The 214,867-nt window shown below is 40.9% G+C and overlaps 5 protein-coding genes across 7 annotated transcripts; 2 read left to right on the top strand and 3 right to left on the bottom strand.

Annotated features, from left to right (window-relative positions):
* The first annotated feature begins 76,026 nt into the window (after positions 1-76,026).
* Positions 76,027-79,859, top strand: LOC121637240 (small vasohibin binding protein). Its single transcript, XM_041981271.1, has 3 exons — positions 76,027-76,168; positions 76,879-77,017; positions 77,098-79,859. The coding sequence occupies exons 2-3, from the start codon at positions 76,904-76,906 to the stop codon at positions 77,182-77,184; spliced, it is 201 nt and encodes a 66-aa protein (XP_041837205.1). The 5' UTR covers positions 76,027-76,168; positions 76,879-76,903; the 3' UTR covers positions 77,185-79,859.
* A 572-nt stretch (positions 79,860-80,431) lies between these two features.
* Positions 80,432-95,320, bottom strand: fbxo2 (F-box protein 2). Of its 2 annotated transcripts, XM_041981268.1 has the most exons (6): positions 95,225-95,320; positions 91,932-91,982; positions 81,973-82,099; positions 80,976-81,068; positions 80,754-80,892; positions 80,432-80,640 (listed from the first exon to the last, which is right to left on the bottom strand). In XM_041981268.1, exons 2-6 carry the CDS (start codon positions 91,966-91,968, stop codon positions 80,506-80,508), a joined length of 531 nt encoding a protein of 176 aa, XP_041837202.1. In that variant the 5' UTR covers positions 91,969-91,982; positions 95,225-95,320; the 3' UTR covers positions 80,432-80,505. The 2 variants fall into 2 exon arrangements, with proteins under 2 accessions (XP_041837202.1, XP_041837204.1); XM_041981270.1 differs by lacking the exons at positions 91,932-91,982; positions 95,225-95,320 and adding an exon at positions 84,268-84,491.
* A 1,795-nt stretch (positions 95,321-97,115) lies between these two features.
* On the bottom strand, positions 97,116-163,773 carry LOC121636600 (integrin alpha-5-like). Of its 2 annotated transcripts, none has more exons than XM_041980217.1 (30): positions 163,397-163,773; positions 151,183-151,307; positions 149,758-149,858; positions 148,060-148,183; positions 147,852-147,913; positions 147,676-147,721; positions 147,382-147,507; positions 144,845-144,889; positions 144,620-144,663; positions 142,007-142,063; positions 138,351-138,403; positions 137,720-137,928; positions 136,142-136,333; positions 136,006-136,051; positions 135,816-135,929; positions 130,477-130,532; positions 129,832-129,989; positions 126,962-127,099; positions 118,189-118,256; positions 111,297-111,486; positions 110,808-110,900; positions 110,482-110,561; positions 107,757-107,837; positions 107,572-107,677; positions 107,289-107,447; positions 107,076-107,183; positions 104,201-104,314; positions 101,476-101,577; positions 101,241-101,363; positions 97,116-97,428 (listed from the first exon to the last, which is right to left on the bottom strand). In XM_041980217.1, exons 1-30 carry the CDS (start codon positions 163,597-163,599, stop codon positions 97,345-97,347), a joined length of 3,207 nt encoding a protein of 1,068 aa, XP_041836151.1. In that variant the 5' UTR covers positions 163,600-163,773; the 3' UTR covers positions 97,116-97,344. The 2 variants fall into 2 exon arrangements, with proteins under 2 accessions (XP_041836151.1, XP_041836152.1); XM_041980218.1 differs by having other exon boundaries at positions 111,336-111,486.
* Positions 163,774-171,091: 7,318 nt separating this feature from the next.
* On the bottom strand, positions 171,092-187,814 carry bin2b (bridging integrator 2b). The gene is made up of 12 exons (XM_041980220.1): positions 187,472-187,814; positions 184,007-184,087; positions 181,481-181,535; positions 180,982-181,076; positions 179,459-179,554; positions 179,237-179,344; positions 179,040-179,125; positions 178,860-178,935; positions 178,646-178,728; positions 174,790-175,426; positions 172,510-172,602; positions 171,092-171,514 (listed from the first exon to the last, which is right to left on the bottom strand). Exons 1-12 carry the CDS (start codon positions 187,562-187,564, stop codon positions 171,401-171,403), a joined length of 1,617 nt encoding a protein of 538 aa, XP_041836154.1. The 5' UTR covers positions 187,565-187,814; the 3' UTR covers positions 171,092-171,400.
* A 5,903-nt stretch (positions 187,815-193,717) lies between these two features.
* txnrd3 (thioredoxin reductase 3) lies at positions 193,718-207,445 on the top strand. Its single transcript, XM_041980532.1, has 16 exons — positions 193,718-194,060; positions 194,673-194,733; positions 195,865-195,974; positions 196,215-196,322; positions 196,562-196,634; positions 196,718-196,837; positions 197,792-197,934; positions 198,074-198,189; positions 198,935-199,160; positions 199,368-199,460; positions 199,855-199,931; positions 202,596-202,752; positions 202,829-202,936; positions 203,266-203,361; positions 203,444-203,578; positions 206,440-207,445. The coding sequence occupies exons 1-16, from the start codon at positions 193,944-193,946 to the stop codon at positions 206,500-206,502; spliced, it is 1,803 nt and encodes a 600-aa protein (XP_041836466.1). The 5' UTR covers positions 193,718-193,943; the 3' UTR covers positions 206,503-207,445.
* Positions 207,446-214,867: the final 7,422 nt, after the last annotated feature.

Genomic DNA, 214,867 nt, shown 5'->3' with positions numbered 1-214,867 from the left:
TTATTTTATTTTATTTTATTTTATTTTATTTTAAAACAGCCAGCACTTATGCCACATTCAGTGTTTTTCTGAGGAGGAGCTGGACATTGTGAATTAATTTAAATATTTGATCATTTTATTGGACTCAAGTATCATTTTAAAGGTTATGGGGAAAACAGTCACAAGTTAGTTAAATTAAACTTACAGAACTTACAGAAATTTAAACTTGTGTTATTTTTTTGTTTTTGTTTTGTTTTTTATTTGTATGTTTTTTTTGTTTGTTTTTTTTGTTTGTTTTTTGTTTTTTTTGTTTTTTTTTTTTGCTTTTTTTTGTTGTTGTTGTTTTTTACATTCAGTGCTGCTAGGATTCATTTACATTCTATATTCCCCACATTGCATTACCAGCTGCTCATGTACAAAAAAATCTTTAATTTTAAAAAGAGAAGCACTCAGAAGACAAATCTAAGTTTTCATCAATAAATTATTAAAACAAATTTTAAATTTAACATCCTAAAAAAATTAAACATTCTTACTTTTCATAACCATAAACATAGCCCTGACTGTGGGACCTGGGGCCCGACAGGAGAGGATCTTACGATACCTTGTGATACCATTTAGACATGCTGGAATAGGACAGACTGCTATCAGTAAAAGCAAATACATTCTGGAAAAGTCTGTTATAAGAACGTGTTCCACGTGCTCTTTAAATCTTTGAAGCTAATCTAAAAAGCCTGTGATCATTTTTAATTCCTGCATTGTCTGTATGTCATACACTTCTTGTTTGTCTTATTCTGTAGTCTTGTTTTTATTAGCTGCTTTAGACCATGGACAGACAACATGTTTACATCCTGACTTTTTGTACTTTTGTTCATTAACCTGCATCATCCTTATTCTATGAACAAATTAATGAAAATTAATCACATGAGACTGAGAAAAGAATAAACAAGAGTAAGACAGTACCAGTAAAAAAGTAAAGTAAAAAACAGTAAAAGTCAAATGTGGTGCAGGATGTAGTGTCACATGTCCATCTTTAGAGCTGTTGGACAGTGTGAACCCACAAAACAGGTAAAAAGAATTCAGCCACCACTGAAGAAGAAGCAACCAACCAAGTTTCACCTCCCACATCCAGCAGTGGTTCCCAAGTCTGTGTGGTGGTTCCCAAATTTAGGCCATGCCTTTTTATTGTTTGGATTTTTACATGTAACCGACATCCGGGGAGTCCAAAAACACATCAGAATCTGCTAAACAACATTTTATACCTGGTTCATCCCATCTGTCTTCCTCCATGTCCTGTGGTTTAGTGAGGTCAGTGAGCTGGTGGAGCTGGTCATGTTTAGCTCATGTCTATCCTAGTAACCTGGATTTTTTCTTGTGTCATTTCTTTAAGAAAACATGTCTATAAAACAACAGAATGCAGCTGATTGATCCCTTTTAAAAAGAAGAAAAATACCTTTAAGGCTATATGTTGTTGCCTTTACTTCAGGTTTATGGAAGGACAGGACTCAGCCGGAAGGCATCATTTGTGGTGAGAAGCTAGCTAATGAAAGCATAAAGCCAAGCATAGTTTCAGCATAAGGGGGGGGTTGCAAGGCTTTTTGGCAGATGCATGAAGGGGGTTTTCAAGGAAAATTGGTTGGGAATCACTGACATTATCAAGGTGCATGGACGATGACACCCAAATGCAGGTTGAAGAGACAGAAGGCAGACAGGTGCAGAACTGAAAGGTTTAATGATAACAGCTGGGTGAAAAAACTACAACAGACATGGACTAATAAAGAGACGGAAACAGCAATAATCTGGAAACCAAGGGGTAAACATACAGTGAAGAGAACAAACTAAGCGAGGAACAGGGGAAGCCGTTTAGCAAATTACACCAGGTGTGTAGAGAACAGGAAGTAAAACAGAATATACAACACAAGAGGATGAACTACAAAATAAAACAGGAAACCAGGACAACCTTTAAAAAAACAGCAACAAAAGATCCAATAAAATCCCACATCAAAACCCACAGATCAGGACAGACATACATTTTGAAACTTTGTAGAAAATCAACGCGATCCACTGTTTTCCTTCCAATTATTTCTGCGGAGTAAAGTTCTCCCATTTCGGTTCTGGTCACACTGGTGTGAACACAGGCCAGTTCTTAGACACCAGAATAAAGCTGAAGCCAATGTCAGAACATGTTTGTCTGAAAGCATTAAAACTGTGGCGTGTAAACCACTGGTGGTCCTCACACTCCCTCTAGTGGTACATTGAAGAAATTACATTATCAACTAACATACAAGTCATGCTTTCTTCTCCTGTTTGTTACAACAAATGTCACTAGTTGTGGAGATATTCCTCTTTTATAATGTAAAAGTAGCTGCTGCGGCTCGACAACAAATAATATTTTCATTTAGAACTCACCTGCAACTTGTGCCTGGCTTAAAAGCGTAGTTCTCTATTTTATTTTAATGTAATGCTGGTACTTTGTGATATTTCTGAGGTGGTGCGTGATGTAAAAAGTTTGAGAAAGACTGAACTAAAACTATTAGTAGACACCATAGGCAGACTTAACGGTATTCAAGTTGCACTTCATAACCTTCAGTGAGGTTTTTTATTGCTCTCTGATCAGGAAATGATTAGATTTAGCAGCAGATCCAACAGAACATAAAAACTGATTGCTCAATCAGAGAAAAGGGTCTAAAACCTTTTCAGATCCGGTTTACACAAGCTGTTCTCTTTCTGATGTGGCTTTTATGTCTGTTTTTTTTTTTTTTTTTTTTTTTTTAGCTAAAAAACACATTTCTGTGATATAATTATTTGGAAAGCAGCTGAGACATTAAACTGACAGATTATGTTTTCATTGCCTTTTCTCTCTTATTTCCTCTTGTCTAAACCTCACCAGACCTTAGTCGCAGTGCTTTGTCATGATTAAACTAACTTCTTTATGAAACAGCGGGGTTATTCTCAGTTTTATAAAAACACAGTGTCTTTATGTAAACTTCATTTCAGCACGCTTTCATGGCGGCACCACTTTGAAGGAAAAGCCTTGAAAAAACAACTACAGAGATGAAATACTTTCAAATAAACCAAAAAAAACTAACAGTCATTTTATCTGATCTCCATCTAATCTTATTTAAACTCTTAAGTAACTTTCCTGTTTTACTCTTCATATAACATGTTATCATGAAACCAGATTATCAGTCATTCGAATCATGTTGCATCAGCAAAAAATAAAACCTCCAATCAGATTTTAATACTTCAGTGCTTGCACAATTAGACTCTGACACGAACTCAAGGACTCACACACACACACGGAAACCCACTCGTACAGATAGATGCATTCACCAACCAGAAAACTGCATTTGCTTGTTCACGTCAGAGGTGTTTATGCTGGCATGATGGGAGCCCACAGAGCCGCAGACCCTTACTGCTGTTTCTTCACCCAATAAAACGCAAATCTGTTGACAAGGATCAGGACTTAAGTGCTGCAGAGGAATGTATACAGACCTGCTATATAACTGCAGATACTGTACATGTGGAGTTTATTAAGGAGGTTGAGTTAATGTGAACAGACTGTAGTTAAACAGAAAAAGGATTATTAATACATCTCATCTTAGTTCTTATTACTGTTACTCCCATTTATTAACAGATCTGCTACACAAATATTTTTTAATGATGGAAAAATAGTCAGATGCATTAAAACTTACACTCAGTGGACACTTTAGTAAGTCCACCGGTTCACCTACCTGTTATTCTTACAGTATTTCTTAGAAGAAAAAGAATATCCACCAACGTCCACTTACTTAGGCACACATCTTCAGTTGGCTGTTAACACAAATATCTAATCAGCCAATCACAAGCCGTCAACACAACACATTAAGTCATGTAGACATGATGAAGACGACCTGCTGAAGTTCAAACTGAGCATCAGAATGAGGAAGAAAAGGGGATTTAAGACACTTTGAATGCAGCATGGATGTAGGTCTGAGTATTTACTGGGATTTTCACACACAACCATGTTTAGGGTTTACAGAAAATTATCTGAAGAAGAGAAAATATCCAGCGAGCAGCAGTTGTCTGAACCAGAATGTCTGGTTGAGATCAGAGGAGAATGGGCAGACTGGTTGGAGATGATAGAAAGACAACAGGAAGTCCAATAATCACTGGTTCCAACGAAGGTCTGCAGAACAGCATCTCTGAACACACAACACGTCCAACCTTGAAGCAGATGGGCTACATCACCAGAAGACCACACCGGTGCCTCCTGTCAGCTAAGAACAGGAAACTGAGGCTACATGTAACACGAGGGGATGTGGCCTGGACCGTGACTGAGGGCGGGACCATGAGAGCCCACTGGAAGACCAAGCCAATTTCCAAAGAATGGTCTAGGGCTCCCTATTACGGATTAAGCAGACTGGATCTAGCTATAGATTTATAGAAGCAAGACAGTGTAAAAAATTTTTCTTTATAATCTGTGCCATTATTAAACATTGTATCAAACAACACAATAAAACACGTTGAGTAATTTGGGTGTTAAAACAAAACACACTGCAACCGAAACTAATACCCAAAACAAACCAAAAGTTAGTAAAAAATGACAAGACCAAACCAAACAACAAAAGTCCCCAAATTACCAAATCCTTAAAAAGCTCGTTGTGCAGACAATTAAAATAACCTAAAGGGAGCGTTGAACCTAGGTCGGGACGTTGGGAACATAGGCAAGCCGCATAAGGTAAGTGAGACGGTCAAAAACTAATGACAGCACAATCAAACTAATGAGAGCACAGTAGGGAGTAGAGGCAATCTGTTTAACAGAGAGAACACAAAGTTAGCCACAATACATGCAACCAATAAGCCAACCATTATCTTCTACAGACCTATCCATACCTTCGTCCCGAGCAATGTAGCTCTACTCCAACGCCACTCCAGAAATACCAGCAGCCCAGTCTAGTGTGGAAGGATACACATTAGCCTGTTGTATACATAATATGCATCCTACAATGTCATGCTAGCATTTGCCTTTACCAGCAAGGCTTGGGGAAAATCTGTGACCGAAACAATGAATCCAGACGACCTGGCTCCAGCAAACAAACCATGGCAACCAGCTCATGGCGACACACACCGCAACGCTGCCAACACGCCCACCGGAGAGGAACTGTTTCTGCTCTTCCTGATGAGCCTAAGCAGAGAAGCGGAAGCAGAAGTACTGCCCGCGATACCTTTACAACCATGCACCAGGCCGGAAAACACACAGCCATAATTACCTTGGAGTAAAACGACCCGGTTACAATTCACACAGACTCACCAACACTGGACAATAGAAGATGGAGAAACGTTGCTGGTGTGATGAGTCTCCATTTCAGCTCCACATTCAGATGCTTGGCTCAGAATCTGCTGGAAACATCATGAAAACATGGATCCATCCTGCCTTGGATCAACGCTTCAGGCTGCTGCTGGTGTAATTGGGGGGGGGTTCTTGGCCCACTTTGGGCCCCTTAGTACCAACGTGGCCTGGTTTAACCAGCACAGCCTACCTGAGTATTGTTGCTGACCATGTCCATCCCTATATGACCACAGTGGAGCATCTTCTGATGCTACTTCCAGCAGGATAATGCCCAGATGGTAGAATGGGTTGTCCAATAAGCAGAAGGTTGACGGTTCAACTCCCTTCATCCTCTGCATTGCTGGTGTATGACTGTTCAGTGGTGGGACTGGGGTTGGGGATCGCTGCTGTAAACAGACCCCCCTTCTGCACTGGAGAGGTGTGTCATATTGCTCAGCTGGCAGCTGGACTTAAGTCTTTGTGGTGTGGAAGAACAGATGTTCATGACACAAGGAGAGCAGCAGGAGGCCCTTTCGTCGCTGCAGGTTCTTGACATCAGTTTGGTGTATTAGAGCTTCTAGCATGTGTTTCTGAGTGGAATCAGTGAGCATCACTGTGCTGTGACTCAGTCAGTGCTGGTCAGTGAGTTGCTGGCAGACCAGACTGTAGATGGAAATGGGTAAATTTTAATAATGAGAAAAATATGTCATGATAACGTGAGAAAGATCTTGTAAAATAAGAAGTTTCTCAGCAACAATCCGAGGACGTTTTGTTTCGTCGTAGCTGCAGAAAAGCTCAGCTACACATTAACTGCAAATTTGATCCTTGTAAATGTTTAGAGGTGGTGAGCCTACACATTTGAGAGGAAGTGTTCCCTCCAAATGCTGGTGGATGTCATGCCGAGTACCAGCCTGGGTGACACCATGACCTCCTCCACACACACACACACACACACACACACACACACACACACACACACACACACACACACACACACACACACACACACACATCAGGTCCTGCATCAACAGCCAGCTGGGCCATCAAAGGAGGTTCTTCTGGCCGCTGGCCTGTCCTGGTTTCCCATGGCTCAGTGTTTTTACGAGCAACTGGAAGCCATTATGGAGATGAGGGTGCTGAGCAGAGTGGAGCAGTCCTCTCCCAGTGATGACAGGCCTCTCAGTCTGGGTCCCAGTGCAAATTAAATACAAATGGCTTCAGTGCTGTCACACACATGTTAACCGTGCACACAGTTATATTCACACAATACTACGCACACGCCCCATCCACATGAACTGCAAACGCATCTGCAATCCAAGATTGCTACACACATGGGTATGTAAATGTACTTTGCACAAATAAATCTCCTGGTTTCTCAATTCAAACACAATTAAATTTTATTTGTTTAGTTTTTTTTTCTTTTTCTTCTTTTTTTCTCTCTTTTCTTTTAAAAAAGCTTTCAAAACTTTCTTACAAAAAGTAAATTTCTGGTCATCAGAGCTATTGAGGAATTTATCACTAACCTTAATGCTTGTTTGTAGATTTAACAGGGGAGCAAAAACTTTGTGGTTACAGAGGTGTGCCTGGGTCTGCTGGACCTAAATGCAAGTCCCCAGTGTGCCTGCAGAGATCAACCCCTCTGGGTTCCTGAGCAAGGCCTTTAACACAACACACTGTAGAAATGTAATGAAGTCGAAAGTGTAGATACTTGCTATAAAATAAGTCAAGTCAAATAAGTATCTACGCTCAAGTACAGATACATAAAAACAGACTTAAGTACAGTAACGAAGTACGTGCAGAAGTGTGAAATACAGAGACTAATTATGCATTTAGGATTAAGGGATCTTGTTCTCTGAGATCTCTCTCTGGCTGGACAGATCTCAGAGAAGGGTGGCAAAGTTAGAAAAACTGCCAAAGCTCATTAGTGCTGCTAAAGATGCATTATGGAACTTTGGCAGATTTTCTCAGTGGTGCGCCCCCTATCGACGGCTAATCCAACATCTATCTTACTTCCTACCTGATGTAATTGAGATACTTACATTTTCTGTTTTTGTTCAAATAATGCAAAATGCTAAGTACTGATCAGAAGGTTTCACTTTAAATGATCTAAAACCAATAATTCTCCAATCAAGACTTCAAACAACAACAATAATAATAATAATTTTTACTTTATTAATCCCAAATGGGAAATTAGTCTCTGTTACCTTCCACCACTGGAAATGGTTGAAATGCAAAGTAATTGCACCTCCAAATCTGAGACCATGGTCCTCAGGCTGAAAAGGGTGGCGTGTCCTCTCCAGGTCGGGAATGAGGTCCTGCCCCAAGTGGAGGAGTTCAAGTATCTTGGGATCTTGTTCAGGAGTGAGAGAAGGATGGAACAGGAGATCGGCAGCTAGATCATTGGGGCGTCTGCAGTGATGTGGACTCTGCATTGGTCTGTCATGATGACAAAGGACCTGAGCCAAAAGGATCTATGTTCCTACCTAAACTATGGTCACATGCTGTGGGTAGTAACCAAAAGAACAAGATCACGAATAGAAGCGACCACAATGAGTTTCCTCCGCAGGGTGGCAGGCTCTCCCTTAGCGATACGGTGAGAAGCTCAATCAGAGTAGAGTTGCTGCTCCTCTGCATCGAGAGGAGTCAGATGAGGTGGCTCGGGCATCTGGTGGATGCCTCCTGGACACCTACCTGGAGAGGTGTTCTGGACACGTCCCTCTGAGAAGAGACCCCAGGGAAGTCCCAGCACAGCCCCGAGGGATTACATCACTCACCTATCCTATGAGTGCTGGCACCCACTTTCTACAATATATTAGAAATAAAGGAAAAACAAAAAATACCTTCAAATATGAACCTAGCCAATATTACTCTACTATTAAAACCAGGTAAAGACCCGACACTTCCATCCAGTTACCGTCCAATTTCATTAATAAATGTAGATCTCAAAATAATTAGCAAAGCTTTGGCCAGAAGAATAGAAAAAATAACCCCTCTAATAATACATCCTGACCAAACAGGCTTTATTAAAGGTAGACATTCCTCTACTAACATGCGTAGATTAATTAACATTATAGATTATTCTACTCTACATAATCTGGAATCCACAGTAATTTCTTTAGACGCAGAAAAAGCGTTTGACCGAGTAAACTGGAAATTTTTATTTGCAACGTTAAACAAATTTGGGTTTGGGTCATCTTTCATAGATTGGATAAAGATATTATATAACAAACCAAATGCATGTGTGAAGACCAATGATCAAACCTCTCCAAGCTTCTGTTTGCAGAGAGGCACCAGACAGGGCTGCCCGCTTTCTCCATCACTCTCTGCTATTTTTATTGAACCCCTAGCTGCTGCCATAAGACAAAATAAAGAGATTAAAGGAATCCATGCCAAAAATATAGAACACAAGATAAGTCTTTATGCTGATGACGTATTACTTTTTCTCCAGAACTCACCGACGTCTCTCCCCCAGACAATCACACTTATTAACACATTCTCATCAATATCTGACTACTCTATTAACTGGTCTAAGACTATTATTATGCCCATCAACTGTGACCTACAAAACATACCCAATACTACAATACAGTCTGGAAACATTAGATATCTAAGCATAAACATTTCCCCCAGGTTATCAGAACTAACAAAGCTAAATTATGTCCAGCTACTTAAAGCAATAGAGGATGATCTCTTACGGTGGAGGCGCTTACCCATATCACTCATGGGGAGGGTTGCCACAGTTAAAATGATGGTTCTATCTAAAGTAAACTACCTGTTTTCAATGATACCCACTAAACCATCCTCCAGTTGGTTTAAGTCACTGGACTTACATATATCTAAATTTTTATGGAAAAATAAGCCATCACGTATCAGTCTAAAAACTTTACAACAGACTAAAGATAGAGGCGGATTGGAGCTACCCAACTTTAATCATGTTTTCTTAGCTAACAAACTGCAGTATATCTCCAAATGGCTTAAACCTAGCAGTCTGGATGAAACATGGTTAGATGTAGAGCAAGCATTGTGTGAGGATGTGTTTATCTCTGACCTGCCATTCATCAGCTCAATCATCAAAACATAAGTGTTTTAAAAGCATCAATATCAGTTCCTCCTTAGTGGCTTGGTGGGATTTCCTAAAAATAACCAAATCCTCACTTTTTCCATGTAAGTTTACACCCCTCTGGAACAACCCTGACATCCTGCAAAACAAAAAGCTTATCAATTTTACTCAATGGAAAAATAAAGGAATAAAACAGTTAGAACATATAATAGAAAATGGAAACATCTTATCATTTAATATTCTCACTTCACAATATGGAATCAGTTGCAAAACATTTTTAGAATATCACCAGCTTAAATCTATTATATGTAAAAAAAATATACCATCAATCAATTAAACTTACAGCTACCTATTAGGGTGGCAGAATTCATGAATCTCAATGCCCCAAAGCTATTATCAAAAACATATAGACTATTATCCAACTAGAAGACTCAATCTGTCTTCCAACTTCAAAATGGGAGGGTGACTTATCCAGTAACTTTAATAAAGATAAATGGTCACAAATATGTTTAAACACCTTTAAAATGACTAAAAATTCAAATATGCAACTAATACAATTCAAAATTCTGCATAGAACTCATTATACAGGACAAAGGATGTTCAGGATGGGTCTGTCACAATCAAACATCTGCACACACTGCAATGAAAACACACCAGATAACTACCTCCATGCCTTGTGGTCCTGCACACCTGTCCACAGGTTCTGGCTTCAGGTATGTGTGGACATGTCAACATGGTTTAAATGTAATATTCCTACAATCCCCACACTATGTCTACTAGGTGACTTGGGTGACATTAATATGGCAATTAACTCTGCACACATGACACGCACAACATTATGCATCGCAAAGAAAACTATCCTTGTGAACTGGAAAAACAAAAATAATCTGTGTATTCAGCAGTTTAGGAATCTCTTAGTTGACCACATCAGTAGTGAGACAATGTCTGCCTCCTCAAAGAACTATTTGGCTGAATCTCATTCCTTCTGGTCCCCTGTGCTTAGTTCCATCACTTAGTGTAGGTGGAGTACTGTGACCTCGTTGCTATGGGGGTCTGAGAAATGGCCGGGAGTGACTGGTGGTTGCGGGTTCTTTGTGGTTGCCCGTGGTGCGGGACCGGGCTGCTCTGCGGTGGGGGTGGCTCTGGGTCTGGCCCCGTCGGAGGCTGTGGGGGCCAGCGGTTGGAGTCGCCTCGTGGCGGGGGGTGAGGCCACTGGTGGTGCCTGGGTTGGTGGGCGTCGGTCCTGGGCCGGGTGGCCGGGCTATTCTGGGGCTGGCTGGGCGGGGGTTCTGGGCTCTGGTGCCCGGTGGTGGTCCTCCTCCCTCCGGCGTGGTGGGCTCCGTATGTGCCTGGGGTCTGGGCCTGCCCGGATGTGCTGCCGTGGTGTGGGTTGGTGCATGCCCTGGTGTCTGGTTGACACCCTGGGACCCAGGGTATGGCCCAGGGGCAGGGGGGGTGTAGGGGTTTGAAGGAGGGCTGAGTGGGATTCGGGGGGTTATAGGGGGAGGTGCTGGGGTGTGAGACAGGGATGCTTGTATGTTGTGTGTGTGTGTCTATACTTTGGATGTTTGTGTGAATGGGGGGGTATGTTTATGTGCGTGCGTATGCATGTGTTAGGATGAGTGGGGGTGTATCTGGGGAGTGAGAGTGGGAGGGTTGGATGCTGTGCGAGTGTTTATATTTTTTGGGTGGGGCTGAGAGGGCATATGTGAGTTAGGATGAGTGGGAGTGTGCAAGGAAATAGGTGTGTGCATGTGTTTCTGTGTGTGGTTGGGGCGGGGTTAAGTGCACCTGTGGGGGGGGGGGGGGGGGGCCTGGGCGGGCCTGGGGATGGTGGGCCGTGGGTCTGCCGCTGTCCCCATCCTCTCATTCCCCGTTAGGGGTGTGGGAGGGTGGGTATTTTCTGGGGTGGGTGGCGGCTCACTGGCTGCGGTCCCTGAATGGCTCGGTCGTGGGTGGCGGCCTCTCCTGGCCTGTCTTGCCCTGGGGGGCCTCCTGGGGAGCAGGGGTGCCTAATGCCACTAAAGGCTCATCATCCAGAGGGATGTTTGCTTCCCTCTGGACGTACATCCCCAGACCCCTCTTACTTCCCGCTCTCTCTGTCTCACACACACACACACGTAGGGAGTTGGGAGGCGTGGAGCCATGCGGGGTGGAATGGAGGAGACCATTCAGTGGTCTCCTTGGATGCACCCCGTGGCTACTCGCCTCTCAGTTTTAATTGCACCAAGACACCAAAACACAAGAAACACAACACACAAACAACACCTGGGGGGCATGGCATGCAGTGCATGGCGGGCTGGGCCATTTAGGTGGCCCGGCTCCCGGCTCATTGCAGTCACTGCCCCTCAATTTTAATTGCACACAACACACACGACATAAACAGTCAGGAGCGGGGAGGGAGAGGGTATTGGGGACCTCTTACACCCCTGCTCCTCCTGTGTGTGGCTGGGGGCGGGCGGGGGGGGGGGGGTGTTGGTTGCCCCGAGGCCGGGTCCCAGGGTGGCTGCGCTGGTGGGCTGCTGGCTCTGTGGGGGTTGGGTCAAGGGGGGGTGCTTGGGGCTCGCGGTCTGCTGGTCCGCCTGGGGTGTCCCCCACGGGGCATGGTGGGTGGGTTGTGTGTGGCGTGACTGTGTGGTGGTGAGTGATTGTGGGTGCGGCACGGGGGAGGGTGTGAGTGTGGGGTTATATGGGGTGCAGGTTGAAGTAGATGGGGAGTGGGGGGAGGGGGCCGATAGCACCCTGGTTCCCGGGGTGTGCGGCTGGAACATCGGGGTGTGTGCTGGCCTACGCCGGGTGGCTGTCTGGGGGGGGCTGGTCCTCCTAGGCATGTTGCGGGCCCTCTGCCTTTGGGGGGTGGGGCGGCCGCCTCTGCGCTCCTGGGGCCCTGGGCCCTTCGCTTGGGCTGCCCTGGGTGGCCGGTCCCTGGCGGGGCCGGCGGCTGCTGATCTTGGCCCACTGGGGCCTGTGCCCCGGGACCGTGGGGGGCTCTTGCTGGGGCTCTCCTCTGCCACCCTTTGGGTGGGGCTGGAGTCTTCTTTGTGGTGGGCTGGCTTTGGTTGGTGCTCCGGGTCTGCTGCTGAGGGCCCGGCCCAGGCCCTGGTCTGCCTCTGGCCTCCGTGGAGGCGAGGTCGCATTTGCATGATCTCACTCACCACTTTTCATCACTGATCACTCCTTGTTTCTCATGCTCTGCATGCTGACACAGTCACTGAGTTGTCTAGTTGGTTTTTAATACTAAGCGATAATTATTAATTTTTTTTTTTTTTTTTTTTTTTTTGTATTTTTCCTGTGAGTTAGTATCTGGTCACTGTTATGTCTTTTTGATTTGGTTATTATTTAAAAACTCTTAATTACTGGCAGCCCTGTTTTTTTTGTGTGTGTGTGTGTGTGTGTTTCTGCTTTTGTAAAAGTTTTTGGTGTGTTCATGTACAGGTGTAACAGTTTGTTGTCTGATGATGGTCTGGATTGAAGGGTCGTTTCCTTCTGTCTGTGATCTTCTTGTCTCCTTTCTTCTTTCCCTTTTGCTCTTTTTGCTATTTTCCATCTTTTTCTGTCCCCTCCGGTCAGGTCCAGCAAGATTACATAGATTCCGTGATTCAAAGTAAATAAATAAATAAATTAATCACATTATCAAGAGGAGCCTTACCCATAGGCCTCCCCTTGGCAGAGCAAATTTGTTCAGCACGATACAGCAACCAGATTATCATTTTGCTTGCTATGATGCTGGACAGGACAAGTTAAAAAAAATAAAAAATCCTATGAGCTCCTCAGGATCCCCCAGACGAGCTGGCATATGTGGCCAGAAAAAACATGGAATTGATAAGAGATAAAAAGAGGAAAGAGAAAAAAAAAAAAAATATATATATATATATATATATTTTTAATTTCCTATACTTTATTAATCCCAAGCTGGAAAAATTCTTTCTCTGCATTTAACCCATCCGAGCTGCTAGGAGCAGTGGGCTGCCAGACTCCAGCGCCTGGGGAGCAGTTGGGGGCTGAGGGCCTTGCTCAGGGGCCCACATTGGTTTACCTTAGTTGCCAGGCAGGTTCTCCAGACCCAAGCCCACCTCTGTAACCACAAGGCAATCACTCCCTTTCAGCCTTAGATTCATTATCCAAACAAACACCTTCAGTTCTGCTGCCTCCAGTTGTCCTGCTGTGTTAATACACCGTGAGGTCTTCCAGGCATCTAACATCCTGCCCATGAGAGACAACTGGGCTCTAATCCACACCGGCTTCTTACTACTCCTCCCACACAGGGTTCAGTCAGTTTTTTAGTAGCGGTGCTTCCAGGAGATAAATGTGTGAAGGAGTGAGGAAGTAAAGGAAAGACTAGTTCACATGTTGTATGCTGGTAACAACTTTTGTTAGCAGCAAACACTCGGGTGCTGATGCAGGAATGTTCAGCTATTTTACTTAAATAAAAATTTAGCTTAAAAACAAATTGTAGATAAGAATTTTCCATTTGAACTATCTTTTTTAGTGCACATGCCTGATCAGAAGCAGATTAATGTGTGTAAATCTGAGTACAAATGCTTAATGCAGGGACCCCACCTTGGTTCATCTCAAATATGACTGTGTAGGCCATCAGTACCAGAAGATGCCACAAAAAAGCCTTCTGAATACAGCAGAATTAGAATGTAGGTTGTCTGTTCAACTCACACTCCGGGTGCCTCCTGTCGGCTAAGAACAGGAAACTGAGGCTACAATTCACACACACTCACCAACACTGGACAACAGAAGATGGAGAAACATTGCTGGTCTGATGAGTCTCCATTTCAGCTCCACTAGGCTCAGAATCTGCTGGAAACATCATGAAAACATGGATCCATCATGCCTTGGATCAACGCTTCAGGCTGCTGCTGGTGTAATTGGGGGGGGGGTTCTTGGCCCACTTTGTACCCCTTAGTACCAACGTGGCCTGGTTTAACCAGCACAGCCTACCTGAGTATTGTTGCTGACCATGTCCATCCCTTTATGACCACAGTGGAGCATCTTCTGATGTGGTGGAACGGGTTGTGCAATAAGCAGAAGGTTGAAGGTGTATGAATGTTAAGTGGTGGGAATGGGGTTGGGGGTCTATCAACCCCTTCTGCACTGGAGAGGTGTGTCATATTGCTCAGCTGGCAGCTGGAATTCAGATGATCTCCACCGGCTTTCTAGAACATGACGATGAGTTCACTGGCCTCCACAGCCACCAGATCTCAGTCCAGTAGAGCAACTTTGGGATGTGGTGGAACGGGAGATTCTCATCATGGATGCAGCCGACAAACCTGTAGCAACTGTGTGATGCTGTCATGTCAACATGGAGCAAACCTCTGAGGAAGGTTTCCACCACCTTGTTCCATCTAGCTCACCAAAAGTTATGTCAGTTCTGGAGAAAACGGTGTGTAACCCGTTACTAGCAAGATGGACCTCATAAAGTGGATGGGGAGTGTATATCAGTAGTAGTAAGTAGTAGAACAATAGTGTACATAAGTGCAGGAATGAGAAAATATTTTAAGCACACAAGAGACTAAGTGTTGTATTATCATTATGTTCCAACAGGAAAGCAGCTATGAAATTACAGTCAGAGTGAACTTATAAAGCTGTACAATGTGTGAGTGCAAGGGATGTGTTGACCGTCACTGTGACTCAAGTTTACTTGTGAAAGCGACCGTAAGGTCTCCAACAGCATATCGCACGGTGATGAGCAAGCTAACGCTAGCGAGGCTAATGATGCTTCAGCCCCTTATTAAAGTGTACTATGTGCTTTGCTTACTTGATTGTAACAAGGGGATATTAGCACAAGGTTAGCTCTTGCTGATGTATGACCTGAAAGTGTTCTAGAGGCTTTATTTGTATGCAAAGTACAAGCTAATGGTACAGAGGCTAACGGTAGTAAAACCCGCGTTTACCAGGGTAGAGTAGTCAATAACCATTAGAGGTGGTAGGTGACTTCCAGTAAATTCTTCACAATAAAAGCATAATATTGAACAGTTTCCAGTTATCTTCAAAATAATAATTTTCTTTAAGAAATGTACAATTACTGTTTAAATGAGTCATAATCTATTTTTAACAATAATTACAGGTTAGACAGAAGTGTTCATTGTTGTTTGTTCAGAACAGTTGTAGCTTTAATTAGATAAATGTGAAATAGAAGATTAATGAGCTCTGGGATGTATTTTTTTACAAGATGTTATTACTGGATTTCATCACTGTGATTGATCACTTAGTGTGTATAACAAATGGCTGTCTGAGACGCAACATCACCAGTAAGAATGAGTTGTCAGGCAGATGCAAGTCCCATGGCAGCACACGGGAGACAGAGACCAAATGTTATTATTATATTATTATTATTATGTTCCAACAGAAATAAAATTTAATGTGCTCCACTAAGGATCGGTGTCATTCTTAAGAGTGTAGCAATTACTCGAAACAAGAACTGACCAAAATTAAAGAAGTTATCTGGCTCATCGATTGGCCAGGACCGAAAAAGCTCATTCCCTGCACATAAAGAATGGAGCAACAATAAATTTATGCTGGTTTCTGTTTTTATTTTGTTTAAATCTAATACGGTTTAAACAGAAATCTGTCCAGTATGAGCAGCAGAAGAGGCAGTCAGACATCCAGCATGTTGCTATACAACTCGTCCTACATCACTTCCTCTCATTGGTTCACTGGATGGTCTGTTTGCTTTCACACTGCAAGAGAACCATATTAGGGTTCAGTTTTCAGTGAGCAAACCAGACTTCTTTTGTCCAAACCAGAGTTCGAATGCATGTTCACATGGCTCCAAACCAACCACACTTCCCATGGAAGTGGACCAGAGTTTGTTTAGAGATGCATTACTCAACTTTTTTCTATCGACAGTGATTTCAGTATCCATCTTGCATCCTACATCTTGCATCCTGTGAGCTCTGTCCAGACAGTAAAAATCCAGTCTTATAAGACTCTTGTCTTATCTCTTGCTGAATGAGCTACAGTGGGCATTCAAAAGGGATATTTTGTTTACATCTGCTTGCTAGTGAAACTCAGCTGCAACATCACGCAGCAGTCAGGATGAAAAAGTTGCATATTGTGGTTTCTCAGCTGCGAGATGCTGCTGGATAGTGACAGCTTCAGAAATGCACATAATAGATGTCACTGTGCCATCAAACGAGTCCAGAATAATCAAAAAGCACCAGTGAGCATGCGCCCTATCTCTGGTTCTTTCAACCACAGACTAGTAAACATCTTGGTGCAGATATCAAATATTCACTTCTAGATAGCCTTGCATTTTCAAGTCAATACTCCCAGGTGTTTGTAGTCCTCCACTACCTCCACTTCTGTTTTGCTTATTTATTTCCTTGAATACCAGACCAACAATAAAGTAGTGCATTTGCATAATCTTTGGAATGATGTATTCTGCTCTTCTTTTTTATTATTATTATTTTACTGTAAGCACAGGAGGTGCTAAATGATAAAACCCAATCATTTCTTCTCTGCTCATGTAGTGACACACAGTAAGCAGAGTGGAACTATTCCCAGTTTGAGCATTCAAGTTCATTAAGAACGTGGGGTGATACTTTGATTTGAACCACTTAAATGAAATAAAAAATGAACAGAAATAAACCGTTGTAATGTATTATCATGTTTTCCTGGCAGTAAATATTGAGATGAAATAAAATTGATGTGATGAAAGGATGCATGTTGACTGCATAGCAAAAAACATTGTTTGCGTGTTGCGGTCCCAAAGCGTGGTGAATTTAACCCAGCAGTGAAACTGAGCAATGGCTTTGCTTTGACTGTGAAATAACAGAGCCAGATGTTGCAAAAAGAGATATCAAGCCATGAAATGACCGTGCAGATATGAGGCTTCACAGAGCTGAGTATAAGAGTTTTAGAGTTAAACGCCCCCAAGGTGGTTTGTTCAGCTTTAAAGCCAGTGTTTGAACCAGCTACCAGACAAAACTACTCACTGTGTGTACATGAATAAATGGCTACATGTTTCACAGGGTATTTTAGTGCATATGTTTGACATCCAGAACCCATTTAGCTTGTCATTGCATCTACTTCATCCATCTACAGTCTCCTGTTGTTATGAATAGAGCCACACTAGTGGACAGACCACGTAGTCCTCTTAAATGTCATTAGCATAAATGTTGATGGGAAATTATAAGAGTAACGTGGTGTCGTGAGATCGACAAAACCTCATTGGAACCACTTTCCTTCTGCCTGTACGAGTGTTCCCATTTAGTCTCCGTGATCTGGTATTCATCCCAGGTCTTTGCTGCCATAGGTGATGACAAGAGAAGCCACAGTCAGGATAAATAATCCCAGACTGTGAGAAGAACATGTATACACATAAACATGCACAAAAGCTTTCCAGTTACAGCATTCACACATATAATTCAGCATGAGGCATGAGGTTTATTTGTCTGGAGATCTCAATCAGTGCTGATATAATTGTTCATGGCAAACACATGTCAGCATGACACACAAACACACCACACTGCCCCAGATAGTGCAACTGATGCAGCCTCAGTTTTACCAACTTTTTATTATGTCCATCCATCCATCCATCCATCCATCCATCCATCATGAGGGCAGCAACCTCATCAGACAAGCTAGGGAATCCCAGGGGAATCCCGAGGTGCTCCCAGACATCATCCCTCCAGAGTGTTCTGAGTCTTCCCCAGGGCATCCTGGTGAGACCTACCCAGAAAATATCCCTAAGGAGGTATCCAGTGGGCATCCCAACCAGATGCCCAAGCCACCTCACTTAGTTCTTTTCAATGTGAAAGAGCAGCAGCTCTATTCCAACGATGACAAGTCTTCTCACCCTACAGTATCTCTAAAGAAGAGACAAGCATCCCTGCAGAAGAAACTCATTTCAGCTGTTTGTATTTGTGATCTCATTCTTTCGGTCACTGCCTCATCACAGCCAGTGGTCACAGGTGAGGGCAGGAATGTAGAGCAACTGGTAAATCAAGAGCTTCGTCTTTCAGCTCAGCTTTTCCTTTACCACTACAGAGTCCGCATCACTGCACATGCTGCAACAACCTGCCTGACGAGCTCCCATTCCATCCTTCCCTCACTCCTGAACAAGACCCGTGATACCTGAACTCCTCCTTTTGAGGCAGGATCTCATTTCTGACCCAGAGAGCATATGGTCTCAGATTTGGAGGTACTGATCTTCATCCCAGCCACTGGGAAATGCAAACCCCTCCAATATAATAAGATGGCAGCTCAGGGAAGGGGTTGTTCCTTATTTCCAAGTCTGGACTGGCCATCGAGCATACTGAGCATTTGCCTGGTGGGCCTGGTGGATCGGTCCATTAGTCATGATTGATTCTAGCTAGACCAATTACAGCCGAGGGCTGATGCCCCCTCTCTCTTGGGCCACAGCTATCAATCAAGCCCCTTTTCCACCAAAAATGAATCGGTGCTGGCTCGGTGCTGGTGCTAGAGCCGGTTCTTAGCTGGCGTTTCCAAATTACCTGTTCGGTTTTACAATGACCGAGCCAAGTTGGTGCTGCGTCATTACATTGTCTAAAATGCAACTGAATGGAGGAAGCACTCAAGCAAAGATTAACATGGACTTTACTGTGCCCTGCTCTTGTTCTTCCAAACTTGCCTAGACTCCCACAGAATGACAAGAGTAGTGGAATTTATTTATCAAAGATCACACACTAAGTGAGAATCAAACAAAGTATTTAATTAAGAGCTGATCAGCAATGAGAGATCACACAGTCAAAGAAGCTTTGGCTGCACGAGTCTGGGGAGGTACATGTGTGCTTGGTTAATATAGAGCCAGAGCATGAGCTGATAACATCGAGGTCGAAGGTCATTGTAGTAAACCCCTCATGGCCTGGTACAAGGAAGAAAAGAAAAGGGGGAAGGGGAGCTCACTAAATCCTTATCTGGGGTTACAGTCATTCTCCTCCCTGAGTAAAACATAAGCCAAAGCTTTAACAATGCAAAGTGTAGTCTACAGAATATAAAGGTTATTGTGTATAAAATTTTTCATTACACAAGTCATCTGTTCATGGCTGTCCAGGAACTTTTGATTATCAAGGGCAAAGAACGGCAACTACACTTAAAAAGAGAGGTAACTATTCAAAGTTATGTAAAGATGCCCAATTTAGCACTGATTATACTTACATCGATTACGTGGTACAAACGTAATGACATTTATGTCCATTTTGCAATTTTCCTTTGGGATTAATAATGTATTTTTCAATTATTGGATGGTGTTAGGGTGGATTCTGATGCAGAGTCTGCCTGCTGTCTGGACACATCCAGACAGCAGGCAGACTCACATTCCACCCACATTCTAGTGGGATTCCATTGTTACAGATTTTACCATATAGCAATTTGTCCCCGGAGTCCTCCCTGTACATCTGTGATCGGACCACAGCCATCCGTTCTAAAGAAGACACTCACTTTTGAATGTGTATCTCAGTCCAAAATTGCTATCTAGGAGCTACCAGTGGTGAATACAGCCAGTGTTGAAGGGAGTTACGTCGGGTCAGCTTCAATGAAGTATGTTAACCGCGAGGAGCAATAACTGTCTGGCATATTATTTCTTGTTTACATAACTTTGCATACCATAAATTGTATTATTTGATCAATAAAGATGAACCTAAGTTCATCAAAGCAGTTAGTTTGGGTTAGGGTCAAAAAAGAAAATTAAGTTTGGTTTTAATTGAGCACCTAATGGCTTAAAAATGCTGTAGAATTAAGTAATGTTTTTAAATATAGATATAATAACAAATGCAGGTTTTTAGCTTTAATCTGTGAAAATATCACTCACAATCTGTCATTTATACTTTTTAACATTCATCTCATCTTTGTTCCTCTGTGTCATATTTTTCAGGATCCAATCCTACGTTGTTCATTGTTTGTTCAGGAGGTTCCTCTAAGTAAGAACTGTATAGAGTTTTGGTGCAATTATTTTTCCATATTTTTCTAGATACCAGTACTGTAATCATTTAAGTCCATCAATGGTTATTCTTTCTCACCTTTCTTTCTCTGTCTCCTTTCACTTTTTAAAGGCTGTCTTGTTGGAGGAAATATTATGTACTGTTGTGCTGCTTATTGTAATAGTTAATGACAATATAATTAAATCTGTAATTTATTCATTTTAATATTCATCAATGATCATGTTTCACTTCTGCCCTAATTTCCGGTTCACATCAGCAGCCTTTTGGTTTTCTGCATAGTACTGCATGGACCAGAGGTTCTGCAACCTTTACCATCCAAAGAGCCATTTTCTCCTCAGCCCAGCTAAATAAAATTTTAAAAATAAATAAATAAAATAAATAAACTTTTAATTTTTTTTTTTTTTTTTTAGGAAACATGTTTTCCCTTTTGAAGAACCACATTTTTATTTCTATTTTTAGGTTTTAATAAAGAAAAATATTAAACTTTTGCAAAAGAGGATAAACAGACTTTTTATGGGATGTTTATATTTTTGGAAAATGATGTTAAAAAACAAATTGCTCATAGTTTTCAACCTAATGACGAGGATATATATATATAGTATATAGTATTTCTATTCTATTCTATATATATATACATATATATATATATATATATATATATATATATATATATATATATATATATATATACTACCGCTCAAAAGTTTGGGATCACTTTGCCATGGGATTCAATAGGGAAGTGACCCCAAACTTTTGAACGGTACCTATATATATATATATATTTATATTTATATATATATATATATATATATATATATATATATATATATATATATATATATATATATATATATATATATATATATATATATATATATATATATTACTGGTTCTTGTCTCATTATATTGCAAAAAAGTAATTGTTAAAACCCTGGATTTGTAATTATATTTATATTTAAAAACATGAGGTCCAGCGAGCCACTTGCAGCTCTGGAGCTGCAGGTTGCAGACCCCTGGTATATGATAACAGGACTGGAAATATGGTGTAGGTTTAAATTTATTAGACAAGTACATATAAACCAACAAACAGTTTCACAAGAAAGTTTGTTTTTATTCATAAACATTGACACAGGCACCAATAACTGGTGAGCAAGTCTTGGCTCAAAATGCTCGGGTCGATCTTTGTCCCAGTCCAGTCTGCCCATTTCTATTGTAAAGTGTGGTTAAAAAATGCTAAATGTCACTATAAGCATGCTCATTAGTACACTGCTCAAAGAAACTAAGGAAAAACTTAAAACAATGTAACTCCAAGTCAAACACACTTCTGTGAAATCAAACTGTCCACTTAGGAAACAACACTGATTGACAATCAGTTCCACATGCTGTTGTGCAAATGGAATAGACAACAGATGGAAATTAAAGGCAATTAGCAAGACACCCCAATAAAGGAGTGGTTCTGCAGGTGGTTGCCACAGACCACTCTAGTGGTAGCATGAGACGGAGTCGACAACCCATGCAAGTGGCTCAGGTATTGCAGCTCATCCAGGACGGCACATCAATGCAAGCTGAGGCAAGAAGGTTTGCTGTGTCTGTCAGCGTTGTGTCCAGAGCATGGAGGTGCTACCAGGAGACAGGCCAGTACATCAGGAGACGTGGAGGAGGTCGTAGGAGGACAACAACCCAGCAGCAGGACGCTACCTCCGACTTTGTGCAAGGAGAAACAGGAGGAGCACTGCCAGAGCCCTGCAACATGACCTCCAGCAGGCCGCAAATGTGCATCTGTCTGCTCAAACGGTCAGAAACAGACTCCATGAGGGTGGTATGAGGGCCCGACGTCCACAGGTGGGGGTTGTGCTTACAGTCCAACACCGTGCAGGACGTTTGGCACTTGCCAGAGAACACACCAAGATTGGCAACTTCGCCACTGGCACCCTGTGTTCTTCACAGATGAAAGCAGGTTCACACTGAGCACATGTCACATGGAGACGCCGTGGAGAACGTTCTGCTTCCTGCAACATCCTCCAGCATGACCAGTGTGGCAGTGGGTCAGTAATGGTGTGGGGTGACATTTCTTGGGGGGCCGCACAGCCCTCCATGTGCTCACCAGAGGTAGCCTGACTCCCTTTAGGTACAGAGATGAGATCCTCAGACCCCTTGTGAAACCATATGTTGGTGCGGTTGGCCCTGGGTTCCTCCTAATGCAAGACAATGCTAGACCTCATGTGGCTGGAGTGTGTCAGCAGTTCCTGCAAGACGAAGGCATTGATGCTATGGACTGGCCCACCCGTTCCCCAGACCTGAATCCAATTAAGCACATCTCAGACATCATGTCTCCATCCACCAACGCCACGTTGCACCACAGACTGTCCAGCAGTTGGCGGATGCTTTAGTCCAGGTCTGGGAGGGGATCCCTCAGGAGACCATCTGCCACCTCATCAGGAGCATGCCCAGGCATTGTAGGGGGGTCCTACAGGCACATGAAGGCCACACACACTACTGAGCCTCATTTTGACTTGTTTTAGGGACATTACATCAAAGTTGGATCAGCCTGTAGTGTGTTTTTACACTTTAATTTTGACTGTGACTCAAAATCCAGACCTCCATGGGTTAATAAATTTGATTTTCATTGATAATTTTTGTGTGATTTTGTCATCAGCACATTCAGCTATGTAAAGAACAAAGTGTTTAATAATATTTCATTCATTCAGATCTAAAATGTGTTATTTTAGTGTTCCCTTTATTGTTTTTGAGCAGTGTATATTCATGTGACGGACGTGTTCTGTTCCAGCTCAGGCATCTGTTTGTTTCATCTTACTGTCTGCGCTCATGTTAATTCAGCCAAACGTCCTGTAATACTGCTCTCTTTCACATTTTTATCTTTTTTTTTCCAGAAAGCTAGATAAAAATAAATAAAGGCCCAATTCAACTAAATCAAGGTTGTGTTTGAGTTGTCCATGCAAGTTAGCACGTTTGTAGCACTGCTTCAAAGTTCCACTGATACTTTTCATTCACTGTATTTGGTAGGTTATTATGTTTTATTTTTCTTGTGATACAAAGAAAAGCAGAGCAGAGGTAATTTTAATGTTGCCCAAGCAGCTGCTAGGTTTGCTAATGCCTTTGGCTGACTGATATTTTGACAGATTGAATTGGATTTGTAGGTAATATGAATTAATGGTTAAATTGGTGAAATAAATTAGTAGTTCTGGTAATAATACTAAACATCTGCCATCATTCTCCATACAAGACCTTTAAATTCTGTTGCCTCAGAGTTTGACAAACCTGCTTTCTGGTTGTAGAGCTGCAGAGCGGCAATCCATCACAGTACCCACAGCGCTCCTGACTGCAGGCTGCAGAGGTCTCTTTTCATACCGGCCCAGCTGTGTAGGTGTTTTATAAACTAATAATCCTCTTATCTAGGTCATCTGCTCTGCTCCGGTCACGCTACACTACAGCTGAGGTACATACTCTCCTCACCTGTGCATAACTGTGCACGGTCCAGCACCTTTCTTATCTGATGCTGCGGTGCCTTCGCTCTGCCAGCAGCAGGAGCATCAACTGGAGGCACACGGGTGCCGATATGGACAAACCTGACAAAAGACCAAAACACAACTTCCTTTTGTTTTCTCTTTATAAAAACTTTATAAAACTAAAAGCATAGATCAAAACATTCCTGCAGACAGTATGTTCAATTCAATGCAACCAAAAGTACTTTTTTATTTACTTTTTATTGGGTTGACTCCTTTGTTTATGTTTTTCATTACCATTCCTTCAAATACTTTTAAATGGGACTAAGTATAACTAAGTATAACTGTATTTGGGACATATTTTCTATCATGTTTTGTTAATTGATTTATTCATTGCTACATTGCTTATAAAATTTTATTGATTTAATTAATCAAATGTCATTTTAATTATTACTGTATTTGTAGAATAAATTATGTTAATATATTTTTATTTATCTATTTCTTTTTTTAATTTGTTTATTCAGTTTTTATTATTACTGTAACTATTCTTTTAATTAAATGTACTTTTAGGTATGACTGTTTGGCAGATAAATTATATATATGTTCTTTTGATTTGAATATATCTATTAAATGAAATGTCCTAAATTGTGAGACTCTTTGTAAAGGCAGCAAAAAAAAAAAAAAAAAAAAACGTTAACATTCCCAAGAATGGCAAGTCACTTTATTCATAATTAACTGAATAAATAAATAATAAAATTTTTACATATCTCATAAAATAAAAACAAAATAAAATAATAGAAATGTACATTTTTAATGATTATTTAATGACATTTATTGATTTATTTAATTATTATTTGATTTATTTAATTAAATTTTTTTATTTACACTTTTATTTATCTGCTTATTTATTTATCTATTAATAATTACATAATTTTTTATTTAATAATGACATTTTAATTTTAAACTGGTATTTCATTTAATGTGGAACTTTTATTTTTTAGTCCCATTTTTATTTCACTCCTTTTATTTGAATTTTAAATCCAGACTGCCCTCTCTGCCCTCTGCAGATGCCGTACCGATACGCCCGTCAATCTCCCGCTCCACCCTTCCATCACTCGTTAACAAAACCCCAAGATACTTGAACTCCTCCACTTGGGGCAGGACCTCATTCCCAACCCGGAGAAAGCACTCCACCCTTTTCCGGCTGAGGACCATGGTCTTGGATTTGGAGGTGCTGATTCACTTCCCAGCCGCTTCACACTCAGCTGCAAATCGCTCCAGCAAGAGCTGAAGATCGCAGACCGATGAAGCCAACAGAACTACATCCGCAAAGAGCAGAGACCCAATCCTGAGGCCACCAAACCGGATCCCGTCGACACCTCGACTGTGCCTAGAAATTCTGTCAATAAAAGTTAGAAACAAATTAGGAGACACAGGGCAGGTGGAGTCCAACCCTCACTGGAAACTAATCTGATTTACTGCCGTCAATGTGGACAAAGCTCTGCCGACAGTCATACAGGGGTGTCCAATCCGATGTCCACGCGATGCTGCAGAGGTGTGTCAACTAAGACAGCCCTACAGCATCCAGAGCCAGGATTAAAATGTGAAAATAACAGTTGTCTATGCTGCCCAGAACATATCACAAAAAAAAAAAACAACAACATAAACTACCACAGTACTACATGATACCGAAAGAAAGATAGAATGATGATAATATAAAAAATTACAATAGTCATCAAACGTACCTGCAGATGAACGTACCAACACACAAACATCAGTTACATCTAGTGAGAAGCGGATGGAGAGACGAGCACGTTTGTGAGCATGCACATGTTAATATGCATGTGTGGGCCATGCAACAGGGAGGAAATGTGTACCCGCAAGGGGGCCGCGATCACGCCGCACCCCGAAGCATCAGCGGGGGACGGGGGGAGCCCGAGGCCCCAAAGGCCAAGCAGATCCACAGAGTACCAAGCCCGGGACAGCCAAAGCAGACAGAGCAGCGGCCCACCCGGACCAGAGCAGAGGGGTCCCCAGACCCGGAACCCCCGGCGCGACGGGGCAGGGGCACCGGGCAGCCCAGGGCGATGGCGAGCAGGCCCAGTGGGCGCTGGGCGCTGCGGCGCGGGCCGCACGGAGGGCAGGCGCCCCACAGGCCCAAGGGCCACCCTTTCCCCCCAGCAAAGCCCCACCCAGGAACCCGACGGGGCCCGACCGCCCCAGGCAAAACCATCGTGGGCCACGCCAACCCAACACCAAGGCTAGGCACCCCAGGGACAAGAACATGTCCGCAGGTCCCCCCCCCCAAAAAAAAAATAAAAAACCCTCTTTACCCCAACCATTACCCATTCGCCCCACCAGGGGCAGCCCAGGGAGTCTAGGGCCTGGTGGGCCCCAGACCCGACCCTCTCCACATACACACACCCACACAACCACATACATTCTCCCTGGGGTCTCACCAGCCCCCGATGCGGGGGGGCAGATGGCGCCCAGCAGCACCCCACACAGGACTCCAGGCAGGCACCGAACCTCCACCCCCCGCAGCATCCCGGGACACGAGGGCGTAGGAAGACCCCGGCCCCCCTGCCCCCCAGCCTGAGTTGTGTGTGCATTAGTATGGGCTATTTATAATGCAATTAAAAACTGGAAGGAGCCATGAGATGGTGATGGGTCCCACTGCTGCCAGGCAGCAGGACCCCCTCAGGACTCCCTCAGTGTGTGTGAGTGTGTGTTATGTGTGTAGTGCAGTACTGTTAAATGTGATAGTGTCTAACATGTAAATAAAATCGGGGGGAGAGAGGTCACAAAGGGAGGGGATGGAGGAAGGGCCACCTCGGTGGCTCCTTTCCGCCCACCCATAGCCCATGTGCCCATCCCCCCGAGGCCCTAAATGTATAATAATGTCTAGGTTGTGATTAAAATCTAGTGGGGCGGGCAGTCACAGGGGTCCACCGGGGGATCCCGCAATGGGGACCCCCCAGCCAAACCCACCGCCTCCACCCGCCCCACAGTGCCCTATGTGTAGTGTGTGTGATGTGGGGTGGCGGGGGAGGAGAGGGGCTCGGGGAGGGGCACAACTGGGAGAGAGATCCCCGTCCCAGCCGGGCCCGAGGAGGGGCACAACTGGGAGAGAGATCCCCATCCCAGGCAGCCAACTCCCCAGCTGGCTGCTGTAGGCGCCCCCGCCCCCCCAAGACCACCCGAGGGAAGAGGGGCAAAGGCCCGGCCCCGCCAAGAGCCCAGCGCACGAGCGCCCCGGACGCCCACCCACCCCCGGCAGCCCACGCCACCACACCAGGGGACCAGAGAGCCCCAGGCCGCACACACGCATCCTGGTCGGGTCCAAGGCACAGCGCCCCCATCCTCCCCGAAGGAGACCCCGGCGGGAGGGGAGAGAGCGAGAAGGAGAGCAGACTCCATCCCCACTGCCCACCAGGACTCCCGCCGCCCCCCTTCCCCCTACCCCTCCCTTAGACCCAACGGACACATTGTAATCCCAAGGGTACCTGCCCGGCATCGGATCAGCCCGACCCCGATGGCCTGCCCAGGGCGACCAAGCCCCCCCGAGGCCCAGGAAGGGCCCACCGAGCTGGAGGGAGGCAGCCCCCAGACCCCGGGGCACCCGCCCCCCCGCCCGGCCCCCACCCCAGCAACCCGGCTGCCCAGCCCCAGGCCAGCCCCCCAACCGCCCCGGACCCCCAGTCGCCCCCCGGCCCGCCCCCAGTGAGCACCAGCCCCCAGGCCCCAAGGCCCCGGAGCCAGTCAGCCACACCGTCCCCTACTCAATGGCCCCCCCGACCACCGACCCAGAGAAACGGCCAGGGCCGATGGACCCCCAAGGCCCCCCAGCCAGCCCCACCCCTGACCCCCACAGAACGACTAGACCCCAGCACCCCTTCCCACTACGTGATGTGACTAATCAGCGGGGTCCAGGAAGACTGAGAGTTAACTGATTGGTGTTTAATGGATGCCGATACAGACTCTAGACTGATGTGATCCAACAGGAGATTTCTGTACTGGTTAATATTTAGATTGTTTTAAACTTCCAGTTCACTAGAATAGTTTTCTTTGCGATACATAAGGCCGTGAGGACCATATGTGCTTTGTTAGTGTCTATATTAATGTCACTTAGGTCACCCAGTAAACAAAGTTTTGGACATGCAGGAATGTTACATCTAACCCATGTTGATAAATCCTCACAGACCTTATTCCAGAACTTCTGGACAGGTGCACAAAGCCATAAAGCGTGTAAGTAATCATCTGCTGTGTTACCTGTGCACTGTGTGCAGATATCGGAGTGATTAAGACCTATCTTGAACATCCTTTGTCCTGTATAATGCGTTCTATGGAGGACTTTGTATTGTATGAGTTGTAAATTTGGGCTGTCTGTCATATTAAAGGCATTAAGACATATTTGTAACCAAAATGGTTGACTAGGATTGATGGATAAATCTATCTCCCATTTTGAAGTAGGTAGGGAATTTGAGTCATCTATTTTTAACATTAATCTGTATATTTTTGAAAGTAATTTGGGGGTACAGAGGTCCATAAAATCTGCTACTATTGGAGGAAGTTCCAGATCTGTTCGGTGAAGGGGGAATTTTGTGTGTATTACGGTTTTGAGCTGTTGATATTCTAAGAATCTGTTGCTGTTAATCCCATATTGTGATGAGAGTGTATTAAAAGATAACATGTTTCTATTATGGATAATATGTTCAAAGTATTTAATTCCTTGGTTAATCCATTGGTTAAAGTTTAGCATAGTTTTGTTTAGTAGAATATCAGGATTGTTCCAGATGGGTGTGAGTTTACATGGTGTTATTGAGGAGTTGGTTTTATTGAGAAATTCCCACCAGGCTGTCAGAGAAGTGCTGATGTTGACACTTTTAAAGCACTTTTGCTTTTTTATACTTAAGCTGAAAAAAGGAAGATCAGAAATTTCCAAATTGTCACAAAATGTTTGTTCTATGTCTATCCACAGGTCATCTAGTGGACTAGGTTTGAGCCATTTTAGGACATATTGCAATCTATTAGCTAGGAAGTAATGTTGAAAGTTAGGCAAGTCTAATCCTCCTCTATCTTTCGGCTTCTGTAAAGTTTTTAAACTGATCCGGGGTGGTTTGTTTTTCCAGAGAAATCGGGAGATGTGTGATTCTAGCGATTTAAACCAGGTAGAGGGGGGTTTCATAGGAATCATAGAAAACAAATAGTTGATTTTGGGTAGAACCGTCATTTTTATGGTGGCGACTCTCCCCATGAGTGAAATGGGTAGAGATTTCCAGCGAGCAAGATCATCTTCTATAGTCTTAAGAAGGTGAGTGTGATTAAGTTTTGTTAGTTCTGAGAGCCTGGAGGGAATACTTACACCCAGGTATCTAATGTTACCTGATTTTAAGGTGATGCTGGGTAGATTTTGAAAGCTACAGTTGATGGGTAGAACTGTACTCTTAGACCAGTTAACGGAGTAGTCCGACAGTGATGAGAATTTATTAATTAGTGAGATTGTTTCAGATAGAGAGGTTTGTGAGTTCTGGAGGAATAGTAAAACGTCATCAGCATAAAGACTTATTTTATGAAATATATTTTTGGACTGAATGCCTTTAATAGCTTTATTTTGTCTAATTGCAGCAGCTAGCGGTTCAATAAATATAGCAAAAAGTGAGGGAGATAGTGGACAACCTTGTCTGGTACCCCTTTGTAGATTAAAACTTGGAGAGGTCTGGTCGTTTGTTCTAACACTCGCATTAGGAGAACTGTATAAGATTTTAATCCAGTTAATGAAAGATGGGCCAAAGCCGAATCTGTTTAGAGTAGCTAGTAAATATTTCCAGTTAACACGATCAAAAGCTTTCTCTGCATCTAAAGAAACTATTATTGTTTCCAGGTTATTGATGGTAGAATAATCTATTATATTAATTAGTCTCCGCATGTTAACAGTGGAATATCTGCCCTTTATAAAGCCTGTTTGATCAGGGTGTATAATGAGAGGAGTTACTTTCTCTAACCTTCCAGCTAATGCTTTGCAAATTATTTTAAGGTCTGCATTTATCAGTGATATGGGTCTGTAGCTAGATGGTATTGTGGGGTCTTTACCTGGTTTTAATAGTACAGTAATGGTGGCAGAGTTTATGTTTGGGGGTAAGTAACCATTTTCCTTTATTTGTGTCACCATTTTGAAAAATGTTGGGGCCAGTATTGACCAGAATTCTTTATAGAACTCTGCTGGGAAGCCATCCGGACCTGGGGCTTTTTTACAGGGCATATGTTTAAGGGCTTCATGTAGCTCCTCCACTGTGAGGGGGGAATCTAAGGCCGTGACTTGTTCCTGCTGTAAACCTGGAAGATCTATGTTGTTAAGAAAATGATGGATATCATTGTCTGATGGATCTAAGTGTGATGTATACAGAGTTTTATAGAAATCTCTAAAGATGTTGTTTATTGCATCTGGGTCATGCGTAATATTACCTATTGAATCTTTAACAGCCGATATGGTAGATTTTTCCTTATTTATTTTTAACTGGTTAGCTAAAAATCTTCCGGATTTATTACTGTGTTCAAATGTCTCCAAGCGTAATCTTTGCACCAGAAATCCTGTTCTCTTGTTGATTATTTCATTTAATTCCAGTCTAGCCTTCCTTATTTGGTTCATCGTTGGTTCATCTGGTGAAGCACTGTAGGCGTCCTCTAATGATTTAATTCTTATTTCTAATTCTAATATTTTTGAGTTTTCGTTCTTTTTTTTATGTGACGCGAAAGAGATGATTTTGCCTCGCATTACTGCTTTCCCTGCTTCCCACAGAACACATGCTGAGACTCCTGGTTTGTCATTGTTTTCTAAGTATATAGCCCATTCTTTTGTGAAGTAGCTGATAAAGTCGGGATCTTTAAGCAACGCTGTATTAAATCTCCAGCTTTTAGTCGGTGGTGTGATTCTCGTGTTCCTCAAAGTAAAGGAAACTGGGGCATGGTCGCTGATAGTGATGGGGTGAATCTGGGTCTCTGAAATCTCACTCACCAAAGAGCTGCTAACCAGAAAATAATCTAGCCTAGAGTATGAATGGTGAACTGAGGAAAAGAAGGTGTACTCTCTGATATTAGGGTGATAAGACCGCCATATATCGCAAAGTCCAAAATCTTCCATATATTGTTTTACAGTGTTTGTGGATTGCCAGTTTCGATGATTTACAGTGTTACTAGACCTATCAGCTGAGCCCAGAACCATGTTAAAATCCCCTCCTGCGATCAGTGTGCTATCTGTGTGTTCAGAAAGTGATGTGAAGAAAGAGTGAAAGAAGGAGGGATCGTCAACATTTGGGCCATATAAGTTAGCTAAGCATAACTTCATATTTTGAATAGATAATTTTACTATGATGAATCTCCCTTCTGGATCTGTGATAACGCTGATTTCTGTGAATGTTACTTTTCTATTTATCAGAATGGCTACCCCTCTCTGTCTGGAGTTAAAACAGGCTGAGTAAACATGAGGAAACTGGGTTGTAGAGAGAGCATTAACTGATGTTTTTGTCATATGAATCTCTTAAAAGAACACAATGTCTGCCTGCAGATCATTTAATCTATTAAAGATTTTTAGTCTCTTCTCTCTGGTCCCAGCTCCGTGCACATTCCAAGTGATAAATCTAAGGATGGTCATGCTTGTGGTGAAAAAGTGAGTGTTGGATGCTTCTTGTTAATATAAATGTGTATGTGTGTGTGTGTGTGTGTGTATGTGTATGAATATGTATGCGCAATGTTGTGTGCCTGTGTTGAATGTTATTAAATGTACTTGAATTAATAAATGTGAGTGTTGGGTTATATATGCAGGTATTACTAAATGTACTGTGCAGCTTAGCATTCGTGTTATATGGTTCCGTGAGGTGGCAGCTAGAAAAAAAGAAAAACAAAAAAGAGTGCAGGGAGAGAGGAAAAGAAGAATAAAGCGGGAAGAAAATGACAAAAAAGAGGGGGAAGTGGGTGAAAAAAGAAAATGAACCCATAAAATATAAGTCCATTTTGTGAACATTAGGGACTGGCAGTATTATTGTCTATTGTGAACAAACATTAAACTCTGTGACTTAAGCCCAGTGAGTCTGATTAGCGTTTATAACACCTGTGCAAAGTGTGCATTGTGTGGATACATATCTGAGGTCAGTAGAGCCAGGGAGTGGTGTTATGGTCACGATGTAGCTGTCCATTAACGTAAAGCTTGTCCACCGAGATGACAGCGCGGGCTCCTCCGTCCAGGAATTTCCTCCTGATGGGGAACAAGATCTTGCGACGCTCCTGGATTTCTCTGGGAAACTGATCGCTCATACTAAGGTCAGTCCCACGAAGCTGTCTACCGCAACGCTTCACCTCTTCTTTTTCTTTGTGGAGAACGAATTTAGCTACTATTGGCCTGGGTCTGCCCTCCGGTTTTTTTTTCCCTATGCGGTGAACCCGATGAAAAGAGATGGCTTTTACCTTTTCCTCTGGAAGTTTAAGGTTGGATCTGATGAATTTTTTAACAGCTGCCTCTGTATCTTCCTCCACCTGCTCTGGGATCCCTGAAATAACTAGGTTATCTCTCATGCTACGGCCCTGTAGATCTAGGACTAACTCTTTCATTTTTTTATTTTCCACTGATAGTTGGCTTACTCCTTCGGTGAGGGTTTTCACCGAGTCTCTGAGGATGTTGTTCTCCGTAGCAAGAGCTTCCACCTGCTTTTGGCTATATTCCAAACTTTCCCTTAAAGATTGAAACTCACGATGAAGAACTTCCAGCAGGGAGAGCCGGGCATCGAGGCTGGATAGCTTCCCGTCGATGGAGATTAGGATATCCGTCGTATCGCTGCCGGTTGGAGCTTTTTAACCACTTTAGTGACTGCAGCCCCAGAGAGAGCCCACACCAGGGACCCCAGACTCTGCTTTCTCACCAGAAAACATGTTGGTGGGATTGAAGAGGTCTTCAAAGTATTCCCTCCACCAACTCACAACATCCCGAGTCAAGGTCAGCAGCCCCCCATCCCCGTTGTAGACATTGTTGATGGAGCACTGCTTCGGCCCCCTGAGTCTTGAAGCTGTCTGGAAGTCATTCTCCATGCCATCTCCAAACTCCTCCCATGCCTGAGTTTTTGCCTCAGCGATTGCTGCATTTGCTTAGCCTGCCAATTTTCATCAACTGCCTCCAGAGTCCCACAGGCCATAAAGGCCCAATAGGACTCCTTCTTCAGCTGGAGTTTCCTGAGCTGTCACCTTACCACAATTGTGGAGTTTGCACATCCTGAAGATCCTAGGAGCTATGTTGTAGGTGTCTTTATGCCCCTGGTAGGGTCACCCATGGCAACCAGGTCTCAGGGATAGACCAGACAAAGTGCAGGTCAAAGACCCCTATGATGATTGAAATTCATTTTCATAAGAAGCCGATTCCTTTGCGTACCATCCCCTGCTGTGAGCCAAGCAGTCATGTTTCAAACACCTGTGTTCATTGGAGATTTGAGAGCTCTTATCTGTCTCGCAGCTGGAGCATGACCCCTGTGGCTAAGGGCACAGATTCATGCCAATTCACTCTGCTTTCCCACTTCTCTGAAGTTCACACCAAACGGGTGGCATAACAGACTCGCATGAAGGACCTCCAAGTGTGAGTTTCACTCAAAGTCCCATCAGTTTACTCTGACAGTTAGCTTAATGGACCTTCTCGCCTTTCATGTTGAGATGTTTATCCAACCAGACCTGTTGTGTGAGTTAAGAGACAGTTATGAGAAAATTACTTCTACATGTATAAACAACAAATCAACCTGTAACACACCTAGGTTTTGGCTGAATTCTTATCATGTTGCATTTTTATTTGAACAAATAAAACAAATTATCCTTTCTAAAAAAGAAATGTGCTGAAGTTTTCTTAAATGCTACAAAGCATCAAATCTTTCACTCCACTTTTGTTTAAACATTTTAACAGGCAAAAAACAAAATAAGTCAATTTCAAGCGTTTTCATTTTATTCTTTACAAAAAATAAAGCTTTGATGCAACAACAGTTGCAATAAATACATTACTTTTAAAAAAAATCATAAAAATTACAGGTTTAACAAAGGTTTTGTTTAAACTATAAACTTTTATAAACAATTAACAATGTTCTGGATAATTATGCAATCAGCAAGTGAAGTAAGGGTGTCAGGATTCGATATAAAAGTAGCATCTACCAAAGTTTTAGTTGTTCCAAGCAAAGATGTGTCAGGGCCCACCACTTTGTGCCAAACTTCCTTTTTTTCGTGCAGAATTGCAAAGAACTTTGATCTGTTAACATCCACAAGCATATTAATCATTAAAGATTCAGTGAGTTTCAGCATAGAAATTCCAAGAAAGACCAAAGCTGAAAATCACTGTTGGATTCTCATGACTTTCACGCTGTTTCATGGCCCTACATGAGAAGCCATCATTCCACCATGATTAGTGTGGTCACATGGGTCATGTAGCAGAGTAGTTTGTTTTTGTGTGCATGTGTGTTTGTGTATGTGTTCAACCTTGTCCAGTCCACCGTCACAGCCAACAAAATGATGGTCCGGCTAGCATGTTGTGCTGAATAAATTATCTTTACCAAAGAGGAGGCTTAACTAATATAAAAAGAATGAAGCTTTGTGGATATAGGGCTCCCTTTTAAACTTGAGTATTGTTTTGGTTTTTTTGTTGTTTTTTTGTTTGTTTGTTTGTTTGTTTTTTGGGTTTTTTTCTTTACTTATTGCTGAATTACATATTTATCTATCTGAAAAAAGAAAGGGGAGATTTAAAAGAAAAGAAAAGGAGAAGATGCAGAAAAGAAGAATTCTGTAATAATTTAATTAAATTCAGTTTAATTTCAAGACACTTTACAGACAAATCTCTTCAAACCCATTCATTGTGATCCAATTAAAACAAATCCACATTAGTTCATTTTAAAACCACTGTTCATGCAGGCCATTTCATAAAAATAGTTGCCTAAGTCAGGGAAACCAATGAATTGTATTAAATTTTCGTTTCAATTCCCCATTGTGAGCCTGCACAGGGTAACAGGCAACAGCGTTAAGGAAAGAAACAAAAACGTCTATTAGAATGGGAATCAGGGAGGATGGCCATCTGTCTGAAGAGCCGAATATACAAAACATAAAAAACAAAAGCAAGAACTGTACAATAAAATGAAAACAGAAAACCCTGACAACCAGCTGCTAGAAACACCTTGTGTAAGAAAAGAAAGCAGAGAATCACCTATAAATAAAAAAAAACTCAGGGCTCCAGACTGCGACCAAATGGTCGCATTTTGCGACTAAAATGTGAGACAGTGCGAGCGACCAAAACATTTGCCGGTATTTTTCTTGTAGTTATAACTGACTTTATTTTGTCGCTAACAAACATCTGCTTCCCTCTTCAGCCCAGTAGTTCACAGTAATGTGCAAATTAGCTGCTGGTTTGCCGACTCAAACTAACTTTAATAAGAGATAAGGAGATGAACACCAACGAAGAAGACGACAGCCAATATGTGTGTGAGCGTGGACGAACCAGCCCTGTGATTGGTTTATGTGTGAAAAGAGGCCGGGGAATTTATTCTTGGGGGAATTTATTATTCCTCAGTGTTGCCAACTTTGCGACTTTTTAAAGCGACTAGCAACAAATCTAGTGACTTTTCCTGGTATTATTGAAGATTTTTGGAGACTGACGTGAATGAACATAGTTTACTCTTCCAATGAGGAGCGGGTGCTGTTGAGACCCCTCTCATACGCGGCTGTATTGGCGGCAGCAGCAGCTGTATTCAGAGCAGACGATGTTCACCTCTGTTTCATGACCAGGCTGAAAATGAAACTTACAAAGCTGCTGCTGGAGGATCCTGCGCTGGCTTACCGTCACAGTAATGTCTATTAATGAAGAGTGTGGACAAAAATATTTAAAAAGTTAAAAGTGTTGTGATGTTCCAGACTCATAATTAAAAAACAAAATACAATTTAAAAAGAGCTGAACTAAAAAATAAAGAAAATATTGACAGAATTATTATTTTATTTATTTATTTATTTTGCTGTTCTAAACATTTTTTAGGTTGTCTTTTTATCAATTTTTGCCTTTCCAGCCACATCCCTCTCTATGGCAGCATCCATTACAGCTATATGTACCAGGCTGATTATGCTAATTAGTGACGTCTGGCGACTTCTAGGACAGCCAATAGCTACTGTTCTTACTGAGGAGGGGGAACAGTGACTGGAGAGAAGCATCAGTCCCTGAAGCTGTTTATTGTCAGGAATTACATGGACCAGTCATACCATGCCCTTTGGGGGAATATTGGGGATAAAGTTTCCGTTCTGCTTCGACTACAAAGTTAAAATCAAATCAAATCATCGAATCTGATTTGATTTCATTCGACAAGTTCTATGTCTACTTGTTTTATATTCGTGCAGCCGGTAAGATGTTTTTTTGTTTTTTTTTCATGTCAACTGCTGCACAATAAAATGTGAATTGTAAACATTATGTTATGTTAATTATTTCAAATCAAAACTCTTGTGTAGTGATGTGATGTACTGTCCTGAGACTTGTTTAGCTCAAATGGTTGAGTGGCCGTCCCATGAGGCCTCAGCTCCTAGATGCAGCTGGCCCATTGTGAGAGGTGTTGTCTTGGCAAGGCTGCTAGTAAGTATTGTGGAGTCATTTGTTTGCGACACACACACGGAACAACCATGGAGGATTTACGTGCTGCTTGTTTTAATGTTAATAATCAGGAAATGGTTTATTGAGCAAAGCCAGAGAAGGTGCAACACTCAGGATTGGTAAAATGCCACTGGTGCCAATGTTCTTATCCACAGTCCCAGCTTCGGGTTTTTAAAGATGGCTCTCATAAGTCATCCCATGATGATCCCATCATGACGTGCTGTCGACACGTAACAATTTTCTGCCTGGCTTCACATCTTCAAAACCCTGTCGAAGTAGGTGATAAAAATGTACTCATCGCCCCAGGACAATCCTGATGGGAACACCTACAAATCGGGCGGGGTGGTGTCAGGCTGGGCTAAGTGAGTACTAGTGGGAAAGGGCCAAAAAACACAAGAACAGCATCTGTGATGTAGTGAAGGTGTATCAAAGCCCATGCTATGCCTGACTTGCATATGTATGGGTATCACTGATGCAGAGTTGATATTGCAGCATATTTGAATTGTGACTAGACAGACGTAATAATCAAGGCGACTTATTTCGCCAGAATATCTAGGTTTATTTCAGCAGAAGAATGACAAACAACCTGCATCCTAATACACATAATTAATGATTAATAACCTCGGTTCCCACACATTTAAGGAGTGAAGTTAAAAGGAAAGCCGGTGTAACTGAATGGCAGCCATGCCTCCATCCCAACATTTTTATGTGATTTGTTTAAATTTTCTAAATCTGATGAAGTTAGTCAGTGAAGACACTGAGAATCATTTCTGCACCTTCCATTTCAACAGATTTCAAATGGAAGGTTTTATTGCCATTTAGAAAATATCAGGAAATAAAATCATCTTCTGGGTAAGTCAGTAAACCACTTCACACATTCCTCCATAGTTACAGTAAATGCACATAAACAAGCTGTTCGTTTAATGAATGCAAGTCCATAGACTTGATATCCGGCTGGCGTCTGGTGCATCCAATCAGCCTTCTGCCTTCAGGCTGAAGTTGGGCCAAGAAAAATCGTCTGTGGCTGCTCTGAAGAAACCAGGCCGTGACTAATATGAACCACCGCCACCATCTCAGAGCTGCCAGCCAGGAAATAAATACAGCTGGAGAAGGTCGTGGACCAGCATACCTCCCAGTTATGTTTGGTCCCAGTTGAACATAAGCAGAGCAGGAGGCCAACAGATCAACACAACCTCACAACAAGCTGTTAAAAGCACACATTATGTTAGTCTGACTGCATAAAAATACATGATACATCAAGCAGTTTTGAGAAAACATGTGTAATCACTTAGCTCGTAGACTTGGACTAACCAGAACATCCACCAAGCTGCTATCATTTAACTCTTCTGGGTAATAATAGACTTTTTTGTCCTTTAAAGGTAATTTTCCCTGAATTTGGTCACCAATTTGGTTGCATTTCCCCAAATAGGATGTTTTTGTTTCTTTTTTTTTTTTTATAAGAAAGTTTCTCTTGAAAAACTTTGAAATTCATATTTCAATTTCCTTTTCCTATCTCAAAGGTCAGGGACAAATTCAACTACCTGTTTTCAATGATATTTACTAAACCATCCTCCAGCTGATTTAAGTCACTAGATTCAGACATATCCAAATTTCTATGGAAAAACAAGCCATCACATATCAGTCTAAAAACTTTACAACAGGCTAAAGACAGAGGTGGATAGTAGCTACCCAACTTTAATCACTATTTCTTAGCTAAGAAGCTGCAGTATTTCTTCAAACTACGTAAGTGTTTGAAAAAGAATCAATATCAGTTCCTCTTTAATGGCTTGGTGGGAATTTCTAAAAATAGCAAAGTCTTCACTTTTTCCATGTAAGCCTCCACCCATCTGGAACAACCCCGACAACCTGCAAAACACAAAGCTGATTAATTTCACTAAATGGAAAAATAAAGGAACAAAACAGAACATATAATAGAAAATCGAAACTTTTTGTCATTTAATATTCTCACTTTACAATATGTAATCAGCAGCACTAAATTTTTAGAATATCACCAGCTTAAATCTGTTATATGTAAAAAAATATATATACCATTAAACAATTAAACCTACAGCTCCCTATGAAGGTAGCAGAATTCTTGAATCTTGATACCCCAAAGTTATTATCAAAAATATGTAGACTATTATCTAAATTAAAAGACTCAATCTCTCTTCCAATTTCAAAATGGCACTTTGACTTATCCAGTAACTTTAATCAAGATGAATGGTCACAAATATGTTAATTAATGAATGAATGAATGAATGAATGAATGAATGAATGAATGAATGAATGAATGAATGAATGAATGAATGAATGAACGAATGAATTACATCAATAATCATTGGCAGGGAAATTCTTAGATCCCAGGCTCTCCTAACAAAGCTAAAAAGAATATAAACCACATGAAAATAGTCAAACACAAAAAGCAAGAATACTACAAATAAGTTATACAGTAAAATATATAATGAGCAATAAGAAGATGTTTTTATTTAAAGGTGACATTGCTGCTGACAGCATTTAGAAGTCTTTTGGCCTGTGGTATGAAGCTGTCCCTGAGCTAGTGGGACAGATTGAATGCTGCGAAACTGTCGGCCAGACAATAGCAGACAAAACAGTTTGTAACTGGGGTGGCTGGGGTCCTTCATGATTTTGGGGGCCTTCCTCCTACACCGCTGGGTGTAGAGGTCCTCCATGGATGGCAGGACCGTCCCGGTGATGTGCTGAGCAGTTTTCATCACCCACTGTAGAGCCTTGTGGTGGAGGGCGGTGCAGCTGCTGTACCAGGCGGTAATGCAGCCAGTCAGGATACTCTCTATGGTGCAGCTATAAAAGTTGCAGAGTATCCTTGTGTCCGTGTTGAGCCTCTGTAGCCTGCGGAGGAAGAAGAGCCTCTGTCTGGCTGACTTTGTAATAAAGTCAGTGTGATGAGTCCAGGTGAGGCCCTCACTGGTGTGAACCCCAAGAAATCTGAAGCTGTTTCCAAAACTCTTTCCACCGTAGCCCCGTTGATGGAAAGGGGGGCGTGTTCCTCCCTCTGCCTCCTCCTGAAGTCCACAATCAGTTCCTTGGTTTTGTTGACGTTAAGGTGGAGATTGTTGTCATGGCACCAAGATGTCAGGCCTATGACCTCCTCTCTGTAGGCCGTCTCATCATTACCGGTGATCAGGCCATTGGTCGTATCGTCAGCAAATTTAACGATGGTATTGGAGCTTTGGGTGGCTACGCAATCATGCATGAACAAGGAGTACAGCAGAGGACTGAGCACACAGCCCTGGGGGGGCTGGTGTTCAGAGTCAGGGTGGAGGATGTGGTGTCGCCCATCCGCACAGCCTGTGTCTGCCTGTCAAGAAGATCTGGATCCAGTCAAAGAGGGAGCTGTTGAGCCCGAGGTCTCTGAGCTTGGTGACAATGGTGTTAAATGCTGAGCTGTAGTCAATAAACAGCATCTCACATATGTGTCCTTCTGGTCCAGATGGAAAAGGGCAGTGTGGAGGGTGAAGGCGATGACATCTTCAGTTGACCTATTGGGCCTGAAGGCCAACTGAAGTGAATCTAATGAGTCCGGGAAGGAGGAAGTGATGAATGATTTGACTAACCGCTCAAAGCACTTCATGATGGTGGAAGTGAGGGCTACTGAGCGGTAGTCATTCAGGGAAAGGATTTTGGTTTTCTTGGGGACAGGGACAATGATGGTCTTCTTGAAGCATGTGGGGACTACAGACTGCAGCAGTGACATATTGAAAATGTCTGAAAAGACATCTGCCAGCTGGTCTGCACACACTTTGAGAGCTCTGCCGTCAGGTGCCGTCAGGTACAGTAGCCTTATGTGTGTGTAACCCCTGATTAATGTTGAGTAGGCTATAATTTCTTACAACCGTGTGGACCAGTTACCAGGTTCATCAGGAGTACAATGGGACTAAAGCAAGTGCGGAATGAAATGGCTGGGGGCACCAATACTCAAAAATAATGATTATTATTTGTACAAAAGAAAGAAAATAGGAACAAGAATAACATTTACAACAGTAGCAGTAATAACTGTACCAATAAAAGTAAAGCCGGTAAAAGAAATAAAACCCCAGTTCTTGAGCTCAGTGTTTGTCCTTATCAATCAACACTTAAGTCAAGTCACTTTCCTGTTAATTCAGTTCCTTTCCTCCCGTGGCAGTGAATGGTTACCACTTTGTTGATTAACCCTTAAGTCGAGGGTCTTCAGAAGAGAGTTCGACTTCATTCTGGGTACAGGCTCGCCATCTCCATCCAGAGAACATTGGGCATCCAAGAATCCAATCCGAAGGTTCTTCAACCATAAATAAACCCTAGCTGCACAACAATAACGGTGTTATTGTATACAGCTAAATATGTCCGCTCTCACAAAGCTATAGCCTAATTTCCAATCTCTTTTTTTCCATATTACCATCATTCTGTTTGATACAATGCTGGACAGGACAAGGAATAATAATAATAATAATAATAATAATAATAATAATTTCCCAAAACTGCTATTAAAGCATTACAGATCATTCTTTTCCATTTTTATGCTCAAATCACTAAATCAACTTTGATCTAACTCAAAACATCAAATACGTAATAATTTAAATTATTTTATTAATTTGGTATTTTTGATTAGGACTAAAGTTGATTTAGTAATTTAAACAAAAACAGAAAGAAAAACATTAAACTATACATATATATATATATATATATATATATATATATATATATATATTTTTGTTTGTTTTGTTTTTTTTTGTTTTTTTTTTTACTGCAGTTCTTGTGAGAGAGGATGTTGTGGTCCATGTTCCTGCTCTGGTGTGTGGCTGTGGTGGCAAGCAGGATCTTCACCTGCACCTCATCTGCAGTCATGCCTGCCACACCCTCCTTGTTTTGCTGCTCCAGCTGATCACTATAAACCTTTTTGCTTATACTCCGCTCTGTGTCCGTGCTTGGATCCTGTTCTCACCCTGAACACACAACAGAACAATCTGGCCAAGGATGAATCCAGCGGAGACTAACAGGAAATTCCCCCCAATCAACTATAGCAAGCTCTCTCCAGTCAGAATGCCCACTTAAACACATGATCAAATGCTACAGACCCTGGATCAGACCTACCAGACAATCCTTGCTCAGTTGGCTCAACTCACCAGTCATGTTACCAGCGTCACTGTGCCCACTGCTTAACCTGCTGCTAGCCTGCCTCCTGCTGGTGTTACCTCACCCCAGTCTGACCCTGCTGCCCCAGTAAGAGAGACACACATCCCAGGTCCTAAACCTTGTGCTGGGGACTTGGGTAAGTGTAGAGGTTTTAAACTTCAGTGTTTACTTGTGTTTGATCAGAAGCCAGTCACTTATGCCAGTGATAGATCCAGGGTTTCCTATGTGGTTGGACTTCTTGTGGGCAAAGCTTTGGCTGGGGCGGAGTCAGCTTATGATCAACAGAGATCCACTCGGCTATCTTATTCAGCTTTTGTCAAGGAGATGAAAGTTTTTGACTATCCAATAAGAGGGGGTGATGCAGTAAAGCAGCCAGGGAAGTCTCAGTGTGGCTGAATATGCTGTCGATTTCAGAACGATGGCTACGGACTCGGGCTGGAATGACAAGGCTCTCTGTGAAAGTTTTGCCAACGGCCTGAGTAGCCAACTTAAAGGTGACCTGGCCACCAGAGACACACACAAATCCCTGGATGAACTGGTCTCCCTCACCATTAGGATGGATACTGGGCTGAGAGGACGAGACAGAGAGCGGAGAGCCCAACTCGGATCCGCCTCCAGAGCTGTAGTCCATCTCCTTGCAGCACTTCAGTTCAGCCAGAGGAGGAGCCCATGCTGTTGAGCAGAGCCTGTCTCACTGAGGATAGAAACAGGTCTGCTTTTACTGTGGAAAACACGGACATAGGATCTCAGCCTATCCTCTGCGGCCAAAAGACCAGGGGCATCAGTAGCGGCGGGAGTTCTGATGACCACAAACACCTCTGCGGTAATCCCCCACACTAAAACACTTTTTCCTGTTGCCCTGTGTTTTGAACATTCTTACCATCCTGTACAGATATTAGTGGAGTCTGAAGCTGAGACTTTTTTTTTTTTTTTTTACAAGTTTGCTTCACGAATTGGCCTTAGACTTCAAACTCTTTCACCTCCAGTTCATGTCTGTGCACCCCGCTCTATCCTATCACCCAACAGTCTATTCCAGTTAAACTCATAGTTTCGGGCAGCCATCATGAGTCGATCTGCTTCTTTATAGTCAACTCACCTGATTCACCAGTAGTTTGACAGCATAAGGGACACCCCTGGTTGTCTTACATAATCCCTATTTTGACTGGAAAACTGGTAAAATTATTAACTGGAGCACCAACTGGCATTCTACTTGCCTTCATTCAGCCATCCTCAGTTTACGTCACATGTTTGGAAGTCCTTCTGCCAAGTCCTTGGAGCCACTGTTAGTCCGCCATTAAGTTTCCATTCCTAGACCAGTGACCAGGCCGAGAGAGATAATTAAGATCTGGAAACAGCTCTGCAATGTGTGGCTGGATCTAAAACCTCTTCCTGAAGTGACCATCTGGACTGAGTTGAGAACGCATGCAATTCCCTTACCTCATCTGCCTCAGGTTTGTCCCCTTTTGAGCGCTCGCTAGGGTAACAGCCACCACTGTTTCCAGCCCAGGAGGGGGAGGTTTCTGTGCCTTCAGTCCAGGTATATAGTCGCTGTTGATGCCAGGTCTGGAAGAAGCCTCAAGCAACACTCCTTCGCACTGGAAAACATAGTTGGCACCTGGCAGATCATCACCGGACACTGGCACCCTGATAGGCTCCAGGTCAGAAAGTTTGGCTTTCCTCCAGAAATTTTCCCATTCAAACGGATGCCAAGAAGCTGGCACCCCGCTAATTGTGTCTTTTTGAGATTCTACAAGTCATCAATCCTGCCGTGGTTAAGCTGAGACTCCCAGGTCCATGAGGGTCCATCCCTCAAGATTCTGACTGACCGTCCTGCCTACTCGGTCCAGCATCTGCATCAACGCAGCCGTGGCTTTCAGTACCTGTTCGACTGTGAAGGCTATGGCTCTGAGGAACATGCCTGGGTCTCGTGCTCCTTCTTCCTGGGTCCATGATTTTTTGCGCCGCCACCCAGAGAAGTTTGGATTGCCTGATGGCTCCCACTGAGAGGAGTGTACTGCTGTGGTCTATATTCCTGCTTTGTTGTGTGGCTGTGGTGGGCGTGCCTGTTTCCTCGGCAAGAAGGATCTGCACCTCAACCGCAAGCAGCAGTATTTGAACCTGCCTGGCCTTCCAGTCATCGCCATATTGTTGGTTTACCCAGTGGTAACAACATTTGGCCATTTCTGCACTTTCCGTGAAGGTTTTTTTCCTTCATCGTGCTTATAATCATTGTTTTGCTCCTCTCAGAAACCCAGACCTACCTGCCTGCCACACCCTCCTTTTTCCGCTGCTCCAGCTGATCACAAGAAACCTTTTTGTTTATGCTCCACTCTGTGTCCATGCTTGGATCCTGTTCTCACCCTGAACACACAGCGCAGGACTTTTTTCTCCTCTTATCACCTGAAAGTGTAGTAAACCGAAGCGATCCATAAGGTTTAAAGATTATTTCATTTTTTAATTTTTTACATTTTTTTTATCATTCAAAGTTGGCATCAAAATAGAAATTGTGACTCTGGAAAAGATTCCGTAAATGAGCCTGATGATCTTCAGGTTTACATATATAGAAGCATGGGTTATTGACAAGGAGTGTGGGTTCAGAAATGTATTTTCAGCAGTCACAGTGGGCATGCAAAGAAACATAAATTAGCTGATACAGAATAAAGCATATTTGTCAGCAGTACCTTGAACCAAGTTTGAACTTAAGCTGTAGCACAGATTAAGAGTAACATTTTCTCATCAGACTTGTTTACATTAGCTAGCTTAAAGGAAATAAACCAAAGTGTGTACTGTCATCACTAAGTAGAGGTGGAGGCAAATTCCCATGTTTGAATATGCAAACTGCAATAAAGAAAAATTCATTTAAGGAATAGGTCAAACAAAACCTGCAGCCATGAATGAAAAAAACAAGAAAACGTAGAGAAATATTCAGGAATTTGTCTCCACTAGGTAAGCCAGGTTTCAACCTCTTCTGCTTATTGAATCGGTGTTGCATCCATCAGTGAGAAAGCTCACCCTGAACAGCTGTTTACTGTCACAAACACTCCTCTCATTTCTCATTTAGTTTTCCAAAACAAGCATCATTTTGACAAAATGTCTGTGAAGAAAATGAGAATTAGAGAAAACAGAAAGCAGATGCAGCTGTTCATGTTTTGTTTCTGTGATCTTCTGGTTTCCCTACTTATAAAATGTTCATTCTGCCACCACCTGTACTGCGAAGCTGGATCTTCTTGTGCAGGTGTGGACTGTAAGTCTTGGTCAGTAGTTTGAAGTCGTCTTTATGGTGTATTCAAGTGCTGTGTTGTTTTCCCACACACTGGTGACTTGAGGAGACTCAGCTTGAGGCCTCGTTGATGGTGGATCTTTTCATTGTCTATAAAAAATGGCGTGTTTATGCAAATTTTAAAGGTGAAAATAAAAATGTCCATTTCAAACATTACCAAATGTCAGTGCCCACATACTTCCCATGTGTGTTTTATGTTGGCATGGTGGTAAGTCAATACATCCACTAGACCAGTGGTTCCCAACCTATTTTCCTGAGGACCCCCTTCATGCAATTACCGAAGAGCAGCGGACATGGCCTTAATTTAATTTACAAAGGCTCTGAAAGTCAAAGCCTCGGGGACCCACATGCTCTTTGGGGGACCCCAGGCTGGGAACCACTGCAGTGCAGAGTTCAGACTTTACTTCTTAGACACAATTCACACTGCAAGCGAAGGCGACTGAAATTCAACGTTTTTGTTCACATGAACCACATCTCATATTTTTTATGGCAGTCTGAACAACACAAATTTGACCCAGGCCACTTTCACTTGCTAAATGGGGTGCATCTTCAAAGCAAGCTCAGTCTGAACTTTCATGTCACATTTAATCCGACTTTTACATCACAGGCATCAAAACTGTTGGAGGAGGTTTGACACAGTAAGATCGAATGTAAACAACGGAGAATTATATATATATATATATATATATATATTTGGCTCTGATTACATAGCAACTTTGAAACTGACAGACACTGAGAAGTGTGTAAATGCAGGGTGCTTACACACTTGTCTGAGTGTGACATTGTAGTCTTAGTTTGTCAGTTTCAGACAACAGCAAACATGGCCAAGGTGGAGGAGATTATGATCATCTATATTCTCAGAGACATAAAAAAGAAGCAGCGCAGTAAACCGCGATTGTCACATTAGATATATCAGAAGCTTCTTCTTTGTTCTTTTCTCTGGTTGCATTAGAGCTTTACTGCACATTGACACACGATTTCGTTTGGTACCACTTCATTTGCTACATTTGGCTGTGCATCCATCTGACGATGTACTGAAACAGAGACAGAATGAATGCAGAGGACAGACTGAAGGCTCCGTCAGGATGTGTATTTGAAATTACGCATAAATGTGCCCTAAGAAGACTCGTATGTTTTTGTCTCCCTTTATGTGCCACAGCTTTTTAAAAGGCAAATCAAAAGGAAAATATAAGCAAACACAATTTTCTTTTTGTGATTTTCTCATTTGCATAACTTTTTGGTCTTTTCATAACTAAAAAAAAAAAAAGAAACTGGGCAATATCATTACGCAAATATTGCGATTTAAACAAATTACGACAAACTTTTTAATCTTTAGTCAAATGTCATTATAGGTTGAAATATGACATGTTTGCTGCATTCATTCTGTTTGTTTGATAGCAGGTCTTGTTTTTAGGTCTTGTTTTTTTACTCAGGTTTTAATTTTAAAATGCATGAAAAGAAACATGATGCATTTCAGTTTAGCCTTTATCTTTTCATTTAGCACTCAGTAAATAAGTATTTACTTACTGTTAATAGCTGCAAACCGAGACTTCCGCCTCAGTCCAGTTTGTTACAGGGATACTAATGTCTGAGTCAACATTAAATAATCTGATGTATAAGTCTTATAAAAATGTTCAAAATCAATTAATCAAACACAGTTGACACAATTTAACACAAATAGTGAGAATAATAACACTTTTAGACGTGTTAAAGATGAGGTCAGATTTAATAATGCTGCAGGATATTGACTGTACACAGTCCATGGCAGCATCTGCAACCAGTTGAAAATAAGCCCCCTCTGATCCACAGCCCATTTGATCTGGAACGGTGCTGCCTGGGCCTGCGTAGCTGCCGTTCTGGTGTGACCCACGTCCCGTTCTCTGTGGGCAGCGGCATTCCAGCAGCTGTCACGCTCCCGTCCTTAAGTAAACCCTGCTGGCGCAATCCTCCCAGGGAAGCAGCCAGAAGAGTTGCTACAACATTGGAATCACGCAACACTTAACAGTGCCCGCATTGAAGGACGTTCAGCAAGTGAGACGGCCTAGAGCAGATCTGCAACACCTGCAACACCTGCCCCGTTTAACACACCGTGCACGTCATGTGGGAGAGACGGCAAATATCAGAGGCTGTTCACATCACATTCAAGCCAAGAAACATCTTTGAACTCAGTTTTCTTTTGTTAAGTATAACAGGTTGGGTTTGGCAACAGGCCCAGATTTCTCTGATTATACTAATTCTGACAAGACCAAGTGAAATTTATGGAAGTAAATATTGTATTTAGAAAGGGAAAACAGATGTTTAATTTAAGTGGATTTGCAATGTTTCATGTCAGTTAGATCTGTTATTTTTTATTTATTTATTTTGGTGAAACTTAGTTTTCTGTTCACTGTGTAAATGAAGCTGACCAGGAACAACATGGGTTTTCATGGCCAGGAAAAGCCATGTGGTTCACCAGGTCACCAGTGTTAACAAGAATTTCCTAATTAAGGCTTTCTTTTTAAATTACTCAACATAATACCCCCCTTAAGAAATTTAAAGAATTAAACTTTGTCACGGTCAGGGACCGAAGCAAAGAGGTGGATCCAAAAGCAGAATACACTGAGAGCGGAGGAGGGAAATAAATAACGTTTATTTACAATAATGATATTGGAGGCTTGGTCCTGGGCCAGGGGAAACTTCCTGAGAGACAGCAGAAGATCAGTGCGGACCGGATGATGAAGTGGGGTAGGGAAAACAAGATCAGTGGCTTACTTGGATCCTAGAGGAAGTCTGATGGTGGAGAAGGTAGCTGAGGAATGATCTCTGACTGTGGTGACTGAGTTCAGGTGGAAGGCAGGGCGAGCAGGCAGGCACTAACAGCAGGCGGTAGGCTGGCAAAAAGAGAAGTCCTGATCCAGAGTTGCTTGTAAGTCTCCAAGGGATGAACATCAAAGTGCTGAGGTGTAGAGATAAAACAAGGTGAGTTTACTAGCAAAGAGCCACAAGAAAATCACTGGAGCTGGCCTGATTACCGCGCAGTAAAGAGACAATCTGGCAAAGGCCGGAGTGCTTGCCTGTCTTTAAGTAGCAGAGTGATGAGCTGCATGTGGTTCCAATCATAGCTCCAGACTCCGCCCTGCGCCTCCATGGAAGCCTGCTCAGCCCGACCTGGAAACTCAGAACACACACAATCAGAGCAAATCATGACAAACTTACCACATTAAAGACACATTACATAACTTTCCAACCTTAAAACTCCACGTTCTGGACTTATTTGATGGCACTGGGATGTCTGTTATCAGCATTTCTGGAGCTGCCGCTGTCCAGCAGCGTCCTGAGGCGGAGACACCGCACTATACAACTTTTTCATCCGGGACACTGCGCGACATTGCAGCCGAGTTTCTCTTTACACACCACGACACAAACCAGTAGACAAACCCAAGAAGACATTATAGGAGGAAGAGAGGAAACGAAAGAGACAGAGCAAGAGATGAGACAAGAGTCAAGATACAGACATGGACAAAATTGTTGCCACCCCTCCGTTGATGAAAGAAAAAAAGTCACTAAAAAAAAGGTGAAGTTGACTAATGAACTGAAAATAAGACACTGCTTTTGAATTGTTGTTCTAAAGAATATTTTTATAAAAAAAAACTAATGAAATAGGCCTGGACAAAAATATCAGCATCCTTAACACAATATTTCAACCTAGTCTCACTCTGAATGGTGAAATACCTACGTTTGTCCACAGCGCAAAACATAGCCATTTCACAAAAAGGGCTCTGAAATTGCAGCATGGCTACGTTTCATTTTCTTAGTCATTTCTACGAGCATGCTTTGGGTCAAGTGACTGCCGAGTTTCTACCCGGCATGAACTTAAAACATGGTGGACATCCCATATACTCCCCCTATATTTCAAGACAGATTGTGGCTTTAGCTGCGTTTTAATAACTTTTCTAGTGGCAAATCTACACTTTATTTTCGTAGTATCAATTCGGTCTATGTATACAAATCGTTGTTTTTTCGTTTCGATATACATTCTTTTAGGTCTCAACGAAATTATAGGAATACTATGTTTTTTTGTTGTTGCTATGGTGGTTGCTATGGACACTATTAACAACTAACCAGAAGAAAGTTATTGTTTTGTCATTGACTGAGTTGCTCTTAAAACGTGGTTACGTCACTGTTTTTATATTACTTATCGCTTAAATCTTTTAGTGCCTCAATTGAAAATGTGAAGAACCTGAAAGCAACGAGAACTCTTGATATTTTAAGAAGCTGCACATATACATACATACATACATTAAAAAAAACTCCAGGTTCTGTACCTGTTATCCTCTGGCTCTGTTGTGCTTGTTGCACTTCATATGTAATATGTTTTCTCTACCTATCTTTGTACTAATTGAATCGTAATAAAAAATAAAAATAATAAAGAATACGGGATTTATTTACTTTCTGACAATATGACATTCTAAAAACCAAAAAGCTGTCGAAACCACTGAACTCTGTGTGCCATATAATTCTTACTGTCTGATCCGTTACTTGTTCTTGTGTCATTCATGTGTGTTTCTTACTGTTCTGAGCAACATTTAATTAAGCAGTTTTTTTTTTAAAATAGTGATTTGTTTATTTTATTATGCTATTGTTATTATTATTATTATTACGTTAAATTTGAGTGTATTTCTACACCTTCATGTATTAAAAACCGTGTAATGAACTGTAAATAAACTTATTTAAAAAAAGGTTCCATGATTTATGGAAGTTTATTATAATAATAATAATTATTATTAATCATATATCTTACTAATAGAGGAAATGACCGGTGATGAGAATGTAGTGGGTGCACTACAGTGACATAACACTCATGATGTAATTAACTCGTCACTCACGACTTGTTAATTAAATAAATTTACTCGATATTTACTGACATATTATTAATTAAAACAAACATAACTTAAATCTGTGATAATCAAATATATTATTTAAGGAATTTAAACAAAAACCCATGTAACAAAGCCCAAGCACAATGACGCTGATGTTTTGTTTTTATTTTCAGCGTAAACAGACCACAGAAGCGTCGGAAACAGACCCGGAGAAATTTATTTGGCTCGAAGAGGATGTGAAAGAAATTTTGCTGCATATGGTAATCACTCATATAAAAATCACACATATATTCAGTTTTTTTTATTAATTTATTTTTGTTAATCCATTCACTGTTACATTTTCATATTGTGTGTTCTCATTTTACAGAATACTGAAGTTACTGTTTTTCTGCAGGTTTATTGTTCATGCTTGTGTGAGATCAGACTGACCACTCTCTTCCAGACCTCGGATATGGGAAAGTTAAGACTGGTTTTCGAAGACGCACACCTGCTAGATAGCAATAGTTGTTTAGGAGACCAGCCTGTTTTGGTTCTTGGGTGCGTGATTCTCCTCTGAGAACTGGAAGAGAGTGGCGCCATCCAGTCTCCTTTCTCTGACTTTTATCAGTTTTAAGACTGACCTTCAGTCGGGGACCAGCTGAAAAAAACTGTTTTTCTCTGATGAATCGGGGAGAGTCCTCTTCTAACGTTTCCTGGGTCAGAACACTGCTCTCAACTTGCAAGTAATTCAATGTATTCAATACTTCTCCTGTAATAAACTTCATATACTTTTACTCACTCCAGACTCTTGGTAGTTTTTCTACGACAATAACAAGGAAGGGAATCCTCTCCCAAAAAAGGAGTAGCACGGGTGAAGGGTGCAAACATGATTCATCCACAGGTGAGTTTTCTTCCCCAATGCTTTTTCTGGCCACGTTGTCAAAATAAGGATGCTTGTTTTGGACTCACCATTTTGTTTATGCATGGCCTAATAATGGAACAAAAGTCAATCAACCAATTCATTACTTGGTTGATTCTTATATTTATGTGTGAATGTATGTATGTACATAAAAGCTCCTGTCGTGTGTTCCTGTTGTTGTATATCCTCAAGTAGTTTAATGTGGCAATAGGATCTTAACTTTTTTACCCAAAAGTCAAACTAGGGACAAGAGCTGGTGATTATCAATAGCTTTAGACTTTGTTTACAGGTCATTAGCTCCATGCTTTGTACTGAAACAGTTTTGTCCCTGTCAAACAAATTCAGACACTCCAACAGTCACCTACAGAAACACGGACCTCATGTGCTCCATCTTCTAGTGGACAACAGAGAATGACTGGCACCATTCAAGATATAGGTAGATTAGTAGCAAAAGTTCATTATTTTTCTTATCAGCTACTTTGCACCTATACTACACCCCCCTCCCCAAATCCTGCCGTGTTTTCAAGGCTTCCTCATCCAAGAAGTACAAGACCTTTCAGGACCTGCAGCCCCTTCGCATTGGAAGGCTAGGAAAGCTTCCACCTTGGAAAAGTAGACTGTATTGAGACATTTTATGGTTATCTGAGAAGCCTAAAGCTACAACTTGCCCCTTTGCCAAGACCACTTCATTGTACAACCTGTGATCTTGCTAAACACAACTCCATAGTGCTCCACAACAGATCATCCATGGTAGAGGGATTCTACAGGCCACTGCCACCAACCACTCACATCAGGGAAGAAGAGGGAGGAAATTTCTCCTAGCATGAAAAAGGTACTTTCAGATGTTCAAGATCACATGTGCCTACTAAAATCTGTACAGTTCCAGGATGATACAGTCTGTCTCTTCCAACTGTCACCTGCTCCTTTGGACAGACCTGGAATGGCAGCAGTAGCGATCTGGTTGAAAGTGGCTACTGGCCAGCCACAGTCCATTTTGAGACTTCATTCACAGTGAATCTGTTCACTATATATGAAGATCTCCAGATTACTGCACCAGAAATGTCACAGCAAGCTTTTGTCAGCATGCTTGAACAGCACCACACTCTTTGGTCTGGTGAGAACATCATCATTTAACATCACTGAAGTCATTGTCTACTACATTGACTTAGTTTTAATGTGTATTTATAGGGTTTCATAGATTTTTTTTCTCTCTCTCTCTCTTTTCTACAGTGGCCAACAGGTGCAAACGTGCTGCAAATACAGACAAGTGCTGCATAAACGAAAACAACTGCAAGAAGAAAACGCTGCAAATTCACTGACACAACGGAAGTCTCCGGGTTTCTAGGCCCCACGGTGGGTTTTACCCGAGAGACAGACAACGGTGAGAAGTTTGAGCAGAGCACAGGGAGAGAAACTACATCAAGGTACGTAATTTTATCTATTTATTTATTACATTTGGCCTCAATCTTGTACAATATTAGAAAAAGATTACCTGTTTTAAGCTATTGACGTAAGCATAGTAAAAACTTTTGGTAATGTAGCCCTCCACCTGGACATACATCAGCTTCAGTTAAATGATCACCTATTAGATTATCTGACATCAGTTTTGTTTTTAATTATAACAGCAGTAGTAATATTAAAATAACAGCTCTTTACAGACAGTTTTTATTGTTTTCAATAGATGTACCACCAAAGAAGAAGGCAAAAAGAGCAAGTAGAACATACCTGGAGGTTATTTGGTCATCCTTTAATTACATTCCTCTATTTCGATTAGGACAGTACACATATTTCATGGTTCTTCTATATATCTTTGATATGACATAAATCAATCAGTCAATTCAGCTTTATTTTTACATTATCTTTCATAGAGATCAAATATAGTTCAGTGTGCAGTGATATAAAAATGGGAACATAAAATAGACAACACAATAATAACAAAGATGGTCTCAAATAGTTAAAAATAAATTATATGACAATAATAAGACTTAAAATAAAAATAATTTGAAACATCACAAATTATAATTAGTTAAAAACAAAGGCCACCTAAGACAGTGATGAAATTTGTACTTAAATAAAATATTGAGCTATTATTACACATTATAAAAAGTTGATTTATATTTTTTGCCTATTACTTTTTGCAAACCTTTGGATCATCGTGTCAAAACTTTACACACAAGACACAACACTGGGAAATGAACCATTCACATCTGTGTAGAAATGAAACTCTGCTATCAACAAACCAAACAATCCTTTGTCAAAATGTCACTCTGATGACAAAATGATGCACACTTTCATCATATGAATACACTTTCAGATCAGCAGCAGCATGCTAGTGTCGTTTATATGAAACACTGTAGTCTTTACTTTTTACTGTTTCTATTCGGTTCATCAGTTAGCGTTCTGGAAGATTAACGCAACACTTTTTTTTCCAACAATCACAGTACTATACAGTACAATACTGTAAATACTGTAGACACAGACTGGAGTGGAGAGTTGAAGACACACCCATTTTCCAATCCGAGTGTCCTTGTGATGGATGCAGCTGTGAAGCGGCTTAGATGTGGGTGGAGACTCTGCCAGCTTCTCTCATTGTCAGGCTATGATTTATCACATGATCCACCAGCGCTGCTGTAATATCATCTGAAATATTGTTCCGTGCATAACCTCTTCAACCATGTCCTGCTCCTCTCTCTCTGTCTTCCTCTTCCTTTACCTCTTGCTTTTCCTGCTTCCATGCTTGCAAACTTCTCAAAATGGCTCAACTGAGGCCTGTTTGTGGTTGGCTGATTGGTGATCAGTTTTGTAAACAAGTGTTTTCAGGTGTGTGTCTAAATGTTTTCAATCACCCAATGTGTTTTGTTTTTTTAATAGATGTGTTTTCCCTATGGTACCCATGAGATGTCATTTATGAACGAATTGTCTTACGTATGAAATAGTGTGTGCAGGAACAAGTGTGATGCAGAATTGCAGCTGAAGTGCAAAGCAGCTCGTTTGTTTAAGGTGTGGCTGTTTAAGGTAGAGTAACAAAAGCTTCAGGTTTTGTTACTTTAGTCTAAACATGTGTCTGTTTATTAATTGATGTTTATTTTTGGCTTAAAAGTGCAGATATTCTACAATCCCACATGCACACTTCCACTGTTTGAGAAATAATGGCTAAATGAAGTACAACATAAATGTCTTTTTCTGATCTGTGAAGCTATAAGAGATGTCCTGGTTTTTAAACTAAATGCATCTCAGAGAGACAGTCTGATGCGAGGCTGTGCTGTGCCTTAAAAACTAATACAATAATTGTAAAATCGATTAATCACAGGCAGCCAGTGTAAAGATTTTTTATTTAGGTAATGTGTGCTTTTCTAGTCTTCTACTCTTTGTTGGCACCAGCATTTCTGTATTTTTAATCATTTTTTGGAAGACCAAAAAGTAGAACATACATAAATCCAGCTTGCTTACAAAAAAAATAAATTAATCTTTCTATGTTGTGCAGTTTTGAGCAAGAACTGCTGTCTTGAATGATAATTTTATTTCTGTGCATTCACTGCATTTCTATAAAAAAATGCTTTAAAAAGTATAAGTGTGCACGTTTTGCTCTTTCAGATTGCAGCCATATGTTTGGGGGAAAGGACGAGTTTTACTCGGAGAAGCGGGTTTTAAAGACAAAAATGCAGAAGGTTCTCCTTTGTCGTTATTTGAAGTAGAAATGTAAAGTAAATATGTACCTTTACTCTGAATGTATTTAGTGGATTTTAATGCACCGCAGTTCTCTGACAGTGTGAGTGCTTATAGTAAGAAACATTTTTTAAATATTTTTCAGGGGAACTGTATAGAGTTGGTGGAGTGTGAACCATGTTATGTCTAATTTTCCTTTTTTTATTTTATGAAGAAACTGTCAAACTTTTATTATTCATCAAATGGAAGTTGTAAGGTTTTTATTGTTAAATGTTTTTGCGTTGATTATTTGTAGAAACTCTTTTGAAATTGCAAGTATAGTATAATCATTTGCTAACAAAAACGTATTCACCACAGTCCCCTTCTGTTTTGCTGCTCCTATTGTTCAAGTCTTCCCTGAAACTCAAGCATGTGCAGAAACAACATGCAGCACAAAACGATCGGACTGAGTGAAGACATGTTCACTTTATTCTTGCTGATCCTATCATGAAAAGGTTCAAACCATTGTCTCGGCTGAAAGTTCTTACCGATCGAGGCCGATCGGTTCAGCTGACATGCTTACATGACGCATTTTTGTTATGACTGGACGTTCGATCGGATTCAAAGTGCTCCATGTAAAAGTATTTCCCTGGGCTGGCCCAGCAGCGTAGGAAATATTGCCTAGCATGGCAAATTCAGCCATGCAGAGCATCACCTGCTATTTCTCCACAATACTGAAACTTGTTGAGGGTATGCATTGCAGGGTATGCAGTCCAGATGATGGATGCTAGTGTACCTGCTCATGTATGGCTGTACCCTGTGCCCAACCTTACCTCAAACAAAAGGGCTCTGATCTCATCAGAGATTACTGTCCATGGCCTTTGTCGTCCTCCCTGTGCTCCTCCTCTTACTCGTACTTTTCTGCCTATGGATCTGTTTCCAATGTTGGCATCCATTGTTCCAAACCAGAAGAACTCTGTCATGTTTCCTGCTCTCCACTGTCTGTGCTCATCAGTCTGATTCAGTCCACCTGTGTTTCCCCAATTGGTACTTTTTTTCATGTTCACAGCACTGCTTAAACACTGTCCAGTCTCTCCCTCTCTGCCAGATTGTCAGCAGCTCCTTGCCAAGTTCAAGTCCAGCTTTCTATTTGTTGTCTCAAGTGGCCTACCTGTTCTCGTCCCTGGATTACCCTTCTTGTCTTGCCCACGATGGATCTCTCTTGCCTTTTTGGATAGATGCCCCTTTTTCCCCTCAACCATTTCATCCATTCTCCCTCATGTTATCTTTTCCATCTGTGAAAATGGCGTGCTGCCCAGCAACTGCTGCCTCAGTCTGCCTGGTCCTGTTTATGTTTCTCATCTATTCATGATGCCTGACTCATCCCGAAGTGTCTGCACGTGAGCCATTCATTACCTAATATGACATACACTTTGAAAAGCAACCCTCATCCTTCCCGACTGAACAGGCAAGGATCACCCACATGATTTCATTGCTTTCCGGTAGAGCTAAGTTGTGGGGAACAGCTGAGTGAGAGAGGGACTCTCATCTGTTACAGCTAAAAGGACTTCACAACTGAAAAGTCTTTGATCCAGTTTTGCTGGAGAGAGAGGCAGTCTGTGGTTTATCATTAAAGCAAGGTAAAAGACGAGTCACTGAGTATATAATTGATTTCCACACTCTCTCTGCAGAAAGCCATTGGAATGATGAGCGAGGACCGGGGACAGCATGGCTCAGTTAGTAGAGCCTGCGGCCCAAGGGTTGCCGGTTTGATCCCCAGCTGGAGAGCTCATTTCAAGGTGTCCCTGAGCAAGACACCGAACCCCTAATTGCTCCTGATGGGTCATGGTTGAGCGCCTTGCATGGCAGCTTCCGCCATCAGTGTGTGAATGTGTGTGTGAATGAATAATGGTTACACAATGTAAAGCACTTTGGCTGCCTTGATAAAGCACCATTTAAATCTAATCTCATTTTTACCAAGGACTCATTCAGAAGATTAAAGATGAGCTCGCTACCCAGAACGCTCCTAAGAGTTTGGCCCAGTTGGAGACACTAGCCTCCAGGATCGATCAGAGACTTCATGAACGGAAAATGGAGTTGAGTCAAACCTTTCAGGGTCCTCGCTCTGAACCCAGGACCAGGTCACACTTCAACCCTAAGGCACCATCTTCTGTGACTCCACCCCCATTGACGAATTCAGTGGAACCCATGCAGATTGGACCCACCTGACTCCCAAAGAAAGAGAGTGATGAATGAAGATTTGTGCTTCTATTGTGGAGATTGTTGTCATCAGGTTTACTAGTGCCCATCAAAAGACCAGACTCAGTAGGAGGGGTGAGCTTCCTACTGAGTCAGAAGATATCAGTAAAATCCTCACTTTTGGTTTCTGTTTAGGCACAACTCAAAATAAATGGTCTTTCTCAGCAGGTGATGGCTTTTATTGACTGTGGATGCTGGTTTAGCCAAATCTCTAAACATTAAACTACAACCCACCTCCAAGAAAAAGAAGGTTCTGGCCCTTGATGGTCACGTGTTGCACCAGATTACTCAGGAAATGGTTGCACCAGATTATTTAGGAAATGGTTTCACTTAAGTTCATTGTAGGTGGCAGTCACCATGAATTAATCTCCTTTCTGGTCATACATTCCCCTGAGTTACCTGTTGTTCTTGGTGCCTCCTGGTTACAGAACCACAGCCCTCACATGGACTGGAAGACGAGTGAGATCCTGAGCTGGTCATCCAGTTGCCATTCTACTTGTCTTCTGACAGCTAACTGTCCATTCACCGAACCAGCTGCCGGTCAAGAAACCTACCCTGATCTGTCTGAGTATCATGACCTAAAGGAGGTTTTTAACAAGCACCTGGCTACTTCTCTTCCTCCGTTGCCCTTATGACTGCTCCATTAATTTTTTTGCCTGGCACGTTCCCCCCAAAGGGTTGTTTATACTCCCTGTCAGGGCCCAAGACCCAAGTCATGAAAGATTACATTGATGGTGCACTCAAGACGGGGAACAATATGTCCCTCGTCATCCCCTGCCAGAGCAGGGTTCTTTGTAGGCAAGAAGGATAGAACCCTAAGACGTTGTATTGATTACGGAGGATTAAATGACAAAACCATAAAGAACCATAACCCTCTTTCCCTCATGAACACTGCTTTTGAACTCATCCAGGGTGCCACCATTTTTCACAAAGCTTGATCTCAAGAATGCCTACCACCTCATCCGTATCATGGAGGGAAACAAATGGAAGACGGCATTTAATGCCCCACAGGGCATTATGAGTACCTCGTGATGCCTTTTAGCCTGACCAATGCTCCTGCTGCCTTCCAGTCTCTTGTAAATGATCTTGTGGATATGGTCAAACTGTTTGTGTTTATCTAGATGACATCCTGATCTTTGCTAATGACCTCCCAATACACCAGACATGTCCAAAATGGTTGTTCACATTTTGGACATTTAGTTTAGACTTTTGTGAAATAAGCTAAGTGAGAGCCAGAGCTGGTTTGTACTTTTGATTTTTTTTTTTTAATTACAGCAATTTGCAAAATTACACTCAAAGGGACATCTGAGTTCCCACAACAAGTAGTTAAATTAGCCAAATGCAAACTAATAAATATATGCACTGTTATCCAAACCATGAACAGTCTTTATGGGCGCGACACACTGGAGGCGACATTGCCCCTTCTCTTTTCATTTCCTATGGAACATGCGCGATGAGGAGAAAAACGCTGCCAAATCATTTTAGCTGCATCTGACTTTATACTTTACAATACTTCACACAAAGATAATAAAGATGTAAATATAAAGGCAGCCATGTGGCAGCAGGGTGAATTTGTCTGAACGTAGGTCCTGGATTTATCTGGCTCAGCCTTGAGGTCCGCCATCAGACAAAGATATTCATCATGCTGTTTCCTTGTTTGTAAAATACGATGAACCCAGGATTGTTTCTCTTTTGTTTCTGTTCCTCAGTTTCTCAGCAAAATCTTCTGACTCCACATCTTTGTTTGTCACGGACTGCTTTGAAAATGACAAATTGCCTCCAATATCACCAGTCGAATATCTTGAAGAAAAGAGGTCGGAATATCTCTCTTTCTCTTTCTTCTTATATCTTCCTCTAAAAAATCTGACTGTTACAGGAGAAATTCCTACACATTTTCATGCTGTAGCTTCTTTCTTACTTTATTTATGTATTTAAACCTGTCCTGTCCAGGATCATAGCAAGCCTAATGACGGTGTGGTTGCTGTGTTGTGCCAAACAAATTTAATCTGCCAAGGGGAGGTTTATGGGTACAAGGCTCCTCTTGATAATCTGATTTATTTATTTATTTAGTTACTATTTATTTACTTTGAATTATGGAATCTATGTAATCTTGCTGGACCTGACCAGATGGGAAAGAAAAAGGAGGGAGATAGCAAAAAGAAGCTAAAAAGGAAAGCAGAAAGAAAAAAGGCGAGACAAAAACAACAGACAGAAGGCAACGACCCATCAATCCAAACTATCACAAGACAACCAACTGCTATACTTGTACAGAAACACACCAGAGAATTTCCTACAGCTTTTACAAAAAACTCTGCTGTAGCTTCTTTAAATTCAATTTGCAGCCTTGCTAGCCTGCTGTTTAAGTGAAACTGGATCATGTAGCGCTAGCGTAGTCAGCGCTAAGTAACATTGAGTTTCTCTTTGAGCATCTTTATGGTTTATTTTCAACTCCACAGTGAAAATCTTGATTAACTGAGTTGATTTGTAGTCCTTAAATGTACTCACTAAAAACTAATGCCATGGTTATCTTAAAATAATTTAATGCTAGCAGGTAGCAAGATCAGCACTGCTACGTAGCTTCATGCCAACATCAGGTAAATAGCCTTATATAACATTAGTAGTTGTACCTGCACAGAGACAAAATCTTGAATCAAACAATGAATGATTAGGAAACTACTTTAATACTCACTTCAAACTCATATAGTGATACTGGTGATACTGGTGATCCATGTATGGAATACATGTCTCTCGTTCAGTCACCTGTCAATCACCTGAGATGGCACTTGAGGTTCCAGTCAGAACAAGTGGAACCAGCTCAGTTTCTTTTCTGGCTGGTCCAAGCAATCTTTAAACAAGTTACTCTGCATCGTGTACAGCAATAGGAGGAGGGAGGACTGGCTTGTTGATGTGGATGCTGTTTATTCTGAACAAACAAAAGGATGCTGGACAGACACGGTTGATTCTCACAGGTAGTTTCACATGCAGCACACCAAAACAGACAGGAAGCCTCTTTAGAGCAGGGACGTTAGCTAGCTTAGATCGCCAGCAGTGCATTTTACAAATACTTGGGCATAAATGTACAACTAAACCATTCATCCAATATATAAGCTGTAGTTAGAAAATATACCATGCCCCCATGTTCACAATAAGGCATCCGTACAACTCATAATGCAATACAACGTGGAGTGCTGTACCAACTGATACCTTGGGCATGTCAGTCTCATCACTGACGACGTGATGCACAGAGCCAGTGGCATTTACTGCCCAGTGCTGAGAGAGGGCACCCGAAAGCCAACATGTCATATGACTGAAAGGCTACACTTCAACATCTCCCGTGACAAGTGGAAAATTTGCACCTTACCTGTTGCACAAGGGCCGCCTCTGCTTGTTCAGTCTTTTTGTAATTGGACTTTGATGACCTTCAACATTTAGAATGCTAACTGAAGCCTGGGCAGTTTGATATGTAGCTATGGCTGAGATGCTCATATGTTGAATGAAAATAATATACTCTGGAGTTTATGCTAAAGAAGAGTGCAAATTTTACTTCAGACATGAGTATATTTAGGAAAAAAAGAAGAAAAGAACTGAAAGGGCCATTGACACATTTACCCCTGTCTGTCTCACCACAGCAAAACTGCTGTGTTCATTTCATTCCATACCTTCTTGTCAAACTCACACTTTCTCCAGTCTTTACCAACACACACACACTCACACACACACACAGAGGAGGTCCAGTAAGCGTCCTCTCCAATTAGGTGTGTTTAGCATTAACAGTGTGCCGGCGTCGGCTAAGCCACAGCTCCCTCGAGACTAAGCCGCCAATATCACTGAGTCAAAACACGCATGCAAACCCCTTACTGCCTCACAAAACAAGTCTCACACTCACTCACATGCAATTTTACACACAATTTGCTGACAACTTCTATAAGTATACCAAGTAGTTTAGTATTTCAGCTCAGACAGCGGCTCAGATATACAGAACTGATCCACAGCACAGCCGAAGTAGTTTGTATGTGTGTGAGTGTGTATGAAAGAGGGGTACACTACTCTCATTCATACAAGACACCTGGTTGTCTTGGAATGTGTGTGTGTATGCGCAAGTTTAGACAGCTGCATCAAACCTGGCAACACAGTGTCCTCAAATGTCCCTGAAAAAGCTCAAACCTTTGACCTGCAACCAGCAGCATTTAGGTGATATAGAGTCATTTCATCTGCTCCACCTGTTCAAGTGTTTTTCATACAAATATCTAATCAGCCAATCACATGGCAGTGAGTGCCACTCCTGTGACCAATATTAACACCTTCTAGATGGGTCCTTAGGCAAAGTAGGTCTTGTCTACGGTATAGAGTCAAGCCATTAAATTATTGCCATTTTGATTAAATGTTTAGGAATTGTTGGTCAAAGTACAAAGCAAATTAATTTTCTGCATCCTTTTTATACAAAGCAACAGACATAAACACACCGGCCATTTTGAACATGCACTATGGCTGATTCAGCAAAGAAACACAGGAAGACATTATCAAAGAAAGAGAGTAAAAGTAAGAGAGAGCAAGAGTCAATCGTTGAGTCTCAAGTCTTTTGGTGCGAGTCCAAGTCAAGTTTAAAGTTGCTGAAAAAGTGACTTAAGTGCACCTCGAGTCCCAGTGCCAGACTTGAATCTCCATTTCAAGTATTTACCATTCTGGTAAACTTACATGCTTGTTTTTAAGAGGACCGTGCTTGTTATGATATGTATCCATGTCTCTCTGTATTTTCAGAATCAGCGATATCAGTAAACAGGAAACATTCTTGCTGTGAGGTTATGTTGCTAACCAAAACCACAGTGCAGCCACTGTGCATATCTTAAACAGATTACAATAAAGAAAATAAAAGTAAAAAGTTCCCTTTTCTCATTTATTCTCATAAAGACTAAATTTGTTTAACAGATGATGGATTTCACTACATAAGACTTGTTACATGATTCAGAATACAGTCCAACCAATACTCCTGTTTTTTTTTTTGTTTGTTTGTTTGTTTGTTTTGTTTTTGTTTTTGTTTTTTTGTTTTGTTTTGTTTTTTTCATACTGGTTCTGTATTTTTTTCAACTTGTGAAAGAATCCCCCATTTTTCGAAAGAGTGACTGTTGGTAATATTCCAGCATTACTGTGCAACATTTCTGACCACAGGGCAGCAGTGCGCCTGGACCCTGCAGGAAAACACAGCTCACTGAATAGAGTGTGTGTTCACCGTCCAGCTATCTGTATGCGTTAGAAGCAGAGAGAGACCATTGTACCTGTTGTACAATAGCTTTAGAAGGACTGGAGGCGCAGCCAGACCTGTCTGCATGTGCGTGTACATGTATATGGTCTGTGCATCTGCATCTATATGAGTGTGTATGTGAAAGATCCTAAGAATACTTGCATTGTTGATCATGTTCATGGTGTGTGTTGGGAAACTTAAACCTAACAGGGCTGCATGCTCTCCACAGAACCGTCCACAGGCTGTCTCAGACAGAAAATTGGGAGGGTTGGGGTCCAAATTACACTCGATGAGAAGAGAACGCTGCGTTTGTTTCCTGCTCTGGGTTCAGCTTGTGTACAGTGGCTTAAATGTAAGTTGTGGACTGTAATGGCTCTGTGGAGTATGTTTTTCTCTGGTTTGGCCAACTGTTGGCGAGAGCAGCATTATTGTGACAGGCTCTTTAGGCGTATTATTGATTCTATTTAAGCTAAACGGGTGTCACTGTTCAGCAGAACGTAAACACTGGTACTGTTTGCAAAACCCACAAGGTTTTTTTCTGTGGAAGAGATATAGTATATCACAAATGTGCAGAAACAAAATGATGTTATGTTAAAGAGCTCCATGTTTGCACCTAATCTGTACAGTATACCTGGTTGCATGTCCTCTACAGTCTCTTGGTAAAATGAATAACACTAATAAGCGTTAAACCTGCTCAGGTTGCGTTGATTCTTCTAACTTCAACATAGCCTTAATGGTGTTTGGAAACACCATTATAGGTGGAGGAATTTAAACTTGTCTAATTAAAAAGAAAAAAAGAAAACGTAATTTCTCGCATAAATTTTCAAAATTGGTCCCGGATTTTTACAGCTCTGTGCCTGAGTGTGTGTCCACGCTCGGCAAAAGTAAACACAGTGGTGTGTTTGGTCGATCGCTGGCGTTTAGAGGCTCTGCTAAGTGGCACTTGGCCACTGCCAAAGCAAACAAAAACCTGCGTGTGCGTGAAATACATGCGCGCCTGTTTGCACACACGTGGGCAGGCGAGTTGCTGCTAAGTGCCACTGTGAGTCGGCCAAAACAAATAGGTTTAATGAGAAGCAGCTCCTGGGACAGAGAAGGAGAAAGTGAGAGGGAGAGATGGGTGAGACCCAGCCAGGCCAAACACACTGACCCCGCTATGTCTCTGCATGGACTTAAAGGACCCACTGTTTCCCTCTGTCCTCCTCCTATAGCTCGACCATCAGCCTCATCAGCCTCACCCCTCACTGCTCCACACTCCTTCCTGTGCCCAACTCTCCCTGCTGAGGTGTAAGACTGGGGGTGTGTATGAGGTGAGTGATGGCAATTAGAAGTACATTTGTAGCTGTGTGTGGGAAACACAGGGCAGTTATGCTGAACAAGTTTGTCCACACAGATACGCTGCTAGCTGCATGTTTCAGCAAAATAACACAACTTTAAATACTTTTAAAGCAGGGACGCCCCCAAGTGGTGGCCAGGAGTGGCCAGTGCCACCCTGAACAAAACGCTGGCCACCCCACTGGCCACCCCAGAAAATATTGTATTTTTATTTTTTTTTACTATTCACATGGCACAGCACACTTTGTTTATTTTTGAATGTCAAACTATTTCAAAAGTGAATAAAAAAAAAGATAAATAAAAAGTATGTTAATCAGGCACACAGAGGGCACCTCACATGTAGGGTCCTACTGAAAGGGCCTTAGAGCGAGGACACCGAAGCGGGAAGATCAAAGAGCGATGTTGCCACTGGCAATAGAAAGGACACAATCAGCTATACAAAAGGCTTATCAGTAAGTATTTGATAAAACCACAAGCACTGCAGTTTCATGGTTTTCTGCCAGTTGTCAGTGGGGTTTAAATAATTACAGGGATGATGGCTAGTACTAATATGTGGATGTAGATGACCTGGAATGAATGGCAATATAGGTCCTGTTACATGCGCTAATGCTACGAAGCTAACGTTCCAATGTTCCTAGAATCAAGCCATTCATAAGTTAACGTTTGTACAGGTTAGCCAGTTAATAACATTATTAACCTTATCTACATAGATGGAGAACATTTCTAACAACTTTGTGAACTTGTCTTTAATGATAGTTAACGTTAGCTGGCTGAATGCTACTGCCCAGCCAGCTAACATTATACAAAAGTTGTTATAATAGTGTCATGATTTAATTAGTCACTGTGTGCTAACGTTATGTCATTTTGCAGACAATGAAGAGAAAGTCTTTTAGAAGATATTACCTCCTTCTTCTCTAAGAGACAGGCAGTTGCAGGATAGCAGCACAGGGCAAATGCTTGGCAGCCAGAGAAAGAATCAGAGACAGAGAATGACATTGTGGTGACACCTGAAGGCAACTTAAGCCAACCAGAAATGTTTCCCTGACTTCTTTGGACATCAGTTGTACTAGATTTATTTCTCAGAACAATATCACAGAGTTGATCGAATCCTAGACCTTTTCTTGGAGTGTAATATTATTGTCCTTGTGCTTCTTCCATAACTGTTATTTGTTTATTACTCCAGCTTTAGCTATAGTGTAATGTTGAGAGTTTAGTGCTGTGTTGACAAGAATTTCTCCTCTGGGGATGAATAGTAATAGTTAAAAATGATATCCTGATGTTGTAATCTGGGGGCTGTAGTAACACTCAGAGACTAAATCATCTTTTAGTAACAGCAGGCTTTGTTTATGATGATCAATATCTTTTACACTACAGGCCCCAGGATGAATTTGATAACTGCAAACTGGTTTTGGATGAAAATCATCACTTTTTTCTATTTTTCGATTTGTAGTTGGGGGCAGTCTTCATTGCGGTTCCACAGTTTTTGTTAATAAAATGTGTCATAAGATCTCTCCCTCAGGGATGGGACTCTCAGAAGAAATGGGGGACGCTATTGTCTTCACAATAAAAACATCTTTGATGGAATGCATCAGTGTCGTTATTTGGCCAGTCACAGTCACAATAACAACATCTTTCTCCCCCGTGGACAACGGCAACTTTTGCCTGCTGCATTTTGTTTCTGGGCACCAACAGATGTTTGAAGGTTATTCTGGTTATCTGTCAACAGTATAATCTGCAGCAAACATTAATGTTGTGTAAAGCATCCTGATCCGCTTCTCTAACTTCACCTTTTCCAACATCTTAAATTTTATAAGGGAAAGTTCAGTCTGACTATAAAAATACCAAATCCATCCATCCATCCATCCATCCATCCATCCACCCATCCATCCATCCATCCATCCATCCATCCATCCATCCATCCATCCACCCACCCATCCATCCATCCATCCATCCATCCATCCACCCATCCATCCATCCACCCATCCATCCATCCATCATCTACATTGCAGGGTCACTGCAGCAGGAAGCAATCCCAGCTGCTACCAAGCCAGAGGCCAGTGGTGTGCACAGACATTTTGAGCGGCAGGTGCTCAGTTTTAAAAAAAGGTCACTTAGCAGAGCGCATGGAACCGCCACCTATGTTAAATTATAGTGTGAAAACAAAACAAAAACATTACAGGCTTTTATGTACTTGCAAATGTATTGAAGTATGTTACTGTACATGAACCTGGTACTGATCTGACACTGTTCTCCCGATCTTCCTCATCCTCCATGCTGGTAGATGGTCTACTGTGGGACAGTAGAGAGAACAGAGCGATGCATCTTTGAGTAAGACTGCTGAGTGACAAGAGTCAATGCATTACACCACTAAGACTAACACCAGTCTGCAAGCGCCATAGTCTGACTTCAATGCCTCACCACTAGCTGTGTTCTGCAGACAAATTCTAATTGGGTATTTATGATGGTCAACATTTCATTATTAGCCTACAATGGTAAATACAAGATAACTGTGAATTCTGTAAGGCCTAACATGGAAACAACTTGTGGGGCTACTAAATAATGTACTGGGCTAATATAGCTTGTACCAGATTTTGCTGCCAAACGACATTGTGGACACTTTTACATGCTTCAGTAAAATTTGTGGAAGAGTTAATTTTTAAAAATCTGAGGTCCCCCAATCATTGTAAAGTGCTTTGAGTGTCTAGAAAAGTGCTATAGAAATGTAAGGAATTTTTAATTATTAAAAGGCCTTAAACAGTTAACATGACTCTGGTCTTGGCTCTGACCTTTCTCCTTCATCATCGTCATCCTCCTTGCTACTTGATGGCTTCATCCAGGCCAGCAGAGAGCTGCTTCCCTGAGCTGCCTGGTGTAGCTCCTTTAACTTCTGGTTCCTTAATCTCTCTTTTCTAGGCTGCAATTGATCAAAGCTGAGGCCAACAGTGCTATAAACTGCTTAGAATAATGCTGCTTGGAATAAAGAAGAAAACGATTTTTCAAACTATTACAATCTGCGACAAAAGAGATGGACGACTGGAGAACGCTGTGTGAAAACTTCACGGAAGAAAAAGCCAAACATACCTGCGTTTGTAGTGACCACTTAGCCTAACATTTGATTGGGACAAAAACAGCCAAAAAATCTTTATGTGTGTACCAGGCTTAATTTAGACTCAGCCGTTCAGGCTGTAATGAGACAGACAGGCTACTTTACAACAGGGACGAATAGTTTGGTATCAGGCTGAGTTTAGGAGCAAAAGGTACCTCGAAATAGTTCAGCGTTACCTGAGTCTTGGCAGGTGGAGCGGTGGGAGGCAACTTCGCAGACGGTCCAGCTGCTGCAATGCACATGCTTACAATGTGCCTCTTTGGCGCCCGCTTTGATCATGTTGCCAAAGAAACGACGGGAATGAAATGGGCATACGCACACATGCACATGTGTGTAAAGGGTGTGTGATCACGTCAACATAGTGGGCAGCGTACAGTATATAAAATATAATTCTAATAAAAAGGGCATTTTTTTCAGCCCCGACGGCAAGGGCAAGTGCTTGAACACCACCAAGGCTCCATCTGTGCACGCCAGTCTCAGAGGCAGAGTACACCCGGGCTTCTCACCAGTATAGTTCAGACCAAACAGGAGCCATAGCATCTGTATATTAGTCTGGTCTACCATGCCTACATGGAAAGTGAAATAAGAGCTTTGTTCAGAAGATGAGGCCAATAACCCAGTTACACTACTTAGATGACATGTCGTACCTTCTCCTTTTGTTTTTTTAACTTGTTCGTCCAGCATCATGACAGCAGAATGATGGTCTGGCTGCTGTGCTGAACAAATGTGCTTTGCCAAGAGGAATTTTATCGATATAAGGCTCCTCTTTTATGTTTCTATTTTATAAAGTTTTATTCTTTATTTTTAAATCAGTCTATTGCTCAGTGCACCTATTAATGCTGGACCTGGTCCAGGGACACCATTTCCATCGATCTTCCTGCCCTCATGTCTGTGCTCTGTAAAATGTGGGTAAGCTTACATAAGAGCAGCAACAACAAAACCCAGCATGAGGCTGTTTTGATATTTAAGAGACTGGAAAAGGAGACAGGAGATTAGGGTCTAAAGTCTGACTGTCTCCAGGAGGAGCCTGATAAAGAGAAGTAAGGGATTTAGTTTGACCATTTCTATTTGCTGAGTTTTGTTGGAATAATTCAACATCAACAACTTTTATGAGCCAAAAAAATCCCATTCACACTTTCTTTAACTTTATTTTACAATTAAATTTCTAAATATGAATCCACTGCCCGAACATGTAACTGTGTAAGTGGTAATAAGAATCAGGAATTGTTTAAATCAACACATTGGCTGTTTTGTGTCTTCAGCTTTTAAATACAATTACTTGAGTTTTGGCTCAACAGCTAATTTTGAACTGTTATGTTCAGACACCATTTCAAGAGGCTGTATTTACATTGGATTGAAAAGACTTGTAACTTGACTTCAAGGACTTGAGGCTCGAGCTGGGACAGATGTGCAGCATCGCATTGACCTTGTAGTTTGAGCTACATTCAACTCAGGACTTGAACCAGAAGTTAGACCTGTTTTCCAGGTAGTTAACTGTAACTCAGGAATCATCCTTGCAGATCACAAAAATGTAGGACTTAAACTCAGGACTTGACACTTGCTCAGACAAACTTGAAAGTTTGGCCTCCACCCGAGCAAATTTCAGTGGTCTCAGCATCAAAGACCTAAAGGTTGACTGGGGTTCTGTGCTAACAGACTTGAGACTTGACTTACTCTAGACTTGTGAGACTTGAGTTGACCTTAAGAGTCTATGACCCCTCTTTCCTGTCCTTGCCACCCTCAACCGGTCCAGGCAGATGGACTTTCTTCCCAGTTCTGGTTCTGTGGGGGTTTTACTTCCTTTTAAAGAAGATTACAGAATTTTAGCATATTTTTTTGGTGAGGCGCCCCTATCAATGGCTAATTTGGCATCCATGTTGCATCTTACCTGTACTGTAAAGTCTCTCTTTAAGTCAGTCTGATGTTGACTCATAACTTATCTCTTGCTCTGTCCCTCTATCTCTTTCTCTTCCTCCCTTCATCTGATAACGTCCTCTTGGGTTTCTTTGATGAATCAGTCATGGTGTGCGTCCAGTGTGTTCATATCCAGATGCTGGCATGTGACACAATGATGAAACTCAAAAATGAAACCCAGCTGTAAAGTGATGCATCATTCTGTGGCTTGTGGTTTTTTGGCCTCGGGATGCTACAGGGCAGCAACGGCTCCAGGAATGTACATAATAAATTACACTGTCAGCAGATGAGTCTGGAACGCAGAGTTTTAAGGTTGCGTCTTTAAACGGGAGGTTTTCCTCTCCACTGTTGTCTGCCCCCTCATGAAGTTCAGGATGGAGGATTGAGATGAAGAGAAGATTTGATGCAATATGTGGCTTTCCTTAGTGAGGTTATTATTCTTTATGAATTGGTTTATAACTATAATGAATTGGACTGATGGGGAACATAAAATGTATTGGATTATATTTGAACTAAAAGAAATTGGTGGTGTGGTGGTTAGCACTGCAGCCTCACAGCAAGAAGGTCATTGGTTCGAGCCTCAGCTGGGGGGAGGTTTGAAGCTGGGGGGCGGTGGCCTTTCTGTGTGGAGTTTGCATGTTCTCCCCCTGTATGCGTGGGTTCTCTCCGGCTTTCTCCCACCGTCCAAAGACATGTATGTTAGGTTAATTGGTCACTCTAAATTCTCCCTAGGAGCAAGTGTGTGTATGAATGGTTGTTTATGTCTTTCTGTGTTGGCCTTGCGATGGACTGGCGACCCGTCCAGGGTGTACCTGCCTCTCACCTACTAAAATGCTGGGATAGGCTCCAGCTTACCAGCGACCTGTAATGGACTAAGCGGTACAGAAAATGGGTAAAAGAGAGGACTTTGTTCTGAACTGATGTTGTACAAATAAAGCTGAACTGAATAGAATTGAATGAAAAGCTTGAAGGTTGACTTGGACTCAACTTCTAGAATTCAGGACTTGATCTGGACTTTGTGTAGTCTACCTTGAGCTGCTTTGCCCACCTCCCACCTTTACATGCCAGCAACCACTGCTGAGGGACCCATGAGCAAGGCCCTCGCCTCAGCAGCTCCTCAGCTGAAGCCACCAGTTAGCGGACAGTGATGCAGAGTGACATTAAGAAGGCATGAAATCTGAAAACCTTCCCTAACTTAAAGTGGAAGCTGAAACACACACCAACAGGGGTCGGTGTGTGTGTGTGTGTGTGTGCTGTTGTTTAATGTGGGTGTGTACAACATCGTTTTACTGACCTCTGCATGTCAGGTCACATCCTGTCCATATCTTTTTTTCTGGTAACCGCTTGATGTTTGCTTTGGCATCTAAAAGTCTGTTGGGGTTCAGGTGTAAAGAAAGCAACACAGTGTGTTTGCACGGTCCGTCTGAGTGTGTGTGCATGCGTGACAGCCTTTGTGTACTGTATGTGTATACAGTAGGTGAATGTTTGCGTGAGCCTCCAGTTATTTTAGGCACACTCACCACCGTAGTTTATTTTTAGTCCTGAAAGACTTTGTGTGTATGGATCTGTGCATGTACTACTGGGATTTATACACACTGTGCTTAGCTGTATATGTGTGTGTGCAGTGTAAGTATATGTGTGTGTTTTTTGGCACGGGGACTGGTGAGTGGGGTTAGGAGGTTGTGGTAAGTTTGTGTGTTCAGGGCCACTGGTGTGAAAGAGCAGTCAGAGCTTTGCTTCCCCTGGAGAGAGAGTTTAATTTAGAGGAACAAGGCTCCTAACACACACTCGAGCTGCTGTCGTCTCCTCGCTCTGTCTCTTTTCACCTCATCGCTCCCCTCTGCAGCCCTCTCCACCACTCTATAAACCTTTAACTGTCTCCTCGTCTTCTCTTTGCTGACTTCCTGCTGTTTCATCTCTTTTCCTCCCCTGTATAATCCCACAACAGACAGTATTAGTTTCTCATTAATAGATCGAAAATTCTCACTGTATTTGTCATCTTTATATGGCTTAATGTAATCAAGTGTTTAAAATGTGTGTATTTAGTCTGTAGATGAACCGAGAGCCTGACCAGGAAACTGTGCTGACAGTAATGATAAAGGAGTGCAGCAAGGCTTAGACCAGAGCGTCCCGAAACTGCATACACTGTAAAATCTTAAAAAATACGTTAGAAGGAATTTAACTGCATTTAAGTTGTCCAGAACTGCTGCAAGGCTTTTAACCGGGACACACAAACAGGCCAAAATCATGCCTGTTTCAGTCTCCCTTCACTGGTTACCAGCAAATTTTAGCATTAACAAACCTCCGCAGTCCTGGAGGTTTTCAGCGTTTCCCTGCTCCAACACACCAACCTCAAATTAGTGTGTCACTGTGCAGAACCTCATAGGCAGCTGATGTGGAGCATTCCAAACGTGGACAAACTCCACCCAACATCTCTGACCTGCTACAGCTGCCCCCCGATCCACAGTCTGAGGTCAGAAGACCGGATGTCACTGCGTGGTCGCTGCTTGTCACCGCGCTGAAAGAAACGGGATCACCTGCGCCATTCATTGTGTTAAAAGAATAAACACACCTACATCTGTAACACTTGATTTAAGTGGTTGGGAAATGCTCCTCTTTCCCTTTGTAGCCCAGACACTGTTGATTTATTTAAAAACTAGTCAAAGACTTTACTTTTTAAACAGGCTTTTAGTTAGACTGTAAACTCTATGAAAACAAAAACAAAAAATAGTCCCTCATAGTAAATTGAGGGAATTTTCTCTTCTAGCTTCTTAGTTTTGCCCGACTGTGTTAATTCACACGTTGCATCCTAGGAACACAAACCTCAGTCTGCGTAGGACAGACGCCATGACAAGGAGTCGCTCTCATGCCCCCACTATCACCTTTTTATCATGTACTCATCTCATTTTCATTTATTCAACCGTTTGCTCTCAAAAGTTCATAATTCTTCATTTAAATGAGTTTTAATAACAGCTAGATTTTATTTAAGTTATATCTGCTAAATGTATTCTATTAAAACCAATGTTATATTTTACAGTGCATGGCTTCCTTGTGAGTGTAAACACTACACAGCCATGAGGAAAAAAGTTATTAAGTTTTAAATCGGGTTCTTGAATGAATACATATGTGTGCAGCAACTGCAGAAAAAATCTTGATCAAATTCTTGGCACATTTTTCAGAACGTTTCCAGCATTGCATGTGCGGAAAATACAGCACACAAGATTTTAAAAGATCCTCCAAAATTCTGGGAATTATGTTTTCAGAAAAAGCATTATCAATAGGAGTCAGGCCTCCTTGAGTGAGCTCTGTGCTGTCAGGGTTTATAGCAACTCTGCCTTTTAACGAGAACAAGCTGCAGAGACAGTACAGCAACGTTATGGCACACCATGACACCCCAGCCCTGTCATTTCAGCTAAATCCTAAATATTTGTTGTGGTGTTTTAAAGATGTAACATTAGACATGAAAAGCAGAAAATGCTCAGAAATCACGCGTGAACAACAAGTGGTGTGAAATTTATATCAATGAGATCACGTTGGACTCTAATTGTATTCACAAATGAACCTTTTAAAGAAACAATACATAAGTTTCTGACCACCAGTTTTTACTACAGTGTCTGAATGGAGAAAAAAACTGTGTGTGAGGCTTTTAAACTGCAGTACCAGGTGTGTTTGACAGAAGCTAGAGCACCATTTAGGATAAGTAATGCCTTGAAAGCACCATAGACGAAGATGTACACAATGTTGAGGTAGTTACCTGTAGTGCAGTCATCGCTGCACCTGAGGCCACTGGATCCACTCGTACATGAAAACATCTTCATGTCCAGAGGAATTTTGGCCTCTGACAGCCACTATACATTCATGCTATGCCCATTTTACCACTAGATGTCAGTAATTCTTCCACACTGGACCTTTAATGCAGATTTTAAGCACCATGATTATTTTTATCATTAAAATACATTTTGTTTAATTATAATTCATTTTATTTTATTTAAAATGTTCCATGTGTACCTTGTCCTAGGCCAAGCATCATACCAAAGTTCCTTCTAACCATTTTTCTGAACTAAACACAAACAACAACAGTTAAACAAATACTGCCTTATTTACAGGAAAAGGCTGCTGGCCCCTTCTTCACTGGAGAATTTCATCTAGTTCAGGTTGCAGATGGTGGATGCTGACTGGTCTTTGTGGTGTTTGTTGCTTTTCTTCTCCAGACATTGCTTTGCCCCCCCCCCCCCCCTTTTTTTTTTTAAATCTTTTTTTAAATATAAAATAAATAAAATAAAAAATACATGGTCAGGGTTATGAAATGGTTAAACACTTGAACTGTAGAGCCACCTTTTGCTATTTTTACAGTACAAACATACTGTAGGCTGAGTTTGAGCAGCGGAAAGCATCCTCACAGGTTGGTGATGCTGCTGCGTAGTTTCTCACTGGATTTTCATCACTTTTTCCCCTGATCTGTTGCTGATTCTCCATCAGTCATCACTGTGGGTGTTTGTGTTTTTCTATCCCCAGAAATAGCTTGTCAATCAAACATTGTGGTCAGTGCTGTGATGCCTTTTACCTTGGGTTTTCTGTGGGTGGCAGCCATGATGATTTGCTCACCTCCCAGTGCATCCAGTCCTGTCAGCCAAACGAACTTTTTCTAGATGAGACACATCACATCCTGTGTGTTTTTCTCCAGCTTTTCCAAACCTTTGTGGGAGATTTATGACAGCAAATGTCAAAGATTTCATAGACTCAGTTTGGTTGAATGTAGCAGCAAAGCAAACATAAACGTTACAGCATGTTACTGAAATCTCTTGAAACTCTTAAATACAGAGTTTTCACCAAGAAGAAATAATGTGTAAGTTGAGAGACCACATTTAGCTCCTGCAGCTGATTGCCAAGTTTTATATAAGCATGTTTTTCATTTACTCTGCTGTGCATGGAGCAGCAGGTCTGGCTGTTGTCTGCAGTGTTCGGCAGAAGTTGTTTTTGGCAGGATATGATTGCAGGGGAGAGCGCTCTCCTGTAGTGGGAGGATAAATCCAGGTAAACCGTTGGTATGCCGTGCGATAAATCTCTGTGGCGTGGCGCTGCCAGAGGGCACACATGCACACATTCAGACCTGAGGTTCACAACAACAGCAGACAACCAGCACTGTCAGGTAGTTTGGCATCAGGAGGCGGTTTCCTCACTTCATATGTGAGAGTGTTTAGTTATTCTGTCCCTTCATAACGGCTGTTGTTGTTTCTGTGCTGATTAATGAGTTGTGGACCACCCCTCGGCAGCTTTCAGACTCACTCATCACCCACCTGATTTATGCACTAAAGAGCTGCCCTAAGGGGAGTCTGCACAGTCTGTACATGTATGTACACGGCGGGAGCAACGTTCATCTGTTAACTGGGCTGCATCTAAATTAAAAACATTTAAAGGCAGCTTCATTCTCTTTTCCCCCTTTCTCTTTTTGTAAAAGTCATCATGTCAGTCTGATGCAAAAACGTATGTTGAATGATGCCACTCACTTAATTGTGGGCTAATGTAAACGAACAAACCGCTCATATGAAGAATGTTAGGCAACAGCACCATCTGGTGGTCAGACATTTATTATTGCTCTTTTGTTGTCTGTATTTTATTGACTTCAACCATTTTTAGATGCAGAAAATACAGAATTTTTGTGGGTGTACTTCATATAAACTTTATCATTTTATTCACTTTTTATCTAACTTTTATGTAACATATAAATGTTAAGATATTACAATAAATTAAATGCAAATACCCACCTGAGTTTAATAAAACATAGTTCACGCAATCCTATTCATTTAAATTAAAAAGCAAGACTGAAAATATAAACAGCTTGACATATAAAATAATATATGTGTTGATTATTGAAGTTGTATTAGCTGAAAACTTGGCACAGCTCAGTATGGTGTACAGTGTGTCCTTCATAAAAACTAAAACATCAGGAATGGTCTCCATGGAAACGTGGCTGTCAAAAAGCCATTTTTAAGGAAGGGTGGTAACAGATTTGATGGAGGGGTGGATCTTCCCCAGAACCTAGATATCAACATTATTAATGTAGTGTGGGATCATCTGGACAGAGAACAGAACAAAAGGCAGAAACATCCAAAGAAGAGCTTTGGAAAGTCCTTCAAGAAGTCTGAACTATTTCCCCAACTAGAAAGACGCTGAAAATTCTGCCAGTGGAGTAAGAATATTTAAAACTAGCATAAAGTTGTGACCACTGAAAGACTAAGATCTGTCTCAAAACTCAACAGAAAATCAATCAAAAGCAATCAAAAGCAAAAAGCAATGAAAAACATATCGATAAACTAATATAAAATCTTAATTTTAGGAATTCATGCCTTAATCTGGGATTTATAATGAAGAAAACATTAAAATAAGTGAAAATTAGTAAAACAAATTATTCTGAAATTAAGATGTCAAAATATCCTCATTGTTTAATATATTTTTTTCATTAACCAGTTTTATTAACACTAGATAAAGCGATGGTTCACAACCTGGGGAACCCGCAAGGCTGAATAAAACTTAAAGTTTTTGCACTGCTAGCAAAACATGGAAAGTTTTGTGAAAGCACCAATGGGCAAAAGATAATGAATCAAAAACAGAGATTTCAGCTACCAAAATAAAAACAAAAAGACAAAAGAGACAATAAAATACGATGAGGTGTGTCTTCCTCTGGGCCTGACCAGATAATGGCCAAGTAATGGTCAGTGGTGGGTAAAGAAGAGAGACCACAGTATGTTGTATGTCTCAAAATATCAGCATCTGATCAAATCAAATCAATTTTTTCATACACAAAGCAACAAAAGGTGCTTTACATAATAAAAATAAATTCTGCATATTAAAAACTAAATTTAAAAGCCTTCACACACCACCACCACCACCACCCCCCGCCCATGCCCCATTCTGTACAAACATGAACTCCATCCCAAGTTACTGTCTCTTAGTGCAGGAACCCCAGCCACCCAGAAGATGGCAGTTACCATGGCAACAACCATGCAGACCTCTCATCCTGAACAGAAGAAAAGCCTGTTGATAACTTTAGAAATAAACTACTCACCTATCATATAAAGCAGAGTTTTACTAAAGGAAGGGGCTCAGAGTAGAGTCACTGCTCCTCCACTTCAAGAGGAGCCAGATGAGGTGGCTCGGGTGGGGGCTTGACATTATTGTTGTCAATGAAAAGAGGGCCCAACAGAGTTTGGGAACCACTGAGTTAATGAAAAATTTATGAAGATTTCAATTATTTTCTCTGGTCCCAAAGAACAGATGCTGTCAATTTGATTTGATTTGATTAAGAACATTAGAAGAACCTTTGATGTGACGTCCTTTTGAAATACTTTTGAAAAAATTATGAGATTGAATAAAGCCTAATCTGGTAAAGTGTTGGATTGTTTTACATCTTGTTTTCATTTGCCATTGTATTATTCTTTTCTCTCATATCAGAATAGTTTAAAAAAAATAAAACTATAATATATATCAACTATTTTTTAGAAAATATAACCCAGTAATAACAAGCTATTAAAAATGTTCTGTTGCCAGTGGAACAAGGTTATTTGCCATTCAAGAAAATAACCACTTGTGTAACCTCTATATCATATTAATGTGGCTAATACGTTAAGAAAAAGTTATTTAAATTTTCTTAAAATATGATTAATTTTCTTATGCAGCACAGTCTTTATTAGAGATTTTTTGCTAAACAATTATGTTTATACAGGCTTAAAATTCATTTTATACTATGTACATGCCAACATATGAACACAGTGTGAGGGTTCACAGTGACTTTTAATCTCTTTAGCAGTACACAACTCTGTTTTTGCCTGACATATTGTACTTTTATTTATGATTGAAAATGTTTACATATATATCACTGAAGTGTACTCTTTCTTAGCGAAATACAAAGAAAACATCAAGGCTTTTTAACAGCGCTGTCATGTCGCAGTTCCGGGCCGGAACCTTTGGACAAACGCTCCTTTGACATTCACGGATGTTTTTATTGGTGACACCGTAGCAACAGCCGCTTTGGCTACTAGCTAGCTACTGCTAGTTAATATTATTGAAGCAATCTAAATTACTCTTAATTACCTATATTTTTTGTTATATTTGTTGTCACGGGTAAGTGCACTATTATCCGATCTTAAAAAGCTAAAGTTGCCGGAAATGTTAGACTGTAGAAAGACACGGAACTCTAGATAACATTAGCTGACTTGCCAAATACGTGAGTTTCATTAACTTAAAAAAGGCTATTTGTAAAAGTGATAGCTCTAGGTTGTGTGCTAATTTTGTAACCTTGCTAACCCTCACCGTTAAATACCGTTTACCGACATTAATATCATTTTTAGGATTAATTTACTGGCCCTGGTAACTTTCCAATGAAAGTCAATTTCACTGATTAGTGTGTTTGCTTGGTAAATAGACATAAGCGTAACAACAATGATCAAATGGCCTTCCTTCCTTCCTTCTTTCCTTCCTTCCTTTCTTTATCTGTTTGCTGATTAGTTTTCTATCAACTGGTTAATGCTGCAAATGAACTTAGATGTCAACAGCCTCTCCTCACATAACCTTCTAATTGGAGACAACAGCGGTATTCATATATCTTTTATATCTTTATTTTTTACTCATTTATGTGTGCCTGTTATATTTCTATTTTCTTATTTAATTGGTGATTAAGCCGAGAGACTTTTTTTGTTGTGCTTGCATGATGACAATAAAGATCTTGAATCTTGAATGAATCTTGAACAGCAGATCTGTCAACATCTCTTCTCATCTGTTCTCATCACAGTTGAATTAGATGGTGCAAATATTAAATATCTTTCATTTCTCAGGCTGATTGAGTCGAACATTTTCACGATGGAGCCTGCCTGCCGTAAGGACAAGCCAAAGCTGAACTCTACTCCGACCAGAGGGGATAGATCCAAGCAGAGGTCTGCACAGCAAGAGCTCAAACAGCGACAGAGAGCAGAGGTGGTCATCTCCATCTTCTTTTTTTCTAAACATATACTCAGTCAGGAGTGGCAACTGTTTCCTTCTTCTCCTGTTTACAGATATACGCTTTGAACAAAGTGATGACAGAGTTGGAGCAGCAGCAGTTTGAGACCTTTTGTAAACAAATGCAGTCACAAGGAGAATGACGAAGAAGATGCCTCCTGTGCCTCTTGTATGACACGGACCAGGATCCATACACACTTTACATGCTCACCACAGTTACGGGCATAAAACCTCTCACCTTTTCCTGGAAATAGTTGTGGTGCTGCTGTTGAGCCATGCAGTGGTTGTTTGGGATGTTTTACAGACTCATATTCCCGACTCTTTTCCTGAATATGCCAGACTGAGCTGATGATCTAAACCAAGAGGCAACTGTGTAATCAGTAAGACGGTTACTCAATTAATTTAATGTTTAAACTAAGTACACCAGTTAAAGCTGTCCAAGCCAGTGGCACCACCTTTTTGCCTGCACAAAGAGGGATGTTGATTCAATTCAGTGATTAAAAAACACCTTGAAGTGTAGAAAGCATATGGCTGGTATTGTATCAGTGTTATTTACATTATAAACAGACAAGAACAATAGCAGGAGCGTTTCAGCAGAGGCCTTGGTTCTTATTAAAAGAAAAGATTGTGGCGTGCACTTATACAGTGTCCCATAAAAGGAAAACATCCCTGACTGGTTCTTTTTGGACCAAAACAGCTAACAACAAACCAAATGTCTGAACTGGGTAGGGGACAGTTTTTGTTTTGTTTGTTGTTTTTTTTTTTTTTTTTGTTGTTGTTTTGTTTTATGTTTTGTTTTGTTTTTTTTTGTTTTTTTTTTTTTTAATGAAAATGAGCTCATTAAAGGATATTCTTTCCAAGGAAAAAAAAGCAATCTTTTGGATTGTTCATGTTGTGGTGACTTTGTGAGGCACATTTACTAAATTCTGACGTCTGACATTGAAATATTTTGGAAAAGATGAGCAGCTTTGCCCTGATGGCCAGAATAAATCGGTTCAGCTGCCCCACAAAAGTAACCTTATTCCTTTCAGTCAGAGATTACTGTTTATTACACCTGTGTTTTCTGGTTAGAACCCCTGCTTTGTTTTTACCAGAAATAGTTTACTTACAGCAGGTCAAACCAGATCTTCAAGATTAAATGAAACTCTTTAGTTTGCATATATGTATTTAAAAAAAAAAAAAAAAACAGGTGGTGAGTTGTCAAATCATGTTTACTCTTTATTGAGCTGAGTAAACCATTAAGAACAAATTCTTTTTTTATTTTTTTTCTTCCAGTACCGTCCTGGGATTTAGGGTGTTACACGAATGAAAATATCATCACAAGGTCAAGCTATTTATAATTATAGGCGCCAAGTTTTTTGTCTTTTTGGTTACAAATTGCTTAAGCAATACCTGTTTAGAGCAAAGTGGACCTCTGTTTATATTTTTATATATCTAATACTCCCAAAATATAAAACATATTTTCTGCATCTCACTGCAGATGCTGTAACAGCAATGTTGTCGGCATACTCTGAAGTTGGTGTGGTTTTAGCTCAAATTTTACCCTTGTGATGCCAAAAAGCGAGAGAAAACACTGCATGTTATTACTGTATTCATCTAAGAGCTGCACCTGGTACAGGAGCGTTCAGCTGCTTCCTAACATTCTTCCCAGAGGATCCTCCAGTGTGAAGTATGACTTGTTTCCAGAGAGAAATGTTCTCCGATCAGCAGCAACAATGAGCCCATTTACACACCATAAAAATCTGATAACTGATAGTAATCACATTACTGTAATAATCTGATCTGACACATCTACATGCACCTCTGAAATAAAATATTTAAAACACTGTCTACATTTTCTAGTCCATCATCAGATTTAATTTGGAGTACGTACGTAAGTGGCGACGTTACTTCCTTTTTTAAAAAAACATCAGGTCTTTGTTGAAGATGGTGGCTCCCGTGGTCTTAGCGTTAGCTGCTAATGTGGGAGCTAATAATCTGCAAAATAAGCTACTTATGAATACTTTACTTTGTTTAGACCCACCTTCCTGCTCCTGCATGTCATCCTGGTTTTGGGTTCTGCTCATGTTGCGATGGCATCACTTCCGTCTTTTTAAGGAAAGACATTAAAAAGATGGAAGCGACACAGTCTCACACACTTGTGCAGATGTAAAAAAAACAAAATAAATCTGATTAACCGGTCATAATGCATCAATACATCAGAGTATTAGGGAGAAATCTATGCTAGTTTGATTTCTCAGTAAGGTAACTGCCATTGAACTGGTTTACATGCACACCGAAAATCCAACTATTACCTGATTTATGGTTATCCGATTATTCAAGTATGAAGACTATATATTCTTGTAGACAGCATAATCAGATATCCTCTATTACATAATGGCAGTTATCTTATTATGAGAAATCAGATTAACAGACCCCAATGTTTCTGTGCATGTAGGCCCATATATCTGATTTATTTCATGTTTTTATATCTGCAAATGTGCAAAAAACTGTCATTGTGACATCTTCCTTTAAAAAGATGTCACAATGTGAGCAGAATGCAAAATGAAAACAGGATGTTATGCAGGAGTGGAAGCTAACGCTATGACCGTGGGCACTGCCATGTTCAACAAAGACCGGAACAGGAAGTTACGCCACCCATGTTGTGTTCACTTACCAAATAAATGTTGTGTCCCTCTCACCTGAGAATTAAGTTGAACTGAATACGTTGTACGAACTTTACAGACTTCATTTTTATTTTCATTTAACTTGTTTGTGTTGCACAAAATGAAAATAATGATTGAAATAAACTTGATTTTTTTTTACTGATTTCACCTTTTCTGAGAGCTGTAGTCACTTCTCTAAGTAAATAAAAACTTTTACCACGAAATACGACTGAATGAAGCTAACCTGTTGGTTCAGGAGCAGGACCAAACCTCCATCTCCACCTTCACCTCCACCTTCACCTCCATCTCCACCCCGGTGGAACTGGTCAGTCGTCTTTACCTGCTTCTCCCTCTCAGCGCTGTTTACCTCGTTCTCTCTATCCCACCATCCCGTTCTTCATCCTTCCCTCCATCTGTTCATCCCTTCTTTCCTCATCCTTTCATCCTTCCATCCTGAAATAATCCTTTTAGGCCTTCTGGTCTTACATAGAAGTGTTTTCTTACATTTCAGATGTATGAGTTGTAAGTTTACTCCACCCCAGTAGCCCTCCATGCTGAAAAGCGACATGCCTCCAATAAAACTTTGTTTCCTTCATGACTGAAGTCACATCATTGCCTGAAACCCAGTGAACAAATCCAGTGTGACCACATGCCTCGCACAAATCTTCAAGCCACCAAAGCTGCTTAATAGTTGAGGACAAACCACTCAGCACTAAGTTCTGTATTAACTGTGGAAAACCCACAGTTTCCATTTTTACTTTATTATTCTTATTTTTACTATCCTCGATTCCTTTCTCCTCCTCTTGTTTTCCCTACTTGTTACACTTCGATAGACACAGAGCTCCCAGTGACTCGGACTCCATACCAGCCATCCCAGAACCTGGTATCCTGCCCTCCATGCTCAAAGCAGACAAAACGAAGTCCTGGACCATAGTCTGAAAACGAATGGTGGACCTGCGATCCAAAGCAAAAAGAAAAACGATCATCATTGCTGCTGTTTCATAAGTTTTACAGTTTTTGTGTCATGTTATCACCACATTAAAAGGATGCATTAGCTTTAAAAATACCTTTTTCCATGAGCAGTCATCACATTCAGGGTCCAGGGTCACCGGCTCAGGTTTGAACTCCTGTATGACCTCATGATTCTCGTCCAGAAGACTTGCAGTCATCTGATAGGTGCAGCCACAGTCCGTCCTGCCGCTGTACCTGCAGGTTGAGCATCTCGTTAATTTGCAGCTCTCCTCATCACAGAAAGCGTGGGAATATCTGCCAGGTTAGCTGTTTCTTACCAGTCTTCCACTGTGACGACAGGCTGGGCATCCAGCTGATCCGAGGAGTAACCCTCTGCCAACAGGTCGACCACCTGTCTCTTTATACACAGCCTAGGAAAGAGGACTTTCATAAACCAGGGTGATGTTAAAGACCAGTGTAAAATGTACATTTATTGAGAGACTAGAGAGAGAAAACTCAAATCTAAAAAAAAAAAGGATTTTTGATTGCAGAGGTGCCAATTCTGTTTGTATCTAAACCTTGAACCTTGTACAGAGCCACCAGGTGTAAAAGACCATATTACTGGAAGAAACCAGGCGATGGCTTGGAGGAGATGCTGTCAACCTGTTGGAAGGTCCCTGGTTTGAACTCTAGACCCTCTACACATCAGTGTCCAAACAATCACCTTCAATCTAAAAAAGTGTTGCATATATAGAACCAGAGGTTCTTTCCTCAAACCATCAGACTTCTGAACAACACCAATAACTGACCTGTTCACTGTTTACTGTACACATCATTTAGTTGTCAACAGACACTGTTCACTTTACATCCATTTGATGCTACATATACATTCTTTTTTACATTTTTTTATTATTGTGTTGTGCTTGTTTTGTAAATACTGTGCTTTTATTTTGTACATTCTGGAGCCGGTGAACAAAAGGAATTTCATGGCACAGTGTTAAATTGGTGCTATAAAATTGAAGTTGAATTGAACTGATTGTCTGTAAATGTTCCTTTAAGGATCATCTGTGCACATCCATGTATCAGGTAGCTCATCATATCTATGTAAACTTGTCAGCTGTAGTGCATGAATCTATAAAAAAAAGAATATACATAAATAAATATACAAGGGGGAGATGTTGTCTGGAACCCCAAATAATCTGCCTGCAACACATCTTTAAGATCTTTCTGCAAAGATGGGAGGATCTGCGAGAACACATTTAAGATTTTCTGGGTTATCACTTTCCTCCCAGTCCAAAGACATACTGTATAACACAGACAGGGACGAACACTCACTCAAAGGACGTTACAAAGTACTTCGTAACTCCATCATTGTAAAAGTCGTGACCGAAGTCTCCTGGCATTTCCTCCACTTTCCACATTCTGCCGCCATTCTCCGTCAGCTCCCAGAATTCCAGCAGCTCTGCAAGAAAAATTCACATTCACTCAAGCTGGTCATGCTGCTACTTTTCTTCCTGATGAAAGTTGAGTTTATCAGCATCAAATGGCCTCAAGACTAGACGTAATCATGTCTTAAATCCAAAAACAGAAGGCAATGATTTTCAAATCTCACTAAATAATAGTTTACTCACAACAGATAATGGAAAACTTCACCTATACAGTAAAACGTGACATTTTACTATCACATGAATAGAATTAGTTCAACTTGCCATGTTTTGACAGCAGTAAGATTTCCCAGTAAAGTTGTAATGAGGACAACAAAAAGGCTAAAAAGCTCTGTGAAAAGAAACAGCTAGAAAAAGGTTGCAAAAACCTAGTAACATAATTTGGGAACTGAAGAGCACCTAAGAGAGGCAGAGACTCAGAAATAATTTTGCATTTAGGCTCAGGAGGCTAGAAAAACCTTTGCCTAAAACTTTTGCAGTTTGCAATCCACAAAGCTCTTAAATACTTTGTTGTCTACAGTAAATTGTGCCATATATGACTCACTGTGTCGAGGTTTAGGGAAACACCAAGCGGCAGCCTTCTGTGGTAAAATGTGAGGCCTATGCAAAAGTGCAAAAAATTGCAGTTCCCCTCTCATCCACTAGGGGCTGGCTCCAAGACAGAGTCAATACCCATAGACTTCTATGTTAAAAAGACCAACTTCACAGCAGAAATAAACATGTTTAAAGCCTGGTACAAAAATCAATTTTAGGATTAATAGGTCAAGTTTACCTTCATGACAACTGTGAGGGGGGTGATTTTTTTCTAACTCATCCATTTGTATGTTATTTAATCTAGAAATTCTGCATAATTAGGGGCATGTCTTTTTGAATAACAGGTATCCAATATCCACAGCAAGAAGGGAGAGTGCAGCACAACCGCGGTTTTAGCTAACAGTGTGCCTTAGCTTTCGCCTGCCTACCTCCTTTAGCTCGGTTAGCTCTTAGCTACAGGCAGCTCAGAGTTTGATGGGCGTCAATCATCCACCTCCACCTTCACAGTCCCCTTCTCAGCTCCACTTCTTTGCCCATTTTTGAATTTTCCAGGAATGACAAATCACATAACGCTGCCAAGATGGCGATGGTGGGAACCGCCCAATGAGCTTCACTTCAGCTCTTCAGAAACCTATGGGTGACATCACAGTGGCTCCGTCCATCTTTTATATACAGTCCATGACAAACACGTATAAAATTCTATATTTTTACTGCAAAAGAACGTTATTAGGATATTAACTATCAAGCCCAATCGTGAAACAAATAAAATATTATTAATTCAATTATGTATACTAAAGTTTAGTAAATTATAAATTAATCCAAATAATGGAGAGGCACCCAACTACAGTTAAGATGGTGGACAACAGCACCACCATACCTCAACTCTATTCAGAAGTGTAAATAAATTTATAGGGATACTCATCAAGGAATTATTTAAGTGTGCTATGTATTTTCATTTATATTCTTACTCTGTTAATCATATTAAATATCTCTTATCTTTAAGCTCATATACTTACTAACAGTCTGCTTAAGCAACAATGAGACTCTTCATATGAGGTGAGTGAGAAGAACATGTGAGAGGCTGACTAACGCTGCGTTGCCAGTAAAACAACATGTGAGATGTTACACTTAAGGGAAATTTCTGGGTCAGCCGGAGTTCGGAGGAGATCCCTTGTTTGTCTTTGTATGGTTTCTTTGTCCCTGTTTTCCAGAACACAAGAAGCCACCAAATGGATGGATGTCACAAGGAGGGGGCTAGACATCTGCATGAGATCGACCTGTGACTGCATGTGGCCCAACTTCTGCAACTGCAGCATTAGTCAGCAAAACTGTGGATATTCAGACCTATATAAGGATTCCAGGATCAGTTAGAAGGAGTTCTGACTGTAACAGCAGCAGACTCCGTATTGTATTAGTCCAGGGGACAGACAATACGAATCCAGAATTCTGTATTTGCACATTTCTCATATCATTTGTAATTAATAAATTAGTTAACTGAGAGAAGTAGTCTGTCATATTTTGATCCATCAAAGAACACGCAGGAGAAGACCCTAAAGAGAAAGGTAGAAAGAAAATGTGTGGAACAGTACCTTATTAATTAGGAAAGTGGGAAATTAGTACCTGCCTGTTTTAATACTGTGGGAAGAAGTACCTGTTCTTTATTACTTGTGCATTTTTAAGGTTTTCTCTAACAGAAGTCAGGTGACCTCGTCACCAGAAATTGTTCTTCGTGTGGCAGCAACACGCCCTGCTTGCATCCAGACTGCCAAACCGAAGAAGACGTTCTTCTACTGGAAGCAAGCCATGACGGAGAAAGAACGTAAGTAAAAGAGTGTTTTAATTATCATCTATCTAACAAGTGGTATCATCTCTAATATGCTTTTTTTTTGCTGTCTACAAATGTAACATGTCAAATATTCAGAGGCCATTAGCTGCTGTTTCTCTGTCAAGTGTGTCTTTCAGATTGATACAAAGATGCAGGCTAACGTTAGCTCTGCTAAAGAGGGTGTGTACTTACCGATTCTGTGGTCCAGGCTAACGTTAGCTTTGCTAAGAAGTTGTCCTTTCAATCAGAAGCTGGGCAACGTTGTATGGGAATTTAATCCATCTTTTGTTAAGCTGTGGAGTAAAATATATTTGTGCTCCGTTACTTCCACTACCTGACCTTAATCGTTTGTAAACAAATAGGATAATATATATGGTCATTGCTAATGGCAGTTTTCATAATTTTGTGGCTACACGGAGTTGTAATTCCTCCTCCATTTGCTTTTTATATTGGTAAAGGATTCTCAGTGTATTACAAGCTGTTTACTAATAAGTGTTGTGTTGACCTTTTCTTTTTTAACGGCGCTGTAGGAGACGGCTGCCTTACCAGTGTCTCTTACGCACCCGAGTGTTTCTTTCTTTCTTTCTTATTGTTTTATTTCTTATTTTATATATATATATATATCCTATTGAATATTTTTTTAACTCTAGCATGGCACTTGCACGTCGTTTTGTTTATTCAAGAGAGGAACTTTTTGCATTGAAGACTAATGTCGGAGTGCAGCACAACGTACCGACAGAGCTGAGGAGGAAGTACAGAGGCTGCAAGTCAGGATCTAAGCTAAAGGCTGCTCGACGACGTTTTAAGCCAGTGATCCCCTCTGTACTAATGGGGAACGTCAACTCACTACCTAACAAGATGGACGAGCTGTTGGCACTGAACAATCAACAGAGTTATCGCGAGTGCAGCTTATACATCTTCACAGAGACATGGCTCACTGATGCGATACCGGATGCTAACGTGGATCTACCGGGTTTCACTGCTGTGGAGCTGACAGAGACACGTACGCCTGCGGTAAGAGCAGAGGTGGGGGGCTCATCATATATGTGAACAAACGTTGATGTTGCCCAGGACATGTCTCAGTGAAAAAGGAACTGTGTTGCCAGGACTTGGAACTGTTAGCCGTTAGTCTGCGGCTATATTACTTGCCGAGGGAGCTTAGTCACGTGATCGTGCTTTGTGTTTACATCCAGCCTAGAGCAGAAGCATCAGCTGCCTGTGACAAGATACACACAGTAACAGCAAGGCTGCAGACTAAGCACCCCGAGGCGTTTATGGTCATATCTGGGGATTTTAATCATGCTTCCCTGGACTCTACCTTGGCCTCCTTCTACCAGGCTGTAGACTGTCCCACAAGGAACAACAGAACAATAGACCTGCTGTAATCCAATGTGAAGGATGCCTACAGAGCCACCCCCCTCCCCCCACTTGGAAAGTCTGACCACAACCTGGTTCACCTACAGCCACAGTACACCCCCCTGGTCAAAAGGATGTCTAAAACCACACGCTCAATCAGGAAGTGGTCACCTGAGGCAGAGGATGCTCTGAGAGACTGCTTTGATATCATTGACTGGGATGTACTGCTGAGACAACTTGGTGAGGACATAGAGGAGCAGACTCACTGTCTGATGGACTACATCAACTTCTCGCTGGACGTAGTCTCCTCCAATAAGACTGTCCGTTGTTATCCAAATAACAAACCTTGGATAACACAAGATGCCAAAGCTGCCCTCAACAGGAAGAAGGTGGCTTTCATGAACCATGACAGGGAGGCAATGCAATTAGCACAGCGGGAGGTGAAACAATGCCTGAAGGTGGCGAGGGACACCTACAGAAGGAAGGTGGAGGATAAACTGAGTGAGAGTCGTATGAAGGAGGTCTGGGATGGTGTCAACACCATCACAGGCTTCAGATCAAAGGCCATAACAGCGGGGGGGGACAGTGGAAGAAGCAAACAGGCTGAACATCTTCTTTAACCGCTTTGACCAGCCCACTGTCCCCCCTCCCCCATTGCAGTACACATCCTCCCTGACTTCATTCCCTGTGCAGCCCCCCTGCCAACCTTTACCCCTGCCCCCATCTCAACACCCTCCACACATAACAGCAGAACAGGTGAGGGGAGAATTGAGGAAGCTCCACCCATGGAAAGCAGCAGGCCCTGACGGAGTGCCTCCTCGTCTGCTTAGGACCTGCGCTGCTGAACTGGGGGAACCACTCCAGCATGTCTTCAGCCACAGTCTACAGCTGGGGAAAGTGCCTACCCTGTGGAAAACATCCTGTATTGTTCCAGTTCCAAAGAAAAACCGTCCTGGTGAGCTGAACGATTACAGACCGGTGGCACTTACATCCCAGCTGATGAAGACGATGGAGCAGCTCATCCTCAATCTCCTCAAGCCCCAAGTGCAACAGGCCCAGGACCCCCTACAGTTTGCCTATCTAACAAGTGGTATCATCTCTAATATGCTTTTTTTTGCTGTCTACAAATGTAACATGTCAAATATTCAGAGGTCATTAGCTGCTGTTTCTCTGTCAAGTGTGTCTTTCAGATTGATACAAAGATGCAGGCTAACGTTAGCTCTGCTAAAGAGGGTGTGTACTTACCGATTCTGTGGTCCAGGCTAACGTTAGCTTTGCTAAGAAGTTGTCCTTTCAATCAGAAGCTGGGCAACGTTGTATGGGAATTTAATCCATCTTTTGGTAAACTGTGGAGTAAAATATATTTGTGCTCCGTTACTTCCACTACCTGACCTTAATCGTTTGTAAACAAATAGGATAATATTCGCGCAGGTGTGGGTGTGGAGGATGCTATTCTCTACCTCCTACACCGTGTCCAAGTACATCTGGATAAGGGGAGGGGCACAGTGAGGATCCTCTTCTTGGATTTTTCAAGTGCCTTCAACACAATCCATTCCACAATCCATTGGTAACTACCTCACAGACAGACCGCAGTACGTCAGACTTAAGGACACCACATCTGACACTGTTATTAGCAGCACAGGAGCACCCTAGAGGACGGTGCTGGCCCCCCTCCTCTTCACACTCTACACCTCAGACTTCTGTTACAACTCAGAGCTGTGTCACATCCAGAAGTTTGCAGATGACACAGCCATCGTGGGGTGTATCAGGGATGATGGAGAGGACGAGTACAGGAATCTGATCAGTGACTTTGTCTCCTGGAGTCAGATGAACCATCTCCAGCTTAACACCTCAAAGACTAAGGAGCTGGTTATTGACTTCAGGAAGTCCAGCCCACAACCACGTCCAGTGACCATCAGGGACGACAAGGTGGAGATTGTAGACAACTACAGGTACCTCGGGTTGTGGCTGGATAACAAGCTGGACTGGACATGTTGTACAGATCACCTGTACAAGAAGGGCCAAAGCAGTCTGTACTTCCTGTGAAGACTGGGATCTTTTAACATCTGCAGGAAACTCCTGTGGATGTTCTATCAGTCTGTGGTGGCTAGTACGCTTTTTTATGCTGTTGTCTGCTGGGGGGGTAACATGACAAAAAGGTGTGCTAACAGGCTGGAAAAACTCATCAGGCGGGCGGGCTCTGTGGTTGGCATGAAGCTGGACTCCCTGGTGACAGTGGCAGAGAGGAGAACACAAAAAAAAAAACTACTGGCTATTGTGAATGATGCCAGTTATCCTCTACACACTGTCATCAGTGCACAGAGAAGCCTGACCAGTAACAGGCTGCTCCTCCCCAAGAGTAGGACCAACCGGCTCAGAGACTCCTTTGTCCCCCGAGCCATCAAACTGTACAACTCTGCATTAGGCAGGAGGGGGAGAAGGAGGGGGGAGAGGGAGGTGTGCAGTCCGCCTGATACAACACATGCACAATAACCCATACAAACAGTTGTAATAACTTATACGTGCAATAAGTGAACTGGGAATCTGTACCACCTCTACTGTGTGCAATGCTTGTTTATATTGTTTTATTTAACTTATCTTATTGTTATTTATTGCATTCTATTTGTGCTTTTCTTGCACCTTGTTGCCTCTATTTGCTTTGTACCTGTATATATTTGTCTTGTGCTTGTCCTGCTTTACTGTTGGTGTTGTATTGCTGCTGGTACCCAAATTTCCCGGAGGACTCTCCAAAGGGATTGATAAAGTATTTCTATTCTATTCTATTCTATTCTATTCTATTCTATTCTATTCTATTCTATGCTTGTCCCGATGCATCTATCAGTCATTAATAAAAATACCCCTCTGGAGTGAAACCTGTTGTTGGTTTGGGTTTGGGTGTCCTCTCTGTCCTAATCTCAAGACTGCAAGTGATGGGGTGATGGAGAGACGCTTAAGAAACCACGTTGCAACTGCAGAACATTTCCAGGGTATGTTGATAAGAAGTATCTGTTTCTGGTCTCATACATTTTACCTGTAATGTTATGTTGAATTGGTATATTTGTCATTGCTTGTAAGGCTGACATATTTTATTGCTTGAGTTCTAACCTTGGCATGCTATTATAATCACCCCAGATTAAAAACAAACCAGGTGTCCTCATTTAGTCCTTTTTACCTTACTCCAGGACTCCACATTCAAGAGTAAGGCTGGGCTTACACCAGAAGACTTTTAAAAGATTTGCACAAGACTCTGAAAGACTACCAGCTCACATCTAAAGACCAATGTTTAGAGTCTGAAGTCTCAGCCTAGTCTCAGACTGAGATTTGACAAAGACTGTGAATCTTGTAATCACAAATTACAAGACTGCAACTAGATTCTTTTAGCATTTTTTGTGACATGTTGGACAGTTGATATGGAACAGGGCTGATCTGCACACAGTAAAGCAAGCAAGAGGAGAGTTTCCGTCCAGGAGGGAATTACACATCATCATTATTAAGTGTGGCTTTGCATCTCCACCAGGTGTTACACCGACTCATCAGAATCTGGAGGGATGAATGAGTTTTTATTCTCTTATTTGTTAGATCATTATACTGTAACACATAAATGATCCACAGCAGACAGGTGGACGGTCCACCGACGACGTTTCATCACCGCTTCTTGTTCGTCCCCCCCCCCCCCCCCAAAAAAAGGGTTAGCAGAGTCATTTCAGTGTTGTGACAAGGTGTTTGTTTTGTCAAGGAAACAATTATGATGATGATGAATTTTGTAATCCAGAGGACGATGGCTACTGGCTGTAATGATCTCATACTTTTCTGCATTGAAGCAAACCTGAAGAAGACTGATTGAACACCGTTTCCTCAGTGTTGTGTAGAGGGTGTGAAGTTGTCCTTTATGTATAACAGCTTACACAGTGTTTTCCTCTGGACAGTTACATCTCCCTTTGCTCCAGAACTAATCGGTTCGATCACTTTCTTTAGGGCTCAGGTTCTGGTTCTGCTGCCCCAGCAGATGCTGGAAAGCAGATTGCACTTTTTACAACAGACATAAAACAATCAGACATAAAATGATTTTAGCTTCCTTATGAAGTACGCTCAGTCTGTTCCTCTAGACTACTCTACTCTAGGCTACTCAATTTGATCCCACAAGGGACACAGCCTTGCAGGTTTTCAATGTCTCCCTACGGTAACACACCTGACTCAAATGAAATGGGTCCAACAGCCTATGAGTTCTGCCCAATGACTCATTCATTTGAGTCAGCTGTTTTGGAGCAGGGAATCCAGGGAGGTATCTTCAGCTGAATTTTATCAAAAGCACTTGAGAAATTGAAGAACATGATCCTCAAAGTGCTGCCTGATTGGTCCAGGTGAGAGTGGCTCTGAAGCAGGTAGATGATGGCGTCTTCAACACCAAGAACAGTACGATGAGCAAATTGTAACCCATCCTCAAAGTTGTTGACTTGCTTGGAGTTGATCAAAGTCCTAAAACACTGATATGTTGTCATGTTGTGTCTAACAGGAATAAAATGCTAAGCAATTTTTAAAAGCAAGTTTTTTTATTTCTTTAATAGTTAACCTTAAAGTTAGCACATCTCATTTAAACACAGTTGGAGGCGCCTGTGTTGTAGGAGCAGCACTGGAAAAACAAAAGGCAGAGAAAATAAACTGAGTGTAAATGAAGATCCTGAAGAACACTTGGTGATACATTTCCTGGATACAGGACAGACACCTTCTGATATCATACAAAAGCCAAATAGCCTTAATTTGTAAGTTTATTCGTTCTGTTTATGTTGTGTAAATATTGGAATGTTTTAATACTTGAATGAGCACATTGACCATCAATAAAGATACACTTGTTCATTAAATGTCAGTTTTGAAGTATTTCAAGAGTATTAGAGTAATGACAGTCAGCTATAATTGTTTCATGTTTGATTCCAGATGAATTAAATTCTCTTATGGGTGTGATGGTGTATGAAAAGTGTGTTTTGCTGCTTAATTTTAGCAGCCCTTTTAAATCTGAGAAATATAATGATTATGATAATAATAGGCCGAATAATAATTATCTTTAGTAATAAACATTGGTATTTTTCCATTCATTACATAATCAACTTACTATAAACAAACACTGTTGAACATCTGTCTGATTATTATTGAACAATTACATAGCAATTGTTTCATTTTTTTCCACCATAAATTTGAAAATGAAAAAGAGAATGAAGTATCTTATTCTCAGCATTTCATAATTAGAATTGATTAAATGGTCCGGGTTCTGTGTAGGAGCCGCCCCTCCGTCAGATCCGGCGAGGTCCGGGTTCTGTGTAGGAGCCGCCCCTCCGTCAGATCCGGCGTGGTCCGGGTTCTGTGTAGGAGCCGCCCCTCCGTCAGATGCGGCGAGGTCCGGGATCTGGGTAGGATCCGCCCCTCCGTCAGACCCGTCGAGGTCCGGGATCTGGGTAGGAGCCACCCCTCCATCAGACCTGTTTCCATTGATCTTCAGTCCACTTTTTGTGTCATGTGACATACCTCTCAGCCTTTTCTCCGTTTCTCTTCCTTAAGAGTGGCTTCTTGACAGCCACGTTTCCATGGAGACCATTTCTAGTGAGGCTTCGGCCAACAGGATCAACTGAAGATCCACATGCATTTCTCAGGTCCTTGTTGAGGTTTTTTTCTCGATTTGTTCCTGTTGCTTCAGGACATCACTTTCAGATCCTGCTCATCTGCTGTTTTAGTCCTCACTCTTCTTCCTTGTCCTCCTCTTGTCCAGTTTCCTCAGATGCTCATTGCTACTAGGAATTATCATCTGAATGTGAAACCTGAGGTTTGTAGAATGTTTAAGCTGATATTTAAATTAAGGTCCAAAACTCCCATGTTTGCACTGCCAATAAAAAAATAATTTGGTTTTTCCTAAAAAAAAATATTGATGCTGTTCATTTTAAAATGAACACCGATTTTTAGGTCTGTGTGCAGACATGAAGCAAAGACAAAGGGAAGCTGCGTTCACTTAACCAGCCTAACAAGGTAAATTAAGTTATGGTGTCAGTCAAAGGTTTTGCATACCCACATGAATTGATTGTTAGTAGCAAACTTTTTACTGTTATTGTAAAATTTCAGATTCTCAAAGAAAAGAAAAGATGTCTGACCTTCACCGTTGGGATTCTTCAGCAGGTTTCTGGCCATCACTACAGGGAAGTCTGTACAAGATAAACAGGAAGTCACACTGCAGTCTCATACCCTTATGATTCATTCTTTAGTGCTCTTTCTTAGTAACATCTCAGCAATATTATCTGGTAAACACTCACCAGCCACTGTATTAGGAATACCTTATTAGTACCAGGCTGAACTCTTTTCTCCTTTACAACTGAAATCTTTCACAATCCACTATTACTTTCACACCACATGTTATATATTAAAGCTGAAAGCTGAAAGAACCTCAACCACTAAAATATATTCTGTCATTGTGAAACAAAACTTCCATGTTATAAAATCCATCCAGCTAAATAAGGTGACAGTCTGCTGCCAGCATGTAGCAGTCAGTGTGAAAAGTAGCTTCGGTCCTTCATTCAGCTGAGCGGGACCAGACTGGAGGCTGGAGGTCTAGAAGTTGATGTATCTTGATCAGGAGATGTGGAAAAATTGTCTTTCAGGCAAAAACGTCTCTGGACGCTGACTTGAATAATGAAAAGAAGTTTATTACAAAAGTTCAGACATCAAAACAGATTTCTGCAGCAAAATCTGGAGGTCCCAAAGCCAGAACCAAGACCTAAAGACCTGATGTGTCATTCTGTCTTATATAGGGTTTAAACAAAGAAAATTCCTCAGTCCTGTGTCCTCCAATCATAGAGTTTGCCTATAGGATGCTCATTTGCATGGAATGCATGTTCTTGTGTCAATCCAGTCTGTGAGACAGAGAACCTTATATGGTAAAGACTTAAGTGTGTACCATACCAATGCTATGCTTAGATACCTCAAAGTGAACCATGCTAATGAAACACACAAGAGGAATATTTCCTTTAATTTATTCTTACACAGTGCTCTTTTAGTGTTGTCCTAATTTCTGTTCAGATGATCTTTATTTCCTGCAACTCCTTGTCCACCTAGTAAATAGCAGTGATTGTGTCCCTCTGCACCACCCACCCAGCTGGAACACCCAGCAACTAGAAAGCAATATCATTTAACACTAAATAAACTACCAATCTCAGATGTATTTGTACACATTTGTTTTATAAATTAAAATAAATGACTAAATTACCAGCAGCAGTACTGTCATTTAGCAGGCACTTTTCTCCAAAGCGATTCACCACTGCGGTATTCAAACTTCGACCTCCCGCATGGCAGATGGATGCTCTAACGGCTGAGATATCCAGCCACATGTTCTGATGCCTCTGGTGTATCTTCCCTTCTAACACTGTGATGACAGCATCTGCCACCTGCTGCCACTATTCTGTCATTTTAACACCAGTTTTTTAACGTGGTCCATCAGAATCGCTCAAATTAAAGATCGGATGTGCCAGAACTTCCTTCAGTTAAATGAAGACTAAACTGAAATAATAGTTTTTGGAGCCAAAGAAGAAAGATTAAAAGTCAGCTCTCAGATTCAAACAGCGAAGTTCAAAACAACCAAGCCAGAAACCTGGGAGTAGGCCAGGATTCAGACCTGGATTTTAGCAGTTACATTAAGACAGTTGTGAAGTTGGCCTGTCACTTAAAGAACATGTCAAGGATTAAAGGACCGATGACTCAGCAGGATTCAGAAAAACTTGTCCATGTATTTATCTTAAGTAGACTGGACTACTGTAACACTGTCCTCACAGGTTTCCCTAAAAAGTCTATTAGACAGCTGCAGTTAGTCCAGTATACTGCTGCTCCAGTCCTCACCAAGACCAGGAAAGTAGATCCTAGAACTCCAGTCCTCACTAAGACCAGGAAAGTAGATCCTAGAACTCCAGTCCTCACTAAGACCAGGAAAGTAGATCCTAGAACTCCAGTCCTCACTAAGACCAGGAAAGTAGATCCTAGAACTCCAGTCCTCACTAAGACCAGGAAAGTAGATCCTAGAACTCCAGTCCACACTAATACCAGGAAAGTAGATCCTAGAACTCCAGTCCTCACTAAGACCAGGAAAGTAGATCCTAGAACTCCAGTCCACACTAAGACCAGGAAAGTAGATTCTAGAACTCCAGTCCTCACTAAGACCAGCAAAGTAGATCCTAAAACTCTAGTCCTCAGATCTTTACACTGGCTTCCTGTTTGTCAGAGTTCGTTTGCAAGGACCTGAATGGTTTCAGGATCTTCTGGATCATTATGAACCAACCAGATCCCTCAGGTCATCAGGGTCAGGTCTACTTTCTGTTCCCAGAGTCAGAACTAGACATGAAAGTATTTCCCCACACTGGAACTTTATTTCCTGCGTTCTATCTTTTTTATTTTAGCTTTCGCTTCCGTTCTATTTTTATTTAATTTCTTTTATTAATATTATTATTTAAGTTTGTTTTTAATGCACTTGTTATTGCTTCCTGTACCTCACTGTAATACTTTTAATTTTTTATATAAAGCACTTTAAATTGTCTTGTACATGAAAAGTGCTATACATATAAACTTACCTTGTATACCAGTGTAACCAGAACCAAAGTTCTGGCCTTAGAGGCTTTACTATGAGGAAGTAAAGATAAACATCTTGGAGATTTTGTCCTGAAAGTTGATGGTTAAGTCATCAGGTTCTATTATAAACTACGTTTTCACGAAATAAACAATATACTTATAAATACTTATAAATGAAATTTATCATTTTCTTCTAAGGACAAAATGACACCTTCACAGAAACTGCTTTAAAATAGTATTGTTATGATTTCATGTATTTATTTATTTACTTTAAACAGTGAGGATGCAGCTGATTTCAAAAGTTAAATAAAACAGAATAAAATGCAGGAGGACCTGGTGTCTCCACAGACTCCAGACCCAGAACACTAATACCCAGTTTGCTGACTCACATCACAGCGGACAGGGTGAAAGCCCAGCTCTTTACTTGCTGAATAGGAGGCATCACCGAGGATCAGCTTGTCATTAAACAGACTTCTGTCTGCAGGAAAACAATCAGGGATGGCTGAGCACTTTTTCTAACCACTGACCTCATGTACACTTCAACTAACTGTACAAACATAAAAATAAAATAAAACAGAATCTTCATCTGTGGGATTTTCCATCAAAATAATATTTTTTCACTTTTAATACATTAATTATAAATAAAACAGAATGAATCAAACACTGCGGTTGCTTTTCATTTCACGGTTCACACTGAATACAGCTGAGTCATCTTCCCCTGCAGACAAGTCACATAAAATGAGGATAGATGCAGCGCAGGCATCAGAAACTGCAGTAAATAACACACTCAGCTCTGTCTAAACACTAAATAGACTGTACTGTGGGAGCTACTTACAGCAAGGGAAGGGTCCTCTGTTTCCTCTTTCTTTTAATGAGACACACTAGAGCTCCTCTGCAAGGCAATACCAATGTGTAGCTGACTTTTATAGACACACAAACACACGCACACACACACACACACAGAGAGAGAGAGAGAGAGAGAGAGAGAGAGGAAATTGCAGGAAGGAGAAAAACATCCCCTCTGCAGCAAGGAATGTCCATCCAGCAAAATTCAGCTGAGATCAGCTGAATTCAGATCACGTTCAGCAGTTTAGTTTAGTCATACAAACACAAACCAACAAATTTAACATAAAATAAGGCTAATATAGCCTCTCACGTCTACTTGCCAAAGCACTTAATTTTAATCTATCACAACAAAACAGAAAACACTTAAAACATGTATTTATTTTACAAATTAATTTCAACCATCAAAATATTGGGAGCAAAGATTCCTCCTGATTCTCTACACCCTGTAGATGGTGGGATCTTTAAAGTCTTCACAATTGTAAATTAAACATTTCTATGTTTACAGATGTGTTGCTGCCATCAGATTCACAATGAGCTAATAATCTCAGTTTCAACATCTAATATGTTGTTTATGCTCTGTTGAGAATTAAAAATGGGTTGATTTGAAAATCATTGCAACCTGTTTTTATTCACATTTTATGGAGCATCCCAACTATTTTGGAATTTAGTATTTATTTATTTTAAATAGTGAAACATGAATTTATGTTGGTAGATGACCATTAAATACCCAGAATTGCAGTAAATGATCTAAAAATCATCTAAAAGTTGCAAGTCCATCCATCCATCAATTTTCTTCCGCTTATCCGGGGTCGGGTCCCGGGGGCAGCTGCCTAAACAGGGAAGCCCAGACTGCCCTCTTCCCGACCACATTTGCAAGCTTGTCCGGGGGGATCCTGAGGGGTTCCCAGGCCAGCCAAGAGATGCAGTCCGGCCAGTGTGTACTGGGTCTTCCCCGGGGCCTCCTCCTGGTGGGATGTGCCCGGAACTCCTCACCAGGGAGGCTTCCAGGAGGCATCCTGACCAGATGCCCGAGCCACCTCAGCTGGCTCCTTTCGATTACCGAGCTTCTCACCCTATCTCTGAGGAATAGCCCAGTGACCCTGTGGAGAAAATACATTTCGGCCTCTTGTATTTGCAATCTCTTTCTTTTGGTCACTACCCTCAAAACTTCCTAAAACTACCCTAAAATTGTGTGGTCAGACTATGTTATTAGTTTAATTGATATTGTTTAACTGATATCACAGTTATGTTCACAGTCTTTTATCATGGTTTTTAGATTTTTTATTTGTTAAACAAATGTTTTTTATCATTTCAGATGCTTTTACTTCCTTCTCTCCAGTCATCAGTACCTGCTCCATCCTATTGTCTTTCACCTATCTCAGACTGCAAACAAGAGATCATCAAAACTCCATCTGCCACATTTTCACCAAGCAGACTCCAACCCAGAGCCTGGTAATCGGTTCTGTTTGCTTTCCATTAACTCACAGCTAATCCATCAAAAGCATTTTGGGTAGGTATACAAAATTAGGCTTTATTTTGAACCAAAACAACAAAAAACAACAAGAGGTCATAATACAGTGAATACATTGCATCATAAACACAGTACCTCCCAGTATGGGAGAGGAATAATTCAAGCCAAACATCGCAGATTTACCAGGTGATTCCTGCAGACAGTACAGCACAACATTCAACAATCAACAGGAAAACACTGTGTCATAAATAACAAGTGGTGTTTGGGTCATACAAAAGCAGGAATCTCCAGAGACATCAAACACTGGGATTGCAGACGTGGCTTAAAATACAACTTTTTGGATTTGGATGCTAGTGCCTTTTGTAGGAGGTGCATTTATTTTTTCTGAGTCCATACATGAGTATTTTTCACAAACAGGAGCTTCGACCAAACAGCAGTGCATACCTGACTGCGTGACTCCTGCCAGCCTCTCTGCTTTGGCATTTAAGTGCAGCATCCAATACAGTGTATTCCAGTGATACAGCACCCATAAATGTCCCTGCACAAAAGTAGCTTGTTTTTAACTTGGCAAGTTCCATTACTTGTTTGGGAATGTGGCAATCCTTCCAGTTCTGCAGGGGAAGACCCTCATTGTGGATCTAAGCTTCAGAGGACGCCTGGGGTTTGAGTTGGGCCTTCTCCATGGTGGTTCCATATGGATCTGACCTTTTAAAGAAGCCCATCTACAAAGGAAATACAGAAATCAAATTCTAATCATCACAGAGAAATTTGCTATTATTAAGATCTCTTCAACAGATTTTAAGTGGATTCTATGGTTAAAAAACAAGGTCCTGCAGCATACACACACAACATTCATTAGTGGACAAATTTATCTTTAAATATGCTCAAGATCTTTATTTAATTATTACTATAAACCAGTATAAACCATCCACAAATCATGGCGGAGGTAATATTATGGTTAGGGACTTTTGCTGCCTCAGGGCAGAATGGAGAACCATCATCATCAAGCTAAAAATAAATTTCTGGATAATCTCTTCTCACTTACACTGCTTCTTGTATTCACCTTAGTTCATTTTCAGGGTGGTCATCCACCAGTACCTACCCAGCAGAGCAGAAACACATTGAGGCTTGATAAGCTGTTATTTCCACCATCACTCTTAAGATTTATGTTCAGCTCATCTGCCAGTCAGATGTTTTATGTCTCAGACTTCAGGAAGTGGTAACCAGTTCCGCAATCATAGAACATTTTTTTAGTGTAAATAGCACTGAGTTATCAATAATTACATTGTGATGTTGTTGGTGAAATGTGGTTTATCGACCATTATACCATGGTCTGGGTGAATACTCGATTCTGATTGGCTGGAGGGTGTCCATTAAAAAGTGATAATGGACACCTATGAAAGAAGTTCCGGTCAAATAGACTTATTGTTGTAAATTATTGCACTGACTAAACGGTAGTTGGTAACCGTGGCAACAGAAACTCAGACGCCGGGTTTCAGATCATGTCTGTGCCGTGCATCGCTGTGAAAGCAGCTTGCAGACTTATTGGGCTCTGTCAGTCCAGGAGAGACAAGAATGGAGCAACATTTTGTTGTCCTGCAACGTCCCAACCAGCAGTGGTCAGGGTCCACAAACGTTAAACGCCGTCCTTCAAACGCCACTATGGACATGCCAGTATCTTTATGAAATGTCAGGATCAACGGCAATGTTGCATTTAATTTAATAATAATAATAATAATAATAATAATAATAATAATAATAATAAATTTTATTAAAAGTGCCTTTCAAAATACTCAAGGACACTGTACACAAGAACATTAAAATAGTTAAAAAACAATAAGTACAAAACAAACAAAACGGTTAAAAACAATAAGTACAAAACAAAACGGAACAGAGAACAACATAAAGATGGAGAGTGACTAGATGGCATAGGACTGTCTGAACAAAAGTGTTTTGTGATTTAAAGAGCGGAAGAGAGTCTATGGTACAGATATCAGGGGGAAGAGAGTTCCAGAGATGGGGAGGAGAGCGGCTGAATGCTCGGCTCCCCATGGTGACGAGGCGGGCAGGAGGGACAAGAAGCTGGAGAGAAGAGGAGGAGTGAAGTGAACGGACCAGAGTGGCAATGTGCAGGAGATCAGATATATATGGTTGTGCCAGATTTTGGAGTGCTTTGAATGTAATGAGGAGAATTTTGAAGTTAATTCTTTGTTTTACGGGGAGCCAGTGAAGTTGTTGTAAGAAGGGGGTGATGTGGTGAGTAGTAGCGGCCCGTGTAATGATGCATGCCAGTTTCTGGAGGGATTTATTGGGGAGGTCAAAGAGAAGAGAGTTGCAATAGTCAATCCGGGAGGTAACAAGGCTGTGGACGAGGATGGCAGTGGTGTCGGGGGTGAGAGAGGGACGGAGACGAGAAATGTTTCTCAAATTAAAATATGCAGACCGGGTGATACTGTTAATGTGGGAGTGAAAGGGAAGAGTCTTGTCGAGGACGACACCCAGACTCTTTTCCTGAGGGGCGGGAAAGACAGTTGAGTTGTTTATGGAAATGGATAAACTGTTAGATTTGGAGAGAGTGTGGGGCGTGCCTACCAGGAGGACTTCTGTTTTAGAACTGTTGAGTTTGAGGAAGTTGGATGAAAAGCAAGAATGAATTTCTTGTAGACAGGTGGTGAGGGAGGTTGGTGGAAGTAAAGAGGATGGTTTGGTAGAGAGGTAGAGCTGGGTGTCGTCTGCGTAGCAGTGAAAATTAATATTGTGTCTGCGAAAGATGTAACCAAGTGGAAGAATATAGATAATGAAAAGGAGGGGCCCCAGGACTGAGCCCTGGGGCACATAAGCAGAGACAGGGAAAGAGTTTGATTCATGAGATTTCAGTCGAATGAACTGTGTGCTTTCAGAAAGGTAAGAAGTGATCCAGGTGCGGGGGATGTGAGTGATGCCGATGGATGACAGTCTGTCAAGGAGAATGCTGTGAGAGATGGCGTCGAATACTGCGGTGAGGTCAAGAAGGATGAGAATGGGTAGTAAACCTGAATCTGAAGCTATGAGAAGGTCGTTGAAGATTTTGAGGAGTGCTGTTTCAGTACTGTGAAGGGGACGGAAACCGGATTGAAACTGCTCATAAATATTGTCGGTGATAAGATGGTTATGAAGTTGAGAAACAACAGACTTTTTGAGGATTTTGGAAATGAAGGGTAAATTGGAAATCGGACGAAGGTTGTTGAAATTAGTGGGGTCCAAGCCAGGTTTTTTCAAGATAGGCGTGACTGTAGCAGTTTTGAGTGCAAGAGGGACGGTTCCAGAGATTAGGGAGGAGTGAATGATGTTGGTGAGGAGGGGAGCAAGTGAGGTGAGGCAGGTTTTAACAAGAGCTGTAGGGATTGGATCGAGCTGACAGGTAGAGGGTTTGGATTTGAGGATAGATTCAGAGATGGCTTGGACGGAGGGGAGAATAAAACTGGAGAATGTGATTATGGGTGATGAGTAGGGGGCGGTGAAGTCCACTCCAGAGACTGCAGTTCTCCATGAAGCCAGGTGTTGGTGAATGTCAGAGATTTTAGAGACAAAGAAAGACATGAGTGAGTTACAGAAGTCAGTGGATTGCATGTGGTGGGGAAGAGAGTCAGGCGGCTTTGTAATATTGGTGAGGAGAGAGAAGAGAGTTTTGGAGTTGTGTTGATTGGACTGAATTACACCAGAGTAGTAAGCAGATTTTGCTAAGGAGAAACTGTCCTTGTATAGCATTACATGATTATTGTACATTTTGTGTATAGTGACTCCAGTTTAATTTTAATATAGGTTGTCGCCTGTCTTTCTGTCTTGATTACCTTACTTACATACTTAATAAAGAGTGAATTGTGGACATTCTAAAAACGATTTAGGATAGACTTACTAGCTTGATACACATTTAATGATGAGAGTGAATGGTGGATAATATTTCTTGCCATAAAAATGATTTAGGAAACTATCTGTGACTAAAACAAAATGTGTTTAAATTTTATCTCTTTCTTAAGTGACCATGGTATAAGCTGGAAAATGTCCTTCGAGGTGTAAATTATTAGAAATTAATAGACTTTGCGGCGAAGGACGGTTTACGCCTCCGCGCTGTCCATTAATTAATGATAATGGACACCTTGTGGGGCATTATCCCTTTAAAGTAAATGGATCCATTTTCTTTCCTTTTTCCTGTAATCATCCTGCCATGTTTTCTTTTAAAAAGATAACAAAAACAAGGATGTTTGACACATCTATAATACAGCAACATTTTGGTGCCAAGTTATTTTTATTTTTCTCTAATTTAATTTCTTTTCACTCAGGACTACTTAGAGAATGCATATTCAACTTTTACAGGTAAGAAAAACTATATTGTGTTATCTGAAAATCAGGCTTGAGCAGCTCAAATGGAGCTTTAGTTGTTCACGACCTACGACACCTTAATACAACCCTGCTCAGCAAATGATCTAAGCTGGAGCTTGACTTAATGAATCATCTCCACTGCTACTTTTCAGAGTAGTTTTCTTCGGCCTCTCACCTTGTACAGCAGATAAATGAGCAGTGCCAGCAGCAGCAGTCCAGCTAGAACAGCCAGGATGATGATCCACACTGGAACCAAGAACTGGCTGTCCGGCTTGTTCCACATCACAGCCGCCACCACCTGAACAACAGCAGAGATCAGAAACATTACACCATGCACCGTCTTCTTTATTAACACCAGAATGAAATTTACAGGCTTGTGAAAATGTCAAATAAATCCAAGATGAAGTTACCTTTGTGTCTCCGGATGGCTTGAATCTGGGAGGGATGGAATACGGCATCCTGTTGACCTGGAACTGAGCAGAACACTCCAGGATGTGCTGCATGGACGGGCGCTGCAGATAAGCACAACACAGCAGGTGATGTTTTTTTTTCACTATTTTAATATATGAAGTTAAAAAACTTCACTTGCACTGCTTAACAAGACGTCAGTGTGCTTTGTATATTTAAACATTTAGTCAACTTCCTCTGTGTGCACGACGAGATGTCATTCGAAGTAAATACCCTACAGTGACGTGCAATGAGGTTCATGGCTGGTGAGGCACTGATTTACAATTGTAAGAACTAAAAAAAGAGCATCTTATTTCAATATTCATTCAACAGCATGCAACTACTGGTAATGCTTCATATCCTATCAGCATTCCTCTTTCAATTATACTCACAAATCCACTGTTACCAACTCTTCTGTGAGAAAAGTAGCTAATGGTTGTCCTAAAAGTTGCTAAATGATGTCATCATCTAATGTGCATAATAGCCTGGTACATATAGTTGTAATAGAGGCTGTCGTGGAAAGGAATGTCATGGGAAAGTAAAAAAAATGATGAAAAGAGAAGCTAAAAATGTTTAAAAGGCGAAAATAATAAAATAAAAAACAATCCTTTGGCAAATATTTTCTTTTTTGTAGTTTAATTTTATTAAGTGTAAGTTGTTTTCTAACTAGGAGTCTGCAACATTTCACAACACTTTTAACTGTTTTCCTCCACACTCTTCATTAATAGACTTTAATATCTGACGGTAAGCCTGCGCTGCATCAGCCAGCAGCAGCTTTGTACGTTTCATTTTCAGCCTGGTCATGAAACAGAGGCGATCATCTTCTGCCCTGATTGCAGCTGCTGCTGCGTGAAGCCTCTTCTGACTGTTTGAGGGGCCTGCACAGCACCCATTCCTCACTAAGAAGAATAAACTACGTTCATTTACATCAGTCTCCAAAAGTCTCCAATACTACCAGAAAGGTAGAGTGCTGTTTGCCTCACCTGCTGACTTCTCTGCACTTTACTGTAAGATGAACAGGAATAATTCTCAAATACAAATACATTAAAGACATTACACAGACTGTGGAGAGTCATGGTCTATAACAAATATTTCTGTAAAGTTCATAGTGGAGATATGCTGAGGAACAGAAACGGGCAGCGTCATGCAACCCAGTTTGTATTGGATCATGTAGTCCACGTTGAGGCACAGCTTGCCACTGCCTCACCCCCGGTTTTGTTCTGGATTTGATCAGAAAATACTCAAATGTGGCGATTTTTACTTAATAAACTGTCAGAAATGTGTTAGTCATACTGAAAATGCATTTTAACACAGATCAATGGAAAATATTAATATTTATTTTATGATTTTTTTTTTCTTTATCATGACACGTCACTGATACCCTACTGACTATGGGATCAGTACACTCACAGGCCACTTTATTAGGTCCACATGTTTGATTGCTTATTAACACAAATATCTAACCAGCCAATCACATGGCAGCAACTCGATGTATCTAGTCATGTAGACAAGGTGAAGACGACTTGCTGACTAAGCATCAGAATGAGTAAAAAAGGGGATTTAAGTGACATTGAACGTGGCATGGTTGTTGGTATTTACTGGGATTTTCACACACAGCCATCTCTAGTGTTTCCAGAGAATGTCTAAAGAAGAGAAAATATCCAGCGAGCAGCGGTTGCCTGGACCAGAATGTCTAGTTGGTGTCAGAGGTCAGAGGAGAATGGGCAGACTGGTTCGGAGATGATAGAAAGACAGGAAGTCCAAAAAGCACTGGTTCCAATCAAGATCTGCAGAACATCATCTCTGAACACACAACATATCCAGCCTTGAAGCAGATGGACTACAGCAGCAGAAGACACACCGGGTGTCTCCTGCCAGCTAAGAACACACACATAAGAACTGAGGCTACAATTCACACAAACTCGCCAACACTGGACAATAGAAGATGGAGACACGCTGCTGGTCTGATGAGTCTCCATTTCAGCTCCACATTCAGATGCTAGGCTCAGAATCTGCTGGAAACATCATGAAAACATGGATCCATCCTGCCTTGGATCAATGCTTCAGGCTACTGCTTTATAGTCCCATTAGTACTAACGTGTCCTGGTTTAACCAGCACAGCCTACCTGAGTATTGTTGCTGACCATGTCCATCCCTTTATGACCACAGTGGAGCATCTTCTGATGCTACTTCCAGCAGGATAATGCACCATGTCACAAAGTTCAGATCATCTCCACCTGCTTTCTAGAACATGACAATGAGTTCACTGGACTCCAACGGCCTCCACAGCCACCAGATCTCAGTCCAGTAGAGCAGCTTTGGGATGTGGTGGAACAGGAGATTCTCATCATGGATGCAGCAGACAAACCTGCAGCAACTGTGTGATGCTGTTATGTCAATATGGAGAAAACCTCTGAGGAAGGTTTCCACCACCTGCTTCCACCTATCACACCAAGGATTAAGGCAGTTCTGAAGGGAAAAGGGGGTCCCACCGGGTACTAGAAGGTGGACCTGATAAAGTGACCTGTGAGTTTGTGAATACAACACATCGTCTATAACAGTTAATCTCCAGCAGAGGGCAGTATGAGAGCGTACATAACCTCATAGTTCTGATTTGGTCTTCACACTGAGGTCTTCATTCAGCTTTCTTGTACTGGTAGTGTGCTGCATATGACCCTGTAATCTCACCTCAATGAAGGTTTCAGCCCAAACTCTGGATCGTACAGTCAGGATGATGCTGTCTCCTCTCTCCAGCAGCCCCACGTTACACCTCAGCTCCCAGCAGTCTACTGCCCCACACGTCTGCAGAGATGCAGCCAAACATTAACATCTTTTCTGTTTGTACAAATAAGCTGCCCAACATCCACACACAAGCACATGCACATTATGTTTTTTGTTGGTGTTATAGCAATGTTTTCCAGATTTTTATTTTTTTCCTTAAAATATGAGGGATAAACAGAACCCCCCCCCCCCCCAAAAAAAAAAAATACACAGACACACACACAAACACACACACACACACACACAAATGGCTTTCAGATTTTGAGGTTTTATAGGTTGATTTGTTGAACATATGAACTTCTGCAGTTTGTGAACTTTGGCTCTTAGATACATCTTCTGGTGGTGAAATCTGCACAGCAGTAGCTCCGAGGCCAAGATTAATTTCTCCTCAGAGACACGAAGGAAGTGCATCATGATTTGGAATTACAAATGACCCACTATAGTCGATGCTATAAGCTTCACTCTCTCAGCCAAGCGTTTTATTTTCTATTTTTAAATGCTTTTGCTTTTAGTTTTGATTTGTTGGTATTTCACTAAAGAAGGGATGTGAACACAAGTTATCAGCTCCTTTCAGACATCATCAGGTTGGACCACCAACTGGCCAAAGTTGATCCCAAATCTTCAGGCTGCCAGGTGAGGTGAAATTATAATGACAATAATCAGATTCAGCTTCAAGAAAACATCATTTAAAACCCAGTGAATTTTCCAACTTGACAAAACCTACAGGCTTTTTCTACAGCATGTTGTGTCCATCACTTCATGTGTTTAGATAAGAGTTCCTCTGAAGACTGGTCCAAATGTCACTTTTCACTAACTTTCTATAAACATGATTTCCCATAAACCTAACACATCTGTGATAGAAATACCACAGCTGGACAGCAGAGAGTCCAGAAATGAGTTGAGGGATTGAACTTTGCTTATTAAATATGACTGAAACCCAGTTCGATGACCAAGTATCCAAAGTGTCACAGTTTTACTTCTTACAATGAAAATCTTTTGCTTTGGGGACAGTTTGGAGGAGAAGGAGCTTTCAGATACAGTTGGAAAAGGACTCAATAAACTCAAGAGTTGTTTTGATTTTAGTAAATTTACTTTAATTTAAACAAAATAAAGTATAAAATATTTGCCAATTGATTAACCAACACTCATAAGAAACTCGTGATACATAAAACTGAAATTGAAAATGGGTGTGAAATAAATTTAGAGTAATAATAGTCTAAAAATTGAGCTGGAATAAACATATAAACTATATTAATTTAAAATATCTAAATTAATTTAAGTTCTTGCATAAGTATAAATACTCTTTGAAACAGTGCTGATTCAGTAACTGTCATCCCAGCATCCAGCATTTAAACTGTGGATGGTGGATTAACAGTGGCTGTATTCTCTGATCCTCTAAATACCACCAAACTGCGCCAAAATAACTCCATAAATCACAGGGCCATTTAACTGTCTCACAAACAATTACAGCAAGCTGCAGGAGATGTTGACCAGAGCTCATCGTATCTGCTCCTGTTTCCTCTGTTGAAACAAATAACCTCATTATAATTTAAATGTTCAGTACAACAAGCAGAGCTGAGTCTTCCCACAATCTGATTGGACTGTTTTAGTGTTTTAAAGAGAGCAACGTGCATGTCAGAAGCCACACTGGGTTTCCCATAAGAACCCCAGTGGGAGTGAACACCCAGCAGAAGGGCAGTGACTTTATTCCAGAGCCTGTGTTGTGGTGTGTTTGGAGCAAGCAGCTCTGCAGGCTCACATCACCATGACTCAACTGACATGCTGAGCCAAGGAGGAAGGAGAAGAAGGCCTCCTGGGGTCTTTATGGGACAAATGGAGTCCGCTGATGAGAAACAAATGTCCTCAGAAAAGTTATAGAAGAACAAAAACAACAATCAAAGAAGCCTCTTCTCTAAGTTTACATTTTTAAAATTGCCTGATTTGTAATTAAATAAAAAAAAAACAAAAAGAACATGAAAGCAAAAAATAAATAAATGTACGTATTTGTGAGCTCATATTTTGCCCTTTACAATTTCAAGTTGCATTCAGTCGGTGTACTAAGCTAGGCTAAAAATAACTTAAAATTACTGTAGTTAGGTTTTAAATCCATAGAAAGGTGAGATAGACTTTGTGGCTCTAGTGATGCTAAAGTTAATGACATGGCTAATTAAGCAGCTACTAGCAAAACACAACCCAATCTTCTTCAAGTTACACTTTTAAATGTGTTTGGTTTACTATAAATTTAGAAAAAAAAACAACAAAAAACAAAATCGAACTGTGACAGTTTTTTGCCTTTGGCACAGGTATGCTAACAGTTTCAACTTGCTTTCAGCCCTTTTATTAAGCCAGTATAATTTAAATCACATATTATTGTTTTAAACTTATATATATATATATATATATATATATATATATATATCACATTATTGATTTACTCTGTGTAAAGGTTAAAGAAAACATATAGCTATAGTGGCGCTGAAGTTAATGAAATTGCTAATTAGCTGCTACTAGCATAACACAGCTTATTCTTCTGTAAGTTCAGATAAAACTAGAAACACTAAATCAAAAGAGAATGTAATTAACATTTTTTTTGGTCTTTTACAGAGGTATGCTAACAGGTACAACATGCTCTCAGCGCTTGTATTAAGCATCACTTGTATTAATCAGGTGATGGTAACAGGACTAAAATTAAGTATCTCCATGCTAGCCTAAGGATTGTAGTCTGTTTAATGTTTCTGTTTTCCATAAAAATCCTTCACCGTTGGACTGTCTAGTGTCTCACCAGGTTTCCTTGTTCAGCTAGAGGCTCTCTGTGCACCTCCCTTTTCTGGACACGGTGCCCCATAGTGGACTTCAGTGACGCAGAACCCTCGGCTGCAGGAGGCTGAAGCTGCATATATTGTTAGTCATTAACTAATACAATCCAATCTTCAGGGCCAAGAATAGCAAAGATAATTGTGTCTCCATGCCAACCAAGCTGTGTGTGCGTCTTCACCTTGAGTTTCAGTGCATTGAAGGTTGTTTTAGAGGAGCAGCTGAGCGGGCCCTCAGTGATCACCTCTACAGGGTAGAGCAGCTCGCGGCTGGGAGCCCTTAGAGGACATTTTACCTCTAAGGTCGTGTGGCTCACCATGCTGGGACCATTATTCACCAGCTGAGAGAGAGACAGCAAGTATGAGTGTCATTTTGAACTCAGATACTGTTGTTAAAACACAATACACCATTACATCGACACATATTTCTATTAAATACCTCAAACAAACAAGGGGGAGTAGTACCTCATAAACCTGCTGAAGCACAGGACCGACATCCTGCTCCTCCACCAGACTGTGACCAACGTTCCAGTTTGGAGGAGGAAAGATTACTTTGTCTGGCCTTGAAACACTGCAAGAGCCAAAATCACAATAATTACCATGAAATCATGGTAATGTAACAACATGACAAAGTGGACAGTAAGCCTCACCCCTGCAGAATGACATCAGCCATGGCAGCAACGTCCAGCTCAAACAGCATCGCTTCACTCTCTGAGTTGTTTTCATTTTTACTACAACACACAAAAACAGAAGATGAATGCTTGACCAACATTTATTCATCCACTAATTAAAACTAACTCAGAAGATTACTTGTTTAAGATGTAAATTAAAATCAAATAAATGTGTGGCCAAAGTCGATGTCTGTATGTATACGTGTGCTATCACTGCTGTATTATTGGACCTCTGCTAATGATGTGGCACATCCTCGTAAGCGAAGATAGATTTTTTCGTACATATGACGGTAAGCCGGTAGGGCAGCGCCATGACGGTCTGCCATCTTTAAACTACAGCTGCCGGCAAGGGACAAATAGCAGCAACTACACTTTTTCCCTGGGAGCCAGTGCACAGTGAGACACAGGAGAAGATAAACAAGAGTGGGTTACTACCCCTGCAAGTTGGAAAATCTGTTAAATTGTTATTTACAAAAATGCCGGACCATGCATATGCAGCAGCATCATGGGAGCCATTTTCACCATCACCAAAAAAGCCAAAAAGGGGACTTAAAAAGCAGCGTGACCAGAAGATACAAAAAGGAAAAACATGGGGTTAGCCAGGTAGAAAGAACTCAAGAAGGAGAAAAATTTTAAAAGGAATGCTGAAGTTGTAGCTTTCCCCTCAACAAGTAAGTCAGCGATTCTGCCTAAATGAGCCTAAAACTTTTGTTAGACAGTGTTGCTCATTACCATGGTTACCAGGGGCAGCATAACAGTAGTAGGCGAACTGTGTTGTTGTTGAATATGGCGGCGGTGAATAAAGTTAATGTTCAACTTCAGAAGTGATTTCTTTCTCTGTAACATTGTGAACCCTTAATGAAGCTACAGTTGCAATATGAGACAGTGAGACACTACATACTAGAAGTATACATTACTTTGCAATACACAAGTCTAACATTAGATAACAGTAATTCTTGCACAGTGTCCCTTTAAAGATATTTAATATCAAACAATAAAAAAAAATGTTTTGTTTAGTTTTTTTTTTTGTGGGGGGGGGTTAAGATAGAGTAACTCTTTAACTCTTAAATAACTTTTATATTTTCTTGTGAAAATCGTTTGGCTCGATCATTAAAGGGGCAATAAATGGAAATTCATCATTTCTAGACTAAAGTAATGAAAAAAGTCTACAGGCGTAATTTCATCTAGAGTATAGCATGACGTCACACACCTTCTCCAGCCTTGTGTTTACCAGCTGGTCCAGCCACATGTTCATGTACATACATGTGAATCGCCGCCTCCTCTCTCCTCTCGGAGCCCTCAGCCCTCCCTTCCTATGAAAGGCTTCAGCAAGCAATGGCAGCTCATATTTTAGAAGTAAGATAGAGCCGAGCAGAACGAAACATTGACCTGAGAATAACCAGGATCCGACATTACCTCTGAAAAAACTACGGTCGTTGGATAACGAAAGGGACAGAACCTGAATTAACATTGGCCTTTCCAAAGTAAAGAGCACTGCGAGAGCTGAAAAGGCTACAAACTGACTCAGAGCTAGCTTCTACAGGACAGTACCAACATAAATGTTATAAGTTACTTCGACATTTTTCTCAAAATGGTGATGTTGTTTTGCTCAGTGTGTTTGGACTTTGCACATTCATTCGCAGACGAGGAGAGTTGGGGGGAAGAGGTAGAGGAAGGTGTGGTTCATGACACACTTTGTTTTGGTCTACAGGCAGAGCACGACAGCAAAACTTGTGATTAACCAGTTCCCCCCTTCCTGCCTTTAATAACCAGTTACTATGATTACAGAATATTTTGTTCCTTGCTAAAGAGTCAAACGTACATGCTTATCTACTGTACACTCGTCTGTAAATACTATATCAACATCTCTACTGGTCCACAAGTTTCCACCAGGAACCTGGGCTCAATGCACTGTATGGACCTAAATCGGACTCTACTAAAGTCAAACAGCAAAAGAATGTGGAGGCTTGTTTTAAAGTGATATTAAAACCTTTACAATACACGGTAGACCAATTAGATGCTTATGTGTGGGAAGCTTTAGCAGAGCTGACCCAAAAGCTAGCTTGTTTGCATCTGTTGATTCCCAGCTGGTTTGTGAAACAGAAACTATATTCTCAGCCTTAGACTTTGCAGTCTACAAACACATTCATGACACTCTCACAAGGTTTTCATAAAAGAAGAAAAACAGAACTTTATAAGCACAACTTAGGAATAGATCTAATAAGATTTGTAAGAAGATTTTGGTGAATGTGGCCCAGAAATTATAGTTTTAAATACTCTATGGATAGTTTTAATGTGTGTATTTTCTCCACAAAGACTAATGAGCTTTTTCTATGTCAGAGCAAAAATACCAACAAGAGGAAAAACAAAGAGGCACATCTGAACGGAACAAGTTAGATCTTAATCTCTCTACTTTAAAGCAACAAGGCTAAAAGGTGCTTTACAAAGAACCATCTTCTAAAAAGGGAAGAAACTTTTAAAAACAAAGAACCTTTAACCTGCATGAAGTTGCAGAGGCAGGACAGCTGGCTTGTAACTTTACCATTTCAGTCAAAAACAGAGACTGGAAGAATTTAGCTGCCTCGTACGATAAAGATTACTTTAGCCAGAGGAACCATCAACAGAGAAAAAGGATTAAGAGTATCCCTGTCTGCATGATCATAATCCACCCAACATTCCTGGATTGTCTGAAAAATGGACCTACCTTCGTATTTGGAGCTCAAACTGGACAGTATTGTGAGTATCCTTCAGTCTCGGCACAGTGAACCGAAGGCCGGCCCATAACTACACACAGAAGATTCATTTAATGTCGCGGTTTCATATTTCAACTGGATTTTACTGAAGAGAAGCAGAGAATGAGTTATTTCTCATAAAACTGATGTACTGTATGGATAACAGTTTGTTGATGTTTTTATGCTCTATCAGGTGTTACGTTTGCTTGTGAATCAATCACACCAGTTGATTTAATTGTACTGAAATGCTAAAAGTGAGCAAAGCCAAGAAAAGCATGAGGGTTTTTCCGGTTCTTACACTGGTACCAGACTTCATGGGGTTTCCCAGATCACACACAAGATAGCGGGTCTGGTTTTCTGCCTCATAGCTGCACGTCAGCTGAGTAAAACTCTGGAAAGAACACAAAAGATTTCAAACTCCGTCAAGCTGTGAAGTTTTAAGACTGCACAACCAAAGATTTACAACAGTGTGTTCTGCCAGCAGACGATTAGTTCTTCTTTGTATATTTTCTGTAGTGTGTTTTTATTCTGCTCATTTGTTGGTAGGAATGTACACAGTGTTTTCCACATCTGCTAATGTAAGTCTCTGGAATATAGTTCTACTTGGTTGGAAAGTCAAACAAAATAAAGAAACAAAGTAAACCGGCTGTGTTATGAAAGCAGAAGATTTGTTATTTGTACTTGCTGCAGAATAATAATAATAACAGTGATTCAGAGATTAAAATAAAGGGGAAAATGATAATCATTGCTATTCTCTGTCAGGCAGTGTGGAAATGTGACTTGTTACCTCAGCAAACAGAAAACTGTCGTCTAACGTTCGCCTCACCGCGTTGTTGCGCGCTATCCCGCTGTAGTCGGCCTCCGGGGGCAGCGTCACATACAGCTCAGCCTCGTACGCCCCTCCCTCTCCCTCATTCCTGGCATTAAAGGTCAGGACCAAGGGGTTTTCATCTCCCAGGTAGGCCTCTGATCTGTCCCTGTGAAAAGAAAACACAAACTACATCACTGACTCCTCTGACGCTTGTTTTTTTATCTCTTGTGTAATATATGAATATACAGTATTTGAATGTACCATTCTAGTATAAGGATGTAAGTTATCATTCAAGGGTTTGAAAAATGTTTGTTTTGTAACGTGTTTGGTGTAAATCTGGTGTAAGTGAGAACTGAATCTCGAATGAGGTTGTTTGTCTCTGTGCTGGCCCTGAGATGAACTGGTGACCTGTCCAGGTGTACCCTGCCTCGTGCCTAGTAGCTGCTGGCTCCAGGGAGATAGATGGATGTATTCAATCTTAGGCCTTAGCTTTAAATGATTAGAGGCAGAACCAAAACATTAGAACTATTTTTGGTTTCTAAGGAGCTAAAAAGTGTAAACTCAACATCTGAAGTACAAATCCCATTTTAAGCAGAGCTGGAATTTTTTGGTTTTTAATGCAAATAACACAGACAGCTACAGAAAAAAAGGAAAAAAAGAAAAGCATACCTTCAATCAACTTTAAGTTTTAAATGGCTATAAAAAATCATTTGCTCCTCATCGTGTTTGATGAATAACATACAGCATATTACATCATGGGTCATTTTTTTTAAACAAACTGATTCAACAGCTTGTAAAATCGCCATTGGCAGTAATAATTAAAGTGAACCTTTTCCATATGCACAGCTCTCTGAAGGTCCCACCACAACATTTTAATCAGGTTGAAGTCTGAATCATGCCAACACCTCGATTCTTTTCTTTTTCAGCCATTCTGTTGTAGACCTGCTTCTGTGGTTGGGATCACTTTCCTGACGCATGAGTGTCACATGTTTCATCCAAGTTTTAGCTGTCAGACAGATGGACTCATGTTTGACTCTGGAATACTTTGGAATCCAGAGCAGCCCATGGTCCACTCAGTGACTGCCAGTTGTACTGTGGCTGCAGAACAAGCCCACATCATCGGCCCTCCACCAGCGCGTTGACAGCTGGTATGAGGTGTTTGTGCTGATATGATTTCTGATCAAACATCTCCACTTTGGGCTTTTAAGGGAGCATTTGCACCAGGAGAGTCTGGGGGTTTGAGTAGGCATGAAAATCTGAAGAATTTCGCTCCTTCCTCTGGTTTGGTTTGCGTTCTCACTGCACTTTACTCACGCGGACCAATCCGCCTGAAGCACATCACACAGTTACAACAACTGCTCACTAGGGGGCGATATTCCCCCAAAGACAATATAATCCAGCCTCACTGATTGGTCAGGAACAATTGCAGCTCATGCAGTGCAAGTTAAGATTGGAGCAACAATCAATTTCAGCCGTCTTCGGGTTTCTGATTTTACTTTTGTGTTTAAACCCCATCTGGTTTCACCAGAATCCGTCCAGTATTTTAAGCTGCAGGTCTGCTGAAGCCCTCAGCTGGTTTAAATCAGGGTTAAAAACTTTTCTGTTTGCCGCCACCTGTTATCAAAACAATTGTTTCTAGCATTTTATTCTAGTTTTTCAGTTTTATATCAATTATTTTTTTTTCCTTTTTAGAGTTTGTTTCTAATGTACTTTTTAACGCTTCTTCTGCACCCCTCTGTAATGTTTAGTGTTAAGCACTTTGGATGGTCTTGTACATAAAATGTGCTTTACAGATAAACTTGCACTTAGCAGCAGGAGACGCAACAAGTTATCTGACATTTGCTACGACGCATCCTACGTCACTTCCTTTCATTGGTTCACTGGTTGGTCCGTTTGCTTTCACACTGTAAAAGAACCACACCAGGGTTCACTTGCAAGTAAACCGAAATCCCCAGTTTTAAGGCGGAAGAGAGTTCCCTTCTTTGGTCCACACCAGAGCATGAATAAGCGTTCACACTGCTCCAAACACACAGTATTATCCATGGAAACAGACCAGGATCTGGCCAAACAGCGCTAGTGTGAATGTGCCCTTAAACACATGTAAATATCTAAATATATTTTATTCAGCAGATAGTCTAAATATCCATACATGAATAAATTCAATAGACCCCCAAACTGATCATTTTCCACAGATTCTGTCCCAGTTCATGACCAGTCAATGAAGAAACAGGTGTACAGAAGCGGAGTTGGACATATGTCAGTCAGTCAAATAATTACCCACCCATGCTAGAATATAATAACAAGGGCAGTTTCATTTGGTTTGGTAGAAGCAACGGAACGATATATGGACAAATTTTAACTATAATCCATCATAATTTCACTGGCAGACCAGGTCAAGTTGAGCATGTGTTCCTCATCCTTTGCTCATATTTTGGCATGTGTATGTTCAGGGTGGAGTTTTACACTTCAGAAAATTCTCAGAAATAAAGCCACAGCTACCAAAGTCAGGATGTTGTTGCTCTTTGCTTTTTTAGAGTAACTGATTCAACAGTTAGCACTTTATCTGTGTAATGCATCACCCTAAGTAAATCAGAAAGTATATACTGATGGCTGGGAAATCTTCTAAGTCTCAAACCATTTCTTTTAATTTTGTAATTATTGATAAAACAAAAAAAAAAGCAAACAACAAGCTCACAATGTGTTGCTATATGTTGAACTTATAGAGCTGCTATATTTTGTGACATTTTTGTATGATGAAGTAGGGCATCAATTCATGAAAAAAGTTGAAATATAGAAAAAAAAAGCATTGCTTCCCTGTTGATGGGAACATCTCGGCTAAAGCTATCAGTCTGGCAAAAGATCTGGTCATTATGCAAAAGCATTAAGGTTAACTTGTTTTATGGCTTAAAATACTTGTTTTAAACTGTCAACCTTGATTCCACTTTTTAATACGTATTATTGACCTAAATTAATTTGGTAAAAGAGTAATATTTTTTTTATTTGACCAAAACTAGACTAAAACCTTTTTGAGTTTTCATCGACTAAAACTAGACTAAAACTATCAAACTTAGAAATGACTAAAATGTGACTAAAACTAATAAACATTTTCATCCTAAAGACTAAAACTAAGACTAAAACTGAGATTCCTGCTGGATTCACAACAAAGCCGTTGCAAGGTCCTTTTACATAGTCCAATTATAATCCAATTAATTGTAGTTTAATTATAATTTAATGAGAACAAATCCCTTATTTGATCAACATTAGATCAGTTTATAATCAGTGTGTTCATATAAATAAATCCATGAAAAGAATAGCTTTTGTAAGGAAACCAGCCAACAGCAGTCCAACGAATGACCTGGTCAGTCTGTGTGTGTAGCTATAAATTAAGCCAGCCAGTGAGTGTGCTCTGAAATGACGAGCCTGCACGGGAAAATCAGATAACTGACAGCAGGATAATAGTTAAGCTGGCATGTTTTGAACTGCTCAGCTCTACAGGACTCTAGCAATAACATCGCCTTCATCTTTGAAAGTCTACTGTTGTGTTGCTGCCTGTGGGTCTGTTCACACTCCTGAACTTGTCAGTTTGTGCTTTTTTCTTTAATTTATGTTCACACTCTGAATCAGTCTCCAGATTCTCAATGGCTGTTTGACTTTTTTCCAGCTCAAGTCTTGCATTTATCTAGTGTAATAAAAATGACTGAAAACAGCCGCCTCCGTTAACATGGTGCTGCAGGTTCGTTTGAGCTATCTTTGTTGCCAGGTCCTTTTAAAATCATAAGGTGCAGGGCAAGCCTGAAATCCCCAATAGAAAATAAAATGTAATGAAAATCAGGGACATAAAGTCTAAGCAGACAATGCATCTCTGTTTCAGACGTTCCCCAAAGGCTGTTTTCTCCTGCATATCTGACCACGACCGACCTGGAAAATAACCCAAATCTGATCAGTGATTTGTCACAGGAAACCAACCCCCCACCAAACTCTGCATGTTCACAGTGACGTCCCTGTGTGCCAACATTTTCAGTGTTGTGATAAATCCTCTAGACACCGTCCAACCCTCCCCCGTCTGCTGCAGTAGGTGGTAGTAAATCCATGTTTCTATTTTGCAGAAAGGGGAGAAAGGAATCTGTCATGGATTGAAATTGGGGCTCTTCTTTCACTCCGTTTCCTTCTCCCTTCCCCCCCATCGCCTTCATCGGGTGTGGACGCAGTGACCCCTCGCAAAGTAAGATAACCACCAGATGATTTTGATTAGGCCGGGGCAAGTTAAGTAAATGCAGAGGAAGCAACACCGATGGCATAACACCAACTCTGCAGATGCTGGAATGGACATAAAACTCAGATGTTACACAGAACTAAATTTCACTTGTTGATCAAATATGAAGGGAATCATGAAGCTACAAAAGCATAACTGAAGCCAGAGGATTCAGCTAATACACAATGACAGAGCTCTGGGTTGTAAATGTTAAACAGCCCAGTGTTTGTGGAATGTCAGCCAGCAGGAGAAAAACTGCCGAGTCCTACATCGTGCCGGTGAAGGGAAATTCTCTTTCAGTGAAGTGCTGAATCATTTGAGTTTGGTCCCGAGGCAACTATAAATGCAGATCTTTCAGTTTTCATGGGAAACTTTGAGCTCTGATTGTATTTCTGCAGCTAAGAGAAATCACATGGCCACATAATGCAAAACACTTCTCCTAACAGAGCTGGTAGAGGAGGATGCCAAGAGAGTGTGTTTGCTTTCTGAATGGAGAAGACATTGACAAATAACTCTTCGGTGTGCATTCACAAACAATGAAACATGATTAATTAACAAAAATATGAGCTTGTGGCAGGAGCTGGGGATCATTCTTTTACGTCTGCACTCTACTGAAATCCAGTTCAGAGCTGCAATGACTTAATACTGTGTTCGAACTGAATCACTCTTCCTTTTTGTCAGATTAAACTCTCCTCCACTTTATTACTATTTTAAATCTTGACATTTGTGACTCATTCCCCAAACAAGTTTTATCCAGAAATGCACAGAAATATTGTTCATATTGTTTGCAAATAATAACAGAATTTATTTATTTGATGATGGGGATCACCGGTAGCATAAAGTATAAGATGCATACTGGCAGAAGGAGCCTTGTTTCATCTTTGTTCCAGCTTGTTTCAGCTTATTTCCTGTTTAGAAATTTATTACTACAAGACATTTATGAACTTTAAAAATCTGTCTCACTTCTCAGATTCTGAGGCTAAAATGATGTAAAATGAATGTATGAATAGATATAGCAGCATAAAGGCCGACCAGAAGAAGAAAGCAGAATTTATTACTAACAGAACTTTGTAGAAATAACACACAGATCAACAGTGACCAAGCCTTTTCTCATCTCATCGTTCTCTCAAGTTTTGGCTTTCAGGAGAAAAAGCATTGGTATTGAAACAAACACACAACAGAAACTATTTCCATGTTTCCACTTTTTCCTCATTTCCAGTTATTCCTGCTACTATTTACCTGCTATCCTCACTAAACCAACTCCAGCTCAGCTGCTTTGTGGCGCCACCGTGCATCAGAAACGTCTTCTTGGCTTTATTCCAGCCATAGAGGGGCATTATTTTTCTTCTTTTCACACACACATAGAACTTTCTGCTCACTGGTTGATCTTTGGCTGCTCCTGATTGGACGTTACCGTCAATCTAAGCTCTCTGATTGGTGGAAAAATCAGCTGAGTTAAAATGACAGTTACAAAATGGGCTGCATCAACAATGTTAACAATACAAGCATAAGTAACGTCTGAATTTGCTCTTGTTGTGGTTCTTTTTCTGTTTTTTCCTATCTTTGCTGCTAAATGTGGTTTATTTTTGGGAGGGGGGTGGTGAAGCTTGTGTTAACTAGTTACTTTGCTTTTCCCTAGCTTATAGTCATCCCTATTCTCTATTTGCTGCTATTTTGTTTATATTCCACAGGCAGCCCCAACTTCTGCTACATCTATTCTTCCGTTGGCTCCATGGGCGCCAGTACGGTGACTCAAGCTCCATCTAGTGGTAAAAAGTGATATTACTTAACCAAGTCGGGGCAGTAGCACTATGCAACGTTCTGAAAATACAAATATGTGTTTCCGACTTGTTTTGATGGCACATTGACATTTATTTATTTATTCCTGGAGCCACCGGTGCTCTGCAGCATCCAAAGGCTGAGAAATTGGATTTTACACCTTACAGTGTCTTTCATTTTACAGCACCGTGTTACACGCTAGCAACTGAATATCAACTGAATATCAACACATTGGCCCTTTTAAACACATACCATGTCTGATTCATCAAAGAAACGCAAGACGACATTTCTGAATGTGACAGAGTAAGACATGAGACAAGACTCAACATTGGACTGACTTTTACTGGCTGGAGAGAGCTCAGAAAAGAGACATGATACAAGACGCATGATAAATTAGCCTTTTTTAGGGGGTGTTCAAGTGAGGAAATCTGCCAACGTTTTGTGTAGGGGCTTTGATACTAGTGGTTTTTAAAAAGCACTAATTTCACATTCAATACATCCACATTAAACAGGTCGTTGGTGAAAAGATGCATTTCTCCCTCATGTGTTTGAAGAAACCAAAACAGAGGTGAAGAGTAGAAGAAACTTTACATTTATTGGTCAGAAAGAAAAGACACTGCTCTGTGGTTGAGGCTGGCAGCTGTGTGCCTAACTGCACTTGCCTTCTAATCTTTATAAGACGTTAACTGCAGCTTGTTTTGGAGCTTCCAAGAGGTCAAAGATCCCATTAGTGAATTTCCTTGTTAAATTTGTATGTGTATGTGAGAAAAACAGGGAAATTAGCGCTGCCTGGCGGGGGTATTTCAGTAAACAGTGAGAACAGTGATTTCCTCTTACCCATATACAAGCAGCTTGAGGTCAGGGACGCAGATGTTGTCTTCTCCGCAGTCCAGCTGAATCTGGGCCTGATGAGAGGGAGAAAAGAGAGGGCAGGGTTAGATGGAAGAGGAAGGAGGAGTGACAGATGGATACGGTGAGTGAAAAGGTATGAAGAGGGAAAATCTTTGGAGGAAGTGGATGTTTACAGAAGCCTGAACACTAGATTGGTGATTTTATGAAAGGATAATAGTGGATATAGTCCACACATATCCTCAATATATGCCCAGAACTAACATTTGCCACAACCAGATGCCAGGAAGTTGTGAGAAAGCAGTGTCCTTTCATGTTTGCTTTATAAAAGAAATATGTGCTTAACATGTGGACAGGAAGAAGAGGAATAACAGACATGCTGAAGGTTTAGGAGAATAAAGGGATAGTGAATTCCATCAAAACTATTACATTTTTGTGGAAAAGCCTCCATGAAAAAGAGAGAAAACCTCACAAGACAATAGGATTAATTTCCTCCTTCATCTTCTGTGACAGATGACTCTGTAAAAACTGCAGTCTCAGATAAATGTGATTTGATTTGGCAGTATTGACTTTTCCAGTGCTGATCTTTGTGCTTTCTTCCCTCTTTTCTCTTCTGTCTCGTCTTTCTGTTCTCCCATGTAGCTCCATGTCATTGTTGCCACGGCCTCGTCTCCTCGGCATATGGGAAACATTAGACTGAAAAAACGCTACAGAGAGCAAAGACTCGGCTGGGTAATGGTTAACAGTGTCTCGTGGAGATTCCTCCTTCAAATGGCTGGTTTTACACTCATTCTGCCGGCTATCCGTCACATAACACCAAACAAACACAACATGTGCACATGTGCTCTGCACCAAACTTTTAAATTCAAAAGAAGAGGCCAAAGTTATCCTCTCTGTCCTCAAACCGCTTTCATCTCTCTCCACTTTCATCTCTTCATCTTCCTCCTTGTCTGATCCAAGTTTACTTCCAAGTTATCCTGAAACAGACCAGTCTGTTGGCTTGTTGGCAACTTCATGACATGATGACAACTCAGACAGAAGAATTAGACCCGATAGATCATCAGGAATAAAGAGAATACTAGTCTAATAGATTTAATACGTGCAAGAACATGAAGAGCTGTTGGATGTCAGAACATCAGCAGCTGTAATGAATTATGAGGAAACATCTAGCTGGACCAGAGTAAGTATTAGCTGAAGGAAGAGTCACTGTGTCACTGATTCACACAGTGCTTTGATTTACATCAATATGAAGCTGTCAAAGTTTAGAGAAGTCAATGACAGTAAGAAAGGACGGGATAGTGTTACATTTAAGAAGTTATGATTAAAAGTTTGGTTTATGGGTGGTACAATGTGGTAACAGTAAAACTCAGTTACCTGTTACATTAAAGGTAAAGTTTGTTAGCTACAGCTCTTCAGCTGCTTGTTAAAGTAGCACAATTTAACTTTCTGACCTTAAAAATCTGTTTCTGACTCTTTTAAATGTTACAGCAACATTTATTGTTTACATTCCTGGAGCGGTCGTTCCCCAGCAGCTTTTTTTCTCCAGCCCCGAGCATCACCTTACACCTAAGTTTCACTTAACAAACTGCATCTGACACCAGTAACCGGATATCAACACACTGGGTGCTTTGAATGCGCACCATGGCTCCACAGTGGTGGAGAGAGCTCAGAGAAGAGACAGGATGCAAGATGGATACTGAATTGGCCTACTGAAAAAGTTCAGTAGGGTTTCTTTAAGATTTGTAAATATCAGTATAAGTGATCCTGGTGAGATTAAAAGAAGATGGCACACAGCACAAATGAAAAATTTAAGGCTTGCATAAAAAACACTTTCAGGATGAACTTATATATCTCTTTGTAAGGATGCAGCTGTAAACCTCAATCAGATCATATGTAAACATTAACTCTGCAAAGGCGGACTCTGATAAAGTGAAGCAGAACAAAATTACAGACGTTTTAGTCCAGACAGTTCAGGCGAGGGATCCATATCAGTCACATCAAAAACCACTACAAAAGAGTAAATCATCAAATATGAATGATTAAAGGGGATTTAATGAATAAAAAGTTATATTAATAGTGTGGATAATGTGGACATAATGATAATCTTCTCTTGTAAGACTCAGACTGCTCATGTGGTCAGCGTTGTGGACTGCTGCACGGTAACCCCACCCAAGGATGATGCAACACGAGAAGCATCACTGCCACATTAAGAGAAAATCTTAATCTTAATCTCAATCTTAAAAGAGAGAAATCAGCTGTTCCTCATTTCCTTCAATCCTCTTGTTGACTGTAAAGCAGATAACTTTTAAACCACCAGCAGCAAAGCATTAATAAAACAAAGTGTCACTTTGTTTTCTGATAGCTAAGTCATTCAGCTATTCACTCAGTTACTAGTTATTGTTACCTCCACCAAGGTTATGTTTTCTGTGGCGTACGTCTGTCTGTTAGGAGCATAACTCAAGTTATGGACAGATTTTTTTTATTCAGTTTTAATGAATAAAGGAATAAGTGATTACATTTTGGGGGTGATCCGAATCCCTGACTGGATCCAGGAATTCTTTAAAGGATCTTTACTATTAGAAGACAAGGATCATTTTGCCATTATAACTTCTAACTAATGCCAGAATCATTGGTCAAAAATAAATAAATAAATCACATGATGACATCATGGTAGACGTTATAATCCAACATTGTTTGACCCGGATCACGTTGATATTTTGGATCTGGTGATCCAGAAGTTTTGAAGTATAGGAGGCACTGGGTGGGCGGTTGGGCCTTTTGGGGTCTTCGGGTGAGTGACCCTGTGGCTTGGCAGAGGTCTGCCAAGTTTAATAATTCTAGTTTAATAATTCATCATTCTAGTTATGGTATGCTACATTGTTGTTGTCACACACTACTTGCAGCATTTCTTTAAAATTGTGTTGGACAGTCACATTTACAACACTGACATGAAACATAGTGACACAATATAGGAACTTCATTGCTTTGTTGCTTTTTGGGGCAATTATTGTTATGCAATTAAAATGCAATTATCGAAATAAATAAATTAAAAAGCCTGTAATTAATTTAGATTAATTTTTAATTGGTCCCACCCCTAATAAATATATAAGATATACAATTTAAGCAGGTAAGCAACTTTCAGGTGTCAGGGAAAAATAAAATCCCAATAACCACCAGCAAACATTAGCTAGCAGTTAGCTAGCGCTAGCATTAGCGTGTTCAAGCTTCTGAATACTGACTTTTTTATTTTACTCTACTTCTGAATGAATTTTAGTAGTTTCTTTACAGTTTGGCAAGTTTATAAACGTGGAGATCAAGCCCTGTCTTCTTGCTTTTATCACTATCTATATCATTATTTATTATCATTTCAGGCTCTTATCAGAGACTTGTTCAGCTAAATTGATGAACTCTGCTTTAGCAGAAAGAAAGCATTTGGGAAAACCAAACATTTGTACAAAGGAGTATTTATCTTTAATTTTATTACTGATCTAGAAACAGAGACGAAAATATTTTCTGCCTAAATGTTTCTCAGTTCTCCAACTTTCTGATTATTTCCAAGACTAAATAAAAAATCCCATTTCCACGTGCCATCAGACCACATCCCAGCATTTGGATAAAATTGCTTGTAAGGATTTTGAGCTGGAAATTAAACACAGGAACACGTAATACAAGTTAACTCCACTGCATCATATGGTCACTCCACCTTGAGTCACTCACATAAACGTGCACGTTTTAAGGCTCTGCCTCTTGCCGGGTGGAGGAGACCACTGGCAACATATATAAACCACCACCAGATGTGTGAGAGCTTAGCACAGCTCCACCCAAACAGAGCTGCCAGTCCTCCCTCTGTGTTTTTGCAGAGCATGACTCACCAGTCCTCCATAAACCTTCCAGTTTTTCATGTATAAAACACACAATAAATACCCACAGAGACCTGAGTGCAGTAAGCAGCTCTTCATGTATCAGTGTTAACCTTCAGCCTCTAACCACACACAGTTCAGTGCTGTAGAGGAGCCTTTCAGTTGGTATGTTTTGAAATGGCAACTTCCGTTTTTGTCATCCAGTTACATTTCCTGTAACAAAAATAACAATAAATGTGCTGCGGCACAGAGATATTAACTGTGTTTGAAACAGGCATGTACATGCTTTTAGATTGTTTGGAAACATATTACAAAAATATTCATCATGACATCTTCTGTGCTCTCATCTCATCTGGTAACGGTTGCGGTAACCATCTGTTTAGTTCCTAAAATGCAAGACGTGTGGCCATATAAGTGGTGCGGTCTACAATTTAAGTGTGGTTTTGTAATATATAGACACACTTTATAACTCTCTACAGAGACACACATCATATCCTCGGAGATTTAAACTAGAAAGGAGAACTGAATTAAAAGCAGGATTAGGAAAAAAACTATGTTTGAAAAGATGGAAAGGAAACTAACTTAATAAATGATGCATGTTCATGTCCAGGGAGGCTTCCACTGAAAGATAGTGGCTAAAATCATAATGGAAATCCTCTGCAAAATAAATCCCTTTAAGGCCTAGAAAAAAACGTACAAGTCTGAAATCAATTCCTTTAGGAAAAAAAGGAAAGATGGAGTTAGGTGATCATTAGCATGAAACAAGCTATCAAGTTACATTTATTGGCACTTGGAGGGGAGTTGGAGGCTGGCAAAGAACGGACCACTGAGTTTTGGTGTGGATTGGAAACATTTTTGTTAAATAAAAGCTTTGTTTTGCTTTTGGTGGGCTGTAGGGAGTACTAATGAGGGGTTGATGTTCTGTTTGCAGTCGATGAGCGTTAGCTAGCACGTGTTGCTTGAGTCCTTGTACCGGGGGTTGGAGAGCGCTTCTTCTGGAGACGTCCTCGTTCTACTGGGAGACTTCGTTGCTAACGTGAGCAATGACAGTCAGACTGGGAGGGACATGATTGGGAGGAACTTGGGAAGAATTTGCTCTATGAGTGAAGCAGCTGCTTTCACAAGGAATATGACAAATTGTGTAATCAAATGAGAAACAGATCAGTCCAATTTTCCTCCTCTATCGTTATCAAAAGCTGCTTCTAGCTGAGTTCTGTTGTTGTCTTTTTAATATTAAAGTGCAAAAACTGAAAAATAAAAGGTGTGAATGAGAGGGCAGTGTGAGTCTTTGTTCATCCAGCTGAAACATGTGGAAAGGTGATATTTTCGAGGGGTCCTATTAACCACCTAACTAAACCACTGAAGACTAATATAAATAGTTCTGGCAGTGTGAAATGTTGCTGTAAGAAGATTCAGCCTCTACAAACGTAAGGTCTTATATGTCATCCAGCATTGCTGTGGTTGGTAAATCTGAATGAAGCCATAACAAATGTCTGAATATATTAAATGTCTTTAACAGACAGACGAAGTAATTAACGATACTTGTTGCATAACGTTGTTTAATACCTAAAAATGCCTTAAAAGTTTTTAGACAGTGAGCAGACTGACCATCACCGACTATAATGGTTAAAATACAAAACAAGCTTCTCTTCTTATTTCTAAGTTTGTATGTCCTTTAAAGTTAAAACTCTTCTGCTCTTGCTTTTTGTTTAGCTAACAGTAAATTTTCTTAAGCAGCTACTTAACTCACATGTTCAGACAGAAATAATGATCTAATGAGTGTTTGCATATCCCAAATTAGGCCTTTTTGTCCTTCCTCTGCATCCTTTACGTGGATATTTTGGTCCCGACATGGCAGAGCAGTACTACCAGAAACCATGGAGGGCAGTGTTGCACAGTTTAGCTCACATGCAACCAGGAAAAGGAACAAAGAAGTTTCATCATGTTTAATGGAGACACAGACTATTGCCGGTTACTGCGCTGCCTCCTATGCCTCTTTCTGAGAATGAACATTGTCATGATCTCCTCCATGTTTGCTTTTGTCTGAAACGGACCTCGGAGGTGAGCTCTGACCTCAGCCCTGCCCCCTGGTGGATGTATTTCATAACAATTATGCTAACATAAAGGATGTATGGAAGTATGTGGGCAGTGACGTTTAACGTTTTAAATGGACGTACTGATTTACGTCTGTAAAAGGAGCACAAATGAGCCTAAAGATAAAAGGTGTTCTTCACTTTTTCTAGTCATAGATTCCAAATTCTGCTTTCCCATTTGTCGCTGAATCCACCATCAGTGGTTTTACCACTACTGAAAGGAAAAGTCACCCTTATAAAAAACAGTTCTTAACATTAACTTCTAAAAACCTGAATGAAACACAGAGGAATGGAGCGACAGTCAAGTCCAGAGTTTATGGAGCCAGTTTATGATGGATTCATTCTGACTGGAATCTAGACTCTACACTACAAGCCACATTCACCTATTCACACACTCATACAGCATATCTTGGTCCTAGTTTTTCTCATTTTTTGTGCTTTTTATATCTGATATACAGACAATTATTCACCAGTATCTTACCCAAGGACACTTGGACATGCAATCTGGAGAAGATGGAATCTAACATACCTTCTATCTGGCTGACAACCGCTCTTCTTCTGAATACAAGTGAGGAAAAAAACTACCAGTATTTCTCTTTCAGTTTGGTGTTTGCTATTCTGAGCTGGATTTGCTGTGTGTGAGCTACTCTTTGCGGTATTAGTTTCATCTAGGCTTGCTTAATGCTGCAGCTAGAACAGGAAGACCCTGTAGAATTACAGGATGCACACCAAAGCAGGTAAATGTATTTATGGAGCTGCTGTACTGTGTATTGCAGTAGTATTTTGACCAAAAGATTTAATAAAACTGTCAGCTTTTGGAAAAAATAAGTCTTTACTGAAGCAAGCGTGTTTCAGTATCTGAAGGTTGTTAATCAGGGACGAGGGATGAGGCACAAAGGAAGAGGACCAAGTAAACAGGAATTAAATTAAATAAGAGCTGCCATTACAATCCAATGTAATAGACAGTGTTTTGCATTATCCATTATTTCTTTATGACCTATCACCGTATTCAATAAGTAAATGAATAAATAAAAGAAATCTTTTCAGCACAGTAACATCCACATAATGGAGAAAGAAGACTAATGATTTCATAGGAGTGAAACAAATATTTTACCTTAAACTGGAATAAAAAACATTTGTAAAGGGAGGTGTTGGCTTTCACAACCTTATCAACCACGTAGAAAAGCAGCTTCGACACTTTCCCATGTGGTTTCACAACTATCTGTACTTTTGAGGAAGATGCTGTGACCACAACGTTTCAACAACCACAAAGAACAAGGATGTCTGGGTGGGGTTGACACCTAAAACTCACCACGGTTAAGAACACGTCCTCAACGAAACAAGATAAACAGTCCTTTTGACTTCTCTTCACACATTTCACATGAACCTTATCATTTCCAAGACAGAGAAGTAAAGTTACTTAAAAAGTAATCCCTGAAAGCTGTTAGGGTTTTACTCAAAGGAAGCTTTGACCTTAAGCATCTAAAAATGTTCACTCTGCTGAAGAAAGCAGCTGGCAACATTTGACTGAGTTTAACAATCAAATACATTCAGGTAACAATCACATAATATCAACAACATTCATATTTAAAGCTGGATCCACAGAACGATTGGGACTTTTGCTCTGTATCTAAATAGTTAACAGGAAATTTTTATGCCATTCTGCTCTCTCATTGGCTGATCTTTGGAGTTTGAAAAGCAACTTAAATGGTTTATTATTTACAGGTGAATCAGGTAAAAATCTAAAACTTGCAGGACAGCGGTCCTTGAGGTCTGAGGGCCAGGATGTTTTCCGTGAACAAACTATAACCGGCTGTTTCACTCCACCATGGCCTAGATTCTTTGTAGGAGCACAGTCTGTCGTCTTTATTAGAAAGATGGCTAGAACACCATAGTGGACATTAAAACATTAGCTCAAGTAAAAATTAGCCCAGTTTTCATGTTGTTGTCGACTTCTTTCATAGAAACCACAATCGTAGCAAGCAAAACCAAACAGCAGCTTTTATTGCCCCCACTGCAAAGCAGAAGCTAATCGAGAAGGACCCTAACCAGCTGAAGTAGTCATGTGCAAACCTCGTTTTTACCCCAATGAGAGGTTTACAAACCACTTTTAACACATTTTTGTAAAAACATTAAAACAGCTCTACTTGAAATATATATATGATCAAATTTTCTTGTTTTGAGCAAAAGCATTTGCCAATGGGGTAAGTAAAATTTGCTTGGCTAGAATTCTCAAAGATAGCAAATCTGCAGATCTTTAAAATAAGCTCAATTGTCTTATATAAAACTTGTTTGTCAAAAATATTTTTCAGAGAAAAATAAGAAACAAGGCTTTTTTACTGCTTTTCCTGTCTTTTGTGCAGCACTTTTACATCTTCACAAAGAACCCTGAAACAACCTCAGTCAGCTTCACAATTTAAACAACTGAAACGACCACAAACGATGCAAACGTAAAGCATTTTTTCAGTTAGTGGAGCCGATGAGTCTCTGAGTTATTAGAAACAGCAGAAAAATGTGATTTGTACAGTCAGGCAGTCAATCTGAAAACCACTTCTGCTTCTACATGAGGAACAAAACGAACGTGGTACAACGGTGAAATGGATGGGTGAGGTAGCAGCAGTGTCACTGAGAGGTAGAAATGCCACAAATCACCTCCTCATGAACTGTCACAGTGTGTACACCCAGTACGGAAACAGAAACTCAGTACTGCAAAGTATGCAGGGGTGGGGGGAGTAAGTGTGTGTGTGATCCATTAAGCGGTTATAAAGATGTTAATGGTAATTCCCCGTCTTCATAAGATGCACATACCTTCTGCTCTATAAGCTGCTCTGTCTGGTAATCCAGAATTGGACTGAGGCCATGTTGGTCCAGTGGTGCCTGAGGAGCTAGACTGAAGTTTAGGCTGATGTAAATGGGAGAGAGTTTATCCCGAAACTCCTCCTCAGCCTGCAACAGAAAAAGAGGGTAAGTGGGAGTAGAAAAGAAATGCTTTATAAAACATTAGCAGGTAAAAGTGTTATGAGGTTCCCTGCGAGGGCTGAAAGTGAAAACAGCCTCTGTTTAATGAAGAATAAAGATTCCTCATTTTACAATCATCTACAAGACCAGAGTCAACATTTTTCATAAAAAAATAAGACAAAGCTTCCACACAGTGGATAGCTGCAGCAGTGCTCATCGCGCTCGGTCAAAATGTCCTCATCCTTTACAAAAGATGGTAAAAAAAAACAAAAAAAACTATCAGCTGAAATGTGTGAATCAGGAAATTAATGAGATGCTGATATCTGACTTCATTAAACTTCTACTTCTAAGTCATTTTTACACCAGCCACTTTCGCATGTGAGATGTTCAGGAGTGCTGACATGTCAGAAAGCAAACTGTGTACACAACAGTGGCTCCTGACTTCCTGCAGATTAAAATCTCCAGGTTAGTGGGGAGTGAGACGATGTATGAATATGTCAGCAAATATTCCAGAGCATCTGCTGTGTGTGTGTGTGTGTGTGTGTGTGTGTGTGTGTGTGTGTGTGTGTGTGTGTGTGTGTGTGTGTGCTGCTGAGAGATTATCTGTTCTGATGACCTTTATGCTGCTTTCTGCTCTGCTACTGTGTACAGATACATGCAGCACTACAAAAATGAGCCTCGTCTGCTTTTATTTCCACAGCAGTTAAAGGGAACATTCACACCGGGATAGTGCGACTAGGTGGAGAATGCAGAGAAATGGTGTATCTTCCTTTACTCAAGTAGATAAAACCACCTAAACAATGTCACACAGTTACAACAGCTGCTCACGAGGAGACTTCTATGTTTGAAAAAACCAGTGACCAAGAAGAGAATCCACCTCATTGATTGGCCAGGACCAAAAATGGCTTGTTCACTTCAAGTTAATAATAAACGCATGCAGTCTGGTTTCTGTTTTTACTTTGGTGATCAGTCCTAATGGACTTTTATACCAGAATCTGTCCAGTATGAGCAGCAGGGGAGGCAGCAAAGTATCCATGATTTTGATCTACAACACATCATACTCACTTCCTCCCTTTGGTTCACTGGATGGTCACAGGGAGGACCTGGATCTTTTAAAATTTAAAGCTTGTTTTTTTCCTAATCATATTTTGTTTTGTTGGCACTTGTAATTCTTGCACATTTTTCCACAATCATAGTTTAAAGTTTGTTCAATTTACAGGCAAACACTGCAGCTTCCTCAGCCACTTGAACCAATGGCACCAAAGCTACAAATCACGTGACGTTATTCAGCCAATCAGACGTTGAAATGCGACGACCAGCTGTTGGTCTCAAGAAAATCAGCTGATGGAAACGAGATGGATGCATCGACAAAGCTAAATATCATGAGCTGAAGAAGTAGCTTCTACATGTGTAGTTATGTATTGAAGTTGCTTGAAAATGCTATTTATTTGGCAACATTTATTTTTTGTGTAAATCTATATTTCAGTATTGCTGACTGTTCTTTTCTCATTGATATCACATCATTTACTTAACATGGTGTAAAATGACCTGCATTGCTGGAAGTTAACCGTGTGGTAATTTGGCAGCTGGCCAGCATCATCGTTAAGAGCTAAGCCCCGTTCTCGTGGTGTGTCAGTATAATTAACGTTACTGGTTAGTTTATTTAGTGGATTTTATTGGTGAGAGTGATATCGGAAGGAAAGTAGATGATCTAAAACATGCTCCTCTGTGGTAAACCTCAGTCGGCAAATTGAAATTTTGTTAAGCATAAGTAATTTGCTCATTTTATAACATCTTGCTCACTACTACAAAGGATGCAATTTTTTGTTATGATAATTGTATATTTTAGTAATTAGGCTAATAAGTGACTGATTCATTAGATACAAAATGGATCTTGTTGTCTAAGCATAAGTTGTATTTTAACCAGGTACTTCAGCCCTTACGTTTTCTGTGATGTATATGTTTCCTCTTTCAAGTTATAGGTCTTGTTTATGAGTGGTGGTGTGATGGAACAAAATGTGGATAGGCAGATCGGTAATGTCAGCGGTAATGAGGGCGCCGTATCCGTCCGTTGTGGTGAACAGAGAGACAAGGCGAACTGGTCCGTGACCAAAAGAATGAGATACTGACAGCTCATGAATAAGAGCGGCTAAAATGAGCCTCTTTTGTAAGGTGGTCAGGCTCATTGTGAGAGATTGGATGAGGAGTTCACATATCTGGAGGGAGATGGGAGTAGAGCTGCTACTCCTCCGTATCAAAAGAAATCAACTGAGGGGGATGAATCCTGGTCACTTTGCAGGTTTTCCAGGCACATCCTACTGGGAGCAGACCCCGGGGCAGACCCAGGACCCACTGAAGGGATTATTAATTCCTTCTGGTCTGGGAACACCTTTGAATCCCTCAGAAGGAGCTGGAGGGTGTCACAGGGTCTCCCTCCTAAACCTGTTTGCACCACGACCTGACCTCTGATAAGCAATAGAAAATGGATGGATGGATTTCCACAGTTTAATTTCTGAGTCATGTGCTGCCTCCTGCACACGCTAGACAGCCGTTCTCCAGCCAGTATCTCCAGAGTTCATGTTTTAATGGATACTGAGTCATTATGGTGTTGTTAGATAGATTTTTTTTTTTCATTTTTAAATCAGCAAGATAGAAAAATAAAAAATAGGCGTAAACAACTCTTTGTTAAGATTTAGAAGAATGTGAATGCTGTGACTGACCCGCAGGTAGATCTTGCTCTCGTGGCACAAGCTTTCCCCGTTGGTGAGGTTAAAGGTTGTCAGCAGACTGGGCTGCTGGCTCTCCAGAAACAAAGTCCTCCTGATCGACTCCTTCTGGTTCTGCTTCACGCCGTCCAACTGCACCTCCACCACGAAACCTTCACAGCACACATGCATGAGGACGCACACACACAAAGCAAGTGAACAGCATCATCTGCACATCTGTTTGCTGCTATTACACACAAAATGCACACCAATGTATGCGTAGACACGCAAACACATATTTTCACAGACAAGCTTTCTTCACCACATGCAAAAGCAGACATGTTCAGAGGTAATCATCATCATGCTAAAAGCCTTTATTTACTGTTTTTCAATTAATATGGTATGCAGAAACTTCTAGAATGCATTACTGTAAGCCACATCACAAAAAACTATGGAGAGAATACAGACAATACACACGCCTGCACTGTAAATAAACACACTTCTCTGAACTGCTGGAGCCCACCAAGCTACCCTGTATTTACACGATTGTTCTTTTATCTCAGTCCTAACTTCCAAATTGACCACAGAGAGGTCCGGCATACTTGTGGCTACACAACGAAAGCATAGGTAATGGGAACCATCTGTGTGTGCATGCCTTACCTAGACGAGAGGGGAGGTGCTTCCCATTAGCCAGCAGGCAGAAACTCATGCTGACACTGGAGGTTCAACGCAGATCATATACATTAAAAAGAAGAAAAAAAAATCAACATGCATTGCATTCATGTTAAAATGGGTTTGCAGTGAGTACATTTAAAGCTCTTCTGTGGATTTATATCAGAATATTATCAAGATATTGTATGGGATTTTTAAATCATTCAGTAGTTTTATCTTTATATAGAAAGACTTGTGTGTAAAGGACTGGATTTAGATGAAATGAATGAATGAATGAAAAATACTTTATTAATCCCAAAGGGAAATTCAATATTGTAGTAGTAGTAGTAACTTTTTTTTTTTTTTTTTTTTTTTTTTAGTAAAGTAAAACAATCACATTAATTAATTAAGGGCTTTGTTCTTCAGCCTGATAGCTGCTGGAAGGAAGGATCTTCTGTATCTCTCTGTCTTGCATCGGACTTGAACAAGCCTCCCACTGAACACACTCTGTTGTTTCGTCACGGCGTTGTGTAGAGGGTGTGAAGGATCTTCCATTATCTTCGTCAGCTTGTACAGAATTCTTTTTTTGATGATCAACTCCAGCGGCTCCAGAGTTACTCCAAGCACAGAACCGGCTTTCTTGATCAGTTTGTTAATTCTTTTCAAGTCTCTGGTTCTGATGCCGCTGCCCCAGCAGATTGCTGCAAAGCTGATTGCACTTTCAACAACAGACCTGTAGAACATTTGCAACATTTTGGTGCAGACGTTAAAAGATCTCAGCTTCCTTAAGAAGTAGAGTCTGCTCTGACCTTTCTTGTAAATGTACTCAGTGTTGCTTTTCCACTCAAGTCTGTTGTCCAGCTGAACTCCAAGGTACTTGTATTCCTCCACCACCTCCACCTCCTCTCCCATGATGGAAACACTTCTATGTGTGTTCTTGTTCCTCCTGAAGTCAACAATCATCTCCTTTGTTTTCTTGGTATTCAAGATGAGATGATTGTCACCGCACCATTTCACAAACTGACCGACCAGTTCTCTGTACTCTGCTTCTTGTCCATCACTGATACACCCAACAACTGCTGAGTCATCAGAGTATTTCTGCAGATGACAGAACTCAGAGTTGTACTGGAAGTCTGAGGTGTACAGCGTGAATAGAAATGGTGAAAGTACAGTCCCTTGTGGTGTTCCAGTGCAGCTGACCACCATCTCAGACACACAACCTTTCAGTCTCACAAACTGTGGTCTGTTTGTGAGGTAGTCGTAAATCCAGGTGGTTGTGGAGGGATCCACCTGGAATTTCTGCAGCTTCTCACACAGCAGAGCAGGCTGAATCGTATTAAAAGCACTTGAGAAATCAAAGAACATGACCCTCAAAGTGCTGCCTGACTGGTCCAGATGAGAGTGGGCTCTCTGAAGCAGGTATATGATTGCATCTTCAACCCCAAGCCCATTACGGTATGCAAACTGTAGTGGGTCCTGAAAGGTGTTCACCTGCTTGCTGAGGTGAGCCAGTAAGAGTCTCTCCAGGACTTTCATGATGTGAGATGTCAGGGCGACTGGTCTGTAGTCTTTTGGTTCAGCTGGTTGTGGTTTTTTAGGCACTGGAACAAGGCAGGATGTTTTCCACAGCACCGGGATTCTTTTCTGGCTCAGGCTGGTGTTGAACAGGTGCTGGAGAATCGGACATAGCTGTTTTGTAAAAACAGAGCTACTACAATTGCTGCTGCCACCTAGCGGCGCATTCTAGAATAATAAATAATATATAAATAAATAAATATCAAGTGGAGTAGAGCCGGATATCTTTTGTTTTGTCAGGGTCTCTACAGCTTTTTGAGAGAATGTTTGAGCCTTTAAAACATTTAGACGACCCAAAAATAAGATTAAACCATAAAACTGAACATTTTCATTCAGTTCAGGGACAATTTCAGAATTTGCTTCAAAACTTTGGTCTGAGCACCCTTGTGAGGCTCCCGTGCTCAGGACGATGGTCCTGTATGTGCTGCTTCCAGCCCAGACATTCTGTGGCCTCTCTGATAAGAAGTCCAGAATCCAGTTGCAGAGGGAGGAGTTAAATCCTAAACTGATCCATTTTGTGTATCAGCTGCTGGGGGATGATTGTGTTAAAAACAAAACTTTTGGGTCCAGGTAGGGTGCAGGTGGCTGAGATGGCATCTTCAGTGCTTCGGTTGGTCCAGGGGGGGAGGGTGGACTTGAAGTCCTGCATGATGAGCCGCATATTAAGCACTTCATTATGATTGATGGTAATGCCACAGGCTGGTAGTCAGTGTAGCTGGATGGGTGGGGCTTCTTTGGTACCAGAATTACTGTGGTGACCTTGAAGCCCGTAGGCGACGTCTTCTGTCATGCTTGAAATGTAGAAACATTTTCTCTAGAAAACTTTTCATCTTCACATCAGCACATTTTGCTCCTAAATGTGGCTGAATCATTCAGCACTAATACATCACCATCGTAAATTATATTTAATTATATTCAACTTGAGAAATTGAAATAATCTAATATTACCTCCTTAATTTATTTACAATTATATTAAAGCTAATTAGAAACAGTAAAAAAGTAAGAAAATAACAAAAAATAAAATGTTTGGTATAAAATTAAATATTAAATTCATAACAAAAAATTAATGACAATAAATAATAAATTAACAATAAAAATATTTACATAAATAAAAGTAAAATAATAAAAATAAATACATTTATTACATCAATAAAATAAAAAGAAATTCAATTTAAAAAGACCAGAAGAACCAGAAATTCGCAACGCTAGGCGTCAAGGGGTTAATTTTTATCTTGGGGAACTTTGAGATTTTGAGATTCCAGACTTCAAGTTGGCTGCACCCAGTACTACTGTAGTCAATTGCTGTTTTTATTAAATCTCTTTTTAATGTGTTTTTAGTGTAAATAGCACAATAATTACATTGGGATTTTGTTGGTGAAATGTGGTTTATCGACCATTATACCATGGTCTGGGTGAATACTCGATTCTGATTGGCTGGAGGGTGTCCATTAAAAAGTGATAATGGACACCTATGAAAGACGTTTTGGTTAAATAGCCTTATTGCTGTAAATTATTGCACTGACTAAACTATAGTTGGTAACAGTGGCAACAGAAACTCAGACACCGGGCTGCAGACGTGCCAGATCAGAACAGCCTGCAGACTTATTGAATGATTTATGAAACTATCTGTGGACTTTGACTGTTTGAAACAAAATTTCACGTCATCCTTTGGACACACACAAGCTGTAAGAGCTGCACCCGCCCTCTGAAATGACACTTAGTGTCACGTAACATAACGTTAAGCAATCATCTCCCTTCCCTCCACTGATCAGGTCTAATACAACAGCTGCAGCTGACCGAGTTGCAGGTTCTGTGTTAGAGCCGGTTAAGAGTCACCGCTGGAGACTCACCAGATCACATCTGTGACAGAGCGTCGCTGTGAAAGCAGCCTGCAGGCTTATTGAACGTGTAGGAAACTATCTGTGGACTTTTACTGTTTGAAACAAAATGTCACATCATCCTCTGGACAAACATGAGCTGTAAGAGCTGCACCTGCCCTCTGAAATGTTTGTGTCACGTAACATAAGTGCGGCCGACTGAGCTGCAGGTTCTGTGTTAGAGCCGGTTACCTTGGCAACGCCTCACAACGAAATAGTCCACGTAGCCGCTTCTTGTGAAAAACTTACTATTTTACCGGTAAAAAACAAGATTAACGCATTAATAATTTATTTAATATTTTTTTTCTTTCTTAATGGACCATGGTATAAGCGGGATAATGCCCTCCAAGGTGGCATTCGCCGGTTCATGCCTCTGCGTCGTCCATTAATTTATGATAATGGCCGCCTCGTCGGCAGGTGTTCTCATGGTGCACGTTTTTACAGCTGTTGTGGTTTTCTAGTTTTATGCAACATAATTATAGATACCCACAAAATGGCTTTCTTTGAGGCATCCATTATTTTCACCCAGACTCAGCAGCAGCAAAATGAGTTTTTGCCCAGCAATAAATCATCTACTCCGTCACTCGGACAACTGGAAAGCACTACTAGATTCTACTTCCACTAGATACTAGCAGTACTAGCATAAGCATTAGCTAGCAGATGCTAACATTAGTACTAGCAGATATTAGCTAAATTACTACAAGCTAATGCTGCTGTTTACATTCATATCTGTCTCTATTGACTAAATATTAATGTTAATCTGTTTCAATGTAATTTTACTCCGTGTACAACAAAAAATATTATGCAGATACTTCATTTGATAGTCCCAAAATTATATTAAAATATCAGAGTTACTGTTTTGTGACAGCAGTGACGATGCAGTTTGACTTGGTTTCTTCATATAAGTAAAGTGTACAGTATGACAACTTTGTACTTGTCACTGGTTGTGACTTGACATAAAGGCACAAAGCAACTTTTTACCATATAGTGCCCTTTATTTGTTTAAATTGGCAGTCATGTATCTTATTAATTTCAGTTGTCTTTAGGATTGTAAAGCACTTTGGGCAAGCATGAGTTGTGGTAAATGTTCTATATAAATATATTTCACAAACTTGATAAATAAAATGAACTCTTAGGTGAATGTAAATCTTAAAAATGACATCTTAAAGAATCAGTACTTTCAGGAAATCCAGTTTGACCCATACATAAATAAGGTGTTTACTTGCTGCTGGGCAATATTTTATTTATTTGAAGAGTTAAAAATCCTTTTCCAAGCTAAGCTTTTAACTGCACCCAACGCTCTGCCCACCTTTCCATCCTTTCATGAAGCTACTCAACTTTTTTTCCCACCTCCTCCTTCTCTGCGCCTTTTCTCTTTTTCCTTCTTGTTTCCAAGGCAACAAAAACACCCATAAGCACTAAAACAAGACTTACTTGTATTAATATACCAGGCTGATATTTATAAACCTGCCAGTTTGGCAAACGCCTCACCACAATCTAAAAAAGTTTCATATTTAATGCGAGAGTTAAAGTGAATTGTGGAAAGAGCTCCATTGAGATGGAAAGCTAGTTGAAGTTTGTTTGCTTTCTTTGACTGTACCTAAGACTATTTAGTGTGTTCTTTTTGGTGGCTTGGACAGAAAACTGGCACACATTGAGTCATTTAACATTTTGGTGAGGTAAAGCACTCACTTAGATTACTGTTACATAACACTTGCAACACTTTCCATGTTCTGTTATTTTCAGAAAGCTGCCTTCAACTCCACAGGTTTTTGTTCAGGGACTGAAGAGTTTTCAGCTACAAAACTGATGCGGCATGTTACACCGGTATGTAATGTACTTATTAACACACATGTGGAGCTAAACTTCTAAAAAGAAAATAGATGGAATCTGTACCAAGACACAGAGATGGCTTCATCCCCTGTTTTCAGTATACAGGTCTTCTCCTCCTGGTTGAACATGGTTGGCTGCACTGTTAGAGATGCACTGGCACTCACTATTGGCCGAGCTCTGATTAAAAGAAAGAAAGGCAATCAGATGAGTGGTCTTTAAATCCACAGCAAATCTGCTAAGTGTTTAAACATACCTGTACAAAACAGCTTTATCTACCCCAAACGCGCCGACAACAAGATCTGCAAAAGGAAAGTGAGTGAAATGAAGCGAAAAGAATAAAAAAGTCAAGAGTGAACAAACATAATGTCATGGATTGAATTCTTTTGTACCTGGGTACCCGTTCTGATCGAGATCTCTGTCGCCTCGCAGGGCAAAGCCAAAACTGGCTGGGAAAGAACTTGAAGCCCATTGGCCAGAAAGAGTCTGAGTAGGTACGTTCTTCAGTCCTTCAACATGACCGTTATAGATGAAAACCAATCCCTGCTGGTCATCTCCTCCGTAGGGACAGCCGATAGCCATGTCTGATTGTAAACACACATAAATGACATTTTTACTCTACACTGGATCAGACACAGAACATTTGTATGATTATATACTTAGATGCTGGTAAGAAGATGCTAATTGCTGAAATCAGCTGTGACTTATGGTGATCATTTTCCCTCTTTGACATAATTATCATTTTCTTTTTTCCTCTTTTTCTATAAAGACATTTTCAACTGTTTTCTTCCTGTAACACGGTATAACTTAAAAAGAAAACTGACAAAAAATGAACATACACTCATCGGCCACTTTATTAAGTGAAGTTAAATCTGTTTAACTGCTGTCCAAACAAAAATCTAATCAGCCAATCACATGGCAGCAAATCAATACATGTGTCATGCAGACATGGCAAAGACGACTTTCTGAAGTTCAAACTGAGCATCAGAATGAGGAAGAAAGGGGATTTAAGTGACTTGGAACGTGGTTAGGTTGTTGGTCTGAGTATTTCAGAAACCGCTGATCTACTGGGATTTTCACACACAGCCATTGCTAGGGTTGTGTTGTCTGGCAGAAGACCACACAGATGGGCTACAGCAGCAGAAGACCACACCGGGTGCCTCCTGTCAGCTAAGAACAAGAAACTGAGGCTACAATTTACACACACTCACCAACACTGGACAATAGAAGATGGAGAAACGTTGCTGGTCTGATGAGTCTCCATTTCAACTCTACATTCAGATGCTAGGCTCAGAATCTGCTGGAAACATCATGAAAACATGGATCCATCCTGCCTTGGATCAACGCTTCAGGCTGCTGCTGGTGTAATGGTGGGGGGAGATTTTCTTGGTACACTTTGGGCCCCTTAGTACCAACGTGGCCTGGTTTAACCAGCACAGCCTACCTGAGTATTGTTGCTGACCACGTCCATCCCTTTATGACCACAGTGGAGCATCTTCTGATGCTACTTCCAGCAGGATAATGCACCATGTCACAAAGCTCAGATCATCTCCACCTGCTTTCTAGAACATGACGATGAGTTCACTGGACTCCAACGGCCTCCACAGCCACCAGATCTCAGTCCAGTAGAGCAACTTTAGGATGTGGTGGAATGGGAGATTCTCATCATGGATGCTGTCATGCTAGCAAAATCTCTGCTCCACATGTTAAATCTATGCCCTAAAGGATTAAGGCAGATCTGAAGGAAAAAGGAGGCCTAACCTGGTACTAGCAAGGTGGACCAGATACAGTGGCTGATGAGTATATATCATTGAAATTAGATGAACTGAATATGCATCAGGAGCAGACTTAAAATGCAACCAACCATGGAGAACAAATTAGATATATAACTTTCACTCCATGGAAGCAGTCATGTCATGTATCTATATATTCGATCTTGCTTTAAGACATAGTATATGGTGCACATGTACCATTGAACCCATCCTGGTTGAGATCACCCAGAGGAGCCAGAGAGGAACCAAATCGGCTGAAGGCCTGCGGACCGAGGAGATGGGATTGGCTTGGCTCCAGCAGGAGAGGGCCCCTCTGCAGATACACATACACCTTACCGAGCTCCTCCAAATGCCCATCAGATCCTCTACGCATAAACATTGGAGCTCCTACTAGCAGGTCATCCATACTGTAAACAGCAGCAAAGTCAGGGAGAATGAAGAAAGAGGGAAATAACAGGGAAAGAAAAGAACAGCTAAACATGGAGGGCAAATGTCCTATAAAAGATATTTCCTTTTAAGGGTGATTCAACAGTTTATAACCTCTACAAACTTCTTGGAAGGTTAAAAGGAAGCAGCTAAAGGGGAACTTTACACATGAGAATACATAAGGAGGGACATTTTCATGACATATTAGGATGTAAGAAAATGACTACACCACTGTGGGATGCAAGCGAAAACTCCCACTTCTAACCTGTTTTTGAGTCACCTCCCAATACACTTTTCAGTTCTGGTTTTACTTGTACATTCTCCCTTTGCTCTGATTCCAACTGTTTCATCTCTGTCACTATTTTCTGGCACTATCTGTGTCACCCTGAGTCCCTTTACTTACCCATCGTTGTTGATGTCGGTCACTGCCACTGTGTAGCCAAAGTAGGACCCCATCTGGAACGCATTGCAAACAAGACGCAGTTAGCCTGTAATCACGCCACTGAACATAGATCCCTTTCTTTTCTTTCATTTGCTTCCCCCGTCCTTTTCATCTTTTGTCCCCTCCACCACCACCACTCCAGAGGCTTTCTTCTCAATCTCTCAATCCTACAATCCCCTAGGGTCTCCTTTTCCCCCGTTTCATGGAGCTCATAGTTAGAGCTTCTGCAAGCTTAAAGTAAACTGGGAGGTCAGAGGTTTGGGCATTTAATCTGTTTGAACAGTCACCCACTGCTCATAGATTTGACTTTTTATGGTTTAAGTTCATGCAGTGAGAACCCTGGAGTGTGTGAGCCTGAATCAACCAAGATTAAAAAAGTCAAAACTGAATGCTGGGGTCATCTTCACATGCAAAGACGGCAGTGGAAACAAAAACTAAATGGAAACTCCATGAACAACCAGAACCACCAGGAGTGTTTGCCTGAGAAGTGGTGAGTCCTGCAAGCTAATTATCCACAGTGCAACTCCAGTGTTTCCAGTTTGAGCAGGGAGTTGTTTAATGCTAGCAGCAGCTAACGTTCTCACATTTAATGCTGATATGCCCCACACAGAAAATGAATGACCTGCTTGTAAAGTTAAAGTTACCACCCACAAGTCAAATGTTGACATAAACATTAACAGTTAAATATCTAAGTCTTTGTCCAGAAGTCAGCTGAACTTTTTATCAGTTAAGAAGAAACTCATATTTATCTTAATAAATCTTAAAATTTACCCAACTGCTTTCTTCAACTATGCTCACAAGCACTATGAAAAGAAAGAAAGGTGTGGTTGTGCTGCCTTTCTTTGTCAGGTGACTCTTGAAAAATAGAATTATAATCTTGATGAAGTTTTTATCTGGTTAAATAAAGAAGAAAAAAAAAACATGAGAAAAACATAGAATACTTAAACATGCCCATGTCAATTAAAATGTCATGGTTCAATTCAATGTCACTGAATTTAACAATATTTATTACACAAAGTAGTGATAAAACACAGTTTTAGAGAACATTTTGAGTATTGTCATATTCTATACCAGGAATTACTGCGTCCATAAAAAATGACTTAATTCCCAAACAACTTGAACAGCTCAGACTCTTTAATTAAACCAGTACTGCACATGTAGTATGTGCAGAAAGTATTGCTGGTGTCAACGTCTTGGTAAGACTCCATTTTTTAAAAATGAAATCACAAATGACAAAAGTGCTTCATTTGCAGACCAACAGGGCCTCCCGAACAAAGATCCTCGGGCGTGTTTTCACAGCTGAGTTTGACAGCCAAGACCAATCACTCCCAGAGGGACCAGCATTCACCCACAGAGAGCAGTGCATCAATTAGCCAGAGGTTTACCTCAGATCACGCTAGCTATGACTTAACAGTTTACTCAGAGCCCTCCACCCTGAGACCACCACCTCGGAGCGGTCACCGATGACCTCCCACACGGAACACACAAATAACGCACACAGTATGGTTTCTCATGCACAGTGGTACTTTATATTACAACTTAATCTTTAAAAAACACTTAAAAAGTGTTTATTCTCTCTGTAGTTTCACTTCACAGTTTCAGTATGTTTGCTGGCTGCATTGTCAATGAGGGCTGTAAAGGTTCAGTATAGGAATGAATATATCAGAGAGCTCTTTTTAAACGTTACTTGATTTAAATGTGCATCTGTTAGCATTATCTTAGCAACGCTATCAGTATTTTAAGATGATATGACCATTATATGTGCATTTTACTGATCATTTATCGAGTTTTGTGATCAGTTCAAACTTCTCTAAACTAAAATCTGTCAAATGTTTAAAGAAACATAAAGAAATGTCATACTAACACACACATAACAGAAAACCCCTTACTTGGCCAAGTCAGACTCTTATTACAGCTGTAGAAATTATTTATTGATGCAAAACAGTGAGTGGGGATTAAAGCCTTTACACATGTCGCCAGAGACTGATGAAGTTTTTAAAACTGCTCTGGAGAGCAAGGAAACCGCAAACGCAAAATTAACTTTTATCCGATAGAAGTTGAGACAAATAAAGGAGACAAATAAAAATATTGCGGAAGTCGAGGAAAAAAATCTAAATGTCACCAGAAATGCTGCAATATAGTTTCATATTCAAGTTCAATTTATTTATAAGGCACACTAACAACAACCTTTAGGAACCAAGGTATTGTACATATAAAAACATGCAAGGAACAAATAAGAAATAATAAAGGTTTAAAAGCTATAAAGAAATAATAATAATAATAATAATAAAAGACAGGCATGATAAAGTCTTTAAACTTATCCAGCAATTCTAATATTGCAACGCTGGATCGTCTCCACAATCCTCTTCTCTGGCATTCTAAATATATTAATATAATAGAAAAAAATGCATTATCTTAGTCGCCTTTCATGGTGTCTGTGCCTCCTCCTTAAAATTATTACTGCAGCCATTGCGCGTATACTGTTGTGCCAATTAGCACCTGCTTTTCAGAAACGCTATTTTTAGAGCAAACATAAACACCGCAAACTATTTGCGGGCTACATGAATCCCACTGCTGCGCAAACCAGATTTATTTGCATAGTCTCCTCCCACTAATGTGCACTTTCTGGCCGGAACGCCCATAATGCATATGCAGTAGCTTCAGAAACGCAAAGTGGAGAGCGGCGCAGTTTTGCCAGGATAACTGACGCAGTTCCATGTTTGCGGCTTTGATAGATAAGCTTGGGCCGATTTTAGCGGAGCAAAGCCGTCTGCACCTGTTTTAGTACACGCAAAGCGTTAATAGATCAGGGCCTTAATGTTTTAATTGCATTCCTTTTTAAATATTTATTCCTATTTTAGTATGAAGTATTTCTTAATATATAGTCAGTTCTCCTTTTATTCCTTAAACTTTGTTAAATGAGTAATTTTACCTCTTTGTTTGCCTTTGATACACTGTTGTGTATCGGTTTGTGCGAGTGTGAGAGTCTGTCCTTGTGTGTATGTATTTGTTTTTAACATGTAAAACACTGCACCCTCTGTAAAAAACATGCTATATAAATAAAGTTTGATTGACTGATGTTAGTACTGCTTTCACGTCTGAATTTTTCCTTTAAAGTTCCCAATAAATATCAGTTCGAGTGCTATTTGCCTCTGCATGTTTACACATTTCCTGAAAGAAGAGACCACTCCCACCCCCTGACCTGTAAGCACATGCAGACGAACCAAGCGCTGCCCATCATTAAATATCAGCTTCAAAGAATTTCCTTATTTAAAATAAAAAACTTAACTTTATGTAAATGAACCCTCCCACATGCATTTTAAGTGGTGACATTTAACACAAAACATATTAAAATGTTAAACATTTTGATTTCATAGGGACTTTAAAGGAAATTACAGCAAAATAAGCTTTTCAATCCCCTCTGTTTCTGGGTTTCATTTAAAGCTTTTAGAAACCTTGAGCGGTGTGCACTGTAAGCCGGACCTTTGACCCTTCACCACGGGGCAAATTCCTTCATCTGCAGTCTCCCTTTGCACATGCCACTTTAAATGTGTACCCACATGTAAAAACAGGCGCTAGGATCTAGTACAGAAATCCCCAGCCAGATGTGAACATACCTGCTCCCCCGTCAGGTTCAGCAGAGACTTCAGATCTTTCCCATTTAATATAGTCACCTACAATGAAACAGACAGGAGTTGTTACTCATTATAACTTGTTTCAATCAATACCAAACACACACCATGATATTAGATCGTTCAGCTCCTGCTTATGCAGTAACAGCCCCAATTCTAAGAAAGTTGGGACAAAAAAGAAAAAAATAGAATGCAACAATTTCCAAATCTGAAAAAGAAAAGTGGAAAAGTAACTGGCACAAATAAAATAACAACTGGAGGAGCATTTAAAAACTATTAAGGTGAATTGGTAACTGATCAATAACATGGAAAGATGGACAGAGGTTCGCCAATCTGAGACAAACTGGGTCTATAAATTTCAGAAAAATGTTTTTTAGTATAAAATTGTGACGACTTCAAAGATCCCACCATCTACCATGTATAACATCATCAAAAGATTTAGAGAATCAGCAGGAATCTCTGTGCGTATGGGACAAGGTCAATGGCCAAACTGTATGCTGGTGATGTTGGGGTCCTCAGGAAGCACTGCATTAAAAGCACACATGATTCTCTACTGGAAACCACTGCATGGACTAAGGAAGACTTCCAGAAATCACACAGTTCACCCTGAAATCCACAAATGCAGGTGAAAGTTCCATGTGCAAAGAAGAAGCCAGATGTGAACAGTTTCTAAAAAACAGTGCAGTCTTCTCTGGACCAAAGCTCATTTAAAATGGTCCAAGGCAAAGTGGAAAACTGGATGAAACTGTGAACTAGTTTCTGGAAAGCATGGACGGCGTGTCCTGCAGACTAAAGAGGAGAGGGAGCATCCAGCTTGTTATCAGTGGACAGGTGAAAAGCTGCATCTCTGGTGGGATGGGGCTGCATTAGTGCCTATGGCGTGGGCAGCTTCCACATCTGTGAAGCTCCATCAATGCTGAAAAGTACATGGAGGTTTTAGAGCAACATCTGCGTCTCTTTCAGGGAAGGCCTTGCAGATAATCCTGCATCCATCACAGCAGCATGGCTTCACAGGAGAAGAGTCTGGCTGCTGAACTGGCCTGCCTGCAGTCCAGACCTTTCACCAATACACAACATCTGGAGCATCATGGAAGCAGAAATCCAGCAACCAAGGTCCAGGACTGTAGTGCAGCTAGAATCCTGCATCAGACCAGAATGGGACAAAATTCCTCTCCTAAAACTCCAGCAACTGGTCTCCTCACTTCCCAGAAGTTTCCAGACATGTTAGAAGAAGAGGGGATGCTACATCATGCTGAACATCACCCTGGAACTACTTTTTACACCGTGCTGAACTTCACCCTGGAACTACTTTTTACACCATGCTGAACGTCACCCTGGAACTACTTTTTACACCATGCTAAACATCACCCTGGAACTACTTTTTCCACCGTGCTGAACATCACCCTGGAACTACTTCTTACACCATGCTAAACATCACCCTGGAACTACTTTTTACACCATGCTGAACGTCACCCTGTAACTACTTTTTACACCATGCTGAACATCACCCTGGAACTACTTTTTACACCGTGCTGAACATCACCATGGAACTACTTTTTACACCGTGCTGAACGTCACCCTGGAACTACTTTTTACACCGTGCTGAACATCACCCTGGAACTACTTTTTACACCGTGCTGAACATCACCCTGGAACTACTTTTTACACCGTGCTAAACATCACCCTGGAACTACTTTTTACACCGTGCTGAACATCACCCTGTAACTACTTTTTACACCATGCTGAACATCACCCTGGAACTACTTTTTACACCACGCTGAACATCACACTGGAACTATTTACACCGTGCTGAACATCACCCTGGAACTACTTTTTACACCGTGCTGAACATCATCCTGGAACTACTTTTTACACCGTGCTGAACATCACCCTGGAACTACTTTTTCCACCATGCTAAACATCACCCTGGAACTACTTTTTACACTGTGCTGAACATCACCCTGGAACTATTTTTTACACCGTGCTGAACATCACCCTGGAACTACTTTTCACACCGTGCTGAACATCACCCTGGAACTACTTTTTACACCGTGCTGAACATCATCCTGGAACTACTTTTTACACCGTGCTGAACATCACCCTGGAACTACTTTTTCCACCATGCTAAACATCACCCTGGAACTACTTTTTACACCGTGCTGAACATCACCCTGGAACTACTTTTTACACCGTGCTAAACATCACCCTGGAACTACTTTTTACACCGTGCTGAACATCACCCTGGAACTACTTTTCACACCGTGCTGAACATCACCCTGGAACTACTTTTTACACTGTGCTGAACATCACCCTGGAACTATTTTTTACAGACGTGTTATTGCCATCAGAATCACAATCAGCTCATATTTTCCGTCACATGGGAAAATGTCTCAGTTTCATCATCTGATATGTTGTTTATCTTCTACTGGGGAAAAATGGATTGATGAGATTTGGAAATCATTGCAGTTTGGTTTATTTACATTTTACATAATATCCCGACTCTTTTGGAACTTGGGTTGTATTTACAGAAAAATTTAGTCATTCAGTTTTCCAGACTATGTGCTTTGTAAAAACATGTAAAACAAGGGAACTCCTTACTAAACCATACAACATGAGTCCTTTGGGAACTCCTGTGATGAAATCTGTAAAAGAAAAGCAAGAGGAAAAGACATAATTAGACTTTTTTATTCTAAATGCTCTAGTTTCCTGAAAGACTTAATAATCCCTTTCCGTTACAACATAAACATGTGTGTCGAGACTGAGCAGCAAAGCCTGTACTCAGCCGAGCGTGTTGGATCTCTGTACTGTAAATATGACCCTCACCTTCCTCAGCATCCCCACTGAACTCGCCACCAGCCACAGAGTAGCCTGCAGGACAGGAGAGTGGGAAGAGCGTGGGACAGAGAGGAGCAGGAATTGGTGGATATATTAAAAGTTTTCATGGGACAGCGGTGAAAATATGAATGATCTCCATGATTTTGGGTCCATAGTGAAGGAAATGATAAGTTAAATAACTTTCTATTACTGTGTTTTTTGTTATCCTGCTGACCAACAATCACTAAGAGAGAGCATTGCTTGAGCACTTTTCACCTGTAACATGTTGGATTTTTTAAGGTGAGTTTGTCTTGAAATTTAGGTGGCTCATCTAGTTTCACAACTCAGGAAGGAATAAATCTGGTAAACTCACTTTTCAAATTCAGTACTTGCCTTCACATAAATGGTGATAGAACGACCCCACCGGAGCCATTAATATGCTTTAGGGAAACTTGTAAATGGACTTTGATCGGCAAAATAAATGAATGAAATCTTTCAGTAGACAGAGTCAGCTGTCAGTGTACAGTCCAAAGAAAAACAAAATAAACATCATGTGGTTGTTAAAGCATTGTAAGTGACATCTTGTCAGCATAATCAGACTGTCGGCTTTATAACTTGCTCATATGAAAATCAGACAACCATTAGGACAGGACAAGGTTGATTAAAGACTTCACCAATGGTCATCAGTCATCATAATAAAACACTGTTCAGTTTCAGGTTTGTTTTATAAATGCTGAAAGACTTACTATGGAAGCTCATTTTACCACTTTTGAGGAAAAAGAAAGAAATTCTCTAACTTATAATGATAAAATATACTTTAATTTTGACTTAGTATCTCAAACATAACTTTAAATCTCACAATTATGATTTAATAGTTTATAATTTTGACCTTTTTTCTCATTATTTTAACACAATAATTTATTGTAAAGTCACACAATTATCACTTTTTAGCTTATGACTTTTTATTTAATAAGCAGTAAGCTACTTTTTATTTAATAATATTACTTTCTCATCACATTATGATTCCTATATCTAAGGTTTCATTAGGCTGTGATGGACTGTCGACCTGTCCAGCTGCTAATTGCTGGGATAGGCTCCAGCTTCCCTGCAACTCTGAACTGGACTAAACAGAATAGAAAAATGATGGATGGATGGATGGATGGATGGATGGATGGATGGATGGATGGATGGATGGACGGACGGACGGACGGACGGACGGACGGACGGACGGACGGACGGACAGACGGATGAATGGATGGATGGATGGATGGATGGATGGATGGATGGGTGGATTGATGGATGGATGGATTGATGGATGGATGGATGGATGGATGGATGGATGGTTTCATTAGGCTGTAGTAAACTACACATCACTTCTTAATAAAAAAGCAACTAATGAACAAAATGAATCCAATATTATTTCCGTTTTTAGGTGAACAACGTTTTACCCCGGAAACCTGGAAACCTCATATTGGTATAATACACCCATATTGCATCGGATCAGTCCCAACTCTAATTATTATCACTTCAGATTTCACAATTATAATTTTTTTATGTCATAATTATGGCTTTAAATCTCAAAATTATATTTGATCTAGTAATTATGGCTTTTTAACCAAATTATCTCAATATTATGACTTGGTATCTTATAATTATTATTTAAAATGTCATAATTAAGTATCTGAATACCATAATTATTACTTTTTAATCTCACAGTTCAAACTTTCTTAGCTTATAATTGTGAATCTTTATCTTATAATAATTATGACATTGAATCTCATAAACACCACATGATATTTTTTAATTCACAAGAAAATTAAAATGGGCTTTATAACTGACAGAATTTTGTGGAAACTTTTTTAAATTAGTTTCTTCTTAGATGATAGTTGGAAATGCTGCTGCTGAGGGCAGAACAAGAGGAGAGCTAATTACGCAGCATTAATCATAACAGCAGAGTGTGTCCCTGAAAGCACCAACAAGTCAGTGTGTTTAGCTGAAATCAGCCCATGAGGTTATGAGTCATGAGTCATGCGTATGTTGATATTTTGACCTGATAAAAAAAACAAGAGGAAAGGTCCAGAGGCGACTTAGAAACAGGGGTTTCTGGGTAAAAAGGTTGACTGTTTAACATGAGGTTGGAAAGCTAATAAAGCATCCAGTGATGGAAAGAATGTATCCTCTGGGGAGCAGGAATGTCGTAGAAAGCCAAAGGAATATCCTCAGGTTTGATCAAATGGAGGCATCAGAGTTAAGGTCAGTAGTTTAAGAAAAACATTCAAATTCTTTGGGGTTCATGCAAATGCACAAGTTTATGAAATCCAATCACGGGTTTTCGGGCTGAAATATGGACCTCGTGCGGGTGATTTGGAGAGAAAATATCCTCTGGGAATCTTGGATGTCATACATCATTTCATTCTTATACTTATTTATGCATATTTGAACCAAACTGGCTGGTGTCCATGTTATAGCAAACCAGTTATATTATTCTGCTCATAATAACAATAATATGTTTAATTTATGCCATCTGACTGACTTCATTTGCTCACCCAGGTAACTGTCATCATAGGTCCCCTGCACCTGCTGGGTCTGAATCTGCCTGTCGACCGATAGCAGGAAGTAGGATGGATAGTAGGCCTTAACAATCTCCTCTGTGGTGGCTGAAATCAGCTGGCCTACAGGATGGATGAGGATTAGCAGGCTTAAAAACATCTCTCCCCAATGACTGGAAATTATAAATAATTTAGACCTACTAAAATTTTAGTGACATAAAAAAGAAGGAAACAAAAACAGTGCAGGACATTTCTAAATCTCAATGCTGCTTTACACCCCTGTGAACCCACCTTGCCAGTAAAAGCTGCCTGGTCCTCCAAGCATGACCCTCCCATCCTGTAACACACACACAGCAGTAGCCAGAGCTGAGGAATCTGTGTGTTACAAGTTTTATCATGAGTCTGATCTACCAACTGCTTACATCAGCCATAACAGAAACACAAAAAACCCAAAAAGTGTTTCCTACCTTGGTGAAGTCGGCACTAAATCCCCCCTGACAATAGCCCTGTCCAGCATGTCCATGTCTTTCTGCAGGGAGCAACCCCGAAACATGGGAAATACTACTTAACAATTGGTTTCATAAAAAATCTTTTTAAAAACTTGAGGGTTGTGTGTACCTGCATCCAATACAGATTTAACCCCCCTGAAGCTCGAATGTTAGTGCAGTAGCTCACCTGTCCGGCAGGGGGCGTACTCCACAAATGTTTTCAGACTGTCTACAGAGAGGTAGCATGTTCCTGTAATATCGGAAAAGGGTGTATCGTGTTCTGTCCTCCAGTAGTACCTAGGAGCACAAGCCTGGAAAGCACAGAAAGAGAATCAGTCTGGACTGACCTTGAACTCCTCCCCACGCAACAACATGCTGTCAAGGTTGCAAAGTCATTACAAGAAGTTATTTTTGGTCAAATCCAAAGACAAAAGTGAAGTGTGATGTCTGGACTTGCTACAGTAGAAACCCAGCCTCAACAACAAAGGTTCAGTCCAGCGTCACCCTATCCCTCTGCTTTGCAGTCTAGTAGGTTGGATAGCTACCCTTTTTCTTTAGCCATGCAAAATGCACCAAAGACCCCTTACTGAGAGGTTAGGTAGCCAATGCTTCTTGATTTCCAAAGAAAAAGAGGTGCTTTACCCATACAAAACAGATCCTAGTTACAGGACTAAGCCGGTGGAGTATTAATAGTCATAGTCAACCATTGAAAATTAAGTGTTAAACATTTGTCTTGTAGAAATGAGACATTTTTTTAATGAAAAATCAACTGTGAACAGCAACCTGCAAGTTGTAATGATGCCACAGGAATAATTCTATCCTGTAGTACAACAGTGTCGTAATATACACTTACCAGCCACTTTATTAGATATGCATGTTCAATTGCTTTTGACACAAATATCTAATCAGCCAATCACACAGTAGCAACCTAATGCCTTTAGGCATGGAGACATGGTCAATATAACAAGACCAAAATGCCTTGTTGATGTCAGAGGAGAATGGGCAGACTGGTTGGAGGTGATAGAAAGGCAACGGGAACTCAGATAAGCACTGGTTCCAACCAAGGTCTGCAGCAACTCTGAATACACAACACGTCCAGCCTTGAAGCAGATGGGCTCCAGCAGCAGAAGACACACCGGGTGCCTCCTGTCAGCTAAGAACAGGAAACTGAGGCTACAATTCACACACACTCACCAACACTGGACAATAGAAGATGGAGAAACGTTGCTGGTCTGATGAGTCTCCATTTCAGCTCCACATTCAGATGCTGAGCTCAGAATCTGCTGGAAACATCATGAAAACATGGATCCATCCTGCCTTGGATCAACGCTTCAGGCTGCTGCTGGTGTAATGGTGGGGGGAGATTGTCTTGGTCCACTTTGGGCCCCTTAGTACCAACGTGGCCTGGTTTAACCAGCACAGCCTACCTGAGTATTGTTGCTGACCATGTCCATCCCTTTATGACCACAGTGGAGCATCTTCTGATGCTACTTCCAGCAGGATAATGCACCATGTCACAAAGCTCAGATCATCTCCACCTGCTTTCTAGAACATGACAATGAGTTCACTGGACTCCAACGGCTTCCACAGCCACCAGATCTCAGTCCAGTAGAGCAGCTTTGGGATGTGGTGGAACAGGAGATTCTCATCATGGATGCAGCCGACAAACCTGCAGCAACTATGTGATGCTGTCATGCTAGCAACATAGCGCAAAATCTCAGCAAGGTTTCCACCACTATGTTGAATCTATGACAACAAGAATGAGGGCGGTTCTAGATGGAAAAAAAAGGTCTAACCTGGTAGTAGAAAGTGGACCTGATTAAGTGGATGGTGAATTTATTTAAAGAAGTAAAATTACATAAATGTTTCAAATAACTCCTCTTACCAAGATGCTGTTACCATGGGAACGCACTGTAGCTCCAAACCACTGATGGGACTTGAACTCAACCTGAGTGTTGACATCATTTATGTTGAAGTACCTGTCACCTGTAAAATAACAGCAGAGAAAGATACACTCAGAGGTAAACTAACCCAGTCGATTTAACTTAAATATGTACTTTTACCACACATTTCACTCCACAGCACCTGGAAAAAACTTCAGTGATGTCAGATGTTGCTTTTTAAGTCTAACTCCTGTTCATCAAGGTCTGATTTCTGTGCTGCCAGAGCTTCATTTAAGGCTGTTCCCCATATGTTCGTGGCTTTCTGTTTTTTACATGTATATTTTATGGCCTTGTTTCAGGGGCTTGCAGCCTTAATCCATCCTCCATGCTATGGCTGACATCAAACAGCTGAAAAGGACTTAGACCTTGTTACTGTAACCCAAACGGCTACTTCATTGTCAGGATCTGTTTTAACAAGGGGCCCGGGCCGTTCTAAGTGATAACGAACTAGGGGCGCAGTGTTGGCATAAAATTCTGCTTTTCAAAGAATACTTTTCTGAAATGATGACACTTACTTTATCTGCTCATAGAACCTAATTGTTGAAAAGATTTCTCCTGCACCAGTTTAGGAACTTAAAAAAAAAACAAAAACGTATGTCCTCACACACCAGCATGCAATAAGAAAAGCCTGGACTACTGAATTTAAATATATAAACATGCGCGTAGATACATCTCTGAGACTGTTTGTGTTTGTAAACTTTGTGTGGGTGTGTATTTATCTGTGCAGATGTTTGCACCGTTGCAGCTCTCGCTCTGTGTAAACAGCAACCTGATATGTGCTTGTGATAAGTTACACCCTACGATCCTCAAACGGTGGTCCTTATCACTTCCTGCGTTTCTGATGGAGCTGATTATTTTTCCGGCAGGGTCGGAGACAACCCATGTTCTCCAGGGTCCTTACTCCATTATGGCTCTGTGCTAATTTAAGAGCCCTCACAACATGTGGGCCACAGTGCAGCAGAAAATTAAAGCTGAATGCATAGCATAGGAGACCTTCACCATGGGTGGGGCGAGGAGAAAGACCTAACCACCATTAATCGACATAAAAGGCTGGTTTTAATCAAAGCAGAGAAGTCCTGCAGTAGCGGTTGGATGGCAGCAGCAGCACGTCTGACCTTAAGGTCAGGATGCTACCTTCAACCTCTCTCAGCCACTTTTATGGCTGGCTGGAGACAGATGAGAGTTTACTACTCATCCTGTCGCCACTGTTTAGTAGCTGCTGGGGAAAGTGACGTTTTTATACCTCAGAACAATTTGACTTACAAGCTACTGCTGTGATTACAGTGTAGGGAAAACTGTCTTCCTCAGAATTTTGGTTTAGAGATTGTTTTCCACCTAAAAGAAACCGTTCATTCGCTCAGATTTACCTTGCTGGTCGAAGCTGATAACGCTGCAGCGAGCCTGGCTCCAGGGACACAGATACACTGCTCCTCCTTCTGTGATGTCAGGCTGGCTGGTGTTGGCTTTCGGAGCGCCGACCAAAACTCTGATGCTAGACGGCAGAACGGTAAACAAAATCTTCTTAGTTGTTGCAAAGAGCCAAAAACACACAAATAATTTTGAGCTAAAATCATCTGCATTTAAACCTTCTTCTGAAAAGTTTCACATAAGTGAAAAGGTACATTTTAAAATCAGTTTTTATCTCTACACGTTTTGCCCTACATTAAAAACATGTAGCTGTTTGTCAGTGATTTACATGACAAATATTACTCTGTCTCATGAATATGATGCTAAACTCTCAGTAGTAATATAGAGCAACGCTTGGAATAATGACTGCAGACCTGAAATAACAGATATTGGGGAATTTAAAAGCAATAACTAATTCTTTGTTGTGGCCTAATATTTACTATGTTAACATAAAACTAGGATTAATGTCATCTAACTCATTATAAGAGTTTACATGAGATTATTTTCTAAAATCTCCAAGTATTTCTTTAATCAGAAATGGACTGAGATGAAGACAACGGCAAACTATGCAGATCTGTGCTGGCTTCAAAGCAAACGGTGTGGTGTCATCACTACTTCTGGTTCTGTTTATGGGCCTTAGAAGCTTCTCTTTTACGAGATTGTGTAGATTTAAGGAGCAATTTGCAGCTATTAAAAGAGTGACTGCATTTCTGTCATTTAAGCTGATGTTTAATAGACTACAGTCAAATGAAAATGTCTTCCAAGATATTTCTGGAAAGTTGTTTTTCTTCAAACACTGTTAAAAGAAAAACTTGCAATTGACTGGATGGATCATCTCTACATCAGAATCAGAATCAGAATCAGAATCAGAAAGCCTTTATTGTCATTGTAAACCAGAGCATACAACGAGATTAGGGGGTGCTACTCCTTATGGTGTTTGCATCATAATAAAAAGAATATGTTAAGAATAAAGCCAAAGGCGGAAATAAATAGAAATAAATACTTAAAGTAAAATAAAAATATGATAAGTACTAGAAAGCAGATATATACATATATTTACAATTTGAATGTATTGCACTTACAAGCGAGTCTCAACCAATCACATCATTAAAAAGGAGCCAACTGATTCTTGTCACTTCTTCTACTGAGGAAATATTCTTCAGTTCTGATATAAACTAATGTCGCAGCTGCCTCAGTATGAACCCCCTACAGTTTGTGGAGTTTGGGTTTGTTATATGATGATAATGGATTTGGTAAATCTCTGCTACAGCCACAAACATTGTCTGACAAGATGGATTCGGAGCTAAAGCTGTGAACTTTACAGCTATTTTACACACAGTGTACAAAGAAAAGTCATCAGCAACTTGGCCTCATCATCAGTGTCTTGTCGTGTCCTAATGAATCCAGGAGAGGTGAAATTATTTAGCTAAGCCATACGACAGACAGATTGGTCCTCAGTCAATTCTAGCTTTCCTACCAGTAGGATGTCATTTGGAAGGAAATACCAGTGAATACCAGGCAACAGAAAGATGTTGCAATCTGTCTGTAAAAGCATACTTTACTTACTCCACAAGAACAGAGAATTTTGTTCTTGTTATCAAGGCTGCGTGAACTAAACAAGGTCATTTTTGTTCTTGCAGCCCTGGTTTGGGAGTTCTTGCAGTTTTTTTCAATGCATCAACCAGGAAGAAGGTTTTTCTCGTGTCCGAGAACAATTGTTTGATTGGTCAGAAATTTGGCCGCGGTTATCCACAACAGTGTGAAGTTGTCATTTCCACTTTTCTGCCGATGCAAAAGATTCAGCAAAGTTGAATGGTTGGATAGTTTTAAGGAGCAGCTGGTTAAAGTGAGGAGGAACTATGAAAAAACGGAAACAATACATGTAGCATTTAAAGACACGGACATCATCCCGCAGCAGATTAAGGTTCTCATGAAGTATGAAATAAATGGACCAAAACAAACTTCTCCTTTAGTTTGACGTGTCCATCGACTGCAATAGATGGACAGGGAGTGAATAATGGTAAATACCTCCTTTTGGTCAAAAACATCTGGCTTTTGAGTGCAATAGGAAAAGTCCTGTATTTCTCTATACAGCTTATCTATGCATATTAGATATTAAATGATTGCTATAGTTGCAAGTAATTATCAACTTCATCCGCTTTCAGCATTGATGGGAATATAACACCCAGCAGTGAATGCAAATTTTCAGTGAGGATGCTGCACATGGGGCTGCAAGCGTGGACACAGCTCACGTTTTCTTTATAGAAATATCTTAACTGACCATAACATCTCTCACTGAAGAGCTCAAACTCATGCTGTTACTGGGAATTGGAAATTTATGTAATTAGCTTGTTTTATTGTCTGTAGCAGGATTTGAGAAAAAAAAAAGTTTAAAGAAATTAAAGTTTTCGTGTGACATATTTGAGTTTATAACGCTGCACCAAACCCACCAAACATCCTCACACCTCCATGCTAGCTACCTTTCTGCAGGTCAGATTTGCAGTCAGTTTGCTCCATTAATCCACAAAATTTAAAATGAATGTCTGTGGAGATTTTTTGCCAAAAAAAAAAAAAAAACAAGCTAAGCAACTTTTACATTTGATAACATGGGCATATGTATGAATATTATGCAGAAACACATGTATTAAAATTCATTAGCGTTTTACAGTTATTCAGACAGCCTTGTTAAGAAGGTCCTGGCCGTGGCCCTGGCCCTAGCTCCCGGGCCTTGGCCCTGGCCCTGACCCTGGCCTTGGCCCTGGCCCTAGCTCCCGGGCCTTGGCCCTGGCCCTGACCCTGGCCTTGGCCCTGGCCCTAGCTCCCGGGCCTTGGCCCTGGCCCTGACCCTGGCCTTGGCCCTGGCCCTAGCTCCCTGGCCTTGGCCCTGGTAAAGAGAATAACTAAGGAAGCTGATGACTGATGACAATAACAGAAATCAGCCAGACTTTTCCCGCTATCCCCCAATAAGTCTGAAGAGCACAAGTAGAATATTTACATGGCAGAATAAGCTTTCCTTGTAAATCACTCACTCCACGGCTACTAAGGTGAGCAAGGTTGCAGGCTTTCAATGGGCCTCTTCTCTTGAGTTAATCACCAACCACCTTCTTTGATCTCTGCACGTGTGGGGCCATAACTTTTACCTCTGAGTCCATTAAAGCCAGTAGTAAGAAAAACTGAACAGCCAACAACAGGCTCCTTAACAATAAGATGTGTGTCAGCGGTATGAGAAATGCATCTGTTGAGACCTGAAATCAGGATTCCTTTCCTTTAACTCATGTTCTGCAGGAACGTCTGCAAACAGGGAAGTGACTCAGAGGCATGTGAGGTTAGAGACAAGCATTTTATTTTTACTCAAAGAATCATAAGTCCCCCTTATAACTATTTAAAACCACCTTCACAAAAAAAGAAAGAACAATAGCAATAAAAATAAACATGCTGTGTTTAATGTAAACTGAATTTAATAAATTGCAACTTCCTGTTTAATATAAAACTAAAGACTATGTGAAGAACTAATGTATGTGTGTTTATGGTTAGGTTTGTTTTTCTCTAATTATTAAGAAAATTTTTTATAGTTGTTAGGCTAGAACATGAAAATGATTGGATTTGCTGAGCATCTCAGCATCAGAGAATATATCCTAAATAACTTTGTTACCCCTCATCACAGACTTTTGTTGACAATTATCTTGATGATAAGCTTTACTAAAAGGGTAGGTGTTAAGCTTTTTTTTTAAGTATTAAGACATAAATTAGAATTAAATTTAGATTGTTTTATTAAGATTCACTTCAATTCAGCTAATGAAGGTGAAAGATTTTATATTTTTTCAGTCATATGAACTGGGATTTGTGTGGATAATAAGACCAGGAGAGTCTCATTATTTTCCCCATTTTTTATTAAAAACTTATAAAAAGTATTTATAATATAGCCTACACACACACACACACACACACACACAACACATATAAAATAAAAAGAAGTTTTCTGGAACTTAAGAAAGAAGAAAAAGAACCAACATTTCTCTTTGTCCGTCAAAACACATGCAGAATGTAGAACATTGTTATTTTTGGACGGGAAACTGCTCCCAAAGACAATGATAAATGATACACCAGAACTTTTTTTTTAATATTATTTATTTATTTAATAAATGTGATTTTAATTTAGGCAAGACAGCAAAGGTAAGACATTTTCTGACTATGTTTTATAAACGTAAAGCATAAATCGGGCCTTGTTCTGCCTTTGGTTCGGTAAATCTTGGTCATAGTGAGATGTGAGCTTCCAGTAGAGGAGTCGTTTGTTCGTGTTCATTTAAAGAGCTGACGTTACACCCTAAAACGAGATGTTAACCCCTTAACTCCCAGTAGCAGAGGGTGCAGGCGCAAGAAGCTAAGCTAAAAAGTCAAGCTGCAAAGTTAGAGAATTTATAGGCCGGATGAAGCAGTGAAGGTGCATGGATGGATGTTATTGTGCATATTGTGAATATTTCTCTCTCCTCACCATCTAGAAGCTGTGAGATTCTAGTTGTCTAGTCTGTTCACCTGATGCTGATATTCATCACATATTGTTCCTTCTGTGTTTAGAAGGAAGCAGCTTCACAGCTTTAAATTCAACCTGCTGACTTTTTACCTTTTAGTTAGTAAATCCTGAACATTTCATCCTTCTTTGTCATAAACATTTGATTTTATAAATATATATGAAGAAATATTTTAACTGTTGCTGTTTAAAGAGAAAACTGCTAAATATGTGTGTTTAGTGCAGGGGTCTGCGACCTTTACAGTCCAAAGAGCCATTTTTTCCTCAGCCAGCTAAATAAAACTCCTTTAGAGACGCAGATGTTATGACACCTTTTAAAAAAGGCAACTTAATATATATTTTTAATGAAGAGCTGCCATAGGATGTTATTTTTGAATAACCACATTTTTAATTCCATCTTTAAGTTTAAAATAAATAAAAACATAAAACCTTTATAAAAAGAGGATAGGGGCCCCCCCTGGAAGATGGGGGCAAGCTGAGCAGTAGCATCCACCAGAGCTCTGTGCCACTCGATGTTACTATTTGACATCACTCCCCTCTAACTGCAGGCTATGTCATTGGAAAACTTTTGGCCACAGTCTTTTAACAAGATGGAAGAAGTCTTGCTTGAACATGGTGATGATACGTGGGATGGTAACCAGGCCGAACATGAATATGCCGACGAACTTAATCCTGCTCTTGCCAAAGCTTTAAGTATAATGACTCAAAATATTATTAAAGTCATTGATGAGAAATTCAGTCCTTTGGCCGAAACTCTACAAAAGCATGCAACTGAGATTGAGGCTACTGGCAAGCGGCGGGATCAAGCAGAGACCAGGATATCTACGACTGAAAACTCTACTGCAGGTCATAAGCCGAGGATTGCGGAGTTTGAAGAGCAGATCAACTCCCTAAAGGAAAGTTTGGATGTGGCCGAGAACTACAACAGGTGACTAAATATCCGAGTCGTCGGCTTAGCAGAGGATACGGAGACTGGACAACCGGTTGAATTTTTTGAGTCCTGGCTACCTCGTATTCTGAATTTAGCGACAAAAGCTGGCCGTATAAAGTTGGAAAGAGCCCATCGTACCGCTACAGCCAGATCGGGACCGAATAGCAGCCCCAGGCCGGTATTGCTACAATTCCACATATTCAGAGACAAACTTGGGGTTATGGAAGCAGCACAACGGCGGAGTCAAGATGGTGGCTTAACATACAATGGATCCAGGATTTCTTTCTACAATGATTTCTCCTCGTCAGAGATAAAGAAGCGCAAGGCATTCAATGTGGTTAAACAGTGGCTGCGAGAAAAAGGAATGTCATTTGTTATGTTATGCCCAGCTACTCTGCAGATGACACATGGAGATAGCAAAAAGAAGTTTTCCTCTCCGGAGGAAGCACTTGCTTTAATTGATTCTACGCCTGGATGACAATTTTGTATAGTTTGGAGCCCTGCTGGTTTTATGGGAGCTCCTTTTCCTGCAATACTGCTATACTCTTTGTTTTTTATGGATAATGTATTACTACCTTGTTTCAATTACTCCTACAAGGAAGACTTTTTTAGTTTGTTTGGTTTGTTCTCCCTTATATTTCGCCAGCTCACTTCTGGTGAATCTTTTAGGGATTTATAAGGCGACCAGTCCCCGTCTGTTTGGGGAAAAAATCTCAGTTTGCCCTGTTTTGCTGTTGTATTTCTGTTATTAATTCTGTTAAATGTAGTTTATGCATGCAGCTCAACACATGTCACATGTATTGGGACTATTTGGGATAGAAATGATAGGTTTATCAGGGACATTAGGGAGGTACTTTCCTTTATTTCTAAATATGAATGTCTGATTGTATCTGTCTCTATGGTTTCTGGGATATCAGTTAGCATCCTATGGTCCTGTCTGATTTTTATAAGATTAAAAATTGTTCTTGGAACGTCCGGGGCCTTCATAAACCTACCAAGAGAGTGGCAGTTTTGTCACTTTTAAAAAAAGATGTATCTGTTGCTTTCCTTCAAGAAACTCATCTGGATGAAAAAGATAATGTTAAATTACAGAAGAGCTGGGTCGGGCAGGTTTTTGCAACTTCATATTCCTCCTATATGGGTATATGGGTAGACATTTTAATTAATAAAAAACTAACATTTAAATCTCTTGATTGTGTTAAAGATAGCCAGGGCTGCTTTGTATTTGTTAAAGGAATTCTGGAAGGAAAAGAGGTCCCATTTTTAAATTTATATTGTCCCCCAGCATTATTTGTGGAAAATAATGTAAAGTTTTTTTTTTTTTAAAAAAAAGGCCATACTTTCCACCTTAATGACAGGAAAAACAAATAAAATATATATTTTAGCCACGTATTTAGAGGCATTATGAAAGGTCCAGAGAGCCACTAGCAGCTCCAGAGTCGCAGGTTGGAGACCCTGATGTAGTGTTTGTAAACCAAAATTTACTGCATTTTCTTTAAATTTCGCCATAGGCCTTCTTTTAAAAGAAACATACATTTTGCATGTAACAATGCGATTATTTGCGATTAATCGCAACATGTCATGTGATTAATTGCATTTAAAATTTTTAATAGTTGCCCAGCTCTAATATATATATATATATATATATATATATATATATTCATATGTGTGTGTGTGTGTGTGTGTGTGTGTGTGTGTGTGTGTGTGTGTGTGTGTGTGTGTGTGTGTGATATAGCCTCTGTGTATTAATCATAACCTAACTACATTAGTTTGGTTGTGTAAGGCTTATTTTTTGGAGTATACTAATTGGAGGTCTGTAGTTTCGGTGATGCAGACTTTCATTGCAGCTTAGTAGAAGTAGTTGGTTTCTTTTTGTCATCTTTTCCTAAGTCCTTAAAAGTTTGTCCTACAACCTTCCCTTGACTACATGACAGATGATAGAAGGTCAGCATGGCTATTCATCTGTATCCCAAGTGTCTCAATAATTTTGAAGGGGTTGTCTCCAGTGAATGGCACAGCATAGAGATAAATAAATATTAGCACATGAGCAGGCTTTCACAACGGTGTACAAGCCAAACAGGGTTTGGAACTTCTAATGTGTAATGGCCTCGTCTCCCACTGGGGTGTGTGTACACATTGTTTTGTTTTTTTTTCTTTTTGTTTTTTTGTTTGTTTTATATAAATATGAAAAATGCTGGGAAGAACTTCAACTCCACCTCTCATCGACAAAGCACTCTTGACAACAGAGTTTAGAACAAGCTTGCAGCTGTACGGTCCAAATAAGCACGAAACTCTCCAGCATCAGCTGGCGTTTGGGGATTTGCTTCACTCCTGCAGGCTTTTCTCATCCAAGTTCAACTCAGGACAGACAGATGTGGCCAGTATTGCTTTTGCTCTTTGGTTACCATGGGGAAATTTTCTGCATTTTCAGTGTGACTTGTTGCCTGAAAAGTTTGGTGCTGTTCTGTACTTTTACTTTACACCAGTGATTGCAATTATCCATGAGAAGCTCAGTTGCAATACAGCTTGTTACCACTTAGTGGTGGTAATGTTTCAGTCAGTTGTTTAATGACTCCAGTAAGCAGGAAACATTCAGCTAGCTACTAGCTTGTAGCCAAACTTTACTAAAATTTACCTAAAAGGCAAAAGGTTTGTGCAAGTACCAGTATGTGGAGTGTTAGCTAACATTATCTGGAATTGAAGGACTGAAGCCTTAAACACTAAAGCAGCATCTAGAACACAGACTGTATATAAAAGATGGACGGAGCCTCCGTGACATCACCCGTAGGTTTCTGCAGAGCTAAATTGAAGCTCATTGGGCAGTTCCCACCATCGCCATCTTGGCAGCGTCACTCTCCCTTCTTGCCGCAGATATTGGATACATGTCGATCAAACGGACAAGGCCCCAATTATGCCAAATTTTAAGATGAAATAACATTTAAACGGATGTGCTAGAAAAAAATTCACCCCCCTCACAGTTGTCATGAAGGTAAACTTGACCTATTAATCCTAAAATGGATTGTTGTACCAGGCTTTAAACATGTTTATTTCTACTGTGAAATTGGTCTTTTTAACATGGGAGTCTATGGGGATTGACTCTGTTTTGGAGCCAGCCCCTAGTGGATGAGAGGGGAACTGCAATTTTTTTGCACTTCCGCACAGGCTTCACATTTTACTGGCGTAGGTTGCCACTTGATCTAGAAGCCAAAACAGTCATGAAAACAGTTGGTGGAATTTTCCACAGAGTACCTACAGATGCACAAAACATCTGTTGTGTCTGGCAACGCTAAAAAATTTTACATTTATTTACTAAATAAATTGCTCATTGTGTTCATAATCCTGACTTGAGCTTTCAATTTTGTGTTTGTAGCAGCCTGATTTTATTTCATGACTTGTTAGCTTGTTCTTTATCTAGTTTTATTTGCATGTTCACATACATGTGATAAATAAATGTCTGTGGTGGTGTCATTGTATCATCTCATGAAAGTGGGTTTGGCTTAGTTACTGAAAATCAATAAAAGCAAGAGAGAGATCCATTAATGCAAATGTGCCACTTTTTACTGGAAAAATTGAGCCCATTAGTCTAAATGTTAAGTACCTACTAAAGTAAATGTACTATGTGTATTTTAAATGTGTCAAGCTCTGCATGTATGAAGAATTCATAGTGACGGACAGTAATTACAACCAACTAAAGTATATGTGTGTGTGTGTGTGTGTGTGTGTGTGTGTGTGTGTGTGTGTGTGTGTGTGTGTGTGTGTGTGTGTGTGTGTGTGTGTGGTTAACCAACCCGCGACCACAAAGGCCGTCACCATGGGAATGACCCAGATCAAGGCAGACTGGGCCCACACCACAGCCATAAGGCCTCAGTGCAGGGCCCCGACTACAGCGATAGATGGGAAAAGATGACAGTGTTCAAATTGGAGCAAAGTAAATTATTAATTATTTCCCACAACACTTTGAATATGGAGGCCCTACCATTACCCACTTGTGTCAGAAAGTAGACTTGATCAGCCGTGGGAAATCTAAAAAATTCCCTAAAGACAAACAATGGTGTCATTTTAGGAAAACATGACAACCAGCAAAAACAATCCCATCAGCAAAATATATTCAGGAAAGCAATCTTTTCCCTGCTGTGTTGTTTACCCACAAACAACAGTCTGGATTCACATGATGATGTTCAGCAACAACTTTGTGCTGTTGACACACATGAATTTGATTGGGGACAAAGCGTAGCATTGTTCAATGTAATAATTGTTGCAAGCAAGGAGAAGTCAAGTCTGAACAAATGGGATGAAATAAAATTCTTAGTAATTAGCGCACAACATGCCCTCTAACCACCAGGAGCTTAGTTGAGAAAACACAGAGAATCTTAATCAATTTCCTCCCAGGAAAATATCTTCAGCCATTAATCCAACACTGCTAGTATGTAGCCCCTGAGGATGTTAGTGATGAAAAACTGATGCACAGAGGGCTGATGAAGGTGTAAGTGGGATTTACTGTACATGGTAAAGATCTTAGCTGTTTGACCTTTTGCCTCCACGTTACAAGCTACAGGCTGCTTTCCAGCCGATTATCATAATGCAGGAAGCAGCAGAACATCTGAAATGAACAACATTCCTGTCATCATCTAGAAAGAGATTTCAGGTGATGTATAACACCCTCCATAGTTCCAGAGCAGCTGTGAACAGCTGGCCGAGGGTCTGTTTTGGTTACACACTGCTGGCCGTCTCTATGGAAAGAAAAAAGCCTGACAGTAGTCGGGCTGTTGATGAAGGCTCTGACTGTTTGGTGGTTTGTTGACAGTGTTGTAGCCCCATGATAGGCCTAGGCTAGCTGGTTTAAAGCAATAATAATAATAATAATAATAATGATAATAATAATAATAATAATAATAATTTTTAGTTAGCTAAAACTAGCTAACTACAACTATTTAACTATTGTCAAGTTTCAGCTAACTAAAACTAGCTAAAAACTTGGTGCAAACTAAGTAATACAAGACTAGCATTTTTGTCCAGTGTTTTATGAGTCTATCCTGTTATTTTTATCCTATTTAAAGTTTCGCTAACAAACACATATCTGTGGTTGATGTTAGCATCATTGCTCTGTGTTTGCTGAGATTACTAGCTAGCTTGGTAGCAGTGTGCTAACTATTATGACATTTTTTTTAATAGCTCCACTACCGGTACCATAAAATGTAAACATATGTAATGGGTAAATTCTCTGTTCAAGTTACTTTTTGTCCCTAATGAGAAACTTTGGGGTCCTCAAGGAAGATATTGTGGTAGGCTACATGCTGTAGAAAGTGACCAAATAATTGCATTAATAAATGCCCCATTAATCAGTCCTCCCAAAATCAATTAATGTTCCTTAATGTAGGATATTCTTTAAGTTTAGGGGAAAAAATAGTAAAAATGAAAAAATCGAACACTTTATGTTCATTCAGCAAGTGGGAAGCTATCTAATCTTGTCAGGTCTATGCATTCACTTGCACTTGGGCATCTCAGGTTTAAAGATAAGTTTAGACTGAATATTTGTCAGACTTTGATTATTAATTCTTGGAGTGGCATCTGGGGGGCCAGTTAGATTTTAGGGGTGGCCTCTGCCCCTGCAGACCACCCCTTTGGCTCCAACCTTAAATCTTGTGATCAGCAGCTAGTGCCTTCTCCCCTCTGTGTTTTATTTCACTGGTTTTTCAAAATACATGAAAGTGATCTGTAAAGACACTGAAATTTGGATTCCTTCAAACATCTAGAACATACCTCAACTGAGACTGACCATAAGGTCCATAACTTAGTATATAGCTGATAGTGATTTTAAAGCATGTTGAACAAGAAAGGAGAATTATTATTATTATTTCTCTGCACGCAATTATTTTAATATATTTTCATACAGACCAGTTTAAAAAATCTAAAATTGATCACAGGGTACCTCATTACTTGCTTGACTCATTACTACAGCACCATGAAGCCTTCAGCTGTGGTTAATGCACTTCACAGAACATTCATATTTTGGAAATCTGACTCAGTATGTATGTGTATGTGTCTGACCATCAACACTCAAAGAAACTCAGAAGAGGTGACAGTATGTTGTGTCTTTAAAGGGAGAAGAACATGTTTGATCTTTGGCTTCATCTCACTCAGCACATCCTCAGCTTTCAAGAAAAAAAGCCCCTCTGGACCCATATTCTGAGTAAGACTAGTGTTTTTCTTACTTTGCTGTGGGTTAACCCCCTTCTCTCTGAGAAAATCACACACACACACACACACACACACATTGTATGTCTGTTTCCAATCATACTGGGCTGGAATCCAGCCTGTGTGTGTGTGTGTGTGTGTGTGTGTGTGTGTGTGTGTGTGTGTGTGTGTGTGTGTGTGTGTGTGATAAAAAGACACGTGCATATGAATGATCAGTGCTTCATTTAATTTGACTTCAATAATGAGCGCAATTAAACTGTAAAATGTGAGTATTTTGGCTCCATGCGTACTAATGACTTCTTGTGTCAGCAGAAGTTTTGGCTCGCGATGTAGTGACATTTTGGTGTGTTTTGTAGTACAATATGGGAGGACATACTGTATGTGGGTAAATTACAGGTAAAGACATAAAGAACCATAAAAGAAGGGCGCATTCAAGTACATGTAATGTCCTACTAAACTGCCTCAAATTGATGATAAATAATGTTAAAAAAAAATTCAAGAGTTGAGATGAAGACTTTACCTGGAAGAGTTTCCAAAGAACTCCACTGAATAACCGAAGTAACTCCCCCGCGGTCCCGTGAAAACGACGCGCTTCTCCGTGTCCAGGTTAAAAGAAGCGCAAAGCTGGATCAAAGCCACCAAAGCTACAGGTACAACCAGCACGGTGCGATGGCAACATTTCCCCCACGACCGGGTAGGTGAAAGTCCAGCAGCGGTGCCCATCTCTTCTGTTGCGCGTCTCTTCTTTCATTGAACGGCTGCGGCGCAAAACGCATCATCCGTGCTGTTCCTTATCCGAGCCAGTTCTGGGGTCTTAAACATGAATCCATGTCCGGCGAACAAAACAAAAAGCCCCTTCAGCTCCAGCAGGTCCTGTGTGGCGATCCAGAGCGAACAGTTAAATGTAAACAGAGAAAGTGAGAGAGGAGAAGGAAGAGAAAGAGCGCAACCTCGTTTGGGGTGGAGCTTTAAATATTCCCAGACGGTCCGGTTTTAAGCAACCGACAGTAATAACGAACAAAAATCTGGTCATTTTAGCCAAAATATTCTAAATAAGGATTTCATACGACAAGTAATTCAAGAATTTGCTCTCTTAAAAATTAAACAACTTTTTATTTTATTTTTATGAGCAAACTGCACAAAATCTGCTAAATAAAAACGTAAAAAAAAGTCCTATTTATTAATCATTCCGTTATCTGCTGCAGTTCATTACATTTTGAAATGATATTTCCTCAGTGCTAGGTGACACCATAACCAGCCAATAATTAGTAACTCATGACATTATTGGCAAAATGTCTTGTTTTGCTGAAAAACTTTATGACATTATTGGAAAGTTATTGCGTTTTGGCCTTATTACATTTAAAAGGGACAAAATTATTACATTATTGGGCAGGATTTCATTACTGGCTGGTGTTACATTGTTGGTGGCCCACAGCAGAGCTTTGAGCTGGAGCTTTGGATGTTAAATCATTATGCAGCCGACTCACATCTTCTCAAAATACAAAGATCACTCGTTCAGTTTCTTGTTGATTTGAATGATCCTTGCAGAAACATTTACCAGGTTTACTATAATTAACATTGTGGAAAAGAGAATGTTTGCACGCTGCAGAATAGTCCAGTTTAGTCAGGTAATGCACACGAAGGTTTTTGTTTCTTCCTCTTCTTTCTTAGCTCATCTGAGTGGAAGTGTACCACTGAGTGGGATTTGTTACATCATGACTGGTTTGGAGGCTTTTTGCTGGCCAACTAGGCATCTGTTAGGGTATTTCCACCAAAGCGGTGCCAGTTCTCCTCTGGTGCGTGAACCTCATTTTGAACTGATGTCTATTCCGACAGTTTGCTGTCTTTGTGAATCATATAACAGGGCCTGACGTTGGAAATGCGATGTCACAGGCAAATCTCAAGAGGGAAATGTTATGAAAAGGTCTTTGAAAACATTCTGGTTCCACTATTACATTTTTAGGGCCTGTTCCTGAAACCTGAACTTTTCTGGTGGAAGAAAAATTTGCTTTGCTAAAATACTCAAAAATGGAGTTTCTGTCAAACAAAAATTATTAAAGTTTTGGGAAGAGATATAAAAAAATAGTTATTGTAGCTGCTTCGTATGTACAGGGAGGAGCATGGAAAGGAATACAGGAAGGAACCTCCTCTTTCATTTCTGAAGTTCAGTGAACTGTGAGTGACCTTCCTGAAAACAAGATAAGTTGAAGCCTGGTCACTCTACAAGTCAAACGACAAAACTGTCCGAAAGTATATTTACACTCACCGTCCAGATTATCAGGTCCTCCTTCTAGTACCAGGTTGGACCCCCCCTTCCTCCAGAACTGCCTTAATTCTTGGTGTGATAGGTGGAAACAGGTGGTGAGCCCTTCCTCAGAGGTTTTGCTCCATATTGACATGACAGCATCACACAGTTGCTGCAGGTTTGCATCCATGATGAGAATCTCCCGTTCCACCACATCCCAAAGCTGCTCTACTGGACTGAGATCTGGTGGCTGTGGAGGTCGTTGGAGTCCAGTGAACTCTTCGTCATGTTCTAGAAAGCAGGTGGAGATGATCTGAGCTTTGTGACATGGTGCATTATCCTGCTGGAAGTAGCATCAGAAGATGCTCCACTGTGGTCATAAAGGGATGGACATGGTCAGCAACAATACCAAGAGTTCCGGCTCTGTACAGGACAGGTATGCACTGCAGTTTTCTTTTTTTTTTTTTTTTGTGCATGTCTACAGGCAAACACTGGGAAGGGTGCTAGAAGTTCTGATCCAACCGGTCCTACATTTTTGGGACCTTGGGGTCCCAGTGTTATCTATCTGACCCAAAAGGGAGGAGCTTGACAAACTGCAATCCATTGATCGATCCAAAAATTTATCACTTCCTGTGTGACTCTGCAGTTAGAACAAAGCAGGTACAGCTTCATGTTATGCTGTTTTTGTTGTTGTTGTTGTTGTTGTTGTTTAAAGCCACATACCAAGAAGAAAGAGAAAAAAACTGCTGGATGCCAACCATTCTCCTCCTTTGTTTCTGTGTCGCGTTCAGTGATTCAGTGAAGGCATCATGCAGCTATAACATCATCCTGTAACGGTGATGGCGCATCTATCACTATCCAGCTGTTGGTGCATTCTAATAGTCTCATAAGTCCAAGCGCGTGCGAGTAGGTGACGTCATTACCAGGCAGTTGGCGTTCCTGCTGCACCAAGTTGAAAAAAAAATAGACACCTCTTAAGAGTCTTGCTGAATCTTCAGTTCTGTCTCTCATCACTCTGTCAGGACTCCGCTTACGTTCTAATGGCAGGCAAACATACGGTACAGTACATGTTTATTTGTAGGTCTCCTCATGCTGTAGACGGGGCCTCTGAGTCCTTTAACAGTGAGTCACAATCACAGAGAAAGTTAGAATGGGTAGAATGTCTTTCCCACATGGATCGATAACTCCTTTCCCCTCCGTCAAATATACTGGGATGGGATGATGGTGTGATACAATGGCCTGGTCAAACTGTGCATGCATGAATGACCATCATCAAACCATCAGTCCTCCACCATCATCATGGGTATCTATCTATCTATCTATCTATCTATCTATCTATCTATCTATCTATCTATCTATCGAAATGGTAGTATTTATTTAGAAATATAGAAGTACTTTACATGCTGCATTTCCTTGCATTTGAATATTGGCTGTTATACGGACACACAGTATGATTCTTTCACATAAACTCTTCAACATAACTGGAAACAACGGTGCTGTGAGTGGCAAAGCTTGTGGCCTCATTAGCCCACAAATGTGCTGTTTTTTAACAAATTTACTATTTCCTGAACTTTTTTCTCTTCTTATGAGGAATGTCATGACATCCTGACACATGTTAAATTACAGTAGCCAAACAGTGTTTCAAACCCCGGCTGTGCTTTTAAAATCAGACACAAATACTTTCTCTGGCCCAAATCAAGTGTTTGTTTTTTGGTGTTTGGAGCTGAATGTGGACTCTAAACTCAGGAAGCTTCAGTTTTCAGGGATTTTAATGACACATACACATACAACAGAGACTTCAACGTTGGTGATAAGCATGAACTTCTGTACAATGTTCTCTTCCAAAATTGACCACCAACGAAAGTTATCACATCAAAGACAAAGCTATAAGAGCTGGGAATCTTTAGAAGGGAAGTGATATTCCCATGTGGTGCATGGACTCTGCAGACTGTGTCTTTTTAAGCTTATTTAAACAAAGAAAGGAGGAAAAAAGTGGGTGATCTTAGATAATTTGGCTCAGGACTGTGGAAAAAAGAATGAGTTCTTGGCTGAGGAGCTTTCTAAAACTGCAAAAGCTTAAAACCTGCTGTGCTAGTTATATCTACAGGCTAATTGGAAAGACTTGAAAACAGAAGCACACAAAACACCTTTTTCAGCATTTCTACAATTATTTTGCCATGTGGTTGCCTGTAAAGTTTAGAGACGTTCATTCTCCACTGGTCAACTTGCCAGCCAAGTAGGCGATATTATTTATGTCTTTTCACAGCCAACCCCCCCGCCCCCCCCCACACACACACACACACACACACACACACACGCACAGGACTGTCTGCATTATGTCAGAGTAAAGGTGATAAGAGACGTAATGCACACGAGAGTCTGGATGTTGTCTCCAGCTCTGAAAAATGGAAGAAAAGCACTCAACACATTGATGCATGCACTGGGCCACCTACACAACCAGGAACCACAGAATTACCAAAATTAAAACAACACGGCTACTAACGTAGGCACTTTTTTTGAGGGGGGGCTGAAATCACTGTGTAGGTATTTACAGAGCCTGGAATTGTTTCTCTCTGGAGGATCAGACTTTGACTTTAGGCAACTGTTTCTGTTGGAATAAACACAACTGAAAATGTGATTGTTGTTTAGACTGAAAGCTAAAGCTGTCAGAGCAAATTTCAATAATATTTAGGTAATTTCTTACACTTTCATGTAACTTTATCTGTTGTATTTTTCCAGTTAGCTTGAGCAGATGAAGCGACACAACACTACTTCTTGTTGCCAGAAACATACAAAGTCTTATCAACCAACTTTGATGTTCACAACCTTAAAAATGCATCTATGTTATTAACTACAGATTTCCAGAAGCTCAGCACTATCATCTGCGTCGTTCTCAGGAGAATCCAGCTCCAAAAGCAAAAGAGAATAAAGCAAAAGTGGAACCTAATGTGGAGCCTCCAGGTCTCTAAGGGGGACCAGAGCTAGTATTATCTGGTATTATACATCTCTTTTGGGGGCATTTTTTAACAGAAGAAACGTAGTTTATTCGGTTTGAAGTTTCCTCACTTTTCCAGCACATGAGCTCAAATAGCAAAACACACAGTGGGCCAGCTGTTTACTGCTGTATTAAAGTTCAAAATATTGTAAATTTAACCTTTAAACTGTGAAAAGGTGACCTGGTGCTCAAAGTAAACATGACCACCGACTTGTTGAAGCGTGCACTGGAAAGGATCTGAGAAAGACTGCGTTTGCTTTTAGTGCACCATTTTCATGGGATTCTTCCCCCCTATAAATCTACACTCATATAAACCTGTGCTCATTCTCAGCAGACACCGTTTCCTGTTACTAGCTTGTGACTGTTTTCGCTACATTACATCTATACTGTGTGTAAACTAAGCTGTCACATTGCCATTGGAGAAGTTATTACTGTAAAATAACTGCAGCTATTTAAAACAAAGCGGTCTGCACAACAGTTAGCAAAGGTGAGCATTACAGTCTTACTTTTCCCTCACCTGCAAAAGCAAAAGGAATATTGTCACAGAAAGAAGCTCAGGTTAAAGATTTCCATACAGAGAAATATGTTCATTCATGGTCTGTAATTTCATCTACAATGAATGTGCAAAATAGACCATAAGTTTAAGTTACTTCTCCACATTTTAGGCTTTCTTTTCATTACACAGCAGTAGATTAACCCGAAGGAGGAAAAGTCTCCCTTTCTTGGATTCTGAGGTGTGAGCTGTTTTCAACATGCTTCTCATTTCCATCACCAGCATCCAGAATAAATTGCATTGAGGAATGTGAGCAGGCAGGGGTTAAAACTCCATATCTGTCGAGAGGGCTTGGTCCAGGTTTATCTATCATCTGCCTCATCCACTCAGCTCTACGTCTTAATGAAGCTGAGGAAATGCAGCAGTTTGTTGTGTGTAACCGACATGGCTGGTCCTCGGAAGAGCCCAGAGAAAAACTCACACCACAAACAAGCAGAGCAGCACGAGGCAGGCCGAGAAGAAACAGGACTCGGAGATGTTCCCACTCGGAGAGGCTCCTCATTGAGAAAAAGACAAGTAACAAGGAATTATATTCATATTGGAGCAAAGCCCAGAGTCTGCCTCTGTGAATATCCTCTTTCAACAATAACCTCACGGTGACCAAGCAACTCTATTAATAACACAACCACAGTTACTGTTGGATTCCTATCTGCACTGGATACTTGGAAGTTTGGTCGCCAGTTTCCTCATCTGTCTGTGTGTTTCTACAGGTTGCTAGCAAAATATCTCCATCTGCAGAAATCCAGAGTAATGTCACTTTCTCTTTGTCAGTCACTCAATCACTGACAAAGTTCTGCAGCAAGGCCAAACTTAATATTTAGTCTAGTATTTGATAAGATACAGAGGAAATTTAAAAGTCTAAACCCACCTGAGAATGCTACTAGTAGAGTTTCAGTGGAAACAACAGCTTTAAATTGAGTCTAATGCAAGTCAAACGCGCCCTGAACTAAAACGCTGACTTCATTTAGTAGGAAGGGTAAAAATTAAGTTTGTTATTAAAAATGAAATTTAGACAACGCAACACAGCAGACATTCACATCTGGAACCAGAAAAAAGTTCATCTCTGCTTCTGTTCCAGTATCAGTTTCTACTTTAAAGAGATTTTCCGGACATTCATGAAGGAATTCCCGTGAAAGCTAACTGAGAACAGGAGCAGGGCGGACTTCAGCCTTTATATAGTATTTTAGGAGAATCATATAGCTATTGTAGATTTAAAAAATACAACAACATTATATATATCTATTATGTTATTTATGGTATGTGCATTAAAAAATCCACAACATTTACTGGAACTGCTTCTAGGTTTGAAAGTTATTTATGCATTTATATATTTATGTATAGTATGTAGTTTTGGTTACCCTATTCTGAGACACTACAAAAATAGGCCATCTACAATATAAGTAAAAAAAAACACTTAAAATTTAGACTAAATGAAATGAAAAAAAATCTAGGCCTTAGACAAGTGAGAAATGTGATGAATCAGTCATTTCAAGTCATTTAAATGGGGAAAAAAACTTTCCTGTTGATGCTTCTTTTAGTTTTTTCTCACTTTGAGAGAAAAGATATTTAAAAAAAGGTTGTCACATTTTAGCTGATTGATGAGCCGATGAGCATTTCTCATTAATGAAGAATCAATCACCATGGAGACAGCCATGTTATCTTTTCCACTACTCATCAGCCACTTTATCAGGTCCACCTTCTAGTACCAGGTTGGACCCCCTCTTCCTCCAGAACTGCCTTAATTCTTGGTGTGATAGGTGGAAGCAGGTGGTGGAAACCTTCCTCAGAGGTTTTCTCCATATTGACATGACAGCATCACACAGTTGCTGCAGGTTTGTCGGCTGCATCCATGATGAGAATCCCCCGTTCCACCACATCCCAAAGCTGCTCTACTGGACTGAGATCTGGTGGCTGTGGAGGCCGTTGGAGTCCAGTGAACTCATCGTCATGTTCTAGAAAGCAGGTGGAGATGATCTGAGCTTTGTGACATGGTGCATTATCCTGCTGGAAGTAGCATCAGAAGATGCTCCACTGTGGTCATAAAGGGATGAACATGGTCAGCAACAACACTCAGGTAGGCTGTGCTGGTTAAACCAGGACACGTTGGTACTAAGGGGCCCAAAGTGGGCCAAGAAAATCTCCCCCCACCATTACACCAGCATGCCACGTTTAAAGTCACTTAAATCCCCTTCTTCCTCATTTGAACCTCAGCAAGTCGTCTTCACCATGTCTACATGCTGATTTAAATTTCAACAATAGTTGTACATTTATATCTGATGACTTTTGCTCTTTTATCAAGCAAAGACTGTTGATCTGCAGGCGTTTCGCTCGTTTTCTCTTACATTTAAATTATCCAGACTGGAGGCTGGAAATCCACCAATCAACCAAATTACATCAAAGGTTACAACAGAACAACAGCTGCTTCTCTTTTAACTAGAACTTTATTGGGTTTTTAAACAGAGAAAAAAGGAAAAAGAAAAAAAAAACAGCTAAAAATGATTTCACAGTACAAAGAAAAAAAAAGTTTAAAAATATAAAGAAAAGAGCAAAATACTGTAACATATCCAAACAATACTTATAAAATGTGCAGCTCGATTGCTTTTGCTCAACAAGTTGCAACATCATGGTGGGGGGGTGGGTGGCTCATGCTCATGTGTTTGTTCAGCTTTTGCACTCAAAACATGTGGGATCCCTCCCTCTGTCGGCTCGAAGAGGAGGAGAGGTCGTTGCTTCAGTCCGCCTCAACGCGCTGGATGAGCTTCTCTGAAAAGATCCCGGAGTGATTTTCTAGACAGTGGTGCTGGTTCCAGGTCTCCTCCCGGATCCCCCTCACCATGCCTTCCAGCTGCCACAAACAAACCATAAACATGTTTACGGTACTCAGGAGAAAAATATCTACCCCCGATGGTCAGACACTTTCAGTTCTGGTGCCATCAGCGGCTTCATACAACTAAAGAAAGTGTTCACATGAGGACCTTTAGACTCCTAAACAGAGACAGCTGATTAGCTTCACCCAGTTTGTCCTGTCTGGCTCATTAGCTGTAAAAATAAACAAACACACTGGGAGCAGAAAAATTTGAATAATTAAAAGATTTAAAATTGTGTTTAGATTTATGCATAATTGGGATTTTCTTGTCTGGACTGAAGGTGCTTGAACACACGTTAGTTCCAAGCTGCACCAGACAGTCGAGACATAAATGTTTGGCTATAGACCGTGGATGTTTCCCTGCTTCAGACCTGACTCCAATTAATGGATCATTAACAGCTTTGTGCAGAACTTAATTTGTTGGGGTGATCTATGTCATCTTAATCAGGTGTGTTATCTGGGAAACATCAAAAACTTGCAGGACAGCAACCATCTGGGACCAGAGTTGCTGAGTTCGGTAAACATGGAAACATGGCTTATCCTATGTGAGGGGTGTCCAAAGTCGGTCCTTGAAGGCTATGGTCCTGCAGGTTTTGGATGTGTCCTCCTGCAGCTCAGCTGAATCAGATTATGAATTCACAGTATTAAGTAAAAAGCAACTTTCAATTATAAAAAAAGAAAAACAGTCACATTTAAGAGACACGCTTCAGCTTTAGGAGTAAATACGTCCTGATGTTTTAATTCACACATTTCTGACATTTTTTCTTCTATTGTTAAAAGAAAAAAAAAGAAAAACCCAATAAAAAGATAAAATTTATCACTTGACAAAAGCGGGGATGAAAGTACTTTAGCTCCAAATGAAGGACTGAAACGACATACCCAGTTTACAGGAAGTGTGTAATCTCCAGAGCACCACGAGGAGTCAGATATGTTCATACACACACACACACACACACACACACACACAAACAAACCTCGACAGTGTCGTTGAGCACCAAGATGACGTCTCCCTGTTCAAACTGCAGCCGTCCTCCTTCAGGAGCTTCGTGGTTCTCCATCGCCACCCCCTGGCGGAGAACACAGATGGTGAACCACAGCTGGCTGTTCACGTTGACATTTTACACACTGGAGGACATTTTCATTCTCCAGCCACCATAAATAGAGTTATATGTTTATGTAAATATGCAGCGGTGAATCTAAGTTTTTTTTAAATACAAAATGTTTCCAGAAAAATTAAAAAGTTCTATAAAAAATGCCACAAAAACTTAGTTACATCAAAAACTACAGTTTTAAGTAGAAAAAATATTTTCACTGACTTCACTGAACTTTATTGTATTTAAAGTATAAATATGTCTAGAATTTGCTGCACCAACAGCCTGGAAAAAAAAAACAGTATTAAGCAAAGAAAAGCTTAAGTTCTTCACAAGAGCCTCCTGTAGCAACATGTCTGCAGTGCAGATGTTTGCAGATGTGAAATTATCTGATTAATTAAAAAAAAACTGAGCTTTGTTGTTTTCTACGTAATGAACACACTATCCTTCCAAACTTTACATATCCATATGATTAGCTGTCTGTTCCTGCAGACAGAAGGATCTGGGTTACCTTTACTACCACAACTAATAGGTCTACCATCCTCCAACATACAAACAGAGCAAAGCCCACAGAACTGATGCTACATGTTCACCAAAAGCTGGGAAGGCTCAGCTCCAGCCGACAACCAGTTTCATAACAAACAGGACAAAACACCAGAAATGAGACAAAGCACGGCGTTCTCTGGTAGCAATCCAAACTTCTATGTACTCAGTTTAAGAACGTTTAAAATGTGCAAATAAACTCTGTTTTTGAGCAAAAACCAACATTTTAAATTTGAAATAAAAAAATTAAAAGTCAACAAACCACTTTTTTTCCCTTCGTCTCCTAATCCAGGGAGAAAAATCGGATAATAAACTCATCGGTTTCAGATTTTGTGCACAAAGCAAAAAAGGAAAAAATGGTTTAACGAGCGCTCAGATGCCATTTTGGTTTTTGAATTCATGAGTTATTGTGCAGAACTTCATAGGTTGTTGGGATGCATCTAATTTAAATCAGGTGTGCTGGAGCAGGAAAACACTTAAAACCTGGAGGACTCCAGCCCTTGTAGGACCAAACTGAGTAGCCCTGACATAAAGTTACATTTCTGCCAGCCAAATATGCATTTCCCATGAGTCTTTGCGGCTATGCGCTGCCCCGAGTGAGTCCTGTACTTGCAGTCCATGCCTGCAGGGGGCTACAGCGCTTTGGTCATGAGATACTTCTGCAGGATCTGACACAAAGATATCTCTGATATCTCCAGGATATTAGAATTACTGAAATACTTAAATACAGTTTTGTACGAGTAGAGGAGAGAGAGCTTCCAGGTCACACTGCTGCTTCAAATGAAAAATCCTGAATCAGATCTAAGCACTCGTCATCAGCGAAAATACATTTAACAGACAGTTACCACAGAAAATTACTGCTGTAGTCACTTGTGAGCCATGCGTTGCTCACAATTATGTATAAGTTATCAAAATACCCCCAAAACACTTTTTTTAGACATTAGCCACTGAACGTATGTGGTAAAGTGTCATCAAAATCTGTTCGTGTTCAACTTAAAAACAGATGTCTGCTGAGGAAACATAAAAGGGAAGGGTTTCCTTTCTGCATATAATTTACTTGTGTTTTCTTCTGAACACTCAGCAATAAATCAACCAGATGCGATCAGGAGAAGTGATACCCACGAAGACAGAGGAAATAGATTAGAATCAGACATGTTTAAATGGCACAGAAAAAAACAAACACGGTTTAAACTGCTGCAAAGTAAGTGGCTGATGAGAACGTATGTAATCTGCTGAACTCCATCAGATGTCCAGTGATACTCCAGATATCTGAGACTCTGGATAAAGGAACTTGCAGGCTGTATTGGTCTGGAAAGACAGACACATACAGCCAAAGGCAAACAGAAAGACTATAAATCTCCGGGAACCGTTTCTGTTTTATAGAAACTGGGCTCATCTCTAGAGGTGTGGAATTTTATGGCAACTTCTGTATTTTCATGTTGAAATATTGTACTTTGTTTTATAAGACTTAAGTGTAATTTATGCAAATTTAATTAGTTTATATGCGTGAGAGTTTTTGGGTGACTATGTGCAGCAGTTTGTAACATTGAGATGTTTAAAATAAGAAAACTCTATATAAATATTTAGAAACTGTAGCCACATGAGGGCGCTGTTGCGTACCTTATACAGAAATCCAGGTGGATCTTGGGATCTGGAGTCATGTTCGGGCTCTGATGGCAGCTGACTGCCTGAATCTTCCTCCGTCTCTTCTGCAGATATGACGGAGCTTCTGTCTGTGGACTGGGAGGCAACGCGGGGAGCTGGAACTGGTCCATGTTTGGCCTCAGCCTCCTCTGACGGTGGCCCATCCTCAGAGTCCCGGTCGAGACCCTGCGTGGCATCAGTGGATTCAGAAGCAACTTCCTGACTCACAGCCTCCGACTTTGGAACTCCCACACCGGAGTCATCTGATTGGTGTGCAGCGAGCTCTGCCTCCACCTCGCTCTCCTCTGGACTCAGACTGTGAGTGCTACCGTCGCTGTCGTTGCACACTGACTTTCTCTTGGGCGTGTTGGTGCCGCTGGAGCTGAGGTCTGAGTCTGACGAGCTGACCTGATTGGATGGGATGCTGCCCTCTTCTGGTACGCCGCTTTCTTCTGAGACGCTTTCAGTCCGTTGGACGGGTGAAGAGGGAGCAACGTCTTTGCCGTTTTCGGTGGATGAATGGATGGAGACGTGATCAGCTGGGAAAGCTGTATTACAGGGGATGGGGTTGGAGATAACCAGAGACTTCCTCTTCTTAGACTTGCTTGATGAGCTGGTTGAGAAGTAAACATGCAGTCAGTAAAGTAATAGTGAAGCTACCTTTTTTTTCTATGTAAAAAGAAAAAAATGGACACAAACTTGTATTTGTAGTTGATTCTTCTGAAGATTAGCTGCTAATTAGACCACCACACTTCTGGCAGTTTTGATAAAACAAGCTGACCCACTTCCCAGCTGTTATGAGGCCTCCTCTGAAGTTTCAGCTTTCTCCACAGAAAATCTGATTTATAAATAACCAAATTATGTAAAACACTGGGATTTATGATGAGTCATTACCTCTGGAACAAACTTGGGATTGAGTGCAGACTTATTTCACCCTTTCAAGAAATCTTTTTGCGTTTTTGGCCTGCCTGTATTATTTTGTTTTGTTTTCTTTTAATAATATAATAAAAAAAGTTCAGTCCCTTTAATCCCAGTCAGCATTCAGACATGATGTTTCTCAGCTGTCAGATTCTGAGGTTAAAATGATGTAAAATGAATGTATGAATAGATATAGCAGCATAAAGGCCGACCAAAAGAAGAAAGCAGAATTTATTACTAACAGAACTTTGTAGAAATAACACACAGATCAACAGTGACCAAGCCGGGGACTTCCGGTTATGGCGGCCATGTAAGAAGACGCGTTTTATACTGCTCTGCTAAAAGTTAAGAAATCTCTTCTGTTCACGCATAATTCCAAATATAAAGACAACTTTGAGATAGAATGCCTAATTCTGCTAAAACACAGAAAGGAAAAAGAGGTAATCAAGCAATCGAAGCTGTTTGACTACAATCTACGTGGTGAAGCAACCCAAGCTAACAAGGCCATGGCTACGCAGACAGTCAATGAAAATTAACCTGCTGGCAATAAAGCTGAGAAAATACTGGACAAGTTTAACTCTATGGAGACAATTCTCCTCGAGGCTTGATACTGTGATGGTAACATTACAAGAAGTGAAAAAGGATGTAAGTGACTGCAATGAACGAATGTCGCATGCGGAGGAGCGCATTTCTACCACCGAAGACGAGCTAAATAGCCTACAAGCCAAAGTGAATGTGCTACAAGCTAAAAACAAGACTATGGAGGATAAACTTTGGGATTTAGAGGCCAGGTCTTGATTGAACAATCTATAGCTTGTAAACCTGCCAGAAGCAGCCGAAGGTGGGGATGTTTGTGCCTTTTTAGAGAAATGGATACCCAAGGCATTCGAGAATGAGGGGCTATGGTCCACTGTGGTTTTGGAAAGGGTACAAAAAATTGGTCCAAAAAAAGACAATGTACAAGTAACATTCTGGAAGATTCTCCAATCAGCAGAGTAACTGATTACAGGTGAGGGTGTCAGGATTGGGTATAAAAGGAGCCTCTACCAAAGATTTAGTCTGTCCAAGCAAGGATGAGTAAGGGCTCACCACTTTGAACCAAACTGTCAGAAAATTTACAGCATCATGTTGCCCTTTTTCTTCCGAATCTGAAGGTGGCAGTATCTGTTATCAAACTCCACAGGGTGGAGTCCTTTCACTGGCTTAATTCAGTTCTGGCAGGCATTTCCCCTAGAATAACAACGTCGGCGGACATGGTGTAATATCTTTACGCACTTGTGGAAGCAAACAAAGAAATAATTCTGTTAAAAATGTACAAAAGAAACTAATGAAATGGTGGTTACTGCGCAAATTCAGCAAGAGGATCCAGAAATCTGGAAACACGTAATCACAAAGTGACCATTTAAAAGGAAGTTCTTCAATGTAACAGTTGTGTTGCAGGGGTGCACATCAGCTCTGGAAGAGGTGCACGTCAAGCCTCCACAGACCTACGCGGAGCTTATGGTGGTGATGGCGTAACCTTACGCAGACGCCACGCGAGTATAAATCCAGCCTAATGTATGGTGTGTTATTCTATACCTGAGGCTATTTTAACCTCATTTAAAGACCTGGTAGGACCAAAACTGCCCGACTCACAACTGATCAACGATGTGCTTGAATTCACTTTTCTCGTTGAACTGAATGAAGCAAACATCTACTGAAATATTTACTTAAAAAATTAAAGAACTTGAATGGAACTCGCTCAGACTATGTGAGGTCCTGAAACAGCCACTGCCCAGCACGACACCTGCTTCACACTACATTACCCACGATGCACTGTGCACTCAATCGTAACGACCCAGCAACGCTCCGCAGCAACGTCGGTGCAGGCGCTGTAGATGCAGCATGCATCAGACACCTTGTCTGGTATGATTATTTACAGGAATATGTACTGCCTGAAAATTTAAATTAACATTTCTGTGCAAATTATGGCTGGCTGCTCTTTAAAAACAAATAAAAGCCTCGTCAGCTTCGATGATGAAACGACATGGAGTTGAAGCATCTGTCTAGTGTGAGAAGATGTCTAATATTTCTACATTTTGCGGCCTTTTTTTTTTTTTTTTTTTGAAATGGTGAACTCAGAGCGTGAACCTCATTTTAACCTGTGAAACCCTCTGAACTAGTTCATGAGAAGCATGAAGTGTCACATCACTGCAACAAAGTATGTGTGCACATTGTCCTGATAGAGCAGGGATCACCAGCTCCCGCCCCCTGGGTCGCGTTGTGCTGCAGGTTTTAGATGTTTCTCTGCTGCAACACACCCGACCCAAATTAATGGCTCATTCAGAGGCTTTTGCAGAGCTTGACAACAAGCTGTTGGAGAGCCATTTCATCTAAATCAGGTGTGCTGCAGCAGAGAAACACCTGAATCCTGCAGGAAACTGGCCCAAGTTGTCTGGAGATGGTGATCCCTGTGATGGAGGATGAAACCATTTTACCAGAACTGCAGCCTTCAGTTTTTATACAGAGAATGAGCTGAAAATGGAGGTTTGGCTAAATTACAGCTATTCTAGTGTTATTAAAGAGCTGCTACTGAATGTCTGGGGTCAATTTGTTCTTTGCTGCTATGTTATCCTGCAGATTCAGGTCAACCCGTGCCTCCTGCATGTGCCACAGTGAGGATGATAATCATGTTTAATCTACACAAGGCTGATGGGATTTATATGTTTTTTTCTCTCAGAAACACTGAAACCCGTCAGCTGGCATTTGTTCAAACTCCAGTCTACTCTTTTTATGACTGTTTCAAACGTAGACTTTTCTCCAACAAAAGGATTAATTGTTTCAACACTTTCCAGGAAGACCGGAGTATTGTTTCACTCAGCTGTAGTGTGTAATTTACTGACTAGACAAACAGAAATGCACCTCAACATCTCACCTGTTCAAGCCCTTGATGATGAAAGCTTTGCCCGAATGCTGGGTCTCCAGTTTTTTCATAACGTTGTAAAGTTCACGATTCAGCTTAAGTATAAAAGTACAAAATTAGCACACAATCTGCAACCTTCAAAAGCTCTGAAACAAGTTTCTGTTGCACTTTACAGGTGATGTTACCGCAGCCGAGAGGGGACTAGGACAGGACTGTGGAGTCTTACCACACTCATTTCTTTGTAGAAGACGTCTCTGAGGTTTGACATGTTTTGGAAAACAGTCACGTAGCAACCGATCCGACTGCAGAGAAGAAGAGTTCAAATTAATCCAGATGACACTCCTCAGAAGGTGTAAAACAAACATTTGTTCCTAGCTGACCTCCGACTTCCTGCTGCCCGCCATACCTCTGATAGAGAACAGGTAGCTCCTCTCGCAGCTCGTTATTAATTTCCTCAAACACGCTCTGGGATTTGTTGAACTCCTCTTCTGCCTGTTAAAGAGGAATTAAAACTTTTTGTTTTGTTGAAAAAGAAGCCTGACACCAGAGCCCACTGGTATCAGGAAAGACGTATTTCTTGGTTATGTGTCATGTAATAGTGACCTTGGTTATTTTGGCTTCGTCCTTTTTCTTGGCGCTCTGCAGAGCTTCCAGGTGGTGGCGTGCGGAGTCGTAGTCCACCAGTTTGCGGCCGCGCTTTGCAACTCGCTCCTGAAGAGAAAACGTTTTTTTGAATCCCCAATTAAAAACCATCATCCACCAGGACGTGAATGAAGATTAACATTTAAACAGCATTTGCTTGCAGTTTTTCAGGGAGTAGGGTACCTTGACTTCAGGGAACTGGCTTGTATAGTTCTCCATGGTGCGGACAATCTGGTCACTTATTTTCTCTTCATAGTCGTTCCACAGCAAGTCTTCGCTCTATGAGACACGGTTCGAGTAGTCTTAGTTTAAATGGAATATGTCAAACATATATACTTATACATGAAATATGGCTTGTGAGTCTGCTTTTTAATGCACATATAAAAAAAACACACTTTCTGCATGAGAGTAAATATTTGGACGTCTGAAGTCTCAAACAACAAGACCCCTGAGAATTTTGTTTTGGGCCCCCATAACTGAAAATATGTCCCTCTGTGAGACGTTCAGATTTCCAGGGTATGGTTACATTACTCTACAAAGGTTTTTATGCATCCTTTGTCATTTTCTACAAATTTCTTTCATTTCAGATGATGCTGCATTTGCTACATCAAATCTTCACATAAAAGTCCAGTGTGTAAGAATGAAAAGCACAGTTGTGAATAAACGGTGGCCGTCAGTGGCCAAAATTCTTCCAGACAAACATGGTTTTATCTGAAAGCGGATCCAGTGGCCTCAGGTGCAGTGATGACGGCACAACAAGCAACTACTTCAACAGGGTGTACAAGTGTACCGTCTTCTTTTATGGTCCTTTAAGGCGTTGCTTATCTCCAAAGGCGCATTAGCAGCTGGTAAAGGAGTTTTAGAGCTTCACACTGTTATCTGTCCCTTCAGAGACACCGTAGAAAAATGGAAATGCAAATATGGCAGCTGCCAGTGACTTCTGACTTTGTTTCACACTGCACCTTTAAAGGGCTACCGGGAATTAAAAGCTATTTCCTCAGCTTGACAGGAGATATTTGGACATCTGAAGTCCAACCCTAGCATTTTGTTTAGGGCCCGAGATCCGGAGATCCTCTCAGAAGAAGAGGTTTTCATGGTTCTTTAGTCATTTTCGCCACCTTTCATCAATTTCATATGATGCTGCATTTGCCAGGGTCCAAAAATCAGATGACCAGAGTCCAACGTGACCCATCGGGTGAATTTGGTAAATATGAAAATGACACAGAAGATATTAACTACAACTTTTTTATTAAAGTAACTTTAATTCCAAATTTGTCCATGAGAGGTTCATTTTTTATGTTTGAATGGAGGAGAACTTGTTCCATCTTTTCTATTTTTCTGACTTTGTCACTTCAGTTTGTATGAAAAGGTGAATCAGTTCAGGTGGTCAGGGTTACTACACACATGTGGAAATGTGCACGTATGTACATTTAAAATAAACTTCTAGCTCTTGAAATGTTACTTTGATCATCATGTGAAATACTGGATTTTTCACTTCCAGATACCTAAAATTAAACTTTGGGTTGTTTTCTAAAAAGGATCAGTCCTTCCCCTACCATTATATTAGGGGGGCACCCAATGGCGGCCCCCGCCCTCCCAACCCCCTCAGCAGCCGCCGCCATTAAATTATCCTTTTCTGAACGAGCTTGACAAAAACAAATTCCCTAACAGATATGGCTCAGTCTTGGAGCTGTGGGAAATCTTACGTCCGTGATGACAGCTAGGTCTTCTACTCCATTCCAGTCTGATTCATAGATGTCTCGCAACGTCTGGGACAGTCGCTTTGACGTCTCGTGCACAGCTGTGACGAAGAAGAGGACACGAAGAGTAAATCATTTAATGACTCCATCAAATCTGCCTATCTTGTAGCTTCAGCAGCACATGGAGCCTGTTATTGTTATTAAATGTTTGTGCTGTTGCTACACCCACTCCACAGAAAGATCATAACAACACTGGTTTCCTGAGTAAAGCAAATAAACACAGCTAGAAATACGGAAATAACATGAATCACACATCCAATGCTGTGTCTGCTGTTTTCACTGCTTGTTCTTGTCAAACCTGGCAACACAGACAGGATTGCATAAGACAACGCAGCATCTAACAGTAGAAGACACTCACTTCCCTTATTTTCACCAGCTTTAGTGAGCAAAGAGTCATTTTCTGCAAACACTGCCTGAATAAGCTGCATGTGCTTCCAAAACTCACCTTTCACTGCTGCGTAATAGGCTTTGACATCTTTAAACAATCTGTTTCCGTCCATCTGTTTCCAACAAAAAAGCAGAAAAAAAAGTTACATCTCAAGACACCCACAAGCAACCCGAGTTTCTGGGATAATCACCTAAATCCTGAAGTCTTTGTGCTTCTGTGGGGCAACAGACCAACATGTTTGCGGTGCAACATTTTCTGCATCAGTTCACATAAGTTACCCAACTAGCCAACCACGTTTAAATAAAAACAGCAAGCAGAACATTTGATGCTTGCTGATGTGTTGGTAGCGGTGAAGTGAAAGGTCTTGTCAGCAGAGAAACTTCCTTCCTGTGGCTCCTCACTTCGAAAACAGCAGCAGCTGGGTGGAACACTAAGTGAGCTCTGAGTAGCTTAAAATAGACTTTTGGTTATTTGTAGAGGAGGTTGTAGCTACAAATCAGTACGTTTCAATTCACTGGTCTGAAGTGAAGAACTAGACGCTTAATTTCACCAGAATGTTAATGAATGTAGATAGCTTTCTATAGAAGCTTTTCACTAAATCGCTTAAAAGGTTACCTCCTACTGTCTTTCCTACACTTTTAGACTAAGCTGCACTTTGGTTTTAAACACTGAAACTTAGATGTTTGATAAATTTTTTGCAGCACATACTTCAACTGATTCAATCTTATCAAAATGTTGCACAAAGTCAATAAACTCCCCGGCCAGTTTATCAGCTCTACCTGTTCAGCTGCTTGTTAAAAACAAATATCCAACCAGCCAGATCACATGGCAGCAACTCAACATGGTGAAGACGATGAGGAAGAACAGGGATTTTAGAGACTTTGAACGTGGCATGGTTGTTTGTCAGTATTTACTGGGATTTTCACACACAACCATCTCTAGGGTTTACAGAGAATGGTCTGAAGAAGAGAAAATATCCAGCAAGCAGCAGTTGTCTGGACCAGAATGTCTTGTTGATGTCAGAGGTCAGAGAAGAATGGACAGACTGGTTCGAGATGATAGAAAGACAACAGGAAGTCCAACCAGCACTGGTTCCAACCAAGGTCTGCAGAACATCATCTCTGAACACACAACATGTTCAGCCTTGAAGCAGATGGGCTACAGCAGCAGAAGACACACCGGGTGCCTCCTGTCAGCTAAGAACAGGAAACTGAGGCTACAATTCACACACACTCACCAACACTGGACAATAGAAGATGGAGAAACGTTGCTGGTCTGATGAGTCTCCATTTCAGCTCCACATTCAGATGCTAGACTCAGAATCTGCTGGAAACATCATGAAAACATGGATCCATCCTGCCTTGGATCAACACTTCAGGCTGCTGCTGGTGTAATGGTGGGGGGAGATTTTCTTGGCCCACTTTAGGTCCCTTACTACCAACGTGGCCTGGTTTAACCAGCACAGCCTACCTGAGTATTGTTGCTGACCATGTCCATCCCTTTATGACCACAGTGGAGCATCTTCTGATGCTACTTCCAGCAGGATAATGCACCATGTCACAAAGCTCAGATCATCTCCACCTGCTTTCTAGAACATGACGATGAGTTCACTGGACTCCAACGGCCTCCACAGCCACCAGATCTCAGTCCAGTAGAGCAGCTTTGGGAATTAAGAATTAAGGCAGTTCTGTAGAGGGTCCAACCTGGTACTAGACTATCTGACTGAAATCCGGAGAGCTCGTCTAACAACGGCAGCTGTGTGGGACATCCAAAAGGAAAATGTAGAAAATCCTTATTCAGAATTTTTCTTCTGGAAAATCTGTGACATTATATAAAGTTTATGCCAAGACGTGTATGATTTATAAAGTTCTTTCCATTCCTCCAAATGAGCACCAAGGCCTTTTCAAACAAGCAAAACCAGCATAGGAGAGCATAATTACTATGTACTGATAGAAATATTCTATTCTGTTTTCATTCATGTTTTCTCATTTACATTAAAAAGCAAAACATAAATAAATAAATAAATAAATAAAACAATAGAAACATGGCTAATAATTGCTATTTCAGAACAGCTTGCAAACATTAGCAACCTAACATTAAAACCATGCTGCAAAGCAGCTGCGAACTCTCACAGTGGTTTTGGTTCTTCTGTCTACTAAGAGTCTTTAAATCCTTTAACTCAGACAAGTCATGAGTTCACAAGCATATGAAAAGCAGACAGTTTCTTAGATTGTGCCAAAACGTCCTCCCACTTTCTCATTTCTTTCCCAATCCAGGTTAAAGCTGGGGCAGAGTGCTTTACTGGAGACATAACAACCAGTATTTGTGCAGAACAGATAAGAATGCGATATAAAGTTAGATTTTGTTTCCTTATTTCAAGGCCAAGTTGGATTTCTCAGCTTCTGGGTTGGCGTGTCGCTTGCGCAATCAGAAACAAAACACTGTTTTCTCAGTCTTAACAAAACTCTAATTACATGGAGATTGTTGGTGATGGGGGTGAAAGGCAGGCTGTTTGACTGTAGAAGTGGATTAAAGCTAAGCTAAGTGTGCACAGACACCTTCTTGGACTAAAACTCTTGGTACCTGTTGTTTGTGGAGATTTTGGAAGCAGAGCTCAAACTGTTCATCCTTGGTCTCCATGGTTTTACCCAGTTTCTGCAGGACCTGAGGGGGGGAAAAAAAAGCACAAGTATCATAGTTTATATTCAACAAAAAGCTTGCAGGTTTCCCAGTACTAGTTATGGCAACTTCACAGATTTCACAGTGAGCCTGTTTACATGTGCTGTGCTGAATATGTGAAAAATAACTTAAAACCATGTTTATTTGGCCCGGGACCAAATCCGGTCTGCCAGAGGCTCCAATCTGCCTGCAGGAAGGATTTGGTAAACGCAAAAATAACGTAGAAGACATTAACTGGAATTTCTTTCAAAATTAACTACTTTGTCCAGGTGAGGTTTAATACTTTTTAATGATTAAACCTAAAAAGGTTCCAGGGCAGGGAGATAACTTTATATATATTTTCTATCTTTCTTACTTAACAGACCTGACTTGTGTTTGTATGACGAGTCTGTTCAGGCGGTCAGGAATACTACACACATGTGGAAATGTACACGCATGTACTTTTTTTTAAAAGTTACTTTAATCATAATGTGAAAAAACTGTATTTTTCCACTTCCAGATGGCTGCGATTAAATGTTTTGTGATTTCATAGATTAACTGTAAACTGGAAGTTGTTATTCAAGTTTAAATGAGTACATAAAAAAAAAAAAAAATACTCAAAAAAATAAATAAAATCATTAAATTACATACAATAAAATTTTCATATATGAATTGTATACAATTTACAAAGAAAATACTTGAATAAATCAGCTAAATTATTTTTATTTTATATATATATATTGTCACCGATAAATTCATATTTTACGAACACATAATAAAATGATTATAAATAAAATATGTTTTCTAAAACGGTTAGTTAATTAAATGATAATCTACTTGTACTTTACTAAAATAGAAATATGAAACGTGTGGAAGTTTTTTATTTATAGGTTATGATGCTGTTATTTGACTGGTCCACTTAAGATCAAGTTGTGACCTGAACTAAAATCAGGTCAACACTCCTGATATAAATGCTATAATAGATTTTAGGCTTTAAACAAAAAACAAGTAATCTAGGTCTACTAGAAAGCGCTGACTAGTATTTCAAGTGCGTGATGTCCTGCTCAATGCTGTTTTTTGCAAATATGTTGCTACGGATCTCAGAAAGCTAGAGCCCGATTGACCAGCCGGCTAGTTTAATCGGCCGATTATAAACTTTTTTAAAATAAACCTCATTGGCCGGAATTTAGCCGATTAAACGCTGATATATTCTTAATTACTCATAAAACAGTAAATGCTGTTTAGTGTTGGAGTCATGCAGCATGATGTTGCACCGTTAGTCCACTAGATGGAGCTCTGACTGCATGCAATCCTCCGTCCTCACCGCTGTGAGTAGCTACAGCAGTAGCCACAGCTAGGCAGCACCACCGGGGTGGGCAGAGCGGAGCTTGACGACAGGTACGTTTATAACAACGTAAAATAAAGAATGTCTCAGCATGTTTCCAGTTTAACTCTGTTTGCCAGGTGTCATGATAACAACACATGCTTTGTTGAGTCGGTCATTGCAAGTAGTTTAAGTTACTCCCTGTCCATGTTAGCAACAATCTCTCTGGTTATCCCAACCTAGCACAGCATTGGCTGACAGTTTAAAAGCCGGTAAATAACGTAAGTTTACAAAATATTAGAGGGTACAGAAGGATTGTTCATCACTCCATCAGCTGCGCGTTGAGACATATTTAAGGAGGAGCGATGTGAACGCACAGAGGAGGGAAAAGTTCAAATGATGAACATTACTGTCAGCAACTGCCATGAAGTCATGCAACTCCAAGTTTTACGCAGGGCAGCGCTGAGCAGAATAGCTGCGACCAGCGAAAGAAACAAACCAGAGAAGAAGAGAATCAGGAAGGAAACAACAAAGCAGAAGAAGAATGAAGACGAGCACAACAACTGTAGAAATTGCACACGCTTTAGAAGACAGACAGTATACGAGAGTTCAGGGCACGCTTTGGGTGGTTGGAAACAGCTCATAGCGACGTATTACCGCCGCCAAACGGTGCCAGAGACTAAGGTCGGCTCATCAGTGAACTCTGAACTTAGCCCTGCCCACTAGTGGAGAAACTGACTTAACCATGGCAATGCAAAACATGCATGGTGGTATGAGGACGGCGACGTGTGACAACATTTGAAGATGTTGCTATATACGTACATAAGGGAGCATAACTGGGCCTTTACGCTTCCTCTGTCATACATTCAGAGCAAAAACAAAGCAACACAAGCAACGACTTGTTTAACTAAGTTGGCTTGTTTTTACTCCGAGTTGTGCTGATGTGGTTCAGTCAATCTTTTTTGGTAAGTCAGGATATTTTTAATATCTTTACAATCAATCGTTTAGTACCTTGATTAATTGTTAAAAATTAAAATGTATTTTGCATAAAAGTACTCAGCTGAAGCAATAACATTGCCTCTAGATGGCGCTAAATCTTACATCGTACTCCTTTCCTTTGGTGGAAAAGACCATTCAAGAGCAAAGAATGTAGCTTGTAAATATTTTGTCATTGTATAGTGGGAAACCGTATACGAGGAGGAAATATGCAGATTTATCACAACGATCAAATCTACCAAACTGGACAAATTTGTCCAACTGCTGCTGGTTTAAAGCCTGAATGACATAACGGAATTAAAGACCTCATTATCATGAATATCTTTTATGTTTTTGTTCTTTAAATTAAGCCGTGTTGCACAAATTCACTACTTTCTGCTTTAAGGTGGTGCAGTGAAATCAGACAAGTCAACCACACACTGAGTCAGACAACCACAGCCAGCAAGAGGAAGTGAACAGTCAGGAAGTAGCAGCTTTTGTATGTCCTTACACAGCTGTACAGCCCTGAAACAACACAATACTGCTCTTACATGCAGGGTTCAACATATTGTTTTAATAGTTAAATGCAGACAGGTCCAAACACAGATACAGATTACAGAAAATTATATTTATATTAAACATTGTGCACTTAGAGCTTTGTCTTTTCTATTGTTAACACCCTAGTTAAAGTGTTTATTATGAGGTCCTGTTAGCGGGTTTGCATAATATTAAGCCTCTTGAGCCAGATTTAAATACCAGAACATGGGCGCATTCAGGGAAGGTATAAATATAGCAATAAATTACATAATTCACAAAGACACCTTCTCTTATTAACAAAAGTTAAAATTAAACTAACTATGCTTCATATGAACTCTTCTTTTGAGCCAGCGCTGTAAATATAAGGAGAAAATCCCAAACCAGGGGTTATAAATCACATTGTGCTTTTACAGAGAAGTGATTCTACGGTGATTCTAAAGAGAAGTTTGAGTATTTTTAATGACTCAAATAAAAAAGTCTCGTGCGTTACCAGCCTCATGACAACTCCTAGAGAGTCGAGTTAAATGGTGGAAACTTGAAGGTTTCAGACTCACCTTCTCCTGAGCTCGATTCAAAGACTTCTGGACCCGTTTAGCGAGGAATCCCGCTCCGGCCTGGAGGTTCGGGCCCATCTTATTCTCTGCCATCGTTGAAGTGTCTCTGGTGTGTCTCTGGTCCGTGGTGGCTCTCAGCTCAAACCTCCTCCCGTCTGCTTCCTCCGCGCGCTCTCTGCGGCCTCAGTTCAAGGCGGAGGAGGTGGAGCAACGGCTGTCAAGACGCAGGGAGAAAACAAGCCGTCATCATCTTCTTCATCACCGCTAGCGGGTGTGTGCGCGTCCTGTTCAGACTTGTTAGCTGTTACCGAGTTCTAGTCTGAACATCCCTGGCGGACGGTGTTGCGAAACTCCACCTGCAGTCACACCAACAACACTCACCTGAAAACGATGTGCGTAAATTACGTTTCCGCCACGTCACGGTGCTGAGTCAGCGGTGAGTCGTGGGTCAGGCAGAGATGCTGCTTCAGGCAGAAAGGATTGCGCAACACCAAACTTTTCCTTTATGCTCCACAGCAGAGTGGCAGCAGCGCGCGCGACGCTCACTGGCCTCTTTAATACTTAGAAATAATGTCACTTTTCGGGGGGGGGGGGGGGGGGGGTCTGATTGGCAGCAGTTCACTCATTTATTCAGGTTCTAACATTTTCTATAGTCCAGTTCAGGGTCGCGGGGGGCTGGAATCTGTCCCAGCAATTTATAATATTCATATTTTTTTTATTAATGTATGTTCATTTTAATTGATTTTAATTGTTTTACATAAATTGTTTTTATAGTATTTTATCTTCTTTTTGCTCTTAAACACTTTGGTTGTTTTTATGAGCTTGGAAAGAAAATATGCTATGAAGCTGATTTGAGTTTAATATGGTCATGGATTATAAATCTGTTTCCTGAATTAGAGTCCAGCACCTACAACATGTCCGGCCCACGAGGGCTACAATCCTGCAGGTTTTCGGTGTTTCCCTGCTCCAACACACCCGACTCAAATTAACGAGTCATTGCTCAGAACTTCCATCAGCTGTTGGATCCATTTAATTTGAGTCAAGTGTGTTGAGGCAGAGAAACATTGAAAACCTGCAGGATCGCAGCCCTCAAGTACCGACTTTGGAAACCCCTAATAAGACCAGCATCATGTTGTGTTTGCAATACCAATTAACTCATTTTCAGAGTTTATATTGTTTAATCTTCTTTAAGAATTTAGTGGTTTTTAACCTGAATGTGGTGGCAAATTCAGAAAAATGGTAGTAATTTGCACTTTTAATATGCATTGTGATTTATGCATGTGGTGTATTTAAAGAAAGAGAAAACATGAGCAGACAAGAGAACTTTAGAGTAAATAAGTTAACCCTTTAAAATCATGTAATTTTCACCTAAAATAGGTTTTAACGTATAAAAGACTTGTTGTAGACCAACTATTTTATTTGTCTCCTTGTGCTGGACCCTTGCTGATGTAACAGGAGCATTTTTGTTGCAGTATTATCTGCTACTGGAGAACAGTATCTTCAAAGGTAAACAGCCTTTATGACTGGTCAGAAATAAGTGTTTACTGAATCTACAGTAATGATTGTAGCCTGGAGCGGTATACAGCATTCACATCTCAAGAGCCGTATAGCTTTCTGATGCTGTTTAACATGTTCAGGTACTTGGAAGAGAGACCAAGTAATTATATACATACATATTTATTTATGTCCTGTGTTTTACTTGTGCAGCACTGTGGTCAACCATGTGTTGTATTTTAAAAGTGCTATATAAATAAATGTGGTATGGTATGTAAAAGCTGCACCATGGCAGACAGGAAGGTTCTGGAGGACACAGTTTCCTTCACTGACTGACGCGTTCTGATCCAGATGCCTGCAGAGAGTCGGAAACATAACTGTGGGCTGTTCCCACTGAGGAAACAAGCTGCTCACACTGCTGCCTCATGGGAAATGCTCCATCAAGGAATGCACCAGACCTATGGCTTTGACATGAGTTATGACTTTTTTATATTGTTTTTATTCTTATTCTTGCTGTTTTAGTATTAGTGAGTGTTTGGTCTTTTTTTGTTTTATTCTATAATGAAGAGCAGCACATAATTTTGTTGTACATCGTGCAATAAAATGTGTGACAATAAAGACATTCAAAACTATTCAGAACCATGCTATGGTAATTCCTTCGTCTCAAACTATTTCATCTAAGAAGATCTAACAGTGGTGTATGTAAAAGGTAAGAATAAGGTGTAGATTTATCATATATTTTAAGACCATAGAAGGTTTTTTTATGGCATAAACTTTCAAATGTGCACTTTTTAGGTACAGAGTTTTTAGAGGATTAACGTTTGCTGGAATGAGACTTTAAAGGTTAGTTTGGTGGAACCTATGGGATAATTTTGTGAAAAATTCCCTGAAATTTATTTTTAGAAACCTTTGGAACAGTTCAGCTGGTGTTTTGCATTATTGCTCCACAACAAGAAGGATCCAGGGTCCTCGTTTAGCAACTTTTGTAGAAAATATTCCATACTTTGAATAACATTTTAATGTGTGTAAGTGCAAAAATAAATCCATTTATCAAACATGCATCAGACAGTTGTACACAAATAAGTGAGCATGAGTTGTAGATAAAACCCACATGCTCCAGAACCATCCTCCTGCCCATTCCTGGTCATTTGCATTCAGAAATGTCCTCAATTTCCCACAAATGGTAACAACAAACCCCTTTAGAAATCACATGGAAATTGCTTGTGTCCTTCCCCGAAGTGATGGACAGGAGATATGGGGAAAAACATCTTTAAAAGAAACGCTTGCTGCTGAGACTGGAGATCATCAAACGGTTATTTGTCGTGTTAAATTTTATTTATGAGCAGCACTGTGTTTTCCACACGTTTCAGTAACTCATACAAGAGCAGCAAATTAACATCACTAAAAAAAAAAGTCTAAGAAAGAAAGATTCAGTTTCTGTAGAGAAAGGAGTCCAGCTAAGGATTTAAGATCAGATCTCTGTCAGCAATGAGGATGATGATGAAGAAGAAATGAAAGCAGCCAACACTGAAAGCATAACCCAACTCACTGTGGTTGGGAAATTCCCAGTCTGCCTCCTACCTCTAAAATATGAGCCAGAATAGCTGAAGTTCGCAGAACTCTGGTTCCTAATCAGCATAAACCTACCCGGGTCTTTTCTGAGAGGCAGCATCTGATCAGAACTCCCTCACCAAGCAGACCTGAAGATGCGTTCACGGCAGAACTCTCGGTTTATAAAAACGTCTCCTAATGATGCATTAGTTGGTTTCTACTGTAGTTTTACACAGAGCCAAAAACCTCCTCAATCAAGCTTCCCTGTTCACCTTGTCCTGATCCTTCAGCTCCCACACACAGGTGGAAGTTTAGGGAAACACAGAAAAAAAAAAAGCAGAACCAATATGCATAATTTATTTTTTTTTTAAAAACAACAAGAACTGTGTGTAATGTCGAGTTCAGACAACCAACCAATACCAGACATTATCCAGGGCTTGTTTCAGGTGAGGGGAAGTAAACTCGCTCTGCCAGGGTCATGTTTAAAAAACAGCCAGTAAGAACAAACACAAACGTCACGGCCTTCCAGTCCTTCGAGGTGATTTATGGAACAACTTCAGCAATAAAATGAAACCATGAGTAACAATAAACTAATTAAAAAGCTGTTTATAAAATGGTCTGCTGGACAGAGCAGGGTGGAGACACAGTGCCCCGTCTGTCTTCTCTTCTTCTTCTTGTGTTGTTGGATGAACATGAACGTTTTACCGTGAACAGCTTGTATGTGTGCTGGTTTTATTTATTTACTTCTACATTTACATACTCCTGTGTAATACACGGAAGTATCATTTACAAGTAGACTTTTTAATATAGAAACATAAAAGAGTAATAGGGTGAAAAGTTTTTACTTCCATCTACTCTTTGTTCAGACCTCAATAATATAAAAAAAATCTCTGAAAATTTGAATTATGAGTTTTCATTTTGTTTCATATTTGTTTGGTTGTTTTGTTATTTAGTGTGAATTTCTATTTCTTGTTTTTCTTTTACTCTCTTCTTAACTTTAACTTGATAAACTAATGAGCTTGTCAAGATAGATTTTCAAACACCTGTCACAGGTGAGAAGAACTAGGCTTCATGTCTGCTTCAAATTCAGTTGAATTACAAACTGAATCATTTTTATTGTATTTCTTAGTTATAATAAGAATGCCCACAACCGCCTACTTTATTAGGTACACATGTTCATTCAGCTGTTAGCGCAAATATCCAACCAGCCGATCACATGGCAGTAACTCGCAGCATGTAGCCACGTAGACACGTAGCCACGTAGACACGGTGAAGACGACGTCCAGAAGTTCAAACTGAGCATCAGAATGAGAAAAAAGGGAATTTACGTGACTTTGAACGTGGGCCACTGCTGCTGGTGTCATGGTGGGGGGAGATTTTCTTGGCCCACTTTGGGTCTCTTAGTACCAACGTGTCCTGGTTTAACCAGCACAGCCTACCTGAGTATTGTTGCTGACCATGTCCATCCCTTTTTGACCACAGTGGAGCATCTTCTGATGCTACTTCCAGCAGGATAACGCACCATGTCACAAAGCTCAGATCATCTCCACCTGCTTTCTAGAACATGACGATGAGTTCACTGGACTCCAACGGCCTCCACAGCCACCAGATCTCAGTCCAGTAGAGCAGCTTTGGGATGTGGTGGAACGGGAGATTCTCATCATGGATGCAGCCGACAAACCTGCAGCAACTGTGTGATGCTGTCATGTTGATATGGAGAAATCCTCTGAGGAAGGTTTCCACCACCTGCTTCATCTATCACACCAGGATTAAAGCAGTTATGGGACAAAAAGTGGATCTGGCTCAGTACACCATTAAAAGATCTCTGAATCTTTTAATCATGTTTTGTTGCACATATAATGAAATCACAAACCACTTTGCAATTTAACATTGTGAAATATTTACACCTATTTGTCTACACAGTATTTAAGAGCAGCGCTCGTCCCCACCTTTCCTTATGAAAGCCACAGCAATGTTTCACCATTTGTTTTTTTAAGTATTATGTAACTTCTAAAGTATTTCGATGCAACCTACAGACTGTTTTGACACACACCAAAGTCATCAAGCTCTACATTAATTTAAAAAACAACTTAAAAATGCTGTCTTTGTGCTATTTTCAATTAGGTATAAATTGTTTGGAAATTATTTAACTAATAATATTTGAAGTAATAGTAATTTTCTTTGTAGATTTTTTTTTATTTTTTTTTTCCCCAACCCAACTGATGTTATTCGGCTCATCTGTTTTAAACAGACTGCAATTCCCCACATTTTCCCCACAAACACTGAGAAACTTTGGCTACCCTTCACATGTAAGTGAGTTGAGCGTTACCCTTAGAAGTTCATACATTGCAACCCATGCTTCCTTTTGCTTTTTAACTTGTCTGTTGTGGATACTCCAACTCAAGGCACGTGTAATACTAAATGAATGGAGAGCCTGATTTTTTAATAATAATCTAATATTTTGTATTAGCACTTAATAGGTACATAAATATCGACACAAAAAATGGACACACAGTCTGGTATTTGTAAACTTTGTTTACTTTTTAGAGGATTTAAACGAATAGGAGGAGATGCTAAAGAATGGAGAAGTTGTAGTCACAAATGATTTGAGCTATGTTATTTTATACTGTGGTGCAGTTGTAGTTGTTGTAGCGTACTTTCACCGGAAGATGGCGGAAGACACCAAACTGTAAACTTCACTGTGTCCAACAAAAAGAGCATTCAGTCTGAAGTTATGATAACAATTAAAGTATAATCAATATATATTATTAGTTAATGATTTAGCATCTTAGTGCTAATGGAAAGAAATTGGTTAATGCATCTCTGTGTAGCTGTAATTCGTGTTATTGCTGCTCCTAAATACGCCTGTAGACCGCATAACTTCTGTTATCAGTGCTATAACTTGTACGTTTTTACCTAAACCCTTATTTAATTTGAAACTGTCTTGACCTTAACTAGAATATTTCAAATGAGAAATCTATTTTTTTTTTTTTTTTTTTTTTTTTTTTTTTTTTTTTGTTTTTTTACAGCACGGCACCTAAATGGGCAACCTCTTAGTAATAGAATTGGGAGGCCCGTTTTGCAACACGACGTTTGCCGTGTGGACGGTGCCTATCCTGAAACTAGTTGTTCGTAATGGAACCAGCGGTGAAGGCGGTTATTAACATCAAGCGCACCCAGAGTACCAAGACAAGAAAAAGCAGGAGGCGTTTGGCGCGGTTGACAGAGGGCTAGCTGCTGACAGCAGAGAGAGAGATTCCCAGATCAGGTCTTTGTACCGCAGTGTCTGATATTTCCTCTTGGAGAAACAACCAAGAGTGTTTTAAGGTTTTAGTAGACAGCAAAAAGAGGAAGTAGCTTCTGGTGAAGTTAATTATTCTTTACCTTTAAAGTTTGCCCCACGCAGGCAGACGGGATAACATTAAATATGCCTCCCATCGAAAATGACACCGGAAAGAATGAGCTGAAATCTCGGATACAGCAGCTTATTGACTCCAATCAAGTGATTGTTTTCAGCAAAAGTTACTGTCCGTACTGCATTAAGGTAAGGTGTTTGTTTTGTCGAACGAGTCAACCCTTTCTTACACCGGTTGGAAACTTCCATTTTCTCCCGCGAAGTACACGGGCTTGGCCTAATTCCTGGTTTGTCCTTGCTACCTCGATGTAACCTCGTCTTTTAAGCCAAAATACAGATTTCACTCAAATATAAACATAAGTTTCATTAGATAAAACAACAGTACGTTTATTGTAGCTAACCCTATGCTGTCATTAGGAGGAGATTACGGAAATATGAAACTTGTCAAAATAAGAAAATACGTGTGTAAAAAGTTAGCTTACGTAATGTCTTTCTCGTTGCTAACTTATTTCATAGTACCTCAAGCTTATGACTTAATTTCACCCTCACAGAGATTCTGCTGATACAACGGGACGTAATTATTTGAAATAGCCACCTTTGTACAATATTAAGGTAGACTGAAAATGTCATGCATATTCATGGGTCTAATTCAGTCACGGAGGGGATTAGCTAACATTTAACGGACTTACAGAAACATGTTCAAACGTTTTGCTAGCTGCAGAGTATAATATTCATACATGTTCATATCCAAAAAGCTGACACTATTTTGTGTATTTGAACACTGTTCTAATGTCTTCGCAGGTGAAAGACTTGTTCAAAGAGCTGCAAGTCGACTGCAATGTGGTGGAGCTGGATCTCATGGGTAAGACTGAGAAGTTTTGTTTACGTTTTCTTGCTACTTTAAATGCAGCATGTAGTTCACAATGTTCACCTTCACAATGTCTAGTAACGAGCTGGAGAAACAAATCATGCACACCCATTAAGATGAATAATTGTTATACCAAGCGGCTGCTCATGTATTATATGTTTGTAAAGTTTAAATTCAGCAACTTAAAAGTTAAGTTTGGGTTATTTGATAAAACCCCTTCCACGCCCCCTAAGAGTTACATAAATTTTCCTTTGTCATTCCTTGAGATTTTCCTCATATGAAAGCACTTTGATTCCTCCTCACACGCGTTTTGTAAAAGGTTTCAAATGTAATATTAAGAAAATCTGAATTTTGTTGTTTATATGTTCATGGTGCGGTTTGAACCCTTTCTTTAACGTCTTTTTATGACTGGGCCTGTTTCTTTCCTTGCAGCAACACAAAGTGCTGAGTCACTCAGATGATGGCCTGGAGATATTTCCTTAACATCAGCTGTGGTGTCAGATGTTGTGTTGAAGGTTGCATGTTAGTGTGTTGCTCATGTATCAGTTGAACACTGATGAACATCATCATAAATTGTAGAAACGGTCCTTTATACTTGAAGCTAAATGGCCATAACATCAGATAAGAAAATACCCTAACGTGGTAGCACAAACATCTCTGTTCTGTTTTACTTTTAGTTGGGATGCGTTTGGGATAAAGCCTCTAAGCAGCCATGCTGCTTCTTCAAACAGCTGCATTTGAAAACAGAAGTTGTTTGACACAAGTCGCGCTCTAAACGTTAAACAGGTTTCTGTTGATCCGATCGCTCATTTGGTTGTCAGACTGGCAGATCTCTGAAAATAAGAAAGAGGGCTATAGTTATGTTATACAGAGCAGACGAGTCACACTGGTTGAGCACATTGAGCTGAAAGGAAGCTGCAGCAGATTTTTACCCTGATTTGCCTGTTTGAGCCCCCTCGCTCTGTCTGAGGCGCTGTTATGGTGAATGGAATCTGTGTGGATTAAATACGCTGTAGTATTGTGTGCTGCTTCTCGTCATTTTGTTGGTGTGTTATAAAAACCAAGTCAGTGGTGTGATGGTTAAAAACAAGCGTTGCTCTCATGAACATGTCTCTTTCTGTCCAGAGAATGGAACGAACTACCAGGAGATGCTGCTGGAGATGACCGGGCAGAAAACGGTTCCCAGTGTCTTCATCAACAAGACGCATGTTGGCGGCTGTGACAAAACAATGCAGGTAAGGATCAAATGATAACTCTGATAATAAGTATTGCTAATAGAGTGCAGGTTGTAAAAGACATCAGCTGAAACATATTTGGTTTCCACACAGTCTTTGTACAGGGCAGCTTTTTTTTTTTCTTCTTTTTTTTACTTTACTCTAAAATAATCCAAATAAATCTAAATGGAACATTCTGGAAGTATTTTAGTATCACCCAGAGCTAGCTGTGTACTGATAGAAAATGCTGATGTATGTCAGGCTCATAAAGATGGAAGCCTGCAGCAGCTGCTTAGCGGAGAAAACGAGGCCTACGACTACGACCTGATTGTCATCGGAGGGGGGTCTGGAGGCCTGGCTTGCTCAAAGGTAAGCGGCTGCATATCAGATGTGTCCTGTGTGGTTTTTGTTGCTCTGTTGTGTATTTTTTGTGGCTGACAAATTGTCAGTCAGTGTGAAGCTGATGTTAAAGCTCTGTTATCAGTCGGTGTGCTTTTTATTTATTTATTTTTTTTGCACCGTAACGTTTATCTCCATGATTGCAAAAGGAGGAAGAATTTCAGAAGGTGTCAAGTCATTTGGAAGTTAAACGTCTTTTCTGAAAACAGGAAGCGTCTCAGTTGGGGAAGAAGGTCATGGTGTTGGATTACGTTGTGCCAACACCGAAAGGAACCACCTGGGGTAAGATGCTTCCTTTTATTAGTTGAGTTGTGGGTATTTGGGTTGTTTGCCAGCAGCCGGGTTCAGTGTCTGATGTCTGCCAGGTCTGGGTGGGACCTGCGTTAACGTGGGCTGTATTCCAAAGAAGCTGATGCACCAGACGGCTCTGCTGGGAACGGCCATGCAGGATGCTCGCAAGTTCGGCTGGGAGTTCGACGAATCGGGTGAGCTGGGCTTTTACATCTATGACGGATGCTACTAGAACCCAAATTAAATATTCCCATTAGAAAAATCTATTTTTCAATAAATGAAGGTTTATACATTAATTTCTGCTTTATTTTCCAATAGAATGAACTTTTTTCTTTCTTTCTTTTTGTAATTAATATTTTTCCATTAAATCATTGATTTTTTTTTTATCTCGTTCCTGTTGGGGGACTTTTACTGGCATTTATTTGACAAACCAGTTAATTGTAGTGATTGGGGCCAGACTAATCAGCAGACCTTTTTTTTGTTTTGGTCTGGTCTCATTTCTGTCTTTTGCATTTCTGCCTCATTATAAAACAAAATAAATAAATAATGGAGAGGAATCAAAGGGAAACGGGGATGAAATATTTATATCATTTTAAACATATTTTTCGGGGTGAGTGGTGGTCTCCTGGTTACAGAGGCCGGCAGCGAAGGTAACCACTCGGCTCTGAACCGGCTGCACCCCTGGGCATCGTAACACGGCAGCTCACTGCTCCCAGTGCAACGAGATGGGTTCAAGTTGGAGAGAATTTCTCAGTGGGGATTAATAAAGTATTTATTTCTTATATATTTTTGTTAATATAAATAATTGTCTTCCTCCAGAGGGTGATGGTAGAGTTGAAAAACAATTCAGATTAAAAACTGAAGCTGAAAATAAAATCTTGTAAAAGGATTAATAAATTCACATTTTGTCTTTCATATAAGTAATTATTTTGTACATGAATGATTAATGAATACATTTTAATTGCATTTGTTGGCGTTTTGATTAATTTGTCATTCATTTATTCTTATTCCTTTACTTATCCAAGCATGTACTGATTTATTTGTGGAGTTTCGGTCCTTTAAGTCGGAGGAAGAATAGCTGCAGCTTCCTGCTAATGAAAGAAAGCAGTAACGTGACGTCTTCTCACCGAGTGTCCGTTTGTCTGCAGTGAAACACAACTGGGAGACGATGAAGACGGCGGTGAACAACTACATCGGCTCTCTGAACTGGGGCTACCGGGTTGACCTGAGGGACAAAAACGTCAACTATGTCAACGCCTACGCAGAATTCATCGAACCACACAAAATCAAGGTGAATGCTTATCTGTAGTATAAAACACTGGTGTGGGAAAATCCTGCACACCCGATTTATTTATTTCTTTTTAAAGGCTTACATGATGCATCAGGAAGTTCATATTATAGATGTGTGTATAACGCTGTGTTTGTTACAGGCGACAACCAAACGAGGAAAGGAGACGTTTTACACGGCAGCCAAGTTTGTCTTGGCCACAGGCGAGAGGCCGCGTTACCTCGGCATACCCGGAGACAAAGAGTACTGCATCACCAGGTGAGCACGCGCCGCCAGCACATCATGAATCTGCAGCTGTACGGCTTTAATGAAGACATGCTGTGATGGTGGAAACACCTGAGCTTAAGCCAGTGGGTGGTTTCAGCAGGGGTCTAATTCCTGCAAACATCTTTAATGATCTTGCATCAGGATGTTTATTTATTTCATTTTTATTTTATTTTGCCTCTTGCTGCTCAGTTATTCATTTTTGGTGTGAAATTTAGGATTTAATAACTAGCATGTAAAGTTGTAAGTGGCTACAACGCGAGTATCATCATCACATCAGGGATCTCCAGCTCCGGTCCTTGTGAGCTACTATCCTGCAGGTTTTGGATTCTACCCTGATGCAACACACCTGACTCACATCACTGGGTCATTAACAGGCTTGTGCAGAGGTGTGTTGTAACAGGAGACATCTAAAACCTGCAGGACAGTAGCTCATGAGGACCGGAGTTGGAGACCCCTGGTCTGCATCCTTCAAAGAAGCCACCAGCAGCTAGGCATCAATCTGCATTAATCAAGCAATCCTTATTTGCAGATCAGACGAAGCATGTCTCATTCAGCCAGCCCACCGTGTCATTAAATCATCCTGAATGTGATTGGAGCCTTTAAATAATCTTAATATGGCCGTTAACAACCTGAACCAGCTCCTGCTATTCAGCCATATTTCTGCTTGCTATAAAGATTAGTTTTGTTTGCTGACAGTATGTTTTTTTCTTCCTCCTTCTTGCTCTTTCTTCACCAGCGATGACCTCTTCTCGCTGCCTTACTGTCCGGGAAAGACCCTGGTCATCGGGGCGTCCTACGTGGCTCTGGAGTGCGGTGGCTTCCTGGCCGGCCTCGGCCTGGACGTCACCATCATGGTCCGCTCCATCCTGCTGAGGGGATTCGACCAGGACATGGCCAACCGTGCTGGAGACCACATGGAGGAGCACGGTGTCAAGTTCCTCCGCAAATACGTCCCCACAAAGGTCCGTCTCTGACTAATCAGACATTTTTAGACTTCTAGTCAAAAGTCTGACGACTGGTTTAATTTTTACTTGAGTGAAGATAAGAGGGGGTTTGCAGACTTTGAACTGTGTGTAAGTGGTTTATGGTTGCGCTACGCGGCATGGAGGCTTTGCTCCCAGCTCAGCGTTTGGCAGAAAATCAACGTTTCCTCCTCTGATGTGCTTCAGATAGAGGAGCTGGAAGCGGGTGCTCCCGGCAGGCTCAAAGTGACGGCAAAGTCGACGGAGACCAGTGAGGTCATCGAGGGCGAGTACAACACTGTGCGTAGACTTTATCGCCTCATCTTGGCACTTATTTGTCTTTTTCTTGTTTGTATGGTTTCTTTTTTTATTTTCTAATTCAGAATTCTTCATAATGACATTTCCCATCAGCTAAATCAAACTACCTTATTTTCTTTATCATATTGCTGCTATACAATGGCTTGTTCAGGACTTAACATTATAAAACTTTGTTTAGGTATATATAACTGATCTTAAGAGGCAAGGAAGTCCTGTGAACAGCCCACACAGGCTGGTTAAATGGTGTAAAAGGATGTTGAGAGGAAGAAACTGAAATGATTGATACACTTAAGGCCTCTCTTGTGCAAGTAAAGTTCCTGCAGCTTTTCTGACTCACAACTTCCTCATAACTGAATGAGCCATCTCTGTTCTGCAGGTGTTGATAGCGGTGGGTCGGGACGCATGCACAGACAAGATCGGTCTGGACAAGGCGGGGGTCAAAGTAAACCCCAAGTAAGTTCACCTCCTCCTCTGCTGTTTTTAGTGAGCTGTCCCTTTAAGACTTGTGGTAGAGTCACAGTGATTCAGCAGTTCTCGTCCCCCCGCGTCGCTCTGCAGGAGAGTCCTGGGGGTTTGTTAGAGAGAGAAGGCTTGTACTAAAAGGAGAAATGTTGGTCCGCTTAATGGCAGGAAATGATTTGTTTTTGGCTTTTGTTGCTCTTGGTTTATTCTAGTATTGGGTCTGATCCAGTATCTGTACCGGACTCTGATATTGACCTAATTCATGGATCGGAAATCGGGCTGAATTCCCCGATCCACAGAAGGATCTTTTATGATCCCGTGTTTACAAATGAGGTATCATGCAGGTTTAAGCCGAGCTAAATATGTTGATGCAGTATCAGTTAATGAAATATCCCCATTAGAACTAATATGTATACCTAATTATAAATGATTTTTACTATTCCAAGTTTCTAGTTCAGATGCAGCGTTACTTGCACGTGCACCTACAAGTCTGATGGGGAAGGAGCTGCCTTTGTCAGTGCAGCATGTCACTAATTTGGATATTTTTTAATCTGGAAACATTAAAAAGCAAGACGACAACTTGAAATGTGTGTATAGCCAAGGTTTCCAGTGTAAGTAGGAAAGAGAAAATGGTGCAGCAGACTCTCCTGAAGTGCTGCAGGTAAACGGACGAGGTGAAAACTGAAGGGATTAACCCACAGAAAACCTGCTCATTCTGGTCAGACTGTCAAGGAAAATTCTGGAAAAGTCCGCTAGCTGAAATGCTGTAATCCTATGAGACAATGTGACTCACATGAAGACGGTGGGAATCTCCTGCTGGGGTTGTTTTGCAGATACGCTGCAGCTTGTTGATCATGACAGGCTAATTTCACAGTGCAGCGTTAGCGACGCTTGAACTGATGCACATAAACCTGTGGAGCATTTTAAACATTCACAGCTAACGCTGTCCCATTTGTAGGATCTTCAAACTAAAAGTTGTTGCTAATCTGCTCCATGAAAACGTTCCAGCCAGACTGAAGAGCAGTTTCTATAATCAGAAGTCCTCTTCAGCAGAAATGAGTCCTCAGAGCCGACACTGCAGACCACTATGTCGCTACGCTGTCAGACTAGTACTCCCAGACTACTCACATGCATCAAATCAAACTTTGTTTATAAAGCGCTTTTCATTCTGAAGGCAACACACTGTTTTACATGATAAAAAAGCAATTCATGCATATTAAAAATAAACCTGACTAAAACTAGACAAAAATGTTGACAGTTTTTGTTGACTAAAACTTGTTTTTGCTGCGTCATGCTTTGCAGCAAGTATATACGCAAACGTAGCGTAACATTGACGTGTACCCTTGCATTCACAGCCAGTGTATCCCAGCCCTTAGCTATACATAGAAACCAAGATTATGCATATTGACCTGATCATTTTAAAGTTATTGTTGATTTAATTTAGGGTAGGTCTGTTCAGGCCTCCCCCCCCCCCCCCTTATGAAACCTTACACAATAATAACTGCAATAATGACCATAATCATAATAACTTCCATGTAAACTGATTTGGTGTTGGAAAATTTAGCTGAATCAGATCAGAACCACATAAAAAGCAGATGTTTAGTTTCTTCTGCCAGATTAAAGACTGACGACTCGACACAGCTACCCAAACTGGTTCTAACTTTTCCAAGCCTTTTTCTTTGGGAATTGTTTTGTGAATGAGTGAACAGTTAAGCCTGTGAGACCGGCAGAGATTAAGACAGCATGGGGCCGACTTGAGAATGATTTTAGTCATATGCTCTGGTCTTATGACCATAGTAACATTACCACTGGTTCACCGGGGCTGTCAGCTGTTCTGCTGCTGTATGCGGCGAGTGAACAAGGCTTTTATAAAGGCAGCTGTGTTCCTCCCTCTCATCTGTACGACCTTAAACACAGTTTATTGATCTGCTGCATGATAGCCAGTTTTTCCCAGTCATGTTCCAGTATTAATAATCCACATGGCAGGTTCCAGTCCTTCCATCGGGGTTACAGCTTTCCTCCCTCAATGAGCTTTAATCTGCAGCAGACATCATTCAGCAATAAACTAAATAAAGAACAAATGGAGCTTTTCTGTTAGTGAAGTTAGAAATCATCCAACACAGCATTTACTGTGCCGCTGTAGAAAACAGGGGGGACAGTTTAAAACAAAGTCTTGCAAATCGCTGTTGTCATGGAGCGCACCGTTACTGTGTGCATGCACATGTCCATCACGGGCGCATTCACACAGCCTGGTGTGTGTGACCAGAGCTGGGGTGGCCTGGCATTGATTTCCAGGTTACACTGTGCCTTCCGTGCACCATGAGGCTGTTTCTAAGCGTTTCTAAGTGATCGTTACACGTCAGGCAGCTTAATTCGTCAGATTTTAAGTTTTCACTCTGTTTACTGAACAGCGTCTCCCTGAATTTCCATGGAAATGTCCATTTGCAGCTTTGAGGTGGCAGAGCAGAGGCTGACTCGTCTCTGGTGACGTCTTTGAAGAGGAACGGGTCGCGTCTGAAACTTTTTGATAGTAGTTTTGGGGTGCACACACGTGCTGCTGTCCAGGGGAACAGGCTAACTAATGAAGTCTTGGACAACACTCGTGTTTTGTGTTGTGACAAAAACTGTAACTGGTTTGCTTTATTCCTCCTCCAGGAATGGAAAAATCCCAGTGAACGACGAGGAGCAAACCAACGTGCCTCACATCTACGCCATCGGAGACATTCTGGAAGGCAAGTGGGAGCTGACGCCCGTAGCCATCCAAGCCGGCAGGTTACTGGCACGCCGCCTCTACAAGGGGTCAACGCTCAAGGTAAACTGGCTCCTGCAGACGTCAGTAATCATGATTTAACCCAGCCAACATGAAGTAACTGTCTGTGTTGATGCAGTGCGACTACATCAACGTTCCCACCACCGTTTTCACCCCGCTGGAGTACGGCTCCTGCGGCCTGTCGGAGGACAAAGCCACCGAGCTCTACGGAGAGGAGAACATCGAGGTAACTCGGCTGAATAATTAATGAGACCTGCTTCACCTGCCCGCCAACCTGGTGGAGTTTCTGTTAACGGTGACACGTAATACTCCACATGAGATGTTTGTGGAGCCGGTCAGACGTGTCCTCTGATTAATTCCCTTCAGATTAGTCTGCAGTGTTTTTTTTAAAGTCATTACCTGCTGCCTGATGTTTGTTATTCATTATCTGCTTGTTTGCTCGTCTGAGTTTCAGTCTGTTGGCAAACAAGAACATAATGTAATATTCCACATAAAATCAGGGTTTATTGGACAATAAAACTTAATTTAGGATTTTTTTTTCTGAACCGTGTTCAGGTGTATCACAGTCTGTTCTGGCCTCTGGAGTTCACTGTTCCCAGCAGAGACAACAACAGATGCTACGCCAAGATCATCTGCAATAAACTCGACGATGTAAGATCCCGACGTTTTACGTCTGCGGCTCCGGCTCCTTCCTGTTGACGTGTATTTATTGCTGCTGTAATCTTTGTTTCAGGATCGAGTCATCGGGTTTCACTACCTGGGTCCAAATGCGGGAGAGGTGACGCAAGGCTTCGGTGTCGCCATGAAATGTGGCGTCACCAAGGAGCAGCTGGACGGGACCATCGGCATCCACCCGACCTGTGCTGAGGTAGGACGAGTTTCAGCTTATCTCCCCACCGTTGGCTAAAATAAACATATCTACAAGGACTCATGTATAATCTTGGTCCAAAATAAAAAAAATCTGAGATGTGAGATTACTACAGACATGTCAGAATCAACATACGTGTTACTGTGTTCCAGGAAGAAGTAGACCCCAAGCGGGGCAAGGTGATAGATTTCAAATTATATCTGTATAATTTTACACAATGCAGAATTAGACCAGGTCTATTCAGCACGGTCCTACAAGGGCCACAGTCCTGCAGGTTTTTCAGTGTGTCCCTGCTCCAACACACCTGACTCAAGTTTAATGGATCCAACAGCCTATGAAGCTTCACAATGACTTGTTTGAGTCAGATGTGTTGCCAGATTTGTACATTTAAAGCTTTACAACAGCTTGTTAACGCTGTCGCTCAGTTTCTCTGACAGACAGTCAGTTAATGGCACAACACCGGTACGCCGCATTTGTTTTACAGGGCTGAAAGCTCTCATGCATTGGCTGTGAGACTCGCGCATTTGAGTGGCTTCTCACTTCTCACTTGTCACGCTGAAATACACATCAAGAGCAATGCCAGCTAATCGAGATGTTCGGGAGGATTTCCAGTGGGCAGCAGTACTTTTAAAGTGGTGTTCTGGCGTATGTGGAAAAGGCTCAGCGGCGCTTTGTGGAACTTCATCGCTTATCACAATTTCTGAGAAAATTAATCGCACAGCAAAATTTATTATCGTGACAGGCCTAGTACTCTGTTGACTGACCAGTAAGGACAGGAGTTGACTGTGACTGCACCATGAGCCCTTTTTAACGTGCAAACGTGGTGAATTCAGGCGTCCTGTGGCAAACAGACGAGCTCATGCTGCATATTGATCAGCTCTGCAGAGGTTACAACCAGAGTGGCAGCTTTCAGTGTGAGCTAATGCATGCTGGTTATTAGCTTAATAATGGAGCACCGTTGCTCAGTCGCTGTGTTAATGTTGAACTACTAATTGCAGCATATGAATCTACTCTGGTTCCTCTTGTTTGATGGTATTACTTCTATTTTCATTTTAAAAGAACAGTTTGTCTCATGTCTTCATCTGAAATGAGCACGAAAAGATGCAAATGCAGCCGGCTGCTAAATATTCTGCTTCAGTTTCACAGACTGTTTCTGTGTTGTTGTTTTAACCTTTAAAACTCTGCTGGATCGCCTGCTTCTCTGAGCACTGTCGCTTATGAATAGATTCTCAGGAACAGTAATGTGGTAAAAACTGTGATGGACAGGTTACTTTTTAGGTGATCTACAGAAGTTTTCCAGGTGTTTCTATCCCGTCCAGGAGGTTTACAATCCAGCCACTAAATGTAGTTTTATTCAGAGACTATCTGGTAAATCCACAATGATCCATGATAACAGCATTATTTATCACATTTCATCATAAAAACATCACTATCACTACTATGTTGCTAAGAGACCTCTATTTAGACCTGGACATGATGATGAAGCCACTTCCTGTCAGACTTTCCACCAATCAGAGAGCTTAGATTGATGGCAATGTCCAATCAGGAGCAGCCAAAGATCAACCAGTGAGCAGAAAGTTCTATGTGTGTGTAAAAAGAAGAAAAATAATGCTCCTCTATGGCTGGAATAAAGCCAAGAAGACGTTTCTGATGCACGGTGGCGCCACAAAGCAGCTGAGCTGGAGTTGGTTTAGTGAGGATAGTAAGTAAATAGTAGCAGGAATAACTGGAAATGAGGAAAAAGTGGAAACATGGAAATAGTTTCTGTTGTGTGTTTGTTTCAATAACAATATTTTTTCTCCTGAAAGCCAAGACTTGAGAGAACGATGAGATGAGAAAAGGTTTGGTCACTGTTGATCTGTGTGTTATTTCTACAAAGTTCTGTTAGTAATAAATTCTGCTTTCTTCTTCTAGTCGGCCTTTATGCTGCTATATCTATTCATACATTCATTTTACATCATTTTAGCCTCAGAATCTGACAGCTGAGAAACATCATGTCTGATGCTGACTGGGGTTAAAAGCTTTTACATGTGTTTTTAGAAGGCGTTAAACTCTATTAAAAATGTATTTGATTGTTAAAGGCTTTGTAATTAATTCACATTTTATAATGTATAATATATAATATTTGCCCCAAAAAGCACGACCGAATCAAATAATAGACACAGACATTAATACTGTAAATGCAAACTCTAGTAATGTTTGGAAAAATGCATTTAATGCATTTCATATGTAAACAGTAGAAAATTAAATGGAAAATATCCCTGGCCAAAACTGAACAGACCTAAAGTTGAAGTGATATTTTAACTAACAGCTCCAGCTGTTCTCTAAGAGTCTACAACATGTCACAGAACTTTTAACTTCATTAATAAACATTGATATCCGTCAGTAAGCTGGGTGGGATCAACCAGCAGCAACTTCCAGTCTGGTCCTGGACCAGAGGTGGACGTCTGCTCTGCAGCTTCTGGTTGGGGGAGGGGCCTGAGTCAGTGCCACTGCTCACTGAGACGAGTAAACTATACATGCTTTCATGTCCGTCTCTAATATCACCAGAAGAAGTCTCTAGTTTTGTTGCTAGTTGATTTATCTTTTTTAAAAATAGAACTGAAAACTCCCTAAATGTAGCGCCCAAGCTCTGACGTGCGCTGTAATCGCACTGGAAACCGTGCGCTGTTCCTCGTGCACTGTTCCTCGTGCACTGTTTCTCGTTGTTTGGAACGCAAACTTCAATTATTTAACATGATCATTTATGTAGTTAATTAATAATAATTAAGGCATTAACGTCCCAGCCCTAGTTTCTACAGTATATAACAACATGGCTTTGAGTTTTAACTGCAGATCATGACAGTCTGTCCTTCTTCCAGATCTTCACCACCATGGAGGTAACGAAGAGGTCTGGCAGGGACGTCACCCAGGGGGGCTGCTGAGGTTAAACCCTGCTCGTTTAGTGCGCTGCTCTCATGTTTAAACTCCAGTAGCAACACCTTTTTCTTCTTGGCTCCCCGTCACCCTTAAAGCGCGGCCTCATTTCAAGCCGTTTCTCAGGACAAAGCGAACACCGCGGCCAGCGTGGGAGCCGGTGATGCAGATCGTTCCGGCTCCCGGGGAGCTGAGAGGTGGCTGAAAGAAGCCGGAGCTGAGGATGAGCTCTGGCTGACGGAGTTTGATGTGAGGGCAGCCTGCTGGACAGCGGGGTTACTCCGACACACCTGCTGAGCTTCACCGCCATGTTTTCTCCTAGAGGAGCACCACCACACATCACCAGTGTGTTCTGGGCTGTTTTTGACGTCCTGGCCTGTAACCTGAACGAGTAAGGTGGGCAAGGATCGATGTCCCTCTGCGGAGACGCCTGCTGGTGGCCCAAATTTCGTCCACACCCCCCAAACGTCATGCAGTTATTTACATTCACCCTTCTAGTTTTTATATGGAGGGTTCAGAGACTGAAATGGACATATTTAAATGGCGCACAGTTGTGTTTTTTGAGCGGATGCACGGCTCTGGATCATTCCACATGTTCTCTTACCTGGTCTGCAAGTTGAGCTTCAGATGTTTGCTTGTTGCCGTCAGCCTGTTTTCTGCCGGTAAGAGACGACGATCTCTGCAGAGCCTGCGAACGTTCAAAGCTTTGGTTTGCTGTTTTACAACACTTTGAAACAAGTGATTGGAAAATTCAACCTGACTTGTTTGGGCTGTTTTTACATAATTTAATGCTTGTTTGTTGCAGCTTATCGTCTGTCTCTGCTCATGTAAATAAAGACATTCAGTCTTCTAGGAGACATGCTTCTGATTACTTTGGTCATCTATAAATGACGTGTTTGTCTCAAACCACTGATGTGTACTTCAGCTTAATAAAGTATGGATTCTCCTTCAGTTTGTGTCTGACTTTCACCTATTTTTCATATTTTTTTGTCTGCCACAGATTCTTTCCTCCGATCCATACTTGAATATTTAACTTTATTAATGTAATGTTTTGACTTAAATGATGCGTTAAAAATGAAAAACTGAAGAGTTGGATTAAATTAAGCTGTTTGGGTGATGTGTGGAAAACTTTAGTTTTACTATCTTCTAGTAATACATTGAAAATATGAGTAGATATACAAACAGCGTAGTTATTGAACTGAAATGCAGGTTAATTTAAACATTAACAAAAAACAAACATATCATTCGGCCTGTTTATAGAGAAAACCAGAACAAATGTCAACCAATAAAAACCAGTTTAAATTTCCATTTATCTACACCGCTTAGTCCAGTTCAGGGTGATGGGGGCGCTGGAGCCCCGTCCAACATGTAGCAGGAACACCTGGACAGGTCTCCAGTCCATCACAGGACCAGTTTCATTTTAGTTCTCAAACAGCACTGAAAAGCAGCTGAAAACCGTCCTCTTCATGATACTGCTCACATTTAGTCATCAAAGCAAAGACCACGCCTGACACATGATGGCGTTGTGTTTACTGTTGAAGTTTACCCACCACTGCAGATTCTTTACTTTGTGTGTATATACTGTATATAATATAAGAGCATCTGTGTGAAATAGGATCCATGGTGCTGAACATATGTCACATTGCTGAGCTCTCAGCCTCACAGTTTCATTATAAAGTCTGGTTATTGGTTGAGATCACTAGACTGACTGTTCATGAATGAAATGTTAAATTTTCAGTCACAGCTCAAATCAGCGGTGGATGAACCACAACATCAAACATGGATGTCTCCATAACTTGTCGTGTGTTCGGTGTAATCGAGGTCTGATGATGTAAGTTTGCACACAACCGCTCAAAAGTTTCAGATCACTTTAAATTGGGTTTAATAGGAAACTTAGGAGCGGTTTTGTGTGTGTGTGTGTGTGTGTGTGTGTGTGTGTGTGTGTGTGTGCATTGGGATGGGCTGGCGTTCTGTCCAGGTTTTTTTATTACAAATCATCAATAGTATTTATGATAGATCAATAAAATTAGAATAAAGTCTATTTTTACTTCATTTTTAGCTGAAATACTTTCTGGAGTATTTTCTGTCTTCCCTGCAGACGACCTGGAGTCGCTCGCAGGAATGAGTGATGATCAGATCAGGTGGGAGGAAATTGTGAGCCCTGCTCGTGCACAGGTAAAGGTGGATCAGAATCCTTCATTGAAGTGGTCGGCCTTTTCACACTGCCTACATCAGAGAGCCTGGGAGGAATAATAGCTTCATTTCCTCTGGGTGTCTGTTGGACTATTCAGCCTTCATAAGTGGCGCTCCTGATCAATAGTGTCCAGGCTGTGTGAAGCCTTTGTAGAGTTCAGCTGCTCACATCTGAAAACAGTCACCTGCACTGGTTGCCATGGCAAATCCCACTTTGATGAGATTTATTTGGCTGATACTGGTTTGATGAAAACACAATCTATCAGAAATCTGAGCGAAATGATTCACTGGCGTTTGTTGTGATAATAAGCTGAAATGGCTGGTGAGCGCCAGGCTCCCACTCTGAGCTCCAGCTGCTGGGGAAACGCTCGACCATCTGATTCGTTTACATCCTTTAGGATGCAAAGGAATGAGCAGAAAGTGGAGGAAAGGCATGTATGGTGTCTAAGATGGATGGAAGCGGTGGCACCGCTCCACGGTGGAGGTTTGGGTTAACGCCGTGTCCAATCTCAGCACTGGTGCAGGAAAATGTCTTGTTTAAAGTTCCTTTGTGGTCTTCAGGTGAATTCTTGACGTGGTCGTTAGTTTCTGCTGCCAGTTTTTGTGGTTTTGTGCCTGCGTGTTTTTATGTGTTTAATGTTTTTACATTAAGAACAGAGGATGACGACAGACCATTTCACGTCTGTGTAAGTTTATTTTCTCTTATTTTTAAAGGTCCCATAATCTACATTTTTTTAACAATTTCATATGGGTGTTAGAGGTCCAACAACATTGTTTTCACAGGTATTACGCCAAATTCAGCCTTGGTCCTTCGTTTCAGCCATTCACAAAGTAGCTGTACTGAGCTCCAGGGCCTGTAGCTGTACTGAGCTCCAGGGCCTGTAGCTGTACTGAGCTCCAGGGCCTGTAGCTGTACTGAGCTCCAGGGCCTGTAGCTGTACTGAGCTCCAGGGCCTGTAGCTGTACTGAGCTCCAGGGCCTGTCCACTCACATGCCACGGCCTCCTCTGGGAGAGGATCTGAATTTTGCTGGTGTCCGCTAGCTGGGGGGCGGGTCAATGGCAGTTTCCACTACCCAGAGGAGTGTTTTTTTTCCCTTCCTGAGGTCACAAAGGAAAAGATCTCAGACTCATTCACTAAAAAGTGGAGCAAGCAAGTGAGAAAGGAGACAGAATTTCCTCATTTTTGGCCTCATACACAGGCTATGAGGACACATGACTGTTAGGAAACCTTTAGAAAGCGAATTTTGCATAATATGGGACCATTAAGAAATTCTCTTGTGGTTTGTTGTGTTTTTTCCTTTCTGTGGTGATTTTCTGTCTTGAGTTTGTTTTGTTTTTTATCCTGGGGGGTTATTTATGCATTATGTTTGAGTCTCTGTGATCCATGTTTTGTGTCTCGTTAGTTGTTTTGTGGAGCGTTGTGTAAGTGGATGTTTGGTAAAAATGTTTTGGTAAAGAAAGCTCTTTGTGCTGTACTTACTTTTTTGTCCTTTTTGTAGTTATTTTCTGTCTCAAGACAATGTTTTGTGTGTATTTTATTTTCTTGCCACTGTTTTGTGTGGCATTTTGGGGGTTTTTTTATCCATTTTTTTGTGTCTTGGTGGATGTTTTGTGTCTGCAGCTGTCTGTGTTGCTAAATGTTTTGTATGTGCTTGTCATTGTTTCGCGTCCCTTTCTTTGGAGTTCGTGTCTGTGTTTTGTGTGTGTTTGTCATCAGGACAAATTCTCGTTTTGAAACGCGTCTTTGAGGCTGTTGTGTGTCGTCTTTTAAGCTCATTGCTAAACAGCTGTTGTAGTGATGAATGCTAAATGTTTACTGTAAACTAAAGGAAACACAAATCATTTTCTTTAAAGGAAAATTCTCCTACATACATACTTTTTACTCAACCACCCTCAAATAAGGAAATGATCATTTAAACATAGACAGGAACAAACCACAGTTCATATCATTGAAATGACTTTCTTTTGTTATAACTTCAGTGGAAAACTAAGACCTTCATGACTACATTTCCAGTATTTCCTTCTGCAGACAGCAGCTTTGTGGGCGAGGATAACATGTCCTGGAAAGGCTGGAAGTTGCCAGAAGGAAATTCAAACCTTTATTAGAACCGTGTAATCACTGAGAAGTCCAAAGTCACCTCAGTCTCACTATGACTTGCTGTTTTCAACACACTACTCGTCACTGGCCAGCATGACGAGCCACTGGTGAAACCCAAGCTTATGTAACCAGATCTTCCATTATAGCACCACTCACTCGGGGACTGGAAATTCCTTCATTGTCCTTCCTGCAAATCATTACCTTGTGAGATAAAATCAGTTCCAGTGGGTGTTTCAACTTGAGATACATTTAATATAAATATGACTTGTTATATAACTACATTGGTTTATTTAAATCCAGGTTAAAGGTCCACCTGTTCTCTGCTCCATTTGAATAGTTTTTATTTAAAAGAACCAAATCTTCATCTGTTTATTTTATGCCTGAATTTTTTAAACTTGATCATGTTTTAATACTGATTTTATCTAATCTTTTTTTTCCTTTCTCTTTTGTTAATTTTAAATTTTGCTTCTTATTTTCTGATGTTTCAGTGTTTCTGTGAAACACTTTGAATCACCCTGTCGTTAAATTGTGATGTACAGATAAACTTGCCTATAATTATATCATAACTTTTGATTCATTGGATTTTAACTGTATTTACTGAAAGTGGAGAAATCTAATCTGTGGGGTTTTAACATTAAATGTTCATTTCCTGTAAGAAATCAGGAAAGTGTTGTTGAAGCTGATATTTCTCTGAGTGTTTCAGAAACTGCTGATCTACTGGGATTTTCACGCACGACCATCTCTAGTGTTTCCAGAGAATGGTCTGAAGAAGAGAAAATATCCAGTTGTTGGTGTCAGAGGTCAGAGAAGAATGGACAGGCTGGTTCGGAGATGATAGAAAGACAACAGGAAGTCCAATCAGCACTGGTTCCAACCAAGATCTGCAGAACATCATCTCTGAACACACAACACGTCCAACCTTGAAGCAGATGGGCTACAGCAGCAGAAGACACACCGGGTGCCTCCTGCCAGCTAAGAACAGGAAACTGAGGCTACAATTCACACACACTCACCAACACTGGACAATAGAAGATGGAGAAACGTTGCTGGTCTGATGAGTCTTCATTTCAGCTCCACATTCAGATGCTAGGCTCAGAATCTGCTGGAAACATCATGAAAACATGGATCCATCCTGCCTTGGATCAATGCTTCAGGCTGCTGCTGGTGTAATGGTGGGGTGAATATTTTCTTGGTACACTTTGGGCCCCTTAGTACCAACGTGTCCTGGTTTAACCAGCACAGCCTACCTGAGTGTTGTTGCTGACCATGTTCATCCCTTTATGACCACAGTGGAGCATCTTCTGATGCTACTTCCAGCAGGATAATGCACCATGTCACAAAGCTCAGATCATCTCCACCTGCTTTCTAGAACATGACGATGAGTTGACTGGACTCCAACGGCCTCCACAGCCACCAGATCTCAGTCCAGTAGAGCAGCTTTGGGATGTGGTGGAACGGGAGATTCTCATCATGGATGCAGCCGACAAACCTGCAGCAACTCTGAGGAAGGTTTCCACCGCCTTGTTGAAAGAGTTCAGTTGTAAAAGGAAAAAAGGGGTTCAGCCTGGTACTAATAAGGTATTCCTAATAAAGTGGCTGGTGAGTGCTTACCAGATGCACTAAGGGATGAATGATAAAGTTATGACAGCAAAATGAAGGCAGTTCTGGAGGAAAAAGGGGGCGATCCTGGTAGGAAAAGGTGGACCTGATGAAGCAGCCACTGAGTGTAGGGCCTGATCTGGAGAATTCTCCTCAGGTAGGTGTACACGCTGCTGATGGCCTTTAGAGGGCAGCCTTGTGTTACAAAAGTGAGTTCATGCTGCTTAGGTGCTGAACATGAACTCACTTTACACTGACGCACAGGTGTCAAACTCCAGTCCTCGAGAACCACTATCCTGCAGGTTTTTGTTGTTTCCCTGCTCCAACACACCTGGCTGAAATGAATGAGTCATTGTGAAGAACTTGGTGGGCTTTTAGATCCATTTAATTTGATTCAGGTGTGCTGAAGCAGGAATTCATTGAAAACCTCCTAGATTGCGACCCTAGTAGGAGCCAGCTGAATAGCCCTGCTATAGAGGAAAACACCTCCTGTCCATATAGTCACCTCTGTGAGAGGTGACTATACTCCCGTTACACCCGGATAAGTTCAATTCAATCAGTTCATTCATTCACAGGAACTCCACAACAGGTAATTGTTGCCTTTTTATTTATGGTTTGTTTCCCTTTTACATTGATAAGTGGGGCTGCAGTTTGCTTTTTCTGTACAAGATGTTCCCCATAGATCAGCAAGAGCCTCCTCTTCCTCCTCTTCCTCGTCTGCACAAAATGTGCTCTTAATTAATCTTTTGGTGAAGGTTTTTTTTTGGTAGAGGAGGAGCTCACTTTCTTTCTTTCTCTCTCTCTCTCTCTCTCTCTCTCTCTCTCTCTCTCTCTCTCTCTCTCTCTCTCTCTCTCTCTCTCTCTCTCTCTCTCTCTCTCTCTCTCTCTCTCTCTCTCTCTCATCTTAATTATCGGCAGCACGTGGCTGCAGCCATTCTTCCTCCACTATAATCATTTATACAATGAGAGCAGATCATCATCCAGAAACAACAAGTAGTGTAAAGACGCATCATGATGACACATGTAGGTGCGAATTTCCTTCGTTCATACTTCCCTCAGTTAAATGAAGACAAATCTCAAATATTAGTTTTTTTAGTCAAGGAAGACATTTTCAAAATCAGCTTCAAACAGTGACGTTAAAACCATCAACAAAGCCAAAAATTTATCTTTAGTAGACCAGACTACTGTAACGCTGTCCTCGCAGGTCTCCCCAAGTCCACCAGACAGCTGCAGTTAGACCAGAGGGTTGCTGCTCCAGGCCTCACTAAGACCAGGAGACTGGATCACAGAACCCCAGGCCTCACTAAGACCAGGAGACTAGATCATAGAACCCCAGTCCTCACTAAGACCAGGAGACTGGATCACAGAACCCCAGGCCTCACTAAGACCAGGAGACTGGATCACAGAACCCCAGTCCTCACTAAGAACAGGAGACTGGACCACAGAACTCCAGTCCTCACTAAGAACAGGAGACTGGATCACAGAACTCCAGTCCTCACTAAGAACAGGAGACTGGACCACAGAACTCCAGTCCTCACTAAGAACAGGAGACTGGATCACAGAACTCCAGTCCTCACTAAGAACAGGAGACTGGACCACAGAACTCCAGTCCTCACTAAGAACAGGAGACTGGACCACAGAACTCCAGTCCTCACTAAGACCAGGAGACTGGACCACAGAACTCCAGTCCTCACTAAGACCAGGAGACTGGACCACAGAACTCCAGTCCTCACTAAGAACAGGAGACTGGACCACAGAACTCCAGTCCTTACTAAGACCAGGAGACTGGACCACAGAACTCCAGTCCTCACTAAGACCAGGAGACTGGATCACAGAACCCCAGTCCTCACTAAGAACAGGAGACTGGATCACAGAACCCCAGTCCTCACTAAGAACAGGAGACTGGATCACAGAACTCCAGTCCTCATTAAGACCAGGAGACTGGATCATAGAACTCCAGTCCTCACTAAGACCAGGAGAGAACTCCAGTCCTTACTAAGACCAGGAGACTGGACCACAGAACTCCAGTCCTCACTAAGACCAGGAGACTGGATCACAGAACTCCAGTCCTCACTAAGAACAGGAGACTGGATCACAGAACCCCAGTCCTCACTAAGAACAGGAGACTGGATCACAGAACTCCAGTCCTCATTAAGACCAGGAGACTGGATCATAGAACTCCAGTCCTCACTAAGACCAGGAGAGAACTCCAGTCCTCACTAAGAACAGGAGACTGGATCATAGAACTCCAGTCCTCACTAAGAACAGGAGACTGGATCACAGAACCCCAGTCCTCACTAAGAACAGGAGACTGGATCACAGAACTCCAGTCCTCATTAAGACCAGGAGACTGGATCATAGAACTCCAGTCCTCACTAAGACCAGGAGAGAACTCCAGTCCTCACTAAGACCAGGAGACTGGATCACAGAACTCCAGTCCTCACTAAGAACAGGAGACTGGATCATAGAACTCCAGTCCTCA

Source organism: Melanotaenia boesemani, chromosome 3 (assembly GCF_017639745.1).
Source record: "Melanotaenia boesemani isolate fMelBoe1 chromosome 3, fMelBoe1.pri, whole genome shotgun sequence".
Classification (NCBI taxonomy): Eukaryota; Metazoa; Chordata; class Actinopteri; order Atheriniformes; family Melanotaeniidae; genus Melanotaenia; species Melanotaenia boesemani.
The sequence above is the reverse complement of the archived record's forward strand: the minus strand, read 5'-3'. Positions and strand labels throughout refer to the sequence as shown.

Excerpts from the sequence above, each read along its gene's own strand:
- LOC121637240 (XM_041981271.1), top strand. The coding sequence starts at position 76,904 with ATGGAGCCTGCCTGCCGTAAGGACAAGCCAAAGCTGAACTCTACTCCG. Across the intron at positions 77,018-77,097 it reads AACAGCGACAGAGAGCAGAG|ATATACGCTTTGAACAAAGT; the intron begins GTGGTCATCTCC and ends TCCTGTTTACAG.
- fbxo2 (XM_041981268.1), bottom strand. The coding sequence starts at position 91,968 with ATGGCCAGAAACCTGCTGAAGAATCCCAACGGTGAAG. Across the intron at positions 80,893-80,975 it reads GTCGTCACAGTGGAAGACTG|GTACAGCGGCAGGACGGACT; the intron begins GTAAGAAACAGC and ends CTCAACCTGCAG. Across the intron at positions 80,641-80,753 it reads ATGACTGCTCATGGAAAAAG|GTCCACCATTCGTTTTCAGA; the intron begins GTATTTTTAAAG and ends TTTGGATCGCAG.
- LOC121636600 (XM_041980217.1), bottom strand. The coding sequence starts at position 163,599 with ATGGGCACCGCTGCTGGACTTTCACCTACCCGGTCGTGGGGGAAATGT. Across the intron at positions 138,404-142,006 it reads TGAACCTGACGGGGGAGCAG|ATGGGGTCCTACTTTGGCTA; the intron begins GTATGTTCACAT and ends AATGCGTTCCAG. Across the intron at positions 110,562-110,807 it reads CCATGAAGTCTGGTACCAGT|TTATGGGCCGGCCTTCGGTT; the intron begins GTAAGAACCGGA and ends TTCTGTGTGTAG.
- bin2b (XM_041980220.1), bottom strand. The coding sequence starts at position 187,564 with ATGGCAGAGAATAAGATGGGCCCGAACCTCCAGGCCGGAGCGGGATTC. Across the intron at positions 181,077-181,480 it reads CTATTACGCAGCAGTGAAAG|CTGTGCACGAGACGTCAAAG; the intron begins GTGAGTTTTGGA and ends TCTTCGTCACAG. Across the intron at positions 179,126-179,236 it reads ACGAAGCCAAAATAACCAAG|GCAGAAGAGGAGTTCAACAA; the intron begins GTCACTATTACA and ends CCTCTTTAACAG.
- txnrd3 (XM_041980532.1), top strand. The coding sequence starts at position 193,944 with ATGCCTCCCATCGAAAATGACACCGGAAAGAATGAGCTGAAATCTCGG. Across the intron at positions 194,061-194,672 it reads ACTGTCCGTACTGCATTAAG|GTGAAAGACTTGTTCAAAGA; the intron begins GTAAGGTGTTTG and ends ATGTCTTCGCAG. Across the intron at positions 202,753-202,828 it reads ACAAGGGGTCAACGCTCAAG|TGCGACTACATCAACGTTCC; the intron begins GTAAACTGGCTC and ends GTGTTGATGCAG.